The sequence below is a fragment of the Psittacula echo genome, assembly GCF_963264785.1.
Source record: "Psittacula echo genome assembly, chromosome: 2".
In the NCBI taxonomy this organism is placed as follows: Eukaryota; Metazoa; Chordata; class Aves; order Psittaciformes; family Psittacidae; genus Psittacula; species Psittacula echo.
In genome coordinates this window covers 34,225,719-34,474,705 of record NC_137737.1, presented here as the reverse complement: position 1 = coordinate 34,474,705, position 248,987 = coordinate 34,225,719, and the positions used below count along the sequence as shown (strand labels likewise).

Here is a 248,987-nt window from a genome sequence, read left to right as displayed (position 1 = left end):
TTTCTTTCTACGAGGCCATTGCTAACTTCCAAATTCTTCTCTGTTTTCACACCTTCACCACAGAAGTGGACTCATTTGGAAACAAAGCCACAAAAAATACATAGCACCTACCTCACAAACTCTAAACTTATTAGCACCAAGAAGATACTCACTGTGGTTTGCAGGTTTGAAGCACATCAGAACTTACTGCACAATCAAGTGTTTAGCTTATGTTATGTACAACATTGAAGAAACTGTATTTTCTCTCCAGAATCATAGCTGAAAATAACTGAGATGAAAAGCAGACAGGGCAAGGAGCCTTCATGTCATCTAATTTCAGGAATATAAAATGTTGAATAAACTTCTGGTAAAGTGAGCTGAATTATCCTCGGGAGTAGTATGCCTCCTTAAAAGGATTTATCTCTGGAGAATTTAATTATGACCAGGTATTTACCAGCAGTAATGAAACCAGTTTAAATTAACATAAATTAGTTTAAACAACAGGGTTAAAAATAGATTAAAGTTTGCATTCAGAACAAGAAGAAATCTGGAAGGCGTTTCAAGCATTGAGATAATAGCAAGTTCAGACAAAGCAATTTGTGGTGGGTAAATTAAGATCTTCCACAGAAATGACTGCATGTCTGTATTCTTAGGCTAGGAGAAATTTGTCCTTTCCTGGAAGATGGGTGACTGACTACAGGTATTACGTGAGCAATATTTCCCAAATGTAATTCCATGCTTGAGTGTACTCTCCAACTAATCATCAAATGATGGTTTTCATTAAGGCAAATATAAGTATCAAAACAAATGCAACATTTGAATGCCATTTTGAACACAAGCATTTGAAAAACATGTAATTAATTCCAATAATTATCAACACCGTCTTAAAAACACTTTTTTTTTTTTTTTTCTCTTACTGCTTTCAAGCTACTGAAACCGGTTGGTTGGGTGAAATGAAACAAGTTTTCTAGAACGCAAATCCTCAAGACCCTTAGGGGACCAGCAAAAGCAGTTCTCCACGCGTGTAGTGCACCACCTATTGACTTAACCAGTCATTACCGGCTCCTGGAGAGAGTTTTTCTAGTTTGGGTTGGGTTTTTTCCTGAATTCACTGCCATGGTTACTATCCAGATCTTCTGACCTGCTGACCAAGGGATCGGTATTACAGCTCATCCTGAAAACATATTAGTTTATCAGAAGAACACCCATCCAAACCAGGAAAGCTCCTGATAACAACCTGCAGTCTCACTCAGAGTAGAAAAGACAACAATGATTTAGACTTTTAGCTGTCAGGTTCTATGAATCAGAAACAGCAGATGCATATCCATCTGATTAAGAGCTTACTAATGAACCAAATGTTTTTTAACATGCTGTCCTTAACTCATCTGTCAGTCTGCTGCAACCACCTCTGTGTAAAGATACCACTGTTAGATGGGCTTCTGTCATTTTAGGTATGCAGTACCATTTAGTACTTTTTACTATCTGAAGCTCTGAAACTCATGATAGCATTATCTTGCCCAGAGAAGCTGTGGCTGCCTCATCCCTGCCAGTGTTCAAGGCCAGGTTGGACAGGGCTTTGAGCAACCTGGTCCTCATGGTGGGGAGGTGGAACCAGATGATGTTTAAGGTGCCTTCCAACCCAAACTGTTCTTTGATTCTATGATATTAAAAATAACAAATTTAAACTGATTATCTGATGTGATCTACTGTGTTGAAAAACGGCTGGGATTTCTTTACCATTTTCAAGTTGCTTTGCACTCTTCTGCCACCTTGAGAGCATAGAGGCATCTTCTGAAAAACAGGAGGTGTTTTTAAGCCTTATTTGAAGAATGGAAGCACTCTGTCAAAGCCAACAGACAAGAGTAAAGATCTCTTCCGGTTGTGTTAGGTATTCTTCTTCTCTTAGATCAAGGCCATATATATTATATGTATATATATTTTGTTCTTGTCTCACCTCTTTATCAGCTAATTCTCTGCTTCCTGCTTCCATGTCGAGAGTATGCTAGGGTTTTCGCTTTCAGCTTTGAAAACAGCACTTTGATTGCCTCTTTCCTAGTATTTAGATCCTTATGCTCCAGCACTATAGAAAGGGAAACATCTCAAAAAGATTAAATACTTCCACACACCGTGAAAACAGGCAGATGGGCAGTGGATAGAGAGTTGTATCTGTTTTCCTTGTGAGACTGTGGGCTTAAACTGTGACAGAGAAGGGCTGACTCATAAACTGATAACAAGAGACAACTGCTGAAGGATATGAGCTTCAGTGGTTTCACTGCATATAGTTTTGTTCCGGTTTTAAGCTCTAGAGAAAGTCATATTCTTTTAGTTAAGCCTCTCAGTGCAAGTGCTTTTAAAACATAAGCAGAACAACACATCAAAGAGTTAGATCCATATGCCTGTCATTAGAAGCAATTATTAATGTGTGCCATACACAGGAAATTTAAAGCTAGAAACAAACAATAACAGCTGCCTTGCAGATTCCAACTCACCAGGCTCATAACACAATATTTCTGCAAATGGCACAACTACTCAGCTATCTGTCAGTTAATTCCTAAATGACAAATCTTTGCTAAGCCTGAGGTGCACAGTAGCCCATGTTGGTATTTTGCATATCTATGTTTACATTTCAACATCATAAAATTACATAGAGCTATTAGAGCTCACAGAAACGCAACAGAGCACCATATAGACAAAAATCTTTATTTTTGTCTATATTATGACAGAACAGTGTGAACCCTAAGAACACTCTGAGATATTCTTCTTAAATTGAACTACTTCTATGCAATTTCATCTTCAAATAATGATGCATGGAAATATTTCAGTCTGTTAACCCATTGCTGATACTTCAGTGAACTCATGTTTCAGTGAGCCTGAGATTAACAGAGAATTTGTTTTCCAAGGTTCCATAGAATCATTTGGATTGGAAGTGACTTTAAAGACCATCTAGTTCCAACTCCCCTGCCATGCACAGAGGAAATGGAACAATCGTCTCCGGGTGGGCTCGAACCACCAACCTTTTGGTTAACAGCCAAACGCGCTAACCGATTGCGCCACAGAGACTCCCTACTCCCAACTAATTCGTAATAAAAACAATTTTCCACCCTAAAATAAAATTACCTTCCTAAAAACATCAATGCCGAGTACCTGAGATACTCTGCACTAAATTCTACCATATCTTTCAAGCTGAAAAAAAACTTGAAATGCAATGTTTTTTTGTAGTTGGTCATGTCATATGAGATCTAAGTAATCCAGCCCTCAAACGCAAGAAATACTCAACAGCACCCTGTAGATTCCTGTAAGAAATTACAATAGAAAATAAATAATGTTGTTATTATTGGAGAAATGGTGGCAGGTTTTCCTTATTTAGTATGGAGAAAAAAGCCCTCCTCCAAAGGCTTGATCTCGCACTATCAAAATCAAGAGATAGGGATATTTACCGAAATCAACAGATAGGGATATTTTCCTCCCTCAGTCAAGCATGCCCAGTTCCACCTAATTTCAAACTCCTTTAAAGAAAGTTGGGAAATTAGCATAACTAGAAAGAGCCAGAGTTATATCAAGTTCAGTGAGAAATGACCTTCTGGAGATATCTTTATAAAACCTGTCTTATTCCGTTTCTAATATAGCTTGGGTTTCACTCCTGAAACAATATTATAGAATCAAGTATATAAATATCAGTTGCCTGAAAAAATCAGAGTTGACATTTAATAATTTCTAAAAAGTATATTTTTGCACAGGCACCCCCAACAGTCACCTACAATTTTTCATGCACAAATAAAGTTTCTCATGCTTTGACTCTTCCATTTTAGCTTTTGTCCCATAAATTATTCACACCTTCCCATTTTTATATTTGTTTTTAAGTTTTAAATTCCATAGCTTGTTCATAACTGTTTCCACAGTGAAATATGTGCTGCTTTTACAATCACCCAGTTTCACTGCCTGAAATACTGCTGGATAAGCAACAGCAGCTGAGAAAATGAAGGGAAGGCTGCTCAGTTGAGGACAGCTTAAAAATTGCTCTGCAGAGCTGGGGTATTCTCAGTGGCCAGATGAAGGAATTGCAGTGCATCCTCCCCTCAGCAGCATTAAATAGCCTAGTCGAGTATTTGCCAATTGACATAGGTATATTTAATATTTTATTTTCTATTTTGGAGAGGTTCTGAAACACTAAACTGCACAAAAAATGGTGTCAATCATACATAAGTGTAAACATGCCAATCAGCTTTGGGGTCTGAAACACAGTGGAACATTCTTCCAGTTTCTTATAGGCAGTAGGAGATGTCACTTCATTCATCATTCATACTTACATTGTACTTATTTTTTATTTAGCCAAATGTCCTTCGTGACATTGGAGTTTGCTTCTGTCCCATCTCAAGGACTATCCTATCCCCCTGTTCCATGTGTTACTGCAGGGAATAATGGCTGGCTGCTTCACTTCTCACCTTCTTTTCTAACAGAAAAGCTACGCCTTCTTGTTCTAATTTTTTACCTTCCGCTCTCAAAACGTCACTCCTTCCTTATACTGCTTTTATTCTTGTGAACACTGTTTTGCAAGGAAATCCAACTTTCCCCATTATCTGAGCCTCTTTGTGATGTTCTTTTGATCACTGTCAAGGTTCTGCCTGTTTTCTTTTGCTTTTTTTTTTTTTTGCTGTGTTTCACTCTATATTGATTGCTGACCCCATTACAGACTTCAGGCTTTGAAAACTGAAGAGCATTAACAAGCACAAGTCATGAACAAAGTTGAAAGAGTAGGTGCTTTGCAAGCACAGAATGAAAAGTTTCCTCCTAGAGTTGAGACAAGAGTGAAGCCTGTGCAAGCAGTGCTTGCAGGCAAGTAGGTGTGTGAAAAGACTTTTAAAGAGCTTTTAATATGAGCTCTATTATCTTATAAATCATGTTTTAAAAACTACATATTTAGGCCTAAACTATTTCCAGATGGTATCAGAGGAAAGAGCACGTTTGTTTCAGTAGCACAAAGTATAAAAATTAGACTAAAGACTGGATCTAGTTGGCCTATAGACAGGATGAAAATTCAGTTATATTTTCATGTTAAATTTGTAGTAATGGAGCTTTATATTAGTGATTTGATATTAACCCCTAGAAAGGGCGTGCACTCAGGCATTGCTCCTCTTGGATGAATCCCATGCTTGTTTGGGTGGTTGCACTTCAAGAGGCACCGAGTCCTCCCTGAACAGTTGGGCGACCTACCTGTGGGGTTCTTTTAACATTTCTTTAGCTAATGTTCTTTAACATTTTACAATGTAGAAAGAATCAGTACTAAGTTGTTTTTCATTCTGTTACATCTATAAAAACTATTCTGCCTATGTATTTCATTCAATTTTCTATTACATTGTTTTAGTTCATTTGCTATATGCCTTAATAAGTGTTTTCTGTAAAGTTCTTCCTGGAATTTCCTTACTTCTTAGCTTCAGGTCAGGGTAATTAATAAATGAAAATAGGGTAATGAATAAATTAAAAGAAACCCTTACTCACGCAGGTACCTGGCTTTTTTATCAGAGTACACCTACCTAACATCATCAGTGGACAAAGGTGACCATTGATGCAGGATATGTTTTAGCTGCACACTAAACATAAGCTGCCTGAGACATTGATGTAGGACTTTCCAAACTCGAGGCCAAGTATTTTTTAATGGACCAGTATCAGACAGACTAGTAATTGACTGCACAGAATGTTAATGATTATTAGAGTTAACGATTTTTTCTAGACATTACACTGATAAAAATGGAAATTATATTTTTATAATTTTTATTTCTCTGTTTTAAAAAGGACATAGTAATTACAGGATGAAATACATATTAGAGAAGGCTTCTAATGATCTTAAAGTCCTTTCCAACCATAACTATTCTACGATTCTATGATTCTATGACACAGCTTGGACAGTGGTTGTGTAGGCCTCCAAAGACTGTCCCATAAAGTATTCTGAATGTTAAAGAGGGACATCTGGGAGCATAAGGGGGAACCAGGAAGAGGAACAATGTGAAAACAAATGTTGATGAAATAAAAGTAACTCAGTTTAACAAAGAGCTAACAGTGACTGCCATTTTCTCTCAACCAGGACTCAAAGAAAGAGAGGCGGGAAATGGAAAAAAAATAGTACCTGCACACTACGAAACTCACCTAAATGGAAAATTCTTAATCCTTTACACTGATGAATATGAAACTTTGAGGATAGGAATCTAAGCAAAACCAATAGATTTTCATCAATGAGCCGTGCAGAGACCCAGTCTGGGCTGAAGAGTGCATTAACTGCACCATGTTGACTATATTCGGTGATGCAGAAAGATGCAACCTTTCCACTGTCCTTAATGGAAGAGGACAGATGACTTAAACATTTGCAATCTGGCTATTTCCCTTCCCTGTCTCCATTCCTTCAATCCACCTCTATTTTAGATCCACAGAAACCTGAAATGGAAACACTATTAAGACTCATGTTACAGAACCACAGATGTATTTATCTCTAACTGATAAAGCTAAATATAGCCTTTGTAGATGTGATTTCAAAACTACTTCACTTAATATGAGCTTGCTTTTAGTACAGACTATTGAGGAACCGTTTTTACAACTGTTACAAAATTAGAAATCTGCAAAAGCAGTAATTTGTGTCAGAATTCCTAAGATGTTACAGGTTTGGTGGCATTTTAGTTTCATTATTTGACTGAGACAGTACTCAGGGTACTCTGTTGATTGAATAGGTCCACTGAGAATAAATCTTCTTACTCTCTGTACAACCCCTTCATTAATGCAATGAAGTACTGCAATAGATGGTTACCATGCATGCACACACCACATGGAAACTCCATGCTTATGGGTTGATTGTCCCTATAAAGCTGAAAACTCAGCAATTAAAATGCTTGATGCCATCATTTGGCAAGTACACAAAAGCTGTTCAAGCAAAAGCTGCAGTATTGAGAATATTATTCTCCCCAGGAATCTGTTGGAGACACAGCTTTATTTCTGGAATTAGAATATGACCAGAGTAATCCGACAGGGCTGCACAAATTAAATTAGGATGTGATATGGCTTGGGATATGGCAGTTGCTACTGATCAATTGTTTAACACTTAACCTCTAAGGTAAAGTAGGGGATATTCCAGTTAGTATATAACAAGCAGTATGTTGCTTATAGACATAACGAACATTTTCTTTACTGAATTTACAGATTAGAAGTAAGCCATAATTTTAATTCCAGCTCTTTTCTAAAAAAAGGAATATTTGCCTATATTCCTTGCTAGATATACTTGTGCAAAAATAGTTCCACTCCTATACAGATATAAAAATTCTAAAGGGAAAACATCACATGAGAATGCCTTAGTATTCCTTTGACTAAGGCTGTTTAAGTATCATTTCTCTGACTTTATACTGTAGTAGTCATTTTATCTGTTCCTACATGCTCAGTCCTTGGGATTGCCGTGCACCTTTGATCAAAGACAGTAAATCTAACTCCAGGAGCTACATGTGGCTGTAATGCTGAAAGCGGGAAAATCAAGAGAAGGGGATCTACTGTGAACTAAGCTGATCAGCAAACTCATATGTGTGAGCCAGGTTTGATCCACAGCACAAAGCTCTCCTGTTTATACTGAGCCTGACAAGCAAAGTGAAGAAGCAGCAGAGGAAGAATTATCTCACCTAAATTAGACCTGCGTAAGTAACATCTGTTCAATTTAAACTTAATACGTAAATTCAACAGACTTTGCCATGCCTGATGGTAAGTCATCCACCTTAATTCTAACTCAATGAGTAAATTACTGGCACCTTACTTGCACCAGTTCTACAGAGGCAGATCAATGATTAGTTTAAAATGGATTGGGTCCCTCTAAGTGGTGGAGTTATGTGAAATGAACCCCACCTTTTCTGACTGCTTTATTACATTAACACATAGGGGAAGTAGTGCAGCCAAAACCCACAATAATCTTTTTAGCTTCTGTCATTACTGACAATACATAACACCACACTCTTATGAAAATAGTGAATTCAGTTAAGCCAAGGCTATGTCTGTAGAAAACAGAAACATGAAATGCCTCCTGATGCTTTTAATTCTTAATATTCATAGACATTAATATTCATGGATGTTATCCCATGCACGCAGTAGTGTCAGATCTCCTCTGCCTCCCAAAGGAACTGCTTCTCTGTTTGCTGGGTCTCCTCTCTGCAGCTGCTGTAGGTATTTTCTTCCCACTGACAGCTTTTGGTGCTTCCAGCAGTGCACGCAGAAAGCCAATGTGAAGCTTTAGCATTTGCAAACCAAAAGCTGAGGTTTGACAGATCAGAAGAGCTGGCAGACTTCTGGTTTACTTCCAGCACTCTAAGTTTATCAGCAGACAGGAAAATAGGTTAGGCACATAATTTACAGAGCTGCTTCTAGCTAATAGTAGTTCATGTCTAGAGTTGGTTCCATAGGGTACTTTGCAATCCCTAATTAGCCTTTTATATCAGCTCTGTTACATATAGTGGCTTTGGTGTGAGTTACTTAGTTATATGATGCCAAATTCAATTAGCTTGTGAAAAACAAGGAGGTACCTGTAAGAAGCAAGACTGCACGCATGCAGAACACTTCCTAACTCATGGCACTTCAGTCAAAAGCTTCTGGCTGAACTGAGAGAGATCTCTCTTGCTGAACACCTGAGCAATGTCTCCAAAGGAGCGATGAAGCAAAAGCAGATGCCTTACTCACATCCATGTAAATATTTAATATACACAGATGGATTGTTCTTATTAAGATATTCAACCTGCAACAGTATGCGCTTGAACAGTCCTAAAATAATAGACATGTAATCCACACATCATTTTCAAGCATCACTGAAGGCAAATGTTAGTGCTTCATGACAAAGGAGGATTTCCCAGGGACTTCCAGTGGTAGGCAGCAGATTTAAAAGAGCCTTATGAAGGCTGTGAGACGGAGTGAGTATTTCTGGATGATGTCATTTTCTGAGATATCTGTAATATGGTTGTTTTGGTAACTTTTTAATTTCTGCTGTTCTTTCATTGGAAGAAGCTGATTCAAATTATGACCCCTGAAATTCTCCAGAGAGACCTTGCACTAGAGAGCTGAATTCTTTTTGAGAGGAAAAGTTTTATTTCTCTGTTCAAGCATTGCACCTAACTGAGAAGTTGAGTCAACACTCCAGGAGCTCCAGCTGAACTCCATGCTTCCTGCATCTACACAGCTTGTAGTAACAGCAGTAATTAGGGTAAGTTTTGAACTGCTAGACTCACAGTCATAAATTCACCTTGTGAACTTGCAACACAGCCTGCAAACTTAACACAGTTACACTGCAGAATGAGCCAGGATGAAGTAAATATATTTTGGTCAGACGAAACGTTATTGATTCATGTATACATGTTATAAAAGCAAATGAAGAAGAGTGTCTGTGGTCTCCAATGACTGCAGGAAATTCACATTTCATAACACTGTTCAGAATCATGAATGAGCAACAGTGCAGAAAGCTACAAAATATATTGCCATGAATACTTTCAGTTAGAGAAGCTGTTAATATTTAAGTTGCCTCTTAAAGTGTAAAATCTTGCAGCTGTCACTTGAACACATGTGAAATGAGGACAAAGCAAGCTAAGCACCAACAGGAATATTTTAACAAATAATAAACTTTGTTCACAGTAAGAAGGCTTTGAAAATTCCTGTCTTTTTGAATGATGCGTGACCAAAAAATAAGACATGAATGGGAATTTTTCATTTATGGGGTAAAAGAATCCATACTAGGACCAGCTTCGGAGGGGACGGGTGGTGTTTCTTTTGATTTTGTTGTTGTTGTTGTTGCTTTGGTTTGATTGGAGGGAGGAATTAGAAAAATAACGACCCAGTAACTACAAATCTGTACACTTGGGAGTTTACCTGGTACCTTTCTTCCTTCTCTCCCCGAAAGAATAAACCTGAACACTTTAAAACTGCAAAGTGTTTTTATTATTTAGAAACATTGCTGAGAAAGTGAATTAATTAAAAGACTGAATTGGATAGAAAAAAGTACAGATTGTATGTTGGATGATAGTAAAAACATTGGTTGGGTGGAAATGGGATATACATGGAATATTTAGTAACCGCACACAATAGAAGAACTCAAATTTTGTGTGTACATTACATTGTGTTTGCATAATGCCTTAAGTTCTTCGGGTTTTCAGATACTTGAAAATAGAACTTTAGTTGTAGTGTTTAAACTTCCTTGGTTTGTTTCAAACGTTTCACTTCCCCCCCCCATGTTTATTTTTTCATGTATTATTCAAGGCATAATCAAAATTCAGCGATTTGCAGAACATTCAGAACAGTGTTTTCTGGATGACAGGGAAATTGAAGGATGGTAAATAAAAACCAGAGACGACTGCTTGCTGCCTGTTTCCCATGTTTATGCAAACACACACTGAACCTTTTTTGAGTTTTTTGTTTGTGTACGTATGGTTTATATACGGTCACCTTATTTTATGGCAGTGTGGTTAGTGTGGCCACCTGCCCTGTTCCATGCCCGGCGGGTCAGATGGGCAGCTTCTCACCATGACCACCATGAGGGCCAGGTCTCGGAGAGCAGATTTGCTGCTCTGCACCTTCCCCCAGTTACGACTCGAGTTCCTCCCTGTGGAGGAACAGGATTTCCCTTCGGTAAGATTTCAGCATCACTTGGAGAAAAGCCAGCACTGCCCAGTGCCAGCAGTCACGTACCGGGTCAGGTACAACCCCTCACCCCGATACTCCTTATGGAGCACAGTCCCAACGGCCTCTAGCGAGAAGAGAGGTGCCGGGGGCCGGCAAGATGCTCGCCTCGCCGCCGCCCCTCAGCCGCTGGCTCGGGGCGGGAAGCTGAGCGCTGGGGCCGCCCGCTGGAGGGCGAGGGGAAGAAGCGGCGCCACGAGGAGAGCGGTAGCTCCGCCCTGGCAACGGGGCGTCGGGCTGCTGTCCGCCGCTCCGGTGGGGACGGTGGCAGCCGGCAGTAGCTGCGGGGTCTGCCTTCGCCGCCAGCGGGGACGCAGTGCTGCCCCGCAGCGCCCGCTCGTTCCATCGCACACTGTTGTCATGGAGGAACCAAGATGGCGACGCTGGCCTACACCGGGGGCAAGCGGGAGATCAACTACTACTTCAGCGTGAGGAGCGCCAAAGTGCTGGCGCTGGGCGCCGTCCTGCTCCTCACCGCCTGCCACGCTGCCTCGCGCCGCTACCGAGGTGAGGGGGCGGCCGCGGGCGCTCCGCGGAGGGCCGCGGCAGGCGGGCAGCGGGAGGCGGAGCCCCGGTGGAGCCCGGGGACTGCGGCCGTGCAAGCAGGACGGCGGTCCCTTGCCCGCCCAGGGTCGCCGCAGCGGAGCCGAGGGGCGGTGGGGCGGACGCTCGTATCCCTGCCCCGGCGGGCTGCGGAGGGGGGTGCAGCTTGGTGCGGCTGCAGCGGGAGGCGAGCCTTGGAACGGTGGCGGCGGGGAACCGGCGGCGGGAGGGGAGCGGTGCCCCCACCGCGGGGCCCAGCCTGCGGGGCTTCCCGGCTGCCGGGCGAGGCTCCGCGGCACGTGCGTGCGTGACTGGCGGGGTCGGTGGTGGCGCGGAGCTCTGGCTGTGAGCATAGCCCCATACCTGGGGCCTTGCTGACGGCCAGGGGGTGACTTCTTCCCTGTCACTTGTTTCCCTACAGGATGATTAACGGCCTTGACATGGCAATCAGTGATTAAAATTGGTGTAAGGCTCGGTATATCTTACTTTGCTGTTTGAACCATTCATAACGAAATCCAGACTCTTTGGTGTACGAAGCAAAATAAAGAGCTGGTTGGTTTCACGTGTTATTAGTGGTTATGGAAGAGCCAATAACCAAGATCTGGAGACCGCAGCGGGAGAACGTGACAGGGCTGCATATGAGTGCATGTCAGTAACAGGCGTGCTGGGAGCTTTGCTATGCCTCTTCATTTGGGTGGTTCTGGCTCTGAAGCTATGAACCTTGCCATGATCTGTAAATGCAGTGGAACTGCTTAAAGGAAATACTTTCTTGCTTCCTTCTGATTCATGCTAAAAAATGCGGTATGTCTTTTTGGGCAAATCAAAAAGTTGGTCCAAAGACAGATCACTGCGGATGTGTTTACTGTAGGACAACTGGTGTTCTAACACTTGCTGCCAGAGTTCACAGAAGACAAGGCTGTGGAGATTTATTGTGGAAATGGGAAAGGGGGTAGGGATCTTGATGGATACAGTTCTCTAGATTCACCCTTGGCTGGCATGTAAGTAAGTCTGATAAACTGGCTAGTGCTAAGTTGCAAGATATGTAAGCGTTTACTGAATTCTAGAGGAGCTTAAGCATGAAGTAATTAAATTTGCCTGTTGAAGAAGGGTGGCAAATGTGATTCTTTTTAAAGAGGGATTGCAACACTGGTGTGAGAAAGTAGGGACTGCCACATCAAGCAGGTTACAAGGAAGCCATAATATGCATAAATGCTGTATATTATGGGAGATTTAATGAGAGGGGTGAGTCACAAATTGCAAAACTGAGAATCTGCAGGCCTTTATGTAAGTGATATGGTATATATGGATTTTCACGAAGCTTTCAACAAGTTCCTTTGCCTAAGGCTTTTAGTTTCTATAAGCTATTAGAGCGTAACAGTGAGGCTTTCCTGTAACCCTTTAAAAGATAGGACGTAGAGTTGGAGTGAATACAGAGTTAGCATCTTTGGCTGCTTTGAATAACATCCGAAAGACAAATGGTTTAGAAAAGGAGGGTGGGGCATTTACAAAAACAAAACAAAAAACAAAACAAAAGTTTTCCGGAAACGAAAAAGCAGAGGTGCTTGAGAGATCATTCTACAGCCCTTCAGTGACCTCAAACATCTGAAATTCAGTAAATGTCAGTGTATTTTTGGCAATTACACAAAAAACTCCAGAAGATTTCAAATATTATGAATTCCTGGGGGATGGTAAATTCATAGTGACAGTGTCATAACACAGAACATATCAACTGAAAATAAATTAGCATGCAATACATTTAAAATGATCAGAAGAAACCACGTTTACCCCCTCCCCCCCACTCCTCATGCAAGGCATTTTGAAACATGTTGCCAAGATTTTATACCAAAAATGCCATGAAAAGGGTTATTCTGATTTGCAGAGTGTGGATAAGACAGAGATGTAAATGTGCTGCATTTGTGGCTCGAAGTTGCCAGGCTATGAAAGCTTGGCCACGCTGGAGAATGAATTGCTATTTGGCATGCTTTTGTGCTTTGTCTTTGAATATCTGTTCTTAGCTGCTGTCAGGAATATGAGAACAGACAAGACAGACTCTCTCACGTGAACATATGTTCTGCCACAGTGGGGCAAACAAGAAAATTAACGATGAATTAACCACCCATGTGGGTACTGTGTCTCCTTCACAGATGTCCAGGAATCTGGAGGAAATGAAAGAGAGATGCAGATGAACAAAAAGGGCTGAAATCTGTTTTGTGGGATGTGTGGGGTTTTCCCCTCCCACCAAAAATTGGATCTTTAAACCTGATAACTGAAAGTTTGCATTAGTTGAAACAGCAACTGCTTGAATAATGGAGAAAATGAGATTGAAAATAAGACATGTCATTCATAGAGTTAGGCATGTCTAATGACACACGCAAGATCCTGGTGTCCAGTAAAGCATATAAAAGGTGGCAAAGACGGCAGTTGTCTTTGCAGAAAAATAATGTATTAAGTCAAAATACTCAGTTATTTCATGTTCTCTATTATATAGAAAATCAGACTTATACCGCAGAAGCACATTGATGATGTTCTAGCCTGTCTTACTGCAGTTTTTCCCTTGGACAATTCAGCCAGAAGTAAAACGCCACAGAGAATGTGTATAACCAGACAGAGAATGGTACATGTGAAGAAGGTCCATCAGTGAATCCTTCTTTCTGGCAGACAAGCATGGGTATGCAAAGACTACATGAGTGAGAGCAGTTACTTTTAACATTTTTGTGGGGTTTGGGTTTTGGTTGGTTGTTTTTTTGTTTGGTTTGAGGGTGTTGTTTTTCTTCGCTTTGTTGTTTTGGGGTTTGTTTTTTTGCAAGGAAGACATTCTGAAAGTGATAAAGGCACATAAAGGCTGCTACTTTCATACCTTTTCTTTTTTCTTACTATCCCTGAGTATGAGTGGAAGTATTAATATATAGATGTTCTATGTTTTCACAGTATCTGTACTTATAAGGTTTCAAACGAGTGGCAATTAGATGATTTAACTTTTTGGTAGTTAGCCTAGTTTATCTCATTCAGTTTAGAAATCCAGATTGCCATCTATTTTTCTAATCCTACTGCAATGTTGAAAAGTTCAAAAGGCATCAATTAATGTTTAGAATATGCATATGTTTTATGAAGTCGTTTTTGTCTTGGCTTCCTTTGGAACCTTTTGGGTGATTGAGACTTTAATTAAAACTTCTTTGTTTTGTCTGATTGTCTTCACATTTTTAAAGTTTCAGCTAATTTTGGCCTCAGTCATGCAAATACATATTGTAGATGGGAATGGATTAGTGCACTTCCCAATAAAACTTGCCTGTGTAAAAATTACTTGTATGAAGAAATCTTGAACTGGGGTTGTGGAAGGTCAAATTCATGTTCAGGGAGACTGTCATATTTAAGGGTCGCCTACATGCTTTGCAAAACTTAAAATTAATTAGGAGACGTTAAAGACTGCGTTTAAACTGCATACTCAGTGAGGAGTTAAGTGGACTAAATGTTTATAAACTATCCAGTGAAGTTAGTGCTGTGCATTTTTCAGTTATCATATTTCAAAAGTAAAGTCCTAAACCTTGCTGGAAGTAAGTTTTTATTTAAAATTTTACATTCTTAAAATCAGCACTGATAGATCCTGTTTAAAACTACGTTTTTATTTTGAAAAATAGAGAACAATTGAATCACCATTTCTTCGAAATAGAGTGTGCCTTTTAGAGAAAGCATTGTGAAGCATAGTCTGTTCTCCCATTGAGATTTCAGAGTTTCAGTGGAAACCCACAATTTTGAAGAATGATAAATTAGAATAATGAGCATAATAAAATTAGAAGAAATATGGTCTTTGTATAACTATATCGTAGTGTATCTAAGTGTAAAGGGATGAAAATAAAAGGTAATATGTTGGTAGGATTATTCACACAAAGCATGAAGGGAGAGCTTAAAAAGAATGTTCTGTGGTTTGTATATAGAATAGCACTTGTGTATAGAATAGATTTCTTTTCCTCAGGTATTGGGTTGTGTTTTGTTGTGGTAGTTTGTTTTTTTCCTTTTTTCTTCTTTTAAGATCTCATTAAGGGTTAAGAAGAAGGAGTGGTATATTAAAATGAGAGTGGTTCTTTGGCTGCTGTATATTTCATCTCCTAAGTAAGATTTGGGCTTTTCTGGAAGCTCTGTCTTACCTGCAACCTCCAGTTTACTGTCTTGGCTGCTGTTTGAGTCTTATTTTATTCTCCTCCCTCATTTCCCCCCCAAAAAAAACCTTCTACTATTATGTTTAAAGAAAGACATAAGACTTAAGATATCAGACATCAGTAATGCTCCTGATGAGTTTCAGGAGCTTTCTGATATTGCTCAGGGAAATAGTAAGATACTCAGTAGCTGGAGTTGGGAAAGAAGGTATAATTCCTTGGCCTAAAATATTACCTTTATGTTTACAATGTATACAGTTTGTGATATTTGGAATGTTATTTCCGTAAACATACTGTAGGATGGAGGATTGGTTTATTTGTTGGTAATCATGATGGGAGTGCCAGGGAGTGCACAGCTGCCAGACTTGGGTTATGAACTCAAGATATGGAACATCCTCTCTTATGAAGAATTAGTAAACTAAGATTCTTCAGTCTTGAAAACTTGATTGAGGAAGGCTTGATAATGATCTGAAAATCATGATAGATGTGAGTGTGAACTGTCTTTTTGTACAGAAGAACTAGGGTGTACAAAGTAAATCTAGTAGAAACCATATCTAAAATAAAGGCAAGTGATTCTTCAAGCAGCAGCTGTGGGTATGAACACCTCTTGTAGAAGAATGCTGCAGATGCTAAAAAATCAAAGAGAAGACTGCATGACTTTGTCAGAAAAAATCTGTGGAAGGTTCTGCAAAACATGAGAAACCACATCCAGCTCAGGAAGTCTCTGGATTGAACATGGAAGAATATTAGACAAGAACTTAATGTTTACTTGCCCTTTTCTTACTAGTCCCCAGGCATCTGCTTTTGGCCCCTGTTGAAGGCAGAATATGAGGCTAGAATGACCTAGGTCATGGTCTGACTGTGCATGACTGTTCTTACTTTGTTATGCATCTTCCTCAGCAAATTAATGGATTTCAGAGGGATTCTAGTTAGAGGATTTTCTTTTACATAGTTCACTCTTACATTACTTTTCATCATCTGCATGGTGGAGGGCTTTGTAGCAGTAGCTATAATAATTGTAAGTCACTTATTCTCATAATCTGATCACAAGCAAAATGAGTTTGATGCTTTTTATTATTTCTGACAATTCGATTTTTATGCAACTTACTCAGAATGATACTTGACATAAGTGTGTATGTTTGAGAATTGAGCAAATTATGTTGCTTGAAAGCCAGAGTATAGAAAAAGGATTTTATTTGAAATTATTAAGAATAAAGGAAAATATGGTAATTTTGAATTTATTTCTACCAGAAAGATGCCTGTCCAGCAAATCTGAGCAGTGCCAACATATTTAAAAAGTAGATAAAGAGTCCGCTTTCCGTGTCATCTGCTGTGTTCTGCATTGTTTCTGCAGAAATCTTGGCAGCAGTATCAGCAGCTTTCTTTTAAGTAGCAGTAGTTGCAAGAAGAGCAAAAAGGCGTTGAAAAACTGCTTCTGGAAGATCTGTAATCTGTTTAGAAATGGTACTTAACTGAATAATGAAACAGGCACAGACTGGAAAAAGAAAGATGATGTTGCTGACCTGGAGTGACCTATGCTGGTTGAAAAACAGGAGAATTGCAGAGACTACCTTTCTGGAAACCCCTGGAGCTCACCCTTCATCTGTGGTTGCAGCATACTTCCATGAGAGCTTCTTTAAATGTTCAGAAGCAAGTGGCCTTCTGCATCTGGCCATTTGCCACATCCCATTGCTGCTGTGTAGCAATTAATCAATTTGACATGGACAGTGCATGTGCATTGCAATTAGGAAGGAAGTGTTGATCTGATTTGTGGTATCTCAAGCATTTGCTTGAGAGGTTACCAGCCCATTTGAGAGAATTCCTGAACTACCCTGGGTTAATTAGTAAACTCTTACTCATGATAAAAATAGGAGTTTATCACTGTGTATATATTTTATTTAAATTTTTAACACATTTTTCTTCCATCTGTCAAAATCTGCCTCCAAAAACAGAGGTAGGAGTAAAGGATGACAATTTTAATAAAAGCCAGCTTATCTTGCATATTAGGAGTATGTCATGTGGGTTGCTCACAGGCAGCCAACCCAAGCCCAGAGCTATGACCTTTTTCAAGACTGTTGTAATTCTTCATGTTATTCCAGCTTTTTTAGAAGTCACAATGCAATAGCAGTGAAAAGTAATTGAAGTTCCAGGAGAGAAAGCAAGTTTGGTTGTTAAAGTTGCATTTTGGAATGAGTAGCCTTAGATCATTGTAAATAATAACTTGATTGTGTTACTGCTGCTGGGTTTGGGTGGAAAAATGAGCCAAGGAGTGACAGTTACAATACAGTCTGTTCTACATTGCCTTTTTCAGATTTTCATGAAAACAGGTAGGAGGAGTTTAGAGAGGAAGGTAGGGATAGACGGTGTCTTCAGCTGCCACTTCTTTCCTCCAAGCTAATTTTATATTGTTTTTCAAGTAACATATGTGAGCTGCATTGTCTGCACTTCTGTGTCATAGAATCATAGAATGGGTTGGGTTGGAGGGGTCCTTAAAGCTCTTTTAGTTCCAAACCTACTGCCGTGGGCAGGGACACTTTGGAAAACTATGGAAATAAGTAATTTTCCCAATTATCTTACGTCCAACTCAAAAAATCTGAAAACCAAGCAACCAAAAAGAAGAGTTGCTTCAGTGCCTGTAATAATTAATTAGCTTTCACTGTGATCTTAGGACCATAACTTAGGATATATTTTCTTATCAGAATGTTACACATAGTCTTTCTTTACCTGATGCACTTTTTATTTATTTATTTATTGATAGATTTGACTGTGGTCTTGTGGAAGCCTTTGTTTCAGCACAGGGGAAGTGACACCATGGCTCTGTCTCTTCTTACTAAAAGCTTTTTACTGTTGTACTGATCTTTGAGGATCTTTGAGGACTGTGAGCCTGGATATCGGTAGAGGCAGTGGTACCTTGTAAATTCCCATTCCTACAGACCTCAGGGTACTTGCATCTCATTCTGTTCACCTCGTCTAATTTACAGTTCTAGATAATGCTTCAGATTTCCTCATAGTAGTTGAAGCAGAAAGTCTGTCTCATTACAATATGTGGCTTTCAGCAGCCCTGAAAAGAGCAGATGGAAAACGCCCTGGTTTTGAGGATTAGTGCAAGTTTTGGTGGAGTAAAAGGGCAGTTCTTAGTTGAGTTTAAGGAAGTCAAGGTTTCACAGAAAGACTTAAGTGTGGGCTGTGGTACATTGTTCCTGAACAAGCTAGCACAGGTACCTGCCATTTCATTCACAACTGTTCCTCTGTTTGTCTGAAATGACGAGTATGACAAAAATGTTGGTGGGCAACTTCTCTTGCAGTGAACCGTGTTCAGCTATGTTCAGTTATAAGGCAACAGAATCTGACATGGAGTTTGCTGGGAGATAGCAGTCCCTGATATCATAACTGAAGTATTTTATTTATATGAACTTAAAATGACCTGGAACATCACCACCTGTAAAGTGATTAATCCTAATTAGTGTAAAACTTCTTGACTAGAAAAGGTACCTGCGGTTGAGAATGATCAGCGAATTCTGGTGTAAATGGGTTTTGTTTTGCATATCAATCCAGCATGTAATGTCACCTTTTCTGAGATGACTGCTATGTCTTGAACGAGGAGATAGAACAGACTTTCTTGCAAATCTCATGTTGACATTCATTTTCTGTAAAAGATGCTGTATATGGTGATTCTGTGTAGAAGAGTATGATATTGAACTATTGTATTCTTTAATTTCATATTAGTGTATTCTGGATAGTAGATAGCACAGTGGATCGGCACCTGTTGTTGGAAATGCCGTTCCAGGTCACCACATCTTTCTGACAACAGAAATGGGATCACTAACCTTTTGTAGATAGAAACATGATTTACAAAGAAGTGTGGTATGATAAGTGAGAAGGCAATTTGCAGAAAATTGCACAAGACGTTTCTACAATGAGTTTGGTTTTATTACTGCTATTGATTGTTTCAAGTCCTGTGGTTCAAATATTGACAAATTATGATTGTTTTTAATAGTAATGGGGCTATGTCTTAATTTTCATGTGTCTGAAATCTGATCTTAACATAACATTTTAAAGGTGGCGATACGTGTGAGTATCTTCTGTCCAGTGGGAGATTTCTTGGAGAAAAAGTATGGCAACCCCACAGTTGTATGATGCATAAGTATAAAAATAGGTAAGAAAACTCATGTCTTCAGGTTTTCTGCTTGGAAAGAAGAGTCACTGTTTGACTGCAGCTGTAGTGATCGCAGTGTCATATATTTTTCTCTTTATAACTGATTCTCTAGGCTTTCAAAAATGTGCAGCATTTGTCAGAAGGAAGTCTTTTTCTTGTAGATTACCTCTGTGTCTACAGTGTTTACCATAGTTAGATTTTTATATAAGAATACAAATAAATGTTGGTGATATTAGTACTGATACATGTTACGGACAGCCTGTATAGCTTCATGATTGCTGAAAGGAAAAATGCTGATCTTATGTGTAGAATCACGAGTGAAAAAATCCTAAATAAAATTACCGTTCGCTTTTTTTTCACCTACTAGTAAGAGACTTTTATTTTTTAGAATTATGCTTTTATTACCATTCTTTTATTTTTTAGAATTCTGCTTTTATTACCATTTTGAAATTAGTGTGTTTGTAGCATCACAGAATAGAAAAGCCTGCTTTATTTTTTGCCTATTAGCAGGAGAGTTCATTTTCATTTCTATCCAAATTGTGCTAAAATTTTTATTAATTCAGCATGCTTTAAAAAAGATTTACCATTCTTTAGAGCTGGATATAATGCTTAGAATTATCTGTATTGCTCTGTAGATTTTCTAAAGACTTTTTCCTAAAATATAAATTTCCTGTAACTATTGCTATTTTGTTTTACAGTGAAGCAAAAAATTGCCTCGTAGACAAACATATTGTATTTATAGGAGATTCTAGAATTCGACAGCTGTTTTATTCATTTATAAAACTCATAAATCCTCAAGTCAAAGAAGAAGGAAATAAGGTGAGGCAATAGTTTGTTTTGATGTTGTCTTTGTTTCTGTCTTCCTAAATTACCTCTGAATTAAAAAGAAAAACCAACCAAAGAGGAAATTATACCATTTGCTGGCCTAGCCCTCAGGAAGAAGAACCTCAAAAAGGCCTTTTGGAGGAGAACAAGATTAGACCAAGATAATTGTTTGGGTACAGATAAGTGAACTAGGAAGCTTGAGTGAAAATTTGTGGCAGTGTGGGAATAAATTAATGAAGCCGACTTGTCCCATAGCAACTTATGGCTTCTTGATGAAAAAACAATTGCTCCTTTGTGTGTTTTTAAATAGCAGTAATTCATGGGTTATCATTTGTCATTTTAAATGTCAGTGAATTGCTGATCTAATCTGTTCATAAAAATCCTTAGGGCAATGACAGATTTCCAGGTCTAACTTGAAGCTGAAACTAAAAAAAGCTTTTGGTCTTACCTTCCTTTTAATCACTGCTGAAGAGCTGTCTGAATTTTATAAGGTGAAGAATGCAAGTTTGTTTGGTGGAAGCAGTAGGAAAGGGTTTAGCTGTATCGTTTGTTAAACAGAAATTGATTTCTGTTGCTGTATCATGCTTGGGCATATGCCTTCATGTATCTAAGTACATATGTGAGGGAAAAGACACAGTTCACTTTTAACTGTACATCAGATTTATCATTTAGTAATTCTGTAATTTAGAAGCAAGTGTGGTTTAGTGCAAGCTGGTGGCTTGTCCAGCAGACAGCATGCAGTCACTTACTGTCAAAACAGGATGTTTGATTGACCGAATAATTTCAGTCTTCCTCATCTGTTGGTTAGGTCACAGCTGCTGCCCAAAAGTGATGGTGAGATAATAGAGTGCTATAATGGATTTTGAGTTGAGGCATATCTTTTGTCAAGTATTTAGGAAATCAAGATCTCAGTTTGTGTAAGAGAAATGCACTTGTTCCTTTGGATCAGGACTGAAACTAGTATTGTATTTTAGTAATATTTTAAAGGACAAATGTATATGCAGCATCTGACTGCTTCCTTTCTGATTTCTTACAATAACACTCATCAAATTTAATGATGCATTCCAGGCTTTATTTCTGCCTGAAATTATTTTATTTTTTAATTAAAACTGTGTTGGTTGTTTTGCATAAAGAAGTTGGGCAGCTGAAAAGGAAGGCTAGAGGAAAGGCAGTGTAAGAAAAGAAAGAGGAAAAAAAAGTCTTTTTCTCATTTTGGGAGGCTAAATATAGATAAATATTTCATGCCTTTTTAACAGAGTGAATAGAAAACATTTCAGACTTTGTTGGATAGATTTCTTACAGGAAGAATAACCCTTCACTCAAGTACCTTGTTTTATCAAGAAAATAACATAAATATTTTTCATGAGTATACTGACAAGTTTATACAAGAAAAATCCTTTCTGCTGAGGATAAATAAACCTCTGGGTGAGAGCAATTTAACATACAAATGTAAATATTTTTTTTTTCCATTCCAAGAGCTTGTCTCACTTTGGTTTTATTGTTTTGGGTTTTTTGACAGCATGGAAATATCCCATTTGAAGATAAATCTGCTTCAATTAAAGTGGTAAGTTTTTATCTAGTGTGAAATTGCAAGTCATAATCATATTATTATTTCATACGATGTATTCCAAGTTACAGTCAGAGCTGGATCTTTCAAATTTCCACAAGTGCTGTTAAAGTCAAAAGAAGCTTTAGACCATCAACGCTATAAATTTTCCACAAAATATATCAGAGAGTGTCTTAACATACTATATTTTGAATAAGATGTTTTGAGAGACTTTGGCTTTCAGTGCTTCTATTCTGTGTTGGTTGGGCGTAAGCCCTGGAAGCATTTATAATTTTTCTTTTTGTCATATTATAATTTGGCCTTCCCAAGAATAGCTTTTGCCAGGAAGTTTACTCTTACACTGCTGTGAAAATATGTATCTGGGCCTAACTTACTTGGAGTGTTAATTGTCGTAACTGCTGTTGAGTTCTCTGTGCTATCCCAACAAGTATTCTTTCCACTGTTTTTACATGGAGAAATAACCACAATGTTTATTATAATGTGGATATTTTAAAAAAGAAAACAAACAGGGTACTTGAGGGTAGGTTTTATGAAGGATTCTGTTCTCTGCCTTGGCAATGAAAGTGGTGTCCTCAATAGCTTTCTTTGCTTCCCATGACAGCTGTCAGCTGCACTGGGATTCTGCTAGTCATGTTTTTGTTTATGCCCTGGAGACAACTCATTCTTTGTTCATGAAAACCAAAGAAGCAGTGTATTTGCTGAGTTGTCTGCAAGTGAGCTTTCAGTACCTGTTTGTGTATGTGGTTAAGATTTAGGGTACAGAATAACATTTTAGGGTGTGAGTTCATTGCAATTTAGGCCTCTGCTGTCCCACTGCTGCCCTTCAGAGCATGCTCCTGTGCTAGTGATGTGACTAGCCCTGGTACAGGTGTGGAGTCTGCTGTTTTAGGAAGCAATTCAGCCAAAAGCTTACCTAATAGGATTGCTTTTAGGTCAGGTCTGATGTGTCTCATCATATGGTTATCTCAGTGCTAGAAAAGAGGGGGCAGAACACAAACCAGGACAAAGGGGCTGATGCAGTGTGATTTATGTTGGCTTAGGCTGACACATAACTACATCTTCAAAGCTCCTTAAGCCTTGGCAGGTATCTAACCACAAATATTTGAGTTTGTCAGTCTTGGGCTTTTGGGAGATGTCTGGATAGTTAAGAATATATTCCTAGGCTGCTGCTTCCTTGTTTTGATACTGTATTGCTGTTGACATTATGGGCATGGTAGCTCAATTTTCACAATCCTAATGGCTGTGACCCAATAATCTAAATGTGGAAAATACTTGACCAAGAAAAGAGAAAATCACTGGGAACAAGTGGAGAGTTCAGTTTTGCCTGTCCTTCTAGGTGAAGGTTGGGCACTACTCCTGACGTCTAAAAATGTCAGCTGATAATTTCTGAAGTGTAAAGTAAATTGTTAGGTTTCCTTTCTGTTCAAAAATTATTATTTCATGCTGTCAATTATAGTAAGTTCTGGAAGAAAATCTGTTAGTAAAAACTGTGCGAAATTGAGCAATAGGCAAGTTCTAACAAATAAGTTATAGTCGTGAGCTTGGTTTTGTCCCTGATCATGTTAGAAGTCCAAGGACATCCCATTTGGCAGAAACTGAAAAATCATTTTCTTGGTGAAATCCCAACTCTTGAACTACAAATGAAAATTTCTCCTTTTTCCATGGGAGCAAAGTTTTGTGGTTTGTGGGGTTTTTTGTCCTCATCCCGTTCCTTGCCTCCCCTCCCCCTGTTTTTTTTTCCTTTGCTTTCTGTTTTGTGTGCTAGAGGGGAATGTCTGACTTTTCATGCTAACTATAAAGGAAATCTGACTAGGCCGAATGATTTTTCCTTCACAGTTGAATTGATGGCAATTCGTTTGGGTTTTTTTTTATTTTTTTTCAATTGTTCTCCTGCTTGTCTTTAAGCTTACAGAGTACACCTGCATTTGTTTTACAGGATTTCCTGTGGTATCCAGAAGTTAATGGCTCTATGAGACAGCGTATCAAATCTTGGACTGAGGTTTGTCTTAAAAAACTGTGGTTCAGGAAAATACAGCAACTGTCTGAGGAATACTATCTTCCCATTTTGGTTTTTTTTACATACACAGCTATAATTACCCGGAGTCCAGCAGCTGTAGCATACTGCATACTTTCAGTCAGTTACGTTCCAGAGATCTGAAATTTGACATCGGAATAGTGACAAGGGGATGTTTACTAGTGTGTATGTTTCTGGGCATCTCCTAGGCTTCCAAGATGGCTTCACTTGGCCCAAAAAAACCCCAAACCAAACCGGTAAAACCCTACTTCCTGGGAGCAAGTGGATTCATCCCATTAACAGCTGAAAGAATTTTATTCAGATCTGGCATTTCACTGCTGCTTTGTCTGTGATGGCTCTGTCTTTATGTGACCAAACATTTCTGATCATCATGGGTCCCTTCCAACTCAAGATATTCTATGATTTTATATGTTAATTTCAGTGTTCCAAACTGAAGGACAAAGGCAATTGGGAAAGACAAAAATGCCTTTATTTATCTTTCCTTAATATTTCCTTCAAATTACATACTAATTATTTTATGTTTCAGTTATGATTCAACTTCTCATGTTATTCAGCATAAAATTATGCATGTAATTCTGATAACAAGTAATATGCTTACAGATTGGCAAGTAAATTTTTCTTGTTTCTTCCTTTGTTGAACTTTAAATAGCCTGGAGCTATTATATAATGGTCCCCAGTGATTCTTTTGCTACTCTATTTGTCATTCTTGCGCAACAGCTTCTATCAAGATAGCTGGACTTATAATTTCATTTTTCTTTTTCTGTGATTACTACAAAAAATGAAGAGCTGCTAAATGCCAAGGCAAAACTCGTACTAAGGTGATCAGCGCTGTTGTTTCCTTATACTCCGCTGTTTGAGGACATATTCTGTTTCTTGTCCTTGACTTAACTTTCAGACCTCTGGAGCAACAACTGGTCACTTCAATCAGTACAACAGCACAAACAGATGTTTGACAATGCTGCAAGATACTGAGAGAAAAAGTACTTCAATAGTATGATCTACAGTTTACTTGACAGTAGGAGATATTGTTTAGATAGCTTTTCAAGAGAATTTATGCTGCTAAATTGATAATGATTGTGAGTGCTTATTGATCTTTCGCACTTTTGCACATTTTGTGATGTGAAAATTCTAGCGTATCACAAGTTGATGTTCTCTGTCATACATCTGTAATCTATTCTTTTATAACCATCAACTGATGGACAAGTTGAGTCACAGTTAATTAAGAGATGAATCTTAATTAACCTGCTGAGTATAATAATAATTTGTGACTATTTTAAACCTAATTCCTTTTTACTTTGTGTCTTAGAGTTCTGTGGCAAAACCTCATATAATTGTAGCAGGAGCTGCCACGGTAAGTTACACATATATGGGGCATTTTAGTAAAGAAGGAAGTCATATTATGATGACTTTAATGCTGTCAAGTTGGTTACGTAATAAAGTTTTTAAGCTCATTTTATAATAAAAATATACTCTCAGTGAATTTGCTGTTACAACAAGTAGTTCTAAAATATCAGGTATATTTTATTATAGCTGTGCAATGTACAGTGCTTGCTTTTTGGCAGCAGTACTGGTTGATAACATTGATTAGCTTGAACCTAGCTAATAAAGTAGCATTGTTCATTTTAAAAAAGTTAAATGCAAGTACTTGCTTACTAACTGAGAATAGTTTTTAATAAACACTTTTCAGTCACAAAGTACTGCTTTAGAGCATGGTCCAATCTGGAATGCTCTTTTTGAGCATGCATAATTCTTTTAGGCTTATATTGGCTGCAACATCACAGAAAACAAGGCTGACATGGACTTTAAGAGGTCTCCTAACCCATCAGTGTGACACAAGGCAGGATCAGTTATACCTGTGTTGCACTTGATAGGAGTCAACCAGTTCTTTAAAACTTTCAGAGACAGATCTCAACAGCTCCCTTAAGTCATCTGTTCTAGTAGTTGGCTGGTACTGGGAGTGAAGAGTTGAATGACTGCTCCTTTGATTTATGAAAAATCAAATATACATTAAGTTGAATATTACGTACTCTGCATTTGAATGGTCTCTTTAAATGTAATTATCTGTCTAAACAGCTGCTTAGTCCAAAAGGAATATTTAGCATTTTAAAAGTGAAGACTAAAAAAAATAATCCAGCTTTATAAAAATAATGAAAAATAGCTACTAAAGAGCAAAGGAATCAGTTAATTAAGGGTTCTCAGACATACAGGTACTGAATCTCTTTCTTTATTTCTCCAGTGGTCTATCAAGATTCATAATGGCAGCAGTGAAGCCCTCACACAGTATAAAATCAATATCACTTCAATTGCACCTCTTTTGGAAAAATTAGCTAAAACTAGTGATGTTTACTGGGTCTTACAAGGTAAAGTAATGAACAGTAGGTAATAATTTGTACTGTCACATCTGTTGAATCATTGTCTTGTAGGATATGGGAGACTTAGTCCGTATGGCTTACTTGCAGAGTAAAAAGGGCGTCGGTTGAAGTCCAATCTGGCCTGTCTTGTAGCCTTAACTAGCAGGAACCGAACTAGCTGTTCCTAGTGATGGAGATTTAAAACTTACCTGGGAAAATGTTTGCCTTCTGAACTCTTTAATTCTTTGTTAGCTTACTCTCGGGCTTAATATGGTAGTCTGTCCTCCCAGTGCTGTGCTCCATACCTGCCTCCTGGGAGTCAAGAACACAGTGCATAAACCAGCTGTATTCCTGTATTTGTGTTCTATTAAATTTTCAGATTACATAAATGGTAAGAGAGGTTCAGCAAGTGCATTCTCTGTGTGTGTCTGGAATGGACATACTCTTGAGAACAGCGACAATTTAAGTGTCTAGCATGAAACTTGCTTCTGAGCACTGATGAGTTAAGATTAAGGGCCAGAAACCATGGTTCACAATGACTCTGTGAAATTTTTATTATGGGCACCAAGGTTACATTCTTCTGCTTTTTTTCAGTAAAACCATAATACATCCCTGATTTTGAACAATGAGCACATAGATAGAATGTGCTCCTGGTTTATCTGCCATAAAACATAGCATTTTAGATTATCATAATCTCAGTTAGAATTCTTGCATTCCTTTCAAAACCGTGTTTATTTATAATAGAAGCAATTAGCTGTCAGGCATGGCCCACCATTCTGTTGATAAAGATGCAGTCCATTTAAGTCATCTCTGAGCTGTTTAATGGAACAAGTAAGAAGAGGTGTCTGTACAGAGAGTTGTCTAGACACTGATTATCCAAACGTAGGCGTGAGGTAGCTGAAGTAAATCACCTTAGAGTTCATAGAGTGTGTTTCACCAGAGTAAGAACATCAGCAGCTTTTCGTAGCAACTTACTGATCTCCAGCTGACCTTTTGATCCAGAACCCTGTATAGTTTTGTGTTAAGCTCTACATAATTTCTGGAGCCTGCACCCAGTTAAGTGGTGTTCTGTTTTTTGAAAGGAGAAGCTGGCTTCTTCTGCAGTAACTAAAGGGTTTGAGAGACTTACTTCTTTTTTCCATGTGTCTGTTCTGCTGCCTGTCTTCTGTTCTCTGGGCTTTGGAGTCTGCTTATGCCTTCTCCAAAGGCATAAGCAGCTCTGTACTCCAGCATTATATGCTTTTCCTGGGTTTGGGAAAATTAAACAGGCATTCATGTCTGGCCAAAGCTTTCTAATCTGTAAGTACATATGCATGACTAGGGACTGGCAATAAGAACATTTCATTGTAAACAACTCTAGTTACTGTAACAGTCTCTCATTCCTCGCTGTACATTTTTTTCTGTGCCATTAAACAGTTGTGACTATCTAAATGCCTGTGCAACTTGAGCTGAGCAAATGTCTTTGTCAAGTAGAAGGCTAATGTGCTTATTCTTTGTCCTTTCAAATTCAGATCCCGTTTATGAAGATATGCTGAGTGAAAGTCGGAAAATGATCACTAATGAGAAAATAGATGCTTATAATGAAGCAGCTGTTCGTATTCTGAACAGCAGCTCCAGAAATTCCAAAGCTAAAGTTAAAGTGTTCAGTGTATCAAAATTGATAGCACAAGAAACTATCATGAAGTCTACAGATGGCCTGCATCTCCCTGAATCAAGCAGAGATACAGTAAGTGTACAGTAAGAGTACAGTCATTTCTTCAGGAAATTTTGTTCAGAAGATCCCAGTAGGTGTGAGGACAATCAGTCACATACAATGTTAAAAAAACTCACAATAGCAAAGATGTTAGTGTGTAGCTATTTCAAAATAGCTGTTAATTGGCTAGATCCTGCATGCAAACTTCATGCCTTCATCTGCATGTATCAGGGTGAGAATTATTTGTAAAGCAGTGCTAAGAAATACGTCTTAATTTTTCACCTATGTACCCACATAATTTTGTTCAGTAAGAAGTATAAAAAAGATAAGAAAACACAAAACATATGTTTTCCTGATTGTTTGGGCTGCAACTGACTTTATTTCTTATTTTATCTTTAACTTACGAATGTCTATATGCACATAGTGAGCATGTCTGGGCCTTGTCAGTCTGTTCTTGTGAAAGTGTTCTCTCACTAGTTCCACTCCTTCAAGGATTTCCATTTATTTAAAGTATTGGATGAACTACATACCATCTCACCACAGGTTTCAGTCTCATTGCCATGTTTTAAGAGTTTCATTACTGTGCCTCTTTAGTGCCCAAGTTCATGAGCTGTTTTTCATTTGTACTCCAATTTAGCTCTTTATAGCTTTACACCCAATAGAGAGAACCCTTCTATTGTAAGGATTAGGATTAGATCTTCTTGCTTCCTTGAAGAAGCTCAAGGGTTTCCTGTTTGGAAGAGGTGTTTGACTGTACTGTTGAATACAACTAGGTATATGGAGGTACTGTGAAATTTTACTTGTGTAATGATAAGGGAGAATTGCATATGTTTTATGCCAGTGCATGATCTAGAAGACTTATCACAATGAAAATGTTAATGTTTTTATTAGCGATTAATTGACAAATCTGCTTATTTCTTTGACAGAATGCGATGATTCTTATGAATGTCTACTGCAATAAGATAATGAAGCCCATTGATGGTTCCTGCTGCCAGCCTCAGCCTCCTCTCACTCTGATACAGAAGTTAGCTTTCTGTTTCTTTACTTTGTCCATTATTGGATATTTAATTATCAGTTTAATTCATCGGAATAATTATCGGAAGAGCAAACCATGCACTGATTTGGAAAGTGGAGAGGAGAAGAAACCTGCCATCAGCACTCCTAATGTTTCTACTTTAGAGATGCTCTTACACTCCTTCTGCAAACTTGGTCTAATCATGACCTATTTTTATCTATGTGACAGAGCAAATCTTTTCATGAAGGAAAATAAATTTTATACACATTCATCTTTCTTCATACCAATCGTCTATATCTTGGTTTTGGGGGTATTTTATACTGAAAATACTAAAGAGGTAATGATCATGTTGGCATTTGGCTTATAACATTGTTTCCAAGTTTGAGTGTAAATAACTAAATGCTAAATACTGAAAGTTAAATTTTCAAAGTCAGTGTAACTCATATGCAAAAAAATGCATTTGCAAGCAGTGTAATGGTTGCATGGAATTAGATGCAAAAGTTTTTTGAAAGCAAATGGATATGAGTGCTTTTAGCCATTGTCACTAAGTTAAATTGGGACTAAGCTTAGCTCAGATACAGGAGAGTATATATCACATTAAAATCTGATAGACCTGTGTCCGCTAGACAGAAGACTTTTAAGTTGAGACCTATTTACCCGTAAAGTGCTTTATTGTTTTGAACTTTCTCTCCTCATTTTGTAGATGTTCCTTGTACTTTTTGGAATAGCAACACTCTTGTTTTGTTTTGCATTAGACTAAAGTGTTAAATAGAGAGCAGACTGATGAATGGAAGGGCTGGATGCAACTTGTTATTTTGATTTATCATATCTCTGGAGCAAGCACTGTAAGTGATTTGAATTTCTCTCTTTTTTTTTTTTTTAAATGGGAGTGCAATTTGTATATGTTACTTCAAAAGAAAGACAGTGCAAATGCCTATTAAAATTGAATAGAATGAATACTAATGCTGCTGTTCCTATAGTTTTTAAAACACTATTAGCAGGATTTGTTTTTCTTTGTATGTAAGTGTAGATTTCATTGATATGAGCACTTTGTGCATTACTTGACCAGAGAAAAAGTATACCCTAAATAACGTAGAATGTTACGTTGATTTATTTTTAATTGCTGGTAACACTTCCTTTTTATGTTCTGAACTTGAACCTGCTGAAGGTAAACTTTCAAAGAGCCCTTCTTAAGTCTATCTTAGCTGGTCATAGAATGTGGAAAGCGTAGAGCAATAAATGAACAAATTAATTTTAACATCAAAGAGGTTAGGGCACCAACAGAGCTTAGGAAGAAACAGGGAATTGTAGGATAATGTTTCTATTCTTAGTTAAACCTGATATACTACAATGTAGAAAAAGCATAAAATAGAGGGGGAAAATGGAAAGCCAAAAGCATTTATGTGGACATTTATAAAAGGTACTCTATTTTTCTCAACAGTTTTTGCCTGTGTACATGCACATTCGAGTTTTGGTTGCTGCATATCTGTTCCAAACAGGTTACGGACACTTCTCATATTTTTGGATAAAAGGTGACTTCGGTGTATACAGAGTTTGTCAGGTACAAATATCTATTTACTGGTTTTATAAAGAAATTTGTTCAGATACACTATGGATATTGTGCTATCTTTACTCCCTAAATCATTTGATACCACTTTACTTAATCAAGGTTTTCACATTGAAATGACTCTTGTTTCTATGTAAACTGACCTGTTTAATTGGTAATGTTTATCTCATACTAACATGTAGTATATAAATGATACTTAAAATGTAAGTATGTAAGCTTTAAAATATCAAGGCAAATATTTTCCAGTATATAGCAATGGAGTTTTCATTGCAGTAGCAATTTGCAATATATAACAATATATAAGCAATGATCCAGGCATGCTTCCAAAGACAGTGTGTTTGAGCCTACGTTTGTTAATAAAGGAAATGAATATTCATACCATTATGATACTGGAGAAAATAACCGACTTCTGAAGTTTCCTTCCCAGTGTGTGCTGTAGCAGTTTAAAATTATTTTTAAAACTATATCTTTTGTTTCTGTTAAGTGTTATATTGTCATGTAACTTGGGTCGTTGTGTTCATTAAAAATGTGTCTGTAGCCTGATTGGAGCACTGATAATGGCATTACCCAAGTGTTAGCAGAGCTAGCTGGGTAGCTGTGGGAGTGAAAGCACAGAGGCTTTAAACACATCCAGCAACTGGAATACTCAGTCCCCAGCCTGGGGAATAATCAGTTCTGGTTTACCTTGTTTTCATTGCTCTCTCTACCCAAGTAGGCCAGTATAGAACACTGGTCCACTACGTCATAATCAGCCTGCAGTCTTACATTGCATTGTTGGCATTCCCTGAGATATTTAGCTGTGTTTCAGCTGAAATAAAATCAGCATGTGAGATGTAAAATACATAAATATTTTCATACAGTGCTAAAGAAACATGTCCCCCATCTCTCTCAGCTTAGCCTCCCAGCTTATATATCCTCTGTCTTCTCTGACACTCTCCAGGTTTTATTTCGTCTCAATTTCTTGGTTGTGGTACTGTGCGTAGTGATGGACCGACCTTACCAGTTCTACTACTTTGTGCCATTAGTCACTGTCTGGTTTATGATCATTTATGCCACCTTAGCTATATGGCCTCAGATAGTCCAGAAAAAAGCAAATGGTAAGATTTTTTTTTTTAATTTATTTCTGCTATAAAACATTTGCATGTTATTACAACAATAGCCATAGAGAAAATGGTATTGTTGGATCTCAGTCTCTTTGTAACATAGTCAAAATATACTGCTCAGCTGTTCACAGAAATACGGTTTGTCATAGATGAACTATGTGTCAGTTGGAAAATGTGTCAGCTGATAAATAAACTCTGACTCTGGCTACAGTCATATTAGAATACCTTTTAGTAGGTTTTGAACATCAGAAATGTGTTTGATTAAAAGTTGTAATATTAGTGAATGCAAACTAAAAGCATAGGTTACCCTGTTCATGCTAGCTGAGCTGTCCATTGTTGCTGTAATGTACTAGTGGGTACAGCATGAGCAGTGAGCATCTAGACTTTCTCACTCTGCATCATCAATATGTCTCATCCATCTTGAGCACCAATTCTGCCACATCCTGCCAAATAAGAATGTGGGGTTTGTTATCTTAGATTAAGTGAACTATTAGCAGTATGACTTGTGATAATGGGTATTTTGAGTAAAAATCAAAGTGAAATCCTGGTTTATTTTATGCATTGCAGTTCATTGAAAAGCTGTCATCAAGTGGTAAATGCTTATTTAATTCACCTAAATTAGAAATAAAACCTTCAGAGACTTAGGTCCTCCTTCCGTGTTGGTGGAGTAATATCCAAATTTTATAGTCTGCAGGTATGACAATAAAATATAACAAATGCATGCTAGGAATAGGTGTAAAAATATAGAGTAGTTTTGCAAGATACTTCAAAGGCAAATAGCTCTAATGCTTTGGTTTTTTTCCTATGAAGGCACTTCTGTTCCAGATACAGACAAATTACTGTTGTGTACTTCAGATTAACAGTGTCTTGCGAACCTAGAAAATCTTTCAGTAACAACTTTCACTTCTTTATGTCCCTATTTACATTTGCCAATTTATATGGTGAGAGAGGGAGAGATGATCCCTGTTGCAATGTTCAGGCTTGATAGAGCTTAATATCAGTCAATAGCTTTGAGGAGCAGTTTTTCAGGCTTCCTTTTCCAAGATACTTGTCCCTAATGACCTGCAGTTGAGCTTTGGAATACAGCTGGTACCTCAGAGTTTAATAATGTATGCTCTACTTATCTCACATTACAAAAGCTGTTGGGCATTTTGTTTTATTTATTTATTTACGTTCTCCTGGAAGAAGGGCTACCGTGTAGTGTTTGGGCAAGCATGCTTTAAAATAGTGTTTCTGGTTGAACACCCAAGTTCTCTTCTTTCTGTATGTATGTTGTCCCTGTTTGAGACAGGAGACTTTATTTAGGATTAATAGGTTTTTAATTGCTGTGAATGTTTCATTTAATCGCTTAAAGCAAAATTTAATATGTAAATGAGGTTAGTGCTAAAATATTGCTGGTAATATTTGAACATTTATTATTTAATGTGTCCTAGGGTTCACCATTGAAAAATTGGTGCCTGTATACTGATTAATTTATTTCTTCATCAGGAAACTGCTTGTGGCACTTTGGTTTACTGCTGAAACTGATTTGCTTACTGACATGTATATATTTTCTGTCATATTCTCAGGTTTGTAAGTTTTTACTATTTTTATCCTTCATAACATTAGAGTATATTGCCTATCCCTACTCTTTAATGTGCCCATAGTTTGTACATTTGTTCCTATATCATAAAAATAGAAGAAGAAAAATGGAACCTGTCTGTTTCTTTTCATATTTGAATTGGTGCAGATCCTGGAAAAACCACAATTCTGTATCTGTCTTACTCATTTGTAATGCTTGACATGTTTTCAGTATAACTACAAATGTAATAAATATAAAGGTCTATGCTTTGGGTTTGGGGTGGGTTGGTTTTTTTCTTATATGCTTTAAGTTACTGGTATTTGCTAGCATATGGTGATACACATGGTGATATGGTGGTACAAAGATCTGTGCCTCTTAGAGACTAGGTTTTGGCTTTGATACCTTATCAAAAGACTACTTCTCATGCTAAATTAATTTAGTGACTTACTGCATGCTGCAAGTGTAGCTGACAGAAATAAAGACAGAGTTTGTCACTCCAGGATGTTATGGGGGGGTTGTGTGGTTTTAATCCCTCATTTTTTTTAAGCCTGTTGAACTCTAGTCTTTGGTTGAGTATGCATTCGTTATTCCAACACATCAGTCGATCTCTCCCTTTAAGCCTGCAAGTACAATATGGAAGGTCCTTATGGGGAGACCTTTATAGGAAGCAAAACTGAAACTCTTTCTCATCTGAAGAAGTATTTCTGGTTTTGTTTGGTTGGATTTTCTTTTCTTTTTTGGGGGAGTGCCTTCTAAGAAGCCTGTTACTTAGGTAATGTCAGTTAGCTAGTGAAACACATACATGGTAATACTAAAAGAAAGCATATTGATTTAAATGTAGTAAATATAATTGACATCAGTGTTAATGCTTTTGCTCTGTTTATTTTTTACAGGGTGCATTTGAGAAGATATTTTCCTTTTGGCCACTGTCCAAGTGTTTTGAACTGAATGGGAATGTCTACGAATGGTGGTTTAGGTGGAAGTTGGATCGCTATGTATGTAACATTTGTATAAAGTTAGACTGCTCTTTTACATGTATTTTTTAATCTGGGGGGACGGGGTGATGAGGGAAAGCAGGAGTTTGTCCCAATGGGTTGTTTAATAGAAGACTAAGTTGCATCCATCTTCTGCAAATGTCTGTCAAAGCCTTGCTTAGAAGAGGGATGTTGATTTATTTGCTGTTGGATCCTGCTTTTAAAAAAGTCATAAAGTGACCTAGATTTGGCTTTTCTCAAAAATTTGACTGTGAAAATGTAACACCAGCAGCACTTCAGGCTGTTGGAATACAAGGCAGATTATCATGGTGGCTTTCCTAATAGTATTTTTTGAAAGTTGTATCAATTAAGGATATTTTTTTTTTTTAACGTAACCTTTAAAACACTTTTAAAATCAGGCTTTTGATGCCCAAGCCAGACTATTCTTGCACAGTGAAAGATGTCCAGCCCATGGCAGGGGGGTTGGAACTATGTCATCTTTAAGATCCCTTCCAGCCCAAACCATTCTGTGATTCTATGATATTTTTAAAATGGTTTTCCAGTGGAAAAGTACTTTCTTTCTAGTTACTGACCCTAAATTATGGGGGGACAGAACAGGGAGACACTGGTCTTTTTTTTTGCCTTCTTGGTAAGGTAAGTGGAGTTCCTAAGATGGGAGCATTTATCTGCTAACCTTATCCTTACTGGGATTGCTTGCACACTTCTCCCTCTGGCATTCTTCATTTGCGGAGCACACACTATTGTCACGTCCCAGGCTGCTCCCATCAGCAGCGCACACTGCGTTAAGATGTTTCAGCCTTGGAGCTTTGCTGTTGTGAACAGTGTGTATTCTGTGATGCAGCAGCATCAAGAGGAAGAGGAAGTCTCAAAAAAAAATAAAATAGAGAAGACAAGCACTACATGGGCCTGAAACAGTGTTGTGTTTCAGCTAATGAGAACTTGGCATAAGATCGTAAAACACTCTGAAGAACCACGTCTGTGAGACAGGGAAGCACTTGTAGTGCTTCTTGGATGTTTTCACCTGCCAACTTGGGAGAAGGCCAGAGACTTGTGATTTTTCCCCAGAGAGAGCTCTTTTCAATGCTGGCATGGATTGCAGAGGGCATAGTAGGTACTTGAAAGCTTCTTGAAATTTCATTGTCATGTCTTTAATGCTCTGTGAAGCATTAGTAACAGTACTTCTATTTGTAGTTTTTGAGTTAAAAATGCAGTTTATGATGACCTATTTTAGAAAGCCCATTTTTGGTTGCTTCAGTAAATCTGGCAAAGGATCTTTTGAAGCCTAAGCTTTGGTATTACAAATAATTTATCCTGTAGCATTTCTGTTAGGAGTTTGTACCTGAAGTCCTTGTAAAAACCGTGAAATATTCACTGCAGTCTGTTTGTCTTTTACAGGTGGTTTTTCATGGGATGTTGTTCGCTTTTATTTATCTGGCATTGCAGAAGCGTCAGATGATATCAGAAGGAAAGGGAGATCCTCTTTTCTCCAACAGAGTTTCAAATGGTTTATTATTTATTTCAATTGTATCCTTTTTGGTACGTACCCACTATAACTAGTGTGATCAGGTTTGTGAACCTCTAAACAACAAGTTTTCTGAAATTCTTCTTTAGAAAATACATTGATTTAAAAAGTCAGATCTTGATCCGTGTTTTTTTGCACAGCCTGACCTATTTGCTCACTGAAATAGTTTTCCTTTCAGTCAACTGTAAATGAAAACTTCATCACTCTTTTCAGTTCATTGCAAAGGTTACAAGAAAATTGGACCATGAAAGTGATATGGTAGATAATGCAGCTCTTACGTCCACTCATGATTGCTTGTCTATTTGTGATAAAAAATTGTCAACAGTATGCCTGTATCTTAGGGTATGACTAAGTTCAGTATTCGTCACTTGCAAAGAATAATTTGGGAGAAACACAAAATGATGCACAATGTATTTTTTCTATTAAAATATTTTCTAATATTAATATTTTGATTTTTCCTACTAAGCAAAATGTAGTTTTTTATATTACTGTCTCACGTATTAGTGAACCAACTACTTAGTGCTGAAACACTTCAAAATAGCTAACCTCTTGTTTAATTTTTAAACATTACATAGAATTGCTACACAGACTGATGTTTGTGTCTTTTAGGCCTACTCTATTTGGGCTAGTAGCTGTAAAAACAAGACAGAGTGCAACGAGCTACATCCTTCTGTTTCTGTGGTGCAGGTAATTATAATTATAGTCCTTTTCCTTACAGTGATAGAATCTACTCTGTTACTGTTTGAGCTCTTTTAGAAATTGTTTTTAAGTATATTTTTGCTTTAGCATGGAATGTCAGATGCTGAGCTTCATTCAAATGTCTGAAAGTGAAAAAGGGTTTAACTGTGTTGCTTGCTGGTTTTCATTGCCTCTAAGCACTGAAATCACATACTGTGATTACGCTTTTGATTAACCATGATGTCCTTAGTGTAGGTTTCATAGGCACTGTTTAAGTCCAGACCAAACTTCTGAGTAATTGCATAGCAGTAGAAAAGTAGACAGCTGTGGGGAAGAATAAGTGTTTGTGAGGTATTAGTGTAGGAAGCACCTATGGGACTCTTTAGTCACTTTTAGGCGGGGAAGAGGTTGGCCACAGGGGCATGAGTGTGGTTTTCTGAAACTTCGATTTTCCTCACCGTGTCCCCTGCCCCACTATACCACAGCTGTCTGATTCTCTTCCCTCTCTGTTTCCTTTGCTTAGCAGTGTGTCCTGCCCTCTTGAGGGGGCAGCATGTATGACGTAATTTTTTAAACATGAATTTGTCCATCTTGACACCCTCTCTTTAAAAATTGAGGGTTAACTCAAATTCGTGACCACCTTAATTTTGGGCTGGCATGGTATGACATGTTTTGTGACCATGCCTTGTAGGTGTATAGTAATACCTATCAACATCAGGACTGTGATTGTACTGAAGATGTAAATATGATTTGCTATGCTATAAGAATGCATGTGAGAGATTTGCAGTTTCAAGACTGACTTTAAGTATAAACTGCATGGATTTTTGTTTCATTTATATACTTACCAGATTTTAAAGACAGTTTAATGCATGATGCACTTCACTTTACACACTGAAAAGGAATAAACATTTTGTGTGTGTGTGTGTGTGTAACCTGCGTGTCAGCCAGAGTCACTTTTTCTTCTTTTAATTCTTTCAAAATAGATTTTAGCTTTCATCCTCATCAGGAACATTCCTGGCTACGTCCGATCTGTGTATAGCTCATTCTTTGCCTGGTTTGGCAAAATTTCTCTAGAGGTGAGTAGAACGATCAGAACTACGGTGAATTGAAACTTAGAAATGTAAGGTGGTTTTATTAATTGTGGTATAACACATAAATAGTGAAAACATTTATTGGCTTATTTAATACCATGCTGCTGTGTTTGACCTCTTTCAGCATTGTAACTTCTGTCTACACTTAAAAATCATAGCTGAAATAGCTCACAGTAGCAAAGCTATTTCTTATGTTGTTTGTGGGGGGGAGTTTAGGGTTGTGAGAATGGGGGTTTAATGCTGGAGTAAGATGTGGTATGCATGCAGTTGGTAGATAAAAGTCTAAGCCAGTTGAAGAATCGTCATGAATCTGACTAGTGCAAGTTACACTTACATGTTTGCCCTAGAAAGCTTTCCTGCATTAATAAACATGTAACATTACAAGCAAAACCTTTCTTGATGCAGATGTTATCTTGTTCCATTGAGTGTGTATTTTGAAACAGTAGGAATTACCTTGCTTTCCATTTGATTTGCTGCCTAATGGTGTTAAATGTTTCATTTTATTGTATTTACTAAAATACATTTTAAAATGGGAAAGGAATTTACAGGACAAGCTCATTGTGATACTATGTTTATGTAGTATACGACTTTGAATTGGTTTTTAAAGGATGACGTATTCACTGTTGTGATTCCTGGTGAACTTGAAGGTGTTGATCATGACCAACTCTAGGAGCTATTGCATTCATCAGCAGTTGCAGCATTGTCTTCTATTTGCAAGCATATTAGTTCAGTTCCTTGCCAGAGAGAGTAGCTGAGCAGGGTTGTATTCCTCATCTCTCCTGACATAGTGTAGATGATGCTGCGCTGTGCTGTGTTTGGTTAAGGACTAGGCAAACCCATTTTACTATGTACTGTGACAGACTAATAATTTTGTCTTAAGAGCAAAGAAAGGCATGTGGAAAACAGCTTCTCAAAGTATGTTTAATTTGACTTAAGCAGAAGTATAGTGTGTCAGTTGATGCAATAGTAATAGTCATGTTTTTATGTAAGAAAACATGTTTATATAAGTATTATTAAGCACACTCTTTTTTTCTTGCAGCTTTTCATTTGTCAATACCATATTTGGCTGGCAGCAGACACAAAGGGGATCTTGGTGCTCATTCCTGGATATCCGATGTTTAACGTTCTTGTCAGTACTTTCATATTTGTGTGTGTGGCACATGAAATTTCTCAGATCACCAATGATCTAGCACAGATTGTGGTTCCTAAAGACAACTCAACTCTGCTGAAAAGGTTGCTATGTGTAGCTGGCTTTTTCTCTGGACTACACCTCTTCTCAGCAATGCAAGATCAGTCAAGACATTGACTTGAAAAGATTCTTGGAAACTTTCTTCAGGTTTGTTTTGTGTCTGCCTGAACAAAAATTCTCAACTGGAGATACAAGAAGACATTTAAATTAAGTGTGTGGAAAATAAATGTATATAGTGCAAATGTACATATTTTGTGTGGAAACAGCCTTCTCAAACAATCTGAGAACCAAGAATGCACTGTACAGAATTGCATGTGAAAATGAGTCTTTTCTACTGGATATATGTTCCTGTTTACATACATGTTTAAACATGACACAAAGAAGTGAAGTTAAATGGTTGAGCAATACCATGGGCATATCATGGAATTACCTTTAATGTGGGTCAGCCGAACAAAGAGTGGATGTTACTGGAGAGCCGCCCTCACGTGACACATGCTGGAATCATTGTCATCAAGGAATAAAGAAGAGCAAATGTGTGATGCTTCGGTAATGGTCACCTTTAGCTGATGTGAAACATGAAGTTACTGGTAAACCAGGGCATTTTTCTGAACAAAATGGTAACGTAGAAATGAGTATCTTGAGTGGAGATAGTGTATGCTATGTGAAACCCTTTATACACAGGAATAAAAAGTCATCACCAATTCAGCAATTTAAGATTATATACAGGTTTACGTAACAGTTTATGGGGTTTTCTTTTTGTTTTTTAAATTTGAGATGTTTTCAGCAAATATGATGAATTCTGAGGTGATTTTTTTTTCCCCTGAAATTGCTTTTTCAGACATTTTCCACTAACTCCTTTAACTCTGTGCAGTTCTTTGTGAAATCCCAGTGAACAAACAGATAAACAGTTTTCAGAGACTCGGTTCAAGATGGAGAATTTTGTCCAACCTTTTCTGGTCAGAGGGAATCCTGTTGTAACCACTCATCAGATCTTGAGGGAGAACAGGGGAATGGTGATCTTTGAACCTCTGAGTTGTGGGTGACCTTGAACTAGGCCTCCTTGGGGAACTGCTGCCATATTTTATCCTGTAATAATATTTTAACTTTCAAGAATGCAAGTCAGTCTGTTGATATCACGAGGAAGAGGGACTTTGGTCATCTTGTTGCATGCAGATGGCTGAGTCTCTGAATTACAAATGAAATGAGACTGGAGCTATTTGGAGGAACCTTTTCCCCCACCCATTTTAAGAATGCCCATCTTTCTTACTAGCTCTTTGCTTTAGCATAAAAACTGAAACTGAGAGAACGGCCCATCAGTGTGGCAGTGACAAGCTGCAATTTATGTTCCACTTAGTGAAGTTATGGTCATTTCTTTACTGTTTGTGGTTTTGGTTCATGTCACAGCTTGACCTCTAGTTGCTTTTTCATTTTATTCTTCTACTGATCACTTGTTATCAGTCAAAAACACAAACACTATTATTTTCTAAGCATTTGTGCAATTATGATTATAAACAATATGAATCCTAATTTGTACCTATGTACCATCATAGAATGGGTTTGGGTTGGAAAGGATCACCTAGTTCCAACCCCCCTGTCACGAGCAGGGACACCTTCCACCAGACCAGGTTGCTCCAAGCCCCGTCCAACCTGGCCTTGAACACTGCCAGGGACGGGGCAGCCACAGCTTCTCTGGGCAACCTGTACCAATGTCTCACCGTGCCACGTACATGGCTTTGATCTTATCCCAGTTTAAAAACTGAATTCAAACCTTGCAGCCACCAATGTGTGTAGAAAAAAAAAAAAAGAGAAATAGAATTTGTGAAAAGAATGGCTTCATTTTTTTTGTTTGGGAACAGTTTCTTTTAAAGATTGACCAGCTCATCATAAAAAATCATTCACTTCCCCCAGATTCAGCAGTTTTACTGCCAGCTATTTTGAAGCTATGGGAAAGAGACTCAGCTATTTGTTCTTCACATGCATAACTTCCAACACTTGGAAAGTCAACCTACTTAAATGGCTGCAAGAAATGGTGCTGGCAAATGCTGCAGTGGGGGCGGGATGCGTAACCTCCATCTATGCCAGTATTAGGAGCAATGGGGAAACTGTGAGTTTGAGAGAGACTTTCTGTTTTGTTCTTCACAACTTAAGTGTTGTAGATATAATTTTATTTATCTTCTGTACAGACTTGGTTAAAAGATTTATTTTTAATGTTTGAAATAATGCACTTGTTTACTATTACTGTATGTGGGGTAAATATATTTTCAGGTCATGTAAAAATATGAAGTAATTTAAACATTAAATAAATGTGCTGTGGATGCTTATTTTTGTAATGGGAGCAGCATAATTAAGTACAAACTCTTTATAACTTGACTCCAGCTGGGCTACAGTTCACTATCCTGCCCGCCTTAAATTACAGATTAGTGCTGTGGTTTCCCCAGAGTGGTATTTTGGATTCAATTACTTCAGCTGAAGGGCAGATATTTGCTTATATCACAAATTATTTCAGATAACACAGTGCAGGAAGAAAGATTCTCCTACACTAAATCACAGTGTCCCGGGTCTGATGAAATTCCAGCTCCAGTAGCCAAAACCACCCCTGGAGCGCGGGGTACGGCAGCAGAATTCTGCAGTGGAGGGGTCGGATATTTTTACCTGCTGGGTTACAAGCTGGAAGCTGCCGCAGAGCTCTGCATGAAAGCAGAGGAATGGATTTGGCTTTTCTTCAGTCTGGCAATGTAAAGAAACCCATCCTTAGGATTTATCTTAAAAAAATTATCTTTTAATTTAGCTACTTGAGTCTCACACTACATTGAAGAAGGGGCTCCCCAAGCAAAGGATACAGCTCCTTGTATGATCGGGAAAATAACAACTAACATGGGCACCTGAGCCAAGTGGTGCAAATACTCTGTCTGCTTCCAACATCTCCCCAGTTGGCTCCACCTCACCTCTTGGACACTTACCACCACTATCACTGTCCAGACTTTTAACAACTGTGCCACAAAGTTGCTCAGGCATCATCATGTAAAATAACGAGGTGGCAACAACATCACTACTTCATGTTTTTCTATTTATTAGATTTTACATTTCATATATTTACAAAGACATCTGTAGTGCTTTCTATTTGATTTGGTTGCAACTGTCACTTCATCAACACAATATCAGTTTCATACAGTCATCGTACATCATAAAAGAGGATGGGAATGTACTGTTTTAACTATCAGCACTTTTAACTGTTACTAATTCTTTAACCATTAAGTGTCTTTAGGCAGCTTTATAAATCTATGCTTCCATAGTAATTGTTTTAAAAAGTAAAAATAAATATTTTGTTATTAAACTTACCTCAAATAAATGAAGCTTTCAATCATGAAATAGTTCAGGTGTGCTTAATACCAAGTCACCTACACCATGAGATTCTTTTCAGAACAGGTGGAGCCCCCCCCGGCACACACTGATTCCTTATACAGGCGCATAACAGCTTCAGAAATTTCCTTAAATATATTGGCACTGTTACATATTAATACAGGTAAGATGGGAGCAGCTCAACTGGTAGGTAACTGATTGTCACGTCGTCCTCAAGTTATCAGAAATTGTTATGATCTAGACCCAATACTATTTACAGTTTCATCTTACATTGCATTAAAAATCATTATTTAAAGTCCATTCCATTCATTTCTGTTGGAAAGCACTGACAGCTCATGGTTTGAAAATAGTCAAAGAAACTAATCGAACCAAGGGAAAAAACGAATGTTTATTGACTCAGATTCCTCACAGCAGGGATAAAAGCTGTAAATTTGTAATTTCCTATATATCTCAGTGTGCACTTCCCCAATTCGCTTTTCACTGATCCAAGCTGCTGGAAAAAGGACGGGTTTCTTAGGAGGCTGGCTGACTGATGAAACCTCTTCCCTGGTCCCTTTTGGATGAGGTAGGTGGGCGTGATGCATGCTGCTTTGGAGTTGAGTAGGAATGGCTCTTTATTCTGACTGTTTCAATAGCTAACTTGGTTTTCAACTTCTGCAGCTGTAGCTGAGCTACCTCTTGTAGCATAACAACCACCAGCATTATGCCTGTGGCTAGGGGCATTTGTTAACACATTCCGTAGGTCATGCTGGCAATTTAGGGCAGCCTTGTAAACTTTGACATTTAAGGCTTGACAATATACAAGCGCCTACAACGTATAGAGTGCTGACTGTACACCTTGCTGCAGCAGGCATACTCATTGCACAAAATGTGTCTAAAAAGCTAAAAAGCAGCTCAGGACTTGTTTTAACTATCCACTGAGGTGTTGCATTCAGGTCTAAGCCTATTAACATATCATTGTTTGCTTAAAAATTGACATAAATAAGGTTTTGTGTTTTGAATAAACAGGGTCATAACCATAAAACATTAAAGAAAAAAAAAAGGGACTACTTTGTAAAAAGACCAAACTCTTATAATCTTATTTTCCAGTTTCTTTTTAATATCAGTCTTAAATTCCTCTGTTACTCCCAATTTATCTTAGCAGAGACCTCAGAAACCTCAGCTAAGGCAATGCAGCCAGCATTTAGCAATTAGAAAGCAGATGCAGCTTTCTGCTTACATGGCAATGTCCTGCTTCTGAAAGACAGAACACTGCAAAGAAAAGGCAAAGTGTGTCAGCTCAAACCAGTACAGTGCTGCAAGTTCAAACCCCAAGAGCTGTTGGTGTGAGGTGGAAACCCTGAAGTCCTGTGTTACGCTCTATTTGAGGATTTAAAGAAGCATCAGAAAAACACACTTAAAATACACAGAAAAGTGTCAGGAGATAAATTATCGCCAGCTACTGAAAAATGAGGCAACCTCAGTTCAGATCCTTTTAACAAAGTTGGTCTCGTTAAGCTTTTGGCTGCACAGACAAACACCTCTCAAAATCAGCACCTCCAGGAAGGTGTGTGTTTAATCAACTCCTTTTTAAGATGCTGAAAAATAACCCCTGGTTTACTGGATCACTCGTTCTCCCACAACTCTTTTTCCTCCAGAAAGAATAAAGAATGTGGAAGATGATATAAAAAATAAACTGCATCGGGGCATCAGCAACATCACACACACAAAAATGTACAGGGTATGTTTAAAGAGTTGAAAGTCCATAACGAAAGTTTCTCTTGCTTATCTGCAGTCACTAATTTCTGCCTACAGTAGTTTGTAACAGTCTTCTCTAACATACCCAAATGAATGAATGGACAGATTTTAAGTGTTTTATTGCTTTCAAATAGGGTAAAGATCTGGTAAAGGAACAGAAATCCAATTTTCAACAGGAATAGTTTTAGGGGTTTGTTTGGGGTTTTTTGTTAGGTTTGTTTTTTTTTTTTTCCTCCAAAAATAACTTTGCTCATTAAATTTTGATAATCTCTAAAAAACTAAAGCCTAATAAATCTGGAATACTATTCTGAGCCTCAGCGTAACGCACAAGTTTTCATGCTTACACACGAGTGCTTTTTGTGTGCAAACGTAAGGCAATTGTATCATCCCATCCAACAGAATCTGCAATCCTTCAAACCTGGTGCTTATTTCGAAGCTTTGCTTTCCCTGTTAAATCTTCCAGGAGAGCTCACAAGACAGAACCAAGTCTGATATTTATTAATACATACATTTGAAAGATTCTTTTCTGAATGTAACAAATATAAAAAGTTATCAGTGTTTACAAATTGTCAAAAACGTCCAAAGTACAAAAGGATACAGTACATTAGTTGTGTGGAAGTGATTGTACTCTCTGGCACTGAAATCATCTCAATACTGTGGGCATGCACAATGTACACCAGAAAAACTCATGCATCAATTAGAACAAATAAGGAAGTAAGACAATTTGCTGCCTTCTCCAATTACAAATTCATTGCTTCTGTTAGTTTTCTTTCCTCAGGAATACCATTTACCTGCAAGTAGATAAGATTTTATGTAATCTATTAGTAGCAGATGATGCTTCAACAATACTGAACTGCTCACTGGTCGCACAGCACATAAATAGTATTTATTAGTCCCTTATCAACAACCACATTGGAGAAACACAAGTACAACCTGGACCAAAAGACAACACAGACATGAAAAAGCTTTGCTTGCGCTCTTCTGGGAAGGGAGAGATCTGGGAAAAACTTGTAACTTGGAATTTTTCTTTCTATTTGGCATCACACAACGCACTGTGTAGCTCCAAATGGAAAATGCAGTGCACAGTGTACATGCAGTCTTTAGTCTTTTGCACTGTAGGAATATGCTATGAACTTTTTCATTTAATTCCCTTAAAACAGTCCTCATGAATTTTGCCAATCGACAGAAAGACAATTATAAAACTTAATGTACCTGTTCATACTGGAGACCAGCAGCAATATTCAGCAGTGCAATAGAAACGTTAGATGTGAGTCATCATCTTTCATACAATCATTTCCCAATTCGGTTTTAACTTTGTGAGATTATGTCAGCTATTAAGTCTACAGTTTTATATAAGGTGAAAAAAAATTGTTTCTTATCGGGGGTTCAGATAGTTCCTGAAGATGACAGTGGTTATTAGAGATGGTTTGCTCTTCAAATGACTAAATATGGTCTACTGAAGCTTTAAGATAGAAATACCTTCTTATTCATAGTGGTGACTATTAATATGTTAATAATCCTGAGTATATGATTGGGAATTTTCTGTAGGAAAGGAAGAAAATTGAACAATGAATGTCTAGCTCTACAGGGGTTTTTTTGGCCTGAAGTGTTTCAGTTCTGTAAGTTTCTTATTTGAACAGATCAGTAAAACTGACTGCTACATTTGTACTGATGCTACTAAAAAAAGATAATCTTAGGAGCACCTGAATTTTGTTTTAAATTGTAACTTTCTAAAGCTCTAACTTGCTGACACACTAGTCATAGATATCCTTTAGAAGACAACCTGCAAGCAGAACATGCCATCATGTCATGGAAGTGCTCATTTGCACCTGAGTTGCAAAGGAAGGTATCATTGTAAACTAAGAGGAGGAAACACTGTCTGTCCCAATTACATTCCCCCTCTGCCCCAATTTCTGAGAGCTTGTCACAGGCAGCAGCTGTGATGAATGTGAAAGAACATGAAAGAACAGGTGGATTCTACAAAAATAACGTACTACAGAAAACTCAGACACAGCAGGGCTTTGAAGACCTATTTTTACAGCAGTCCTTCAGTGTGAATTGCAAGCGATAACCCCATGCTAGCTTGTACTTCACACCTCCTAAAACATCTCACTGCTGTCAGCATAAACAGCACTACCTGGTGATTTCGCACCTTTCCTACTGCAAGACAGAATGGAATTCTTGTACAAACCCAGTTGTAACATTAGAGCTGAACTGTGTGACATTCTTATTCTGCCTTCTAAATGCCTGCAGTAGGGAGTGTTAAGAGCTGTGCTAAATGTCAACTCAAACCAGGGCTGGAGGCTTTGGACTGAGGCTTTGACTGCCAGCATCATCCACAATTTCCAGCACGTGTAATAATAAAGCACACAAACAGCAAAGCTAGCAGAACTGCAGCAGGTTTGGTTGTTATAAATGTGTTTCTAATTTCCAGATAACCACAAAATAAACCCCACATGGGCAGATGCATCTATTATATACTTGCCTCAAATCTTTGAAATGTTGTCATACGAAATTCTCCTTTAATCCCCGAAAGCAGTAATGAAGAAGAAGGATTTTGAATGAAAAGAAAAGAGTTGCTTACGTAACTCCTAAGTTAAAACAAGTCTTCCTCTTGGAGCTGCAGTTCCTGTATTATGCTCAGGATATACATATTGCTCGAGTTTTGCCTAAATACCTCTTTCAAGACTCAAAGCTTACACTTTGGCCTCTATATTTTCCTTGTATGATCCTTATCCCCTTTTACATGGCTTTAGCTTTGCTTTTTCTCATACCTGATATACCAGCTACAAAGAGCAATCAGCCCTAGTCAATACTCTGATAGGACCATTCACAATCTCAGCCATCAGGATTTGGGAAAATGCTGTAAAAGCAATGACTAAGACAGGGAAACCTCCAGCATGGATATATGCCTCACCACAGGTTCCCCAGTGTCAACTCTTTATGCTTAGTAACAGCAATAAAGAGCTCCTTCTTCAGAGCTTAACTAGTATTGGCAAGGATTAGAATTAGAGTTCTAGAGAATCTGAGCAGTGTAACTGCTTTCGGGAACCTGGTTGTAGCTTCATGTTTTAATAGAAAGTCATTTATAAGAGGAGGTTTCTAACTTAACTGTATTAGATTCCAGGGTCTCATGCTGAGCCCTAATGTACCATTTCCCCTACTTGTTCCATCAATCACATCCCGCAATTTTTCTGATGTATCAAAAAAAAAAACCTGGAATGACAATGCTGTTACACTTTACTATATTTGAAAATGGTTTCCATTATCCATATACTGTATGCATTTGTGATTCTTTCATACCAGACAATTAATAGTTACAGTATTTCTCAGTACTGACCTGCACTCTGCTGCTGTGGAATTTGAGTCTGATGTGGCAGGTTCCTACAAAGAAACAATTGAACATCTTTAATGCTTCCGCACAAAGTCTGAAGTATATTATACATGAAAGTTTAGTATTTAAACTTAATTTTTTTGTTTATGAAGCAATAACCCATTTTCACTATGTAAAAAGAGCTGTCAAAAGGCCAGCCAAGTCAATGACAGAAAAAAAATTAGTGTTATGGGGCAGTTCCTGTTATTCCACTTGACAACTAGGTTCAAAGCCTCAGACTTGGTGAAACAGAGGTAATGAGTCACTGCAGGTTTCTGATGTTATGCAAAGTTTGTCTTCTGTAAGTGATGGTTACAGAAAAGGTGAGAGTATTTGCAACTTAATTACTACCTGTGGAATGAATGGTCAGCCAGTTTTACACACTGGACCACTTCACTCATCAAGGCAAAGTTACATTTTTGTGTCCTGCTGAAGTGTCTATTTTAACAGCTACCAGATATTAACGTTGTTTGTACAGAAAGGAATATGGGGTAGGAATGTGGGTGAAGCAGATAAATACTTTAGTCAAGAAAGCCTTTGGAATCCCAGTCATAAAAAATTGCTATTCTGAATAGAGAGGAAACTGTAAAAGACAGGGTAGAGCGCTTCACAGCAGTGGCACGAAGGATCATTTACACAGCTGTACTTCCCGTAGCATTTAGCTTTGGGACAGGGAGAGGAAAATACTTTTCTAGCACGCACCTATATTACGAAGAGAATTCAGGGCAAGCACGTGTAAACTAGCACTAAGTTAGTGCTGGCACTGGACAAGGATCACTGGTGCTGTGGAGGCCTGCCAGCTGAGGAGCTGCCGGCCGGAGCTGATGCCAAAGCACAGCACCGAAAAGCAATGCCAACTACATCTGAGACCATTGCCTCACATCTGCTCAACCCAGACACCAAACATGTCCTTTTCAAACCAAACCTTTCTAGAAATGCCTTTTTTTTTTTTTTTTACAGCACCACCAACCTGTCTGGATTACAGCACATGCAGAGCTCTAGGTGGGTCTGTCTCAATAGTTCTCTTCAGTTGCTGATAAATGGACTTTAAGGAATTGAAATGAGTGTTTCTGGTTTCTGTCTTGGAGAAAGGCTAGCAACAATGGAAACAGCTGAGAGCTCTGAGCGTTTTCACTGGCAAGTCTGTATTTATTATCTGTGTAATGGAATATGCTCTTCTGTTCAATGCTAACATTGCAAACATAAACCCTGGGTGACAGGTACATGACTAACTACTTACAAAGTCCGGATCTATTTTCAGGTATGAAATTACCACCAACCCACAGTGGTAGTTTTATACCAGGACTCCAAAGACATGGGTTAAGAAGCAGAATGACTAAAATAGCACAGTTTTAATTGATTCCTCTGTCAAAAGTAGTTTTCCTCCAAAACATGCAGAAATGTAACTGTTCCACGCAAAGCTTCTTGCCAAGTCTGCAGACTGAAACCCAGCTGTTTAATTTTATAACAGAAGGCCTTTCTTTCTGCTTGAAATGCAAATATCAGAGCAATCTTGAACTACAGAGTTGTTACTGATACTTCCATAATAAACACATTTCAGATGACAAGCACTGGAATCCATAGTTAAATCATGGAACATAGTATTAAGGAATAAAATAACCCTAAATACTTACTGCTGTGTTTGCATCAGTGGCATACTGGTGTTATCGTAGCTGTCTGTGTGAAGGGGGGGTACAATCTCACCAGTTACTGGGTGGAACACTGGAAGCGTGGAAAGAGGCCATGCTATCTCTCTGTTTTTAGACATGTCACGAAGCTCTTTGGTTGATTTCTGTATAGCACTGTGATGGACCAACTGGATGCTACGTCAAAAGGAAATAGAACATTAAACACATATTGTAAGTGCTCTATCAAAATGGATAGACTTTTACAATTATTATTTTTCTTAAAAATACAAGGACTTTGATGCATGCTACAGACTCTAGTGCAGCAATTACAGTAAACCCTTACACAGTTAATGTAATCAATATTGGATTTATTTAATTTTTAAAGCAGTGATTATTCCATTCGATTTTGCTGTCTGGGTAAGTATTTTTTATAGAATCCAAGACTGTGCAATTTATGGCTAATGTTTCATTTATTTGCTGCAGTTAAAATAAAAGTTTTGGTTAACTGCTGATTATCGTGGTAGATTTGTAACTCATAGATTAGTTTTAAAACACTTCATAGTATAGGCACCAGATACCTTCCAGGCTATTTGTCCTCCTGTCCACTGCCTTTAAGATACAGGCTGGGAAGTCCAATGACCAGAAGTATAAATTACATATTATCATATTTATTCTAACAGCACTATTTAATTTTGAATTGACAGTTGTTAATTTCAAACCCTTTTTATTCTGGTCTTCTACTCTTGCCAAGACTGATTTAAAAGCAGCTTTCACATTTATGAATTAAACCATGGATCAGAGAGAATGGAAGAAGATTATGACACACATGTATGAAGCATGACAAGCTACTGAGAATGGAAATTAAATGGTAAAAGAAAAATAACAGGAAAGAAGACACTTACTCTGGTGTTTGCATGTTTCTCTTTTCCCTAAAAACAAAACAAAATTTATGAATTAAATAATAGCATTGATAGTTGGAACATTAAATCTATCTGATGATGAAAATAGTACATGATGTAGAAATGCTGACAAGGTTATTGCTAAATGCAACTTGGCAGCATTTGCAGCTGGGTTTATGGTGAGGCCTTGATGAACGTACGTAGAGAGATGTGATACTGGTGACAGACACAGACACACACACAGACATATATACAGAGAGGTGAAAATGCAAGTTAAAGAACAAGCTTCTGGCTAAAATAAATTCTGTGACAAAATGAAATTGTAGTTTGTGTAAGAAATGGCAGAAATTATGTTACTTGCTGCTTTCCTTTTATGTGTTTTTCTTTTAGAATATGTCTAAATTCAGTTAATTTCCTCAACCACATCTATTTTAAAGAAGTTAGCATTTTAGAAATTACTTAATATTGTCCTGAACCAACAATCCTTTATTAGTATTTTATTTGTTTGGGGCATTTTGGAGAGTTGTGCACGATTTTGTGGAGTTTTGTGTGTATGCTGAGATTTTTAACCCTTTCAACTGAACAACTAAAGGCCCTATATCCACTCTTGCGGAAATTACTCTATGTGTTTAGATGAGGAATAGTTCAATATTTCAGGCAGGTAATTCTTGGCCTGTTTTAAATGTTTTTAATGAACTGAATGGAATTCTTCTAACAAACTTCTGTGCATCACAATCTTAGAAAAATCCGTAATAACTTATTAGTCTGTTAAAGTACTCACACTCCTTCCCGTCGGCAGCACATGATATAGGCAAGTATTAGGAAAAGCACGAGTGCTATTGCTGAGGGCACTGCCAGTGTAATTAGGAAATCCGAGTAATAGTCTCTGCTTTTCAGTGTATCAGAAGGTGGCTTGTATTCTCCACCATCAGGCAATATCCCTTCTCCACGAATCACTTCCTGAAAGGTGGAAACTTGTTTTGTATTGTCAACCTGATAACCAGGAGAAAAAAAAAAAAGGAAGGGAAGAAAAAAAAAAAGGCAATTATGTAACAAAGTAAGAGAATGTAAAACGAGACAGTATTTAACCAACCATGCAATAGAAAAGAACCTGTATTACACACTGGACAAATTCTATACAATTTCTTTTTAAACAATAAAAGCTTACATTTTGCTGAAAGCTTCTCACCAATGCACTAACACTGTACTATTACTACTTTATTTTTTGCTTACCAAATATGCTGGTTTTAAAGATTAACTACAAATAGTACTTGAGGAAAAATCCTCTTTTGTATGAAGGTGGTAGAGATGAAGAGTGGAGTACCTACGATTTCTTCCTCCTTCTTCCCTCACATCCAGTGCTCAAAAGAAGCAAGAAGCCTGAACCGAGCGCTGAGGACTGAGCAGCTCTATTGCCTCACCCGCCCATCTGATGCAGGAAGCACCACAACAGGAGAGTCAGAGTTCCAAGGTTTTTCTAACTCCTAATTCAACTAACTTCCAGAGGAAGCTGCATTTGGGGTCACAAGCAATTTTTAATTTATTTTTTACATCTAATGTTCCTAGAAATACAACCGGTTTTTTTTTTTGCTATTGAATTTCCTATATTTAGGCATTTAATTTACTGCCTTTCATACATGACTTTTCAATTTTCTTGTTACCTTCATGTCATCGAGACACAGTGCCTAAACAAGTAACGAGTTCAAGAAGGATGGGTTATAGGCTGCTGCAGAACTATGCTTCTCTGAGAGCCTGCTTCTGCTATCTACAGCTGTTTCTCCAATTTCTGAGGACCTTTCTGAATTCTGTCCTGTCCTTTAATGCACCTGCAAATCCTTTCAGTTTCATGGGGGCTACAATTTTGATAAGTGCATTCTGTCTAATAAGTGCATTCCATACTAATGAAGAATGGCAAAGAATTCCTAATAATTCTACTGTGATTACGGCTACGCAACCAGCTCTCCACTAGATCCTAGCATGAAGCTAGGCCATGTTCCTGAGTTTGCTTATGAGACAGTATCAAAAAACCTCATCAAAAAGAAATTACATCTGCTGCTGTGCCTCTGTCCTACTTCTCTCTTGTAGAAGGAAATCAAAAGCTTGACACAGTTTGTTCTTGACAAAGACTGACTGCCTTCTATTACTTTTCAAGGTGCTGGGAAGTACTGCTGAGTATAGAGGTACCTTTTGCAATTTCTCAACAGAAAGCCAGTAAAAATATAAAATCAATTTTTTTACTGTTTAACAAGTATTTTCCAACTTTCTATCAGCTTTCCTATTTAAAAGTGAATAGAAAGAAAGGGTTGGAAGTTATCTAATAGATTTTATGTATAAATACTTTTTCTCATATTCAGTATGTTTTTTCAGTTGTACAGAAGTCTCCCTTTCAGGTTCCTCTTGGGTAATGTCTGAAGCAGCTCAACAATCATCTAAGTCTACTTTATGTACTTTCCCCATCTTTGTTCAAGCTTATCTGCAATGTTCTCTTACAATACTGTAAAATTTCTTGATCTTCCTCACCAGAACTAAAGGTAAATAACCTTAAATACCCTCTCTGGGTATTATACTCCTTCCATTGCAAATAGTCTAGTGTTCCATTATCATTTTTCTTGTATTTGACCGAGAAGAATGTCACCATTTATTTTGATTTCATTAGTCAACAGTATTTTCTTTCCTTTTCCTGCTTCATTTTTAACATTAAATATGTTTTAAACAATTTTCAGAGATATTTTTAACAGCTATTTAATACTATTTAAGTGGTCACTGCTGTAGACTCAATATTTGAGAAAACTATATATACACATATAGACACACACTTTTTAGCAACGCAAGTGTAACTAGCAGTATTAGCAAATTGAATTAATGAACTACACCTACGTAAACGACCCTCTTATTACTTTTACTTCTGTAAACTCTAGAGTTCTCTAGCCATTTATATAAATCACTGTTAGCGAAAACTAACATGGCAGTTGCATTGGTGCTCAAGTCTAATAGAATTTAGCCTACACAGCAGAATCCTTTCACTATCTGAAGAGTGTCTGCTAGATGGAAAATAATGTCAATCAGTCATAATGAAGAATAATTTGGCAGGGCTGTCTGGCCAGGCTGGCAAAACTCTTACCTTAATTATAGCTAGCATAAAATATTGCACTCCTACAAATAATCATTTTTATGCAATAATAAAATAACTCACCAGAGAGATTTTACACCAGTCAATATGGAACTGAGTACGAAATTTTTTATCACAGGTTATTACAGGCTCCATTTCTTGACTGCATCTCAGCTGATTTTGCGGGTTTTCCACTTCTCGTAAGCATGAGGAGAATGGAACATCTGCCCCAACCATAACATACACACTGGAGATAGAGATGAAAGGACAAGCTGTCTGGATACCTCTCACAGCTCCCCAAAGGAGTTGTTAACAGTTACAAATCGCAACTGGAAATAGTGCATTCTTGCAGTTTACACTCAGTGACCTAAACTCCCCCAATACCTCAGCTTATCACTTTCAGATGAAAGTCCACAGTGCTCCTGAAACACATAACTAAATTTCACTAGGTAAGAGCACAGCTACAAATGACACTGTTACATGTTAAATGCTTTTAGAAATCTGTCTTTGTAATCTATGCTCTATCACACCTTTGTTTTGAAAAGCATGCCAAACAACTGCTCAGAAATAAGACTGGAATTAGAAATAAGCATATTTACTACCAATTGGTTTATAATTAATGGAATTTATTAGTATTCCTTGGATTGTAAAATCAATATATAGGAACTGTTGAAATGGTATCTAACACAATAAACCCATGATATAACAGGGGCTCAGAACATCAGTAAACTTTTCATATCTAATTCCAAAGCATAAAACAGTAATTGCAAAGTTTCTAGAAAACCTGAAAGAATATTAAGCTTTTCAGTAAGAAAAAACAAAACAAAAATAAAATAAACAAAAAAAAGAGTAAAGCAAAAGCATTAGACTGACACATGTGCTTACCCCTCTTTCATGTCATTAATAGGAAGTGGAACTCTCCCTCCTCTGTCAAGGGCTGAAGTAATGTTTATGGCATTCAAACGTTCTGGCTGCCATACATTTTTCACTGCTCCAAGAAAGTCACCAAGAACTTCACTTGCTAACATTTCTTCTACATTCATATTCCGTATGAAGAACTCCGCTTGATATGGTAAAGGAAAATCTAGTTGTGACGAAAAAGGAAGAGTTTTGCCTTTAACAAAGGCTCCATAACAAAGAATTTGAAGTCATGATTAACATAATACCATCTTAAGACTGATTAACCTTTTACAAAAATCTTCTATTTGAACTAGCTCATTTTGAACCTGATGTGATTACGATTAATTAAACACTATCATTAGCTATTACATAAGCTGAAAACCATTGGTTATTTATAAAACATCTGCGAGATGAAGAAGCAGGCTAGAGGAGTCGTCTCAGCTGGTAAATCTTTATTAAACAGAAAAAAATTACTATTTTTAATAAAATTACTATCATTACTTATGCTAATTTGGGGGTCAAAATTGATCTGCAGCGACAATGGATTCCAACCTGCAATACTCCAGGCTGTAAATATATAAACATGATGAAAGGGGGAGAATCAAATTAATAAATAAAAAGGCAAACAGACTTCAATACTGACTGAGGAATAACAGTCCTACCTGACAGAAATAATCTGGATAAAAGTAACAAACTGAATCAAAACAGGGAAATCCTCTACTCCCCTTTTGTGCCTAGCATTTGGCTTGAACACAAGACAACTATCTCACAGGATTTTTTATCTTAAAAGAACATGAGCCCATGAGATGGATTCACTTATTCAGCTCAAAACACAACAAGCTGTTTTCTGTACATACCTTCTGCTGACATTATATTAATGATCAAATTATGTCTTGCTGTCTCAAAGGTACGCCTGTTATATGCAGTGATCTAGAGTGAAAAAGATACAATTGCAAAACAACAATGCAAATATGAAAATCAGGTAAATGAAATATCAATGAAAATTACATTGATAATTTAGAAATACCATCTTTAAAATGCTTCGCCTCCTTATACTGAAATGTATGAACATTCATTCATTAATACAGAATTTGAAAGGTAAGGTCAATTTATTTGATGCAGTGCTACCTTCAAGTCAGGATACTGGAATTTTCTCCATCGGTCTATAGCCAAATACAGTTATCCAAGGCATAAATGTGAAGATAATTGAATATTTGGATAAAAGTGTTTTGATATATATATGTGTATTCTTTCTTTTCTGCTATCTTTAAAAGCAACCATAAACAGCAACCAGTTTATCCATTTCCCTGAGAGGTGGTAAATCCTTCATAAAACAAATTGAAAAGACTTAACCTTCTGCTTTGTTTTAGACTTTAGTTCATTCATTTCAAGGACAAAGGAGAGGCAGAGAAGTGGCAACAGTGACAGAACTATGCTGCTTCTCAGCAAACAGAGCTACAAAGCGTTGTGACATTGATTACTAAACAAACAAAATAGATATTGCACTTCATGTAAGAGATTCAAATGAAAAGGAAAAATGCCCTGGAATATCTTCTGCAGATGCATTCTAAGTGTAGAAAGAAAAGCCTACCTGACACAATTACACTTTATGTAATGTAACATTTTTATTATAAAATTAATAGAAAATAAATTCCTGAAAATTATTTAAAAATACCAATCCTGCATTCTATTAATCTTTCAAAAGGTTGTTTCAACAGAAGTTTAAACATTAATACTTAGAAAACCTAACTCTCTGGTTGTACAAGCTCTGTACAGGAATGCAGCAGTATTCACTTGGCGTCTGCACTCCAACAGTTGCCAGTGTGGACCATGCACCCGTACCTAGTGACAGTGGTGGAGATTGAATGAATGTTCAGTACAGAGTCAGATACAAACCATCTTCGTGCAGCTTTCAAAACAGCTTGTGTTCAAGAACATTACCTGCTGTACTGCAGTGCTATGGGGAAGTGATGTATCTTAGGCTTTTCTAATTATGAGGCTTCCTCCAATTAATAGACCTACCCATAACATCATCTTAGGAATTACAGCACAATCAAAGTTATATTCAGGCTAGCAATACACAATCACTCCTACAAGGAAGCAGATCAAATGCAATCTCCCCTCCTCACATACTATACAATTAATTCAAAAGCCACATCCAAGAGCGAGACCACAGAGAGTTAATTTATATGCTAGGCAAAATTTAGCTCAAATATAGACTTTGGATCATGCTTGGAATGGAGGTCTACAGATCTTAGAATCTGAAAGCACATGCCATTTAAAAAAGGGCAATTTTAAATAATGGTTTTCTCTAAGCAGAGTCTGCAAGTACTTCTGCACATGATTAATTATACAGATGTGATTAGTCCTGCTGAAATCAAAACTGAATCATGTATATAAAATGAAGCATAGGTGAAATTATCTACAGTATAACTCAACATTTAGAGATGTCATTCTTGAGGAAGAAAAAATACATCAAATGCCATTTAGGAAAAAATCCCCACAAACTCATGAAGGGTTTAAGACAAATGTACTGCTGAAGCATCAAAATGGCTAAAGAAAGTTAATGAGCAGGTTTCTCCTTAACACTGTGAACCACACAGTGTCTGATTCGTCTGCCATGACATACATGGCAGAAAATGCATTAATAATTTTAAAATTATTATAAAATGTATAAAATTTTATAAAAATATATATAATTTTTTATTTATAAAATATATATAACTTCATAAAATATATTATAAAATGCATTAATAATTATAAAAACATTAATAATTAGTGCTTTTAAATATATGGATAGCTAATTGTAAAACATAAAGTAGCAGGTTTTGTTACTGTTACAATTTTAAGAACAGAAGTACATACATGTAAGTGCTAATTAAAATTTGTCAGTAAACACGAATAATGAACCAGGGAACATTTGATTTAAAAATAATTTAATGAAAGAACAAACAAACACCTGCTTATGAACACTCATGAACCTGCTTGACTGAACACTTTATTTTTCACTGGGGAAAGTCTGAATGATATTTAGGGGTGAATGTTACAAAGTTCAGAATTCTATTACTCTTCAAGCACAGTTGTTTACAAAGTTTTTGCCCTGTATTTTGTATAAAACTTTAATATATTCATAATTTACTGAAATGAAATGCCTCTTAGAAAGATGAAGGGCAAGAATCAAGGGTAGATCTAGATTAGATATAAGGAAGAAGTTCTCTACTGTGAGGGTAGTGAGAAACAGGTTGCCCAGAGAATCTGTGGCTACCCCATCCCGGCAGCGCTCAAGGCCAGGTTGGTCAGGTCTTTGAGCAACCTAGTCTAGTGGAAGGTGTCCATGCCCATGGCAGGGGGCTGCAACCAGGTGCTCTTTAAAGGCCCTGCCTACCCAAACCATTCTATAAATCAAAAGGTATTGCATTTAGGAACATTAAGCTTAACTGGTTATTGCTATTTACTAGTTATACCTTAAAACATGAAACGTCACGCAACTTGACTTCCTCTCAATAATGGTACCTACCAATAATGGTACTTAAAAGAAAATGTTAACGTCACAAGTCCCTGCCCTATTTTTTTTTAATTATTGTAATTAACTTATCAAAAATAAGAGGCAACACTTGTTGACACTTCTGAACCTTACACTCTAAACCAAAATACATCTTTTTGAAATTTTGAAAGAAAGTACCTCAATGATGGTTGGTTTGCCCACATTTTCTACAGTTGGTGAGCCATACAGCACTCCATCACTGTATGGTGTCCTTTGTATATAGCGTAGCCATCCAGGTCTGTCAGGGTAACCCATTAAATTGGTATTAAACGTTATAGGATCATTACTTATTTCACCTAGATAGGAAAAGGTGTATTAGAATATTTACTAGAAAATGCAATATGCTTTGATTTTGATGTTTCCACTAGAAAGTCTTATCCTATGTTTTCTAAACCTTTCCAAAATGAAAAGAGAAAAAAAAAACAAAACAGAAATAAAATTACTAACATTTACCATGTCACAAATTTGTGAACTGCTACTTAGCACTTGTAAGTAGTAAGAAATTTGTATCTGAAAAGTGTAACCAACTGCAGAGATGAATGTACTGGTACTTCCTAGAGTCCTGGCTAACCGAATGCTCATGTTCATTAAGTAGTAGGTCTGATTTTCAGAGCTCAGTTCTCACCTAGAATTGAAGCATCTAACCTCCTTACTGACAAAAGCACAAAGGTCTCAGTACTTTAATTGCCCAAACTTTCTTTTATTTATGTTTTTGATGATGGCTCCAGGGACCCAATGTACATTGGAGGCCTTAATGTAAAAAGTAATTGTGTAATCATCAGTGCCCAAAAGCTTCTGTTAGCATCAGGACATACACGCAGGTCTTCAGCACTAACAGCCTGGCAGCAGTTTTTCTTTAGAGAAGAAATAAATTCAAAAAAGGACCTGCAAAGTGGATCCACTGATGGCTACTAAATACAATGGTCCAGATGCAATCTGTAAAAGGCCCTCAGATCAAACTAGTACAACAGTTCTTGCGTTTCTTAACGATAGTCTTACAAACGTCTGGCTACGTCTTCAGTTTATTTTAGCTTTTGGAAGTGAAGTCAAACATGCCTAAGCACTACCAGATCCTCATCACTGAGGCATAAGCACTGTGTAGCTGAGGCACAGAATTCGGCAAATCTGGTCTGAGCCTGCACAGTGCAAGTGTCTGTGCTCCTCCAACTTGGCTTAGAAATGGCAACAGCAGCCATCATAGGTCATAGAAGTGACATAGAAGTGTCATAGAAGTGACAAGGCTGGCACAGAAGGCAGAAACTGAGCCCAATGAAGAAAGGAATGTCTGTCACCTCTAGAGAGGAACAAAGAGACTGAGACCTGTTGCCAAAAGGTAACTAGTTTTCAGGTACGTATTTACACATGGTCTGTGGGTAAGAGGGACCAGAACCACACCAAACCATCACCAGGGTGCCATGCAACTTCCCTTGAAGTTCTACGGGGACATCCCAGTAACCTAATCTATTTCATTCATAATTAAAATTCCCAGCAGTACGAATGATTTGGGGAAAATTGTGAAAACCACCTGTGACATATTCTGGTTTACCCATCACCAAGGCAGGCCATGCTAATGATCCAGCACAGCTGAGAAAAATAAAAGAACCATGGTAACATTTGGCCTTACAGTGAATTTCTGATATGATCACCTTCTTCTACAGGTATAGCAAATTCAGCAGTATCTGAAATCAGATTCATACGGCCTTTGAATCACATGGATGTTGAGACAGGCTGGGGCTCTAAAGATTCAAAAGACAATCCATCAGTAAAACTTCCAGGTTCCTTATATCTACATGACAAAACTGCGAGAAAACTGGGACAGAGGCAAACTTCAATCTGCCAGTTGCTGTTACATGAAATGAAGACTCCAGAATAAGTGTCAGGAAAAACTTCCAGTTTTCAAAATTTTTAAAACATTTGCGTTTATCCATAACAAAATTTAACCAATGCTAACAGAAGCTTTTTTTTAATTTAAAATGAGTTTTGAAAATAGTACTCTCAAATAAATTTAAAAGCTTATTAAAGAATTTCATTTTTATTATTCCTTTTCATTGTTGATAAGCATGTGAGGCAGAATGCTGTTCCCACCCCCCAAGTTGCTTATACATATTCTAACCTGCCAATGACCAATCCTTTAGCTTTACCTTAGTATCTATTAAAACACCATACCTAGGAAATCACACTGCTTACTAACATTAAACTGTTCTTAAATATAAGAAGGCAGCTGAATCCAAAGACATATTTGTTTTAAATGAAAGAAAACATCACTGCATAATCTCATCGATTTAATCTTCTATTTTGTATCAAATTTACTATACACTTGCAAAGTGCTGCTTCCTATAGCCTGATACACATTAAGTCTGAAATGGTGATCAAATAAATAACATTTTAAAGAAACATAATTATTAAACTTCCACAATTTCATATTTAATGCAAAAGTGAAGGAAAGGTATACTTCCTAATCTTAGATATATAACATGTTATTCTGCCTTCCCCAATTAAGTACATTTTTCACTGTACACATTATATGCATCTTTTCACAAATGACGATCACAAACCAGAACATTTTAAACTTGTAGGACAAAATACTTTCATTTTAAAGCATTTCAATAGAAACTAAAAACTCTTTTTTTGGACATTATATGCTGAACCATAAGGTATGCTAAACAGATTTGAAATTTTTAAAACTTAACCCCCAACCCCACTACATTTTTATATAATATGGAAGATCTTAGCATCCCATACCAGGCTTTGGGTAAGGAGGAAATTCCCCCTTAAAGTACTCTCTCTCCAAAACATGAACAAAAAGAACTCCAGCAGAAGGGTATACATTCCGATCAGAGTGCACCTTAGACAGAATCGTGTATACTGAAAAGCAGAAGGAAAGATAAGAGACAGAAAAAAGCAAAAATGAGACATGCTCAAGATAATACAGCATGCATTTCAACAGCAATGCGGGTATCTGGGAGAAGGAAAGCAACAAATATTAGATACCTGTTAATAAGGCTTTTAAAAGGTTGCATAGATTTAAGAACAGAATGCAGAGCAAGCCCTCTCTTTGCCCAACAGGACTGCAATAAACAAAATTGGCTATGTTAGGATTTCAGAAGTTTTTATTTTTATGGCAATGAAAAAAAACCAATGAAAGCTATTGTAATGTTATAGTTGGTTTATTTGTAATATTACATGAATAAAAAATACATTAAGTGAATGATACAATCGTGTTTTCTTGATATTTTACACAAAAATAAGGAACGTGAGGAATACAGAGGAACCTCACCAATCAGTGCTACTGATTCCTCACTGAACAGAAATGGCAGATTTTTCAACTCTTGTGCAGCGAAAGACAAAGCAATTCACTTCAGTTGAGGATTTCTAGTTCTTAAAGCTAGACTTTCTTAGCCCAGCACATTCAGATAACATGCATCTGAAAATCTGGTTAGAAAGCTCATTACTGAAGATGTTGTGCTTGTATTGTACGATAAAACAGAAGGACATGGGTAATTATAGGCCAGTCAGGTGTCACTGATGTCAAACAAAAAAATGAAGCCACATTTTACAAGACTCAGAATTAAAAAACTCAAAGCAATCTAATTCAGAACAACCAGCATATGAAAAAGCAATATGCTGTTCTTTATGTAGGTACAAATTTAGTTCATAAAGGCAAATCTTATTTAGCTATAACACATTTGACAAGTACTATATACACATCCAACGAATTAGAAGAATTAAAGAAAAAATCATTAGGATATATTAAATGGATAAGAAACTACTTTATCAACAAGTTTCAAATTTTAAATGTAAATGGAGAATACTGATCTAATAGGTATTTCTCATCATGTCTCAACAGGACTGATTGTAGGTGATATTACTATTCCATATTCCTATTGAATTTTAAGCTAATGACCTGAAAGAATCAATCATTGCTGATAAACTTTGTCAATGAGATGAGGATTACACAAGCAGTAAATAAAGAGACACACAGCTACCTGCCTTGCTTGCTAAACTGAAAGAAACTCCATGATAAATTGTATCTCCAAAGATTATAGGCCATAAAATACAGAGGTACTGTCATAGAGAAGATCAACTCCAAAAAAGACCTCAGAGTCATTGTAAGAAACTCACAGGAACAAACTCTTACCTCCTAGAAAATAAAAGGGCTAATTTCAATAAGCAAGATACATTTGAAATGTGGATCAACCTCATCCAATCCTGGTATAATTTCTCCAGCCTCATTATACCAACCTTCTTATTCAAGATACGCTTAAAAAGCCACTGCTAATTAGGCATTAATCACAGACATTCCACCCCTCGCACCACGCACTCTGTGTGGAATCTATCTTACCTAATTTTAGATGCCTACAGAAACAACATCCACTGCTGAGTTAGTCAGGCTCCTTTTATAGTCAATGGAGAAGAAACAGACACTTCAAGGGCTTGATTAATTTAATTTCTCCTGTAAATGAGATGAATCATATCCTAGATTCCTGGCTACACTGACCAGATCTCCACTGACTGCAGAGGCAGCTGAGAGGAGATGCAGACATCTGTAATGTAGACTTCCACATTTAGTTACGTGCTTCCCAGTGTTCAAGCCCAATATTGCAGAATTAATAATCTTAAGTTCTGAATATATTGTTGATTAGATTCCACAGCAGTTGCTTTTTCCCACTTTTGGAAACTGCTTTTAACACAGTACTGAACAGAATATATTTCTAATAATTTTACCTCAAAGACAAAAATTAAAATGGATCCTGAAATTTAAATAGTTTATTATGATATTGTGTGGTTAATAAAACAGTTACTCTAATTTTAGTTATGTAGACTTAAGTACCGTAACTTAACTACTCAATTTGTATAATTAAAATGAGTTCATTGATGACCCAAAAAACTTTTGCAGTCACTTCTGTGAATAAGCTACAAATAGAGCATGGAAACTAATTAATTTCCTTTAAAATATTTTCATACAAAGCTAAAAAAGTAATTTATAACAGTTCAAAGCAGAAAAGCTGACAAAAAAACACCACAGTGGCTGGCTGAAAATGTGTCACATATCTAGAAAAATCCATTTTTCCATTTCTGATGCTTTGACTCTACGATGAAAATCTATTTCAAACAGGAAGAATGGTGAAAAAAAGTAATGTATGTTTTCTCCACGAGCAAGTTTTAGAAAGGAGGGAAAATAAGAGAATCAGCAGTTACCAAAAGAAAAAAACGTAACACATTTCTTTTGTCTGTTAGAGGACCTACTGCCACTACTAAATGCCCGTTCCTAGTAATGAGATGTTCTCTGTTGCTGAAACAAGCATACGAATAAGAATTTAATGTAGATAGAAAACAGCTATCTTGGTGAAAGTCTAAAAATGCCTCTCAGGAGGAAAAACCAGGCAAACCTATTTTATCTTATCATGACAAACACATTGTAATGACACCAGCTGTGAGATTAAGAATTCAAAAGTTCTCACCCTCCTTGTCAGAGAAGCCCTCTTTTTCTCCTACGAAGTTACTTCAAAGTCAGAACGAAAATGTGAGTCTTCAGCCCACTACAGTAACCACTGCTTTTCAATAATGAAATGAGTGAAATGCTATTTTCCTCAAAAGCTTTTAAACCCCTCAATTATTTTCATAGCACTGCCTGAGACTGGAGATGAATGTGTAACCATCTGAGGTGATCTGGGGATGAAAATGAATACACTTACCAACTTCTAGATACTAATACAGCAGACTGCCAGATGTGAATTGCCTGGCCAAATTCCCTGTGGTACATAAAATCCTTGGGGAACTGTGAAAGGCTTCTGTAAAACTAACCATGGTAAATTAAAAATCTTCACTACATAAGATCACAACAGATCCCTGCTAGGGAAAAAAGAAAAAAACAACAGTTACCAGCTATTTGACAGCACTTTCTTGTTTCCAGATCACTTGGAGGACTTTCTGTAGATCATAAGATATATTGATGCAGAAAGACTGAAGTTCCAGAGACTGGGAAAGAGGTACATTAATTGGCAACTGAAGACTGGAAAACACACATCACTCTTTTTGACACACGTACAGAAACTGTCCCAGTTGTTCTTTTTGTAGGTCTTGAACATGGGCAGAGCCAGGAATTCAGCTAAGACTATATCAGCTTCCAGCCCAGAACCTGTTATCAGATACAGGTGATCCCAGTTTCCAGAAATTTCAGAAGATTTGCCATGTTAGCTGAAGCCTGTATATTGATGATCTTCACAAAAAAAAAATCCACCTGGAAATTTTTTCTTGTAATTTCAATGCGCTCTCTCCCCATTGAGTTTTAGCAGATGAAGCACAATCCCAGAAATAACTTCATTTGGGGGCCAATCCAGATGGCCTGCCTGGATGGGCAAACAGTGCAAAGCCTTTTCTCAGCTAGTGTAACTAGCTACAATATTCTATGTGTACTTGCACAAATGACACTAAAACAATCTTTCTACATAGATACATTTTTTTTTATTTTTTTTTTTATGGCTACAGACAAGTCAATTGGATTATGCAAACTGCAGAGATCTCTCCAAGCAACCAGCCATGATAAGAAAATGTGCAATATTAGGTATACACACAGCCAGTATTTCAAGCAAAGTTATAGGAACAGGAAAAGCTGGGGAAGACTCACAAAGACACGCAGGTCTGTGAATGTTTAAAAGACTGAAGAAATGTAAGAATTCCCAAATTACTTACCTTGAACTAACACCAATCTATTCCTAAAACAAGGACATGACTGAAAAAGCAAGAGTAATATTAAAAGCAGATTTGACTGAATCAACATGGGATTTAAATTTGCAACCTAAACTCACCATTCTTCTCAACAGCCTTTATTCTGCTGATAATATAACTGTGGGCTTGCTTAGTCGTCCAGTTAACTGTTCCGCTATTGCCATCAGCAGAGCTTAACAAAAACGCTTTTCAGAATAAAACAAATGCAAAAACAGATTAGTCAGATCAACAGACTCCCACAAAGAAAACATCAGATGGGATCAGATGCCTTCTAAACCAGCATTTGGTTTAAGTCAAAGTTTAGAACCTCAGATAAAAAAAAAAATGGTAGTGCTTGATTTGTATATACAAACATATAATAATCTTCCTGACAGTCACCTTTTTGACACTCACTTTTTCAAGTAAGCTAAGTTCACCTGAAATGCTTAAACCTCTGCAGACACTTCTGCTGACATAATTATACTGATACTAAAGATGATGAAAAGCATTCTCTGATAAATAAATTTGCACTGGCAAAAATCTCATATACAGCCAAAGAGATAGCTAAAGTTACTTTCACTGGCATAGTATGTTTTGGCCAAAGTAGGGAAAGTAATATAACCAAGAGAACCACTTTGCTTATATAAAGATGCTTTGTTCATCTAAAGACACATGGGACTGATTGCCTTGCAGGCATAACCAATCACCAATTTAAAAAAAAAAAAGAACCAGTTAGAAATGTTTGTCTTCAACCCACACAGCCAGAACTCAGCCTGAAAACAGCTGAAGTGCAGCTGAAGGTGCAAGAAGGTTTAAATGTGGTGAGGAGCAAATGATTACAGGAGACAGAAAGCAGCTGTGGAGCTGATGGAATAACTCCATTTCACCAGTAGCAAAACTCCTTACTTCCCACTTTTTGTTCTTTTGTTCCCTTTCTTCTGTGATGACTAACATATATATTAGCTGGTTGTATAGTTATATGCCAACTGAAAGTGCAGAGGGGAGGAACTGCAGTCAGATGCTGGGAAAAGGAAAGTAGCCATAATAAATAGCCTTTCTTCTGAAATAGTTTGGGAGTGAGAACTCATGTCAAACCCCAGTTAAAAGATGTTATCAGTAGCACCTTAACTGCCTTGTAAAAATATAAACACTGAAACATCAAATAGCAGCACTTGCCCACAGATACACCAGTTTGCAGGAAGAAATAAACACTTACTGGAAATACTCAAAGTATGCAAATATTGCTTATATTAGAAGCTTAAACATCTGTGGAAACTTCTGCTGACATAGTTGCACCAGTCAGCTACTACAATACCAATACTGCATTGTCTGAACAGAATTTAGGAAGCCAAACAGATCTGGCTTAAGCAATAGTCAAGATACACAAATAATCTATGCATGAGTGAGCCATTTATTAATGGTAATATACACAAAACATATAAAATTGAATTAAGGATGAAATGTAATTAAAAAATTGTGTTCAAATTACCATACCAACACCATAATGTTTCTAAATGATGAATATTTGTTAAGTTTCTTTACATTTTCAATACACACAAAGGATATGATATGACAAAAAGTTCCTATTCACATCCACTGGTTTTACATCTGCCTTGTAAGATAGACAACTTTCTCCCTGATTAATCGATCTGCATACATTGCAAGTCTTAATATCATACCATCCTACGGATCACCCAACTCAGTACTACCTGTGACCATTAGTGTAAATTTTCTGTAATTCTTAGAAGACTCAAGAAATTCCAAAAAGGTAAAATAAAGTTGCTCCAACATTCCAACAGAATGAGCTGGGCAATCAGAAGGTTGTCAGCTACAAACCAGCACCAAACAAAACAATACAAAAGTTGATCACTGAATTAAATGGCGAAGAGTATTACCACAGTCAACAAGGGTTTAATGGATGTTTTCAGATGCTTTTGATGAGCCCACAATTTTTTCTAATGAAGATAGCAGCATGACATGTTACCCTTAGAAATACAGTGCATCACTTGCACTGAGAAACTAGATACAAAATCATTCTAGCATATTTAAATGGAATTTTAAAAAATGGGGCGAAAAAGGGTTCCAAGAAATATTTTTTAATATAAATGCTCAGTGCCTTTGATTTGGGTTCACAAGTTGTTCTACGTTCAGCTGTGGGGATTGAAAAGGTTACCTGTCCATCTCTATCCTACACTGCATTTCACAAGGGAACTGGAAAAGCAACCAGTGTGCTTGTTTTCACATCCTAGAGTTTACAGTGTAATGTTTTAATATAAATATATACCACCATCTATTTAATTTCAAGTAACATGTGTGAAATGAAACAATCCAGAAGCACACTGCCCATTGACTGGCAGTCTCAAGCAAGAGAACAGGGCTACTGGACAGTTAATTTATTATAGGAGATTTCTAACAGGTCTCACAAGGTTCTAGCAATGACCTTACGCAATCGGACACGTATATGTATGTGTATATGTATATAATTACCTGGATGTATAATATATACTGATAAAATTTGCAGGTAAAAACAAAAGCTAGGAGATTGACAAGTAATGGAAATGACATGCTGCTAAATAGAACAGTCTGCATTGTTTGGTAAAAAGGTGATCAGTGATATGCACTTCAATAGAATAAAATGTAGTCGCACACCCAGCAGCAAAGGCAGCGTGCCATATGCACACTACAGAGCATTCATGTCAGGGATGCTAGACTTTGATAAAAAAATAGGGACATACATCAGGTAATAATTGGTTGAACAGAAGACGGATTAGAATGGCTGATATGCAAACAGCAACATCAAGGAAGAGCAGGGAGATTTTATTTTTGTGCTTGACACAGATACGATCACTGTTCAAATGCTCCGTCTAGTACCTACAATGAGCCTTCAAAAAGCACAGTGACATGAAGAAAGCTCAGGGAAGATCTGTGAATGATTAAAGAATGACAAAAAAGGCCTTATACTACAGAATACAGGGAACCAAACGATGCATTTTATCAGAGACAGTTTAGAATTCGTTTGATCAGCCTTGTTCTCATGCTGGAAAAAAATGTGAATAGTGTCAGGCTCCTCAGCTTGTTACATATGTAACTGCAGTTACTGGAGCACCCATCACTGCTTGTAACTGCAGGAGCAACTCACATCTCTGTGCCAGGGACATGAATGTGCCCAGGTGAAGTACAGCTACAGTGTTGCTGGTTGTTTGGTTTTTATTTATTTCATTATATTTTTCTTCAATTAATAGATTTATTTTCCTTAATATTTTTCTTCAATATTTTTCTTTAACTATATTTGTATTATAACTATACATCATATTTATATAATTTAATATTATTTTTCTTTTCTTTAATTGTATGGCATAGGTTTTATGTAAAAACATTTTAGCATTAATATTTAACAAAATACTTAACAGAGAAGATACCCACAACAATTTCTGCCACCTCACAATCAAAAAAAGGACCCACAGATCATGGACCAACTTCACCTTCCCCATTCCTTTATTGCCCTCTAACATCCATACACCATCCTGCACCCTTTACTTATCCTCCTAATAGCTTCCTTGAAGTAGGATCTCAAGCTCATCTCTCCCACTACTAATGCAGCACACAGCTCCAGCTCCCAAAACCCAGTATTTCCCGTCTCTCTCTCACCTATACCTTCACCTGGGACCTGACCTAAACACATGCTTGTTACTTTTATGCCACAGACCAGGACCTTGGGTCATTCTTCCACTACCCCTTACTCTCTTAATGTACAACCCTGCTCCAAAAAAATACCCTTGCACTCCTCTACCACATATCCCATCTGGCTCAGAGTCCTTCCTGCATCCTGAGCTGGAAGCACAGATTTCTGATGGGCTACTGAGAACTGCAGATCAGAACTATTAGAAACTGATGCCACCAAGTTGGAACAAAACACCTGTAAAGAGGGAACCATCTGCATCAAGGTGCTTAGCCCACAGCTGAAATCAGAGCTCGCACCCACTCTGTTACTGAGGATCCACTAACTGGTGTCAGCACAGAGATACCTGCCCCATTGGTCACATCATCAACTACCGGAAGCAGAAGCCGTACTACCACCTACTCTCCCTCCTTTTCCAACCTCCATACCCCTTCCTCTTAGCTAATATGCAGTACTTAAGCAACCATAACTGTAGAAATTTATTATGAATTAAAGTGGATTCTCTCAGTGGAAATTCACATAAAGATTAGGTATTTTCTAACATTAAATCCTCTTCAATGATAGCTACTACATAAGAAATAAGAAATAATTCGTGTTAGCTCTCCATTGTGGGTTGCTGAAGTTCCTCTGCACTCCATTTATTATAACCACCTAAAAGTTCAAACCAAATTGAGAAATGTTTCTATGCTCTATACTTACTCATATTTGTTCAGTAGGTAATGTTTTTCTACCTGTTTCTGTGCTCCCCATTGATTATTGTAACATCGAATATTTCTCTGAGATCATTTAAGACAAGTAACTGAATAAGGCATTTTGTCAGTCTTACTGTGAAACTTCCCCATTTGTTTTCCTGGGAATGCTGCAAATTAAGTACTGGGAGAACAAAAAACCTCATGTGATGTTAATAGCAACATTTACCCACCACCATTCTCTCTCCTATTGCAGGCCTGAGAAGAGAACCAAATTAGATTAGCTTCTCCACGAAAAAGGTGAGGAAAACAGTGCTAGTTCCTGCAACCCAGCTCAAGCTCACCCTGTGTAACCAAGGGATATGCCCAGGTCACCCTGTAAACCTGCTATTCCATGATGCCCCCTATATTTCTGTAATCTCTTGATACAAATTATCAGAGTATCCCTGCAATTACGTTCCAAATTTCTGAGGTGGCAACTGATTTCAAAGACTAAAGGAATTCAGAAGTCATGTATTTCAAGACACTGAAATTTGTCTGATCACTAGATTGTTCTTTCTAAAGTCTCACCTTCACGGCCTGGCCTGCCACCAAAAATTAGCTGCATTTAAAAGGCATTTTGGTGGTTTGTGTTGCAATAGTAACAACATTGAGACACTATGTTTTTTAAAAGGCATTTTGGTGGTTTGTGTTGCAATAGTAACAATGTTGAGACACTATGTTTACATAAACAACATATTCTTTTTGGTATTACATAATGAGCACCATAACTACACTGTTCACAAAACAATGTATACTTTTGATCTATGTAACATGTTCATGCTAATTCCAACACAGAAACACTTGTCAGTGAATAGTGAAATCCACACCTTCAGCTCTCAGACTGTAGTACCCTGTGTCACACTGAAAACACTACAGAAAGATAGTAATGTAAAAACTCTTCTCAGGTTAGAGCATTTCTTGGTTGATCTACTACTTCTTGCTACTGCTTGCTTGAAAAGCATTTGAACTGATTAGGAGGGAAACTAATATGTGTTCTCTGGTTTCTTGGCTCTTCATTTCTTTCAAATTCCTTTGGAAGTAAAACAAATTAGCAACTCCCTCTTTACCTCTAGAGCTCTGCCAAAAAAAAAAAAAAAAGGAACTCTACAATGATAGTGTCTGCTGTAAATATATCAATACCGAATTGAGAAGAGTCCAAAAGCTGTACCAAAATAGATATTCTTGTTTAGGTTTGAAGGGGTTTTTTCTTAGTTTGATTGGAAACAATCATTCTTCTAGAGAAAGGGTTTTAGTTTGGTGACTGAAGTACAACTCAGTCAAATCCCGAAGTACATTAATGGACTTCTAACAAATCTGAAAACCTAAGGAGCAAAAATAACCCTCTCTTTACACACTGAAAGTTATGCCTAGAAGATAAATTTCTGCTGTAAAGCTTATTTCTTAATGTCTGGCTTTAGGACCTCTAAGATGCCTCTACGAAGCTATACCACTTATAAATAATGTGCTTCCGTATGCTATTCTATTGGTATGCTAATGAAAAGCATACTAATGGAATGGCTAGCTTTTCCCTCCTATAACTATTTACACTCAAGCAAGTACTGTTGACAATATATTTTATTTTTTAATCTGAGTCAGATTAGTACAAAGACTTGACTGCCCTAGTTCCTTCTCGGCTGCTACCCCACAACTGGTCTCAACAGACATATATAGGAGAAGGAGGCAGAACAGACAGGAAGAATTTCCACATAAGGAGAAAGCAGCATACTGCATCTAACAAATGCAAACCTTTATCCTCACACTCAGCAACTTAACACTTAGGCACTAACTGCATCTTTAATATACCCAATGCCTAACGTCACTTCTGAATCAGTATCCTATTACCATATATGTAACCTATGACATATAATGCTATGTACTTAAGGAGTATTACAAGCGTACCTAGACATTATTTGAGAAGATACTGAGCAAATTGTTAGCTTTCAGATGACACACCACCAAACCCTCAGACCACAAAATAACCTAAAGAAATAGATAGCTGTTAACTTGCTCTTGCGGTAGCAACAGTCTCAGAAAGTCATTCCTGTGGAGGGACTGCTATGAAGCGTTTCCCGTTAGTAGTACTTCACTGTGAAGAACCTTGTATGGTGTGAAACCTGCCTATACTGCATGACAGCTGTTGTTTATATGCATTAAGGAGCAGGATTTTCTTCAGTCTTAATTCTGATAGAACTGGAGTAAGTGGTCAAACCAGGAAATAATTTTCGGAGGTGATATGAAAAATCCCCCCATATTCAAAACAGCCCTGCCCTCGGGGACGCGCACCAGCCCTGTCAAGTCGAGAGAAAGGAGGAGAGCAGCGGCCGCTGCCGCCCGGCTCTGCCCTGCCCCGGGCGCGGAGCCGGCCCCGCCATCCCGCGGCTTTTAGCCAGGCCTCGCTCCGCGCCCCGCCGTCAAACCCGCTCACACACCGAGAGGCCTCCCTCGTCCCCCGCCCCGGGCAGGCTCTCTCAGCTCACAGCCTCCAGCTGGACTCGGGGCGCTTCCCCCGCCGCACCGCCCTGGGAAGGGCAATCGCAGCGGTCCTCGCCACAGGGGCTGAGGTGACGGGCGAGCAGGCCGACATCCCTGCACCCCCTGTGGGTGCTCTCCGCCTCGCCGGGAAGCCATCGGAGCAGCGGTGGCGGAGAGGGGGATGCTGGGGCGGCTCGAACCCCGCACCGACAGCAGACACGGCGTGGGGGTTTTCCCCCATGGCACAGCGAGCCGCAATCTGAGGGCAACGCGGGGAGGGAGCAGCGCCACCGGGAGGAGACACAAAGCGTACAGAAGAGGGGGACACCGCGGCGCAGGCCGGCGCCTGCCGGCGAGGCCCGTGGCCACTTGCCGCGGTGAAACGCCGCGGTGACCGACCTGTCAGCAGGAGGGTGGTGAGCGCGCCCCCGCCGTGCGGCCAGGGCCCCGGCGCGCAGTACCGCATCGCTCCCCGCTCCTCCTGCCGCTGCTGCCGCCAGCGCTGCCGCCACATCCTCCGTACCAGACCGCACAGCGCCGCACCCCGCCCTATCACCGCCTCGCCCCACTGCGGCCACAGCATCCTCTCCGCTCCGCCCCTCCGGCGGTCTCCAGGCAGCGCCGCTGCCCCGCGGGGCATGTCGGGAGGAGCTTCCCTCCACACCCCGGCTACGGCGGCCATGTTGGGGGGAGCAGGATGGGTGCGGGCGAGCTGGGCTGCTGGATGCGGGGCTCTTGTACAGCGGGGTCCGCAGGACCCGTTTCCCCTGAGGGTGGGAACAGGCTGGCTTGTGGGTCCATGGTAGGGTTCGGTGCCTTCCCTGCCCTAGCACTATCTCTGCGAAGAGGCGGGGTCCCACCGCTCTCGCCTCTGGCCAGAGGTGTAGATGTGGCGGGACGGAAGTCGTGGTGAAGCGAGGCGCGGTTGACCGCCCCCCGGAGGAGGCAGCGGTTGTGATATCTTGCTACTTGCTTCTTGCAACCCTGCGCCCTCCCTTGAAGCCAGGACACAAGCGACAGGGCAGGAGACCTTGGAAGCTTGGCTGGTGCAGGCAGGTGTGGTGTGCTCTTCAGGGACGTCATGGCTAAGGTCCTTGCAACATCAGTTTTCTGAACATCTTACCCGTTTTTAATTCTGTATCGCTATTCTTCATGAAAGTCCAGAGTGGTTTGTTTGTCAGTGTTCAGGAGCTGCATCTGTCAGAGTTGTGGAGGGCATGAGCAGGGGTCCAAAGTTCCAGGCTCCAGTGCATGTGGAGGCTTGTCACTTCTCACATTGCTGTCTTGCAGCTTTGTGGCCTCTATTAAAGGTTGTACCAAATTTCCTAAGTCAAGTCTGATCATCCTGTGTTGTCTAACTTCACACATTATGGTTTCTGGACTAATTGCTGATTTTTAACTGCCATTTCATGTCTGTGGCACAGCCCAAAAGCTGTGACAGTATTTGCTCCCATTGTGGAAGCAAAGCTCTGCGTTGGAAGGGAGAATATTGTCAAAAGCAGTTCTTGGCAAAGGTGATGTATTTTGTGGGTGGGTGTGTATGTCATATATAACCACTTCAGCAGGGCACAATGCTCTGTAAATACAGCAATTTATTTTAGGGAGCTAGGCCCTCTCGGTTTGGTATATGTTACATATAAGAGTAATCGCTGTACTAGAACTACATGTAGAACCACATCTAGACTCATGCCTGTATTATTTATTATTTAGTAAGTTTGATTAGCACATTATTTAAACTTGATATTTCTTAGTTATGCATGGGAGGGTAGATTTTTTAATGAATAATTTGTGAATGTTTTGCTGTATGGCCTAGCATAGAAGTACCTTTTAAATAGGGACAAGATTTGCATGGAGATTTTCTGTGAAATATTTGCTTCTAATTGCATAGAATGTAGTTGAAGATCTTCTTTTGCCTTCCACAAATAAAGCCCCATCTCAACAAATAGATGTTGCTCCTTTTATTTTCTGCTTCTAGTGGATTGTCATGTTTGATATCTGCAAATTGCAGTAAGTCTTCCATTATCTGTGGAAATGACCTCCCTTTTTTGTTCTGCATACAGAATTTTGATTCTCATGAAATTTCATAAGTGTTTCCACTCTTGTGAGCCAAATGCATTTGCGAAGAATAATGATTGTCTGCTTTTGAGGTTTGGAAGGAAGAAATATAATCTGGCTTACTCAGATTGTATTGACCGTGTTGAACTCTTTATAAGCAGGGAAAAAAAAGACACTGTAGAAGACTTTACCTTGTCTGGCTTTAGACTCGTTACAGCTCTAAATTTCCAGTAATCCATCTCAAGAAAGGGAACTTTACGTAGTAAGAGGCTCTTCAGCATAGAAGTTCTGCCGGATATTAAGGTGCAGAATACCCTGGAGTTTTAGCCAGCTCATTATCCCAGATAAAGGTTTTTTTTTTATTCTCTTTCCACTGTGACTTTCAGAATATATTCACATTTTTAATTTGACTGCATAGATACTTAAGAGCAGAAATCACACTCTTTCATTTATTTACCTCTGTCTAGAAGTACTCTTCTGTTTCATGACACTTTTTGTGTAGGCCTGCTTCCGCTCTCAAGTTGTATGTCAGTTTTTGATTCATTCCCTTATGGAAGCATACAAAGCCATTGAGGTGCAGCTGTGCCATAATGATCTCAGATAGCTAGCTCATCCTGTGATGGTAATGTTTAGACTAACAAGTGAGAATACTGGTAGTTTTCCAACAATTTTTATGCTAGTAAAGTGTCTTGAGTGAACATCTGTACTGGTACCAGCTTATTAATTACCATTTTCTTTCCAAGTAGTGTCATGTTGAGATGTTATTTCTATAGACACTATAAAACTGCCACCATCAATTTTTTTAATACAGTATCAGCAGCGTAGTAGTGTTCAGTGCTCTGCTACGTCTGCATAGAAAGAAGGCTATGTTTGTCTAAAGTGTGCTGTGAGACGCACTGCCTGAGAAGACATGTCACTAATTCATAGAGAAGTGTCACAAAGGCCTGACTTGTTCCACTGCTTCCTTCACAGCAGCCATTGCACATGAGTGAGGGTCTAAGTCTTTTTTGGTAGTCATATCTTGAGGCTGGGATTCCAAAGCATGCAGAAGTGACCCAGCCCTGCAAGACAGACTTTGGTTTACCTGAGAAACTTTGGCTAATGCTATGCACTTCTTAAGAATTCTACCCTTGCATTCATAAAATGAAGTGATATGGGCAAAACGACTTGTTTAAGTCAGCCACCTCTGACTTGATACTGGTTAGAAATACTCCCTCTGTAAGTATTTCTTTCTCCTTATACTGTAATTTAACAAACTGTAACAGAAGTGAATGGAAAGGGATGTAGTGATGAGACATTTTTACAGAAATTGTTCCATATTCCATATATAGTGTATTTACTTTGGTGATTAGAAGAGCTGGCAGTAATTTTTAGCTAAAAACTTTTTAATTCCAGAGTATAAACCCCTAATTTTTCTAGGGATGCAGTAATAACAGTTGCTGTTTCCCTGTGCATTGTGCAGACTGGGTTTGAAGGTTAATTTTATTCTTCTCACAGTCATGCAGAAGCAATACAACCTAATCCATTTGTACATTTGTCTTTTAGAGTACAGGTGCTTCTAGCTTGATCTTTATAGATACTCAATGCTTGCAAGTGTTCAGTGCTTCAGAGATGAGCCCATATGATTTTTTGTTTAAAAGAAGGAAGCACAGTTGGTGGGTTTTTTCTTCCTTTTTGTTTTTTAGACATTCTTGCGGGGAAAATATTTGTGTATCTGTATATAACTTTTAATAAGGGTAACAACTAGTATGCCAAGTTATTATGTAAGACTACAATTTGTGTTCCCAGTTTGCAAGACCTTAGGAGTTCATAACAACACCTTTCATTACATTCCAAGGATTCTTACATTTTTCTTTTGTACTTCTGTCTTTCTCATGTTTACTGGAAGACTTTTGGCATATTAGTACATATGCTGGTAATTTGTGCCTGCAGTATATTACTAGTTTTTAATGCAATGTTTAACTACATGTTTTATGTGCAGCTGTGCTACAGGACACTCTATATAACAAAAAAATCTTCAAAAATGAGGGGTATAAGAATTTTTATAAGCACCCAACAGATGCTTATTGAAACAAAGCACAGTATTCAAAATTAACTTCTAGAGTTGAACAGAGATAGATTTTTATGAGCTGTGGTTTTAGCTGATTTAGCCCATGTATTTTGTCTTTTTTCCTGGAATTTTAAATTGTTAGGAGTTGCTCAGAAGATTGAGTTATGTAATGTAGTACTTTTCTCTAGAAATTGGCATGTATTTCGGAAAATACCATGTCTTTGGAGAAAGAAGGTTACATATGGCCAAATACGGAAGTGATAAACAAGAACAAATTAAAAAAGAAGAACTTGGAAGAAATAAGAAGTGCACTCTAAGTTAAAACAGACCACAGGTGACTTCAGTTTGCTGAACCAGCACTTGTATACCCAGTAGCCTTCTGTGTCAGTACTTTGGCCTTATTATAGAGGGTATGGTTTCACATGTCTGAGAGTTCTTGTGGCTTTTTAGACATGCACTACTGCACCTGAAACACTGGTTCTTGTCAACATTATAGGAGAGCTTTCACTCTCTTCGTATGTACACATGGCCCATGTTTGCGCCTCTCTCTTCAGGGCACTGCTGGGCAGCAGAGCGTGAAACAGTGTTGAGATGTGTTTTTCTTCTATGAGAGACTTCCATTTCAGACATACTTGCTGCTGGGTGATCCCTTGTCGTGGTTTAAGCCCAGGCCGTAAATCAGAACCACGCAGTCCACTTCCCCCCCCACCTTTCTTCCCTCCGCTTCTGGAGGGACGGGGAGGAGAATCAAAAGAATGCAACTCCCACGGGTTGAGATAAGAACAGTTTAATAACTAAGGTATAACACAAATCACTACTGCTACCACTAATAGTAATAATGATAAAGGAAATAACAAGGAAGCGAATACAACCGCTCACCAACCGGTACCTCACCCCCACCCCGCAGTGATCTCGCCCTTCCGGGAACTCTCAGTTCTACATCCTGGGCATGACGTGCTATGGTATGGAATACCTCTTTGGCTAGTTTGGGTCAGGTGTCCTGTCCCTGCTTCCTCCCACCTTCTCCTCCTCCCTGGTAGAGCATGAGACTCACAAAGTCCTTGGTCAGTCTAAACATCGGTGTTATCAGCCCTGTTCCCAGGCCGAAAGTCAAAAACACTGTGCTGCAACAGCTACTAAGAAGGAGAAAAACTGACTGCTGCTGCTGAACCCAGGACATCCCTGATGGCTCATACCTTAGTTTAAAAGAGAAGTATTGACTGTGACCCAGGACATCCCTGATGGCTCATACCTTAGTTTAAAAGAGAAGTATTGACTGTGATTTCTGTCACACATTTTTTCTTGTGGTCATTGGTTTTAGAGAACATGTTGGTTCAAAGAATTAATATTTCTGTACTTCTAGCTGCTATTCTGGAAAAGTACAAATACCACTAGACAGTGACCAAGTTTGATTTTTCTCTCCTTGCTCTATATTGAGAAAGGCTGCATTTTGTAGAATGGCACAGAGAATAAATAGTTTACATATTTATCATGGGGCAAAAAATAGTACCAGAATATCAGAACCATTATCTGAATCTCTTAAAATGTCTGCCTGTCTTACTCAGATTAGACTACTTAGTCCAGTGTAAGTATCACTGAATTACTTTTTATTTCATCTTCCTGAGAGTTCTGCCATTTCTAAATCTCTAGGTTTTAACTTGGCATAATTTCTTGTAAATTCTACATAGAGAAGTTAGTCTGATGACTAAATTAGTTAAAAATTCTGAACTAACTCTCGAATCTTCATTGTTCATCAATTCTGAAGTTATCCACAAGAATTCCGTGTTTCAGCTTTTCTTGTAATCCACATCAAGGCAAACCTCCCCCACCTGGGAAGGTAAGAGTGGGTGTCTGTTCAAAAGCATATGTGAAATACAGTTAGCAGAGTTAATGGCTGAAAAATGAGAGTTTCTAAATTCTGCTAACTGTGGCTGCCCAAAGCTTATGTACCTTTTGTAGATACTGTAATGAGTAAGGTCCTCTGTACTTCATATTCCTGCTTGCAGAAATGAGAATGTTTATACTTTGAATTATTTAATTTTAATTTTTTTTCCCCTCTTTTTAGCAAAGTATAGGCCCTGGATTGCAGCTGCATAATGATGCACTCCCTGGACGCACAGAAGTAGCTCAAAAGGAATTATTAGAGAAAAGAATGGGCTAGATGAGCACATTGGCACATGCAAGCTGAGTGCGTAAATCCTCATCTTTGGCAATAAGATTTATTTTATTTTTATTTTTTCATTGTATGAATGTTCATCTCTTCTCCCTTGACCAAATAATTTATTACAAAATTTACTGGAAAGGGCTGACATTATCCTAGAACCAGCACTTGTAGCAAATGTAATTTAGCCCCTTGGAAATGTAATCTAGACTGAATGTTCAATGTTCTGTTTAGGAGTTTCATGTGCATTGTCATACATCAGTGAGACTGTATATGTCTGTGAACTTAAATCCTGTATTGTGTTTGATGCAATAAATCATCAGTGCTTTGGAGAAGTAGTTTCCATGTCAAGATGGAGTCTATGAATAAATTGGCGGATGGAATACACCTAGCCGGAACTCTTGCAGGTGCCAAACCTTTGATGTCAGCATCATGTTGGCCAGGTTATGCAACACACAGATCCAGCTTCATTATGAATTCTCAGGCCAATGAAGTGGAAACATGGGCCAACACTGAACAAGATGTGGTTCCTCAGAAGGGGGTTGTCAACACCTAGGGCTCAAGGCAACAAGTTTGAAAAAAAACCAAGTTAATAGTACATCCTAGATGATGAATAAAGGAGGGTGTTGGATTTGTACCTGGAGTCAGTTCTTGCCAAGAGTGTGGGAGTTGCAGAAACACCTCAAAGGAGCAGAGCAAGTACTTTTGACAGATGTGTTGTGTGCACTTTTAAGAAAATGTTTTGATGAAAAATTGAATGTTTTCAGCCTGAAGGCATGAAATTTAAAGTGATGCTAGGAAAAAAGGCCAAGGTTTTCAGAGAGTAAAGACCAAGTTTTCTTTCTGTTCCAGAACAAGCTTTGCTTGGAGGAACAGTGAAATACTTTCTTTTTTTATTTTAAATAAGTATCATGTGCTCTCCAGTGTGCTTGTGTGAGGCATTACTTTATGTGGAGAGAACCAGGTCAAAAGTAGCTGTTTAAGGGTTGCAGTTAAGACAGACTAAGAAAAATAAAGAGCATGTCACATAGCACAATAATCAGGTTTATAGCAAGAAAAATGTGGCTGTAGTTTCAGGGCTGTTGAATGTGGTTCTGTCTAAACTGAGATCCAAAGGCGTGCCTTATCTAAACATATCTGAACTAGTTTTGATGAGTGTGCACTTCATAGCCAGGATCTCAAGATGCTTTTGTGTCTTGTATAGATGTGGTTGTATGAGATGTTCATTTACTTGAGAGCAGTAAACATTAACATTTATTCTCCAGAGAATATGTACCAAAAGAGCCAGATGTGTTTAGTTTTCAGGAGAAATGCCACATATAAACAAGGTTATGCTCAGGTGACTCTGTTGGTTAGCTGCCATGCCTTTGCACATGGAGTGCTTACATCTTTTGGCAAATAAGCCCTGTTTCGTTTAGGAGAAACTAACCATGTATCACTGTGTTATGGTGGTGTCTGACTGGCCAAGTAGGTAACTTAACAGTTGCCAAACCTCTCAGCTTCTGAAATATCACAGATCATGTGCAAGGTCCTACACCTGGGTCGGAGCAATCCCAGGCACAGCTACAGGTTGGGCAGAGAAGAGATTCAGAGCAGCCCTGCAGAGAAGGACTTGGGAGTGTTGGTCAATGAGAAAATGAACATGAGCCGGCTTCAGTGTGCGCTCGCAGCCCAGAAAGCCAACCGTATCCTGGGCTGCATCAAAAGAAGTGTGACCAGCAGGTTGAAGGAGGTGATCCTGCCCCTCTGCTCTGCTCTCGTGAGACCTCACTTGGAGTATTGTGTGCAGTTCTGGTGTCCTCAACATAAAAAGGACATGGAACTGTTGGAACAAGTCCAGAGGAGATCTGCAAGGATGATCAGAGGACTGAAGCACCTCCCGTATGAAGATAGGCTGAGAAAGTTGGGGCTGTTCAGCCTGGAGAAGAGAAGGCTGCGTGGAGACCTCATAGCAGCCTTCCAGTATCTGAAGGGGGGCTATAAGGATGCTGGAGAGGGACTCTTCATCGGGGACTGTAGTGATAGGACAAGGGGTAACGGGTTCAAACTTACACAGGGGAAGTTTAGATTGGATATAAGAAAGAAATTCTTTACTGTAAGGGTGGTGAGGCACTGGAATGGGTTGCCCAGGGAAGTTGTGAATGCTTCATCCCTGGTGGTGTTCAAGGCCAGGTTGGATCGAGCCTTGGGTGACATGGTTTAGTGTGAGGTGTCCCTGCCCGTGGCAGGGGGTTGGAACTAGATGATCTTGAGGTCCTTTCCAACCCTAGCTATTCTATGATTCTGTGAGGGGAAAAAATAACAGAAAGAGTTATTGAAATGCAGGATTTCATCTGGAGAGGTGGAGGACAAGCTGGCTGAAGGCAAGTGATCAGAGAAGATAGAATCTAAGATGAAACAGCTGACACAGGGTCTTGTGCTTTACTACTCTTATTGACTTTAGTAGTAATTGAGAATCTAGCACCCTGGAAAGTTAGGTAATTTTAAATTTGGGGGCCCAAGCAGTTAATGCATTAGTCTTTTTCTGGGCATTCACGTTTCAGTATTTTCACTTGCCAATCTTGGACAGGTTGGTTGCAGCCCCTTGTTTTTGCCTTCATCCATGTGCAGAGGTTTTGGATTATGCAAACCATACTATTATAATCTTTCTAGATTTTTTTTAGTGCAAAAAGCTGAGTATTGTATGTTATTGCAACAACATCAGGTTAATAAATCTGAGCAGAAAACATCAGTAGTACCTACCTGACAGTCTTGTCATGCAGTAATTCCAAATGAAATCTGTAATGGATTCCTCAGGTTTCTATAAGAATTCTTTTAAGCATTTTCATATTATTTTCCAATCGACCATAGCTGTCTCTTGTTTTGAAGTCATTTTCAAGAGACTGAACTTTAGGACAGCATTATTACAGACTTCTAAGGCAAACTGTGGTCGTGATCTGTCATTTCCATAGTTTTTGCATTGTTAGCAAATCTAGATTTTAGGTGAGGTTGAGCTTCATTATTCAGAAGTGTTGTTCTGCACAACGAAAATCTTGATCTGTGCTATTTTCTCCTGCAAAACAAATTCTATGCCAAACACAGATGATAGATATAAAGCTTCTTGATTTAATATTGGAGGTTGGTTTTGCTGACATTCTGAATGTTTTGCATGTTTTAACTGTAGAGGAAGACCTCCTTTTCCCACAGTAGCTCTGAATTATTTTGAAATTTGTTTTAAATCTCTGTTTAGCACAAACACATCTGCCTCTCCCATCTGATTAGAACTTTTACAATTAAATCTCTCAGTTGCTTCTCTTCAAGTATTTAAAACTCCACTTTATTTTGTGCATAAAATTTTAGTTTAGGAAGTTTCAGAATAATGTTCTAATTTTTAATTATAGGTTCTTTGTCAATCTCTTCCTTCTTTAACTCTGAAAGATAATGTATGCACTGTATTTCCTTAAATGTATTAAAGATACCATGCTCTCTTCAACATGTTCCTGCAGAAACAGTTTTGCTCTTTCATGTACAGATTTGCACAGAGTGCAGAACAGTATTTAGACCTCTCTGCTTGTCTGTGTGAAATCTCTCTTGCTTTTTCTTGCCACTACTGTGCTTTCATTTTAAAGGAACATTATTGCTTTTGTCTGTGCATTTCTCTGATTTGTAGTGTGGTAATGCTGTCCACTGAAGGGAAATCAACATGGTGCTATAAAACTTACTCCAGTCTAGCTACGTTCTACTGTGCGATGAATTCTTACAGTGCTTCTGGGTTTAAATCTTGCTTCTGTGTAGCTGGCTGAGGCAGGCAATGCAACTGGAGTCTGCACAATAAGCACCTCAGCATAGAGTCCTGGACCATGCTGACCATCTTCAGTGTGCCTACAGGTCAGTGTTACAGACATGCATACACCTGGTAGTGTTTGACCCTTCACAGTTATTTGGCCACAGGACATGATTTGGGGCGTCTCTCTCTCACCATGCTTCCGAGGCCAGCTCAGATGACTTTTGAATTGGTGATGGCATACCTGTCTCCAGTTTGCAAAATCCCAAAGGCAGAGGAGAGAAGCAAAAGCTGCTTTTTGTTTTCTTTTTCTTTTTCTTTTTTTTTTTTTTTCCCTAATTCCTCTATAAGATGTTTCCCAGACCACAGTCTGACCCCCAGCCTGCCTTTCCTATCTGTGAATGACTTCCCTCCAGGCTGCTTTTAAAAGCTTGTTTGTTTGATGCTTTTTTATTCCTTGCTCTTGATCCCCTCTCTATTCCTCCTTCTCTTAGAGATAACCAAACCATCTTGCCACATCAAGATTTCACAGAAAGACTGGAGTTTCTTGGGCTTGTCATTGTGCTGTCATATTGAGGAAAGACCTTTTGTCAGCGCTGTGCTAGCTCCAACCTTTAATGAATGCCTGCAGCAAGTAGGCAATTGCTAAAAGATTCTGGGTGGTTTTTTTGCCATAATGCAGGGGAACGCTTGTCAACCTTGTTTTTTAAACTTGTCAGAGCCTTGCCAGCCTTCCCAATCATGGGAGGTTTGGGGCAGTGTCATATACAGAAGACTGTTGTTGGTTTGTTTTGGTTTTTTGGTTTTGTTTTCCAGTAAGGCACAAGTTTAATTTGAAACTAGAAGCTTAGTTAGAATACAGGAAGATCAGTTTTTATTTTCTTGTGGATACACGATTTTATAAAGGCTACACCACTTCACATTGTCAATCTGAAGAAGAAATGTGAACGTTTTCCCTGTGAAACTAACATTTCAGTTTAAGCATGTACCATCCCCTGAGCTGTAATATCCTGCCACCAGGCAAGCTAAGTCCTTCAGTTTAATTAAAGATTTGTTGATTAGCTTTTCTTGGGGGGGGGGGGGGGGGGGGGGGCGGCAGAGAGAGGGAGGATAGTTTGTATTTTTGGAAGGAAGGAAAAGGCAGGGAGTTATTTTGCTTTTACAAGGAATAGACATCCTATATTATGTGAACTAAAGACATACATGTTCTCAGTAAATTGTCAGAACGAAGACAAAATCTCTGCATGAGAGAACTTACTGTGTAGGAGGACCTTTATGTAGTAGATCAGCTGCATTAAGCTAGAAATTACAGTATTTAATTCACTGTGAAGTTCTAATGTGAACCTGTCACACAGGCTGTGTAGAAAGCTGTGTGTGGAAGTTCCTATTATTTGGTTAAGGAATACTCAAACCCAACTTTTCTTGGGCAAAAGAATATTCCTAGAAGAATGTATGTAGAATAATGATATTTTTGGTGTTGATATATTTTGGGAAGGAGACATTGGAAGTTTGCTGCAGGGGGAAGGAGGTGACTTTGCATTACCAGTGCCAGAATGGAGTCAGATTGGAAGTGTGAAGACAATTGAACATAGGATCGAAAGAAAGATTGGCAATATCAGAAAGAATAGGATAAGCAAAACTGGAAATATTTGCTTGCTAGGATGGAGGAAACTAGTGAGGTGATTTATGGTTTGTGAGAGTGAATGCTTTTGTGGGAAGGGTTTATAGCAACTGTGGGAGTACCAAGTAGGAGTTAGAAAAAGCAACAGAGGAGGTAGCAGTAGCTTAGGAACTTGAGAAGAAAGACTGTCAGAGCTCAGAGAAAGGTTCCAACCGCAGGGAGTGAGAGAAAGGACTTGCTTATTTTTAAAGGACATGTTATAAAGTGGGCATCAATAGGACTTGGCAAAATACTCAGAGTGGTGGGAGAGAGGAACAATTATAAAGGATAGATGTGTTGTTTTGGAAAACAGGAGGATGCTGGAGCTGTAAAAGCACAGAAAAGTGTTTTTGAATGGGGACACTGCTGTGAGATTATAAACATAGTCAGGTGGTAAGTATAGTTGAACAGAGCTGAATATTCTCATTGGAATTGCCGGACTGAAGATCTGATACTTAAGTAGGTGTGGCATAGCGAATGATGGCTCTTAATTGGCATTTCTGTGCCTTTCTTTATTGCTTATGCTTTGGAGCTAGGTACAAAGAACCTTTAATAATCATGTAACAGAAGTGTTTGGGTTGTACAGACCAAGTGCATAGTTTTTGTGCAAGCAGAAAGTGTAACATATTTGCCTAAGTGTGACAACACAGTCCCTAGCTTGCAGCAAGAGCTCACATATTCACAAATTCAGTAATAGTAACACCTAACTTCAAGTGCTGGTAGTGTGACTGCCACAGTATGGCTGAGCTTTGTCTTAAAGCTTTAAATGTTGGAATAGGAACAGTCACAGAATACAGATCTCTAAAAGATCTCACTGATCTTCTGTAATTACTAAAGAAACAAAACCAAGGAAGCTATGTTCAGTTTTACTTCAGCTGCCTACCTTGAGTTCAGTGAGCCATTATTCATGAGAACATTTAGCATTTTCTAGAGCACACATCTTATGAGGAGCAGCTGAGGGAACTGGGGTTTTTCAGCCTGCAGAAGAGGAGGATGAAGGGAGACCTTATCACTCTCTACAACTACCTGAAAGGAGGTTGTAGTGAGGTGGGTATCAGTATCTTTTTACAAATAGCAAGCAATAGGATGAAAGGAAGTGGCCCTAAGTTACACCAAGGAAGGTTTAGATTGGATATTAGGAAAAATTTGTTCACCAGAAGGGTTGTGAAGCATTGAAATAGGCTGCCCAGGGAAGTGGTGGAGTCACCATCCCTGGAGGCATTTAAAAGACATGTAGCTGTGGCACTTGGGGGCATGGTTTCGTGGTAGACTTGGCAGAGCTAGGGTAATGTTGGACTCAATGATCTTGAAGATCTTTTCCAATCTAAATGATTCTATTCTATCATCTTTGCCAGTGACTGAAGACTTTGTATCACCATCTTCTTTTTAATGTCTGTAACTTGAGCTCAGCCTTGAAACAGTTCAGAAAAGCTGTAGCTTGATGAGTTCATATCAATAAAAAGAACATAAATTTTATTCCAAAATGAGATTCTTTGGAATAATATTGAGCAGTATGCTGCCAGCAAAGTTGTCCTTTGATTTTAAGATGCCACTAAATCTTGAATTGATATTTATGTTTGAAAACCTGATTGTTGGTTTGGGGCTTTTTTGCCTCTACATTTGTTTAGGAAGAATGCTACTTATTTGTAACTACTTCAATATTAGGATCACTAAGACTATTTAGTGAGTAAAATCATGCTTAGATATGAGTTAAAGCTGCTGAAACTGAAACTAAATCCCACCTGCCTCTTTCCCCCTCCTCCACCTATTCAAAAAATAATGAAGAGCTCTAATCTTTGTCAGTGGTGCAGTTACATTATGATAAACTTACAAAGCGCAGCAAACTCCAGAATGAGTTCTGTCTCCTTTGAGTAGCCCTGGAGATGACCACTATATATCCACAAGTGGGTTTTATCACTGTTCCTACTGAAATTCAAATGCAACTTAAAGTATTTCCAGCCTTTGATCAAAATTTTGCACATCATTAAGTGAGCAAGTCCTTCTTGGCAATCATCACAGATGCTTCTTTTTTTCTGAGAGAATAGTAAACACTTGTTCTCTCTCTGCATGACTGAATTTCACAACAAAGAAACAAAAAGTTCTCTCTCTCAATCTCTTTTACTCAATATTAGTTGCAAATTGTGAAGGACACTGCACAGCTTTGGTCAACTTGTTGGGAAAAAAACTCATTTTTCTCACTGTCGTTGTGTAACTTTGTTATATTGAAAAGGCAGGATATTAACTGCATGGCTGTATAAGTTGTTAATCACAGACTGTTAGAGTTCCATATTTTCTGTATCACAACAGTTACCCATTATTACTTCTAACAGATTGTTTCCTCACCCAAATATAAATGTCAGACTACTGAATGCCATTTACAGGAGCACTTAATTACCAGAACTTTTGGAGTTACTCTAGTAGTACTTTCTCAGTCCTCAACAGAATCTTAGGTTATTAGTGCTGTTCCAATATTGTCTAAGTTACAAAGTATGTAAGTATCTTTTAGGAGTGCCTAAGTCAGATCTTAAGCATGTTTAACTGAAACTTAAATAGCTCAGTTGAGTGTTTTTTTCTGTTTCATAGCAGCTTTACAGTCTGTGATGAGAAAAATGGTTATTTTCTCAAAAAGCAGGGTCAGTGCACAACAACAAGTAGATGCACACTGGAATCTCCTCTCAGCTTCTCTGGAGAAAGACTGCAAATAGTAAAGAGTAAACTTGTAGCTAAATTGCATCAATGATGTGTTAGAAGAGATCTGACCTTTTTCTTTGCCATTCCTTGGGGAAAAAGAAAAGACGGGATTTTGTGAGGCCATCTAAATAAAAATTGTCAAAGCTACATGGTTACTGATGGGTCATGTCTAGCCAAAAGGTTGTCTTTTTGCATAATCTCAGCTGGCTAAATTTTATGTCTTTATGCTCCTTTTCTAATAAATGAAGAGAGAGAGGTAGATCATACTAGGCTGAGATAAGTCTCTTGAGATAAGAGAGATGAATGCCTTGCTGATGATGCTTATCTGACTTTCTGTGAGGTCTCTGGCAGTTAAAATGTCTAAACTTAAATGAAATGAATGTCTTCCATAATGAAAACCTACTTGAATAAAAAAAATAAGAGTGATAAAATAAGAGTGATAATGTACTTAAAAATAAGAGTGATAATGTACTTTCTTAAACTTACATCAGATCAGTTTTACTACTGTTTGCTTTTACCATAGTACCTACATATGCATAAAGTGCTTGAGGCTATATAATCGCAGAACAAAAAACCAGTCCTATTCCAAGAGTTTATACCCAAAGTATAAAACAAGATGACAGAAGACTGCAGAAGCACAGAAGTATTAAAAAGGGCAGGGAGAGTGCCTGGGTCACAACACATCAACAACCCACCAACCATCAAGTTTTGCAGACATCATAGCAAAAGGGCTTTTCAGAGTGAATTGGAGGTTGGAGAGGATTGTAAGTTTGTGGATGTTTCAGAGGAGTGCCTTTGAGGGGGAAAAAAAGCATGGAGACATATGCTTGGAAAGCAAATACGTGGCACTGTGAACAGATGGGAAGTTCAGACCCTGGTTTAGAGCAGGGTCATCTAGAGCAGGATGCTTAGGCCATGTCCAGTTCTGAGTATCTGAAATGATGGAGTTGCTTTATACAGATATTATTTCCATCAATGGAGTTGTGCATATGACCTTTGCATAGTATTTTCAAATGAAAATTTCATTGGGTTTAGAAACAACTCCTGTTGAAATTGAGGAGCAGACCTGAATCTCATGATTCTGGAAAATAGTTTAGTTAATCTGCTGACAGTTTATGGCTCCTGAGCTGGAAAAAGGGATTCTTGGCCATGAGAGGAAACAGGCTGCCTGTTATCCCATCTGCTGCACACTGGATGAGGGAGAGTGAAGATGGCACCTTCTGAAAGAGCAATAGAAGCTGCACAGTTAGGAGAGACTGGAGTGTGGGATGGGACATGCAAGGGAGTAAGGGTGGTAGCAGGAGCCCTATACCAAGTGGGAGATGGGAAAACTCCCAAGTAAGCAGCAGTGGGCCAGCTTGCCTCCAGGATTATGATGAGGTGAATTAAAGAGCATGGTGACAAGAGAGAGAACTGGATGGAGGTTAAAATGGAAAACCATTCCATATGCTCCCTTCAAAAAGTAGATAATGTTGCATTTCCATGCACAGGGTGATTTGGGATCCCTCACTCTGAGCTGTAGAACCATTATTGAACTTACCTAGGTGTTGTAAGTACTGATGACAGGGAAAGCGTGGAAATGTCTTCTGAAGTCGAATGCTACTACTGATTAAAACACTTTGAGGTGAAGACTTTTTAGCAATGTATATGGTTTGTCTGATCAAAACTTTCTTTCACTAAGCTACTGCCATTTCCTGACCTCATGCAATGGCACTGCTTGAGAGCTGCACACTTCACATACAATTCCAAAAGATGGCAACCTTAGGCTTCCAAACCAGGGCTTCTGCCGAGCACCTCTGCAGCTCTTAACCATTCACAATGGTGGATGTTAGAAAATTCTGGGTTCTCCCAGACTGAGCTAATTTTTATCCATATATCCTATTTTTCGTATTTTTCTACATATAAAACAGAATTTATGTGACTCAGTTAAAAAATGGGTAGCTTCCCAGATGTATTTCTGTGCCTGAAGGAAGGGGAGGCTAGAAAACTCTAGATCTACTATCTCTGGGTTTCAGCCCATGACTTCTGTTATCTACAGGAGGGAGGCTCTGCTATCAATTTGTGCTGAAATGATGCTCTTGTGGCACAGTGATAAAGCAAAGACAGCTCAGCAAAAGCATCAGAAAATAACTATTTAATTTGATAAACTGTACTGTATTTGCTCTTGGCTTCCGGAAGTATTAAGGCTTTATACAGAGTCCACTAATCTTGCCCATGTCAATGTACTTTAAATGGCAAGGACTACCATTTTGAAACCCTGTATAACTCTAGATAGATATACTCTTTCACCTGAGACATTATAAGGCACAGAGCCTCTTCACACTACATTCATTCTCATATCTTCAAAATTCTGTCTTTTGGGTTTGGTTTTTTTTTTGTTGTTAGTACTTAATTTCTGACTTGATCTTTGTGTTCAGTTCCTGCTTTTTTGTGGTTTTGTTTTTATCATTAATTTTACTTGTGAGTATGTAAGAACAAAAACTCCACAGACTATTTCATCAAAAAAAGCAGTTATTTTAGAATGTTTATCAAGTCATGTTGATTTGACTGAAGTTGCATTGACAAAAATAGAAAATTCTGATACTAAAGTCTAAATTCTGTATTCTTATCCTGTGTTGTACAGGATCATTACTTGATCGAAAATTAAGCATTTTGCTTATTTTCCGAAAGTCATGTTTGGAAACCATTAGCTTGGAAAATTCCATCTTGTTTTGTCTTAAAGCCAGATTTTGAAATCTCAGCTTTCATGAAGCAGACATGTGTCTCTCCAGGCAGCAGGGTCGAAGTCTGAGACCCATTTTGGTTTATGCCAAAGCTTTTCACTTCTGCAACTGTTCATCTGCTTCCTCCCCTCCCAAACCAAGGAGATGAAAAATTGTATCTTATTTTGGTTGTGCCAGTTCTTATGATTTCCCCTTCCTTGCTTGTGCTGCACCGCTGTTAAGGGATAAGTACTGGCCTAAGCTATTGCTGTCTTTCCTTTATGTAGGCAGCAGAACTGGGCCAGAATTTTGAGGGTGGTTTTGCTGCTTATTGCTTTTGTGCAGAAAGCTTGTGATTTTAGCATAGCCTGTAGGGGTATTTTCCTCCCACAGATGTTGGTTGGTCAGTCTTTTTTAACCACCTCAATATTCTAATCATTCGGTATTGCTGCATAATACGCTTTTCTTCTCAGGTTTACTGCCTGCATAGGTAAGATTTCAGACAGAAAATTTATCTCTGAGGTTTATCCTGTGCTACAAACCTCATTACTATAGTAATGAGCATCAGAATGTTCAGTATATTTATCATTGCTACCCCTCTGCAACAGAAAGCTTATTTTCTGTTTTTAGCAAATAGAAAACAGTGGTCTGCAGAGACTGAAGGCAACATGAAACAGAGTGAAGAAATGGAAAATGGGCTCCTGTGCATAACTTTCAAGTGTTTGGCACCCTAATTACCTCTGTTAAACAGTTGGAGTGATAGATATTGCATATGGAGAAGAGTGATCTGAAAGAGTCGGCACTCAGCAGGAAGCCACTCTGAGCCAATTAATGAGAACAGGGACAGCTCTGAGATCCTGCCTCCTTCTGCAGCTTTGGCATTTAGCTTCTCATGGGCAATAGGCACCTCCTTCCCTTGGCACACTGCCTCTCCTGCCAGTGCATGAAGGGCTTGTTCTCTGAGTTCTGGTCCATGCTTTTATCATTCTATGTATTTTATGAAAAACAAAACTACAGAAAAACCCACAAAACCCATGGTAGTTCTTCCTCATACCCCTCATACATGAATCAGTGATTTATAAGCATTAATCTGAGAAGTTTATGTGGGCTTGCTGCTCACTTGGGCAGTTGCATGTTGAAGTTGCATGTCCCAGGCCCTGGGCGAGTGCCCAACAGAGCAGACTGCCCCAGCAGGAGGCTGGAGCTCGGGAGGGAGCAGTGCTGCCAAGGCTGTGTGAGTAGGCTGGGAGGAATGCAGGAGTCCTGGGGCCCAGAGGAGAATGACTTCTGGCCTGGCTCTCCCGGCAGGGAGGGATCACTTCTGGACTCCAGTAGCTTCCAGACTTGCTCTCCCGGCAGGGAGGGATCACTTCTGGACTCCAGTAGCTTCCAGACTTGCTCTCCCGGCAGGGAGGGATCACTTCTGGACTCTACTCCAGTAGCTTCCAGACTTGTTCGTGCATTTTAAATGCAACTCCAAAACTAGGGTGAGGGATGCAATCTTTATTTGTGTAATTCACGTGACAGCTCTAACTACGCAGGAGACTTCATGTCTTCTGTTCCCCACCCCATGCTTAGTCTACCTTCCGGCTTGGTATTTCAGCATGGTTTTGAGACAGGAGATGGAGAGAAGGCAGGAGAGGAACCTCCTCTTGATGAAGAGGCCTTTCAGCCAGGTGCTTCCTGGTTTTTTTTCCAGTGAGTGCTGTAACCAGCAGGATACTGTGTGAAAATGAAAACTTGCAACAATTTCTTCCTCTCTGGCTATGTTTTAGAAGAAATGTTCTGACTCTTCACTTTGTGAAGTACTCTGAGCTCCTGCTGTAGAATGGGTATGTTCTCAGCACAGGTATTTGGCTCCTCGGGGTCAAGGTAACACCTGGGGGCTTTGGGTCTTCAGGTAGAACAGACAAGTGACACAGCTGCTGAGGTGCTTCATTTTCTGCTTGCACAGCAGCAGAAATTTTAGAAAACTTCCTTGTTTAAGTGGGAGATGCCCCTGGAACAGGTACTTGCAGCTACCTGGTTTACGGGTTTAGAATTGCTGCTCAGTTATGTAGGTGTTTTCAGTCCTCTGTTGAATGCAGCCTTAACTGAGTTAGGGCCTCATTTTAGGGCCCTAGCTCCTTTTTCTGTCTCTTTGCGTACTCCATTTCCAAATCTGTAAAAATAAAAAAGATATAAAATAGTTGCTAATCATAATTTATGTAATACTTTACCTGATAATCATGTCTCTGCATTATTGTTCATCATTATAACTGCTTCTTTCAATCATCCAGCTTGTTTTAAATCTATGTAACTTCTTTCTACAGAAGATAAATGGATTTAATTTTAAGCATAGGATTTTTTTGGTGAAGTATTGTCATTATCGAGCCTATTGCTTTTCACTCATCAGGGATCAGAATTTAATAGAGTGCTCATAAATTTTAGAAAATTTTGTATTGAAGTGAATCCTTGTTTTCCTCTATTTTTTTTTACTCTATCCCTTACCTCTGTGTTTTTCTATTGAGGATGCTGGGCCGCTTCCAACTGTAGTGTATTACTTCTTGCTCTATCAAATTAATTTGTAGTACAGGTTCAGTGAAACATTCTCACTGTTTCAAGGGAGACTGTAGATGTACCTCTGCTGACAGAATTTTATCTTTAAATTTAAGACACAAAATCTCTCAGAAAACATTGTGTATTACTAGATTTATATCAGCCTAGTAGGGTACTCTTTATTTTATGCTAATTACATTGGTCTCTGTTCAGAGAAGATAACTTCCTTATTCCAGTACCCTTTTTCCCTAAAAATCTCATGAACTAAAAATCAACACGGCAAACTACTCATTTCTGCTTTCTTATTGGTAAAAATGAAACTAGCAGATGATTTGCCATCCAGGGCCTGCATAACATTTGAAAATGACTTAAGGTTTTCTCCTGTAGAAACTCAGTTCTCTCCATTATTATCAGCATTTCTGCTGTGCAGAGAGCCCCTCTCAAACTTCACTGGGGATCGTTTCCATGGGAACCAGAGAATGAGAACTGATGAGTCTTGAAACAGTCAAATAATAATCTTGCTTTTTACCAGTGGGCAAAGATTTACTTCTTCAGTGTTTAATGGGAGGCACTATAGCTCATTATGTTTTGAAGGAGAGAGAAAAAAAAGACATCTGGAAGGGCTCCAAGTCTGCTTTGTGTACCTGTAGGGTTCATACTAGCTGTATTAAAAGGGAAAACCACTATATTCTCCTGTTTGTAGACTTTCTGAATGATAGAAAGGGAAACCCTGTTAAATCTAAATACTCATAGTCCATGGAAGATGAGGAGGGAGCAGTGGTCACAGGGAGATGAGTTGATTGCATGTTTGGATAGAGCCACCTGGTGAGTGCAGCATTTTAGAGGCTACTGAATGATCCTGCAGGAAACGGCCTTGGGGATGGCATTCCAGGTGCTAGCGTTGACTTGTCCAGAATTGACCTGTCCCTGGTTTTGCACAACATTGAGTGTATCTTACCATGACTCAGTTAGCTGTAATGGGGGTTGTTTATTGTGATTCTGTGGGAGGGAGCAGACTCCCTCAAGAGTGATGTTAGGTAATGAATAAAGTCACGCTGAAGTCCAATGAGATGATCTGCTAAACTGGCTGTTATTTGGTTGCCATAGTCATTGAGATTATCTTCCTGAAATACTGAGAAGAGATGGGGATACTGTGTTTCATTCTTGTAGAGAAAAAATGTGGAGAGGATAGGGCAGCGTCTGCCCTTTCTTAGTTCTGTGATATCTGTTACGAAAAGAGGACCTCCAAAAGGGGAAGAAAACAGATTCCACTAATCTTGCAGCGAAGTTCCAGTTTTCTGTACATGCTGATGCACAGAAAAGACCAGAAGTGTATTCTGTACAGAGAGTTAAATTTGACCATTACCTTGTAGTTTTAATGTAATATGAGTCAAGTTTGAATTATAAGAGGTCAAATGGCAAGGTATGGTTTAAAGAAGTACATTTTCTTTTAAACTTTTTTCTATATTCTTTACCATCATCTGATTTTCCAGTGGTTTTGAGCTTAAGTATTTAATATGCACCTTTATATTTTGATCTCTATTTCACAAACCTAAAGAGAGAACAAAATAAAGTGCATATATAGAGCATATTGCAGCGTTTGGAAAAACTTCCCTCCCCAATTAGTTGAAATAATAGATCCTGAGGGAGAATAGCTGTTCTTATTTCTGTACTGTAATATATATCAAACATATGTGATTAGTGATTTAATCCAGTGATTAAATTAAGAAATCCCATTTCTGTCTTTTACCAGTAATGAGTATGTTATAAACACTGAAGGCAATGACTATTTAAAAATGAGGACTCAAATGTTAAAATATTTTTTCTTAGCTTGTGGATGAAGCTAAAATAAAATGAGATGCATTAAAAAATCTGTTAAAAGGCTTTTTCTGCATTTAAGAAGTATTTTGTTTGGTTTACGAGATAAAAACCCAATTGTATTACTGCCAGTATCAAAGAATAGCTAATACAAGAGGAAGATGGCTGGCAGATGAGGCGCAGTTAGGGAATATATGAGGTTGACAAGCTGTTACACTCTGGGTTTGGGTGACCTTGTTTGGGCATTCTTAGCCATGTGCAAAGAAACCCTGCAAGCAAGAGGTGTGCAATTTAACCGTCTAAACTAGTGCTCACTATGTTCCTGAATTCTAGTATCATATTTCCTACTGTGTGCTTTAAAATGACATCATGTTAAATTACTGCCCTGTACAGGTGTGGTGATTAAAGGTAAACACAAGTGAAGAATATTTCTATATTTCTAATGCCTAGAAGAGTTTCTTCACTTCTTACTGCTTGACTGAGACAAGTGTTTGCCTAGTTCTTAAATTTGCTCTCTGCAGTATGCCGCCTCAACTTTCAGGCATGAAGAACATAAGCAAAATTCCTTATTCCTGTGACCAGCTGACCAAACTGAAGTCATGCTGGGAAAGACCTTTCCTTCTCTTTCCTACAGTCTAGGGTCTTTGTGGATGTGGAATATAACAAGCCACCAAATGTTAATATTGGTAGGCTGCTTAACACTGTGTTCCCTACTGTTCTCTGAGCTAGATCCCTAATTGCTGACCACAGATGCTGGGCAGGATGACTGCTAGAGGAGAAACTGAAGACTGTTACCACTGATGAATCATAAATCTCAAGCACTTATCCTTTTGGAGAAAAAGGCATCGGGGCTGTTGCTTGTCATGAAGGTCTGGATGGCACAGTGAGAAGGTAATGATAATCATATAAGAACAGCAGATAAACATCTGATAGAAGACAGTGGAACAAAGGACAGGGCTGATCCAACTGCCATTTCATCACAGCATGCCCAAATCAAAAAGCGTCGTTTCCTGGGAGATTGAACAATGCTGCGTGCTTATTAATCGTGAGAGAAGATCTCTGCTGTTCTCACAAGTCCTCCAAAACCTGTCTAACTCAAGTGGGCGAGGATCAGCCCACCCATGACAAACTGCTGCAGCTTTATCCTACATACTGTATATTATCAAAAATGTTATGTCTGCTCTGAACAAAATGTCCAAGTGTGATAATTGTGGGCAGTGCTCCAAGACAGTGGGCTTGTCTTCATGTGAAAATTGTACTTAAAATCAAACTTTAAGTTGGTTAATTCATTTTAATTAGACTAATCTACAGACCTGCATGACACACTCATTTTTTGTAAATATGCTGTCACGCTCACTGAAATAAATGTTTTGTGCTGCTAACTAAATTGGCCTGAAATCCCATCACATTTACTGTGACTTTCTCTAGCAGCTATGATTATATGCTGTGGTCTTCTCTACATTGGACCCTTAGTTCTCACTATTTATTATACAAATGAATGTGCTTTAGGAAAGCTTTCACTGAAGCAGCAGGCATCTTTTTCCCCCAGAAAGCCTATATTTCTACTAGGTTAGAGAAGAATTTGGGTAATCCTGGCTGTTGAATGTACAGCCACAATCTTCTCAAACTGCTGGAATGTATCTTAGTTTGATGTGGTGCAAGTCAGGGTTAACTATATAGTTCTTATTGCTGAAAATCTTGGTAGAACAATACTAATATAAAATTTACTCTTTTGTAAAGTGCACTGTCCAAGCAGGAGGTAAAACTAGCAGATACACACCTTTTTCCTGCCCATCCAAGGAAGGAATGTATTCTCAGTATCTAAACTTTTATTTGAAGAAATACAAGCATCAACTAATTTAGAATCACTAAAAATCTGTTTATTCTGTGCTTACTTTCTGATATGCTTAATTGTCAGTTTAACTATTTGAACTTCATTAGGAGATGAAAAGCTTGTAAAATGAAAACTACGTTGTAGCTTGTAAAATGAAAGCTAGGTTAGAAAAGGCACTGTTCAGAATGTTGCAAGAGTCCTTTAAAAGAAGGTTGTTACTGTGACATTCATGTCTAACATCAGTAAGCTGAGGCAGGTTTTTATCTGCAAGAATAACAGTAGTCATTTTAAATAAATAAATAAAACAAAAAAGCCTGATTCCCAATGAAGGGTAGAAGCATGAAAGTAGAATTATTTTAATGACCGTGCCAGATAGGTCTGCCAGCAAATTTTGCATACTTGATTATGTCGTCTTGTGTAAACCAATATTATTTTAATTGTTTATTTAAAGGATGCAATATATGGTTTATGTTGTCTCTTCCAATTATGCATGCCAAATATATTTTAGCTTACAGAAACCTTTGAGGCAAGTATTAGAGAATTTGGCAAGAAGTAACTTAGTGACCTCTAAGTAATCCTTCAAAAAAGAAGTCTCTATGTCTGGAAGTTGTTAAATCTGTGAAATGTAAACCTGAAAGTGTAAGTAAGTAAGGTTAGGTAAGAGGAGAAAAGAGTAGACTTAATCCCGAAAGAGTTTGACTTCAACTTCTACAATGGTGGGAAGCAGCTCAAGAATTACAACCCATTGATCATTATTAGAGCTACTGCTTGAACTGTTACATTACTCATTTGTATTTTAGATAGATATTACAATGTGTATGACACATCCCAGGATTAGTTTTACTACATAAGCATCATACTGTTTGTATCTGAACAAAGATCAGGCCCTTCCTTTACCATACTACTCCTTGCGTTAAACTCATTGAAGTCTGTTTTTTTTTAAGGAAGGAAAGAAAGACTGGTAGACCAGAAGATCCTAGAGCAACCAGCAAGTAATTTGTTTAGGAGCAAGTAAAAGCAGCACCCAAGAAACAACTGCAATTTGATATATTTGGAAGCATGACCTTCCCCAGGACTGATCTGTTCCCAATTTCATGGAAGTTAGGACCTGTCTTCATAGCAGAGGAGTTAGGCTCACAGGAACTCAGCAGATGCTCTGGTGTTATGCTAGTTAAGCTGATGCAGAGTGACTCAAGCAATGCTGACTTATGCTAAAAGAGGATCTAGGCTAATAACTGGGGTTACGATTTTGTCCTTGGCAACATGGCTGTGACTTACGCTGCAGCCTGCCAGGGATTTGTACTGTGCTCTTTTCAAGAGGCAAAATGTTCCCACACGTATTGGGTTTGCGTGGCAAGGTTTTCGTAGCTGGCGGGGAGTGCTACAGGGGTGGTTTCTGTGAGAAACTGCTAGAAGCTTCCCCTGTATCAAACAGAGTCAATATCAACTGGCTGCAAGATGGACCCACTGCTGGGCAAGGTCAAGACCATCAGCTCTGGTGGTAGTGCCATTGGGTTAACATATTTAAGAAGGTGAAAAGACCTGCACGATAGAAACTGCAGCCAGAGACAGAAACAGCCGTGCAGACACCAAGGTCAATGAAGAAGGAGCTGGAGGTGGTGCTCCAGGTGCCAGAGCAGAGATTCCCCTGCAGCCAGTGGTGCAGACCATAGTGAGGCAGGCTGTGCCCCTGCAGCCCACGAAGGTCCACAGCAAAGCAGATATCCACCTGCAACCCATGGAAGTTAACAGTGGAGCAAATCTCCACCTGCAGCCTGTGGAGGACCCCACGCTGGAGCAGGGGGATGCCTGAAGGAGGCTGTGATCCTGTGGGAAATGCACACCGGAGCAGGCTCCTGGCAGGACCTGTGGCCCTGTGGAGAGGGGAGCCTACGGTGGAGCAGGTTTGCTGCTGGACTTGTGACCCTGTGGAAGACCCACACCAGAGCAGTCTGTTCCTGATGGACTGCACCCATGTAAAGGACCCACACTAGAGCAGTCTGTTCCTGAAGGATGCATGGAAGGGACCCACGCTGGAGCAGTCTGTTCCTCAAGAACTGCACCCACGGAAGGGACCCACGCTGGAGCAGTCTGTGCCTGAAGGACTGAACCCATGGAAGGGATCCATGCTGGAGCAGTTCAGGAAGAACTGCAGCCCATGGGAAGGAGTCACTTTGAAGCAGTCTGTGGAGGACTCTCTGCTGTGGAAGGGACTCCACGCTGGAGTGGGGTCAGAGAGTGAGAGTCCTCCCCTCAGGAGGAAGGAGCAGCAGAAACATCACATGATGAACTGATCACAGCCCCCATTCCCCATCTCCCTGCATTGCTGTGGGTAGAGAAAATCAGGAGTGACACACGGGAAGAAGGGAGGGGTGTGGGGAAGGTGTTTTATGATTCAGTTTTTATTTCTCATTATCCTACTCTGATTTGATTGGTAACAAATCAAACTAATTGCCCCAGGTTGAGTCTGTTTTGCCTCTAATGGTAGCTGGTGAGTGATCTCTCCCTGCCCTTATCTCAACCCATGAGCCTTCCACATTTTCTCTCCCATGACCAGCTGAGGAGGGGAGTGATAGAGAGGCTTTGGTGGGCACCTGGTGTCCAGCCAGGGCCAACCCACCACATGCAAGCACTCCCACATGAGCTCTAGGAAAACTAAGTGCATGACTGTGTTTTGTGAGATGTGATTGTACCACTGTGTCAGGCCTTCTTGACCTCCCTGAACGGAAGCCCCAGGGAAAAATACTCTGGTTGCTTCGCCTCCTTGTCTGCTTACCCCTCAGTGGCCCTATGTACCTAACCCTTGTCTGTGTGCATGGGTAAAGAGAAGAGGAGAGAACAATACTGGGAGCTCTGCTCCCGCTTGTACGAGCAAGCTTGTACAAGAGACTCTGTAGTCAAGGGACATGGAGCTGACCTCCTCCTTGTTTTCTCTGTATAAACATGGTATCCCAATGTGGGAGGTGCAGAAGCTTTTCTCATGCTGCTCTCTGCTCTGTAACCATGTAGAGCAAAGCCACTGCATATGCAGTGGGATAAGATTTTGCCACAGGAGGTGCTTAGCAGTTAGCTTTCCCCTGTGGTTTTACTAGAAGCTGTGATTAGCTCAATTAAGAAGTAGCAGGCAAAAAGGAGAGTTCCTGCACCTACCTACTGCGAAGAAGGTAATGTCTTTCGGTGGGTTTTTCCTTTATAATGTATCTATTGACATGGACACAGCCCACCAGCAGAACTCCTGAATTTGGTCGATACAGACCATTTTTCCATTCAGTGAGTTTGAAAAGAGTTAAAAATTCATGCAGGATTCTGGTGTAGACTTCACTGAATTTGTTTGTACGGGCTTGTACAAACAAAGGAATAAGCACAGGAAAATTAGCACCATCTCTGTAATTTCCTACTGTCTGCCATTGATTACACCAAGTCAGCTTTCAAAGTGTACGCAGAAGTAATTGTGGCATTGTCCAATATTTAAGACTTCTGCTTTCTTAGGTTCCATCACCTTGTTACCTTATACATTTATTTTTGCACAGGTTGAAATAACAGAATCAATTACACCTAAATAAGGTCTGTAAAATAAATAAATACAAAATTCCTTTCTCCAGAAGCAACACAGAACAAGCAGTAGTGCGTGAGACGTGAACAGTTTTCTAATTAACGTGGATCTGTACTTTGAGAACATTTTAAGGCAGTACAGTCTGCAACAATTGCTCTTACTTAAAAACCACTCTCTTCTTTGGTGATGAGTTACGGTCTGCTCTCAGAAGGCAAAAAGTTTAACAAATATTCTCTTAATCATGCCCAAGATTAGCACACTAATTAAAAATACCAGTTCTCCTCTGGGGCATCTATTTTTTTCCTCCAATTTTGGGCCTTCCATGAAGAACACAGACTGTTCTGTATGTGTCCTCTTTAAAATTTCTTGTGTTACAGATGAATCAGTTACTGAAGAATTCATGACTCATTCCTACAAAAAAAAATTCTTGAACTTCCCCACCTATGTGGCCTGAGGATCATACCCCTACTGACTTATCTCCTAGCAAACTTTCTCATTTCTTCAGCAACAAGTTCTTAATCTCCTTTTTGATGTTGTATCTGTGAGGACCTTGTTACTCACCACTGAAATGGATGGCATGATCAAACTCAGGATTTCTAGCTCTGCTGACTCTGACCACAAGGACAACTGGTATGTATCATGCGTAATTCTATGTTCTGTGGTACAAGGTATTACAGGTAGTTTCAGTCTGAGAATAGTGTGTATCTCAGTTCTGGTAGTAGTTGCAGATGGTTGGATATTTGATTTCAAGTTTATGCTTTTCAAGCTTACTACAAATGTAATGGAAAAGGCAAGAAGTTAAACAAGGCTACATGGTCAGTGATTGCCATTCAGCGCTGAATCAAATGGTTTACATCAATTAAGACAGTTTGAGAGGGAAGGCAGAAGAATGGAGGGGGGCGGAAGGTTGATCTTCTCAAAAGTGCAATGTAGCAGAAGTCAGTCTTTGCAATAAGTTGATTTGATAGAGCAAAGGTTTTAGTGAAAGAAGGCAGATGAAAATGAAGGCTTCAATCTCAAGATTCTGAATCCCTGAAATTCCTGCTGGCATTGGTTGCCAGACTGCAGACTACAAGGGTAGAAACTGTAAGTGCCATGTATGAATGGAAACAGTATAAAACAGTATAAGCTTGTTCATTCTCAAGTTAAACAATTTTTCTAAAACATCAGTGTGAAGAGACCCATAAAAATTATGGGGGTAGGAGTGAGGAGTGTAAGTGGATTACTTGCTCTTAGAGATCCTAAAGTGCCTTTTCCAGCCTGTCTTTTGATCGTAATATTTTTTCTCTTTTTGCTTCCCAGTAACATGTGATGCACGTTGCCTTTTGAGGGATTCTTTACTTACCCTTTTGCACTACTACTGAACCTCAGTTTTACTCAACATAGTAAAAGAAATGTCCAAGTGGTAATATATACATCTGTATTTCCCTAAAAATCTCCTTTTGCTTTCACTATTCAACAGTCTTTCCCATTTTTTGTTCTACCACCAACAGATAATTCTGCTGGATGTTTAGTTAAGTTCTGAAAGCAAGCTTCAGAAAAATAAGTGGTTTGGGCAATAGAAAATGCTCTGCGCAACAATCAGAAAGCTTGCCTAAAACCAGGTAGTTCAGCTGTATGCATGTACTGCCCATACTTCAAGCTTTACAGTATAGGTTCAGAGTTCTAAATGTAACTTTCAAACAACTGAGTGCTTTCACAGCTTGGGAGGCTTACTGACATTTCCTTTTCTAGTGATCAGGATGATTCAGTATAGTCAGAAAGACGTACCTCATTCTGTTTATCAGTTCACAATGTTACTGAATATCCCATAATTTTTAAACATAATGAATTCAAGGAAGCTGTAGAATATTTTGATGACTTAGTAATCTTCATCCTGATAAACCCCAGAATTTCATGCATTGATACAATGTAAATTTACAGTGGTTAAGACAGAATTCAGTGTTTTCTCTTTGCAATGGAAAAGAATTTTTCCATTATTTTCTTTTTTCTGGGAAGTTGTCTCAGCTGTCCTTTTAAACTTCAAACAGCTAATATACAAGACCAACCTGGTGTGCCCTGTGTGCTGACAATAAAATGATTCTTACACTGAGAAGTCATGAGAAGATCCTTGTTAACAAATGATCCATCCATGATAATGCTACCATCTGCTGTCTGGGGAGGAGCGAGAGCAATGAAACCCAGATAAAGTGAAATCTCAAACTCCCTTACTTGGTGCATACTCCCTCCAGCATTCCACAAATCTTACTCAGGCATCTGGCAGGGACTTGGCAGCTTTGCAGTTGTGGGAAGTGAAAAAATGAACGCAGTTAAACTTATGCCTAGCATTCTTTTATTTTTTTACAAAGATAGTAAAATAGTAATGTGGTATTCGTTTGTAGGCATATATCTATCTATAGTTTTAGATGGCCCCTCCAAAGCACGCACAAATGGCTTAGAACATCATGCATGGGCAAAACTGGAGTGCTACGTGAATTTAGGTTTGATCTAAACTCCCACTCTCTCAGCTGTTTCTGAAGACTTGGTGCACTGTGTTCTTTTTTCCTCTCTGAATGGCACTGTGCATTACCAGTAGTAGCACCATGAGTTACTACTATCTCATGCTATATTAAATATCCATTTACTTTTTTCTTGCAGTGAAATAACAAATTTCTTTGCCTAATGAGATTAGTCTCTTCACTGCCCATATATGCTGTTGTAGAGCAGTTGTGCAAAGCTGATTGAGTAGGCTCTCAAATACAAGAGACTAGGAAAATGCTCTCTTCTTCTCCCCCTCTTTCACCCTAGTTACTTGCCTGTTGTTTCTGAGGTTTTGCCCTTAGTCATTCCTCTGTGCAGTCTGGAAGAAGCACTGCCATGCAGGCTAATCATTCACTTGTTGCTCTGCCTGAGTTGGTTCCCTCCTTTTTCTTCTTAAAAACTTTTTTATCTATTCCAATTATGAGACAAGCTGGAGCTCCTGAAGTACAAAGCAAAACTTTATCTACAGCTGGGATTTTGGAGCACTGATTAGATGGTGTCTTTACCATACAACCTACCCCAACTGGAGCCGATGATTTCATGCCTGATAGGAAAGACAGACATGGGAGAGAAGATTTGTGTTCTAGACAGAGCTTCTGTAGAGATATAAATATATGTAACTTTTTTCTTTCTTTTTATTGAATTCATGCCAATCATGCCAAGACACTTACGAGCTAGTACATGATGCATTCCAATATTTTATTGTTCATATGCCATTGCTTGTTAGCCTAGTTTTCATCATCATAGTCAAGACATTGGGAGAACTCTTGAAGCTCCTTTAGAGAGGCATAGACATGCAGCCACCTTATCTTATTTTGTTTCAATCATTTTATTCCCTGTCTGAAAATTCCACTACATCCAAAAGAGATAAACAAAACCGGTCAAGTTCCTCCTCATGCACTCCTTACGACTTCCCTCTTCTCAGATCTGACAGGTTGTTGTCAGTTTTGTGCCCATCTGCATTTCCTTCTGCCTCCACCTCCTCACCATCTATTCCTAAACACTGTTTTCTCTTTCACGCGGCAGAGCATGAAACTAATGCAGACGGCTGGGTAGTAGGTCTGCACTAGCTTAGACCCCTGTAATCTCACTTTCCTTCCTTCAGCCTTCAGTCTAGCCCTCTCTCCCCCTCTCTTTACAGCCATTCTTCTTAGATTACAATATAGTGCTTGGAAGAGAGGTTGGTCATTTGTAAGAGGTGTACTACACAGAGCAATGCCAACACAATACAGAGGAAAAACTACTTATGTGATGTTATCATAAAGAATTTTACCGTAACTGTTAAATTTATGCAAGCCCTCGGAAAACCAGTTAAAATTCTGCATCCTATTTCTTCTTGGTCCTGCATCCCCTCCAGTTCACTTGTAGACTCTTGATTTTGCTATGTTTACTTCTATTAGACTATCAAGCAGCCTGCTTGCAGTACCTGGTTTTGCTGCACAGACACCAGCACATACAAACATTAAGGGCTATCAGCTTAAGTGATCTTGTTATTATGCTAACGTGTGCATGACTCCATGCCTGACTGAATGAAAATGGTCCCCCTTAACAGGGGCACCTGAATAATCAATGGCCCTCTCAGCCCTGAGTGCCATTCATCAGATGCATCCTGGAGCTGATGCAGAAAGTTAACTAATGTACAGGGGGGTTGTACAAGGGGGTTGTACAGAGGCGTCCAAAGAATTTCTCTTGCTTAACAAAAGTATTGCCTGCTAATACTCAGCGAATACCTATCATGCTTACCATGCAGTACCAGAACATAAGCTACTGCTAAGGGGAGAAACAGTTACTTAGTTCCAGTTAAAACCAGCTTCGCAGTTTGGACAGTGACCAGGCTTCTAAACAGCATGCGTGACAACTAGAGGTGAAAAGTTCAGTCTTGAGGAAGACTCATTTACTTCATCCTGAGACCCTCGCCCACGACCACCAGGAGGCACTGCGCAAGCGCAAAGGACTTTTTACCTCATTATAATACAAAGCAGGGATAAGTCATAAATATGTACAGACGTGTTGTGTAACCTAATAAATATGTATACCTTTAGAGAATAAATGTAGAGAGAAAATGACACTGAGGTGCGCATGCTTTTGGAGGAGCGATCCCCCATGCGCCTCAGTGCTGAATAAAGCATAGCTACTTTACAACTTTAACGAGTTGTGGAGTCTATCCGCATATCAGAGCTCTTCAGTCTCTTTGTCATTCCATAGTAATGCTGCAAATGACCAGATCAGACATAACTTGTTTGGTGAAAAAGGATGGGTGGTTTGTACTTAAACGTACCTTTCCTTGGTAGCAAGAATCCTGTTTACGTCTGGTTTAGACAGAAGTTTCTTCTGCAGAACCAAGGATCCGTTGCCTAAACCCCTTGTGCAGGCCTATTCCAACACTTTCTGATAGAAGTTAGAGAAGCTCTAACTTCTAACTTCTTTAACTTCTCTAGAAGTTCTTCTAAAGATAGGTCACTTCCCTTCTGAGAGAGCATGCATCTACTTTGTTATTACCAGAAATATGTATTGCATCAGACTAATCGTAACAGAACGCAGCTTTCCAGAATGCCATCCTTGTTTTGAAGCACAGGAAGTGGAGCTTCTAAATAATGGATATTTTCATTTTCCAGGTATCTTACATGGATTTAGCCACTGACTTAGTAGTCAGAGGACAAGAGGTTCCCTTTGTCTGATGATGAAGTTTTTATTTGTACTTAGAGAGCTAATGGAACATAACTTTTCAGAACAGTAAAGAAACTCAGTATTATTTTCCATGCTAAATTGTTTCCCAAAATGGCATTGAAACCACAACTGTGGCACTGCCCCTGTCATCCGACAGCAAGAACCAAAGAGCTTCTTGTCACTGACCTCGATGGTTGCATTTTAATTTTTTTTTATATATATTACACACTTGAAAGTTTAATATTAGACCACTTATTTGGCATGTAGAGCTGTGCTGTTTCTTTTCTCTGTTCTCCAGGTGGCTTGATGGTTTGTGGAAAGCTGGCTACCTTATAGCAACTATTCCTGTGTATTTTTGTCTTGAGCAATGGCCTAGATCGTTCAAAAGCTTGTCTCTTCTGCCTCACTTGTTCTGCTTTATGCAAATATTTATGTAATTGTATTCCTCTATAATTCTATACTGATTAATGTGAGTGTTCCTTCCCTCTCTTAAAGATGATGTAAACTTGCGGACTTTCATTCATTAATTCTGTTTTGTGTTTCAACAATAGTTTGGGTTGGAAAGGACCTTAAGATGATCTAGTTGCAACTCCTCTGCCATGGCAGGGACGCCTCACATTAGACCGTGTCGCCCAAGGCTCTGTTTAGCCTGGTATTGAACACTGCCAGGGATGGAGCAGTGTTCTTATTTTTCTTTTCCATGGTGTGATAAAGTGCTCACCCTTCTTGATTTCTCTTTCTCTTCACACAAGTGCTTTATTGTTAGCACAAAACGCTTATTTATAGACACCTCTAATTGGTAACTTGTATTTCTAAAGTGGCATGGTGATGTGGTTTCTATGCTTAGTCAAAAACCACAGCTTTTCCAAAATCACTGAATATTTTTAGCTGTCCTGCGTTCATTATTTGATGCCATACAGAACACAGTAATTACGTGTTCAATGCTTTTATGCACTAAATTAAACCGGCTACCAAATCTAGCTTGAGAGAATTAAGAGGGAGTTTTCACTGAGGGTGTACTAGCAAGACAGTACCTGTAAGGTAGGGGGAAATGCAATCCAAGTATGTGGAGGGAACCAAAGTATGGGAAACTATGTTTGGTTCTACGCTCTCTAAGTGACAGATTATTGTTTTGCTCTAAACACCTATCTTCTCATTTGTATTTCTTCTAATTACTAGATTTTTTTTTCAGGAAAAAGGAGAAACAAATTTCACTAACATAACCATAACCAGCCCACATTCATGTCACTGGGAGGACCTGGGACACCTACAATGTGAGCTCAAATAGAGGCATATACATCAACTTCATAGTGGAACAATCCAGACAAACATTTTTCCCACTTGCCAATAGATTGCACACTGCAAAGCACCAGTAGGGTGCTGTATTTTGTGAACTTGAGCCTCTCTCTTTCTCTGAGAAGTCACCTGTTGCTGTTTCCAGAATGGCTCCAAAGTGCTACTGAATTCACATAGTCAGTTGGAAAAGGGGAAAGCTGAACTTGCTGTCTTCTCTTCACAGCACAAAACGTTACCTGATTTGGCAAGGTAACGATTGCTAAAGTCAATAATCAGATTTGTGTGTTATATACTGACAGTATTAAGTACACTCATAAGCTCTGACATCAAGTATACTTCTCCCTCTTCTGCCAGTTTTTGTTTGGCTCACTAAGTGTTCTTTAGGAATAACAATGGATATTTACTGCACAAGAAATACTCTGAGATATTGCTTTTGCACGGGCTGCCAAACCCCATTACTTTCTATATTCTAGATTCTGACTGTTAAGAAAAAAAATCTTTTCAATAGAAAGTGAAATTTGTTAGAATAAGAAAATTTTCTATTAAGAAATTGTATTAATTATTAAATTATTATAAGGCTTCCAACTATCCATTATTTCTACTTTTCTGGTTTGTAATAGTTGTGTTAGCAATATTTCCAAGACTACATCTTCTTGTTGATGCTGGAAAGGAGAGTTTTCTATACCATGTATCTACATATGAGACTTGTCTGACAAATGAAGTACATGACAGGTATCATTTACCTTGGAGTATCTTACTCATTTTGTCAAATAATCTGTTTTTGGGAATGTTTCCTAGCAATCTCTCCACCTGAACAGCTTAATATAAAATAGGAGTTTTGCCAGGATTTGACTCTGATTCCTAACAGATCGAACATTTAGCCTTTTCCTTTCCTGTGAGACCATATATTTTCTGCAGCTATGTGGCATCACTCTAGCTAGGCTGATAACTTAAAGTTGTATGCGTTGTGCTATCAATTCAGAGTTTAGTGTTGAGGGACTATGAGAGAAAGCTACGTGAAATACAGCTTTTTTGACCATTCTTAAGATTTCTAGCTTTTCATCTAGGCAAACTCACTATTTCATACACTATTGTATGAAATAGTGCATACAGTAATAGTGCAATGCTGTAAGTAGTTGTATGCAGTGTATAATTTATATATTTCTCTTGTGAAAATTCTGGTTTTGTCCAGCCAGAACCATGTATTTCTTGAGTAATTTAGAAGCAGAATGTTTAAGAATGGATGTGATAGTCTCTTCACTGTAACTGTGAAAAGGCTATTACAAGTCTGAGTTTAGGCCTTCACAGTGCTAATATTTGCCTTTCTGATAAACTACTAGAACATGCAGTTTTGTTATCATTATCAGAGGTTTTCTTCAGATCTTTCAGGACAAACTTCTTTTTTTAGCACTATTCTTGAGCTTGCAAGTAATTTGACACGTTCTATGTAAAACCAGTACAATCTTCTGAAGGTGCCAAATGAGTGATATTAATGAGCTCTCTTTTTAAACTATTAATGACTTCCTATAGAAGAGAATTACACTTAACGGCAATCTCAGGTTGCTTATGTTTGAAACTAAAGGTTATCAACGCGTCATTACAGCTGTTTGCTGTTTACTTTTAGTCTCCTGCTACTCTGGTACAGGGGAACCCTAGCTTGAACATTCCTCACCTGCCAAAATGTATGTATCTTGTTCAGACAAGATCTTTCTCTTTAAATTGGATTATGTAATAAGAATTCATGGCTGAGTGTTAAAAAAAGAGAACTCGATTCTGTTTATGCTGTGATATGTATAAAGAAGAAAAACCTCCTCTCTGCCAGCGGTTTGGCGGGATAGCAGAGAGAGGCTTTCTTAGCCAAAGATCAGGATAAGTAAATAGTTTCCATTTGTACGTGTACATACAGATATTATCTTGGAAGACTTGAAAGACATTGACAGGAGACACATGATGGAATGACATTTTTCTTTTGCCTGAGCCATGTGGAAAAACTTGTGTTGCTGCTCTGCTACACAAATAAATCCCTATCTCAAAACCTGAGTGGCTTAGAAGCACAGAAGTGACTCAGAACAACCCATCAGTGACATTCAAACAGTCAAGTTTATCAGTAAATATAATTCACACATCTCAAAATAACAGAAAATCAATTATTTTCAGTGGTGGAGGACTGCCTCAGTTTAAAAGATACTAGGTATAATTTAAAGGGATGCTGTCCCATTAAACAGCTTGGGCCTCTCTCCCCGTCTTATGTGCAAATTCAGAATGATTTGAATGGTGCAGCTACACCAGTGCAAGTAAAATAACAGTTGTACTGTATCATATGTAAATCTTAAGCTGAATAGATTTTTAATTCCCATTAGTTGGGAAGCAGAGTAATTTTGTAACTTCAGTGAGGTTACTCTGAATTTATGCTAACATAATAAAGAAAGAGGCCCTTGGTCTCTTATCTTCCCTGAAATATGCTGCGCAGCATTTTGGTGTTGCTCAGGAATTAACAGAAATGTCAATCATGCTTTGGAAGAGCCTAAAAATACTTTCTAGTCAAATAGATTGTCACATAAATACTGAAAATGTAAAAGGCCACACAATTCTGATTTCTATAGTTAGCTGCATGGCCATGCTCATACATGAGGAGTCTTGTCTTGAAAAGTGACACCTAAATTTAAACAAAAAATATAATATAATATAATATAATATAATATAATATAATATATATTGTCCTTGAGATTATAATAACATTCTTTAACACAGGAGCTGAGAAAATGAGGATGTAAATTGAAAATTTTTCTGCAATTAGTAAGTTTGAATGTGTTCGTCAGTGACTGAAGCTGAACCCGTGTCAAAGCTGGGTATTGTCTGCTTGAACGTCTACGCAGTCTACTTATAATGCATTTAAGGAGGACATAAATGTATATTACAAGGACGAGGGGAAATGGCTTTAAACTGTCAGAGGATAGACTTAAATTAGACATTAGAAAGAAATTCTTTACTATGAGGGTGGTGAGGCCCTGGCACAGGTTGCCCAGAGAAGCTGTGGCTGCTCCATCCCTGGCAGTGTTCAAGGATGGGGTTTTGAACAACTTGATCTAGTGCAAGGTGTTCCTGCCTATGGCAGGGGGTTTGAAACTGGATGAGCTTTAAGATCCATTCTAATCCAAACCATTCTATGATTCTGTGATTATCTCTCATTGTGGAAAAATTGAGGTTTCTTGTGCATTTCGGCTGTCACCATCAGCAAGCCATTTCATTGCCTTACTTTCTACTGAAGTATAATATTCTGCCATGAAATGGTACAAATGTTTTCTTAGGTACGCTGTTTAAAATATGAATTATGGGTTAAAATGGCCACTTTGTTTGCAAAATTTCTGTTAGAAAAAGGATTTAATGTTTCTGGCTCTGGTTCTGTAGATATTGTAGTGGATACTTTCCTAATTAACTTTACATAATTGGATATGAATTAGTCTCTTTAAAATTGCTTCAATTGTTTCACAGATTGTTTAATGTTTGTTTGTGTCCCTTCTTTTGCTTGCATATCAACCAAACCACACAGCTTGGTGTCATCAGCAAACTTGCTGAGGGCACACTCAATCCCACTGTCCATGTCACTGACAAAGATGTTGAACAAGACCGGTCCCAACACCGATCCCTGAGGGACACCACTCGTTACCGGTCTCCAGCCGGACATCGAACCATTGACCACAACTCTTTGTGTGCAGCCATCCAGCCAGTTCTTTATCCACCGAGTGGTCCACCCATCAAATTGATGTCTCTCCAATTTAGAGACAAGGATGTCGTGCGAGACAGTGTCAAACGCTTTGCACAAGTCCAGGTAGATGACGTCAACTGCTCTGCCCCTGTCCATCAGTTCCGTAGCCCCATCATAGAAGGCCAGCAAATTGGTCAGGCAGGATTTCCCCTTAGTGAAGCCATGCTGGCTGTCACCAACCACCTCCTTGTTTTTCATGTGCCTTAGCATGCCTTCCAGGAGAATGTGCTCCAAGATTTTGCCAGGCACAGAGGGACCTTGACACGCTTGTGAGGTGGGCTGATGCCAACCTGATGAAGTTTAACCATGCCAAGTGCAAGGTCCTACACTTGGGTCGGAGCAATCCCAGGCACAGCTACAGGTTGGGCAGAGAAGAGATTCAGAGCAGCCCTGCGGAGAAGGACTTGGGGGTGTTGGTCGATGAGAAAATGAACATGATCCAGCTTCGGTGTGCGCTCGCAGCCCAGAAAGCCAACCATATCCTGGGCTGCATCAAAAGGAGCGTGACCAGCAGGTTGAAGGAGGTGATCCTGCCCCTCTACTCTGCTCTCGTGAGACCTCACTTGGAGTATTTTGTGCAGTTCTGGTGTCCTCAACATAAAAAGGACATGGAACTGTTGGAACAAGTCCAGAGGAGGGCCACGAGGATGATCAGGGGACTGGAGCACCTCCCGTATGGAGACAGGCTGAGAAAGTTGGGGCTGTTCAGCCTGGAGAAGAGAAGGCTGCGTGGAGACCTCATAGCAGCCTTCCAGTATCTGAAGGGGGCCTGTAAGGATGCTGGAGAGGGACTATTCATCAGGGGCTGTAGTGATAGGACAACGGGTTTAAACTTAAACAGGGGAAGTTCAGGCTGGATATAAGGAGGAAGTTCTTTACTGTGAGGGTGGTGAAGCACTGAATGGGTTGCCCAGGGAAGTTGCCCAGCTCCATCCCTGGCAGTGTTCAAGGATGGTTAGAACAGAGCCTTGTGTGACATGGTTTAGTATGAGGTGTCCCTGCCCACAGCAGGGAGGTTGGAACTAGATGATCTTGAGGTCCTTTCCAACCCTAACTATTCTATGATTCTATGTGAATTATAAAACTCTTCCTGCTACACACCTGGTACATGCTAAGCTCTTCAGCCACTCTTCATGCTTAGCCTAAATTCACAAAGGAAATAGAATGTTTAAATTTTTGCTTTATATCTCTGTTCTTCAATGATACTTGAAGTTCTCTTAATCTATTTTTATCGCCAGAAGTCAAGTGGCTCTCTGAGTATTCTTACAGCTCCACGTCTACAGAACCACACACCAGTAGAAAGGCACTTCCAGGGATGCTGGGCCTCAGATCTTATGTTTAGAATTTAATAGGGAATGTCCTGGATAGTAGCAATATTTTTCATCCTTGTATGGGGAATCACCTGCAGGACTCCTCACTGCAATCGTCTGGGAAGCGGCGTTCCCTCATTGTTCTGCTTTGGGAAAAGTTTGCAGAGGGGGAGCTTTCTCCAACTGCTTTTGAATCTTGGGGGCTGCCTGCATCCTCGCTCATTATACACCTCCTTCGATTGCCTTTTCTCCTGACATGGCATGGCAGTGTTCAGAAGCCCATGGGGCACCCCGAATCCCCCCATGATCCTCTTCTACCCCTGTCCTCTGCCAGTTATGGCCTGTGTAGAGACTGTGCCCCACTCCGGGACAGGTGTCCTGCCGCAGTGGGAAATGTGCTCTGGGAACATCCTTGCTCTGTTCCTGGCATCCTGCGCAGGTATTCATCAAAATGCTGGGGTCTGGTCTGCTGTACAAGGTTTGCTGTTTGCCTGTCGGTAGTAATGTGCTGCTTATTTAAGCTTTATTGAGGCAGAGTTTGAGCTGCATACCCTTGGAGCAAATTAGATTAACCAGACACTGACACCTGCGAACACTTGGACTAGTGTATAGTACTTGTGCTTCAGCTGTATTTAAACTAATGAAGTAAGCTTGTGAACCTATACACTTAATGTCTTTATTTGCAGTCACTACTGTCTTCATTCTGTGTGAATAATAATTAGTCTTTAGAGTTTGCAGCATACATCCCCAGGCCATTTTCTGGATATTTATGCAATTAGTTTAATGAACTTTGCTGAGGAGCTGCTATGTGATTAACAGTCATTACCTTCTCGCATTGCCAATTTCACAAATCACCTAGAGATTTCATGTTCCGCAATTAAGTTTTCTTATTCACCGCATCAAGCCAAAGCATTTTTGTGGCGAACTCGCCCAGTTAAGGAACAATAAAGGCTTTCCGGTGGTGGTTGTACGCTGGGGCCAGTCCACTGCCGCTCTCCGGCCCTGTCAGCAACCGCGGAACCGGGTTTGCTCCCGTAGCTGGTCAGCGGGTTACCCGGGGTCGCTACCAGCCCGTTAACCTCCCATGTGGGCCGGGTTAAACGCCCGAACACTGAGGGCGGGAATACGCCGTGTCCAAGCCGCGCCGAGCTCTCGGCGCGCCCTGCGCTGCGCGGCGCTCCGCGGGGCTCCTGCCGCGGGAAGAAGCGGGGCTCTCCCGGCTGCGGGACGCAGCGCTCGCTCCCCCCCATCCGCTGCCATTCTCGGCAACGGGCGGGAGCCCAACCGGGCTGGTCCTCGGGGGTCAGGCTGCAAACGCGTTCCCGGGGGCAGGACGGGGGGGCTCGGCGCTGGCACGGCGGTGGCGCGGCGCGGGTGAGCCCGCCGCCCGAGCGTGCAGGCGGCGTAGCTGTGGCCGAGCCCGGCCTCCCCTGCTCGGCGGTAACCGCCCGGGGCCGGACTGCAGCGGGAGCTCGGCTCGCCACCTCCCCCGCCGCCCGCCCTCCCCTCCCCCGGCGGAGCGAACCACTGCGGCTCGCCGAGGAGGTGAGGCACCTGTCACTCGCCGGCGGCGGCGGCGGGCGGCCCCGTGGCGGGCGGTGGCGACGGCTCGGGGCGCGTCCCGCGGCGGGAGGGGCGCGGCGGCCGCGGCGTGGCGAAGGGGAGGGCGGCGGGCGGGAGCGCGGCTGCGGCGGGGTGCGGCGGCTCTCCTCCCCCGCGCTGCCGCCGCGGGTGTGCGCGCGGAACCGCGTCGGTGCCCTAGCCGCCGCCGCTGCTGTTGCCTGCAATGGCGTTGAGGCGCCGCGGCGGTTGGTGCCTCCTGTCAGGCGGGCGGCGGCAGCAGCGGCCGTTCTCCACAGAGGCGCCGAGCTGCCGCGGGCCGGAGGAGGAGCGGGGTCAGCGCTGAGGCGGGGAGGCTGTGGGAGCCTGCCGCGGCTCTCGGCTGGGTAAGGCGGAGTGCGCTCTCGGCGGGAGCGGCGCCGGTCTCGGTGGGGAAGCAGCCTTGCCTGTCACCGGGCTTTTGTTTCCCGGGGCCCGGCCGCGCGGGGGCGATAGGCGCCTGCCCGGGCTCTGCCCCACCGCAAGGTGCTGCCAGCCGGGGCCCCGCGGCTCCAGCCCCACGGCGCGGCACAGCCGCGGAGCAGCCGCCGCCCGCGCTCGGGGGAAGTTTATCGCTTCCTGCCCGGCGGGCAGGAGCGGCAGCTGCTGCCGCGTGGCCTCGTCCCTTGCCCACGGCGATCGGCGCCCCCCTCTCGGGCAGGGGCTGCGGGACGGGCCGCGGAGGTGCGCGGGGCGGGCGAGCCTTTCCCGCCGCGGCGGCGGCAGCGTCCCCTGCGCTGGGGCAAGCACCGCGTGGAGCGGTCCCCGAAATGAGGCGTCCCCGGGGCGGCAGCGGCTGGGGAGGAGGAACGGTCAGGAAGAGAGAGGGGTTCGGATCTCGGTGAGACCCGCGCTGCCCCTCCTGGGGCCGCGGAGCTCCGGCACGGCGGCCCGGGAGCTGACCCAGCGGCTGGCTCCTCTTCTGCAGCCCCTCCTTAGGCACCCCAGGTTCCTCCAGGTGCTAAAACCGCTGCCAGTGACAAGGGGCAACTTTATCTAACGGAATTTCGCTTCCTTTACCGTGTCAGCCGGGGGTGTTAACTTTGGGTGCAGTTTTTCTTACTCCCCTCGAGCTGCTGTTTGATTTGCCTTTTCTAAATATATCATGTTTGATGGTATTTCTGATGGTTCATCCGAGGGAGCAGGGGTTGTCTTGCAGTGCTTGCGTTTCTCTTGTCACATTGCCTTTCCTTTGCATGCGTATTTGTGGCATCATATGGTAGTTTGTGAAGGGTAAGATGCAATAATCCGTACTTGCTCTATGGAATATTATAGATTGCAAGTTATGCAACAGTCGGTTTGAGAAAGTTTGTAATGACAAGTTTTCGTGTGTCTGTGCAGTGTTAGGTTCTATTTATATAGGGTTTTTTTACTATTTTTATTATAAATGTGTCAAATAATGGTAAATGGAAACAATGGCTTAGACTTTGAGATGTAGAAGTACCTGGCGTGATTCAGAAAACCCTCCCTTCTATTGCAGGTTAAATCTGCTGTTGTTCTTGAGAGTCTTCGGTTGTGCTGCCTGGTCAGAACTGACCGCATGTGTTTAGATCTTTACCTCCAGATCTTCTGTCAAGTGTGGCCCTGCTGAAGGGCAGCGCCTCCTGAGAACACTCAGGCAGAATCACAGCTGAGAGACCACTGAGAGCAGTACCACAGAAACTATGTAAGCTGGTTTTGCACTCCTGGAGTAACCATGATGAAAACGGAGTCTTCAGGGGAAAGATCAACCCTCCGAAGTGCCTCTCCTCATAGGAATGCTTACAGAACTGAGTTCCAGGCACTGAAAAGCACCTTTGACAAACCGAAATCAGATGGAGAACAGAAAGCGAAAGAGGAAGGAGAGGCCTCACAGAGCAGGGGAAGGAAATATGGCTCAAATGTCAATAGGATTAAGAACTTATTTATGCAGATGGGCATGGAGCCCACTGAAAGTGCTGGAGTTACACCTAAAACCAGAGGAAAGGGTGGCCCTCCATCACCTCAAAGACGAATTAGGCCCAAAGAATTTGTGGAAAAAGCTGATGGTTCAATTGTAAAGTTGGAATCGTCCGTCTCGGAAAGGATCAGTAGGTTTGATACGATCCACGATGGTCCTTCCTATTCCAAGTTTACTGAAACTCGGAAGATGTTTGAGCGAAACGCTCATGAAACTGGACATTCCAATCGCTACTCCCCAAAGAAAGATAAAGTTGTTTCCAACGAGCTTCCGGATGAGTGGTGCAGTGCCAAGTCTCACAGGGGCAGCACCGATTCACTGGACAGCCTTAGCCCAAGGACAGAGACTGTCTCTCCAACCGTGAGTCAGCTCAGTGCAGTTTTTGAGAACACTGACTCACACAATGTGATCGTTGTAGAGAAGTCGGAGAACAACGAGGAGTACTCTGTAACTGGTCACTATCCGCTCAACCTCTCCTCCACTGTTGCAAATATCTCCTCCCCGGTTGCAAACCTTGAGGGCTTCAGTCCTTTGAAAGATGCCAGCACGTGGTCTCCCCCAGCCAAACAGGGTACAGGCGGGATGTCTGCTGAGAACTCTCAGCAGAATAGCGTGTCTTCAGCACTGAGACAGAAGACTTCCACAGGCACTTCAGCAGGTTCGAAAACAAGCGAAGAGTTAAAGAAGGGCACAGAGGCAAGTGCTGATGCTGTTGAGAGCTCTGGAGCGAGTCAGCAGGAACTGGTCAACGTGCTTGACTGTGAAAGATCTACGGACAGCTGTGCTAGGAGCAAGTCAAAAACAGAGGCAGAAGTTTTGTTGCAACAAAAGGAACAGTTGGAACATGCAGAGGGTGTCTTGGATAGAGCCGAAGCTTCAGATCTACCAAGAAATGTAACTTCAGGTGGTGATTTTGCCACAGATGCAGTTTCAGATGCTACCGAGTCCCATTATGATGAGGCAAGTGAAAAAGAAGTGCATGAAGATGTGAATAATTTTCAGAGTTCCCACGTGTACATGCACTCTGACTACAATGTATACCGGGTACGATCAAGATATAACTCTGACTGGGGAGAGACAGGTACAGAACAGGATGACCAGGATGACAGTGATGAAAATAACTGTTATGAACCTGATATGGAATACTCTGAAATTAATGGATTGCCAGATGAAGATGAAATCCCAGCCAACAGGAAGATACAGTTTAGCCGTGCTCCAATTAAGGTAAAGTTTCCTTTCTTTTTCTGCAGTTGGGTTCATTTTCGAATGCCACTTTATTTGAAGTACATCTTGAGAGCTGATCTAGGCTCTGAAAAGATTGCAGAAGATCTTTTGATATGCGTTTTTGTTACAGTCAGCAAGCATAATCTTAAATGAAGGAAGCTGAGCTCTGATGAGCTTGTGTCGTTTCCTAGACTGCTTGATGGCTGACTAAGCCAGCAGAAATTGAGAATGACAGCTGGGTTTGTGAAGTTGGACGATTTTAACATGCATGTTTTGACTTACGTGACTGAACTGTAACCACATGGTGGAATGTGGAAGTGGGTATCTGATGGCCTTTGTGCTGTTTGGTTTTTCCATTTGAAATAACAGCTTCTGTAGATCATATGGCTTTTCTTCAGCTCTCATCAGATGTTCTTTAAAATCCTTGCATTTAAACACTGTGTCATGAAATACAGTGTGATCCCGTCTCACTAATAGAGGGCTGTTAATATTCTGTACCTGAATTAGTATCATCTTTTATAGTAGCATAGTCACTTTTTTAAAACTTTCAAACATTAATATATGTATATTTAATATATCTCAGTGCTACAGAAAGACAGAAGCCGGTTGATTGAAATATGTAATGAAGGTTGGGTTTCTCATAGAGTTTTTACTAGTTTGGTTTCAGTTACATTCAAATTGCAGCTAAGAATGTTTTTTCAAGTAATTCCAGTTTAGGAAGGAATAGCTAGTCATGTTTTGTTGTACCAGCTTTTCATTGCTGAGTTTCGGGGATAAGGATAAAAGTGTTTTACTTCCAAGCTGGTTTTAGTGCATGTGGTCTCAAATGGACCATTGAGAAGACAGTAATTTCTCCAGAAATGGCTCTTGAAACAGCCATATGTGATGGAGTACTTGAAATCTAAACATTTTAAAATTAAAAATATGTAATTGAAATTAACTTTATTTTCATTATGGGAGTTTAGCAACTTGAAGTAATGTGATTTACAAAATATGCATTTACACCACCTGTGTTTTAAGTTAGGGAAAGATGGCTATTTCTATTAGGAAATTCTCATCTGAATGAAGCAACCAGGTTTTCACATCTGTTTATTGAGAGCTGGAGGGAGGGGAATGGCCTTGTGTTGTTCATGCTTCGAAAAGACCATTTTTTACACTGAAATGAAATATTCCAAGCTAAGAAAATGGGTTTCTTAAATTTTGTTTTGTTAGTATTTTATTCAGGCTTGCCTCATGCAATAAAAATTCTGTGTTTGTGCTCCCTCTGGATTATTCGCATAATGGGGGAAACTAGCTGGTATTCTCTGGGTTTGGCTTGAGTATTTTTTGAGACGAAGTAGAGAAAACTTTTATTACAAAGGATTATAGAAGTTTGTGTCCCCCTCCTCTGCCTTCTCCCTCAGGCTGTACTAACAGACAAGATGATGTTCTCTCTCTTCTGAAGGATCTACCAATTATGTGCAGAGGTTTGTTGTATTGTATTTATTACAGTTCCGACAGATAAGAATCCAGAAAGTGACTCCACTGATTTTATTCTTGAGACAGTTGGATTTTTCTGCTGTTTCTGTTTTGAAAGAGCTAACAATGACATCCTTACTTCAGTATATTGCTGTCATCTATCTGAATCATCCTGTCATGCCAAGTGCTATAAGAGTATTCTCTCAATTATTTAGTTATACAATTTTTCTTTTCTTCTCAAGTTTTTCATGCTATGTTCATTTCAGATTCTGTATTATCAAATAATAATAACAGTCCATCAGGAAAATGCTCTAAAAGTCATTTGTGTAAATAGTAAAAGAGTACATTTGTCATGGTTTTAAGCATAAAGCACTCTTAACAAGCTTATCCAAAGTAAAAGAATCGTTGCTTTAATTATTTTAGCATCTTTATTGTACATAGGAAGAAAACAGAATAAAAGCCACATTGTGAGAGAACAGTGTAGGAGGGGTTGGGAGGCTTGGGAGATCCCCTGCTTTTGTCCCTGGTGCCTCCAGTGTATGCAATCTGTTAGTTGTGTGGGGAAACAGAAGTGAGACCATGTGGAAGGAAGGCTTGCGCTGGGAGGAAGAAGTGCAGCCAAAGATGTGGAAAGTGAAAAGCTGCTTCTGGAGCCTTCCTCCCTTTCCTTCACAGCATTCTGTGGTTCCCTCAGCAGTGCCAAGCAGTGTAGGCCTGGGCAGGCCGCCACTGGCATCAGGTCACTGCCCGGCCACGCTGCTGTGGGCAGCGACTCGGGAGGAGAATCCCCCGGTGGGTCTCCGGCAGCTTGCGAGTCTCTCTGCTCCTGTGTTGCCTCTGGGACAGCGCTGCCAGTTCGGCATGCTGCTGGGAGGTCATCAACCAGCTCTGGCAAGCGGTTTGTGCCCGGCAGATTGGTATCAGTGAGCAGTGCAGGGGGCAAGGGGGACTTGTGTTTTGTCCCCTCAGGCAGTGCTAGCGGGTGAAACTTACCCAGTCGCTCCCTCTACCCATCTCTTACATAGGGATGATGCTTGCTAGGTGAATAAGCTGCAGCTATTTAAACATTTTTCTGTTCTAGGCAATTTTGTGTGTTAGTGGGCAAAAAGTGGTTTCATTAATACATTCCTAACGTCATCCCGTGCATACTGTGACAAGGAGAGAGGAAAATACAGAGCAATGTAGGAGTATTTTCTGTACCATTGAAAAGTGATTTGTCTTTGTTAAAATGAAGCAGTTTGTACTTAATGACTCTGCTAGATAGTGCTGCAGAAAGTCCAACCTAAATTCTAGATGTTTAGTGCTGATTTCACTGTATCATACATCCATTCTCTTCCTACAGGTGAGCTCTGAGATAATGAACAAAATTGACATTTGAATGTGTAACCTGTGAGAAGTTATTGCCACAGAGTTGTTACTTGAAGGTCTTAACAGGTTTCACTAAACACCTTTGAGCTATTTTTCCAGGAGGATTTTCAGGTAGATGTGCAAGGACTAAACAAGAAGAGTGCTGAGACTGAAGAGCAAAGAGGCTGCAGTTACCACCAAGGGTAATCCTGTCTGGCCCTTTAGGGGAACTACTGTGGACTATGAGAAGTAATAAAGTATAGGCAAAAAGATGAATAAATAAAATTTTACTCATCAAACTGATAAAGATTGAATTCTGCTCATCTCCCAGGCAGGAAAAAGACCCAGTTATTGAGAAACTTACTATAGGGAGAAAGGCTCAAGTCAACAAATGCTGGAAATTCTATTCCGTTAGTCTGTAATTTCACTATCACAGATCCCATGCTCCATGGGCCATTTACTCTGTTCTAGGATTATGGGCTCTGTTTGCTGATCGCATCTCTGTTGAAAGTCCCTTTAGGAGGAGGTGGCTGCTCAGGGGCCACTGCAGGCTTGGAGAGTTTCGAGGTATTTGAAGTGTGGCATAGCTGATGTGAGCAGTTGTGCATGTTTGGGAAGATTAAGTCAGCTTGGCAGTATTCAATAAAACATAGCCTAAAAGGGCCCAAGAGTTGGTGCTGTTAGTCACAGTGGGCATGAGTGCGTTGCTGAACAAGGCATTTGCATGTTGATAGAGCAGTTGGTATGAGGGTTGTATAGAGGCCTTCATCAGCACCAGCCTATTACAGTGCTTCTGCTCAGGGGTAGAACTGAAACTTTCCAAGGCAAGTGGAAGAAGTGAAAAATTTAAGTAAATGTGATGAGGAAAAAAAATTGCCCTACTTTTGCCAGGGTTTCTTTTCTACAAAGAAAAAAAGCAGACAGAAAGAAGCAGAAACTGTTGTTTATTTGCCTTTTGTTGAGTTTTGCGGGGTTTCCCGAGGGTTGGGTTCTATACTGCTTCCCAAATATTGCAGGCTAATTGGACAGGGTTTGCTAGTCAGAATTGATTCATTCATGGCTTTCTACACTCTAGCAAATGGAAATTTATTGATTGTTCAAATCATAATCCTTTTTGAGCTCTGCTTCCTCTGTCCTGGGTAGGTTTGGGATGGAAGAGTAATGTTTACCTCTTTTCTCTCCAAATCCAGAATGTCTGGTATCTTGAGAGCTGGTGGCTGTGACTGTGCTTAGTGACCTATTTCTGGCACCTGGTACACATGTTCAACCATTTAAAGCTGTTAGCAATTTTGTCTCCTGCTGAGCCTCCTTTTGCAACCTTCTGCTCTGCTGACTTGGCTGTACCTGGCTGAGGGGTTGGGTAGTATGAGATAGACCGTATGACAGACAAGCAGGTGACTTGGGGTGCAGTGAGGGGTTTTAGCCCAAGCTGCTGCTGCAGTTTTCAGAGTTCCATAAAGCTTCTTTAGGGTGCAGTGCCGGTGAAGGGACCTCTCTGCAGGCATCTCTGAGTTTTGGGATAGGTGGGGAAAAGGGTAACAGGAATGGAGGGGATAGAGCAAATGGCTCTTCCATGCTTCAGCCAACTCCATACAAAGGGATTATGATCACCAGTGCCTGTGCCTCGTATGTTCTTCCTCTCTTTTGTCACATAGGATGACTGAATCTTACACACTAAGACACCTCAGTTTTCCTGATCGTATTTTGTTCAAATGGTCTTCAGGAATTGGAGTTTGTGCTTCTCTCTTTCTTTAATAAAGAGAGCCTTTGAAGAGGTTTTACAAGGAGTGGTGCAGCTGTAGTTTAGTGTAAAATAGGAATGGCATTTGTATTCAATGGTTATTTTGAAATATCTTATGAACTACATGGTGATTATTTTAAATAAAAAAATCAGTTCAAGGAGCAAGTCTTTATTTTAGTTATTCCTCATTTCTCTCACGAAAATGTACTCAGGAATGTAAATAGTGGCAAAAAAAGAATCTGAAACAATCTTGACACTGTAATTTGGAAATTTCCACTCTAAAATATTATTATTCTTTGTCAGCTAAATATCAAAATAAAGTATGCTGGAAACATTTTCAAGTTTTAGTGCTGCAAAAGAAAGTATTTCTTTGCCCGGTTCAATATTTAGTATGGTATTTGCCTGTTGTTAAAATGTTGGCGAACTATTTTGCATCACAGAAGTCGTAAGTGAAGGTTACCCATCTGCAAGCACTGTACAGTTCCTGGCTCCAAACTTGCCACCACTTCTAATTGTGTTTTACTGAAGTGAATATGGAGTTGGATTTAGATGAGCTCCAGATCTCCCTTTCAACCACAGTGGCCCGTAAATCTGTAAATAAAGTAGTCCCAGAGGGTGTTAGGACACTTGCTGAAGGCAGATGCAGCAGACAGGACTTGCAAAAAAATCCTGAGGATTTAAAGTGATTACAGAATATGAGAAATTTATCCACTTTTGAATGGTCAATTAAGAAACCTTACGGATAAAGAAAGATGTGTAGCTTCCTGCTGAAGTACTTGCCTTTACTTAAGTGTCTGAGCTTTGTTTACAACAGTAGGAGTGGACGGTAGTTTTGGCTAAAGCATCAAGGCATCGAGTAGGCTTAGGCTCTGTCTCGTGTAGTGTTGAATAAGTTACTAAACCTTTGTGCTGATATTTGCGTTCTGGAAAATGGGCAGCAAATTGGTAATTAATTCCATTAATCTTGACTTGTGAAGCAGTTTGACATACTGAGCTATTGCTTGGCTAGCTTGAAAAGTGTGTACTCTGCTACGTAAAATGGCCTTACACTTTTTTCGGGTATTGTGACATGTAGGAAGTTCTGCAGACTTAAGCAGTAATAAAATGTGTTGTACTGCAAGGATTGTGAGGCTAACTTTGATTATTTGTAAAAATTAACAATGTAAGACCAGATTCTTTGTTCTGGTGGCAGGATATATGGAGCGTTTCTGGAACCTGGTCTTTTATTTCAGTTACATTTATAGCATCATAGGATCAACTAGATTCAAAAAGACCTTTAAGATTATCAGGTCCAACCTTTTCCCCAGGACTGACAACTCCACCAATAAACCATGTTTATAATGAAATATCTTCTTATGAAAAGCAGCACATTTTATATATATTTGTCAGGGAAAGAAATAAGAAGTAAATATTAAAGAATGAAAAACTGAATGCCTTCAAAGAACAACAAGGAAGAAGGCATAATGTATTCCAGAACAAGTTGCTATTTTCATTATTAAAAGGTCAGTGTGTTCTACGTGGTTATCTTGTACATGAAGTGTATTACTGGGTTGGAATTGCGTACCTTCACTGGATGAGTCTTTCATACACTGTAATTTCAGGTGCAGAAGAGTTTTCTTGTATTAAGTATATGTGGAATTATTGGAATATAGTAGCTGGAATAAAGTTATTTGCCTGACTCAGTATGCTGTGGAGACTTTTGTGTAGGTCATCATTTCACTACTAATTCTAGGGACCAGTTTTTCCTGGATGCAATATTCACACACTGTTACTGAGCTAAAAAGAAATAATGTTGCTTTAAACTGGGTTTTATAAGCATTGAGGACATTCTGGAAGAGCCATCTGTAGAAACCGAGTTTGGATTAAATAATTGGCATCAGAGGTTTATGCGGTTTAGGTTGAACGGGGTTTCCAGTTAAGGGTTTTCAATTTCAAAAATGCAGGCTGAGAAACTGTAGAGAGAAATGATTTGAAATCAGCCAAACCAAAAAGCAAACAGAGATAACGGTGGGGTTCTTGGAACCTCTTCGATTCAGAATTAAAAAAAGTGTGTAGGATTTGCGTCCCAAGAAAAATCAGAGTACAGAAGCAGAATAATTGCAGACCTAATCAGAAGAAAAGGTGTCCAAAGAGAGTATCAAAAGGCAACCAAGAACTCGCAAGGAGTGGCAAAAGGAGTTGTACATAAAATGAAAGACTGTCATAGAGTTCAGAAGTCTTAAGTGTGAATAAGGTGTTGCCAGAAGTCAAGCTGAGTTTGACCTTGTAAAGGAAAATAATCCCAAGTAGTAAAAATCCATTTATCCATTTAAAATGAAATGAGAAAGGAGGCTGGGCGTTACGCAGTCAGCATGAGGCTATGATCGGAGCTATTGTCCCCAGTTTATATTAACATTTTGCCTTCATTTTTGTTGCAGTTGGTCTTGTTGAACATGGAATCAAGAATAAGAGCTAAATACATGTATACAGATGGAAATTCTTACAGTGAAATTCTTAAAGTGAAATGAAGATGAAACCTAGAAGTTCCTAGTGCTCAGGTTTAGAAGGGCTGGGTGAAAGAAGTTGTATTTTGGAAAGTCTTGTAGCAAACATTTCAAAACAAACATAAGAGCACGTGCAGTAGCTATTTTTCAGTAAGTAGAGGAAAGATGGTTCTGGCAGCTTGAAAATCATTAATCTCTATTTTTCTGTAGTGAAACCATAAAACAAAACTTTGAAAAGAATCCAAGGCAGGGAGGCATATGGAAAAGTGGAGTACATGTAAATGGCTTTGTGAGAGGTAGCATATGTCAGACTGGATTAGTGTCTGCCTTTAGTAAGATAGAAGACCTTGTTAAAAATTTCATTAGTTCTGCTTCAGAAAGTTGGAGCACGCTAAATGACACTTGCTTCTGACGGAAAGTGGGAAAGCCTTATCATTGCTTGGGATTACAGGAAATACGGGTGACTGGGAGGACTTGAGTATTGGGGATGGATTTATGAGCTAAGGAGTTTCATGGTAAACTAGTGACTCATTTGTATGGGACGACAGCTAAGGAGAAAGCTGCTCTGTGACTTGCTTGCGTCGAATGACAGCAGTAACCCATGGTGTGATGCAGCTGTGAGGAAGCAAAATGGCATTCTAGACATACGAAGCAAAATACTGTGGTAGTGGTAGGAAATTGTGAGTGTCATTTTATAACTTGCTAAGGAGACTTCATCTGGAACATGTCTGGTGGTTTCTGCTTAAGGCGAGTGAGTTTGTAGGAAAAGCTGTAGCAACTTGCTGCTCTTATTTGGCTTTTTCTTGGTTAATTCTATCGTAAAACAGGGAGCTTAGGAAATGTATCTTGCTCACTGAAAGCCTGAAAAAGAGCACAGTTGCATCTCTGCTATATTCATAAAGGAAAAGTCCCTGAAGGCAAAGGGACAGCTTTCCACTTTTAAAGTGAAATTGAGCATTTTCTGACTAAGATGAAATAATTGTAATAGCAGATACTCTTTTCTTGTGTTCCTGATAGACTACTGTATTGTCTAACACACTATTAATTTTGTTAAGGGTTAGAATTTCCTTCAGCACTGTTGAACTCACAGGCCACAAATAATCTATTGAAAAAAGTACCTGACATTCCTGTAGTTAAATGGTACAAAAGGATAGCTGTTACTCTGTGATGTCCTTTTTTGTGTAGAAAGTATTCTATTGAGAGCAGAAGATAATTTTACTCACCGGATTTGATTCAAGAGACCTGTCAGATTGTGCAGATATTTCCATATGATAAAGTCAGTGGAAGGTGTGAATGCAGAATTTATCTCCGAGGCCGTTTGCATTGTGTTACTACACGTACAACTACACTTTTTAGTCTGTGCACACCTGTAACTTTTTATGGTCCTCTCTGCAGTTTCCATCTGCCTTAGTATTCAGTGTGTAATCTCAAGGACATAAGATGCTGGTTCACATGGAAAAGATATCTTTCAATATTCAGACTATGCTGCATGTAGACCTTAGGGCCTTTTATTCAAGAAATACCTGTATTTCAGATTTACTATTTATATGGTTTGTTTAAAAGCATTAAACTATAGAGGCTTTTAAAAGTCATTCTATCAAATGCCTGTCTAATTCATCTAGATCATGGCCTTTCTGATAAAAAGCATCCCAAGGTTTTATTCAGGCTTGCATTCATCTTTAAGATAGGATCTGACATACTTAGATTCTGTAGATATGTAGATTCTGACATATTTACATATTTACCTGTTAGCTGTGCCTTCTTGGGAGTCCAACGTTACGTGTTTGGTAATGTTGAATTGGGTGATTGTCCAGCAGATTTTACTGTTCATGGACTGCTTAAATAGAATACTCAAAATACTTTAATAATGTATTTTTTTCACAAGGGCAATCCAGAGAGAATTCATGAATCTAGAGATTTAGAGCACTCTTGAAAAAGCTGTTAATCTAGGAGTGTGGCAAAGTGCACTAGTGCACATGAGTGTTTCAGTATGATATTTGGGAGCATGAGACTACCAGGCCACATAGCTCTTTATTTGTCCTTGCCCAGCCTTTTTCTCTGAAGCAGTTGCTCAGTTTTATCTCCCCTCTATTAATCTGGTAGGGTGACTAAAAACTGCCACCTCAGTTGTTTTGCACATTTCTTTCATGTATTGTATTTAAGATGTGAGGAGAGAAATACCATTAAATAGAGGGTTTGGGTTTTTTCTTTTTCCCCTTCTGTCTGCATGGTCAGTAAACCAGTTTCCAATCTTAACAGCTGTAGGTCCAGAGTAACTGCCAAGACTTACTGGGGTTTACTACAAGTGCATGACACAGTCATTACCAGTAACGCTTGACTAGTGAAAAGGGAGGTTATGTTTGATGAACCTCATAACCTTCTACAATGGAATGACTGATTTAAAAAAGCTGGATTTAGCTTCCAGCAGCACAGTGATGAGAGCCATGGGGGTTGGCCAGTGTGGTAGTGGAGCGGTAAGCATATCCTACTCCATCCAGCCAGGAGCCTCAGCAGCACCCTGCCCTAACAGGGTCCTGCCAGCTTCCATAACCCAATGCAGCTGGTACACGGTAGCTCTGAACTTGTAGCATTTCGGGCTGAAAGATGCCACAGGGCAGGTTTGTGGCCTTTTAAGAGCTAACCACGTACCACTGCATTGGTAGTCCTGCAGTATAGTGTTATCTGAAATATGCCATTGAACTGTTTCTTCACCATTTTTTCTCAATTGACTTCCTGATGGTATCTCAGCACTGTAGTCTGCCGCATAGATTTATTATTTTTTTTAATGTAGTTTCTGATTGTTTTCATTGTGTTTTTTTCCCCTTGGTCTTGATTCTGGACACTTACCAGACTGCAGTAGTTTTGTTGATGGCCTAGGACATAATTTCCTTTTTTTATCCTCAGTTTTCTAAGGCTACATACTTGACATTTTGCATTACATTAAAAAATAGAAAAGAAAAAAAAAAGCTTCTTTCTTAACTGCCAGTTTATGGATTTTTGTCATTGTTTTACACATTGTTTCACTCAAAAAACTGATGAATGTACTGTGGTGCTTTTTTACCACTAGGTTTATTTTGTCGTAGCATTATGTGTGGGGTTTGTTTATTGTATTTTATTATTTTTAATAAGTAAATAATGTGTGAAATATGTAGTATCATATCCATAGAGGCTCTGTGAACGCTGTTAATTCTCTGGTTGTTCTTGTTCTTTCCATAGATCTTTCTATCTGATCTCACTTTGTGCTTTTGATAACTTGCTTCTTTGTTGTGCAAGACAACAAAATCTAGATGTGCCATATGTTTCATCACAGTTTTCCTTAAAGCTGTGGCTGTCACCTAAGAGGAGAGGAAGCATATTCTCTGTGCTGTGTTGTATGGAATATCTGCTTCACCTGGCCAGCCTTTAGGCAGATATGCTGCCACCCTTTCTTAAAGGATACAGTTGTACACCTAGAAAAGTACAAGCTAAAAGAACAAACTTACTTGTCCATGCAGATACTTGGCTAATAAATTACTGTAGCAGTAATTCGTCAGAAGACTGAAATAGACATTTTTGTCTTAAAAACTTTGTTATTTATTCTCACATAATAGACATAATGCTCCCAAGGGAGCTGGGCTTGCTTTAGCTACAAGAATTTTTGCAGTGCAAGGAAAACCTGCCGGGAGGGTGTAGCAACGATGTCTGTTAAGGGTAAGCATGGTGTGACTTCTCTCTGGTATAAGGTATTTTTTGTTCTCTTTTAAACAAGAGTGGTACTATAATCACGAAATACTAGATCAAATTCTTTGTCTTTTATTAGCACTGGAATTCCAAGATACAACATCATTTGATGACTTGCTGAATAGTAGTTGTCTTTTAATGACTGGCTTGGATTACTTTAAAAGTGAAGGTCAAAATTTTATCTTTTGTCTCACTTATCTGAAAAAAACACCAGCAGCAGAAGAAAAGGACTTTTCAGACCTCAAATTTGATTGTGTCTTAAGTGACAAAAATGCAATTGTAGAAGAAATTGCATTTAAAATATCTTACTTTGAATCAGCTGCTTCTGCTAATCTCTATCCCTGTATTTGGTGCAGACATAGAATCATAGAATCATAGAATAGTTAGGGTTGGAAAGGACCTTAAGATCATCTAGTTCCAGCTCCCCTGCCATGGGCAGGGAAACCTCATACTAAACCATGCCACCCAAGGCTTCATCCAGCCTGGTCTTGAACACCGCCAAGGATGGAGCATTCACAACTTCTCTGGGCAACTCATTCCAGTGCCTCTCAGTAAAGAATTTCTTCCTTCTATCCAATCTAAACTTCCCCTGTTTAAGTTTGAACCCATTACCCCTTGTCCTGTCACTACAGTCCCCAGAACCCCTATAGCCCCCCTTCAGATACTGGAAGGCTGCTATGAGGTCTCCATGCAGCCTTCTCTTCTCCAGGCTGAACAGCCCCAACTTTCTCAGCCTGTCTTCATATGGGAGGTGCTCCAGTCCCCTGATCATCCTCGTGGCCCTCCTCTGGACTTGTTCCAACAGCTCCATGTCCTTTTTATGTTGAGGACACCAGAACTGCACACAATACTCCAAGTGAGGTCTCACGAGAGCAGAGTAGAGGGGCAGGATCACCTCCTTCGACCTGCTGGTCACGCTCCTTTTGATGCAGCCCAGGATACGGTTGGCTTTCTGGGCTGCGAGCGCACACTGAAGCCGGTTCATGTTCATTTTCTCATTGACCAACACCCCCAAGTCTTTCTCTGCAGGGCTGCTCTGAATCTCTTCTCTGCCCAACCTGTAGCTGTGCCTGAATCACACTGATAGTATCACATCAGTGATACCATCAGAAATAAGATATTTTGGGACTTCCTGACATTCTGCAGCCCTTTGTCCTGCTACTATCATGAACTGGAGCAATAAATTAGCTTAGTAGTGCTGATAGCAGATTTCCAGGAGTTACACTGCGAGTTGTGACTCAGTTCACTGAGTTTGCATGCAATTCCTAACAGCACATGATGAGGTATCAAACCAAACTGTATTGTAGTACATATAGTATACAAACTATACTGTGCAAGATTGGCAGACGACAGTGCTGGAAACCCATTATTACAACACCACTGAGTCATGTGTCATCTTTCACACCATTTGGTTAGCACATAGGGAATAAAAAGTAAGGTATCAGCATGCACTGATAACAGGGCAACTGGGCAGACATGGTGATGGTAATGACCCAAAGAAAAGAAGTGCACAGATCCTGATTTCTTTTGCTCTTACACCACATTTGGCAGTGCAGAGTGGGCATCAGGAGAGCTGCAAAACTGACAGGTCTTTTCTCATGGTGTGTGGCAGCAAGTAAACTCAAAAAGGAAGCAAGCATGAATGGGAAAGTTTGGCACACACACAACTTGAGAGTGGTGTAATACAGAAAAATAAGTTGGTATTTAATGTTAAGAAGCATGTCAAACTGAGATGACTTAGGGGAGTTTTTCTTAAAGACGGAAGCATAATTATGACCATTAAAGCTCAGGGGAAACCTCTGCATGTATTGCCAGTACGCTTGCCACCTCTGCTAAAGCTTGGCAGTGAGATTGTAGGGTAGTTTTTAGCTAAAATCATAGCAACACCTATGTCACGGAGTAGAGGGTTTTCAGATTTTCTTTTTGGTGTTACCACAGCACTGTTGACGTTTAATTTGTACATGTCTGCAGAACTACTTCAGTGACTTAGAATCATAGAATAGTTGGGGTTGGAAAGGACCTTAAGATTATCTAGTTCCAACCCCCCTGCCATAGGCAGGGACACCTCACACTAAGCCATGCCACCTAAGGCCTCATCCAACCTGGCCTTGAACACTGCCAAGGATGGAGCATTCACAACTTCTCTGGGCAACTCATTCCAGTGCCTCACCAGTCTCAAAGTTAAGAATTTCTTCCTTAGATCCAATCTAAACTTCCCCTGTTTAAGTTTGAACCCGTTACCCCTTATCCTGTCACTACAGTCCCTGATGAAGAGTCCCTCCCCAGCATCCCTATAGCCCCCCTTCAGATACTGGAAGGCTGCTATGAGGTCTCCACGCAGCCTTCTCTTCTCCAGGCTGAACAGCCCCAACTTTCTCAGCCTGTCTTCATATGGGAGGTGCTCCAGTCCTCTGATCATCCTCGTGGCCCTCCTCTGGACTTGTTCCAACAGTTCCATGTCCTTTTTATGTTGAGGACACCAGAACTGCACACAATACTCCAAGTGAGGTCTCACGAGAGCAGAGTAGAGGGGCAGGATCACCTCCTTCGACCTGCTGGTCACGCTCCTTTTGATGCAGCCCAGGATACGGTTGGCTTTCTGGGCTGCGAGCGCACACTGAAGCCGGTTCATGTTCATTTTCTCATTGACCAACACTCCCAAGTCTTTCTCTGCAGGGCTGCTCCGAATCTCGTCTCTGCCCAACCTGTAGCTGTGCCTGGGATTGCTCCGACTCAGGTGTAGGACCTTGCACTTGGCATGGTTAAACTTCATAAGGTTGGCATCAGCCCATCTCACAAGCGTGTTGAGGTCCCTCTGGATGGCATCCCTTCCCTCCAGCATATCAACTGAACCACACAGCTTGGTGTCATCGGCAAACTTGCTGAGGGCGCACTCAATCCCACTGTCCATGTCACCAACAAAGATGTTGAACAAGACCGGTCCCAACACCGATCCCTGACGGACACCACTCATTACTGGTCACCAGCTGGACATCGAGCCATTGACCTCAACTCTTTGCGTGCGGCCATCCAGACAGTTCTTTATCCACCGAGTGGTCCACCCATCAAATTGATGTCTCTCCAATTTAGAGGCAAGGATGTCGTGTGGGACAGTGTCGAAGGCTTTGTGCAAGTCCAGGTAGATGACTTAGCAGTATTTTGCCTGTTTTACAGTTTCGTCTTACTGGTGCACTGATTGCACTACAAGGACACTTGTTAACTTCACATCAAGGTTCAGGAAAATGGTATAGCTTTGTCTACAATCTGTTGTAAGAGACTGAACAACTGATTAGCTAGAATACAGTGAACCAGAGGAAAAAAAAAAAGGAAGCTAGAGGAAACTATCTGTGATGAAGAAACAAAATCTGAGAACTGTGGGGAATAGTGGCCTTTTTACACTTTGCTCTGGCTGTTTTCCCAGAGCAGCCAGCACCGGGAATGGCGGTCTGTTCTGCAGGAAACTTGAAACTTTGCACTGAGCACACTGATATACTCTGCTGTCTAATTGTACTAAGTGCTGGTGGGGTGGTCCCTTCATGCAGTTACAAGAATTGTGTCAGGAAACATCTAGTTCAGGTAGATCTTGTAACAAAACCATGAGCTGATGCTTTCCTTGGAACATTTTCAGTATCTGGTAGCATTCAAAGAAATTGAAAGCTATTTTTATAAGAAAACAAATTACTTAAAGTTCCTTACTTTCAGTACTTCTGATGTATAACAAAAAAAAAAAAATCCTACATTTTTGAGTAACAGCTTATAACAAATGGCATCAGCTTCATGAAAGAGTGTAGTGCTTTCAATTGAAAGCAGTTCTGGAGTTTAATTACTAGCCAGCGAGTCTCCTTTGTGTGATCACATCACAACTGTATAAGCTGATCACGTTGATGCTCAGAAAACCTTTGCTACCACCTAATGGGATTTCTTACCTACTGATCTTGGAGTGTGTGTACATCGTCTCATGAAGGCTGGCAGCTTTTTCAGGTGTGTTACTAATCTATAATTGAATTTTGCAATAGTTTTGGCTTGTCCATGCAGTTAATAAAAGAGCTTCGAGAAAGGATAACCGTCTTCTGCCCAGGAAGGGAACTTAGACCTCCTTCTGTCATTTTCTAGGAGTGCATGTACCTAAACATTATGCTGTAGGTTACACTGTGTTCTTCCACCCTTTCTGTTGAACATGGGACCACAAGAACCATCTATACAGAGTGAGTTTGCCAGTCCCGCCACTGGAAAGAATACAAGAGCAAATAAGACTGTGTTGATTTTAGACTTTTCTCCTTCGGCACTGAGGGCAGCTTTAGGATCTGAGATGTGCTGAAACACCTGTTAAAATGACATATATAAGGAGCTATTATATTTAGAAAGAGATCTTTGACTTAAAGGGAATTGAATTTTAATACCCACATAGTGGATGAGTGTTACAACCACTTGGCCTTTTATATGAAGTGCACTACTGTCATCTCTTCCTCTCCTGGATAGGCTCTCACAAAGCCTACCCGCTCTGTCTTACCAGCTTTTGTGATCAAATGTGACAGCCGCCTGCCTTCAGAAGGCAGTTGTAGGCTTTGAGCCTTGAGTGAAGAGAGACATCTGTTTGCATCTCTCATTAGGGCTGTAAGCTGGAAGAACTCAGAGAGACCGCAGAACTCAGTAAATTGGTTCTTGACTTTAGGCAGGGCCTTGCTCAACGTTTCTGCTTACTTTGTGGAGCACCACCCCTAGCGCAACTTAATTTCCCTTCGGATTTTTTGGGGGTGTTAAGTGCTCATCTCTAGATTTTTAATTTAGGTGGTACGTCAGTGTTGTGTTTTGCTTTGACCAACTGGCAAGACCATAAATACTTCACTGGATTGCAGTCCCCAGTTAGTAGTAATAAATAGTGATTTTTTTCTCAAACCAGACTCTTCTTCTGGATGCTTTTCCCTCCTGTTTTCTTCAGCTGCAATATCCATTAAAACCTGGCTTTTTGGCTTTTTTTTCTTTTTTAGGTTGTCACTCCCATTATGCTATTTGAAAGTAGTGGCTGGAGGTGGCAAAGACTTAACGTTTAACTTTGCTACTGTAAAGCAACTTTTACATGTAGCATTCCCCAAGGGAGGAAAAAAGATAAACAAAACATCAGTGAATAAAGAAGCTGGAATAATGTTAAAGGCAGGATAACCAGGATAGGCTTTCTTATTCATGTCTTGAAGCTGCCCTGGTTTTGATACACAGTCAGGGCCTTATCAAGGTATTCACTTTGTGGCTAGAATGTCTCTTTGTCCGCATAATGAATACAAATAAGCCCGACAGATAAGACAGTTGAGAGAGAGAGAGAGGAAGATGGTAATGCTCCATTATGAAACTGGGTTTAGTGGAAGAGAGAGTAGTATAACTGAGACCTTCAAATTTTGATGGAAAATAAAAGTCATAAAATGTAGATAACTGCTTTTGGGGAATCTTATGATACTGGTGAATGGATGTCACAATATTAAAGTTTAGAAGTAGCTTACTGCTTGCTGTTTACTGTGTGTACTCACTGACCTTCAGGTAAATTAGATGTGGGGAAAGAGCCAGGTGCTGCAGCTACCTGCTGGAGTGCTCACCTCCTGCCTGCACCGCTGCTCTGTCCTTCAACATCTTGATTTGAGATCAACATCTCCAAAACACACCTCCCGCATTGTCATAGCTCTCTACTAACTGTGAAACCAGGTTTCAGAAATCATAAGAAAATGGGTAATGTACTGTGGAAAGAATTGTACCTCATGTGTAATTCCGGCTGACGAGAGTGGGTTTGTTGTCAGTGATAACTTCAGCAGAACTGAAACTGAAATTAATCTAGAGGCAGTAAAAGAAAGTGGTTTCAGCCTGTGCTTTGAGTTCCCAGTGTTTTTATGATAGTTCTGACTTTCTTCTCTGCAGCAGTTCAGTGTGACTTGATACCTGTTTGAAAATATTATCTGTCATGAATGTAATTATGTGCTTGGCCAATAGAAGTTGCAAACAAATTACATTTCCCAGAAACTGCACTCCTTTCCTGTATATAATGGTATCAGGCTATGTTCAGGAAACAAAAGAGATTTATGAGTAGGGGGACTGTGATGGGGAATAGGTGTATATATTACTGCAGGCAGCAGTATAAACTAGGCATACCTGAATAAAAAATAAACAAGATGGGTTGGTACCAGAAGCAGTCTAGGTGTATGTAGCTCCTTCTTTGGTACTGAATGAAAGACTAATCTACTCTGCAGTGTAGTCATACGCATTGTCTTATTTTATGTGTTACATAAAACAGGCCAACCAGATTCTCCTTACTGAGCCTGCCTGTCCAAATGCTAATTGCTGATGGATGGGTATAGAATTTGCTAATAATTATATATTCCTCACAACAAGAGATTGTGAACTTGCTTGATGTTTTCACAGAATTTTATTTATGGCAGTTCAAGGATGTAGTTTAGAAAGCTTCCAGTTTGAAGGCAAAATTCCTTTCATGATTGAATTGAGTATCTAGGATCCTGCGTGCAACTAAATAAATGTCTGTTCTCCATATACGAGAAGACACTGATGCAGACTTCTGGTAAGCTTGTTTTCAGGATGCAGCATTTGAAGGATGAGAGATTTTTCTCTTGCAGTTGGAGGGGAGGTTGGTTCGTCTTTATGTCATTCTGTAAAGGCAGCTGTATCTTATTTTGTGTCTTCTACAGATGGTGGCCTTTTTTTATTTTCCTGTGGTGGTTTAAAGCATGTTTACACAGCAAGTACAGTGACTCTTCCTATGCTAACCTACTTCTGAAGGTGCTGGGAAGCTTGATGCAGAGATGTTAAGCTAAGAAAACTATTTCATCCCATTGAGAAGCTCTCTGGGCTGCCAGTCTTTTTAAGTATCTTATAGGATAATAAAGCCTGGGTTGTTTTTTTTTTTGGTGCTACTGTGTGCTGCAGACTTTGATTTGATTTTTTGTTTCTGTTTTGCGAAATTGTGGGCAGATGTAGAAGGATGGTAGAATCCTGCTGTGTCAGTGAGAAACAAATTAACGCCTCCTCCCAGTGCAATGAATTCTCCTTAGACAAGCTGAAACTTCAGGGTTTGGTGTTTTTCTGTTTCTTTTTTTTTCCTTCTCTGTGGATATTTTAAGAAAATATTCCATGTTGTTTTCTTTAAGTAGTTTGTAGAGTCACTGAGGATTTTGTGTTTGAATTTGCACAAGCTGGTTTTGCCATTATAAAGTGAGGTTATCTTGCTGCTCTATCAAACTTCTTTCTGGTACTGCAAATTAAGAAATTAGTATACATAAAAGAATTTGGTGTGATTTAGGACTCTGCAATGAGTGCAAAGCTGTGCAAAGCTTATATTTTTACAGAAGCCCCCTGAATTTTTGCAGTAGGTTATAGTGTTTCTAGTTGAGAAGCAGAGATTGAGTATTTCAGATATTATGAGCTGGTCTTTTCTCTCTCAAGTCTTTTCAAATGCTTTCAGAAATGCTATTTGGAGCACTGAAAAGGAAAACCAGCATAGTTTCCCCACAGTATAGAGTAACAAAAGTGAGACCATTGCATATAATATGCCACAGTGATGTATTTAAAATAAATAAGATGAACTACCCAATTTACGCCCTGAGAGAAAGACAGACTTTGTCCCTCATGCGCCCCCCCCTCCATGTTGTGGCTTTGGGCCCTGGCTGCATGTCAGTTTCTTCCCCATCTGGGAAACAGCAGATGCTTGGCAGCAACTCATCACATTTTCCAGAAAGCCCCTGTTCCACCTCTGCAGAGGAAAATGGTCCTCTCCTAGGGAGTGGCAGCAAGCTGGGAGGAACTGTCCTTTTTGCATACAAAATCATCTTTATTCAGACTGCCTCTGTGGATATGTGCATGCCTTCAGATAAAAAACTTGTCAGCAGACATGTATTGTTCATGTTTTGCCTTGAATTCACATTGCAGTGTGGATTGATATTGCAGATTGATGTATGTCGTGCAATTTGTGCAAGAGGAGAAAGCAAACAACACCTAGAAGGCACTGTGTAAGGCCAGCTATTTTTACTTCTGTTATGTTTTAATTGTTCTAAATGATGGGTTTCTTTGTGGCTGAAGCACTCGTGCCTCTGGTTTGCACAGTCAATGTAAACATTTGCTGAATCACAGCATCCAAATAAAATATTGCAAATGTCAAGTACTGTATTTAGCGATACTTAAGTCTGCACATAGGAATTAAACATAAATAAGCAAAATATTTTGCTGCATTGTTGCCTAACTGGCTTTCTAGCCATTGCACTGTCTAAAGCTCTAAAACCTGGGAAGAAAATCATCAGGCTTCTCAAGTTCAGTTTTGCGGAGTTCACAGGTGTCCAGCAGCATTTGTAGTGGAACTTTGGTGGGGACCTGTGAAAGCCTAAGCCTCATACTTCAGCCATCTCTGTGTTTTAAACACTTTTCGGATGCCCTGTTACTGCCAGGATCCCTGTCCTGGATTTACCATACCTGATAGCCATGCAGCAGAACAGGGGAGGCAATTCGGGTTACATGAGCTCTGAAGGGCTTGATCTCCTGCTCATGCTTGTAGTGTCCAGTGAGAAGTACCCTTTCTGGCCCCACCTCAGGGTTTTCAGTCACCGTTCATGGACTTGCAGTTTAAACATTAGAAACACTGTTCTAAATAATCCTATTATGCTTTGTGTAAAATGAGTAAACCTTAGGCTTATCCAAATAGCTACAGTTCAGCAACTTCTCTTGTATTTCCGCATGGTACCTTTTTTTGAGTTACTTATCACCCTGATGACTTCCCTGTGGTTAGTCCGGTTACCTTGGAAACCAGTTTACCGGCACATCTAATCTCTGAGATGATGAGATAATACATACTGCCTGCAAATCAATTTTGAAGAAAGCTTTCTCCTGTCTTCATTGAAGAATGTTAATCTCTTTGTTCCAGAAGTATCAGAATTTCAAAGGTGGCTTTTTTTTTTCAGGTTCAAGTAAAATGTTGTGTTCATTTTTCATTTTAGGCCTTGAAAACACGGCAAAGAGGATTAACCTTATCGTGTATTTTGAAAAAGATGTAAATATGTCTTACAGCCAACTGCTTGCAAATAAAATTTGAAAGTATGGGAGAGGCACTAAGCTGTTTTAGTAATGGTTGAGGCTACATCATGCAGCTGTTGAATCCGTGCAGCAGCAGAATTTAACTGTGTAATGGTAGTTCAGAAATGTTTCTTTGTGCAGCTGAGGCAGAGCTCTGCACAGAGTTGCAAAGAGGCATTTGTGCTGGTGAGGAGCACTTGGCTGCGCCGCTGGTCTGTTATCCACATCAGCTCAGGCTTCCTTGGAATGGACTATCACCAGAGCAGTATTTTTCTTGTCTTCAGTGAGACAGGAACAAAAAGATACTATTTTTATTTTCCTTTAGCTTTTCACTTATTTTTTGCTGTGTCTTGTGTTCATCTCCACACTGTTATGATTTAATTTTTTAACTTACACTTTTTTAACAAGTGAACACCAAAAGTTGTCTCCAGTTTTGTGGGCACAGTATTGAAACACTGATTTTCCTCATGATCTTCTGTTAGTTTATTCTAAGGATGTAAAGATTTCTTAAACTATTGTTTTCAGGTTTTATCTGGAACGTGGAAGTTGAATAATATTACTCTGAAAATCAGAATAATGTTTTCTTTTCAACATAAATTTATCTGTTATTTCTGGGAACCTTTCCTTAAGCTTAAGCTATTGGTAAGAGAAAACTCTGTCTCCCACCTGACTTCACTGTGGTGTCAGGCTTGCTAAGCAGAACTGTCTGTGCTTTTGTCTTCCAGTATATATGAGATGATGGTTTTTGACAGTTTATATAGCAAAATCATACATTGTGTGACATGAATTTTTTTTTTTTTTTTAAGTAATTAATCTATTTTAAGCATATGCTGAATGGTGATTAAAGTATTTTGTTTGCAGTGGTACAATAAATACTTGATCCGTTGATTTTTCCTTCAAGTTTTTTTCAGTATGGTCATCTGCTTCTCCCTCTTCTTGACACATTTAGGTCACTGAAGCGTTTCCTGAGGGTGATCAGGGCTTTCATATATTGTTAGATATGTTTATTCCAGAATTCAGGTAACAAAGTTTCATCCTGAAAATTTATGTAGAGTAAAAGAGTTTCTAGAATTTTTGATAGGATTTTTTCCCTGCCAAAAGCTTTATCAAATTTACAAATTGTTTAATCGGGAGGAAAACCATTAGAGAGCAGGATTTATATACTTAGCTGGAAAGAAATGCAGTTTTTCTTGTTTGATTAGTCTACTTACTGTTACCTGCTAAGATTCTAATAATTAGTGAGCAAAGATTTGGGGATAGGATTTGAGGGAGGGGGAATCTATTAGGTTTGAAAATCTCTCGAAAAATGAAGATGTTGATGGAAAGTGTGTATAGACTCTTTTGTAATAAATCACTTCTTATTTTTTCCTATTCCTCTGGGAGAAAATAAATGTGTGAATTGCATGACTTGTACTTCTTTGTTACTTGGGAAAAAAGGACTCCTGAAACCAGGAGAAAACATGCTATAGACTGAAATGATAGATTCTTAGTAGGTGTGAATTTGCACAAAAGCAGATTTAACTCTGTTAATTTTTATCTACTAAAGACCTGATTGCAGATGTGATATTTTCCAATGTTTTAAAAGCATTTAAACTAAACAAGAAGGTAATCAGGAATAGTCAGCATAGATTCACTAAGGGGAAGTCATGCTTGACCAACCCACCTATGATGAAATGACTGACCTGGAGGATTAGCGGAGAGCAGTGTATCTTGTCTATCTTGATTTCACTGGGGCTTTTTACACTGCCTCCCATAATGTCTTCACAGAGAAGCTGACAAAGTTTGGACTAGCTGAGCAGACAGTGAGGTGGGCTGAAAACTGGCTGAGTGACTGAGCTCAGGGGAACAAAGTCTAATTAGAGGACAGTAACTGGCGATGTACGCCAGCAGTCAATACTGGGCGCAGTCCTGTTCAACATCTTCATTAATGATCTGGATGATGAGGCAGAGTGTAACCTTAGCAAGTTTGCTGATGACACAAATCTGGAAGGGGTGACTGATATGCCATCAAGGGGGACCTGGATAGGAGAAATGGGTGGACAGGAACTTTTTGAAGTCCAACAAAGAGAAGTACAAAGTCCTGCGGCCAGAGATGAGCAACACCATGTACCAGTATATGCTGGGGGCTGCCTGGCTGGAAAGCAGCTTTGCAGAAGAGGACCTGGGGATCCTGGAGAACATCAAGTTGAACGTGAGCCGGTGATGTCCCATTGTCCATACATAAGGAAAACTGTTTACTGTGAGGGTCACTGAGCACTGAGTTGCTCAAAGATATTGTGAAGTCTCTGTCTTCAGGGATTTTCAGAAAGCCATCTAATCATGGTCCTGGGAAACTGGGTGTAGATGGCCCTGCTTGAGCAGGGGGGTGAACCAGATGACCTGCCGAAGTCCGTACAGACATTGTGAATCTGTGAAACTTGTTTAAAGCATTTCTGTAACTTCAGTTCAAATAGATAACAGCATTTTTTCATGCCAGTGCTGTAGAATTCTAAATTAGGTAGCAAGTGAGGCAAACAGGTCATGTCAGTGAGTAGGTTGAAAGCAGAGTAGTCAGGCTAAATTACTGGATAGATGTTCTCAGGAGCTGAAGACTGGTTTTGTTAGTGATGCTGACCAAAAAAAGGCAACTGTGGAGATAGCTGATTGTGTGAAATGTTGAGATGTAAACAATATCGAAAGAGAAGAACTGGTTGACCTTGAAGGTTGGTGTAAAAGATGTGAAATTACAGTCAGTCAGAGGGCAATGAAGTCAGGCACTTTTGGGTTTATGACTGACACTTCCTGGAAACTCAAGAGAAAGGAGAAATTACCTGGATTTGCTGTTTATCACAGAACTAGAAAGCTTAGTCTGCTGAGGCTATGTAACCATGTACAAAGCAATTCTGTAGTTAGAGAGAAGCAGTGAGGTATTTTTGGTACAGGTAGTGAAGTGCTGGGAAAACCTACCCTGAGTGACTGTTTACAGTTCCAGCATCTTGCATTTAAGAAACTTGGCTTTGCATTGGAATGAATGGGTGGACAGAGCTTACAATAATGGGGTCTGAGAAAGCCATGAGTGAATTTAGGATGGAAAAGTAGAGGACATTTGTTAATACCGTACCAGTGTGCCTTGAATCTTCATATTGAGGTAGAGGCATAGAAAGGTGGACTTCAATTCATGTAAAGAGATAATAATTTCGTAAAAGACATTATAAAGTACCCTGAAGGAGCAGGGTTTGGTCTGAGAATTCTAAGGGACCTCTGGTTTCTGTTCATGTTGCAGTGTCCTAAATGAAATGTCTTAGCTTCTCTTTATGTGCAGGATCAAGCCAGAGACAGAATAAATCAATGCTTTCAGAAGCATGCTTTTCCACTTCATTTTGGCAGTTTTATCACACAAGAGCTATGTATTTTTCTAATATGTTAGAACTGACAAAGTTGTCAGCTGTAAAATGCCACTGTTATCAAGTATAGTTCTGTTTGCATAGCGAAGCTCATTCTCTATGAAAAAGCTACAGTAGAGCTGTTCTGCTTTCTGTCAGAGGAGTTAATTAAATTGAACCAAGAAACCTGCAACCCAGGATTTCTGATGTGATTGCACAAATGGATGCTGCCTCAATGTACAGAGCTAAATACTTCAGTGGACAGCTCAGCACCTTGCCTTCTGCTGCATTCTTCCCCATAAGCATTTCTAGGCAAATGCAGTGTGGGCCAGCTTTCCGTCCTGAAGAGCTGGTTCACGATCTCCCCAGGTCACAGAGAAACCTGAATAATGAGAAAAATATGAATAAATAATAAAGTTATTCTGTTAATAAAGAAGAAAGGAAATTTTTCTTCTTTGTTGATATTTCAGAGTTTTCAGATATTTATGGGTAGAGGTGAGTAAAACATCTCTCAAGTTCATCCAGGTGTAATACCTCCCTTTTTGTTTGAGATCGTTCTAAGCCATCTAGTTTTGTATTCTGGATTGAAGTACAGGGAAAAAAAAAAACCCTACCAGATTGTGTTACTTCACTGGGAGTGGATACGGTAGGAAAGTAGGTAAAAGCTGATGTGAGGTAGTCACTTTAAGGTTTATGGTCAATGACAGTTTACTCAGTATAGTCAGTGTAATTAATATCATCCTAGGGGAGATGTCTGAAACAGATAGATGAATTAGTTTGCAAATGAGCCTGTGTCTTCTCTACATTGACTGTGAAGTAGGCCTTAGCTATTACAATACTGAAAATCAAAGAAAACTGAACTGCAGTGTGATAGGTCACCTGGGAGAGACTCTGCCATCAGACAGAGTCTATCTGTGTACTTGACAGTTCACACTGTTCTGTAAGATGAACTTCAGATGCATTAGAGCTCTGTTTTTAGTAGCATTTTTAACTACAATAACATTGCAGGCTGTAGAAACATCTTCTTTCCCCAGAGTTATTAGATTCAGTGTCTGGATACCAAAGAACTCAAAATTATCATGGACTTTTTCAAATTATGTCATTGACAGCTCTAAGCCTTGGATTTGGGTCTTACATCACAGTTCTGTTGAAAAGAGATTATCTTTTCTTGTTCTTGGACCTCACTTCTTCAATTCCTGGGTTCTTATTGGAAAAGTATCATTAATGTGAGATTAGATATGCACAGGGAAATGGAAAGTCATATTCTGCTGGGCTTTTCTGAATGTCGATTGCTTGTCAGAGCAGTCACAACAGTGGGGTTATTGCACATAGTGTTTAATGGTGCATTTCTGCACAATTTCAGACCTCCCTGGTAATTGGAACCATTCACTGTTTTTATTCCAGTAAAACACCAAAGTACTTAAACAGGTAGTATATAGATGTACGTTCCAAAATTTAGAAACAACATTTGAGAAGAAGTAACAAAAAACCCCCAACTTCTAGTGTTAAATTAGTATTAATAATTTGGGCAGGGTTTTCTCTCAGGTATTTCACAAGCCTTTTACTTCTTCAGTCTTCAGTAAGTTAAAATGATTTTAGTGCCTCAAGAGTGGGAGAGCGCATTAATTTTCTCTTATTAATATGCTCTACTACATTACCACATACTTGCATTTATTTTACCTTTTGCAAGGTGCTATATGTCTGAATAAATTATGTACTGAATTATCATAGAATACCAGCTTGGAAGGGACCTCAGGAATCGTCTGGAGCAACCTGTCATGACAAAAGCATGGTCTAGACTAGATTTCGCAGCACCCTGTCCGGCCGAATCTTAGAACTGTCCAATGTTGGAGAGGCTGCCACTCCTCTGGAGAGATTATTCCGATGGCTGATTGTTCTCATTGTGAAACATTTTCCTCTTGTGTCCAACTGGAATATCCCTGGGAGTGTCTTGCATCCATTACCCCTTGTCTTTTCTATGTGGATCCTTGTAAAAAGAGAGTCTTTGCTGTATTCTCTGTCATTCCTTAAATACTGAAACCTGGTGATGAAGGTCTCCCCTGAGTCTTCTTTTCTCTAGACTGAACAAACACTGTTCACTCAGCTTTTCCTTGCATGGCAGGCTTCCCAGTCCTTTGATCATCTTTGTGGCCCTTCCCTGAACCCTTTCCAGCCTGTCCTCATCTTTTTTAGTATATCAGGGACCAATATTGAACAGAGTATTCCAAACATGGCCTGAGAAGTGCTGAGTGGAGTGGAATAATGACTTCTTTATAGGTAGCTGTGAGGTCAAGCACAGGTTTCCACTCAATATAGGTAGGCACAGGCATGGGAAGTAAATAAAAAAATTAAAGATGTATAAAAATATAAAACAGATTCAGTATAAATCCATTTTTTATGTGTGCATTCCAAAAAGCTACAAATTCTGCATATTAAACAGTAATACCCATAGTATTTCCTAAGGTAAGACTGTTGACACCAACTAATAATATGATCAATCTAAAGGCAGTTTGGAATGGTCTGTAAATTGCTCCTGGGTTTGTAGAGTGTCCAGATTGTGTTTCTTCAACCCTGTCTTCTGGTGGACGACAGATCTCTTCTGACAAAGTCCAGCTTTGCTTATTGATAGTTTTAATCAGTGCTAGTTTTAAAATGATGGCGCATTAATCTTGGAAGCATGAATCATTTTCAAGTCCATTTTTTTTCAGTATGCTAATCTACTTCTAGGTGACACAACTATTTACTGTGTATCATGGAATTTACAGTTTTGCATTGTGGACTGGGCCTAATTATATTTTCAATGAAATGATTTTTTTTTTTTTTTTGCCAATAGTATTTCCATTCTTTGGAAAATACAAACTGCTTCTTCCCCACAAAAAGTAATTTGCAGTTACTTAGCTCTGGTGAAAACAAGTGTAGAGCTAAAAAGAACTGTCCACGAGACATTGAAACATTCAGTTTTTATTTAAAATATCAGAATGTTGTATTAGTTCCAGTTAAAACTGTTCTGAATCAATTTGGCAATATGTCAGCCTCTTTAATGTCCCAAGACAGCCATGGTTAGATGCTTCATGTCTTCCTCCTCCCTTATGGCTTAGGCTACACAGGTGGACTATGGGTATAATAATTCATCGCTGCCAAGTGATTCCTAGGTTGGTTGTGGTGAGTCAGGAAGTGGGAAGACCAAGTCACAGGGGATCTTCAGCCAAGGAATATTAAATTTTATATTATGTGTTTGTATTTTTCCTTTGAACTGTTATATGTAGACAAAAATCGATATTTTTAGCTATGTTTTGCATCATACTCACTAAGGAAATTTTTATATTCAGTCTTTTTCCCAGTTCTCAAAATCCACACACTGTCTAATGGTTAAAAATATTACTTGTTGACCTCTGTTACTTTATTACGGTTAAACTGAGCTTATGCTGCATATGCTACTTTGATTTCAGGAGTGGACACTGTGAAGACAAGATGTCTAGCACAAATTTAAACAGATCTCTTTTGGGGGACCTTCTTGGTAGTGCATCCTTGCCTGTAGTTTTTAATGTAACTTCTGAAATTCACTGTGTAGCGTATATCAACATGCTGTGTATCAATGTTTGGCACCTGCAGCGCTTTATAGTGTAAGGAGATCTTCGTCAAACCATCTTCCTGACTCCTGCTCTTCTATGTTCATCATGCCGATGGGTGAAGAGACTTGTGTCTCCCACTATCTAGATTTCTTTCCTGTTCTAGTTCAAATTTTGTAGAGTTTTTAAAACATTAATTTGGGTTGGATTCTTTATTTTGGCAGGTACTTTACATTGCACTAACAACATAAACGGATCAACAGAGCTGGCAGAAATTAGCCGACTTTATAAATTGAGTGTAGTGTGTTCTTGCTGATGTAACTATAGTTGCAGCAATTCAGTTATGAACTTTTCATTGCTACAAGTATTATGTTTTCAGTCTCTGGAAACGAAAGTAGTCTTTAGCAATGGACCCACCTCTCTAATTCAGGTGCTAGCCTGGGGAGAGTCCTCAGTTCCTTTGCTTAATACTGTATGTCTGAGCTGACCATAACCTGGGTTTTCTCACAGTGTAATTTTAGTGCATTTTCCTTTCAGGCATTTCACGGTAATTTTTCCTAACAAATGATCTCATTAAATTTAGTAAATAAGACCTGTTCCTCTTGGCTGCATGCACCATTGGTTGTATGAAATAACTAATTAGATGCACAAGCCATTTAATAAAAAAAAGCAAATTACACTCTCCCAATCCCATCACCCAAACAATCTGACAGTTTCTGTAGCAGCAGTGAAGTGAGAGTAGCTTGAATCACCAGGAAGACACTACATTTGCTATGTAGTAAATTCTAATGGCTTTGTCAGTGGAGTGTTTTGTTGAAATTCATCAACATCATAATGTCTGCGTATTATTGTTTTCAGATAACTCCCTACAGTTATTTGAAAGCGAACGAAAATTCTAACCTCAACCTTTGAATTTGTGTCATTTTGCTCGTTTAAGCTTTTGTTTGGATCCTTTTTCTGATGGATTAGGCAAGCAGCTGCTTTTTGATCATAGCATCTGTGCCCCTTATTTTGACTTGAAGTTTGAAAATGTGCAGTTCATGAAAGGTCTAAGCAAATGGATTTCTTTTGTCTGGTTCAAAAGAAAGCAGTTTGAAGACTATTAAGGGTATTACTATGCTACCGATAATGCTGCTATAGTTTATAACAGTACATAGATGTTTATAACAGTACAGGGTTCTTGGGAAATGACAAGAAGTATTACTACTTGAGAGAAATCGTTATTTAGTTGTCCATTAGTGAAAGGGCTTTTGGAGTAATTTTACTGCCTGAAATGCCAGTATAGATTGGTCTGGTCACTAGATGAGAGTGACAAAAATACAGGTAGATTGTGATGATGCCATTCTTTTGATACTGACAGGAGCAACAAGAAGCAAAAGAAGAAGAGCAGCCATTTACATACACACCCTCACATCCAGAGAGTAGTGAAAATTAAGACTTTGTAGGCCAGTTGTTACAGTTATAACTGTGTATGCCCTTGCTTCTTTTATGTTTTGTTTTGTTTTTTTTAATTGTTCTAGACTTGTGTCCTACATGGATACAGTTTGTGGTTTGGCATCATATATTGTACCCTCCAAAAGCAGACACAAGCAAATTTAGTTGACAGGGCTTAAATTACACAATGCACAATTCACTAGATTTTAGAATAAATATTGTAGTTCTACCTACGTATTGATACCTAGGGGTTTAGATTTGCAAACTCCTGGGTTTGTTTTTATTTGCTATTATTGCCCAAAGACTTCAAAACATGCTGAATGTTGGAGCCCTCACCTCTTTCCCAAAACCTCTAAGTGCTCTCACAGCACAGGGGTAAAGAAAGATTATTCCTAGTCCATCCATCAAGACTGAATTCTGCCCATCTGGAAATTAGCATGAAGAGGATCCTGTCAGTGATGTCTTCATGCTTTTTTTCCCCAAGTCTGAAGGAAGAGGCAATTGAAAGTTTTTATTCTTTTTGTATACTTATGAACAATATCAGAACAGTTTTTAGGCAACCATCCGACAGCTACAGTGGGCAGAATGGGGCAGACCCAGGGTACCCAGGAGCTAAGAGAGACCAAGCTGCCCTTCTGGGGAGAAAGAGGCAAGTAGAAACAATTCTGGTTTCTGCTCTGTGCCTGTAAGTTTAATGATTGTTGCCTTTCTGCTCTTACTCAGAGTTCACTTCAGTGGTCACTCCTGTTCCCTTTACTAACTGTCCAGCATATTCTGATTGTGTTGCTTTATGATTCACTGGATAGCATTCATTAAATAGATATTTTCATTGACAAGAAGCAATTTGTTAATGACTTTTTTTCCTTAGATCTGTTAAGAGAGGATCCTGGCAGTGTGGCGAGAAGGAGCAGAAAGCGCTTCTAACCATCCACAAAAAGGGGCATTTACTTTTACAATGAAGATTCACATTCGCCCTCTCAATTTCTAACCTTGGTGCCAGTTCAAGTCAAATCAAGCCCATGTTTATTGACTTGCCAGAGTTTACTGACAGAAAATGTTACTCTTGGCAAATTACAAAACGGCTGGGAGTATCAGACAAAATAACTGACGCTTCACTGCAGTAATATAAATGACCTAAATACCCAGTTCTAGTGGAGTCTTTTGGTGTGTTAAAATAGATCTTTTGTAGAGTACAAATTGCACACAGTATAGAAATGTCACTGTAACAAAATATCTAACAACCTTTTAAGGAGCTCTATTAATCAAAAATATTCTCAAATAAATGCAAAGCCATTGTAATTATTATCTTGTTGACGGTTAGTAGCATGTTGTCTGTGTGACCCCTTTGCAAAAATGTTATCTTTCATCTTTTCAACATGCTGGCACATCCCCAAGGCTATGAAAAATCGAGAGTCTGGGGATGCAGGAATTCAGTGCATTTCCAAATGCTGCTTTTTTCCCTACATTTTCTTTTGAGTTAATTTATCTTTTTTTTCTTTTTCTCCTTTAACTCCAAGACCTTTTTTTTTTCTACATAGTTTCTAAAATTAGATAGTACCTACTAATTGTAAGTGATTCAGTTTTAACGTTTTTCCTTTGCAAAAGCACTGCCGTGGCTCGCAGAGATGTTGAGCACCCACCTCACTTGCTGATTTCCATGGGAGCTGGAAATGTTCAGCTTTCATAGAAATAGCACTCAAGATGTCTCAAGCAGAGGACTTAAAAGCTGTTGCTCCAAAAATGGCAGGCTGCTTTTGAAAATACAATCCTATATTTGAAGTGGGATTTTTCTGCAGGAATATGCTTCATTTTGGTTTGATTCTGCATCAGCTTCACTAGGAGAATTGGGGTTGGGATGAGGGGTGGCTTCCAGGCATGGATGCATCATGAGGGATGTGAAGGACAGAGGAATGATGAAAGCCCAGGGCCAGCACCATAGACCATAACTGCTTGGTTCGATGTCCCTCACCATGCCTGTGTGCCCTCACATTATTCTGTGGCTGTGGCTGCTCAGCCTGATTCAGCACAAGGGGGGCTTGTCCTGGTCTTGGATCCAGCAGAGATGAGTATAAAGAACCTCTGTTTAAGATCCCGTATTTTAATGTGGTGATGTGTAGAAGTGACACAGCAGCCCTGGATTTCTCGGGGAATTGTACTGATCAGAGGCTCTGGGTGTATTGGGACTGCTTGAACCAGGTAACTGCACTGAAGCAGTTACAAGGATGAGCTCCTTGGGCAGATAGACTCTGTCAATGCAAAGCAATGTTAATTGAGCATGGGTAACATGCAGGGGGGTGGCATTGCTTTAGAATCCTGCCTGGTGTTGCAATAGCATGCCTATATATCTTTTAAGGTAGTTGATTTAGTTACCAAAAGGAGAGTTTCAGTAGTGGAGATAGAGCTGCACCTTTCTTTAGGAAGGCAGGTAAGCAGCTGATGCGCGGTTGTTCTGCTTTTCCACACCACATTTTCAACAATTAATTGTACAGAAGAGCTGCTGAGCAAGAGCGTATGTCTGCTTTGGTACGTAAATAATACATTTAGATGTCAAAACAAATTTCAAGTGCTGAAAAGAGAATAAACAAAAGGAGAGTTACTGAATGTAAAATTGAGCAATTGAGTTAAGGGTGAAATTGATGCCAGGGCAGTTGGACCAATGCACTAGCCTTTCTTCCTTCCTGCTTGAAGGTGCAGTGGAGAGGAGGTAATGCGACTAGTACAGCATCGCCTCAGAGCATTTCTGAGTCATAAACTGAAGTGCTAAACATCTGTCAATTTGGAAATAATAGGACAAGATTTTTTTGCCAGGAATATTTCACATGGATATTCTTTCTTTCAGTCTTACTTCAGATTTCAGTTTTTACATTCACGTTTTCTAGTCTATTTCTAGGATTAATGTATATCTTTTAACTCGCATTTGTAACCTCTCTTGATGCTTGTTTAGCCATGCATCTTATGGAAATTCCTGTATCTCATTACTTGCATGGAGTTACCCGTATGCCACTCTAACAGGATTTTTAATTTGTGTTTCCTCTTGCTCTGCTCAGCCAACCATGATACCGTGGAGAAATGTTCTGTCTTGAGGGCAGGAATAGAATTTGTGGAAATAAAATTGATATCTGAGATCTGTTCTTGAAGGTCGTCTCGGCTTACATCTGCCTGCTGTTTACCGCAGTGACGGGGAATACATATGCCTAAAAAGGAGGGTGAAACTCTGTGATTGCATCCTTTCCTAGCAAATGCTAGTTAACAGCCTGTGTCTGACCATTTTAAAGGCCTGCTGAGCTGCATTACTGAAACTACAGGTCACAACTAACAATTATGCAAGTTAATTACTCTTTCCTCCATTGTGAAAGGCTTATATAAGGGTTTCTTTTTAAAACATGTATAATTGCAATGCCTTGAAGAAAAAAATGCTGTTATTTGCAGGAGAATACATTGTATAATAGAAGTCAAAGCAAGAATCTACCCTGAACCTTGCTCTCACAGAGTTGGTTTAGCCTAGAACCCCTAAAAATAAAGTCCTGAGAGGCAGGTTCATGTGTACTTTGAACTGAGCTGCGTGACTAGGAACCTTCTGCATTTTGAAACATGTACATTTTATTTCAGGGACCTGTGGTACTTTATATATATAAGACTTCTTTAGACATCTTTAAGCGCTAATCTTCAACCAAAAATAGTATTACATTTGTAGGACAGTTGGGAATATTCAGAATCCAGAGTAACTAGGAAAATGCAAAACATGGCTGCTGTGAAACATCTATTTTCACACAGCACAAATAGTGTAACATACAGTTGTTTCAGGGTTCAGTTTTGGAAATGTAAAGTGGTTTAAAAAAAGCCACTAAGCTCAGTACAACAGCAGTAACTACATTCCCTCTGGAGCCAATCTGGTGTGTAACACAGCTCCTTTTGACTTTTACTATCTGTGGGTTTTAATGTAGGTGGAAAACTTGCCACAAAATAATAATCGGATAGTACTCGACATTTCTAAAAAATGGTTTTTTTTTCCCCACCAGATTTGCAGCCTACACAGTGAAGTTATGCACTTGTATCATGAGAAAATATAATTTAGGGAAGCAGGAATTCACTGATTATAAAGTCTCAAATGGCAAAGGGGAATACAGTTTTAGTATTGGGCTTTTAGAGAAGAAAAGTGTTAGTAATCTTTTACCCATGCATTTATGTCTTGAATATTTACAAATTCATGTAAAACAGAATGTACTATGCAGATGTATTTTTCAGTACAAAGCAGTAGGTACCAAATGCATAAGTTGAAGTGGAATAGAAGTAAAAGTGTTTCTGATCTGCACAGAGAAAAGTCCTTTTTATGACCACTGGTAATAAATGAGATCTGAAATAGGCAGCAGTACAAAATTGGCATAATACCACTGGCACAAAGGGAAATGTTTTCACTCTCCTTCCTTTAACTGTAATGGCTGCCGTGCTAAAGATAAGAATCTAAAACAGAAAAATACAATGCAGAAAAATCCAGGTGTATTTAAATGTAAGGTCTTAAAATAGAACAGAATTTTGAGAAAGGTTTTGTTAGTTTTTTTTAACCAATTACATTACTTTAGAAAGCGTCTTATTAAGGCTTCTTATTTTGAAGTATTCAGCTAGTTTTAGTTTGGTTTTGCATGTTTTTTAGCTCAGATACTCTGTTCTTCAATATATATGTCAAAAACTGTACTTGTTCTGTTAGGCTTCAGCCTGGCCATTCTGTTGATAAATACATTACTGAGGCCATTATAAACATTTTATTAGGTTGAGGAGTCTATGATGATAGTTACTGAGGTTTCTATAGACCCAGTTTAATGGTACCTTTGTCTCACTAGGCCAGCATGCTCCTAAAATGTCTCAACAGAATAATAGGCAATTCTTGAATTAGGACTATACAGAAATAAAATAATGGCTTTAAAATGTTGTATCATGATTTGGTTGTTTCAAGGAATTCAGAACAACTGCTCTGCTACAGAGGCTTTGAGGAATAGAGTGTGTAACTGCAGCTTGCTGCTGTTCCAGCCTTTTCTCATGGGTAAAATGGAGCAAAAGTTCATTAAATTCATGATTGCTTTAAAAAAAAAAAAAAAAGGAACTTTAATTTACATCTTGCTGGAGGAAGTGCTGTAAGAAGCAATTATATAGCCCCAGGTTGTGTGTGCCTATAATTATTATTTAGTATCTATCATAGAATCAGAACAGTTAGGGTTGGAAAGGACCTTAAGATCATCTAGTTCCAACCAACCTGCCATGGGCAGGGACACCTCACACTAAGCCATGTCACCTAAGGCCTCATCCAACCTGGCCTTGAACACCACCAAGGATGGAGCATTCACAACCTCCCTGGGCAACCCATTCCAGTGCCTCACCACCCTCTCAGTAAAGAATTTCTTCCTTATATCCAATCTAAACTTCCCCTGTTTAAGTTTGAGCCCATTACCCCTTATCCTGTCACTACAGTCCCTGATCATATACCATGTGAAATGCCTTTTTTCATAGATCCAAGTGTAGTAACTGCAGCAATTTCTTCCTATCTCAGAACAGGATTTATGTTAGTAGAAAGCATCTTCCACTATTGCCAGTAGTATATTCCAGTCAAGTTGCATGAATTCAACTCCCGGTTATTGCCAGAAAGAAGTAAATATTTACAATATTCTTGAGTTTGTCTTGAGAATATGTAAAATGTTTCACTGAGACTCCTGTTAATGTATCTGTTTGGATGTCTTCAGGTTTATTTGAAATTCAGAGCCATTCTAATAGAATGAGTTTATTTGACAGTAAGGTTTCTGTTTTATTGGGAGTTATTTTGCTCTTTCTGGACATCTTGCTAATTCCTTGGAATAAAATTTTAAATGTTATCTTAGATAACTGAATGCTTTTTGCTTCATTTTTGAACTGCCACGTACACCTAACAGCTTTTTCACTTCTTTGATGCATTTTGGACTGTGTTTATAATACAGTCTTGATAAAATTTTCATGCAAGAGCTGTAAGGCCATGTCTTGCACCTTCCCTAGATTAGAGATACAATACAGGTTTTAAGACAGGTTGGTGACAACTCTTGATGTTAACAGTGCAGCCATCAAATCGTAGTAGACAAGCTACTTGCACTTGCTCTTTTGTCTCATAGAGGTGTTAAAGCAGCAGGCCTCCAAGAGAGATCTTCCTGGGAAACACAGAAAGAATAACTAAGAAAAGAAGTAGTATATTCACTATGTCAAGCTCCAAAGCTATTACCTCTTTTTTACATCTTAGCAGGAGGAAGTACCTGTAGGTGCTAAAACCAGCTCAGCCTCCTAAACTGCAATAGATCAGCACTTTCAAAGAGAACTGGCTGTTTATCAAATACTGTAATTTATCCCCTTCTTTCTGAATTGTTGACATCTGGTCACACAATTGTGATCACACAGTTGCCAGTTGGAATGCAGAGGAAACAGTGAGAAATACACAGCTCTGGGTGAAAGAGAATGGCATCCTCTTGGCAGAAACCTGCAGGTTTCAGCACATTCTTCATCAAGCTTGTCTGGAAGTATCACGCAAGCTTCAGCTTCATTTCCTATGCAGAAGGGATTTGTGGAGGTTGTTGCATTTTGTTTGTTTGTTGAATGTGTCTCAAGTTCTGAAGAAAGGTTATTTCTTGAAAAGGGAAGATAAATTTGGAGGGATGAAGAATTTGCTATCAGAAGTTCCTTGTGGAGTTTGCTGAAAAAAACGCCAGAGAAAACACAGCATGGTTTCATTACATGTTGTTTCTTCAAAACTGCCTTCTACTGGCTATTCTTGTGTATTGTTTTAAAAGAAAGAAGCTAGTTCTAAATCAAACTTTCAATTAAAAAAAAAAAACAACAAACCAAAGAAACCAACAGCATTTGCATCAGTGACCAGAAAATTAAATTTGTCTGGCTCGGTGTCACCGTGGCTTTCAGGAGATGAAAAAACGAAGACAAGTGCTATGTAGAACGCAAAACTGATCTCAGAGAGTGCAGCTATTCATCATTTTTTTATTCATCGGTTTTGCATCTGGGTTCGTAAGTAATAATTCAGGTAGATTAAATGAGGTCTGCAGTGTTCTTTGGCCATTTGGAAAACAAGCCCTTTTCTTTTGCAATATTTCTTCTTCCAGTAATTGAAAAAGTAAAAATAGATCTGGCTTCTTATTTTTGCCCAGAATTGCTCTCTTATTTCGAAATGAAAGGTTGGCATCTTCTGCTCTTTCTCTGGGAAAATTTTGGACAAGTTCTTCAAAAGTTGTGTATAAAAACAAGGAAAAATTCTGAACTTTTTGATTTCTTTAGAAGTATACCTAGCCTATTTTAGAATACTAGAGTGACTCTTGATATGAATCAGATGTATTTCCCTGGCTTTTGCTGTTTGACTGGCTCCTAATAGCTACTGGTAGACACTGTAATGATGTGCTGTTATCTTGATCTTGATATCTTAATTGTTTTAAAAGGAAAAATACTTTAAATGTTGTGGATGGCACAGCGGGAAGCAGAAAAAACTCCTTCAGTGTCATTTTCCCAAATAGGAATAACACAGTGCCAGTATTTTCACATACTCTACTGCTTTTCTAAACCTTTTGCTGACCAAGAAAACCTTCAGGGAGATCTTCCATCATGTACAGCAGTGTATGTGTGCTGAGGGCTGAAGGGAGGTTGATGAGCAGCACACTTCTGACCAGCCTGGTGAGCAGGTCGGCCAGCATCTGAAAGCTGTGTAAGTGCTACCCAGTGATCTGGGTGCCTGCCATCAAGTGGTGAGGTGCTGGGGTCAAGCAAGTGTATGTATGAAATACGCTGTCCAGTGAGATTTTAGATTTGTTCTGTTGCCTGATATATTTTAATTGAAGATGGAAGAATGAACACAAAGAGCCTGTAGTAGAGAAACTTGTATTGAATAATGCAGTCCTTCAAAAGAGAGGTAAGAGAAGTTATCTGCTGGAAAACTTCCAGGAATCTTGGAGAATAGTAAATTTCAAGAAATAACTATTATGTATTTAAGAAAAAAAAAAGCTAAATAACTCTTTGAGGCCGTTTGAAAGAATATTGCAGGAGACGATAGAAGTTTTCCTCTTTAATGTTGGAAGACCTTAACTGGAACGCTAAGAGTGACTTTGAAAAATTAAGCATAGAAAGCATGTACGTGCTCATGCATAGTTGTATATTACACATAGTTGTATATTACACATAAATACCTGGAAGGCACTGTAGAATAAGTGATATAATAAATTTATTGAAGCATTAGGTCAAGTCTAAAGAAGAGAACAATTTGCAATGGTATCCTTTGGAAAAATGTATCCGTTAGAAAAATATATCTGCTGCTACAGAACTATATGGTAGCTTATGCTCTAAAACAGGTGGAAAAAATGGTAACGGGACCTTTCCAGAGTCTCCTTATTGCTCTTACAGAATTCTCTGCATTAAATGCAGGCCTTAATATTTACTGCTTTTTGTGGTATTCAACCATGATCAATACCATATAAAAAGCTCCTGACCATTCTGTCCTTAATGACTTTGTGTGGGAGTACACAGAGAGAAAATGACTTCGGGCAAGCCCAATAGCTATTAATACTTAAATAATGCGATCTTGCTTAAATTAAATGTGCCCTGTGTACTCCACACAAATAATTATATTTACCACAAGGTAATTTATTTCTGACTTTCTGGGGGGAGGGTGAATAGAGAAGGATGTTCTTTTTCCCTCTGTTTTTATTAATTTTCATATTGTTTAGTACAGGAGAAAACCAGATCATATGGAGAAAAATATTTTAACATTTTTATGTAAGATATTTGTGGTTTAAAATTTAAGTCTTGGATCTTCTGTTGCAAAAAACTTGTCTTTGATTGTCAATGAAGACAAAAGCTGTATGAAACTATGTGCTTTTTCTGTCTTACTTTTAATTCCAAGCAAACTTACCTTTAAAAATATCAGAAGCATATTACTGGTAGTAAGAGAAATGGTGATGTTAGTTTAAGAACCACTTTCATATGATGGTAACTAGCACATGCAGGCCAAACAGAGGCTGGAAATCACTGGGCATAGAAGATACAGTCAAACTTGTGAGCAGAAACCTTGCTGAAAGGGTCAGATGCTGTTAGAACTTTGATATTTATGCTGTAGTTCATGTCAGATTTAACCATTTTAAGCTCTGTCCAGGAGGTATTAATTCAGCTGTGAGTACTTGCTTCAAGCTAATTTATGATACAGCATGTCAAGGTGGAAAGCCAACAGAGAAATGGGTTCATCAGGTTTGGAGTTCCAGGAATCTGAAAAAAAGCAGCTGAGATCAGGAAATAGAACCAGATGTTAAATCATTTCAGTTGAGACCTGTTAGAAAATAACAGATGAAAATTATTTTAAACTAAAAATTAGGTAATACATCTCTTAATATTTCAGCAAAATCCTTGGAGCAAATGCCACACTACAAAAAAACTATTCTAAGGTCCAAGTGTGAGGTGGTCCACTGCTTACTCAGCATGTTCAGGGGGGGAAACAAGTGGGAAAGTATAATTACCTTTAAATTAGTGATCCAAGAGTCCAGGTAAACTCTTACAGTGTGCTTTGATGATGGTGTGGAAGAGTCTCAGTGGCTTGTTGTGGACTTAGCTGAATATGAGCTGTTCATTGGTGTGATTGCTTTATAGTTAAGACTTTGAAGTTGCCTTTTAACTTGTTCTAAATAAATTTCTGACAGATCACTTATCATACAGACCGGCATGTCTTAGAGCAGCATATGTGTTGATCAGAACTTTTTTTCCTCCTAAAAAAAGAAGACTGGTTTGTTTGGACTCATTTTCTAAGTTGCTAAGTCTGCGCCTTTCATTCTAAGCAGAAACTGTCTACTTTCTTTAGCTGTGGTTGTAGGCAGGGATATATGCTTTATCGTGCCTTGAATTAATGACTGAATGGTAGGATGATCTTAAGGTCCTTTCTAACCCTAACCATTCTATGATTCTAAGATTGCCTCCTTGTGCCCTTGTGGAAGAAATAGGAGCCTATTCAATACACAGTGTCTCTGTCTACCTAGAAATCATAGAATCATGAGGTTGGAAGGGACCTTAAAGCTCATCCAGTTCCAAACCCCCTGCCATGGGCAGGGATACCTCCCGCTAGACCAGGTTGCTCAAAGCCCTGTCCAACCTGGCCTTGAACGCTGCCTGGGATGGGGCAGCCACAGCTTCTCTGGGCAACTTGTTCTTGTGTCTCACCATCCTCACAGTAAGGAATTTCTTTCTTATATCTAATCTAAATCTCCCCTCTTTTTGTTTAAAGCCATTCCTACTTGTCACTACATGTCCTTGTAAAATGTCCCTCTCCAGATTTCTTGTAGGCCCCCTTTAGGCACTTGGAAGGCTGTTAGAAGGTCTCCCCTGAGCCTTCTGCTCCCCAGGCTGAACAACCCCAACTCTCCTGTCTGCATCCCCATACAGCCCTTTCCCCTGTTATTTCCATAGCTCTCCCTTGCTGTTGCACTAGGATGATTTTCACCTGTAAGGTTTAGTGTACCTGTCGGAAAACTGCCATAACATCCTTCCTGTGTTAATTTGTATACAGTTCTCATGCTGTTAAGGAAAGCAAGTGCTTGTTCAGCCAGCTTCCACTTCTGGGCAGTAGAAGAGGTGGTGAGACTCTTGAGTAAGTCCTTTGTTTGAAGGGTTATACAGTAGTTAATAGAATTTGTTTCAGCAGTATTTCCTTTTTTAGGTTTTACTTGTTCAAGAAGATTTAAATACTGCTCAAAGAGTAGGCTTGAAGCGTGGGAGCTTGCCTGCCTGCCTTCAGGTATTGAGAAGCAGGCTCGTCTGCCTGCGGGGCTGGGGCTGAGTGACAGCCAACTCTGGGGCGTGGGCTTCCATTTCTGCTCCTAATGAGGCTTCTCTTCTCAGCTGTGGGGTGGAGATGCTACAGCCATTGTTTCAGTAGGAAAGCTAGCTTCCTAACCTGAAATTATGTGGTGTGAACACTCCCCTGAGATGTCGTTTAAGGAGAACGGGAGAATATAAGGCAAAAGAGAAGAGGCATGAGGACTTCAGAGGGGATGACTGGTGGAAGATTGCAGAGTCGATATAAGAAATGCAGATGAAAGCAGATGAGAGAAGACAGTAGCAGAATGGAAGCAAAGAGGTTCGCACAGGGGTCTCTCTTTCTCTGATCTTGCCACACTGACATCCGAAAACATCTCAGCAGTCTGAGGAGCAACTTTTACTGTCAAAAATAATCAGTTGTAACACTGGTTGCCAGCTGGGATTTTTGAAAGACCAGCTGAGCTGGGTAATCATTTGCTTTTAAACAGTGTGGTTAAATAGACAAGGAAATTAATACCTTCCAAAGGGACTGATATTTTGACTAAAGGTGCGGGGAATAACCTGTGCGTGAGCTCAGTTATTTCGCTCAATGCTGCGGTGTTTTGTCTTGATTTAGACTTTGGATGGTGTTGATTGTATCGAGTCACGTAAGTCAATTTAACATTGTTCCTCTGAATCCTGTTTACATGAGGGTTTGGGTAAATCTCTCATCATCTCCACATTATTACTGTCACTATATTTTAGAAATCAGGCACTGTGTTAACTCATAATAATCTGTGCTGCAGCATGGCCTCTAAGGTTTAGTCTGTGCCATAAAAAGCATCTTCCCTGGTTCTCCAAGGGTGCTGTAGCACACACTACTGCCGTCTCTGAAGCAGATAACGCAACTGATGGAGTGTTGTGTAAGACTTTGGTAAGTATTCCAGAAATAGCAATTCCTTTTATGCAGATAGGTCTTCCCAGTGGAAGCCCAGAGTTCTGGAGGCACTGCTTGGATTGCTCTTGCAGGTGCTGGAATGGTAAAAGCAGCTTCTCCTTTCTCTCCTTGCACTCTGGGAGTTGTTTCAGTCCACCTTTGTTGGGCTGCAGCTGCATGCCATTACCTCCCAGCATGGACCTGAGCCACAGGACTGATCTGGATAAAAAGTAACCCTGCAAAAAAAGGAGTTAGTTGTTACAGACAGGCAGAGATTGGTTTACCTGGCACAAAGAAGCAAATTCCTGATCTCTTAGGCTTTTGGATGGTTCTTAACACACAGAGCACAACTGCAGAAGTCAGGTGGTGTTTCTGCTCTATCTGCCGGAAACACACAGGATCAGATGCTGCTGATATTAAAATCACAGTCCTTTTTCAGGAAATCTGACTCGGTATCTTTCCAGGCCACCAAGTGCTATTTAAAGCACAAGCAGACAGGAAAGAAAAAAACCCTAAAATACTACAGAAGTGAACAAAAATATCCTGAGTTAAAAGCAAAGCTAGCAAACTTCAGGCTTGTTCCTGTGAAAGTAAGACGGTGAGTTTGAAAGCTGTACAAGAATTCATTCCCTCAAGATGTTTCTGTGGATTTCTGTCTGCAGATGCTTTCTTCCTAATAGGATACTTTTTACATTTTTTTTTTGTGAAATCCCTAAAAGGTAGAAGAGATGTTAGTATAACTGAAGATGTTAATTCCTCAGTAGAATTTCCTTAGATCTCACCAAGCCCCTTCTGCCTCAGGAGATGGATGTGACTTTAAGTTGTTTTCTTTATAGCCTTTCGATGAGACCTGTGGATTTAATAAAACCATTAGGGAAGAAGAATGCTGAGTTTATCTGTTGATCTGTCAGCTATATGGAGAGTCCTGTTTTGTGTTGGTTTTCTGCAGTAACTCCCACTTTTCACAAACATCAGAGCAGAAGCCAAATACAGGAAGTACAGGAAGCCTAAAAAAATAGTTTCTTTTTTTATTAGGATTAGTAAACTGTCATAATATGTTTTCCCAGTTGCTTTTGCAATGAAATTTGACTAATCAGTAAGATGCTTAAACTTCAGAACATGAAGTTTCAGCTTATTGTGTGGCAATTAGCTTATAAAAAATGCCTTTCCAGAACAGCAGCAGAGGTCATGACACATTCCTTTTCTGTGTGTGCTAAGGAAGAACAATCAAATACGTGTGAAATTCATTTAATCTTGTGAAATAAGGAAAAAAGAACCCTGTCTGCTTGGGAAAATACAGAGCTTCTGTGCATAGCCAAAGCCAGATGCGTAGATCTTGAAGGTACATTGTATGGGAAGTAAACTCCCCAAAATGTTTAAATCTATTTTGTACTGGAAATTAATTTTCTAAATTAGCTTTCAAGAGTGCCATTGTTGTTTCACTGACATAATGAGAGGTGTGAGATTTGCCTGCACTGAAGTACACATAGCTCAGAATTGCAATTAATTTGGGAATGGATTTAAGCAGCACCCAAATCTGTTACGTTAATTAAAACATTTGAAAAATAAAGGCCATTTTGGTGACTGTTTTGTAGTTTTGCTTCTGAGTAGTTACAGTGCTAATGTGATTGCCATAATCTAGTGACAGCTGTCACAAAGAATTAATTATTATTTGTCTTTATTCAGTATTTATTGTGTGTAAGTTGCTTGTTAGTGTAATTACTCCTGTTTAGAGATTCTACTTGCCTTCCTGCCAAAGGTTTAGTGGCATATTTTGTTTTATCAATAATATCTCAGTCTTTCACTGTCTGCATCCAAGTTTATACCTCATGGCTTGGTTGTCTTATTGTCTTCTTAAATATAAGTATAGTTCATTGTTAAAGATTTTGAGGTGTCTTTGCTGCTTTGCTTCCTTCTGTTGTGTGTTATACTTCCTTGTTCTTTGTTTATCTACCTTAGAAGACCAGTTATATCTCTTATCCTTCTCTGGCATGTATTTCTGGTTTTGCGATTTTTTTAATGGCTGACAATAGAAGGAAAGAAAATGTGGGGTGTGTAGCCTCAGCCAGCTGACCCTTCAGCAGTTTTACAGCGCTTACCGTAATACAAACGTGGGCTGCTTCTAGGCATTTTAGCATGTCTGTCAGCCTGGTTGGTGGGATGTTTACTGCGTGACTATGGTGGCTTTAAACAACAAAGATTTTGGAACAAGAGTGGGTAGGAGAAACAGTGACTAGAGCTAGGGCATTTCTCAGCTACTTAAGGTTTATTATGTTCATGAAAGTCACCAGACTTTGATAAGATTGAACACTGTATTGAGTTCATGAACGGCTGATAGAAAATTAGAGGCAGTAAAGCAACTTTGATGGAACAAAAATAACTCTTTTCCTTGCTTAACTCTAAGGGTTTTCTGATTGTGGAGAGCCCTTCATGGTGGTATCATTGGCTCGCTGGATGCAGAGGGTGGTCAGGGTTACTACCCTGGTTGGGCTTTTGGCAAGATAGACACCTGCAAAACCTCTATCTTTCAACCTTACGCTTTGTTGCTGCTGCTAAGATTGTACAACACGTTTATGCAGACCTCTGATTTAAAACTAACTGCTACCCGTTGGAATATGGGTAAGTCTGGCCTATATTCAAGGAACTGTAGCCCAGGTCCATTCCTAGGACAGCAGCCAGCAAAGTGGTCCAGGCCACTTTCCCAGCAGCATCCCTGCAAGGGAGCCACTCACCCATGTCATCTTCCATTGCACCAAATGTCACTCCTAGAAGTTTGCTAAAACACAACATTTGATCTGTTGCTTCAGTGTGGAGAAAAGCATTAAAAGAGAGGAGGTGGTGAGAAACTTGACTGTGGGAAAGGGATGAGGAGAGCACAGAGCATAAGGTGAAATGATGGGAAACTGCAGCTGTCTTGCTGAAACTGTTGTTCTCCATAATTTTCCTTCTTGCACTGTCAGGATCCTCCCAGTCTGTGACGTGATTTCTCATTTGCTTGATACCACTCTTAGGTTGTTTTGATACTAAGTGAAAATCTCAGTGAGACACAGTTAACATATATGGCAGGAAAATACTGTTTGCAAGGTTTAGGGAGGATTTCTTGTAACTCTATTTTTTAAATGGCAAATTATCTTTCATTCCATCTGTGAGTTGTAGGGTATTACTAGACTTGAAGAGGAATCTATAGACTTCCTTTAATTCTCAATGCTCAAGGGAGAAAAAAATTCTAAAGACAGGATCTAATTTAGAATAAACAGATTAAAAACAAAAAGCAGAAATTAAGCAACCATTTTATTACCGGGAAGTCTCCTGTTGACTTGGAACAGAAACTGAAATGAATTCTTATCAGACAGAAAATTTACTTTACAGGTGTTCTGTCTGTCTCAGTCTTCCCGAATTCTCTTTCATAAGAAGTTTTTCTGCCTCCTGTGGTGTGGCCAGCAGCCCTTCTTCTTCCACAGCCCCCCTGCCCAGCAGTGTAAGCGCTTTGCTGTCTTGGCAGTTTGTAAGGATATGCTTCCTCCTACGTGAAAGGACTGGTAATGCATATGGGATATTTTTGATAGAGTTTTGCTGTCATTTTATGCATATGTTGTATAAAATAAAAGTAATGCGCTTATTTTTGTTGGTCATTGCTCTAATTATTCTGGAAGCCGTAACTGGCTATTGTCTTGGATTTGATTGTGATGTGATTTATCTGTTCAAAATACCTTGATTGCTGTTTACTTCCGGACTTTGAATGTTAATTCTTATGTGCAGAGCTCGCTATTGTCCCTTAGGAATAGGAAATGAAACCATACGGCCTCTTCTTTGCATTCCAGGTGTTCAAATGATCATAAAAGAGTTTGTGGTCAGCCTGACACCACAGTGTAGCATCTCAGACTGCTTTCCCTTTGCTCTGCCAGGAAGAATCCTTGCATTTGGACAGAACATCTTAGAAGTCCATTTTAATTTTTTTTTCCACTTTTTTTGCAAATAACAACTACTTTTTTCTTGTCATGGCACAAGCTGTGTAAATGGATCTAACAAGATCATCACAGAAATGATGAAGAAATGCAAACCTCAAATGCCAGTTTTACAATGTTAGGCTTGCAGTTTTCGTTTCACATTCATTTACATATTTGTTGGCACTGTGATAGCTGCTTTTATTTTGTCATATGCAGTTCAGTTGTAAATCAGCTACATGCTTGATTTCTGTCCATACTTAATTATGACTGCATTCATTTTAGATGAATTCATCATTTAGGTGGTAGCTGCTATTGTAAGTATTGAGCCAAGTCTTTAGTGTGGTAATGTTAATGTCAGTCAGCGATGTTCTGTCAGAGTGATGTATATGGTATGTGTTTCATTGTCTTTAATGGGAACTGTAGGAAAGATTAATTGAATAAACCCCCAGATGGCATTCCAAGATGGCATTCCATTAAATTGGAAGCCACTAGTTATACAGTAACGTGAAGTTTTTTGGTGGTGTTACCTTTTGACCTTTCAAGACTGGAAACTGTCCAGTTTCATTTAAAACAAGGGTCCCAGGCTTCCCTAAATGTTATTTCTTCTAGCAAAATCAGAGTAACAACACTACAGATTCAAGAAGGGTTAAAAAATTAAAATCCTGCAGTGAGCTTCCATTTTCAGGTGTTAAAGCATCCCTGGGAAAATTCAGTCTTAGGATGACATTTCTCAAGCTTGCTCTAATACACGTGTCCCTTTATTTGGGATTGAATTCAGAATAAATGAATTTAACATCTTAAGAACATTGAGGAAATTCCAAATAGCGTCATTTTCTTGAATTATTTTAATATACATATTGCAATTCAGATTTCAAAGAGTGTAGGCACTTTAGTATGCTTGCAATGAGGGATAGTTATCTACAGCCTCCACATTCTTTTTCAGACTCTTTTCCATAACAATATGAACATAAGAGTGCATATAAAATTTTATACTTGAATAAATGAAAATTTATTGTGTGTGTTTCCTCCAGTAGGTTTTAACTGTGATTTTAAAATGTCATTTAATAAGTTTTGCAAATAGAACATTTCTAAACATTAAACATAAAAACAACAAAGGACTTCTGTGTTAGTTTTAACAATAACTCACATCTGTACAAGGAGCCTACATTATAGAATCATAGAATAGTTAGGGTTGGAAAGGACCTTAAGATCATCCAGTTCCAACCCCCCTGCTATGGGCAGGGACAGCTCACACTAAACCATGTCACCCAAGGCCTCATCCAACCTGGCCTTGAACACGACCAGGGATGAAGCATTCACAACTTCCCTGGGCAACCCATTCCAGTGCCTCACCACCCTCACAGGTGACTTACATTAACAAGCCTTTCCAGAAAGCTAGATGATGAATAAGTATCAACAGGGTACAAGTGTGCCCTCGTTTGCTTTCTTGCAGATTACCTGTGTTTAGGTTATATTCAAGTAACACAATGAGATATTTACATACTTGTCTGTGGCAGAGATTTCTGTAATATTTTTTGCATGATACCCAAGAAGTTTGCTAAAAATAGACTTGAAAATCCAAATAATCTGATTCTGAAGTGAGGCGGATGGAGAAGGAATAAGATCACCATAGATTCCTCTTGTATTATTACTGAGAATTTATTGTTAAGTTTTGTCTGTTGTAACAATTAAGAGAATCATGTTAGCTTGAGAATTTATTTTCAGTTACGATTCCCAGGAAGATTTTTCGTGGGAGCTTGCTCTTCTTCTCACAGGTGAGTTTCTGAAGCCCTTCTCCACTGTCCTCCAGGCAGCACTGGACTGGCACTCAGCACAGACTTGTGTGAAGGAGAGAAAGTTCAAAGAACAGCTATTAATCTGTCTAATGAATAAAATCCTTTGTAAGCACCATAACATTTTGAAAGGGAGCGAGTTCCTGCATACTCAACAGATCTGATTACCATGTGACAATTACAGTAGACTATTGTAGAGGGTGAAAAGGCCTTTAGAGACCTCAAAGCAGACAATAATATACTGGAAGTCGGCTTTAGTTTATTGGCAATATTCAGTTCAAGGTTAATTTTTATGACACTTATTCCTTCTGCATATGTTCAGCTCTTGTTTTATCTTACAGTGCTAGCTTTTATGAAAGTTAATTGTATTTGATTTGACTTTTTGTTCCACCCATGTCTTTTTATTAGGACAAGTCTTAGGTACACTTCTGATATCCATTTCCTTTAAATGACCGTAGACTATTGGATGTCTGTAGGAACATTTCTCTACAAAGCTGTATCTACTCTATGAAACTGAGCAAGGCTGTCATATAGGTGTGAGCACTGGCATGCAGTTATCCATCCGTACTGTTAGATTGCTAGGGTTAGTTATATACTAACATAGATACAGCCTCAAATCTCAGACCTTTTGTGAGTACTAGCTCTAGCATGAGCGAGGCAATCAACAGTGGCATCTCAGGTCATCAGTGTATGTTTGCAAGAGCTTTGGAGAGCTGAGAGGTGGAGAAAGGAGAATGGTCTCCATGTGACTGGCACAGAAAGGAGTATGGATGGAGAAGGATACAAAGAAAGCTTTTTGAGAAAGCTTTAGAGAAGGGGAGTTCATGGATCTACTCAGGAGGTGAGAATGAATTGATGCTATTCTTGACCCAAAGATCCTTTGTCCTGTCACCAAGTGTGTCTACATCTTTTCCTGGCAGTCTTGTGTTTAGAGACGAGTGGGACCTCACAAATCTCTTCCCAGCCTTGTTTTGAGCCAGTGATAGCATAGGAAGACAGCACTGGCCATGCTGACTGCAGCTTCAGCATTGGTTTGAAAAGCACACCTGCACTAGCCCCAGGTCAGGTCGCTATGAATGTGTCCAGGTTTTAGAATAGACAGGAATTGTTAAAAACAGAGGTAGTCAATCTTTCAGGCCTTTCTGTTAGAGAATGTGGTGTTCTGGAAGTACTTTAGGAGATCTGGACCTCACAGTCAGCATTTGAACTGCCAGGATACAAACCGCGGTGAGGCCTATTGCTGAGACCAGTCATAACCGTGGCACAGATCAAAGGTTGCCTTTGCTCTTTTCTAGGTGTTTTAAGCAGAAAGGTCTATCTGTAAGATGAAGTATCTTTCAGTGGCAGTCTTTACGTAGCCAATATAAGATTAAAAAAATGATTCTCAATGTACGGTAAAAAAACGCTGTACAGTGTTTTATTCTGTCTTTTGATTCAGTGTCCAGTTTTTATTTAATAGTTTTCACTTTCCTTACTTCTTGCTCTCACTGCTTATCCCACTGTTCACTGTGAATATCTTAGTCTGGATAGGGTATTGCTGACATTTTGCTTTGATTCGGTGCCATTTTCTGAGAATAAACTAGTGAAAAGATTAAAGTATATGGTTTTGTTCTGTGCTTCTTGGGAAGGTGCATCAATGATGGTGCAAAACAAATGCTTTTGGAAACATTAAAATTTTATGTGAAACACTTGACCCCCGCGGTGTCTCTGACATCAAACCGGTGTGGTAGCAGCCAGCCGTGATGATATTTGAAAAGACGCAGTGTGTCTGTGAGCAGTGATAATGTAAAATGCAGATTAGGGACTGCAGAAGGTTAAGGAAGAATATTTCCATCACCCACAACATCACCTGTCCCTGCTCTTCCAAACAGCGAGGGTGAAGAGAGGTATACGGGAATACCTGCACTGGATAATTAATAAGTGTGTCCTGAATTCTTGTCTTTTGTCCTCTCTATATGTCAAGATCAAGAACTAATGCTAGAAACTCCTTATTTCCATTTGTTGGCAAAACTTGATCTATAGCTTGGATAACTTATTACCTGAAATTGTCATGAAGAAATAGTGCTAATTAATTATAAGCAATGTAACACTGCCCTGTGTTTAGGAAAGGAAGTTACTGTCATTGAGGTCTCGATCTTAGTATTTGTGCAATCTAGTCATCTGTTAATGTTTAGGAGAGTACCTCCCGAAGAGATTATCCACTTTTTTCTGTTTATAGCTGGATTACAGATCATTAGCAATCTTTAGATTCCTGTGTATAAGGAAGTGCTGTGAGAACTGCATACAGACACGATATTTAATGCTGTGCTTGTGGGAAGAACTAAGTTGATAAGCCACTTAGGTACTCAGCAGATGGGGGTAGACTAGGTTAAGCCTTTCCTGATATATCGTAGCCTTTCACTGAACACATGGGGTTCACTTCAGACTGAAGATAGATAGACTTGTATTTATGTCTGATTAGATATAATAAACTACAGGATACACATACAAATTTTCCTAGTCCTAATCTAATCAGTCTTCTGATTTGGACAGTAAGCTGTTTGTAATGCTGAATGTCCTTTGCATGGAGCCCTAATGTGTTGGATTTTTTTGTTAAATACAAGACACTTCAGAAAAAAGTTCTAAAGTTCTCATTTGGGGATTCTCTTGGCCACCAGTGTGTGACTAAATTCCTGTTACCTGTGGCATTGATACAGAAATTTCCTGTGCCCATTCACAGAAGCACAGAATAATATCACAGAACAGCTGAGCTTGAAAGAGTCATGAGGACATCCTCTCATCCATCCCCTGGCTCAGAGCAGGTGGAGGCAGACCAGTGTGCTCAGGGCTCTACCCATTCCAATTTTGCATCTCCCCAAAGCCAGAGAGACTTCGCAGTCTTCCTGGACCCCCTTTTCCCTCATTTCAGCATTCTCATGGGGAGAAATCTTGCCTTACTTCTAACAAAAATCTTCCACGTGAAGGCTTGTGTCTGTGGCCTCTCATCCTTTCCCCTGGGAGCTGTGATCTGTCGTTAATCCCATCCATAAGGTAGCTGAAGATGGCAAGAAGGTCCGCCCTTGCCTGCTGTCAGCTAGTGCATGGTTTGGACATAATCCCACGTGTAGGAGGGTTGGGGCACTGGGTGATGCCAGCCAAGGTCCTTTCAGCATGTATGGTGGCGTCTGAAGCTGCTGGAAGTGCACCTTGCTGGTTGGTGGGGATCATTCTGCTCCATCTTGGGATCTCCTTGGACATTCTGGGAAAAAATAAGTAAAGTAAAATAAGTTTAAAATAAGTAAAAAAAAAACCAAAACAAACAATGAAAAAACACTCCAGAAAATCCACTGAGGAGGAGTATAGCATCTTTTTTTTTTTGATACATTACTGGTTTATTAGTGTTTTATCACAATTTCCCTTCACTTTGAAATCTAGTAATATTTCATATATTGCATGTTTAAATATTTATTAATAAGGCTTACAATAATACTGATAGTAAATAGCAATATACAAATGTTAAATATATATACATAATACATAAATAAAATCTAGACCAAAGCATAAAAACTAAGCATACATAAAAATGTTGAACTATTCTAGAGATTAATACAATAAAACTGTATTATTACATTTACATAGCTTCAACATGCATTTTTCTACCACACTACGTTTCTTGAGGGAAAGGTTAGTTTTTAAAATTAACATAGGAATGATCCTGCCTAGTGGGTAACAGTGATCTGGTGGTTTTAACATACCAAATAAATCAGTCAGTGCATTAGGAAATCATAGGATTCGCTAATGTCTGACACCTTAGAAAAGGATTCAAATAGTTAAACTTAATTCTTCAGCCCTCTTCAACAAAACTGTGTTGGGGGAGGTTTATTCAATGTATTACTATAGAGAAGCATGTTGAGGGATGGGTACTAGAGCTCTAAATTGTTTTCCCACGTGAAGGCTAAATAAATCTCCTATCTGTAACAGAGATGTTGAGGTTGTTTTGCTATAATGTATAAATATGTAATTATGTCTGGAAAATATGTTTTCTTTAAAAGTTAGTAGAGAAAAAATGGAGCAGTATGACACTGGAAGTGTATTTTGAAGACTGCTTGTGTAATTGACATCATCTCAGTGTTTGTTCACTGATACATGATGCTTTTTCAGTAAAGGGTCGCGTCACCCACAAGTTTTTTTGCATGTTCTCTTAAAGTTCTTAAATAAGGAGTGGGAGTGCGGAGCTCAGAATGTGAGGGTTGTTTGCTGGTTAGCATTTAAGCTTTTGCTGTCTGAGCAACATTTGAGAGTTAGTTTCTGCCTATCACTGTGAGAACTCTATTGTTATAGTTTGTGCATTACAGAATTTATCCATGCAGGGTTTTTTACAGCCTTGTGCAATTTACCCATGCACCAGAGTAAAAGTGAAGTAACGAAGTAGAGAAATATGTGATTAAAATATCAATCCAATTCTCAGGGTGCTGTATGCAGATATTTAATTAAGAGATTATCTGGATAACTGAAGAACAGAAATAACATCTGTTCTAAATTGCATCAGACGAATAATAACTTGTGCCTCTCAAATGTTTAAGAGAGAAGAGTTGAAAGAAAAATAGAAGAGGCAAGGAAATATTCTTGTATCAGACTCTAGATGAAGAAATCACATGGTTCTTTATAAAAGAGTAGCTATCCCCTCTTATTTATTGACAAAAGAGAATGAACAGTGGCATAGCCTTGTTTAATTGCTCTTTGTGTTGTAAAATGCAGATAATAGTTCTGAATTAGAAATTGCTAACGTTATTTGTCATGGTTGGATCAAGACAGCAAAAAGGAGTTTGTCAAGATCTTTGTAGCACTCCTGTTTGTATATCAACATTCTTGCCTTCCCTGAGCATCAGTTGCCTGTTATCTTTTCTTTACATTTCATATATTAGCAACAGGGAAGTTCATGAGCCAGCAAGGCTCAATTATACTTCAGGGGAGACATTCCCTAAGAAGAACTACCTATGCTTTATCCGGGAACCTTTGGAGTAGGACTGATATCTTAGCAGGTGATGCACCTTTGGAAGAGCTTTACAATTTTACAGTTCAGTGTAAGCCTATGATTCCTATGTATAATAGGAACAATTTTTTTGTGCTAGGGCAGAAGGAATTTCCAGCTACTGGATATTGGCCTAATACTGATTATGTTGAAATTAATTGAAGATGTAGTGACAGGACAAGGGGTAATGGGTTCAAACTTAAACAGGGGAAGTTTAGATTGGATATAAGAAAGAAATTCTTTAATGTAAGGGTGGTGAGGCACTGGAATGGGTTGCCCAGGGAAGTTGTGAATGCTCCATCCCTGACAGTGTTCAAGGCCAGGTTGGACAGAGCCTTGGGTGACATGGTTTAGTGTGGGGTGTCCCTGCCCATGGCAGGAGGGTTGGAACTAGATGATCTTAAGGTCCTTTCCAACCCTAACTATTCTATGATTCTATGTGACTTTTTGGAAAGCAGCTCTGAGTGCCTTTAAATTTGCCGTGCCTGGTCTATTGTTTCTTCTTTGCTCATTTTGTTTCCTTTAAAAGATCTGTTGAGGTTGCCTAATGAAAAGTCTTGTTAATTTCATTTCATTTCAGTGTTTTTTATACCTTTGGCGTGGTAAGCAACATGACTCGAGAAGCCTCAAAAAGGCAGCAAATAGAGATTTCAGATCTGTGGATTCTTGCCTGGTTTATCCATTTCTACTAACCTGTGTGTGTGTCTCCATACTGATCAAGGCTGTGATGGAATCCTCTGGATGTCACTCCGACCCCCTGCAGCTAAGCCTGGAGCTCTTTGATAACTGCCAGCTTGTCGGCTTTCTCTCAGCAGAGGTGTATTGATTCCAGAGACCTATAAATTTTTTAACTTTAAGACGCGTCACTGACTATCTGCTTTCAATTTAAAGTTGGATTTAGGCTTTTTCGGTTAATTAATTCTTCTGTCTTGTACTTCTAATGGTGTCTTCTTCCCAGACACCTCACCTACACCTTGCATTTTCAGGCTGCCTACCTGTCCCTAGAGAGATTTGGAGAATTGGGCAAAGAAATGTTCACTTTGCAGGTTTTGGGGTTTTTTTTTATGTTCAGAAGGGCCTGTAGACACAATTGGGCTATTAGGGGATTTGTGCATGTGCTTTTATGTAGTTTAAGCAGTAGTTCAGTTTACACCAGAACATAGTAGGTGAGTGTCTTCAAACCGAGTATCTTCAAACCAAGTATCTTACTATGGCTTGTTGGCTTCCAAAATCCCTTTTTCCTACAGCCTACTTTTCTTTAATTCTTTCTGTTGAAAGAACATTTTAGACAGCCATTGTTCACAGCAAAACTTCTGTGCAGGGGTGTCTCACTCTTTTAATTTTGTTTTTATCAAAGATGAACTTACACCAACATTTGTATTTGTGTTATTTTACTGCAGAAGATTTTAAAACCGGTGAGCATCAGCATTTTGAGTTTATTTGCTATAACTGGAGTCAAGGGTGAAAATACAATGTTTACTCTGTTCTCACCTTGTTTTCCAGATTTGGCTTAAAATATATCTGTTTAAATGTGAATTTTGGGCACTTAACTTTTCATATTCCAGTGTTATCAATAGGTTTAATACTTTTACATTAGGCATCATCCTTTCTGACTGCCATTGTACCCTATGTGAAGATGCTCTGCTTACGCATCAGTTAAATCCTGCAAGAGTTTGAAGAAAAAAAGTGATATTATATGGTCGGTTTGCTGGGGGTTTTTTAATATTTTGAAGATATTTATGCAAAGAGGAGACAATACAGATAATAAATTACTGAAGTCTCATGAGAGAGAATTGCTTTTTTGATGTAGAAAGATCTGTCTTAATTCAGAGAAAATTATGGTTTAGGGAAACAAATCTTTTTAATAAGGTCTTTTTAATGGATGGCTAAAGGAGACTATAAATAAGTTAATGCAGAATTATTAGAATATATAATTAATATTTGGACAATTATAAATGCTTCCTTTGAAATACTACTCTAATGATATCTTATCGGACAGGTTTTCTTACACATCAGCTGTTAGAGGATATCTACAATAATGTTTTCAGTCGGGTTCATTTGTCTTTTCTAGAGGAAAAAAAAAGATCATAATCAGTTCTGATCTCCTCCCTGATACGAACATGTGATGAAATACAATAAACTTCTGACCTTTTCAGTTCAGTTTGATACAGAGGATCAGAAGGCATATAAATTTTTCATTTGCATTTCTTTCATCCTGCAGGAAAATAACGTATGTAACTTTTAAGTTAGAAGTTAGTGCCATTAATTTCATTACAGATGCATGAGGTTATGATGTAATGTCCAGCTGTTTTAGCATTGAACCTGTTCTTCATAGGTTGAGCAGTCAAAACGATGATTAAGCAGTATGAACCCTTATGCCTACCTGCCTTTTGTGATCTAGCTCTCCAGGTAGTCTCATTCACTTGCCTGTTCTAAGCACAAACAAAATTTGTTTCAGATGTGGTAAAGGTAATGGATTACTTGCATTGCAGTCCATGCCAATTGTTGCTTTTGAAATGCCTTTATTTGACAATTGTAAAATGTGATAATATTTAAGGTTGACAGAGCTCCTTGGGTAACAGCATTACCCTTTCGACATTTATTTGAATAAATATAATGGATTTGTTTTCCATCTGCTTAAAGTTGTCCAGAAGCATAAGGTTCATTTTGTTTCTTGGACATTAGGAAGGCAAAGTGTTCCCTCCCACCCTGCCTGTGGCTGGCACCAGGCATTGTCTCTTGCTTACAGGAGAGGTGAGCAGCAGCAGCCTAGAGATGCTTTCTGGAGAGCATTGCTTTTCTCTTCCCGACCACAGCAAGGGGTGCTGTGGGTCCTCAGGCAAGAAGAAGAGTGTTCTTGGGCTTTCAATGTACTTGAGCTATGCCTTAGTCAAACCGGAGCTGTTCCTTGCACTGTCTGTAACCAATGAATACCTTTTCCTGGGTAGGATAGTGTGTAGCACCTTGCCTGGATTTTAAGTAATGGGGAATATCATTAATAAAATACTGATTTTGGGAATAATATTGATATATTAATTTTCTAAAACTACTTACTTTTATTTGAGCTATGCGGTTTTGACCTAGTATACAAAATGCGACTGATAACTTTGTAGCTTTGTATCAAGACATTTTAGTATGTTTCAGTCATTTTGCTCTTAGATGTGTTTCCATCTGCCAGACTTAAGTTAGCTAGTCTTATATACTATTTTTCTCTCATTTCATTTCTCTTAGAGATACTTCTGAATCTCACCAGTAAAAACTCCACTGCTGTTCTTTTGAAGTTGTGATTTTGGCTTTTGAATTGCAATCTTCATGCGGCAAATTGAGCTGCTACATTCCCTCTGGCCATATCTGAGTTGTACACCTGCAATCTTTACTTTTCCCTGGTAGTGAGCAGTCATGCAAGGTGTGTACTAACTGTCTACCTTCAGTCTTGCTGCTAGCTGGTAACCCAGATGCTTATTTTATAAGACACACTGGATGTCTCCTTACTGTAATCTGTGTTATGGTCAGGAAGAGTTTGGATGGCTTATTGAGCGCTTCACAAAAGCACATTGCTGAACTGCTGGGACACCTCATTCCACCTGAATACCCAAAACTGCAGTCAGAAAAAAGGAGTTAAAAGTGCAAAGTCATGCTTTGTGGGGTTTTCAGCACTTAGGAGACCATTGCAAGAAAACATTTTGCTCTGGAGCAGATTGAATTGTCTTGTCTTCTTTTTATAAATATAATTTAAGACCTTATTGAAGACAGACACATGGGACTGAGTCGATGGAGAATGCTGGTATTTCTATTACTTTATTAGTCAATACCTGCAAGCTGCCATATTTGAGGCTTCTGTCTCTTTCACCATTACTTGGTATGTATTTTATTTTACCATGTTAATAGTAATAGATTAGAAAATAGTGAAAACTACAGTTTACTGTAAAATTATTGCTTGCCTTTACTACCTATCATACTGGGGTTTTTCACAGCCATTATTTTTATAGTCTTCCACATTGTTTCTAGCACTTAGGGCTGTACACAGTGACTGTGATGGCTGCAGTCTGAGGTAGCTTAGGAGCTTAACTGGGAGGTTAACCTGGATTCAGTTATCTTGCATTACGCACAGAGGGATTTTCATCTAGGTAGTTATCATGTGCAGTAGTATCTTGCTGACTACATTCTGGTTCCCTGCATAAATCCTTAGATAACTAAGCATTTTTTGAAAGGCAAGGTGACAGCCTTTAAGTTGTTCTTACTACTCAGTGGAAGGATTTTTGCCATGATCTGTTTTTGCAGAAATCAGCATAAACCATAAGGCAGCTAAAGGTTTGTTAGAACAAATTAAAAAAGCTTCAGTATGAAGAACCACTCTTGTATCTAAAATGCATTTTGTGTACGTGTGATGTAACCTGTTTTGTGCATCTTGTTTTCAAGCACCTATCCTGGAAAAAGCTCAGAAAAGTCTGCTAGGTTAATAAAACACAAGTGGAACAGGTTGCCCAGAGAAGTTGAGGCTGCCCCATCCCTGGCAGTGCTCAAGACCAGGCTGGGCAGGGCTTTGAGCAGCCTGGTCTAGTGGAAGGTGTCCCTGCCAATGGCAGGGGTTTGGAACTAGGTGATCTGTAAAGTCCCTTCCAGGCCAAACCATTTTATGATTCTAAAAGTGGCTTTTCCATAAATTTGCCTCCTGTTATCTAGAAAGTCATAACATAAAGATACAACAATTACAGTTTGTATTTTTATTGTGCCTTCTTTACTGAGTCACATTATGACATTTATCAGAAATAAAATTAACCTTAGGGCATGGAAGACAGTGTATATTCACCATTCCAAAGTTTTAATTTAAGGCAGATTATGACAGTTGCCCTTTTGGCAACACAGATAGGCTTTTAACCTAAAGGTTGGTAAGCTAAGATTACTTTAATACTGCTTTTATGAGGCTTGCCTGATCAGATAAAATAATTTTGAAAACTTGAATTGAAGCGAAGTCTCATACCTTTCAGGATAAATAGGAAAAAACGTGCATGATATATTCAAGCTGCTTTTAATTTGAAATACTGTCAGACAGTCTGTAGTTGACTGTCATTGTAGGATTACCAGTTCTCTGCATCGTGTTCTGTAACAGCTGCCTACTGTTGATGTTCTGTGTGTTACCAAAACCATTTAGCCATTTGTGTTGAAATGTCATTTGGAAAGTCACCTAAAATGATGAATGCCCTACACTGTCCAGTGTTGCAGTTGCATTTTAAAACTCAGTGGCCTTTTTCTCCTTCACTGTTTTGTGCGCTGCTCTCCTTTTTTATGGTAACTCTGTGCTGTTTGCATTTGGGGTACTCATGCTTCTGGAGGTGTTTGAATTCTAAAGAGACAAGATTTTCCCTTTTCTCTGAAGAAAAGTGGAGGTAAAAACCTGAATGTTATTTGGTCCAGACCCAGGAGGGGTACCTGCATGACTGGTGTGTGGCTTTTCTGCCCAGCTTTCTCACCCAACAGTGGATGGACTTTGGTGCTCAAGCAGCAGGAACATGTTCATGCAGCTGCTCTGTATTTGTGGCTGAGCCTGTTGGTCTTGAGCAATAAATATGTTTGGATAAGGTTTTACCTTCTGGCATGCACTTTTATTGGTTTTCCTCTTGACTAGTCTGTGGAAACATTTCTTCCCTTCAAGGCTAATATGGTTGATAGCATCCTTTTAAACAGTGTGGCTTTTATTCCTATTTTACTGCAAAGAATCGAAAGCTAAAACTTGAGCAGACTTATAGATAGAACTGTGTTTGTGGTTATTCTGTTTACAAGTACAATGGGAAAGGTTCTTTTAAATGGTCATTTTGGGCTATTTTCCAGATATTTTATATTTGCAAGCAAAAGATGCTCTTTTGTTAAGGTTTTTTTTTAGTTTTTGTTGTTGTTGTTGTTGGGTTTTTTTAGAATTTCAGAGTGTTTAATCAATAACAGTAAGATTAAAGTTTTCAAGATTAAAGTTTTACCAGCATGACTGTTTTGATGTCCAACCACACACTTATTTTCCCACACTGCCTGTATCTAACTAACTTCCTCATTCAGGACAGTGGTTTTATCCACTATGGTTTTTTTAGTGGTAAGAAGAAGCCAGGAGTTACGTATGCTTTGTACCAATTGTCTGCTGTGCGGTTTCCCAGTGAATGTTAATGTTATCACTTGTGGTTTTCTTGAGCTAGTACTAACTTTTGTTAGTAGTAGTATATTAACAAAGGACTTGGAAAGATTGCTTCTGATTGTTTTCTGGTTTTCCTTATGTTTAACCTCTGGAGGGTTGATTAAGAATAATAGCACTGCCCAAGAAAAGAAGCCTTTCAGCATTGACAGCTATTCTTGAAACCATAACTATAAAAGTCTTTTAGAAGATGTGCTTCTATAAAACTTGGACATGTACTTTTTATTTTGCTTATGGGTTTTTATAAATAGCTGTGGTTGTGTGTGTAAATGTGTTCTAGCAGAGTTTTGTAAGCAGTTTGCTGTCTTCCTCTGGTTGTTCACTCACAGCTCTTAGTTTAGGCAAGATTCACAGCCTTGCTATTTTCTTTAGACAGCAAAGACTAGGTGACTTAAAAATATTTAAATATCAGGATTATTAAAATATTTGAGTATGTTCTCTTTAGTTGTTATGTTAGACTGGAGTAGCCATTAAAATCATGCTAGGATTATTAAAAAGGCTTACTGTATTGTGTTTATAGCCTGTCATGTACAGATTATACCTGGTTTAATTTGTTGTCTGAAGTGTGTCCAGCTTCCACTAAATGGTGTCTGTTTTACTTTTAAAAGAAAAGTGCAGCTGTTTGTAACCAGAGTACAGTAACTGTGAGTGACAGCGATACCAGCTGTGTGCTGCACACTTCAGCTGGTGTAATAACTGAACAGTGCTCTCGTAGATCCCCCTGCTCTGTTCACTACATTGACATAGCATATAGAGAGGTTCTTCTGTAGCTTTCACAGTTCTCCGTCTCTGCACGTGATAAACAGCACTTTCTCCTCCTCTGCTTGGACAAATCTGGACAGAAAGCTAAGCCTTATATTTTAGTTTCCCTCAAGAAGGTGGAATATTTGCTTTGAGCTTCAGTTATTTCTACCTGAAGCAGGGCAAAAAACTTGCGTTCTTGAAGACAGAAAGCTCAGAAGACTCAAGGCAGCTATAAAGGTCTCTAGTTTGTTTGCCATATGTCCCCGCTGCTGGCGTGTGACGGGGACAGCAATGGGCTCACATTTAACCCCATGTCTGTCTTCATATCCAGTAATGCACATGTATGGACACGGTGCTCTGCTCAAATGGAGCCAGTCATGCTGGGACTATTAAGGACATGCCCAGGGAGATGTTTGGTCAACCCCAGAATAGTAAAGCAGGGTGTTCCTGTGGCGAAAAAATGTACACCAGAACTCTTTAAGAAAACAAACAAACAAACCCCCTACAACTAAACACCAAAATGCGCATGCACGAGTGCATCCTCCACATTCCCCACAGCAGCCAGGATGAAACCATTTTCTTTCTGAAAGGGAGAGAGAGAGCAAAAAGGATGTATTTCCCACTCTTCATCTATTTTACTCCTGTAGCTTCCCTAAGTTGTACTGCTGTATGTTGAATGACAGGAGCATGACAAGGAGTCAGGACTTTTCTCTCCCATCAGGTGGCAGTGGAGAAGGTTCATGTTCACTCTTCAACATAAGGAGATGGTGTAGATGGGGCCAGCAAAGGTCTTCTGCTTTGCTTTTTTGAGGCACAGCGATAACAGCCCTGCAAGCAGCATTGCTGAGCCTTCACTCAGTGTCTTTGGCACCCTGTGGCACAGACACATGAAGCCTTGTACCAAAAACTGGGGGCTCCGTGGAGCTCCACAAACACTTTCTCAGCACTGGGTGCTGCATTTTGCATTTGGTTCTCCAGTATTTCAAATCCATCACTGACTGCTATGTAGGAAGCATCTATAAAATCTGAATTTGCAAAGTAAATTTAGGCACAAAGAGTAGAATTGTGTAAATACTTCAGGCGAGCAAAACTCATTGTAGGTCTCTATGCTTATTTAGTTGTTCCACAGTATGAGGGATAGAGTAAAAACCAGTCATAATATGGACTCCCACTTCTTCTCTTGGGGTTGATGAAGTCAACTTTGCTATTGATTTCAAGGGAATAATATCAGGCTTTCTGCCTGATGTCATGGCACACATTGAAGTTGAAAAATGTCCAGAAATAGTGTATTGAGTCACTTCAAATGTATTTATCTTGAATCCCCACTTTGTGGCATTATTGCTGTAGTCTCATCCCGACCTAGCGTTATCCATTAATACCAGCTTATCCCCATGATCCTTCCTTCTCTTTGTCTATTTGTTTGGATATACCATGTGCACACATTTGTAACCTTCTGTTTCTTGCTCCACTAATGCCATATTTTAAATTGCACTTAGAGCTGGCACACTTGAACCAGTAATGCAGTCAGAGGAAGGCACCCGTATTCTTGGCTTGTGTTAGAGTTTCTGTTACCCCGTGTACCTTATTAAGAGGCATTAGGGAGACTGAATTCCTCTGGAAATACAGACTGTCTGATTTTTGAAGCATTGGTGTGAGTAACTGTAATGCAATACATTAGGTATGAGTGCTTAATGGCTAAACATTCTTTGCTTACTTTAGGCAGTTTTACATCTTACTAGGATGCAATTCATTGTGCTAAGCTGTGTGAATGTGGAACTACCATTAGAAAAAATACAGTCAGCCAAAATTAATTCTGCCTGCAGGTGCAATTAAAGGATTGGTAAGTCTACAATAGAAGTAATTGAGTAGTGATCTGGCTCTGAGAATGCTGCATTGCACTTCCCATTTGAAAGATGTTTACAAAATACAGCAAACCTTCTGGTGTATTACAGAAGCTTTTCTGTTAATCCTCTTAGCCTCTGCCTGTTTGTCCAGTTTTATATACAAGCAATGGCATTAACAGGCTGAATAGCTGGGTTTTGGTGGGAGTGGGTGCAACACTCCTAGCGAATTAATACAACACCCCATTAATTGGTCTCTTTTATATCACTGCATGGTGATGTTAATGTGAATGTAGCAATAGCTTACCAAAGCTTGTAGATTCCTTAGAGTCATAAGAATTTTAGTTGATGTAAAAAAATACCTGCTTGTACTAGAAACTGAATAAATACCCTCTGTAATATGTGCCACCTTAAATCAAGGGATTATGCTTTCCCTGTACAGAGGCTGTCTGAAGGGCTGTCTAACATCTAGTGTCGTACTTAAGCTATGCTTCAACTTGTTAAGTCATGTACTTAAGTAATGAATAGTCTGTGCGCTGGCACTCCTCAAAGGAAGAGTTTGACACATCTCTGATTTTTTCTTAAAGAGTATTTCTTAATAGAATATAATGGAGCTATATTATTATATTTTTATACTAGAAAATAGCAGTCATCTTAGACCATGAAACCGTCTTTATTTAGTAATCCAATCTCAGTCGAAGAATTCATTAAGTAAGAATTTCTCATTAAAAAAAATCCAAGAATTTCATCATTTTATGTGAACTTAGTTATTGTGAAAGGTAATGGTGGCACAGCTTTAGCGGTTCAGAAAGACTCCCACTATGGTCTGGCATGTAAGTGCTTTTGCTTATTGTGCCTTGCTCTGAGGCATGGCAGTAAAGTTTTCTGTTTTCTGGCACTTGTGGTAAGATTGCCAAATGCAGTAGCTGCTAGGAATGAGGCAAGGTAGATGGGAGAGTCATAAAAAACCTTGGGGCAGCTGCGTCTTTGCACTGCAAAACAGCAGAATGGGATTTGTATTTATGATGTAATATTGAGAAAATTGGACACCAAATCAGACTGTTTCCACCTAACTCTTCTACCTCTGCTCTCTTCTCTGCTTTAAGTAGAGGGATGGATAGAAATGTGCACTATTTATAGTACATTTTCTCTCTGTATCTATTTCTCTCTATATAAAAGCATTGTATTCATTTTTGTTCAGTTTATAAAATATGTTGTAAGTTCACAGTAAAACTAGAGTTGGATGAATTATCTCTATAATTTATTCAGCAAATCTTCTGAATTAATGCCTGTGATCTATTTCTTGTGCTGCTTTTTTCCTTTAAATTACTTTCTTAACAATTCTGACATCTGTAAATGAATAAAAGGAATTGCTTGTGCAGTTTTCGTTTCGTAGATTCATTTGTAGTGACCATTCAGGTTACACAGTTTATCTCTGCTGAGATTTATTTTAAATAGAAATAAGAATGTCTTACGAATAGTCAGTGTTTTGTTTCAGGTGTTTGCTTCTGAGAACATTTGTGACATTTTTACTTTGTGTTTGCACATCTTGATTTGTAGGCTGAGGGAGAGTGAGATTGCTGGGAGAAGAAACACTGACACTTTGATTCATGGTGACATTACTACTGTATGGCAGTCTGTACTAATTGGTACCAGCAGCAGCATTTACTCTTGGCTGGCTCATGTGTCACACTCTTAAAGCCAGAAGAAAAATAGCGCCCTCAGTTACGATGTCAATTGGCAGCAATGCAAGGATCTAGAAGAAATACTGCAGAAGATTCAGGAATAAATGTCTAAGGACAGAAACTGCAACTTTGCTTCACGCTGTCCTATCCATTTAAACTTGTTTAGACACCAGAGGTCCAGACTTGAGGCCGTACTGTATTATAATTAATTTGTCAAACTCAGCTCACTATATTCTCATTTGCGTTCTTATTTCCATGTTCGAAGATACAGTGAGTTCTTAAGCATGCTGGTTTGTTACCTTGGCAATAGAGGGTATTGCCAAAAGAGTGATAAAATAAATCTGCTTGGAAGCAGATTTTCTTCCTAAATATTCTTGTTGATATTTTCATAAGTTTTGTGTAGCGTGGCTCTTGATGTATTGTTGTTGCAACTGCGTCTTGGTTCTATTGGATGGGGACACTCTCAAGGTGTAGACAATTTTTTTTACTTCGCTTTGAAACAGGGGTGCAGTTGTAGTCATCGAAAGCCGTTAAGGTTTAAAGGTCAGTACTGCACTGCGGTAGGCAGTAACATGTTAAATTGCAGTACCTAGGTCTCTTCTCTGTCTGGAATCTGTCAAAGAAGTCTGTCAGGAGAGACTTCTCTAAGAAACCCTGAGCTTTATGGGAATGCAGTATGGTGGAGCTTCTCTCTTGGCTCTTTTCCCTGCAATTGTCAAGCTACTGTCATGAAAAATACAAGGGTGGGGTTTTGTCCTAATTTTTATTCTCCATTTCTACATTGTGGATCACTGACTAAAAATAGACAGTACAAGATTTAAACAGTTTTTTTGTCAGTAACTTCCAGTAATGCAAAGTAAAGTTTAAAAAAAAGGCAAGATAATGACGAAGGAATGAATTATATATGAAGTGTACCTGTGAAGTACACAAAACATAAAAATTCTCCTTAGGATTCATACATGATCAGTAAAACTCAGGGAAGTCACCTTACTGTTCATTTATTAGTTGTATTATACCGTTGCTTCCAAGCTGCTGTATTACAAGAACCAATCCAACGCCCAAGAAATTTAGGTCCAGGTCTGCAAAATTCATCAAACACAATTCAGTGAAAATCATTTAGTATGTACCATTAATGTAAGAGGAAAACAGGATGGTATGAGAATTCTCCATTTGTAATAATGGTTATAACAAAAACATTATAGTGAGAAGGATGGAAAGGGAAAAAAGACACCTCTGAGTTGTAATCAGTCTTTATATGAAAAAAACTCTACAGGAATATTCAGATTAGACTATTCAGATGTCTTTGTCAACTCCAGGTTTCAGTGCACCATACTGTTTTACTCACTGCAACAAAACCGAGATGCAGGAACCCTAATAGCTGTGCAAGTTGAGAATACCATGAGAGCTGTGTTTCGATACCAGTGAATCTTTTTAAGTCTGAGCAGGGTGACCCTTTCAGGATGGCCAAGTTGAGTTACTTAGGTTGCCTTTCAGCAAAAGGTAAGTGTAATGTTCAGATGCTCTACAAAGAGTTGCTTACTGAAAGCATGGAAAATGAGTTTAATAAAAAAAAGAGCAGAGAAATGCTCTCAACATTTTTGTGTTGAAGTAATCTGATATTTGCCAATGATTGATCAGTTTGGGGGGTTTTAGGGTTGCTATGAGAAAATACTTGAAGTTTTTTCCAGGATTGGCTTAGAGGCATATTTGCTCTCAGCAGCCTAGAGGCTGTAATTTGTTGCCTGTGTTGAAAAGAAAGAAATGACTCATGTCATGTGTGTTTCTTATGACATGATGTTCCTAAAGTTTCATGTGAGTAGGACTGCTGCTCCAAAGGGTAGTCCTAGTCTGCAAAGATTCATGCTCACGGGAGACAGTTTAGTCTCCACTTTTCATCTTTACACTGTGCGCCAGATCACGACTGTGAACAGGGACACTAGGTGTTGTATAACAGAGTCCTCAGTGTTTATGAGACCAGCAATGCATTTTGTGTAGCTTCTCAAGTACATAACTTAATTTGTTTTCAAAGAAGCTTATGGTGTCCTCAGGTCCCTTAAAAAGTATGAAGAGGTGGTGGTGTAGGGCTACTGTCCCACTTCTTTCCAAAAGGCTTTGGACTCTAAATCCACCCTAAACGGATGTAGCATGAGAAAATTCACATTCTTCCACTATGAAATTTGGTTTGGTCAAAGTTATAGCCTAGGAACAATTCTCTTGCAGCACAAGTTTGCTGTCACTAAAAGCACTTGGAGTAACTAATTATTGAACTGCAGGAACCCCCCCACTCTGTGTTTCTGTTCCGCTGTTGACAGTAGTGATGAGCAGGCTGCATCTCAAATGGTTTGGTTTTGTTAAGTGCTGTATTGAAGTGTTGTCTCAGCACTTGTTGCTTTGCAGAGATCTCATGTTCCAAAGTCTCTGAAAGAGGAGTGTTGCTTGGCAATGGCTTTAAGTGTAATGAGCAGATGACTGGAGATATCTGTGTTGGTATAGCCTTAGACTGGCTCAGTGATTTACAGTGTTGTGGAGGAAAGAGGTAGAGAATTTGAAAAATACACTTCATTACAAAACACAGGTGAAGTCAGGGGTATCTGTTCCTCTGTGTGAAGGTGGTACCAGCTCTCCTGGCTCACTGATGGAGTCAAAATGAGAGCTGATGTCTGGAGAACAGGAGCTTCTCAGAACTCATTTGGGTTTTGTAAGAATGGAACTGCTGGAATATTTTTTTTTCCCTCCCCCCAGATTGGATATTTTCAAAAGGCAAAGAGGCCCTTCCTACAGAGTGAGGAAAACTTACCCTAAGAAAAGAGCATCTTCTATCATCTAGATCCCCGTTAGAGTGGCACACATAATATAGGATATTTTCAACTGGGTGTTACTCCCTGCTATAAGAATTTATACTTATCTTCTACTTTACTTATCTAAGTAAAAATTTAACTTACCTTCTGTCATGGTTTAAGCCCAGCCAGCAACCCAGAACCACGCAGCCGCTCGCTCACTCCCCCACTTCCTCCCCCGCTCCCAAAGGGATGGGGGGGGAGAATTGAAAGAATGTAGCTCCCACAGGTTGAGATAAGAACAGTCCAGTAACTAAGGTATAACACAAACCACTACTGCTGCCACCAATAGCAATAATGATAAGGGAAATAACAAGGGAAGAGAATCCAACCGCTCACCACCTGCCGACCGATACCCTGCCCTACCTGAGCAGCGATCTATCCTTTCTGGGTAGCTGCCCCAGTTCTACATCTTGGGCATGACATGCTGTGGTATGGAATACCCTTTGGTTAGTTTGGGTCAGGTGTCCTGTTTCTGCTTCCTTCCGGCTTCCCCTCCTCCCTGGCAGAGCATGAGACTCAGAAAGTCCTTGGTCAGACTAAACATTACTGAGCAACAACTAAAACCATCAGTGTTATCAGCGCTGTTCCCAGGCTGAAAGTCAAAACCACAGCACTGCACCAGATACAAAGAAGGACAAAAATGACTGCTACTGCTGAACCCAGGACACCTTCAAGGAGCAAGGTTTTAGATAACACTAATATGAAAACTTAGTACTTTCAGGAGATCTTAATCTCCTTTGTTATATACCATTCATCTGTAATGAAACAGCCTTAGCCAAATAATGATCAGGAAATTTTTTTATGTTCTTAGAAATCTCTCTATAAGAGCAGATCAGTATTAGCTTTGGTTTTACTCTTCAGTACCAGGGCTTATTTGTACTTGCTAATTACTCTGACCTGTGATTATGAGTAACAGCATGAATTTTTCACATGGGGCACACATCTCATTTCCAGCAGCAGTTATTTTATATTTTTCTGCTATTAGACAAGTAGTGACATGAACTGTAACAAAACTGGTACATCAGCAATAAAACAAGTACAAACTGGATAAATAATAAATGAAAATAAATAATAAACTTTACCAATTCTAGGAATTTACATAATGAAAACAGGTGTTTTAATGAAGTCACACCTGAAACCGAAGTAAGTAGCAGAAACACAGGGTAAAAATGGTATTTGTATGCAGAAAATTTGAGATGGCAGAGAAAAAGCAAAATCTGAAACTTTGACCTTCTACTTGATTTAAGATGCCTGGAAGACCACATATCTATACCAGTATGTCAGTGTTGAGCTGCATAGATTTTAAAATGCTCAGGTAAGGCATTGTAGTGGAGGAGCAGTTCAATGCGCTACTATATATTGGTGCATTCTTCTTGGAAGGATGGAGGCCTTTTGGCTGGATTACTTTCAGTCTCTGCAGCCTCTCTGAGCTGAAACAGAAGGACCTTCTGATTTAACAGTAGTGAATGCAGTGGAGAGGTCAGAGAGAATGAGCAGGCATGTCCTCTCATCATAACTGAAAACAGCTATTTCTCCTACAGAGCTTTCTGAGGGAAACCCCAGGCTTAGTTTTGGTGTTAAGATGATCAGTTTCTTTCAGTATTGCAACTGTCTAATTCCCATCTGTGTCTCATCCCTGCTTCTTGGGAAGTTTTGTCTCCTTGGTGCTTCCCTGTGAAGCATTAGTGACAGCTGATGCCCACGCAGGCTTTAGGGGAGAGCGAAGCCAGGAAAGCTGGAGGAAGCCTGTGGTGGCTTCTCAGTGATTCACTCCCTTTGACTGTGACAAAGCGACCATACTGTAGAGAAAGACTCTTCAAAAAAAGAAAAGAAGCACCTATTTCAGGTGTCAGAACTTCGCTCGTCTGCAGACATACGCTGTGGAGACTTTGAAGCAGAAGGTTATGAATGGTCAAACTGTGATTATTTTTTCTCTCATTTAGCTTCGTGAACAGAGCCAGAGAGGTTATCCCCAGTGCTGTGCCTGTCTCCTGCCCTTGTGGGGTGTAGTACAGGGATACTCTTCACCGCTTCAGGTGCAACACTTTGTGTCAGTGTCACATCCATGAACATGTCTGATTCTTCCTATAGCACTCTTATGGCTCGTCCTCACTTCCCTCCCCATGAGAGAATTTCTCATCGTTAGTGGAGGAAACCCAGCAGTCCAGTTCAGTATATTCAAAGCAAGAGATGATTGTAACACTGCCCTGAGGAAGTTGGCAGCAACCCTGCAAAGGTACCTGTTCTTCCTCATGGAGGGTAGGGAGGTGCTGTTGCATGCTATTCTAGACTGAAAGACTTCCCTGAACTGAGAAAGTACTGAAGGTGTCATCCACAACTTGTGTTTTTCTGAATGTCATACGTCCAGACAACTTAGCCACTGTTTCCTTATTTAGATTCTTGCTTACAATCACAACAACTTTACCTGAAATTCCAGCTGTTACTGTAAGTAATAATACTTCTGATACCAAATATTTATGATTTCCATCCACATCTGCATTAAAGACAACCTCTGGGTTTTCGTCTTTCCCAAAGTCAACAGAATGCATGTGGTAGAACCACTCAGAGGAAATTGTTATTGCAATTAATCTATATAATTAACCTATTATAATTAAGGTTGCCAAAAGATGCATTCATAGTGCCTGGTTGATTAGTTCCCTTTAGTGTTTGTACATTTATGTTTTCTCCCAGTTTCAGTGCAGGACAAACAAGTTTATTCACTGAGAGAAGAAAATGGGTGGTAGGAAAGTCTAGAGTTTGTGCTCTAAGATCCATGCTCTTTGAATGCGGACACTGGTTGTGCCAAGTTTTGTTCCCTCCACATGAGAGTACTTTGTGACTCCTCCAGCAAATACACAGCACACGCTGGATATGACTTATGAAAAGATAAAACTGTAAGGTAGTTCTGTAATTATTCATCTTCCTGCATTGGATGTTTGCACAATAATGAGGTATGTCCAGAAGAAGACCTTATTCTCAGGGCTTCTCACCAGGATGTATGGAGAGATGACCCATTTGGTTTCTGCACTGTCTGCAAAGAAGGCATGGAACAAGGGTGTTCCAAATTTTTCGTTTTGAAAATGGTACACAAGAAGGCTAATAATACTGGTTTTCACTCTGGTGGAACTTCTCATACGTACTAAAGCAAGCATCATGCACTAAAGGAGTGAGCATTTGGTGTTTCTGACTGGGAAGTCACGTTCAGTCCCTTTACGGTATGTGGCTCTGTTTCTGGAACTCGGTTCCATACAAGATCCAGAAAACCCAAAATCTGGCCTTGGTCTTGCCGTGATAGTTGTAAAAAATGAGAGGATTTGGGATCATCCCAGGGCTAACACCATTGCTTTTTTATGCCTGCAGGTGTGCCTGAAAATCACAGTTCTCCATAATGGGACAGGAGGTGTCTCTGATAGATGTCTTTGTTTTCTCTTGCCCAAGAACTGTGATGGAAGGAAAAGAGGTAGACAGGTTGTTGTGCAGTTTTGAGAAGAGATTTCATAAATGTTTACTGTTCACACAAGCAATACCAGTCTCTTTTGCTGGCAGGTGGTATCTTCCGCTCATTGACAATTCTACATTACCTAGAGATTACTTCTGAAGATTAACTAATGATGTCAAGCTCAGCTTATTGGTGGCCACCAGCAGCACATATGGTAATGGCAGTGATTGGGTCAGGATCACAGGTTGTAATAACCACTCCATGCCTAGCATCACTTTCTAAATGGCCTCTAGCCCACCGGAGTTACAAAACCTTTATCCTGAATTTTCAGAAATAAAAAAATATTGAGGAAAAGCAGTAGTTTATTCATCTTACATGGCATCATTATGGTGAGGTAGTGGCTGTGATGCCTACTCCCCTCCCTAGAGGGACAATACAGAAGTATGTTCTCTTAACAGCGGTGTTGGAGTGAGCCTGTCAGTTCTTTGGGGTTTGTTTGTTTTGACATATACAGTAAGCATTGGTATCTGATATGTTGTCACCACTGCTGGTGGCTTTTTATTTCCACTGTTGCTGAATTACAAGTGCTGTTGTAAATCCTAGTAAACATCGCAAGTGAATTCCATGGAAACTTTTTTTCCCCCTAAATATCTGGAGAGGTACAACCAGAGATTTTCCTGAAAAAAAACCCAAAACCATTTTCTTTAAGTAATGGCTCAGTAGACTTCATTGTGGTGGGTACTTGGCCATTGTGACAGCATAACCAAATCTGTTAAAAGGAAATGGGAGAATTCCCCTGAGTCTGAAATCCCACACACACTCTAGGAAACACAGGGGCAACAGTCGTCTGCTTAAGTCAAGTTAACCATACTTTGACAAAAAAGTTATAACTGTTTGTTTTATTTTTAGCAATGTAAAATCTTGAGTGACATTTCTCATGACTGCACTGAGCAAGCAGTTCGTTACTATGGTGGATAGACTGTGTCACAAAGAAAGAAAAATTGCCAAGCACAAATTTTCTTTTCTTCCTTTTAACACTCAGAGATTCATTTAATAGAATCAGTCAGCCATTAAATGTGATTGTGCAAAATGAGGTAAATGGCTACAAGAATATTTTCCTTCTTCCTCTAGTAAAAAGATATGTTGAAGGCAGTGGGCGAGATCATATGACCAGTGTACAAAAGATGGTGAGTTAATGCCAGGTAGGAAACATAGACTATTTTATCTAGATGATATCAGTGATCCTACAATTTCTGAATGCTTAGGTAAGATACTAGATAAGAGTGGCGCAGTGTATTTGGAGACAGAATGATAACTCTGTTCAACACCAACAGTATCGTTAGTTCCCTTTTCGTGTGCAGCAGCGAGCAAGATTCAGGAAGCCATCTCTTCTGTCTAATCTGGTTCAAGAAGGATAATCCCAAACAAGAGCACAATATATGATGTGATGCTTTGAAAAAAAATTATCCAGTTACTTTGCAACAAATCTGAAACTGCTGCCGCGATACACTAATGCCAGTCATTAAACAAAAGGAAAAGAACAGGGCCAGTTAACATAATGAAAAGGAATCCAGAAATAAACTTATTTTGTGCCATATTTTTTCCTTACACTTCACCCTCATCTGTTCTTTGTCTTCAGCAAGCAGTATTTATCTGTCCCTCTTGCCATCTTTCAACAGCTAGTGACTATCTCCAGTTTTTTTAAAGACATCTATCCCTGTTCCACATTCCACAGGTCACCCTCATCATGCTTTATACACTCCAAGCTAAACTCACAGCTATTGTTTATAACTTTTATTTGTTTGCATGAGTGCTGCATTTCAGTCCTAAAGGTTTGTGGTCAAACCTTTGCTCAGTAATGTTTTAGTTGGGTCTGGTTCTACTGATTGCTCTTTATTTTGCTTGGTGTGAGGATGAATGAGTTTGGGTTTGGATATGGAGCCCTTAGTGGATGTGCAGCAAACCTGTGACAGCAAACCAGAAGAAGGGAAGCTGCCAGGGGGAGGTTACCCACCAGCATGCTACAGGGCTTTTTGTAACTGTTGTGTGGGCACTGACTGGTTTGATCTATTCTCATGTCAGGTTAGAGATGGTTGCTGTGAGTTGTACATCTCAATCAAGAGATAAATAGGATGGTCTTCTGTCCTTCACATACTTCTTTTTCACTACATACCAGTTAGCGTCATTAGAGCTGTGGGGTTTTTTCTAGCTTGATATGGCCTACATAGAAAACCATGTTTATGATTCTTCCTGTCTTCAAGTGTTTTGAGAAACAGGAGGCCAGGGGTACACTACATGAAGAAGGCCTTTTCTTGTGTAAGGGGTCTGTGAAGGACATGGAGTAACAAAAGATTTTTCAGAACTCCTTGTTGGGCTGTTATGCAGGTATGGACACCCTACATTTTGTTTTCCATTTTAACTGGGAGTTCAAACACCCAGTGGGGTTAATAATGGGAGGAGAAATTAATACATCATTCAAGGTCTTTACAACATACTAGATGCAGGTGCAGTTACTGCATCCACAAACAGAAACTTAGGGAAGGAGCTGAAGGTGATCACTTATATTTTGAAGGGGTTGGCTGTTTGCATGGCTTTTCTGTTTGTGTATTGTGTGGACATAACTTGCACATAGATTTTGCAGGTAATTTTCAACCAAGTAAATTGTTACATTTTGTTATGGTTATTTCTGCATCACTGTGTTTTCTCCAATCTTACACATACTAAAGCAGCATAAAATGTTCAGCCACATTGGGCAGTATTTAGTATGGAACTTATTTTAATTAGCATTTAGATATTTTTATTAAGGCTTCTTAATAACATGATTTAGTTAAAAGAGCATTTGTCTTGCATCAATATTGCTGCAAAGCAATGTGAGATAGGTTTGTGGATTCCTCTAAAACATTTATTTATTTTCTTGGTCTTGGAAGAGGCAAATGCTTTGCATTGTAAAATACAGGACTTAAATTGCCCTGGAGTGACAAACATCTTTTTGTGTTTTGACCACTACTTTGTATAAAGCTGGGAATTCTTTTGCAGTGGCTTTGTGCTAGCCATAACACGGTTACTGTGCTTGTGGTAGTGTTTATTAGTGTTTCAGTATTGAACCTTTAATATATTTACTACTTAAAAGAAATTAATGTGCCCTGACAGCTTTTTGGGCAGGTGAAACCTCAGGTAGAAATGAGCCCGGCTGCTGTCATTGCACTGGACAGCAAGCTGGCATCATGCTTGCTCCAAGGGCAGTCATTAAGAAGCCTCCAAGCAAGGCTGCTGCTTCTGAATATACATGTAGCTACATAGCATTGTGCAGTGGTTTATGTTGTAAGAGAAATACAGAAAAACATGGCTATATAATTGTGTCTTCTCTATGGTGCCCGTAAAACAGGAAGAGGACTTATTTTCCTTTATTAGAAGTAATGAATATGATATATGCATGGAACTGAAATTCAGTAAAATTATTACCACTAATTTTGTGTATCCTTTCATTACTGCTAAATGTGGACAGGTAAGTGAATTAGGCTGCCAAATTTTGACCTCTTAAAATATGAAAATATGTTTTTCCTGACTGTTTAAAGTTCCTGAAGGTTTGAATAATCTCTGATTGAAGGCCATATTCATGCTGAAAGTATGATAGAAAATAGCATAAATAATATAATCAGGTTAATGCAGTCAATGTTAAAAGTACTGCTTTACAGCTGAAATAAACCTGTAAACCTGGTTAGTTGAAAAAATACCTATGGCTGTGTATGTTGCTTCCCTAAAAAAGTTAATACACAATATGGAGCATAATCCGTAATGATATCCATTAGTGGTGTAAATGTGGATCAGTAATCTTCAGGTCTGGCTTTGGTTAGATGAATGCAAATTGGAACATCATTAGGAGTAAAGACTGAAGCAGAAACTGTATACAGATCATAATTTTGATGTATTCTGCTTTTTCATGTCTGTGGATCTTTACTAATAGTTCATCTTAGTGAGTTGAATTAAGCATTTTAAATATTAACATGTGTAGACTGACAGTCATTCAGTGTCACCTTCTGCATTTATAATCACAAACAGTAAAACCAATCATTTATACTCACTTGACTTTTACAACCAAAACTTGTGCTTTAAGTGAATGAAAAAGCACAAATTTAAAAACCCGAAGTTTGAATGAACAAGAGAAATTTGTCTTTGAAAAGCCTTTTCAAACTCTGCAACATTGCAGGATTAGAACAGTAGCTATTTTCATAAGTTGGAAGTCTTTTTTGAGTAGGTGTTTGAGTGATTTTTGTTCTGTTTCCACAGGTTTTCAATACATATTCTAATGAAGACTATGACAGGAGAAATGATGAAGTTGACCCAGTGGCTGCATCAGCTGAATACGAACTCGAGAAGCGTGTGGAAAAACTGGAGCTCTTCCCAGTTGAACTAGAAAAAGGTACATGGTCTGTGTGACATTTCCAGCTCCTGTGACACTGATCTGCAAGTCTGAGGAAGTCCACACATGCCTACAGAGCCTAATTTGAATTTCCATGAATCTGTCTTAGTCACGTTGGCTTTTTGTATTTCAGGAATTGTTTAAAAAGAAATTAAAGAGGCAGGTCAGGACATGCAGTTCTTTACTTCCCTAAGAGAATTGTTTTGTGACATTCCATTAACACATGATTTTACAGGGTGCTTGATGTGGTATCTTCACTCACCACCGGAAGAGTAAAAATCTTGATTGTCATTCTAAGCTACTCATAAGGTGAATGTGATACTTTTTTGTGTGTAATTTAATAGATTCTTAAAAGGAAGCAAAATACTATTAATGGTAGTGACATGGGAAACCAAGAGGAGCCGAAGCATATATATTTACCTACCAAATAACCGTACAAATCAAATGTAAGAAGTTTCTGCTTTTGCTTGTCTTTTTCACAGATGAAGATGGACTTGGCATAAGCATTATTGGAATGGGAGTTGGAGCAGATGCAGGCCTCGAAAAGCTAGGAATATTTGTCAAAACAGTAACAGAAGGTGGGGCAGCAGAAAGAGATGGCAGGTAAACCAGACTCAGTGTTTGGAAACCTTCCCAGCAATAATTAGTATCAGTTATGATTTTCGTAGGGAAGACTTGTTTGCTCAGTGTATGTCATGATAACTCAAAACTGTAAAATTTGAAGACTTCATTGGTAAGGCCCAAATACCTGGTGTGGTTATGAGAAGACATACGGTTAAACAGTCTCCTTAAGGAGAACAGATTTGCCAAAGATGTGTGTTCATGACTACTGAAAACCCCCATGCTTTAGCATAAGGAAAGCTGGTGATTCAAAATTGTCTATCACTTTTGAAGGTAGCTTAGATTTTAAAGGTGGTTTTTTGGCTTCATGTGTTCTTTTCCAATGTTCTCTTCCAATGCATTCTTTTGGCTTCATACGAGCTTTAAACAATCAGTACTTATGAAAAAGACTTCTGCTCCACATGTGCTGAGGAAAATAACTAGTGTATCTGAATGCTTAAACTCTTACTAAATACACCTCCTTTCAAGTTTACTGGCACAGGCCGTTACTTTGTATTTCTCACTATGCGTATTCTTCTGTTCCAGAGTTCAGTTTTCACCCCTACAGCATTGAAAGTATTTTAATCAATTGGAGTAAGAAGCTGCACCATAAATCTCTCCCTTTAAAGAAATACATTTTGGTGTTTGTATTCTTATATGATAATCATATAAATCCTGGTTGCTTCTAGAATTGCTTACTTGGTATGTGCAGGTTAAATAATTCCTTTTGAACAAACGATATTTCCTATCATACGGTACAGAGTTATCTGTGTATTATATAATACCTGCCACAATCAGGCCAGTATTTCGAATTAAGAGTTAGAAAAGCACTTTATTGTGTAATCATTTAATAATGAAAAATATTCTTAAACATCTTCCAGCCCATGTAATTTATTAGTTTGTCTCAGTACATACCCTTTTTAAATTTGCATGCAAATAACATATTTCTTAGCTGATGCATTAGCAATTAAGTCTGCTTACACACCTCACTACTTCTATTTTTAACCGTTACTGATTTGTTATATTAGTTATATATAATACCAAACACAAACACAGGTAAATAGAGTAAGAATAAACTCTAAAAAGTTGATGCTGTCTTCTAAAATAGGTAGTGCAGTAACATGTTCTTTACTGATGAGCACCTGTAACTTTTCAACGAGCCAAAGTTTATTCTGCTGTGGAAACCCCCCACAAATTAAATCAGAAGGCTCTATGTGGCAGGGGATGCAAAGTTTAATAACATCACTCTGAGGCTACTGAAGTATACCCTCTACTAGAATGGGTTTGCAGGTATCTTTACTGATCTTGGCAGTACGATACCAGGTTGAAGGCCAAGTACTGATTTATCAAACAGGCTTAAAAACTATGAAGGAAAGTGAAGAAGCTGACACCTCTAGGTGTCATGACTTCATCCATTACTGTAAATTTAAGTGAATTTTTTGTCTGAAAAGTATGCTTGAGCTCAGCCAGAAGACATTAAGCTCACAACTGCCATTCTGTGTGAAAGTCTCTGGTTGAAAATCAGAGTCACTCACTACTGGTCTATGATGATACGTATTTTCTGTTGCTCTCATTTTTACATGTTTGAGTGGGCTACAGAAGCTAATGTTCAATTACAAGTCTCTTCTTTCATTTCCCGAGATGGCATCTGAAAGGCGCTTGTCAGCTAAGAATAAAATAACAGCTTTCTTTGACCATTCTAATATTTGCGTTGGTTTTCAACTGGCTGAATGTTCAGTCAGCTGAGAAACAGCCCTCTGATTTTCTCTTTGAGAGCCTGACTGATCATTCACTTGGGAAGGGGGTATGTAATCCTCTCAGTCAGGAGCAGCTGGTTCTGTAATAAAGTGCATCAACTGTAAAGAGTCCTGTTAACCTCATCTTTGTGAAAAGCCTAGTTAATCATTAACATTGATAGCAAAGCAAAGTCTCCTAACAGAAAATACAGTTTTATTTCAGCAATTGCATCAGATATTCTGAATAACCACATAGCAGTCTTCAAACAGGCTCTTCTGAAACTAATTTAAAACATTTCACTGTCTGTAGGATAACACCCATCCTTTACTGAAAGACCCATCAAATCATGATATAAAGTACGTGCCTCCCAAAATCTGTACAAAGAGGTTTCTCAGTGATTAAGCAGCACTGGCTTGATTCATGTTGCTACAAACAAACCAGTAGTGTTTATTGTCATATCAAAAGGTGTTGTGTGGCAGTATTTAACCAGGGAAGGTGCTTTGAGATGAATCCAAAGGCAAGCATGTTGATAAGTACTAAGAGAGATTATTAATAGTGTGTAAAATATGAAATAAATAATTAGACTAAAGATGAAAAATAAAATCTTTAACTGGATGAATTCATAGCTGCTTCTTTCAAATTATTGTGGTGATGAGTCATTCACATTTTAAAGTATTTTGATAACATTGAGAACAACAGCTTTGAAACATCACACAGTTCTTAACTTGAAAAATACTGTTAGCATTGTCTCTGCATAGGTTAAATTTTTAGTTCATCATACAGAGCAGTAATTATGGAAGTAACTTCAGTTGGTTCACTTCTGTAGTTGCTTCCTCATTGAAGTGCTGCTTTACATAGGCAAAGATTTGTTATGAGCATTAGAAAATAGTTGTCAGAATTACCAATTTAATTAATGGTAAAAGCAGTTAAACATCTGTAATTCAGGCTTTGCCATCCTGAGCCAGTTTTTTGTTCGTATTTGAAATTAGATTTGAGAGTCGGAGGAAGCCTCGAGCTCCTGATGGAGAGCACTCTGCAGGACAGGTTCTCCACAGAACATGGCTGTGAGAATATTGTGATCTAGAAGGTGCCTGGGGTGGCTTGTCTGGAGGATTTGTGTTAGGCCTTATGGAGCTGTGGTTGGAATGGGGCTATAGAGGGGATTCCTGAAGAAGAGGAAGGAAGCAGGAGAATATGGCTGTGGGAGTGTTTTAGTTTGGACAGTACAGAATATCTATGGCAGTAGGCGGGAAACCTCTTTTTTAAATTACATGCAATTATATAATATGAATAAAAATTAAGTTCATTGTGTGGTTCTTGATATGTTTGTATGTTTATGTCCTGGGTTCAGCAGTAGCAGTCATTTTTCCTCCTTCTTAGTAGCTGTTGCAGCACTGTGTTTTTGACTTTTGGCCTGGGAACAGGGCTGATAACACCGATGTTTAGACTGACCAAGGACTTTGTGAGTCTCATGCTCTGCCAGGGAGGAGGAGAAGGTGGGAGGAAGCAGGGACAGGACACCTGACCCAAACTAACCAAAGAGGTATTCCATACCACAGCACGTCATGCCCAGGATGTAGAACTGAGAGTTCCCAGAAGGGCTAGATCACTGCGGGGTGGGGGTGAGGTACCAGTTGGTGAGCGGTTGTATTCTCTTCCTTGTTATTTGCTTTATCATTATTACTATTAGTGGTAGCAGTAGTGGTTTGTGTTATACCTTAGTTATTAAACTGTTCTTATCTCAACCCGTGGGAGTTGCATTCTTTTGATTCTCCTCCCCGTCCCTCCAGAAGCGGAGGGAACAAAGGTGGGGGGGGGAAGTGGACTGCATGGTTCTGATTTACGGCCTGGGCTTAAACCACGACAGTTTATATATAATTAAAAATATGACTGTATAGAAAGAGAGGAGGTTTGGATAACAGTGGCCATAAAAAATAGTTGGAATTTATTTAGGAGGTGTACAAACAAGAAATAAGAAGATACAAAATATGCTGGAAAGACAGATGGAATCAGACTGAATTGCAGTAGATCAAGATAGAGCCACCTACGAAGTTGCAGGCAACAGTTCCCTAACATGAGGTTTCATCACCTGAAATACTATAGCTATGAATCCGTGTGAACACCGCTAGAACACTGCAAAGTGCTGTAGCTATACTGCCATAAGAAAGGAATCCGTTGTTCTGCCACCATTTAGCTTTCAGCCAAGAGGGTGACAGCTTCCCACTCAGTGGGCACCAACTTCTTAAACTTCTCTTCTTGGAACTCCTGCATCCATCTGACTGCACCTCATGTTTGCTAAAGTAGGAAAAGTGTAATAATTTTTTACAGTATTGACATACAGCAGATATTAATGTGGTTGGTGTTATTTATGAAATGGTTCAGTGAAAACTAAAATAAGATTTTGAGATCAAAATGCCTGATTTGATTTTCAAGATAAGAGTTTATGGGCTGTCACAGAGACAATTTTTTCAAGGTTTCTCATATACAGAAGGGAGATTCTGCCCAGAATACAGTGACATTCTGTGGTATGAGGCTGCCAAAGAATAAATCTTGTATTTCTTACTCATCAATGGAGCCTGAAGAACTGCAGATACTGCTTGAACACATGCAGAACTGCAAAGAGTTGCCTGCCTCAGACTTGACAAAGAAATGGATGCTCTAAGTCAGAATGCTTCTGCTCTCTTTTGAAGCCTCTGTTATTCTTTGAAAAGAAATCTTATCACTGTGATATCCTTAGATATTAAATTACTTGATTTAGGTATATTTGAATAATTTAAATGGGATTTTCCCATAACTATTTCTTGGACCCTTTGTAAACTGTATAGTTTGGATCAGTAGCATTCCTGTAAGTACTTGAAAGTTCCTTCCTTTGACTAGTTTTGAATGTGTTTGGTTTTGGTTTGGGTTTTTTTTAAATGATTTTTGAAATTATAGGAGTTTGTGCATTTCTAGAGGACATTTTAGTATTGCAGTCCTCTTTCCAAGTATTTGTAATCCAAATGAGTCCAGTGCCTGCTCTAGGGATTTTGCAGCAGTGCTTGCTTCAGATAAAAGCAGCATGTTTTTTATTCTGCTTAACTTTTCCAGCACCAAACAGTGTATTGACTGTGAATAGGTGTTTGGTTTCAGAGAGAATCCTCATTAAAACTGTAGCAGGTCTTATTTTTATTGGGTGCAGCAAGATCACATTTACACTGGGAATTTATCTTTTTGGAGCAAGTTAGATGAAATATTTGAACAGAGTATGTCACAATTAAGTCTGATGCACAAACTCCTTTCTCCCCAGATGAGCAGGTTGCTTTAGTTAAATGCTACATTTTTTTGCCATTAGCGTGAAATGCCAGAGCTGTGTCTTATTCTGTTTTCAAGACTGGCTTAGGAAAGAATGATAGAAGAACCATTCAACTATATCATTTAATTTAAGTCATATGACAAATTTAAGAGTGTGTATCGCTGTTTTTATATACAAGGAAAGTGACTGGATGATTGATGCTTTTAATTGTAATGGTAACTTTGAAGCTGGATTTATGAGATGTACTTGTGCAAGGAAGGATGAATTTTTCATATTTACCTCAATTGCTTTATGACTGAGTTTTTGTTTAAAGTCTTTGTTTAAAATAAACTAAAACGATCTCTCTGTTCTAAGTTTTGCTGAAAATTCACCAACAATTCACACATTTATTTATATATTTGTGTTTTCCCTGTAAAGGATTCAAGTGAATGACCAAATTGTGGAAGTGGATGGAATCAGCCTGGTTGGTGTTACACAAAATTTTGCTGCAACTGTTCTTAGAAACACCAAAGGGAAAGTCAGGTGAGTATTTTAGAGGAAAAAAAAATGTGATTGAGTATTTAAGATTACCTGGCTTTTTTCACAGGAGTGTCAGTACACCCAAGCGGAGTCAGAGCTTTTTTGGCCTCTCTGTGTCTTCCCTCCTTTTATTCCAAGACAGGAATGAGCTGTGGTATTACAGACTTTTGTTTTGACTTAGATTCTTAAAATATGACCAATGAAACAAGCTGAGATTGCACACAGAAGATGACTCTTCACTGGTCTAGATCTGCATGGACCTCAAACTGTAGTAGCTGGAATGGTGAAAGGTCATGGGTGTTAATCAGATAGAAACTGCTGCCACTGATCTCCTCCCTGTTCTTGCAGTGGAGAGACTGGCCATGTTACTGCCCCAGGGTTGGAGGAGTAAGGTCATGAGCACTCTGTTTTTCACAGATGCCACCTCAGCACATAGGAGAAGAGAGTACTGGATGCAGAAGTGTTAACAGCTACCAAGTTGAGGAGAGTAACATTAATTCACTCAGCTACCCAAATCCCTGCACCATCTCTGGGTTTCTTTCTGTTGCTGTGCTGTGGTTCACTGAAAGTCATCACAGTAAAAATCCATACAATAAAGAATAGGCTAGAAAATGTGACATACAGTGCAGACAAAATTCTGAACTTACATAAAGTCTGTAAAATGTTTGTAAATTAATAAGAACAGTGTTTCCCTAGAAATGAACTGGTTTGCTATTTAAAAACCTATGCAGTCACATAGCTTTTCTGTTTAATAGCTTATTAATTTCAGTAAAGATTTAACTCTGCAAAATAAATCCATAAATATCCTTTTCATATTGCAAAGTAACAGCTATTCTGTAGTCACCCTTGGGTTCTCTGTCAAAGTTCTCTCTAGGAATTACAGCTGAATTCTTTAATTAATGAGCTGACTTCTTGTGAACCATAACTAAGCTACTGGTGGTAGTATATGCAGTCCCTCTCAGATGGTGGTTCTGTATGCTGGCATGCACATTTCCACTGTTATTCCATAGCTGTTCCTACATGACATTGAAGAATAATGTTGGAATGTGGATTCTGCAGAGAATCTTGGGGTGGTTGATCAAGGTTTGATTTGAAAGAGGTTATTTAGGAAAAATGTTATCAGAAATTGTAGTGTAATTACAGGTTAATATATTTTTGTGTAACATTTACAGTTTTAGTTTCATCAGTACTATTTCTGCAAAGACACTCACATGCTGTGAGTATTCCTACTGAGTTAACTATAAAAAATAGTATATATTTTCTTAGGTTTCTTTCAGTTGGGATCTTAGAACATAAAATCCAAGCATCAAATGCTATGTGTATTTTGTGTTTGATATTTTAGCTAAAAGAAAGCACTGATATAAACACATATATTATATATATTTATAATCAGCTTAGCTTGTGTAATTACTATTGCATAAGTTACAGAATAGAATATGTTTCCATGGAAAAATAATGGGTTTAGAGGAAGGAAAAAATATAATTTTCACACAGAATGCTCCCAGAATCTTTTCTTGGGAAGCAAATTACAGTCAGACTGGTTGCAATCTAGACCCATTTGTCACAAAATAGTGGGCTGTAAAAAGTATTTCTTCATTGTTATTGAGCTCACATTGTCAAGTGTACTACGTATCCTGTGCACTGGGATTGTTGGCTTCTGACAGGTCTCATTTATTGAGGAGAGATATGTGAGTTTCTGCATTGTTCCTCGTAAGTAAGCTTAAGATACTGAGCTTCCACTGGATAAATGACCCAGTGCGTTAGTGTCACAACTAGATTAAAAAACTTATAAAATAATGCTAAATTAAAAATAAAATTTAAAATACATTATAATAGGAATTTTAATATAAAATATTATTGAATAAAACAGATATATAAGAATCTATATGCACACTGGCATACTGTGTGGTTAGCAGCATCTTACTAATGTCTGTGTCTTAATTAGAGGAAAGGAATGGGGTAGAATTTGGTGCAAGTCCCCTTAGTTTTATTTCACTTGAAATTTTATAGAAAAAACACTCGGAAATACTCTTCTGCTTTACACAGGCCAGCTGAGAAATGCATGGGGTTTTTCCTGGAGTGTGGTAGGCTGGGAGCAAGACTTTATGAGATGCTAAGCATTGTGCGGCATAGACTCCTGCCTGGCTTCTGGTCGGATCCTGGACTGTTGAGTTGTCTCCGCTGTTGAGTTATCCCAGCAAATGTTGAATTTCATGAGCATTGCTCTGCTGGTACTGATGAACTGTATTGGTTTTCGCTACTCAAAATCAGAAATGCTTCCAGAAAGCTGTACTTTGGAGATAGAGATTTCAGGATACTTGACATTTTGGCTTCACTGTATGTTTAAACATTTGCTTGTAAAATACTGATGAATTTAACTGAGAGAAAATGATGTTTTTATTTTGCTGACTGTTTTCCTTGTGCTGTATGACAAAACAGCCCTGCCTACTGCTGCTTTTGTGGAGACAACAATTGTTTTCTGACAGATCCTCTTTCCCACTGTCCTGGGTTCAGCAGTAGCAGTCAGTTTTTCTCCTTCTTAGTAGCTGTTGCAGCACTGTGTTTTTGACTTTTGGCCTGGGAACAAAGCTGATAACACTGATGTTTAGACTGACCAAGGACTTTGTGAGTCTCATGCTCTGCCAGGGAGGAGGGGGGGCCGGGAGGAAGTGGGGACAGGACACCTGACCCAAACTAGCCAAAGAGGTATTCCATACCACAGCACGTCATGCCCAGGAGGTAGAACTGAGAGTTCCCAGAAGGGCTGGATCACTGCGGGGTGGGGGCGAGGTACCAGTTGGTGAGCGGTTATATTCTCTTCCTTGTTATTTCCTTTATCATTATTACTATTAGTGGTAGCAGTAGTGGTTTGTGTTATACCTTAGTTATTAAACTGTTCTTATCTCAACCCGTGGGAGTTGCATTCTTTTGATTCTCCTCCCCGTCCCTCCAGAAGCGGAGGGAAGAAAGGTGGGGGGGGGAAGTGGACTGCGTGGTTCTGATTTACGGCCTGGGCTTAAACCACGACACCCACTTACACCTTTGTTGGAGCTGGGATGAAGAAATCCCTCATTTCCACCCTTTTTGGCAGGCAATGCTCACCTCTGCACCTGAACTGCTCTAGAACCTTAGGGACAACATAAGAGGATCTTCTGGGGTAAAATCCCTTGCTTGCCCCCAGCCATCAGCTCCTGCCTCTTGGCAGTGCAGGGAATGATGCTGCTGATGTTTGAGTGTGCCATTCCCCTGGCAGCTGCCATTAACGATCCATGTCACTGCAGGAGGCAGGAGCAGTGGAAAACGTTGTTGCTATATAAATACCTTATGCAGTTCCTGCAGCGGGTGATCCAGCTGAACTTCAAGTGTATAGCCAACGTTCAGTCACACACCTAGCCTAATTCAAGGCAAGGCAACTTCATGAATCTTTGTCTCGTAAGAGAAATCACATACATACTCACACTCGGCTAATTAATAGTGTCAGTTTAATGGATTTAATAGAACTGCTTTAATAAGCATAGTTATCTTTGTGATTATAGCATTTATGTGTACCTTTCTTCTGCCTGGTGTCCTGTACATGCAGAGATCTATGTGCATCTCACTAACATTACGTCACATATATAACCCACAGCATTACATATAGACAATCATTTTGCCCTTAATCTAGTCAAAGTGAATGCAAGATTTTGTATAACAGGGTTTATTATGTGAGATCAGGTGCAAGGAAAGGACATTCATGAACAGAATGACATTAAAGCTACTTCTTAATTCTTTGCAATAAATGCAGTCAATGCCTCTTCAGGGAGCTGAAAGCTGAAGTACCAATACTCAGTGATTTATTTTTCTCTCTTGAGCCTTCTCAACACTTTGAATGATCCTGACAAAGGAAGTCGTTGACCTGGAATAGATTTTTGCACTGTTTCTGCCAGAAAAATGTATCCAGACTGTCTGTAGCTGACACAGCAAAGAAGTTGTGAAAATGAAGACATGGCTTTTACCTTTTGAACTATTACAGTGAGGGTGAAAGGGGAGAAAAACAAGAGCAAATATAAGCATCTATGATTATCAATTGTTTGAAGTATTGGACTATTCGAAAGAGTTGTCATACCATAATAGAAGATCACTGACCTAATCAATTTGTCTTCTCCAATGATAATAAATTCAATTATTCTCTCTTATAATGTTTTATAGGAAAGTAATCAGCACCCACCATATGTACTCTGGTAGCCTATGAGACAAAGGAGAAACAGGGAATTCTTTCATAATCCCAGCTGACTTCTGTTTTTAAGGATGAGAATTAGTGTCCTTGTGACTCTATTCTGGCAAATACAACTGCGAATGCTATTTCAGTTGCTGTAAATATCAAGTCTTCTTTATAATTTTGCTTAACAATTTAATTTACTAATATATTAGTGGATTTAAGAATTTGATTATATACAGGAGGGATTTTCCTGTGAAATGGGTGTTCTTTTTCAGTATTGTTGAGTCTTGCCTCTGCCCTAAGATTAATGGATCAGTCAGAGGGCAGCACCAGACTAATATCTCTAAATGTTCTGTTCTTCTTCTGATCCTGTTTAAGATGTAATCCATCGACTTGAAGTTTGTGAGTGGTGCCTACAATCATAAGCGATAGGATAAGAAGGCAGCTTGACAGTGGGAATCCTAATCTGTCATAGAGCTTCTCCTATGTTATTTTGCTTGCAGTCTCCCCATGAACTCATTTGAACCTCATGTGGTGCTGAGTAGCAGATCTGCAGGTTTTGAAGTTGCTTGAGTGATGTTAAGTCTCTGTGCTCCCACTCTTTCCCCCTGTTCTTAATCATAATGAAAGGGTGCTAGGGGATGTCTTCACCAGAGAAAGCTCACTTGGAGAGTTGTATGCCTTTAGAGGATTCTATTTTTTCTTGAACACACCCACAAGAGAGAACATCTAGTTCTTTTACAGAGAAAACTTTGTCCTTTTACCATCTTTATCTAGTTTCTGTCACTCCTAGAACAAATACCGGAGCTTTCAGTGGGGACTGCACTTCTCTGCCTTACTGGATACAAAGATTTGTGCCCATGCAGCTCTGGGAGAGGCTTGGTCCCAGGAAAGGAGGACATGGTCCTGGGAAGTCTTACTGTGTTGCTAAGTAAAGAGGGTCTTTCATGAGAGAGAGTCATCAGAAAATCCCAGTCCTTCATATGCTGCTTATATGCTTTTATTATTACTGCTTTCCTCTGAAAAGTTTCTTTTAAGGAAGTTAACCAAATTCAGCGTTTTACTGGAGAGACGAATTTTGCATTCCATGTCCTCCTTCCGTATCCTGTTCTATGAATGTGACTAAGCATTTTCTCAGATTTACAAATGGTTGCTAGGCACTGAGCGGATGCTCTCGTGGTGCTTTCTGAGGCTGTTTTTGAGTTCTCAGAGAATCACACAGAACCTGTGCAAAACCTGTTTGGTTTTCTCATGATTTGCACCACCTTGAAAGTAATGAATGACATTAATTCTAAACTGATGGGTTTGCCAGGTTTTGGTTAATTAAGTTTTGCTGAAATGTGTCAAACTCTTCCCATCTTAATAAAGCGTATAAATAATTTGCAAATTTTGCCATGTTTAATTAGTCTTCTAGAGCATTCAAGAGTAGGTTCCAACAATAGAATTGTAACTATTAAACCCTGGGGCTTTCCACTATGAACTATTCTCTGTTCCAGTAAAGAATCATTTACTACCATTTTTTTGCTTTTCTTACCTGGACAGTTTCAATTCAAAGCAGGGTTTTGTCTCAACTCCCAGTTCACAGCCTAATTTCTTAATCTCTTACTGTACTGCAAATGCAGTCTTTCAGACAGAAATGAAGTCTTTACTTTTCTGTTACGTAACTCTTATACAAGGAGCAGTTAAAGAGTGAAAACTGAAAATGCTCACTTCCTAATTAACACCAACTTGATAGAGCATTTGTACCTTCTTCAGTTAATTTGTCACCCCATCTTGAGCTGATTTTCTTCTGGAAAATATACTGTCTCAGAAAACAGTATTTGCGTGCCTGTTGTTAGTTTTGTTTAACATCACAACATCTGGAAAGGTAATTTATACAGTCATGTCTTTGCAAGCACTAAGACAGTATAGAGGACAGATGAAATCATCCACAGGATCTAGCCAGCAGTAGTATACCACAGTGGGAGTGCTGTTTGCTCACAGTAACATCACTTTATTTTTGTGATTCCTTCCGCTATTCATCTTCTCTTCTTCCAGTGCACATGCATGTACAGATTTTGTCCTGTTCCTTTTTGCTTTCCCTGCCTGTGTTCTTATCCTGTGAAACAGCTGTATCCTTTAAACATTTGCAGGCATTCTCCATACTGCAGATCCACATTGTGGAAGAGGCAGGAGAGGTTTGTAGTTCTTCTCAATCCTGGGTTATGAGAAAGGACCCAAAAGTAAAAGATAGCACACTCTATTTTTACGTTGTCTCTTTTTCTGGCTGGAGGTGATGGGTTTGTTCTTACTTTCCTTGTCTGGGTTGTGTTTTTTTTTTTCTTGAATCCAAGTGCCAAGGAGAGAAAAAGAAGAAGAAAGAAAAGCCCTTTGCTCTGCAGTGCTGATGGCCGAGCTGGGACTTCATGAAGGGCTGCTTAAGAAGCTATGTGTACTTGGTGCACTTTCTGCTTCTTTGATAAACCTGAATCATGGACCCAGCAGAAACTAAATATGTCATGCCATGTGCCAAAATACTGTAAATTTCTTCTAAACAGGAGAAATCCCTCTGTGGTTATACTAAAGATTCCGTAATGTCAGCTGTTTTCTTTCTGGTCTCTTGCAAAGAACAAGCGCGAGTAGTTGTTCTGTGACACTACCAGGAGTAGCTTGCTGAACACTGAAAAATGACTCACGAGTACTGTGACCCCCTTAGCAGTGGTGAGGTAAGACTGCATTCATCACTGCTTTGCTGGTTTATGTTCCTTGGCTGTGCCTGTTGTAGTAGATGAGCTGTTCCTCGGACTGTTCTTTAGTGCTGAGGCCAGCTGGCACTGAGGGATCAGGGCTCATACTGTTAAACTTCCTTACCTTTCAGAGTAGAGTGGCCATATCCAAGTTGTCCATTGGAAACATCCAAGCTAACTCCTAGCTTTGCTAACTCCTGGACTGTGTCTGAGTATTATTTGGTAGAAATTAGTTAACTTGGGCTAAACTGTTCCAGAGAGCATTTCAGATTTAATAATGTAGATGATCAATTACTAGTGCTTGGGAGCATTCCCTGGCACTGCTTTACTTACTGGCATAAACATAGCCCCTATGTCCTGAGATCTTGCTAATCTGAATTTTATGGCAAGTTATTCCTCAAAATATTTTCACATTTGGACAGTTTGCATGTGAAATATATAGAGAAATCTTCATTTAAAAGATTCTGGCTGAATTATAAGCCATTTTGCTAGGTATCTAGAGTTGTTTTTTTTAAAATTAACTGTAACATGAATTAAATAGTTTCAGTAGAGCTGGATTTCATTAGGAGTCCTTTTCCTTTCCTGGAAAAAGGAACAACTTGACAGGTTTTGAATCACTTCATCTAAACATAAACTCCTACCCCTGTAACTAAAATGACATCACACATGTTTATTTAGCTATTTTTTTTTCACTCTTACAAAGTACATGATGTTATGTTGTCAAAGCTCCCACCCAGTTTTGGTGCACCTTGATTAATGTGGTAGAACGTTGTAACAGCTGGGCAGCAATACCCACCGTTCATCCTTGTAGGATAACTCACCAAGCCACAGCGGAGGTGCTGAAAGAGCATTTAGCTGCTCTTGGACTGTGCTATGAGGATGGTCCAGCTAACCTAGAATCTGGATCACCTAATCATCCAGATTAAGGACATGGTCTGAACAGCTTATTTGTGGCCCATCTGTACTTTCTTCCTGGATTTCCTTCCCATGGATGGCAGCAAGGGTGAGGGAAGGCAGATGTCACCTCAAAATGCAGTCAGGTTTTAGAAACATTCCTAGGTAGCACTTGCACCTTCTGAACAGAACTGACGTATGTGCTTCACTTACATTGAGGTATGTTAAAGCATATACAAATGTGTTTGAGCTGGCCATTCCCATAAGAATTGTGTGGTGCTATAGTTAATGCTAATTAAATGATCATCATGTATTGAAGGAAACCTTTTACGCATTGTGTTGGGATACTGTCAGGCTGTGTGCAAGAGATGGAATAGATTCTCTACCTGCTCTCAGGAGAGCAGAGCAATGTAAGAAGCGGAACCTGGAGAGATGCCAAAATATTGAAACCCTTGGCTAATTTTGAAGTACTCTTGAATAAAGCTAATGTGTCAGTGAGGCCCTAGACTGCAATGGATTTCTGTGGGAATAATTAATCTAAGTGCACTGATATTGGTGTGTGGGTTTTTTACATGACTTCCTGATCATCTGACTCAGTATCCATTTAGTGTTGATAGTAGCATAGCTTTTTGGGGCCTTGTATCCAAAATGCTGTGGAGGGTCTACTGAGGCTGTTTTGGCACTTCAGCTATTAATTTGCTGATTGTCCACCACTGCCATTAAAGGAAGGTCTTGAGCATGCCTCTGAAGAATAGCCACAGGCAGGTTGAAAGCTTATGGGTAAGAATTAGAGACCAAAGCAACAAAGGGAACCTTGTGGCTGGTGTCTTACTACCCACTGTCCAATGGAGGGGAGCGTATAAATTTTAATTGCCCCTCTGCTCTAGTGCAAGCCCACCAGAAGGTGGAGTACTGCATGCAGCTCTCAAGTCCACAGTACATAAAGACATAGATCTGTTGGAGCAGGTCCAGAAGAGGGCTAAGTACTTAAAGGGGCTTAGAAGAGAAATTGGGACAAATTTTTTAGTAGGGCCTGTTGTGATAGGACATAGGGTAATGACCTTTAACTAAAAGAGGTTAGATTTTCCTGGATATAAGGAAGAAATTTTGTAACAATGAGGCAGGTGAAACGCCAGAGCAGGTTGCCCAGGAAAGTGGTAGTTTCCCTGGTGACGTTCAAGGTTAGGTTGAACAGGGCTCTGAATAACCTGATCTAGTTGAAGATGTCACTGCTCATTGCAGGGGGTTTGGGCTAGATGATGTTTAAAAGTCCCTTCAACCCGAACTATATTATGATTGTGTGTCACAGCACTCTAGGGGGTAGAGTGGAAAGGCATAAAGGTATTCTTCTTGATCATGCCAGTCAGGTAGGATTGATGCAGGATGGCCCCTGGTTCTGCAGGTGATGTTGCAGTGTAGGCACTGTTTTTTATGGACTGTCTTAGTAGATGGACAACATAACAGGCAGCGAACAGAAGCTGCAGCAAGGGAAATTCTGACTAGATATTTTCACACGCGTGAAAGAAAAATGTACTATGAGGTTTCTCAAACATTGGAGCAGGTTGCATCCCATCATGACAGAGATTCATAACTAATCAAGGCCATGACAAAGTTAGCCCTCCTTTGAAGTGGGTGGCTTGGGGTGGACCAGAAAATCTTCCAACCTAATTATTCCAACTTAAATTATTCAATGATTCAGAGTCTTCATGACTCTTAAATTTCAAATAATTTTGTATGCGGAAGTGTAATGGAAGCTCATAGGTTGTGAATTCCTTATGTCCAGTCAGTGACTTCTGCATATGAGGCTGCTGTCTTTTAAGAGAACTTGATCTTGTTTGCGAAAACCTGACAAATTCCAACTTGCATTGCTGTAACTAAGTAAGACTGCCTGCTTACAGGTTCACACCACTGTTAGCACTTTGGATTAATTATATGACCATTAGCCTAATAGAAGCAGCCAGAGTAGGTGGTTGAAGACATCTTGAAATAAATTAGATAAATCTATTTTCTAAAGCACAAAAAAGCTTTGTGCTTTAAAGCTCAGAGGAAAACAATTTTTAAAATCCAACTGTAAAATCTCCCAAATACAATGAAATTTACTGTGCACTTTTATTGACGAAACTATATTTTAGGAAAGGTTAGAAGATAAAGTTGTGAATCCTGTTGCCGCAAACCCCTCATTCTTTATTTCTTCGGATGAGTCTGCTGTATTCTTACTTGATTTTTCTTCAATTTAAGGAATCCATGCTGATTATTTTTAACTGAGCACTTAATGCCTAAGGTATTTTCAGGTGAAAGCATCGACTCTTGTCACTAAAATCCACACTGTAGAACTTCAGTTCTGTTTCACAGTATTGGTGCCTTCGTGCATTTTTCTAATACCAAAGTTCTATTCAAAATGGAAATATGTTTTATCAGTTCTTATAATAGTGCTTCTGGTTCTCATAGTTGCTAAAAAAATAAATAAATACTTTTTTGTTTTCACAAGAGGCATAGATCTGCAGATCCTCATTTAATAAAAACTGGAAATACACAAAGCTATATATCAGGTGTGCTTTAAAAACATTAAATCATAACTGCATTGCAGGAGATGTAGGAGTTGCTGCCAATTTCGGTAGACTGCTTTTCTTAGCCACCATTACTGTAGTTTAATTTTCAGTTTCTCCAGATTCTTTTAGATCTTTTAAAATCCAAGATAGAGTCAGATACTAATAATATTTTTAGCTGTTTCTGTTTATTTTAACCACCAAAGAGAATATTTCACAGCTGGTAATGCTGCTGTGTGTATCTGAATAACAAAGGCCAGTTTATGCCTTGCTTTTCTGTGATGTTCTCTCTTCTCTTTTTTTTGTGGACACCAGAAATAATCAGTAATGGCCTGAGATTTAGTACAGTGATTGCTTGTGGTACAGCGTCATAGATTCGCTGGGTTTATTTTGCAGTTGCTGGCTTTAGTAATTAAGGGTTATATTATCATGATGAGGTTTAAAGGCTTCAAAACCCTCATTTGTCTCATATCCAGAAACATGACCAGCTTCTTAAAAATATTACTGCTGATAGCACTTACAGTTCTCCGTTATAATACTTTTGGCCCTTGAATCTAATTAATCAAGTCTTAAATGCATGGGCTTAATTTGGTGAGCCAGAGTGATACGAAATACATAATTAGCCACTTTGTTGAAGTGTGCATATTACGGTACATTGGCTAATTTTCTGGTCAGTGAATGACAACCTTATGACTCTTTTTCATATCTAAACACATCAGATTATGATAGTTCTTGTATTTAAAGTTATTCTAGGTGTAAAGATCTAATTCGTGCTTGGCATTTTAATAACTGCCTCTGCTTTATGGTTTTCTAAGAGACAAATGTTCATCGCTATAAACTTATAATCTATGACTTATTTTAGTTGCAAGTTAAATATGATTATATGCAGCATGGTATTCTTAAGGTCATGGAATGTAACATGACTTTAGGTTTAGTTTAGTTTGTAAAAGCTGTAATTGTTGTCAGTGGAGTATTCCATTTTACAACTCCACAATTCTTTCCCTAGAACTGACATCACTCATAGATTGAATGCTTCTAAATACTTACTTTTGCTTTGGAAATGTCTCACTTCGAAGTGGTAAACTGTGGGAAAACAAAATGTTCCTTGTGTATTTCTCTTCTGAAAACATTTGCTTTAAACTTTGTCATTGCTTTGAGGCTTTTATTTGGCTATCAGGTAGCAGCTTCAGGTATCATTGAGGAACTTCATTTTGACATATGATTCAAGCCTTGAAAATCACAATAGCCCATGAGTGGTTTGGCATGAAAATAAAAAATCAATTAAGTTTTTACATTTTTACATCCCACCTAATCTTGTTTGTCTGTATGAAAACATTGTTGCATTACAGTCTAATGTGTCAAAACCACTCCTAAATAGTCAGGAGTTACCAGACTTCAGATGCATTACATACTGGGTAATCTAGGTTTTTGGGATACAAAAATAAGTATATGAGGTATTTCGAGTCTTATTTTCTAAGGACGGTGAATTATTAGGGAGCGGGCAGGAGGGGATATGATATTTACGTCACTTTGTATGGTTCCATAATTTACCACATAGGTGATCTCCCTCATGTGTTTACAAATGTAATTCTCTTTCTACTGTGTATAAATAGTACATGTATAAATAATACACTCATGCATAATGTTGCTTAAAGTGTTTGTTTAAAATAGAAGTTTAATTATAAGTTATTTTTTTCCCATATTTTCTTCTAATTTGTTTTTTACCTTACAAATACATAGCAAATATGGATTGAATCCTTTTTTACTTCATGTGGTAATATCAAAAGTTCATTGTTCCTCCCAGCTGAGACTGAAAACATGGCTCATTTAATCTTTGTAATACTTGGCTCTAAAATTAAAATTCAGAGGAAACAGGATCTGACTATGAGTCAGTATGCAGAACAGTGAAGGATAGGGGCCATGAAGAAACATTCTTTTTCTTCCAGCCCAAGGTCTTTATCATTATTGAGAATCAATGTCATATTGCATAATAGTAGGATGTGAGTGCCAGACCATGATCTGTTTTGATCAGGATTAAAATGCTGATGTTATTTTCTTGATTTAGTTCTAATTTCTGCTGTATTTTCTATAAATGCTTTTAAGCTAAGAGACTTACTTTTCAGAGCACCTTGTGTTGTTATATCAAATGGAGTCACTCACTGTCACCTTTCTTATCCTTTTGGAAGTAATTATTGACTTGGATATTTTGATGATGTTAAAATAATCTCTGAATTGTGTTCTGTAGAGTCTGACAAATTGTTTGGCATAGGAAATGGACTCAGGGTCATCCACTCATGGGAAGCTGACTTACACATGAATGCCAAATCCCAAATGACTTCAACAGTGATAAGCAGTACTAATGAAAATCGTTTTCTTACATGGGATATAATGCAGATTTCTACCTCTCATTCCAATAATAAATTAAATTCACAATTTGAACCAAATGTTGTGGAAACAAATAATGTACCGTATGCAGTATCTCAGTGTCATCTTTTCTTTTCAGCTCTGCATAATACTTTTTTCACCAGTAATTACCTAATTGTCTTTCTAGCCTGCTAAGAAAATATTCCTTCATTTTGACATCTTTAAATTGTGCTTTTGTTTAGTAGTTTACAGTATGTTGGTACTGTATAATGGGTGTTTATCATTCATACTATAGATAGCAAAATACCTAATTATGGTTATGCCACTGTGCTCAAAAGAATTGTTACAATCCAAGCCAAGTCTGTATTGCAGTTGCTGAAAGCAAGATTAGGAAGCAGTCTTGTACATCTCAACCAAGGAAGAAGCACTTCCTTTGCTTTTGTTAAGCCAAAAAAATGTGCTCGCAATGTTCAGCAATAGCTAACAGTGAAGAAAAATGCTCCTTAGCAACAGAAGTTCATGAAATAAAGGAGAGATTTAAATGCAGCTTAAAATTAGGGAAATAGCGTCTGTCAGATTTAAAAATGTGGAAATAGATTCTCTGTTACAGACAGGAGGAAGGCAAATATAAAAGCTCAGAAATATCTTCTAAGTCAAGATGGGGACAGAAGTGCACTCTGGTGCATATTCCTTTCGCTACAAGCTGCCAGACGTATGTCCATGCTGTTAGTGTGCATCTGGTCTTCTAGGAAGTGCATTGCTCTAAAGGGAATGGAATTGATGATATATTTTTTAAAAATGACCCAGCTCTAGGTCTGTGTCTGTAAAGTTCAGAAGATATTTTTTATTGAAATTTGGAGTGAAGATTTTAGTAGTGACTGCTTTTTTCACCCTCCTGTAAACTCTGTTATGGCCTGATCCCTCTTTGTCTTGCGCGCAGTGCCTTTCTGGCAAACATCATCCACAGAACACATTTGAAACAATCACAGCCATGTATGTTTGGAGGAAAAGGCTACCCTCTGTACAAGACACAGCTAAATGTCTAGAACTTTGGTAAAACAACAGGACTAATATTTTTTTACTACTAATTTGTATAGGTTTGTAATCGGAAGAGAAAAACCAGGACAAGTGAGTGAGGTTGCGCAGCTGATCAGCCAAACTCTAGAACAAGAACGCCGCCAGAGAGAGCTGCTGGAGCAGCATTATGCACAGTATGATGCAGATGATGATGAGGTAACAGACTGTATTGACACTTCACTATTTCTTCTTTTTTAATGTTTTATTTTCTGTTCCTAATTCCTTCTTTTTAATTGTCACTCAGAAGTCAGCTTCTCGCCCTCTCCATTACCTCTGCTGCTGATTTTTACAGATTTTGATGGTGAATGTTATTTGAAGAACAAAGTTACTGAGAAGTTTTCCACATGAACTTAAAATACTTGTTTTGTTACGGAAGAGCCAATAGCAAATTGGTCAGTGCTGCTGCAATCATTGCTCTTCCTCTGATGGCGTATGCTTTTCTGAAATAAGGGAATAAAGTTGGCTTCTGAAACAGCAGTTTTTGTGAAAGATGTTAAAAGTCACCTTCTAACTTTTAAGGGGTTGAGGAAGTTTTATTTTTTCCTGGAAGAACTTACGTTCTTCTTAATTAAGAACATTAAGAAATACTCTGAGAAATCCAGGTAAGACCCCTCCTTCCACACTCTTGCTTTTTGCTTCTGTGTGAACAGATAGTCCATGGGATAGATTGATGTTCACAATTAGCGTCTGATGTCCCAGTACAAAGGTTTTGAAACTATCCACTTTATACAGTAAATATTCCATTATTTCTTTCTGTTCTCTGAAAATTCGTAATATACCTAAATACCAAGATACTTGAAAAGATTCCTGAGAGAACTTTTTCAGAGACTACTGTCTGTGTTACACCCTCAATTAGCTGCTGGGTTAAGGTAAAAAGGCAGGTGTTGTAACAAACCCCTTCCACTTAGACCAAACATGCCACCTTCATTTCTCATTATCTTACATAATTTTATGCAAAATGCCAGACTCTGTGTATTGGTGTGCTTTTGTCCTGGGGCAGACTTTGAATTTTTTTATGGAAGGAGGCAATAGAGAAGGGACAATGATAAAGAATTAATGCTATGCATTTATTTCAGTTTTGTTTTCCGTTAGATACTGAGACAAAGCTTCTAAGCAGTGAAATAGAAAAAGCAATACTCTGGGATAAAATCAGCATACACTCAGATTTTGAAATACACTGTTGAACTAGCAATAGGTCAGAACAGGTGTCCCAGAAGACTAAGTAAAAGTCCCATCTAGCCCCAGTGGTGCTTTCACTTACTTTAATATTAATAATATTACTGATGTTAAAAATAAAAATATTATAATATATTTTAGAATAAATCCTGTCATAGGTGCATATTTAATTCATATAAATAAAATCATACTTGTCTGTGTTAGGGATGCATATGTGTATGTGCCTGTGTGAAAGCATGAAGGCCAGAAAATCCATATCCTCTCTGTTCCTTCCTTAAACTATAGAAGCATGCAAGTGCTCTAGCTTCTGTTTAGTCTAGAAATAAAATTCAAAATCTTAACTCATTTCTTGAAGGAACTCTACCAAGAAGAGACAGCCCCCTCTAGCCTTTGGGACAAGAGACTTCTCACAACTCATCACAGATTTGGTTTTTTTTTTCTTTTTGTCACCTGCCATCCAAGTAAACTCACATAACTTGCATCATTCCCAGGCAACTGGCATAATGGAAGCTCTAATCTAATGCAACATTAGATGCAGTTCAAAGACATTTTTGGTCACCACAAGCACTTCTACTCCATTTACTGTCAAATAGGAGCATTACACTTTGTGCTCACCTTGCTCTGTGAGGGCAAACATGGCTGGGTTTGTGTTGCTGTATGACACATGCCACTGCCAGTCCTATGTTCTTTGACTCTGGTAAGCAGGGCATCTTTTGGGCAAGAAAATCTCAGTTTACAGTGTCTGAACGAATATCCACAAATGTACAAAATCCCCTGCTCTTTCAAGTCCGTTTCCTCAAGGTGATAGTGATTTTGAGTGCATGAAATTCGGGAATATTTGGATTGCTGAGTGGCACAGAATTATACAGGAGTTGCTTAGTCTCAGAGCTATCAAACTGTCCTGTTCATTTGCAGGCAGTTCTTAAAATATAGTAACATAGATTTCCAAGTACAGAGCTGCATAAATAAACAAGAAAATGATCTTTATTCAACCCTCCATTGAGGCTGTCAAATTCTGAGCCTCAGAGACTTTACCACAAAGACAGCAATAACATGTCAGGTTTCCGGAGCAGGAAATCAGTGATCTGTGTTTGTGTCCTGCAGTCACTGCACCTGACTACGTTTGGTAGAGCTGGTCAAATCACAGGCAGAGAGCATGTGCCAGGCGTTTGCAAGTCCTGGTTTTTTATTTTGCTGTGCCACCAGCTGGCTGGATTCCCTCTGTTTTGAAACTTAGGATAGTCTTCATCGTAGCCCAAGCAGGATCTAGCTATTTGAGAAGGATCTGTGTTCTTTAAAATAGCATTATTGAAACGATTTTGACTTCGGCGAGCCAGTGTGCACTGGACTCGAATCAGACACTAAATTAGAGAAACTTGTTAGCCTGCTGTAACTTCTCATTCCATTTCCTTGCAGGAATGTTACATGACAGTTATGTTGGGGAAGTTTCATACTAATACAGGTAGTGTTTCCAGAAGGATACATCATTTGCTACATAAGTGATCCTGAAAGAAACGTTATTTACTATATAAATGCCCTGCATCCTTGCACTTCAGAGTCTGCTGCTATCATGGGCTGCAGATTTTCACAGGGTTGCAGGATGCTTTCAGATGCTCTTTCATTTTAATCTTTGCAAGCAAATGAAAGAACCTTGTATAGAACTGACAAACATTAAAGAAAAGAGATACCTACAATGGGCAAAGACAAGCAGGATAAATGTGCAATAGCTCACAATGTGTTCTTAAGCTCCCACAGAACACACAGACCCAAGAGCATCAGTTATTTCTCAAGCACTACTTAGGGTAGGCAGCATTGGCATTTCCAGATGAGTCTGTGCTAACTACAGTAAAGCTGGAGAATATGTTGTTTCAGGTACTGCCCCTAGATAACCTGCTTCGAGTTTACTCATCACCAGCTCATCTAGCTTCCTAAACTCCCACATTTTTTTAATTTATTGTATTCTGTCAGAAAACAAAAAGGCTTTGAAGTAGGCACTATCTTTGTGTTTCCTACTTAGTGTATTAAGTATGACCTGAATCTGTATCCTTGACGGAAACCTTTGACACCCCTGTGTTAACACAGCGTTCTGGGCACATTTTAGTCAAATTCTGGCATTCCTTGGAATTTCGATTTGAACATTATTATTATATTATCTTCTCCATGTTTTATGGTGAATGGAAGAAGCCACATAAAGCAGATGACCCGTTCCCCTGCAGGCTGCACGCTGTGTTGCAGGATGTGAAGTTAGTAACGTATCACAGAATTCTGTTCACTTTGTGGCCACAGACAAGTAGTTTTGTACAAGTGACATTTTAATGTATTTTAATATCACTGATAGTAATTTGAATATTTTCTAATTTGTCATTGTTATTTATCAGGATATTCTTAGACCAGAGCAACGTTAGAACCACTCAAGAAAATCTTGATATACACGCTGCAATTTGTTTGAATGTCTAACTCCAAAGAATACATTTGTTAAGCAAAATCTTTCAGAGAGTACTTTTCCAACATCATTAATATGAAGCGCTCTTGTAAAAGCGATGATTGATATAATTTTTACCACTATATTAAGTAAAAGCCATGAAAAAAAACAAATGAAGAGGCAGGCTTGAGTTATTTCCATAGGTCTTGCAGTGGTGTTCCCTGATTTTGAAGAGTTTCAGCAAAAACAAAAGATTTATCTTGATGCGGTCTTTGTTACGGTGATTTGGGGGAGGTCTGTCTGCATTATTCTGACTGGTGCTGCCGCTCCTTCTTTCTGCTTGGGAGTGTTAGGTGCATTTCAAGAATTTACAAGGCAGCTGAACAATGTGAGTTACACATTTTGCCTTTTAAAGTGGGAAATTGCATTTCATGCTAATAAAGATAATTGCATGCTATTAGCTGTGATAGCATATAGGAAAATTGAATGGCTAATAACAGAAGTTATCGCTGTGGGTTGGATGAGCTTAAGCCCTAGGTACTACTGAAAGGAGAAATAGATCTTTTGCATGGATGAATTTTGTTCACCAATACAGACTGAAGAGTCCGAGGTTTTCCTTCAAAAGCATGTAAGTTTTCACTGACTTTCGAGTAAAAAAAGTGTTATTGTTGTTGTCAGCTGAGAAAGCAAAATGTATTGCAAGGGACCTCAGGCAGCTACAGTAACAACTGACCTCACAAGGCTTTGTTGTTTTGAAATAAAATAACTCTTGTCTGTGCCTTGCTGCTCCTTGTAAAACACTGACCTTCCCATTCTAAGCTTACTGACGCAGGGTCTGAGCAACCTTTTGGTAGTTTCTGGTGAAACAAAAGTCAGCAGAGAATTTTTTCAGGGAAAGCGTGTTTCATGTAGTTTATGACATATATTTCCTTAAAGCATACACTGGTTCTTTTGAACCTGTAGTTTGTCTTTCATGTGATTATGAGATGAGATTACTTTCTTTTGAAGACAAGAGCAAAAGTCCCATTTATTTCTGTGTTCTGTAATGTGTTTGTGTCATCCTGCTGTCTTGTTTACCTGAGCAAACTGCAGTGCTTTGCTTTGATGACTACTTTTTGCATTAGTTGAAGCAAAAATGACTGTGTCCACAGACACTCATGTACAATTTGAAGCCAGATTTTCCTTTGTGTTCATTTTTGGCTGCCTGATGACCATCTTCAAACAGTTAGGCTCGGGAGGCCAGGAGAATATTGCCGGCTCTTGAATTTTCCCCCAGTATAACCTATTCCTTCATACGTGTTTGGTTTTCTTTTTGTATGCTATACTTTTCTTTAGTATAAGTCTTTGGGAGGGATCATAGAATCATAGAATAGTTAGGGTTGGAAAGGACCTTAAGATCATCTAGTTCCAGCACCTCCCACTAAACCGTGTCACCCAAGGCTCTGTCCAACCTGGCTTTGAACACCGCCAGGGATGGAGCATTCACAACTTCCCTGGGCAACCCATTCCAGTGCCTCACCACCCTTACAGTAAAGAACATCCTCCTTATATCCAACCTGAACTTCCCCTGTTTAAGTTTTAACCCGTTGCCCATTGTCTTATCACTACAGTCCCTAACGAAGAGTCCCTCCCCAGCATCCCTATAGCCCCCCTTCAGATACTGCAAGGCTGCTATGAGGTCTCCATGCAGCCTTCTCTTCTCCAGGCTGAACAACCCCAACTTTCTCAGCCTGTCTTCATATGGGAGGTGCTGCAGTCCCCTGATCACCCTCGTGGCCCTCCTCTGGACTTGTTCCAACAGTTCCATGTCCTTTTTATGTTGAGGACACCAGAACTGCACACAATACTCCAAGTGAGGTCTCACGAGAGCAGAGTAGAGGGGCAGGATCACCTCCTTCGACCTGCTGGTCATGCTCCTCTTGATGCAGCTCAGGATACAGTTGGCTTTCTGGGCTGTGAGTGCACACTGAAGCTGGATCATGTTCATTTTCTCATGGACCAACACCCCTAAGTCCTTCTCCGCAGGGCTGCTCTGAATCTCTTCTCTGCCCAACCTGTAGCTGTGCCTGGGATTGCTCCGACCCAGGTGTAGGACCTTGCACTTGGCATGGTTAAACTTCATCAGGTTGGCATCAGCCCACCTCACAAGCGTGTCGAGGTCCCTCTGGATGGCATCCCTTCCCTCCAGCGTATCAACCGAACCACACAGCTTGGTCTCATCGGCAAACTTGCTGAGGGCGCACTCAATCCCACTGTCCACGACGCCGACAAAGGTGTTGAGCAAAGTTTTAACTAAACTAATCTGATTTATTTTTTTACCAAAACTGGAAAATCTAATTAGAATTTTGCATTACATTAGTATATTCCTTTTAAATGCACATGTAGCTGATCTCTTTTTTTTTTTTTTTTTTTTTTTACATAAGCTTGTCATAAGTTTGCTAGTTAAGGACCCTATTTTGCCTCCTCTTGCATACGTCAGAGATTTCCTTGCCACTGCTGATGGACTTGCCGAGATGATTTTTTCATGTGGAAATGATAGTTGTGTACCACCTAAATAGGTTGGGGCTTTTTTTTTTCAGAGAAGTGACTGCAAAATTGGCAGTACATGGATTGGGCTAATATTTTGTCCCCACAATAATTAATTTCATTGAAATCTCACTGGGATTTTTGAGTTAGTTGTTCCGCTTCTCACCGCCCTGATGGTGTGTGAGGGCAGTGATATGTGCTCCTGGAAAAAGCCAGGAGAGTTAGCAGCCTAATTTTGCATTTAGACAGTAACTGCATATAGCCATGGGGAATAAAATAGGAACAGGAGTTACTACAAGTGTAGCATAACAGGGGAAATTTGTGTGTGTGAGACCTACACCTACAGAATGATCAATTTAATTTCAGTGTTGTTTTGTTTAGTTGTACGCTAACATGCCTGAAAACTCCAGTGAGATGGATTGTGTGTTCTTTTGCTTCTGTTTCAAATAAGGAAAAAAGAAAAAAATCAGCTGTAAACTTTTTTTTTTGCTGAAGACTACTCAGATTCTTAGTTTTGGTAGATGTAAAGTATGTAAAATAAATTATACCTGTATATTTCATTGGAGAATATAGAATAGAGATAGAGATAGCTGTCTTAAGAAGTGGCTCACAGTAACAGTGATGTTTATGTATGGAAGTATGGATGGGTCATGCATGTTGATGACTTCCTTTTTTTTTGATGGTTCTTTTAACATCAGAAGATATTGCTAACTCATTCTGTGCTTTCTGTGCGGTTTGGCTTTCTTTGCTTTTTAAAACTTTAGTGAGAAGAATATAGATTTTTCATGATCTCTAAAGGTCCCTTCCAACCCAAACTGTTTATGATTCTATATGCTACCTGTCCAAGAAATGGTGATGGTTTATTGCAAGTATACCACTCTTTTGGATGCATACATATAACTTTTCTATGTGTACTTGTGCAACTGGGCTTACATGCTTCCATGCACTGCTTTTTAGTTGAGGAAGATTCACATAAGCCTAAACACCAGCTGGGAAACTAAATTAAGGTAGGAAGTTGAGATTCAAACTGTTGTTCGGACATTTGAGTTCTTAAATGTTGTTTTGAAAAGTTCTTTTGACAAAAAATGACACTAGTAGATAATCCTAGTGCTATTGGGAATATACTTCTGATAACAATGTTACGTGTCATCTTGGGAACCGAAACAAAAACTTGAGTAGTTTTGTCGAATTTTGGTGTTATTACTGTATAAACATGAGAAGGACTGCACCCCTTCCCCCGCCCTTCCTTTTCCATGTATTTATTAAGTCCCAAGGTTTATAAATCCAGATGTGGCCCTGAGGGAAGTGTTTGCTTTATACTATTTTTGCACAGTCATTTGCACAGCCAGCAGGCTGTTTGTGATCTGTACATGATGTACTCTGGCTTCCAGAGGAAGCCCTGCTAAAGTGAAGTGGTACCCAGTCACCTTAGGCATGGGCAGAGATGAGCACAGGTGTCTGTGCAAATGGTTTTCTAGGCAACCTGGGGTTTAATATTGCAGCTTTTTCTTTTCAATATTATCTTTTTATTTTATTTAATCTTGAGATACTGATTGTAGCTTATGATTTTTTTTAATCCTGTTTTGTCAACAAATTGTTCACATCTCGTGGTTTAGCGGCCCAAGAAACACCTGCATTTGCTGTTTAAAACTAGCTAGAAGCAGCTCCTTATTCAGGGTAAAAATTCAGTAAAAACTGACATCAGTCTCTTAACTTATCTCTGACACTCAAGTTTCTTTTTCCTGCTGTTGTCTGTGTCAATGTGACTTCTCCGTTATTGATTCGTTTATAAAGAACTAACCAGTTGATTTTCAAAGTCAACATGGGATATCACTGAAGAGTTACTTCCTCCAAATTGCAAAAGACTAATCAAGATCCTGTGTCCTGCTCTGCTTTTATTTCTGTTTGGAAAAGATTCATTGCTAAATCTGAGATTAATTTGGAGAGATCTTCCTATGGAAAAGAGGCCTCACTTGTAAAAGGGTGAAAACCATTGAATACAGATACAGTAATGCTTAATACACTGTCTTCTCTCTCTTAATATTCTGAAATAACTACTGTGGAGTTGTATTTTGTCTGGTAGAACTCATATACACTGGGATTATAGCCAGAGAAATAGATAACCTTTTTTGTATGCAGTGTACTGTGTTTGCACAGTAGCTTAATTACTCTTTGAACAGTCTCTGCCTAATAAGAGGATAACTGAATTTCTTAAATGCTATAAAATTAAGACAGGGGAATATGCCACAGATGAAGAAGATGACGACATGGGACCTGTCCTTCCGGGAGGTGACATGGCTATTGAAGTGTTCGATCTCCCTGAAAATGATGACATGTTCTCCCCGAGTGATGTGGACACCAGCAAACTTGCTCACAAATTCAAAGAGGTAAGTTATAGATCAGAAAATATTCCTGAAATATCTCACTGGAATTAGATTTCTAGTTATCCCTTTGCTCAGTGCTTGTCTTTTCTCTTGAAAATGAGAGTTGATTTCTAGGTGTTTGTATTCTCAGTATTTTTGACTGACTTCAAAAGTTCTGCTTAAAAGAAGTGGAACTGTTCTTCAGGTTTTTTTAGCATCAGATTTCAGGTGACTATTGTGTTGATGGAGGGTAATTTATAATTGAAGTTTTCAGTAGAGAAGTTAGTCTGCCTTCAGCACTTAGTTTGTATTGTGTGACCAGGAAGACAGAGTGCAAGTTAATTCATTGTTTGCAGATTGCTGCTTTTGGGGGTTTTGGTGGGGTTTTTTGGTGTGGGTTTTTTTTTGTTTGTTTTTTTCTTTTTTGGTAAGGTTCCAGTCAAAAGTGATCAGGAAAACCAAAGACCAAATGATAAATTTCAGTGAAGAGGGACATGTGGAGCTCATCCTGTACCATTACGTAGTGACTCGTCAGTGTACAACAGCGTCATATGTTTGGCCATGTGTTTAGAAAGATGCTGTATTGGGGAAGCTGGCATATTTCAGTCTGGTGTTTTACTAAATTCTGTGCTTACAGAGTTTGTATAGCATCCACTGGTACTAACTGGAGCTTGAGTCAGTGGTGTTCATTGCAGTCATTGAATTCATATAACTTAACATGCCAAAGTACTGAGAAATATTTCTTCCATATTTTAGGTTGTGCTTTTGATGTGCTTTATTTGTGAGCTTTCCTGAATTCTGATGCAAATAAAGACATGAAACAATTGACTTTGTCTAAGCCCACAGTGATGGGCTGGGTGATGACAATAAAGAACATTTTAAATACAGGAGTATGGAAAGTATCCAGAGCCTAATAGGAGATTTGAGCAGCAGAACCTGTGCCCATTTTATCCTTCTTCCCCTGTCCTCTCCTCTTGCCTCCATTCAAACCAGATATTTTATCTTCTGTGAGTATATGTTGTTACTTCTCTCTAGTGGGAGTAATGTATGAAAAGGAATCAGTCAATGAGCAACCAGTCTTTCCCTTTTCTGCAGATACCTTTTTCAGCCTTTGGATGCATGCTGTTATTCAGTGGTGTTTCCTGACAGTTTTTTATTTTACCAATAATTTTCTCACTCTGTGTTTCAAGTTCCAGGCTCTTATGCAAATTAGCGGAACAGTTTACTTCGTTTTCTAATACTGTGCATCATACATAGTGATACTTTCTCAAACACTACCATTCTGATTATGCCAGTATAGCAGGGCTGTGCAAACCACAGATACAGTGATGGGCAGAACCCTCACCTTTGACTAGATTACCTGTCAAACTATGCCTGAATAGAGTTTCCATCACCTTGGGCTATTGCCATATTTCAGCACATCCAAACTGTTTGCAGCTATTTGCTGACCTGTCTTATGTAATGGCCTAAAACCACTAGTGTAGAGATCAGGTGGAGGGACTTTGGGTCCTCCAGGTCAAGCGCAGGCAAAAGCCTGAGAAGAAAACATTGAATGCTGCTGCAGAAGAGCAGACTTTTTCACTAACCCACACAGTTACTGCTGTTAGGAATATGCCACTTTTGTTTCAGTGTTTGTATTTAACAGTACACAGCTGCATTTTGTTGGCTGCTACAAAGTGAGAGAATGTATTTTTCTTGGTATTTGCCCTGAATTCTTTCAACACTAGAGGACTTGTTCATAATCACGCTGCACAAGCCCACACAGTGTTTTCTGGAATTGTATTTAAAGAATAACTGTTCTTTCGTGTTCTTACTCCAGAGATTAATGAAAGTATTAAACAAGTGGGTTGGACATAATCTTTAAGCATAATAGTTTGACCTAATTAGTTGAATTCAGATTTTGCAATGAAAAACGTGCTCACATGCTCTGAGAGCTCGGTTATTTAAAATGCCTTGGTTCTGGAATGAAAGTCAAAAGAGAGGTGGGCTTTCCTGGGTGTCATGGTTTAAGCAACCCAGGACACTGGGTGAATTGCAGTGCTTGTGCAAGTCTTGTTTTCCTGGCTTTAAAACCAGAAAAATGGGCCTGATTTTCCCTAACTGCTTTGAGAGAAAGAGCTAGAACCTTTATTTTAGCTGTGATGATTGAAGAGAGACACAATCTGTGGGGAGAAGGGACATCTTATATAAGAATTAGGTATTACATTTCATATCTTAATGAAATATATGAAAAATGGATTATCATGCAAAAATTTGTAATGAATACATCAAAATTGTCATGGAGATTATTAAATTCCATTGAGTACTTTCTTTCTCAGTGTACTGTGGCTATATTAACATTTGCTAGCTTTACTTCCCATTCTACCTTTTGGTCTTAGGTGAATTCAGTCAATTTTCTCTATTTTTATATAATTTTCTCATTTTTTTATAAAATGTTTTATTGTTTTGAAGAAAATTAGTCAGCTTTTCAATACACATTTGAAAAGGAAATGTGCCAAAAATTATTCAAAATGTCTTCATTAAAATGAAGCCTTCACAGCTTCAGTGACTAAAACCCATAAAAATACAAAAGAGTAACTGCCAAGAATTTGTCATGTGGGACATGGAGTAAGGTATTTCTGCACCCCTATTAGTAAACTTGATTGAAAATTTTTAATTATAGCGCCCAGATTTGATTGCCAAACAGTTGACCTTGCCTGTTCAGTCTAACCAATAAATGTGTTAGTATTATGCCAGCTTAATTAGTTCTTTAAAAAAGGAAAAGAAGAAGAAAGTAGATGACCAGCTACACGTTTGTCTGTTCAGCAGGAAAGTGTCTTTTTTCTTCTGCCTCAGTGGGATCTGCTGTACTGTGCACTGATTCAATGATCTGACTGGGTGCTCAGTATTCATTTTTTAACTTAATAACAGAGTATAAAAATAACTGTTAAAACCATCTGTACCTGAGCAGATTGTCATTTACGCAACAATTTGGAGATTATTTGTATGTAATAATAAGATGTTTAAGTGCTGCTTATGGGTTTGTGGGCTTTTAGAAGAGATGGGAATGGATTGTAAGCAGGTAGCCTGAGGCTCCGAGTCTTGGCTTTTTGATTTCATTATTAACTTTGCAAAGGGCAAAGTCTAGCTCATCCATCCTTCTCCTGATTTTATCTCACTCCAATACAATGAGGTAGCAGAATTAAGGCCTGGGCACTTTATACACACCATACATTTTGAGATGGTTCTTTCGTAATTTTTCACTACCAACAGAAATCTTTTGCAAATGTTAATTGAAGTATCTCCTTAGCTTCCTCTACTGTGTTTAGTTACAGAAATGTATATATCCTTCTTGGCTTCCTGGTCTACTGGGTAGAGTAGCACCGGCACCACCACCCACTTCTTGCGATTAACACCACTCAATGACTGGCTTCATTTGAAAAGGAATCTTACATCTACCCTCACTGAGCATGTGAAAATTCATAGAAATTTTCAATGCAGAGTCAAAAAAATGAGTGTAAGTAGCAGATGATCCTGGGGACTAGAAGTGCTTATAGTCTTCTCTGGAGACAGTGTTCCTAAACTGTTCCTGAGATGGAACTGGTTGTATCAGTGTCTCCTTAATTCCTTCCAGCATAAATTCAGTAATTGTCCACAAGAAAGGACTAGGTTTATTCACTAGCTCAGGTAAGACTGACTTGCAAACCTGACTGCATCTGAGAATGTGCATTTCCCATGCTACAAGGAGTGCATGCAAGAGGCCCATGAACAGGGAATTCCAAAAGCAGCTTGGCTTTTCTCGAAGATTCCTTTATTGATCAGTTCTGTGATGGCTCCTGCTGTTTTGAAAATTACTCATCTCCTGCAGAAGAACTTCTCTTTTGAATTATTTGTACATTGTTTCACTAACACCTTGGTTTTCAAGAATGTGACCATTGTTTCACCACAGATGATAACTTCTGGTTCAGTACAACTGCCTCACGTACTCCATTAGCTCAATATACACTATTCCCAAAGGCTCCCATTAGTCTTGTAAGAGAAGTAACCCTCATGTAAAGCATGCGTTTCCGTAGCTATTCCTGGTATTCATAAATAATGGAAGAAGGCTTTGTCAGTGACAGCTAGGGCTGTAATTTAGGTTTTGCCCTTGCTGTCAACTCCTTACCCAACACACACAAGTCACTGATTCAGGTTAAACAGTGCATTAGATAATGGTTTTGGAGCCTGTCAGAAGTTTGTCCATGCTGCCTGCTTTAAATAATAGAGCATCAGGGATTTGGGTGCAGAGCAGGATTGGGTGCATGTGCATCATGATTTCCACTTGTATTAGGGTTATGCTGTTGATGGTTTGATTTGTTCTTCAGAGTGTTCTTGAAGCCTGTGAATAGCAGACCTTTGGGTTAAAACTAAAGATTTTGGCATTTCCTAATACATACAAAGAGCTAAGGAGTATTCACTCCGCAGGATCAGGATAATGTAGGTTAGTGCAAAAGAAATTCCCCTGGAAAGTGTGCAGGTGGATGCAAAGTCCTCAGCACCGACCCTTTCACTGCACAGATCCACTGCTATTGTGGCACGCTGCTTTATAATGTAACTACAACCTTTAGCGCACTGCCTGGGCTGTTAATCTACTTGCAATCATTTTGTGTGCTTGAATACCATTTGCTGGTTTTTACAGTTTCCCCATGTAACAGCTCTCAATTGAGATTAGCTAGCTTGAGCAGATAACTCCAGCTAATGGTGGAGAAGGATAGCATCAATTTATCGTTTTTCTTGCATTAAATAAACGTGTGGAATTTTCCCTCAAGGTTTTCCTGACTTCCTGAGTTGTTAAATCACTTATTTCCATATTTGCTTTTTTGTACTGTGCCTGCTTTTGTCAATGCAGTGGGACTTCCTGGCAGCACTGGACGTATTTCACGTTCACATCAGAGGAGAGCAAAGCCCAGCAGGATAACATCTTTTTCCTTTTTTTTTTTTTTTCCTAAGCAGAAGACATTTGGTTTTTCTAAACAGATTGGATGTTCTGATTTGAAATTATGAGTGGTTAGACGGCGTCCTAACTTTAATTAGGTTGCACAGACTGAGTCATTTTGCAAGCTAGACATTTTAATTTACAATCTACTGCAGTGCAGCACTCTTCAAGGCCTTCTGCTATGTAAAAGGTATTCAACTTGCAGCACAGGCTTTAAAAATATTGGAGTACTCTCTGTGACTTCACTTGTTTATTTTATATTTTCAATTTTAGTTGCAAATCAAACATGCAGTTACAGAAGCTGAAATTCAGAAGCTGAAGACAAAGGTAAGAATCAATATATGGTTCATACATGCTGTTTTTTTCCACTCGTGCAAAATCAAATCTGAACATGTGTATCTTTATGTGGATGGAGAAGTCAAAGTTTTTATTAAAGGCTGATTAAGAAGCACAGTAGCTCAGCTAAATCTTGTCTCAGTGTATATTCTTTATTCAAAGTTTCAAGTAAAATCTTAAGTGCTGCTATTCAGAGAAACTGCCAACTCGTGTAGGTTCGATTAAACGTACATTTTAAGGGGTATCATAGTGACTAAATGGCAGATTTGTAATTTTACAATTCTAATGCATTTTCTCAGGTTTTTAAATTATATTTGGATTGAATATTCAAGTCTAAGTTAGTAGGTGATTTATTTACCAAAGATGTTAAAATTTCCTGTTTATGCTAGTTTCCTTTTTTTTGACATTTAAAAAAACTCTCTAAATTATTTAAAGGTATTTAATAGAAATTGCTTTTTATACACAGAAGGAAAAGGTGCTGTTACATATTGTTGCAGTATTCTTTAAAAGATACTCTAGAAAGGAAAAAGCTTACCAATTTAACAGAAAACATTATCTCACAATCGGTTGCTAGTTGTTAGATTGAATTTGCTATGGCAATAAAAAGGAATAGTATTTTCTGTACTAGGATAACCTTTATGAGAAGTCAACTGATAATTCAGTTGTTGAGTAATATTAGGTTTTATAATGACATCCTTCTCTTATTATAAAGGAAATAAAAAGAAGAGAAAATTGTACTTCAGAAAAAGGTCTTAGATTATTATTTGTTTCTAGCAACATTTGCATGCACCATGTATTTGCATAGTATTTGTTAAATCTACATAAATTATCATTAAAACCAAATTCAAAGTGCAACTATTTTCTGTAAGGACAATTTCTGTTGTATTGTTCCAGTTCAGAAAGTCAGAAATCTTTCTTCCTCTGCTTTCCAGTTCCTGTCTAGGAATCGGAGCCACACGGTGAATCCTTTGGGATTGTGCCGAGCCCCACTGACTTGATGGCAATGATGTGTGGGTGTAAACATTCATCTGTGCAAACCCATTTCCAAGACTTGGGTTATTGTACCTTTTTGTTTTGGACTTCTTTCCCTAGTGTTTTCAATAGAGCTGAAGAAAATGTGGCTAGTTTAGGTATATTACTGATAAAACTGCAAAACAAGTTATTTTCTTTGTGTGTATATCATTCATGATGCTGGCGGAACTGCCAAGAGCAAATTAAACAGTCTTGATAAGTAAACAGTGATATTAAGGCATTTTTTGTTTTCTATAAATTCTGGGAGCTAAAATATACAAGCTGCTGAACAACCCTACCTTTATCCAGTACCAAACATTGAAACCCATAGCTAGCTTAATTTGGGAAGTGAGAAGCCCAACATGAAAAAATGTAACAGAACGATCTAGTGAAGAAGATAGTGTTTATTATAAACTCAGCAGTAAAATTCAGACTTCTTTGAGGTTACTTGGAAGAGGTCATAAGGCTCCATTGGTGCCAAAGAATGGAACTGCACTGGTCATAGAGTTACACAGAGCTGTGTTTGGCAGAATTAGCACCTGAAATCTTCAACAGCAAGGACGTTTTCCCCTTTCACATCGTCTCCTTACAACTCAGTAAGCAAGTTTAAAGAGAACAAGAGTAATATATTTCTAACAGGTTCTCTTTGTCCTTGTAATAGTTCTGGCATAGTTTCAGTATTGGATGCAAAACTCTGTGCTCGCTTAAATGGAAATAGACTAAGTTGTGACCCGATGTTAAATTTTGAATTATGCTCAATCTTTTATCTGGCTTTCTAGATTAAGCAAGATTATGACAGGAAAGCAGACATTGTAAAAATTCAATAGGATTTCTGACTTGGGTAAAAAAAGCAGATAGATTAGTTGCAATTGGCTTTTTCTCCTGTTGCTTTCTAAATTGTTCTTAAATCAAATACAGAACCTCGAAATCAGATTCTCCCCAAAATAAAAAATTTCATCATTTTATGGAAGTGTGTGAATGCTTTATAACACCGGAGCCGCATGCAAAGAGCAAAATGCATCCCCAGTGCTGACTGATTAACCCCACAGTTTGCCTGAATGTTCCATTATTGACATTTTGAAGTGTGCTAGTATGATGCAGAGAAGCATAGGGGCTCCACTGGAACACAGAGGAAAGGTTCTACTTCCTTCCTATGTATGTATTAGCCTGTTTTCTTTGCCCTAGGATGCTCTTTCCACTAGTAGCGTATTACTATTATAGTTATTAATTCGCAGATTTTCACTATTTGTGTTGTTTGAATTCATCCTGAACTATTAGGCTCTGCTTTGCAGCTTTTTACTGACTGCATCTCCACTCTTTTGTTCAGCTGCAGACTGCTGAGAATGAGAAGGTGAGGTGGGAATTGGAGAAGACCCAGCTCCAGCAGAACATTGAGGAGAATAAGGAAAGGATGATGAAATTAGAGAGTTACTGGATTGAGGCACAAACCCTGTGTCACACCGTGAATGAGCACCTCAAGGAGACGCAAAGCCAGTATCAGGCTCTGGAGAAGAAATATAACAAGGCAAAGAAATTAATCAAGGATTTTCAGCAAAAGTAAGCAGCCTACGCCAGGCTCAGCAAATGACTTAGTGGTCAGATAGGAAACATGTATGCGATGTATTTTGAAATATGAAACTCACTATTAAACACTTGTAAGGTAAACACTATTTTTTCACCTTTTTTCATGAAAAACATAGGTTCTTTATTATGGCAAAATGTTAGTAGTGTTCAAGTGTTAATTTAGTATTACTGACAAATAATACTATAACTAAATAAAGACTTAGTCTGTAGTATTCCAGCTTGGAAAGTTACTAAATAACTCAATGTGATAGCAAACAACCAAGAGTAATCATAATAAAGCATTTGATTGTCAAGGTTGCAGCATTTTATATTGGTATTGTGTCAGCTGGATTCACTCCTGCTCTGTTCTCATGTAACATCCGGAAGAAAATTGTTTTGTTACATTTTACATTTTATTTTTCTTCTCCTAGATGCCAAGAATATTTGAGCTGAGTTGAGCTAACTGATGATTACCTGGCCCCCTCTGTTTCATATGGTCCCCTCTCCCTGATGGCTAGCAAGAATGATAGATAACATCTTGTATTTCTATAACAGCTTCCATGTCCCCCAGTTTGTTTTTTGGGTTTTTTGTGGGGTTTTTTTTGGGGGGGTGTCAGCATTTTCTGCTGAAATGTGCTCATTTAAAGAAGAAAACTCAAAAACATACAGCACTGTCAAGTGACAACTGGGAGTGCAGACTGGAATATCCTGTCCCATTAAAAAGGGGTTTAAATAGTCAAAATGTCATTACCCAGCTTGGAATTTTGTGACTGTTCCAGACCCATGTGGCATATTGTGTGCTTTCTGTCACAAACATTGTAGATTTTCAAAATAAAAAGAAATATGGAAAACAGCAAAAATGAGCTGGCATAGCCTTTCTGTTGTTATTCTGCTTTATATTAGTAAAAGGTCTAGTCAGTTGTTTTTAACTTTCTCAGACTCCTAAAATCCCCTACAGATCTCCTTATAGCTTACTAGGAAACTAGATTTGTACCTGGAAACTTACAGGTGTCCTTTCTGTGAAGGAATGCAGTCATGCCCTAACAAAACGGAGATTTTCTCCATTTCCTACAACAGAAAACAGCACAAACTAAGCTAACAGTTTTCATTTGTAAATACAGATTATGAAAATAAGTTTGTTTTTTAACTGTTTTGATTATCAATTAGAACAACTGCGATTTTTTTCCCCAGAGAAGAATTCCTCTTACCATTTTAATATCTTCACCTAGCGTATTCACTTCAACTAAGTAATTTTTCAGTTTTTTCCTAATAGCAGTTTCATACTCATTACTAGGTTAGTAATAAATTGTTAAGGCCAGATTTTTCTGATGCATAGCGTAAGATACATCAGATCATTTTATTTTCTGTTTGAATCTGATTGCTTTGATGACAGCAAATATATCTTTTTTTTTTTTTTCCTAAGAGAACTTGACTTCATCAAACGCCAGGAAGCTGAACGAAAGAAAATAGAAGATTTGGAGAAAGCACATCTTGCAGAGGTTCAAGGCTTACAAGCTCGTGTGAGTAGTATTTACTCTCATGTTTGAACAATGAGACAATTCTGTCTGATATTCCTGGGTCTGGGGGTGTCCTGGGTTCAGCAGCAGCAGTCATTTTTCCTCCTTCTTAGTAGCTGCTGCAGCACTGTGTTTTTGACTTTCGGCCTGGGAACGGAGCTGATAACACCGATGTTTAGGCTGACCAAGGACTTTGAGAGTCTCATGCTCTGCCAGGGAAGGTGAATTATTTTGAGCCTGAATTATTTTGAGCCTGATGGGCCCATGACACTTCAGGCCATCAGGGCAGAGATGCAACATAGAGATGGACTCATGATCGAGGGGTGGACTTTGCAATGGGCCTCTCCTGCTCTGAAAGACTGTTACAGGAGATGGAGCCCACCATCATGGACCGAATGGACTCGGCAGCTTTATCCACTTGTTGGTTGTTCTGGTGTTCCTCAGTGGCCCGACTCTTGGGTACATGGGCGTCTACATGGTGTACCCTCACCACCAGGTTCTGCACCCAGGCAGCGATATCTTGCCACAGTGCAGCAGCCCAGATGGGTTTACCTCTGCGTTGCCAGTTGCTCTGCTTACATTGCTGAACGAGAAAAGTGGCCAGTATTTTATCTCTATACTGACTCATGGATGGTGGCAAATGCCCTGTGGGGGTGGTTGCAGCAATGGAAGCAGAGCAACTGGCAACGCAGAGGTAAACCCATCTGGGCTGCTGCACTGTGGCAAGATATCGCTGCCCGGGTGCAGAACCTGGTGGTGAGGGTACACCATGTAGACGCCCATGTACCCAAGAGTCGGGCCACTGAGGAACACCAGAACAACCAACAAGTGGATAAAGCTGCCGAGTCCATTCGGTCCATGATGGTGGGCTCCATCTCCTGTAACAGTCTTTCAGAGCAGGAGAGGCCCATTGCAAAGTCCACCCCTCGATCATGAGTCCATCTCTGTGTTGCATCTCTGCCCTGATGGCCTGAAGTGTCATGGGCCCATCAGGCTCAAAATAATTCAGGCTCAAAATAATTCACCTTCCCTGGCAGAGCATGAGACTCTCAAAGTCCTTGGTCAGCCTAAACATCGGTGTTATCAGCTCCGTTCCCAGGCCGAAAGTCAAAAACACAGTGCTGCAGCAGCTACTAAGAAGGAGGAAAAATGACTGCTGCTGCTGAACCCAGGACAGGGGGGAACCATCTCTAACAGATGCGTGTGTGTGTTATTAATGCAACATTGTGTTGTATTTCTTTCAGATACGAGACTTGGAATCAGAAGTTTTCAGGCTAATGAAGCAAAATGGGAGCCAGGTTAACAATAACAACAACATTTTTGAAAGGCAGACATCTTTCGGAGAAGTTTCTAGAGGAGATCCAGTGGAAAATCTGGATACCAAGCAAGTGTGCCTGGATGGCTTAAGTCAAGGTTTGTTTGAACCAAGCTATAACTCTTATTAATACATATGTAAATAGCACGGTTACCATTTAGGATTTAGAAGAAACAATAACACAGGGATTTTTTTCCAAAATTCATTATCTAGTGACAGCTATAGCAGGATTATACCAAATAATGCCAGTATAGTGTCCCAGAATAGCTGTACATGGTATATTCTTACAGAAATGGAAATGACTAAGTGCTAATAAAGCAAAGAGCATTATTTATTCCTTAAGGCTTCCAGTGGGATGCCATCAACATTTAGGTTTAGTTTGACACTTCTGTTATGTTAATGAAGTAGGAGAAAACTGTCTTTTCTCCAGTGTTCCTAAATCTGACCTTAATTACTCAACCACCAAAGATCTCACAAGAACAAAGTTACCAGAATGAGAAAAACAATGTTAAATCCACTATTTTGAGCAGATCTCTGCAGGTTCTGATCTCACATTGATAACAAACATCAGAAGAGACCATGTGGGTGGCACTCACCATTTCTCAGGATGGAGCCTTCTGTGAATAAAATGCAAATTATTTGCTAGTGCATAAGCTATTAAATAATCTGAATAAGATTTAAAAATCTTATTCAGCTATAGCACAGCCTGATTTACATATTAACACTTGTAAGACTTCATTCTACATTACCAAAGAACCAAAACAATTTGTTGCAGCGGTGAGATCTGGAGAGATGCTATCAGTAGGGTGACTGTAATCTTTGCTTGTATTGCATAGGAAAAAATGTTCCCATTTTCCAGGCTGGGCCAGTGAAAATATACAGATAACCACAGCTTCAGTTAAAGTTCTCTGATTGTGAGTAGCTCCTCACTTTGAAAGTATTTGCAGAATTAAAGCCAATTTTAGGTCCACAGCTGTGGAACAAAATTGTTTGGAACAAGAGCAGTACTTACTGTCTGTTTAGTAACATCTGTGGAATCAGGTGTCGGAGCTGTTGGGATTCTGACAAGGAACCACCAGACTCTATTCCTATACAAGTTTAATTTTAAATAAACAATAATATTACTTATTTCTCTGGTTAAAAAAAAGGAAGGCATTACATTAACAACTAAATTAATTTCTATCAAGCACAGAGGTGTTTTAATAAAATTGATGGCATAGCAGTTACTTCATATGTGGACCCAAACAATATTGCTCTGCAAACAAATTGATACAGATTATGTTTTCAACAAAATAGGTGTAAAAAAAAGAGCTAGTCCTGCTGAAACAGTATTTAGGTGAGCTGCGGACCTTGAGTTGGTTTCCAAGAGTGCTTTCTTTCTAGCAAGTCCTAATTATACTAAAACCTCCTGAATGGTCAGGATGACAAGAAAGTCTTTATTTCTGCCACAGGGAGACTCAGTAATTGTTACAAAATATTTAATACTTAGCAATGCTATTAACAAAAACCCTTTCATTAATTTGCATCAGGAAAGTGTGTTTTCTTTACCTGACTCACAAATCCCATGTCTACACTTGCCGTTGTAACAATGTCAACACACATCTATGGCTCAAGAGCTGATATCCAGGAATTTCTACATGTAAAAAAAATAACAATAATAATAAATTGTAACTTTATTTCTCAAACTTTGAAAATTCTTTGTATAGCATTAAATCTCTGCATGCCACTACTTTCAAATTATATTTTTCAATTGATATATTTGCATGAAAACTCATTTTCCAAGAGCTGCTGTTTTTCATTGCAAAAATGTTCCCCTGGAGAAATGTTACCGGTGTTCAGTACTTCTGAGAGTTAGAATAGATGGTCTGTGAATTTAAATGCCCGAGTTTAACCACCTGAATACAAACACAAATCATTTGCTAGGAAAATAAACAATCAGCAGTGATTTTTTGAAAGCAGAAAAAGCATAATTAGACCTTAGATTCCAGGCTGGATTTGTGTTTTTAACAAGAGAAAAAAGTAAGGTTTTAAAACTAAGAGATCTTTAAATATGCTGTAGCAATATTTTACTTCCTTATACCTTTTCCAGTAAATTCTCTATCAGAGTCTCTGAAGTCTGTATCAGACTGTAATGCAGTGATACTTGCTCTGCAGACAAAGAGCCTGTGTCTCCATATCACCCTTGTGTGAGCCTTTTAAGAAAAAGACTTGCCATTATGTAATAATACCAATGACTAATAGTTCGTGTATTTACTAATCAACCCATGGATATTTGCAGAGGAGCTATAAAGGGCAGGGGAGATGTCCATGATGCCTTTGGAGGGTGAGCAGAGTTCCTCCAGGTGCAATGTGTTGTGCACTCTGTGACATCTGCGCAAGTGCTCCAGTCTCTTTCCTGGCTTTTGTCTAGCAAATGTAACACACGCTGCTTTATCAGGCCTTGGAATTAGGATTGTGGGGTGGGACTGCATGTACACAGCCCCATCCCCTAATTTTTGTTCTGAAGTTTGCAGGTCTTTCTTCCCTCAAAAAATCAGGTTATGTAAGAAACATGTATTTTAATTAAAATGATACCAAGTATGTTTTTTACTTCAGTGTGATCTGAGGTGTTTATTACATTCTTGCATGGTAATAGATTTTGGGAAGAAATAATGGATGTGACTTGACAGTTGCATATGTATGAGCATAGCCGTCCCTGATGCTGCAGGTGCTCCAGCCCTATTTAGCATTGTGCCAGACTATATGACTCCTCAGGCTGTAATGTAACCTCATACTGAGTTTGAGGGGTTGCCAGTAACATCAATGGAAGTTAGAAAATCAAAACCATTGTGGCATACAGAGTTCTTCCTTTCATTTGCTAGGGAGTGCTAGAAGCTTAAGGATTGTGTTTCTTTTACAAATATATGGTTTTTTCTGAGATTCCAGAAAAATAAATAAAGTCACTGTAGTTTTCTGGTTTAGTGGTCATGAGCTGTGTCTGCAGTAGAGAATCAGGCTATTTACTGGAAGAAGTCAGTGGTCTGAAATCTAAATAGATCAGTGCTGATGCTGACTTTGACGGTATTTGCTCATCTCTGTGTAAATGCCTGTTCAAGCTGCTCTGATGGCTATACTTTCTGGGTGCCTTGGGAAACCCAGGGATGTGTCAGTTCACAGAAGGAGATTTTAAAGTCTTATCAGCCTGTATAATGGAAAAACAGTAGGAGGACAGGTGAGCTGTTTCCTGCTCCACAATGGTACTGAAATAATTCAGATGGAAGCCCATTGGAGTCAAGTGGTTAAATGCCTGCTGAAAGGAAGTGTGATTATCTCATCTCTGAGAGCAAAATAAAACCTGTTAGGACTTTATGTGAGAGATTTGTAAGGCTCCCTGGTGGGTTGCAAGATTCCTAGGGAAACATGCAGGGTGTGTGTTTGTGCCGGGGAGCAGTGAGGGCCAACAGGTCTCTGCAGAAGAGGGAGCTAGGGCTGAGGGTGACAGCACGTGTGGCTTTGGGAGAGACCACCCAAAGAGCAGCCCTGTCCCAGTGCACGCAAGCGTAGCAAGCAGGCCAGGTCCAGTGGTGGAAACCAGGGTCAGCTGGGATCCCAGGCAAGCTCGTGGTGGTGAGGCAGCTCTGAGGGCGAGCAGGGAAGTCTGTCCATAGGCTGTGGCTCCAGTCCAGATCCACATGACTCAGCGATAAGAGCCCGGTTTAAATGCAGCTGTAATGTGTGAAGGAGAAACCCCTGCTGATGCTGAGTGAGCTCCATTTTGCAATAGGTCAAACCATGGTCAGGTACTTGCAGCACAATAGAGGCAGCCATTGAGTGCAAGCAGCCCAGCTCAGGGGAGGAGGGAGCCCAGTTGATGTTTTGCTTTGACCACTTGTGTGAATAACCATTTGCAGTGCTGTGTTGGTAGTTTGCACAATTTCAGAAGTGATGTATGGAAGCGTGTACATCTGAAAGAGCAAATCTAAGCAGTTCAAGTCACAACAGTATGCAGTTATCCTATGGAGTACTTGCAGTGGAAGCATAATTACAAGTCAGATAATGCTAATGATTCTGTAGTGTCATCTGAATGTAGAATTTAACTCATACACAAGGAAGAAAAGCAGAACATGGTACTGGAAGTCTTTGCAGTGCTTTAAGACAACATAAATCTGCAAAAAATAAAAATGGGCTTGAAGAAGTCTTACCCCTCAGTTATTTGCAGGCATGCTAACTCAACCTGTGGCTCTGATATCAAGAGACAGTTTGAGCTGATCTGACAGATCATTACTGCTGATATGGCAGACCCCACACCATCCATGCCTTTGTCCAGCCATCTGGTTCTGCTTCTTACATTTCCCTGTTTGAGCACTTACACACTTCTGTCTGTGCACAATGATTGACTGGACCAGTAGAAAATGACCAACAGGGGAAGAGGTCAGAGTGTCAGACTAAAATTGGATCGTGTCTGTTGGGTCAGTCATTTGAATCAGCAAACTGCAGTCCAAATCCTGGGGGACTCTGAGCCAGTGGTTCGTGACAGCAAGAGGAAGAGCAAGAGCTCTTCATTTGGGTGGTAGAAAGTCACTGAGTCACTTCCACTCCTGGTGAAATGACTTTTTCTGAGACTGAAGGTCAGGATGATGTGGGAAGCAGTGAGAAAAATTCCAGGTTTGCTCAAGTTGGTCAGTGTTTTTTCACTGGCTTCAGTGAGGCTGAGATGACTCTGGTTACATTTGTTTAAAGCAAAAATGCCTGTAAGATTGGCTTCCAATTAACTAATGTGTTGTGAATGCAGTACTTAGACAAGTAAGTTTGATGGATTCTGGTTTGATTTGTACTCTGAGGATTAAAAGAAAAAAGTGAAAACCATAAAGAATCTATTCCTTGTCTGCTTTGAACTGCAAAAACACCTTTTAAAATGTGTTTTGTCCTACTGCAGCTTTGTACAATGTTAAACTTGCTGAAATACTCAGATTTCATTTGAGTGGATGATTGATGGCTAAGTAAAGTGCAGTTACGTTAGCTCTGTTTGTAGAGGCAAGCCATATATGAAGTGTTTAGTATACTTTGCTCACAGGAATTCGGAAATAGGGTGGCTTTGAATTTAGGCAGGTTAAGATGGTTTCATTGTTCTATTTTTTTATATGAAATATTTCTCCAGTTTTCATGTATGATATAACAGTGTTTGGACAGTCGATGGAAAGACCTGAAACTGCTTTCCCTTCAAATCCAAAGAAACAGGTTTTTGCGATTTTTCTAGCAGAAAGTTATACATACAAAGGCAGCAGTGAGTAAGCATGAGAGTGACAGTGTCCAGCTCTTTTCTGATGATATATAAAAATAGTGGAGCACTGGGGTTTTGGGGTTTTTTTACCATTCTGTTCTGTTAACTATATATGGTAGAAAACAACATCTGTGCAAACTGCAGATGTTCAGAAAGTACAGAAGTTAAGAAGAGCGTATCTCCCGGCATTCACCCAAAACTTCTGCTGACATTTTGTTGGGTTTTGTTGGGACAATTACTGCTGCCTTACTGCAGATCTCTCAAGACAGTTTTTGAGCTATTAGACCAGGATAATGACAGATCTAACAGTCCATGTCCTGCTCCACACAACCTAGTAATTTTTCTAATCAGGGAGAACCAGAGTCCCTTCTCTTCTGTACAGATGCTGGCCTTCCCATTCCTGCCTTGAGCAGCTGTGATTTGGGATGCCTTTCATAAACCTTCTGGATGGATTACTTTCATTTCATTTTCACTGTCATCATAAATTTTATGCAGCACCACTTACAGCTGGTTGCATTGAAAATTTTTTTCAGTACTTGCAGGTTCTTCCTTGCTAATGATTTTACCAAAACATGTTGCTGTTGGAAAGCTGAAACCAGACAACTGTAGTAGATGGTGATAATCACAGTAATGATTGTGTTCTCTAGACTCCTGCTTAAGGAAAGGGGCTTGGCAGAGTGTCTTCTGATGTGATCTGAGTGCAAGGAGGTGACTGAGTGACCTGAGTGATCTGATTGAGCTCAGTGATCTATTTGTGTTAGGTCACTTAGATCAATCTGTTTGTATGAGGGACCACGATGGTTGGTGCTGACAGAGATGTTTTACTTAAGTTTACCAGGGTTTGTGTAAATTTTAAGAATTTGAAGGAGCTGCATGAAAGAAAGAAGAATCTACAAGAGAAAAAAAAAGGTTCTGAGGACAGTGTGGCAAGGGAGGAAGGAAGAAATGAGTGCCAGGTGCTAATAAAAAGATACTTTCACTTGCAGAAGGATTGGGGTGAGCAATTGAGGTCATATAGAACTTTGAACAACAGATGACCTCAGAATCCAGTGGAGGACTGGACTTTCTCCCCTTCCTGAGAGGGATAGAGTGGTAGAGTAAGCAACCTGTTTCACTGTAGGTCCAAAGGAATGAATTTAACACGTATTTTGTAATCCTGTGAAAGGCTGCCTGTAAATCAGTCCAATCACAAATGGTTATCTGATTATTTAGATACTGTGTCACTCTCTGTGTGCTACTGACTGCAGATATGCTTGCTCATCTTTTAAGTGTATTGGACAAGGTTATTTCTGGGGAAAGTCAGTACAGGAGAGAACAAGTCGTCCTTTAAATTTGTAAGCCATTCTGATTGTGTTAAAAAGTAGAGCAGCCTGAGGACTGCTCTAGGTATTTATTCTGTAATTTGAGGAATAGCGACAAAACTGGTGAAGTAATAAGGAAAATGCTCTGTGGGGCATCTGTGGGAAAAAATGGACATCCAGTCCCTCCACCCCAGGTGGCTTAAAAGGGCAGGATTGGAGATAAATGAATTAGTCCCCTGAGTTTAAATTGGTATCTTCATCCATATACTGGGAAATGTCCATCAAAGAGCAGTAAGATGAGGATTCCTTCGCTTTGTGCCCTGATAGAGGAGAACTCTCTGCAGGCCAAGCACATGCAAGTTCCTCTGTGGGGATCCAAGTGGACCTGCTTTCTGGGCTAGCACAACTGGTTTTGTGTGGTCCTTCATATAACAGTGGGAATCATTTCTTGAATTTTTAAATATTTGCTGTTGGTCCTATGTTAGGAAAAAGTTGTCAAAGACTCTTCTGTTCAATAGCTTCAAATCATGTTTCCATACAGATTTCAATGAAGCAGTGCCAGAAACAGAGAGACTGGACTCCAAAGCTCTGAAGACTCGAGCTCAGCTTTCAGTGAAGAACAAGCGGCAGAGGCCTTCTAGAACAAGGCTGTATGATAGCATCAGTTCAACTGATGGAGAGGACAGCCTTGAACGAAAGGTGAGAAGGGCTCTACCCTCTCTTTCAGGCTTCCTATGGAGTACTAGATTGCCCCTGTAAGTCATTTCATCCTCTGTCTTTGTCCTTTCATTGTAGCACAGGCAATATTTATTCCTCTGTGGCCAGTATGGTCTGAATGTCGAGTGATGTGCAAGTCCAGTCTCCTTTGAGTTAGCACACCTGGTTTTTTTTGGTTTTGTTGTGTTGGTTTCTTCAACAGGAATCCTGGGCTTTCTGATTCATGTCTGCTTTATAATACAGAGTGAGTCTTTTCATGTATGCAGGAGGTGAAAGGAACTTGGATCATGCATTTCTCTACTTGTTAATTTGTTAACACTTCACTTGCTGTTTTGTCCTATTCTGACTTCTGTCTGAAAGCAAATACCAATAAACAACAGTGTGTGGTATCGAAAGGTAGCGACATGAATTGCTAAAGTGTTTCGTACAAATAGAAGGCTAAATAATGAATAAAATAATTGCATGTTCAAAGTAAACCTTGCTCTGATTGGTTACTAAATGGTATAACCTGCTTTATAATCTCTTATACCAACAGCCATCAAACAGTTACAGTAGTCCCATGCACATTTCAAAATCACCACTGCCCTTATGTATGAGAGCATCCTCACCAGCATCAGATTCTGGTGCTTCCTCCCTCTCCCCTGTGGCTAGCAGTGCAACAATCTCACTTGACAACCTAACTGAAAACCAAGAAGAAGGACAGCACCACAAAGGAGGTGTTCTTTCCCCACATGCTCGGGGGCACACTCCACTTTCCTCTCCTTCAATATCTGGGCACAGCTCTGAAGCATCTCCTTTGCATCACCCATCTGGCAGGAATATTATACAGGAAAAAGGTATTGCTATTTTTTACAATAAATTGATGCATCATTTTGCTCCAATCTACCTTATGAACTTTTGTTGTGTGGTAGGACCTTAGTCATCTCGTAACTTCTGTTGCCTATCTGGAGGTCAGAAAATTACAAATGACCTTGTACGATGGTAAAAGAAAGAGAACAAAGTTTAAAATGAGATTGGGAACTCCTTCCTCTTTTGTTTTGTTTTGCTTTGTTTTGTCTTTGTTAGAAATTGCTGAAAAAGCTAGGGGGAAGTTGCCTTTAAGAAAATCTCTTATTTCATTTAAAAAATAACCCAAACCAACAAAATTATGGGACCTTGGAACCTTTCTGTATTAGAAACATGCTTAACACAGTGTACTTAGCTCAAATTATGTGATTTTGGCACTGCTAGGTGATTTTTTTGAAGGGTGGGGAAAGGAGTGTAAAGCAAGAATAACAGATTGAGGCTTTTAATTGCTGAGAGGCAGCGCAGTCTGAGATCAAACAAGAGATTAATGTCTGGAGACTTTTCATTTACAGAAAAAGATACCAAATAATTTGTTGGGGGAAGTTGGCTGCATCGTTATTTATTTAATTCAGTTTAAGCTGGATAAAACACCATGCAATCGTACCCAGCTCAGGTGCATGTCTCAGACACTTTATTAAAGGCATTAACAGTAAGATACAGCACAGAATACTGAGCTCTCCTTTCCAGATGCCTTGTGAAGTGAAAAATAGCATTTTACACAGCTTCAGCATTCTTAGCTGTGCACCTTGTATTCTCAAACTGTCACATGAGTTAAAATATGTGATAAAAATTGTTTATGAGTCAGGACTGTGGGAATAGGTCTGGATAGGTTCATAACAGACTTTGCCTTACTTAAATTAACTGAAAAGAACAATTCATTGAGGATTTTTGTTTGTCTGTGTGTCTGAAAAGACTTCCCATTGATTTACAACCTATTTTTCTTCACCTTCAGACATGGCTTTCACACAGATTCTTAAAGTACAGATTAATCAAGGTTTTTGAATTTGGGATACGTTAATACAGGCTAGTGCATGGTTTCTGAAGCTGCTACTCTAACTGTACCCAATTGTATAATTCTTAATGAATCAAAGTTAAAGTCAGTATTTGAGTTTTGCAAGTAAAAATAAGGGTGTGAACATAAGAATGTGACTTTCCAAATGTCAGCTTGAGTGTATGATTGGTTTATCAGTGGAGTTGTAAATCCTTCATTTCCAACTGGTATATGAAAAATATCTTGATAACAATTTAGTGGAGGCCAGCCCTGTAGTGTAAGGAATAGGGTATTATAGTCCACCCATGGTGTCACTCTTTCCATTTTAGGTTTGAAAAATAATCTCTGTCTAAATATCACGTCATGCTTTCCCCACTGTGACTGTTAGGTAAACAGCCAGTGCTTTTGGGTGTATCAGATTCTGACGAGTACATGAAAATTAACCAGAGCAATTTAGTTTCTAAAGGAAAATTTGCATTCAGTAAGTTCTACAAAAAGAAATATCCTACAAGCAGTTGTGTGGCAACAGGGGTTGTAGCGATGCTGTTTTAATTGATTATTAATTTGGCTGTCAATCTCTTGACAGGTCAGAAAATAAAAAGGGCTGTTGTGTTTGTTCTGTGGGTTCAGGAAGGGGTTTTTTTGACATGGAAAGAGAGAACATCTGTGGACATGTGTGTGTCCACTGATTAATCTCTCATTAGCAAAAGTGAGTGTTAGCGAGCTCACACTTGTCTGTTGTTTTTTACTTATGAAATCCTGCAGTGTTGTAGGAAGACCTGAAGTGGCATGTGATCAGTTTCACTGCAAAATGATGAGGAATTTTGCTTATTTGTCTTTTAAGCACAACTTTTTCATGTATGTGTATAATTATTTTCTTCAGTTCTGCCTGTTTAGTGCAGCAGCACCTTTGTCAAGGCAGCTGAGGTGACCTCTATGGGCAATGCTGTGCTGATCTGAGGCTGGCTGCAGCTCTTGTGACACCGAGGGAGAAAGTTATGTCTGGTCTCCTTTCACATCCGTGAGCCACAGATTGCTTACACCAGCTCCCTGAGCCTGAAAGTGATGTGTTAAACAGCTTCATCATTTGTTGTGAGGAACTGACTCTCCCTCACCCTCTTAGAAGAACTAGAAGGAATCAGAGTACATGTGCCCATCCAGGATGGGCACGGAAATCTGGAGAGGGACTTTTTACAAGGGCATGTAGTGACAGAGCAAGGGGTCATGGTTTTAAACAAAAGGAGAGTAGATTTAGATTAGACATTAGAAGAAATTCTTTACTGTAAAGGTGGTGAGACACTGACACAGGCTGCCCAGAGAAGCTGTGGCTGCCCCATCCCTGGCAATGTTCAAGACCAGGTTGGATGTGGCTTTGAACAGCCTGGTCTAGTGGAATAAGTGTCCATGGCAGGGAGGTTGGGACTAGATGATTTTTAAGGCCCCTTCCAACATGAACCATTCTATGTGTGCAAGACCCTGTAGATTCAAATCTACTCTGCCACTGAAGCTGATTTTGGGACCCAGCCTATCCGTCTTCCACTGTATCCCGCAGCCAGCATGAATGTTTTCCCCAGCAAATTGTTATTATTCGAAGGATCCAGCTGGGCCAAGCGACGTATGACTGAGAGCATAGTGTGATACAAGAGCCCAAATAGAAATTTGCCATACCAGGTAGCAATACGTGTTCCTTCTGAGCTTTCCAGACTGTTTCTTCTACTACAGCAGCAAAACCTCCAGCTACTAAATGCTTTCATTATTTGCCCACCACAAAAGCAGTGGACCTTGGAGTTTTATTTACCGTCATTAAGAAGTTTCTTAAAAAAACCCACTGCCCTTTGACCCCCAAGCCCCACTTCCCTGTGAATAGTGTGAAAATAAACATTAAGCAAAGTGCAGGGCTGATGCAAAGCGTGTTCCTCAGCCTCCCTGGGGAATGGGTTTCTTCTCAGGAGACTCCGCCTTGCTTTTGTCACTCTTCATATTACCCTTTTTTTTGTTTGCTTTTTTGGCATGAGGTTACTTGTCGGTTGTTCTTGAATTTTTTTTTAATATAAGGACCTGAGTTGGTAGAAACAGTGTGGCTTTTAGAGTGTGGTTGTAGCCTTATTTTCCTGCTTTTCCTAGGATGTATGAAGCAGTTGCACATTGAATTTTTTTCTTGAATGAAAACTTCCAAATATTATTCACAAAGCAAAATACGAAGTTCTGTACACATAGTTGACTATGTGATAGTGCTGCAGTATTTTGGGTTAATTCTGAAGGCTTAATTTACGTCAGCTACAGTAGGATAAATCCACAAACCCAGCAGTGCTTTCAGTTCAAAGCCACTGTACATCTGAGGTCACATTGTAAAAGTCGCCAAACTGCAAGTGACATGAATGACTGACCTTCATTCACTTCCTCTAGAGTATTTAGGGACACTCAGTGTTTAAGAATCACAGAAACTGTGTCTGAATTTTTCAGCTGCTGTGTGTTTTCGTTTAACTGCCATATAGATTTCACAGGATGTTTTGCAGACTCAGATTCATTGTTTTGACTTTATAGGTACTGCAGGCTGTTTCCTCTTTAGGCTGTTAAATGTTTGTAGAAGAGATCAAAAATTGCTAGACATCTCAGGGCTAATTTATTAACTAATCTACTTTTAATGCTTTTTTAATTCAGAATGGTTGGATTTCAAGTTAGATGTTTATTTTAACAAAGATTTTCAAGCTAAACAGATAACTGTTACCTGGCGTGTCCATCATAAAAGGTACTCTTGGCTCCAGAGTTCAAGAAGGAGTTTCAGGAGTCATTTTGGAAGTGAATCACACATACCAAATGAATTCTGTAAAAGGAAACTTAAACGGCTACTGCTGAGTTTCAGAATGCATTCACTGTAATCTTTGCCTGTACATCTTTTATATTGTTTGGCTTACTACATATCCATTCAAACTCAACCAAAATTAACTTTTCATTGCCTTCAATGCAAATAAGATTTCTTTGTGTGCATTTTCAAATTCTGGAAATATTTATTTAGTTTTATTCCACTTCACACTATCTTCTTAAACATGAGAATAATTCACCTAATTAAATTGTGTACTCACACATGTGTACATGTATGCATATCTAATTACGAAAAAATACACAACTGTTCTGGATGGAAAATGGAATGGCTATCAGTAGCAATTAAAAATAATAATATACGTTCTTCCGTGTACAAATGTATCCTAGATGGTGCCACATGTGCTCAGGCAGCAAGAACAGCTAGCCCTATTCTAGGGCATACAGAGAAACTAAAGCGAAAACTTGCAGATCTTGGGTAAGCATCTCTTTATTTAAAATGCTTCTTTTTTTTTTCATTAAAAGGGTTGAAAGTAAAATTTCAAAGAAGTTTCCTGATGTTTTCTAATATTGTTGTAGGGCTCCCTTGAGAAGGAGTTCAAACAAGGGCAAGAAGCGGAAAGAGAAAGAAGCTATTAGGGTGACCTACTGCAGTAGGTATGGGTAAAACACTGAGGATGCATGAAATGATATGCCAGTAACACTGAAAAAACTAATCATCCTAGCAGATGGGAACATTAACAGTCCCACTGACTTCAAATAAATAAGTGTTAAGCTTTGTGATAACCTTCTGAGCTTACAAACCCATATTTCTTAACTAATGAAAGGCTAACGTATAATCTAAAAATACTTGGAGGATTATAATGTCGTGGCATCACTACTGCTGTTGCATTCGCTAATGGGATTTGCAGAAATAGGTTATCAGAGCTGGCCCACGAGATGCACAAACATTCAGTTAGTAATACCCGTGAACCAGAAATGTTGACACAAATCCACAATATTTTTTTTGCAAGCCCCCAGGGCAAGGTTGGGCAGCAGCTGTTCACTGCAGCTTCACGGCACCCACATCAGGCATGCTTTCAGGAGGGCTTGGTTCTGAAAGTGAACATCATGAGTTGAAAATAGATAGGAAAAAATGCAGAATGCATTTGTCACATCACCAGCTCTCAGGGAAGGGATTTTTAATACCTTGTGAAATCTGATGTGACCACATCACCAGCGTCTGGACTTTGAATAAATGAATGTTCAAAATGGCAGGAAGCAATCTTCTCTGCAAATGCTAATGTAAATTTTTACTCTCCTCACATACTGGTGAGTTTAAAAAGGACATAGCTACAGGGCTGATAGCTGGTTCCAAGTATGAAATACAAGTTAGTATCAGGAGCATTAACTTAATACATTCCGAAAGTCTAGAAAGAACAGAGCAACTCAGAAACAATCTGCACATAAAACAATGCAAAATAAAACCTAGTGATAAAAGAGCTATCAGAAGAAAGCAAACTTTGAATGCTACTCAGAAAATCATTGTGGTAGAAAGCCAGTATGTAGCAATTTGTCGAGTTTTGCTGACAGTCTGATATATGGAGACGCAGTGACAAGTACATTGTGTAGCTCCGGAAAATCAGAAAAGCAAAGAAGCCTTAGACTTCTGACTTAATCCTTCAGGCACACTACTGAAGTGCCATGTTCTGTCTCAGCATACATCTGTACATACATCTGTATCCTGCAAATATCTGGCAGGATCTTCAGTGATTGTAGTCAGCAGTCATTGCCTCTGTGCTGGTGTCAGAAAACCTGTTCCGCTTGGTTCCACTGGTGTGTCTGCTTGCAGTGTGACCTGGAGTTACTGATGTTTGCTGCTGGATGTCCCTAGTGACAGGGAGAGATTTGTTAAAGCAAATTCTCTCCCCCTCTGTGTAGCTGTAAGGCAGCTAGTGCCATTAGCAGGGTATTACATATCGTATAGCATTTAAATACCAAGCTACAGGGTGGGGAAAATGAATGTATACTTGTTTGTATACTTGAAGTTGATTATATTCCTTATAGCAATATAGTGTGTTATAGACATTTGTGAGACTGCATAGATATATTACTTAGAGAAAGCAGATCTCAGTGTAGAGGTCAATTGCTTAGTAGACCATTTAATAAACCAGTAATTTATATTGTTTGTTAGTATTTCTGGATTTGGATACAGTTACTAAAAGCAAACTTTAATACTGTTTTCAAAGTCAAAATTCATAAGCATTTGTAATTCTCACTGTGCCTCTGTAAAACTGGAATGTTATTATTTCAGTACAGCTTTTTAAACACCCGTTGTCACTTCCTTTGTTAGTAACTCCACAGAATTTGCCTCAGAAGAAATGTGAGGATGTTTTCTTTACAGTCCAGTGCTGTATGAGCTCTTTGAAAGAAGGATGGTGATGATCAAAAGACAGCATCCTGTTGTAATTATGTCCATTACAGTGACTGATTGAGGTAGAATTAATCACGCTGTCAGATGGATGTTGCATGTGTTATTTTACCATTGCCAAAAAGTAGCACTCACAATCTGTGAATGAAGTCCTCAGTTACTTCCTAAGACTACCACTAATGTTGCATATATAGAAAATTCCCCATTTAAGTAAGAAAAATACATTCCCCTGCCTGAAGCTAGGTGATTTGGGCAACGTCATTTGTTTTTTCTTTCTACTTTTAAGCAAGGTTAGAGGATGAGGAAGGAGTGCAGGACTGGGTAAGATACATCTACCTTTCCTTATGTAGCTAAAAGGGAGGAAGGATTCTTCTGCTTCTGTGGGTGAGGGCCCTTTCACAACCTCAGTTTCATCCATACATAAAAGAGGCTTCACAATATAAAGAGGTCTAGTGGTTGTGATAATAATGATTTAGAAGCTTCCAGAAGGTAGAAGTTGAGGGGAGATTTACATACGTGCAGCTTACTGGTGACTGATAAGAGCAGTAGAAGTACAGTGCTCTGAAACAGTAATAGATATGTTAATATAAATAAAAGGAGAATATGACATATACAGAAGTTCTTTGAGGCAGACACTTTGCATAGTTATTTTTAATTTATATACTGTACTGTTGACATATATGTAGTGAATAATTTAGGCATTTATTTTATTTTATAACTGTTACCTTTGCCTTGATCACATTATCCACTGCAGTCCTTGTTACTGCAGAGGAACTGATAATATCACAAAGGTGTTTCTTTCATTTTTTCTGTATTAATGTTTTTAATATTTAATAACTTTAAATTCAAGATAATAGTATTTTTATCAGTATTTAGCTGTTGTAACAAAGGCACATCCCCACAGATGGATACAGAAGCACCTGATTCATTCTGCCTGTGCTCAAAATCCAAGCCAGACACTCTCTGGGAGCCAGAGCCCACGTGGGTCAGTGCTGAGTCTAATCTAATTATGCTGAGTTACCACTGGGGCTCAGAAAAGTACCAACATAACGTGGCTTCTTGAGTGGAGCCGGTTCACATCTGAATGGTGGGAGTACAGGCATTTTCAGCTGGTGTCGGTCTCCATTTGCTGTGCATGCTGTCTAAGAGAGCTTAAGTTAAAAAACGGAATCAAAAGAACCCACATTTTTCTTCTCCTAAAAGAGGGATTTCAGGCATGCCCTTACCAGCCGTGTGCCACTCAGTTCTTTAGTCACAGTTACAAGGAATGTCACCCTTTTCACAATTAACTGCTTCTAGCATTTTGTTTTATTTTATTTTATAATCTAACACATATTCCTGCTCCTTTCTCTTAAACAGGACCATCAGAGAGATGCTGCAGAAATCAGCGAACACTAGATCTGTAGCAGATCGATCCTCCTCTCTCCCACACTGTGTACCATTCACATGGTATGGAGAGAGTGGCAAGGGATCCCATTCTTCTAGCAACCTGCCATCATCTGCCAGCTCAACTGAACCTTCTTCTGAAAATATAAGTCCAGCTAAAAAAGGGTCGAAGGTAGAAAATAAAAACTACCTTATTCCCACTGTGTTGAGTGGCATAATTGGCTTCATGTTCCTGGAAAAAGAACAAGCCAATATGTGACTACTACAATAAACAGAGCATGGTGTTCATTGTACGGTAAAAGTGCATCCAAACAGAACATCTCTGTCATTGTACCATTCCCCATTCTACCTTTTTACTCTGTCTTAATGTACATTAATTCAGTAAACTAACTGTGGTGTGCTGTACCGTAACGAAAGCAAGTGGTGCCAGTGGAAATTAGCATTTGGATCCACTGAACAAATGCTAGATTTGTGTATTCAGTTATGGATATTTTCTGCATTCTTCAGGACTGATTGTGGGAGTACCTACCCATGTTCAAATGAGATGTTTGCAAGTGAAGAAATGCTCTATGCTGTCAGTCATCTGCCTTTTTTCCCCCAGTAATGAAATCTGTTTGTCATGCATGCTGGACGTTGGATTTAATTCTCTATATGAAGATGCTTGAACTGTAAACATGAACTATTGCAATTTAATACATCTGTGTGATTCCTTTCTGTGTGCATGAATGTTTCAGCATGATAACTCCTTAAATAACCCTTAGTTCTAGTAATATACTTAGCTTTTTCATGTTTATTTTCACTTTTGGAAAACACTTCTCTGCCTTTGTCTTCTTATTTGCAGGAGTTGACTTTTTATTATGGTCTGGTAAAAAGAAACAGATACGGTTCTCAACTTTATGTAGAGGAATATGAATCAGAAAACTAATTTCTCTGTCTTCTGCCAATACATGCATGTACATAATAGTAATTTGCACAGGCATTTCTTACTCTTATGATGCTAGAAGCTGTTGATACCTTAACTTCTGCTGTCCACCAAGGTGCACAAGATCATAGCTGTGCTTACGTTATCTGGTGGGGAGAGCAACACAGGGCTGACCAGTCCAAGTCAGACTGATAGAGAAGGCCACAGGTGAAATCTTGGAAGTTGCAGGAGAAAGTAATCAGTTACCCAGTTTCTTTTGAAAAAGAAAGATGAGGATTAGACATGTAAATCCTATTTGTGCCTTTAAACAAGCATTGTATAAAGGTAACTTTCAAATTTCACCAATTTTCAAATGGGGAAAAAGTACCTCCTTTTACAGTTAGTATTAGGTTGGGGAGGTTTGGGGGGATTGTCCTGCTATCATAATCATTAGCATGCCTTGGCTATCCTGTGTTTTTCCTATAGAAAATTAAATTTTAAAGACTTAAATTCATTGTAAAGCTGAAGCTTGCACAAAATAGAGGTGAAAGAAAAATCGAAGTGCTTAGAAAAAGATGTTCTTCACACAACAGGAGGTAGAGCTGTTGAACTCCTGGCCTAAGAACACTGTGGGGGCTAAAAGTTTGCACATTAAGGAAGCTGCTCTGATTTTCTTCTCCTGTATAATGAGTTCAGAAAAACAGAACAGGAATTCTCAATGTAGGTGTGAGAAAACTGATTACAAAAACATTTTGATGTTCTCTGTAAAGTTTGCAGGCTCTTAAATTAACAGTTCCTATACTGCTATTCAGATTTTTAAAGCACAGCATGGTACCAGTATTTGGTTGGATTTCCATCAACAGTATGAGGACCAGCACTTGATATTTTTAAAAGACTTCTGGTTTTCAGGAAATATCTTCGGGGGGGATAGAAAGATAACATTTTTAGTGTTGTTTTCGATTTTGATGTTTGGATCCTTTTTTTGTTGAAATTGAATGTCAAAGGTGAATTGAATTTTATATTCATTTACCTGTTACGTTAGAGTGGACATTAGAGATCTCTCTGTCATTAAGTGTGTATTCAGGTTAAAAGGCATATCATGTTGTCCTAATTTTTTTAGATACAGAGATTTGGGTTTCTTTATGGTTCTCACTCTAATATGAAATACTTGTTAATTTTTGTCTTCTTCTGATGGTAATTTTGCTTCATTCCTGGAAAATACATACATTCTTTTGCTGTTCTTTGCTGTAAGGTGTGATGTTTGTTTTATGGTTGTTAGTTCAGTAAATAACACTCGATGTCCAAAGATCTCTTATACTTTCGATTTCAGTTTTTTCTAAAGGAATAGGCAAAGAGGGAGGTTCCTTTCACTTTTCTAGGTGATTATTTGGACTCAGAAATGGATTCACAGGATATTCTCCTTGTTCTCTCAGTAGCAGTTTTCACTTCTCTCAGCTAATTAATCCTCTGTCTTACTCTTTGTGCTACTGCCTGTGCTACACTTGCCCTAAATATTTGGAGGACAGTAGAATGCTAGTGATGATTAACCTGCGGAAGCAGTAATTCAGTTCCGGGATGAGAGCCAGCATCTTAAGAGGGAGTCTGGAAATTGCTTTCAGACTCCTTTGCTATTCATTGACTCATTAAGCTGGCAAAGGTGTCTCTTGAAGTACACAGTGGTAAAAATACAGTGTATTCTATAAATATTAACAATACTAAAAATGAGGCTTCCTCATGTGTATTATAACTGGTCTGGTAAATGAAATCACTCCTGAATTATGCCAACCTGCAAGACAGGAAGCAAATTCCCTTTTTAGATATGCGTATGTGAGATCGTTCATTCATTCTAATTCATTCATGCTTTTCTCTGCAGAATTTCACGTTCAACGATGACTTCAGTCCCAGCAGCACAAGTTCAGCCGATTTGAGTGGTTTAGGAGCAGAACCTAAACCCCCAGGTTTCTCACACTCCTTAGCACTGTCATCAGATGAGGTATGCTGTTGAAATTAAGATGTGAAACAGTTGTTTCCTTTCCATTAGCATTTTGCTTCGTAATTACTCAAATAATAATGGAATATTTTCTAGGCAATAGAATGGGAGAAGAAAATTAATCTTGGTTTCTAGATTATTATTTTTCTTGTTCATATAATTACGATTTGAAATAAAGGTCCTATGGTATTACTGTAGGAAAGTAGAATGCAGTTTGTTTCCTAAGAGATGCTATATCCTCGCACATTTCAATATGTTTTCCCTACATTTTAAGTATGTGCATGTGGACCCATAGATAGATATAAACGTACACTAAACTAGATATAGTTGAGACAGTTTTGAGATGATAAACATACAGTATAGTTTGGTAAATATAGTTGAGATGTCAGGCACTTTCACCTAGGCTAATTTGTACCCTGATACATTAAAATAACATGTGTGTTACTGTACCTGAATGTATGTACATTGGTTAGAATGTATATGTGTTAATCCACTTTGCATTCTTCGTGCTTGCTTTGCACAGTGGATTTGAATTCAGTTACTTCAAACCAGAGTTTTTTCGAACAATGCTAATGTGAAAAAGCATTCCGAGCCCTGGAAATTGGTGACATAATTGAGCTGAATATAATAGATTGAAAATATTTTTCTTAAGATACTAGTTTTGTAACTCGGTTGTCAGTGAAGTTGCACAATTTGACAGTAGCTGACAAGTCCTTTGGACTCAGGAAACGTGTGTCTTTCTCCTTTTGCAAACACTCCTTAAGAACTTCACATTTCGTATGAGGTTGCAGCCAGGGTTTTTTACTAGAGAGGAGGAACTTGATGTATGTATGTCTCTTTTTGTATGATAGATAGGTTTGTTCTATTAGTGCCTACATGTTTTGCATGGGCTTAAAGAATGAGAGCTGCTCCATGCAGCCCCATTTGACAATATGCAAGTCTACAAACCCAACCATTCTTCAGAGGTTACTTCCTGCAGATAATAAAGGGGAAAAATTTATAACAATCATAGGAGAATGTAGACACTCCTATATAGAGTGAATTCTATGAATTCTGTATTCTGTGAATTACTGAAAACTACAGAGTTGTCTTTTAGACTTTATTTAGTGTTAATACTATCTCAGTAGTACGTTTCATTCTCTTACCATGTTTCATTCTCCTTAGATAATGTATTTTAATGTGACAGTGCTCTGCTCCCAGTGATATTGAACTAAAAGCTTGAAAATGCTTTCATTTTGCTTGTTCAGCTCTCTACTTTATCACTTCTAAAATAGTGAGCCTGAACAGGTATATAAAAATGAATGTGTTTTCCCCATCCTATGCTGTGCCAAATTGCAGCCTCTGAATCAGGCAGCATGTTCAGCAAGAGCTGCAGCGGGAGCTTCCACAACCACTCTGGCAGGGGATTAGACCAGCATTGCCCCTCAGCCTTTCCTAGCCTATTGCTGCAAGCACTCCTTCACTCAGGCTTCTCTGGCAGATCATAATTATTTGAAGGAGATGAAAAAAAATGAAAGGGTTTTTCTCCTCTAATTAAGGAGCTTTTGCTCTTGGAATTGGAGCCATGAGGAAGATGCCCACTGGTTCTAGGGTGTCAAAACTAGAAACTCTAAAGGGGTTTCACTGACACAGTCTCAGGTTTAGCTGCCGAATCATTTGTGCTGAGCTTTCAACATAACCTCTGCTTCTGGAAGTAATTTTTTTTAAAGAAATCTCTTTGGTTTTGAGTAGCCATATCTGTTTGCAAATCTTGGTGCTGCCCTTGCCTGAACTTTTACATGCTGTTACATGTTCTGTATTTTGTTTCTATAATGCTTTTCTTTCCCATTTCTTTGTTGCTCCCTCACTCAGAGCCTGGATATGATTGATGATGAGGTGAGATACTAGTGTGCTGTTGTGGTGAATTGTGTGACCATCGCGTGCCAATATACCACATCATTTGCAGATTCACATTCCTTGTTTTATGGTGTTGTGCGGCAAACCCCCTTGTTCGAGCAGAACATGCAGATGTCACTGGCTCCTCTCTGCTTGTCTTGAGTTCCCCTCTCCTTTCTGCTAGGAGGTTTCAAGGCCATAGCAGATTGCAGATTTTACAGTTATGTTGTAAGGGGGAGGAGGGTTTGTGTCAGAGCAAATACACCAGGCCAAGCATCAGCTGCACCAAGCTCCTGCTGGCAGTAAGAGAAGGAAAAGATAGTGCTTGAACCGTCTTTTCCCCAGCCCTGAGAACTGGTCAGCCAGAGGCTGATAGAGCTTCCAGCATCATCTAACCCAGCGTAAAAGCTGCTCTAACAGCAGGCAGCTGCTGCAGCCCATAGCAGCTGCTTTCTGACCGTGGCTGGGACACAGTAGCTTTTGTTTCAGACCTCACTGACATACCTCTGGGTGAAATAGAGTGGCAGGTCAGGAACGTGGGGCTGCTCCAGCAGCTGATGCCCCACCTGCCCCTCTTGGTGCTATGTTCATGCTCTCCTCTGCAGCAGCAGTGGCACAACGTGATGAGAGCAGGACCAGGGCTGTGGAATTGCTTTGTGTTCCTTACCACTCCTCTGTGTCATCTCATAGTCTTCCATAGATAGTATCAGTCTCACTGGCTGTTTGATGTCATCACTTTGAACTGTAGAGTGGGTTTCTGAGGTTCCCCGTCCCTGAATTTCTTGCTTAATACCTTAAAAACATCATAAAGGTCTGTGAATGAGCCCAGGAAGTGGAATGCAGAAATCAATGCGTCCTTTAGAAATGTTCTAATTTGAAGGATAAAAATCTTGTGAGGGCTTGGAAGCATACCTGTTTTGAATTGTGCCACCTGGCCATTTCAGTTCCTGTTTGGGTTAAAAGGAATGCCAGTTCCTTTATCTTCTTCTGTTTATAGATAGAAGACTTTTTGAGTACATTGTACCAATTCTTAGATGGCTGGTTAGATACAGATGTGATAAAGCAGTGTGAAATAGTTATTATTGTGGTGTAAAGATAGCACAGATACCTCTGCTGTGACGCTGGTGGTTTGTATACAGAAAAGTTGTTACTCATCATGTTACCTTTTAATAATAATGCGGCATGTTTTTGTCACAGATCCTTGATGATGGCCAGTCTCCTAAGCACAGTCAGTATCAGAGCCGTGCTGTTCAGGAGTGGAGCGTGCAGCAGGTGTCCCACTGGTTAATGAGCCTGAATCTTGAGCAGTATGTTTCAGAATTCAGTGCCCAAAACATTAACGGGGAGCATCTTCTTCAGCTGGATGGGAGTAAGCTCAAGGTAATTGACTGACTGGACTTCAAGACTAACCGTAGTATTTGTTATCCCTTCAGGTTATCTTACAGGGAGTAACTATTCAGCCAGAAAGCAGTGAATCCCTTTGTGTGGAGTGCTGATAGATAGACTAGAATAATAAACACAGAGCATAAAGCCACAGCAACACTTCAAGAAATTCCCATATGGATTCAGATGCTTCAGGAGTAGAGGGCATTTGTTTTGTGAAAACTCTGGGTGTATATAAAGCACCTATATTTGCATGTGTAGAAGTGGTATTTGTATACATGTATTTCTCTTCCAGCTGTTTTGTAAAGGGGTGATTCAGAGAAGATAGTAAATGGGCATACATCAGACGTAGCAACTGCAGAGTGGATTAGTGGGAGACTGGAGGTATAAGCTGAGACCTATTGTACTATGTTAGAATTAAAACCAGTTTTGTTTCATGTAGTGAAAATATGAGCTTACTTTTGTCAAAAATAGATACAGGAAGGAGTTGTGGGAAGCTCATCAGATCTGAAGGTCCAAGTTTAGTGTTACCTTTCAGAATTTTTTTGCTGCCATTTCACTAACTAGGGGGTTTTAGAAGAGAACAAGTGAAATTTTGACTAAGGCATAGCAGTGAGAATTGGTAAGTCTTGTTCTGTGTAGGCTTAGATGACCTCAGGCAGATAGTTTAACCTTTATGTGCCTCATTTGATCAATAAAATTTGTGGTGGCAATGAGATAGGATTCTTTAATATTCTAGAAGTGAAAGGCGTGGAAAGCAGTACAAAAGTTTCTTACACATCAGTAATGTATCTGAGTCTGTCTCAAATTTGCTTAGTTGTTACAGTCTTCTACCTAAGAAAGGTTATTCTTAGAATATGGAAAAAAATGTGATAGATTAATCCATGTTAAATTATTTGTCTTTGTTGATTTTATTTTGCCCACCTCAGGCTCTTGGTATGACATCTTCCCAGGATAGAGCAATCGTTAAGAAAAAGCTGAAGGAAATGAAAGCATCCTTGGAAAAAGCTCGCAAAGCTCAAGAGAAAATGGAAAAGCAAAGGGAAAAGCTTCGAAAGAAGGAACAAGAGCAACTGCAGAGGAAATCTAAGAAAACAGACAAGACTTCATCAGATGCAACAGAGGGCACTAATGAGCAGTGATAAGCAGAAGTGCTGCTGTGTTAGGAAAGTGGAGGCACTTCAAGGGAAGAGAAACTCACATCCACGCTGGTGCCCCTTCAGCTTTCTTGTATTCATTACCCAAGAGTGTGTACAGAGAAACGGGGCTATACATAGAATGACTTGGGAAATTTATATTGTGTAGTTTTATTTTCCTGCATATCCAGTTCACGCTCGTTGCTGTTGCCATGTGAAACAACCCCAGCCCCTCGGTTTGTTTTGTTGTTGTTCACAGCTAACAGATTTCATATTTGTGTGGCGGTGTTCCCTTCCAAGCTACTCTTCTCTATTGAGCTCTGTGTGTTTGGTCACTTCAGTAACCAGCATGATGCCGAGGAGCATGGTCCACTGCTTCACCTCTTCTGAATAGGATGGCCAGTCAAAACGATTGGTGAACGTTGCTTCAGCTGGGTAAAAGGAGTTGTGCTCTGTCTGATAAGAGTTGATTTAACTTTCTAACTGGAAGTTCAGCTTCTTCACAGCGGTTGGATACTCAGTTCCGTCTACTGGAGTAAGTTTTGTCTTGTGTCAGTACCTTGAAGTGACACTGCTCTGGAAACACAACTGTTCAGTAACTTCTTATACACTGGAGATAAAGACAGGAGAGTCAATATTCCCCCTGGGTAAAAGACAGGAGGTGAAACTCTTTCTGTTAACTGTACTATAGTTAATCCAGGAAGGAGGCAAAGCCTTAAATGATTATGTGGGTTTACACAGAAATCTGAGGATAACATTTATCCTTTAGATATCTGAGCAAGGATGAATTTCTAACTAGAGCACAGCTCATATATCTGTATAAATTTCATTGTACTCCCAGTGTGTAGGCAACTTTCTTATAGCACACTCCGCTTTCTTTTCATGTGTTTTGAATGGGAAACTGGGCTTATTTTGTTTCGGGTTTGTCTTTTTCCAGAAAAAACACCACATGTTCAGATTCATTCTCCAACAAGCATTGGGAGAATAAGCTTTGTGCTGTGCTGTTATGAAGCTGTTGTTGGAAATTATTATCAAACAAGTCTGCTGAAGATACTCAGTTTTT

General features: G+C 39.2%; 3 protein-coding genes across 5 annotated transcripts; 2 read left to right on the top strand and 1 right to left on the bottom strand.

Moving 5' to 3' along the window:
* Positions 1–11,015: 11,015 nt before the first annotated feature.
* CASD1 (CAS1 domain containing 1) lies at positions 11,016–38,815 on the top strand (the record flags this gene model as incomplete). The annotated part of the gene is made up of 18 exons (XM_080610238.1): positions 11,016–11,163; positions 19,410–19,506; positions 20,205–20,325; positions 21,851–21,895; positions 23,835–23,897; positions 25,240–25,284; positions 26,170–26,293; positions 27,796–28,010; positions 28,904–29,329; positions 29,748–29,837; positions 30,434–30,553; positions 31,500–31,656; positions 33,151–33,230; positions 34,117–34,218; positions 35,614–35,754; positions 36,350–36,427; positions 37,402–37,494; positions 38,549–38,815. The coding sequence occupies exons 1-18, from the start codon at positions 11,031–11,033 to the stop codon at positions 38,813–38,815; spliced, it is 2,397 nt and encodes a 798-aa protein (XP_080466364.1). The 5' UTR covers positions 11,016–11,030.
* A 5,720-nt stretch (positions 38,816–44,535) lies between these two features.
* On the bottom strand, positions 44,536–71,341 carry SGCE (sarcoglycan epsilon; the record flags this gene model as incomplete). Of its 2 annotated transcripts, XM_080611445.1 has the most annotated exons (13): positions 71,238–71,341; positions 64,058–64,162; positions 59,991–60,113; positions 57,387–57,544; positions 54,562–54,634; positions 53,690–53,888; positions 52,889–53,051; positions 50,477–50,688; positions 49,699–49,725; positions 48,803–48,991; positions 47,136–47,179; positions 46,281–46,315; positions 44,536–44,586 (listed from the first exon to the last, which is right to left on the bottom strand). In XM_080611445.1, the coding sequence occupies exons 1-13, from the start codon at positions 71,302–71,304 to the stop codon at positions 44,536–44,538; spliced, it is 1,446 nt and encodes a 481-aa protein (XP_080467571.1). In that variant the 5' UTR covers positions 71,305–71,341. The 2 variants fall into 2 exon arrangements, with proteins under 2 accessions (XP_080467571.1, XP_080467572.1); XM_080611446.1 differs by lacking the exons at positions 49,699–49,725; positions 59,991–60,113; positions 64,058–64,162; positions 71,238–71,341 and having other exon boundaries at positions 57,387–57,518.
* Positions 71,342–112,517: 41,176 nt separating this feature from the next.
* PPP1R9A (protein phosphatase 1 regulatory subunit 9A) lies at positions 112,518–247,930 on the top strand (the record flags this gene model as incomplete). Of its 2 annotated transcripts, XM_080639406.1 has the most annotated exons (18): positions 112,518–113,984; positions 185,640–185,772; positions 186,255–186,375; positions 191,819–191,923; positions 205,746–205,881; positions 214,081–214,236; positions 219,440–219,493; positions 221,841–222,070; positions 223,500–223,596; positions 224,838–225,006; positions 232,011–232,168; positions 232,722–233,022; positions 237,234–237,321; positions 237,423–237,500; positions 240,613–240,811; positions 243,414–243,533; positions 246,603–246,785; positions 247,718–247,930. In XM_080639406.1, the coding sequence occupies 18 exons, from the start codon at positions 112,518–112,520 to the stop codon at positions 247,928–247,930; spliced, it is 4,008 nt and encodes a 1,335-aa protein (XP_080495532.1). The 2 variants fall into 2 exon arrangements, with proteins under 2 accessions (XP_080495532.1, XP_080495533.1); XM_080639407.1 differs by lacking the exons at positions 232,722–233,022; positions 237,234–237,321; positions 237,423–237,500; positions 240,613–240,811.
* Positions 247,931–248,987: the final 1,057 nt, after the last annotated feature.